Source organism: Emys orbicularis, chromosome 11, assembly GCF_028017835.1.
Source record: "Emys orbicularis isolate rEmyOrb1 chromosome 11, rEmyOrb1.hap1, whole genome shotgun sequence".
Classification (NCBI taxonomy): Eukaryota; Metazoa; Chordata; order Testudines; family Emydidae; genus Emys; species Emys orbicularis.
Window position 1 is genome coordinate 64,870,150 of NC_088693.1, and position 288,358 is coordinate 65,158,507.

Sequence of the window (288,358 nt, forward strand, 5' to 3'; positions counted from 1 at the left end):
GTTAGAGTTTCACCTGAGTAAGGATTTCCAGATAGCCTTTTGGAACAACGTTAGCCTCCATTAGATACTACAAAGGCTTTCTGTATTTCTTCTAAACTGGGCTGCTAATCCTAATGGCAATGGAATTTGACCCGTTTCCAAACCCTTGATTCCTTTCCTTGTGCTGGAGATAAGGAAAGAGCCTTATCTCTCTCAAGCTTGCAAGACATAGGATCAGTATCCCAGGTAGCAGAGGTGCATAGACTGCGCTGCTCAAGCCTAAAAGAAAAAAGCTTAATCTCCTTGAAAATGGTTATGGCTAACCTGGGAATGGATATGGCCATCTTGTTTCCAACTAAACAGTGTATAAACCTTAATGGTCAATAGTCTTGATTATCACACAGCTAAGCTTTTTCTAATTGCTCATTTGCATGGTTTGGAAAAGACAAGAGGTTGTGAGACGGGTAATTTGGAGTTAATATGAATTTTTATTATTTCTGATATCTAGTACAGTAAAACCTCCGAGTTACAAACGCCTCGGGAACTGAGGTTGTTCATAACTCTGAAATGTTTGTAACTCTGAACAAAAAATTATGGTTGTTATTTTAAAAGTTTACAACTGAACATTGACTTAATACAGCTTTGAAACTTTACTAGGCAGAAGAAAAATGCTGCTTTTAACAATCTTAATTTAAATGAAACAAGCACAGAAACAGTTTCCTTACCTTGTCACATCTTTAAAAAAAAATTTCCCCCCCTTTTTTAGTAGTTTACATTTAACACAATACTGTACTGTATTTGTGTTTTTGGTTTTTTTTGTCTCTGATTGCTGCCTGATTGTGTACTTCTGGTTCCAAAAGAGGAGTGTGGTTGACTGGTCAGTTAATAACTCTGAGATTCTATTGTAGCTTAAAACTTTAGTTTCATTTTGATATGAAGTCTGACTTTTTCAAATATTTTGCTTTAATTTCTCTTTTTACAAAACAGGAACTATGTTTAGTGCCTTTTAAAATGATTATATTGGATAGTAAACTGACATTTCAGGAGACCTTTGATCATGAAGATGCCTAATTCTGTATGCTTATAATAATCACTGCTCTGCCTGCATGCCTCTACATTTGTTCTAAAGAAATGTTTTCTCCATTTTATGAAAGATTGTCTAAGACGTTGGCCATAGAAATGTGTGTGAATCATAGGAGTCTGTTTATAGAGTTAGTGACTGTTTTTGCAGCAGTCAGTCCAAATCAGAGCTGGCTGAATTTTTTTCATTCAAAAATGCAGCTGTATAGAAATGTTTGATTTTTACCAAATTTTTGATTTTTCAATTGAAAAAAAAATTAAGAGATTTTTCTGTTTAGTGTTTTAATTGAATTTTTCATTTGGTATTTTCAAAACTGAAATGAAACAAATTTCAGCTGGAAAGAAAACAAATTTTCATATCATTTTGAATTTTTTTTATAAAAAAATCAAAATTGGCCACAAAAAAATTCAAATTTTTTTTGTTTGCGGTTTCCCCACAGAAATAAAACTGGATTTTTTGACTAGCTCTAGTCAAGAAAAATCTCTTTAGAGGGTTCCTTTCAAGTTTCCAGTTCTAATGAACCCCAAAACTCAATGATACTCAGCCAAAGCCAGCAAGATTTTTTCCTTGTTGCAGTCCATCTTGTGAGAGATCACTAAATATTACATAATTTCCATCTGAAACCACAAATCAACCCAGGTGCACTTAAAACTGGGCCTAAGTTAGTGAAGAATTCACAACACTGAGGTTGAATTTTGAGCTTGTAATGAAAACCTAAAACAAGCTGAGTTTTTTGTCTGGTTTGGGTTTTACCTGGAGAGTTTTGCACAATTGTACAGGCTTCCCTCTGAATCTAAACCCTATTAGACACAGATCTAGAATTCCTGAGTCCTTGGAACAGCCCATTAACATCAGCGGAATCTTTGTCTGAGTAAGGACTCCAGATTGGAACCCATGAATGAGATTTCTAATGTGCTTTTTGGGGACAGACTTTGATACCCTTCCATTGGGTAGCACCTTACTCTCTGACTAGTCTCACTCATTGCAATGGGATTATTCATGGAATAAGATATTGCACAACATGATGAGGGCCTAAAGCAAGAAAAGTCATGGTTAAAAGAAAAATGTAAAAAAGAAAAAAATAATAAATTAGGAAAGTAGCTATAGTGCAATTCAGAATGATTTTTACAAGCCAACTACAGCCTCCAATAAAATCTTTACAACTTTGTCTTTGCTATTAGCTAACATCACTTAATCAGGTAAATAGGGGGAATACGTGGGGTAATCTGCTCATTCCATTTATCTATCCTGCGAGTTAACTGATTCCTTATATGATCCAATGGGGTTGAAGGTCAGGAGTAAGGAGTGGCATTGAAAAGAGAAATAAACAAAACAACCCAACAGCTGAACATGTAGCTAATAAGACATGTGCTTGTCCTAGCCATGATCACCATGGGCCAGATCTCCCAAAATGCTCATCACCTGTTCAGCCACCCACTTAAATGGCCAGATTGTTCAAAACAGCTCAGCTCTCGGTGAGACACCAAACCAAAGGACCAGATTTTCTAAAGGTCTTGACAATGTAACATACAACTTGATTTGAGAACTGAGCCCAGGATGGGTAAAGAATATGGCTTGCTCGTACCATTTTGGACTGGTGGCTAAAACAATGCATTTTCAAAAGACTTGAAATTTTGCACTTACAATCTTATTCTGATATCTTACTTAAGTTGATCAGTACCTTACTCTGCTTAGTGCCACTGAACACCGTGAAACTACTTGTGGAATAAGGGAATATCCAATGTGACAGAAAGGGTGACAGCATCCAACCCTTGACTAGTAAATGAGAAGGCTCCTAAGAGACCTTTTCGGGGTTAATGTGGATTCAAGCAGCTGCCTAAATACAGTATGTATTTTCCCAAAAGGCTGGAACAGGAAGGTGAATGCTCACACATTTACATATGTAATCAAAATGTACAGTACCATAATAGGTACAAAAGAATGCTGTTATCACAGTCATGGTGGCCTCTTTGATAATTCCACTTTTCCTGTCTCTCTGAGAACAAAGGGGTAGATTATTATTAGGAATATCATTTTATTAGATTTTTTTTTTAATATGGCAAACAAACTAAGGGAAGGGACCGAGAAAAATGATAAAAGAAAATGTGGTCCTCACCCAATATTCCTTGTTCACCCAGAACACCCATTGGACTTAAGTGGCAGAGGAGTGATGATGGATGGCGTCACCCCCCTTTACTCATGTGGAGTATCCTCACAGAATAAAGTCCTACTCAGCATGAGTCGTCAACCCCAAACAATCCAAAAATCATGCGTCCGCCCCTCCTCCCCTGAATCATGAGAATTTTCTTTAAAATCACAAGTTTTTTGTTTGTTTTTTAAATCACTGTTGGGTTCTTTTTATTTGCCTTCTGGTGCTGGAGTCTTAGGGATCACATTTTCAAGCTTCTCTGCAACTCTGAGGGCTAGAAACCTTTTTTTTTTTTTTTTTTTTTTTAAGTGAAGGCAGAAGTTCTCTGGTAATAAACTTCTAACAGCAGTATGGGCCTTAAGAAAACCACCAAGTGTCATGATGGAAACACTGGATCAGGTGGGCAGAATCTGACCCTTATTGTGATCTGTGATCTACTCTGAGTGTTCTCCTCCCATTAAAATAAATACCCCCCCCCCAAAAAAGGTGAAACCCACAAAACAGAACAAACTACTTTCAACAAACCATTATGGTCATGGCTCAAGATAATAAAAGCCAGGAAATCTAAAGGTAAAGCCTGGCACGCCATTCTTATCCCAGTTCTCTTTCAACATTTCTCCCTGCACTCACATGGAGGGTCAGCCTTCGTTTTGAAATTCTTGGCTTGTGACAGTTTGGATAATGATTTCCTCACTGTCCAAATTCCGTTTTTTGGTGGGGTTTTTTTGGCTCAGAGCACCAGGTGTGGAAGTGTAGCATAGCATGCTTTCTCTCCTGCAGCATTCCAAGAGTGATCATGTGATAGCATACGCCTGGATGCTGTTAGTACATTTGCATGTGAACAAGATAACATGTAGTTTTTGTGATTCCTACAGAGAAAAAAAATAAAACAACAACTGGAGTTACAAACTCCGATGTGACAGGGATGTCCCCCTGTCTGGAGTGGCTCATGACTGAGTGCCTACCTCAGGGCAGACTTTCAAAAACAGGGCAGACACCCCAAACTAGTGGTGTGGTCTATAATTAGATTTCACCAAGCCAGTAACAAATGTGAACTCCTGGATCACTACAACAGTCTTACCAAAGCCGTAACTAGGCATTTTAGCGCCCAGGGTAAGCAAGCATATTTGCGCCCCCTACTGGGTTTTTTGGTCATTTCCCCACCCCAGCGGCTTTGGGCCCTAGGCGGCGGCCCTGTTTGCCCTGCCCTGGTTACAGCCCTGAGTCTTACCATGGAGTCACAGATAGTTCCCTTAGATTTCCCAGTCTATCTTGCTACCCAGACAAACTGGACTTTATGATAAATGGTCACTTACACACACAAACAAACCCCACAAAAACAAAAAAACCCCAAACCCATGATATTCAGTTTGTTTCCAGTGCCAAGAGACAAGCCACTCACCTCAGATCAATATGTACTCTAGATCCAATGCCAAAGACAATGCCTGTAGTCAATTCTGTAATAAATTATCTAAAGGTTTATTAACTAGGAAAAAGAAATGGAGTTATTTACAGGATAAAGCAAGCAAACATATACACACAAATAAGTTATCATCTAAATCCTAAGGGGTTGTCTACACTGGCAAATTTTGTCGATGAAACTAATGTTGACAAGGAAAAATCGACAAAAGCAAAGTCGCCAAAGTGTGTCTAGATTTGCTCCCTCTGTCAACAGATTGTGTCCACCTTTGGGGCACCTTTGTCGACAGTGAGAGCAATGGACTGTGGGTATGTATCCCACAGTGCCTGGCGACACCATCCGTCGCTAGGTGTTGTGGGAATGCAGAAACGGGGCGCAGCGCATCCTGGGAGGTGCAAAATGTACCGTCATGCACCACTTTATGTCCCACCCCTGCAAAGGTCTCTGGCTTTCTTTTGTGCCGTTTTTCCATCTGTCATTCTTTTGTAGTGCGCACCAGCATCTGCAGTGAGAGAGGATGGATCCCGCAATTCTCTCCTATGCGCTGTTAGCTGTCGTGAGGACATCGCGCATGGCAGCACAGTTACTCGCAAAGTTAGCAGAGGATGAATTGTAGGCACCCGAGTGTGATATGGACAGCAGCAACTTATCAGTGCTTTGTGCATTCACAGGGCAAATGCATACGGTAGAGCGTCGCTTTTGGGCTAGGGAAACAAGCACTGATTGCTGGGATCGCATTGTCATGCAAGTGTGGGATGATGACCAGTGGGTACAGAACTTTAGGATGCTAAAGCAACCTTCATGGAACTAGGTGCTGAGCTGGCCCCCGACCAGCGGTGCAAGGACACCAGATTGAGAGCTGCCCTTCCGGTAGAGAAGCGTGTTACAATCGCTGTGAGGAAGCTGGCGAATCCAGACTGCTACCGGTCAGTCGCAAATCAATTTGGAGTAGGAAAGTCCACTGTTGGGGCTGTATTACTCCAAGTGTGCAGGGCAATAAATCGCATCCTGCTGCGGAGGACTGCGACTCTGGGAAATGAGCATGACATAGTGGATGGCTTTGCAGAGATGGGTTTCCCTAACTGTGGCGAGGCCATTGATGGCACACGCATTCCAATTTTAGCGCCAGACCACCTTGCCTCTGAATACATCAATAGGAAGGGATACTTCTCCATGATGTTGCAGGCGCTTGTGGATCACCGGGGGCGTTTCACGGACATCAGTGCAGGCTGGTCTGGAAAGGTGCATGACACACGCATCTTCAGGAACAGGGGCCTGTACAGAAAGCTGCAGGTGGGGACTTTCTTTCCAGACCACAAGTTCACAGTGGGGGATGTGGAAATGCCCATAGTAATCCTGGGAGACCCAGCTTACCTCTTACAGCCCTGGCTCATGAAACCTTACACAGGGCACCTGGACAGCAGCAAGGAGCGTTTTAACAACAGGCTGAGCAGGTGCCGCATGGTAGTCGAATGTGCCTTTGGCCGTTTGAAAGCTCGCTGGAGGTGTCTCAATGGCAGGCTAGACCTTACCGAGGATAATATTCCCGTGGTCATAGCCGCGTGCTGCACTTTGCATAATCTGTGTGAATCTAAGGGTGAAATGTTTGCTCAGGTGTGGAGCACTGAGGCAGAGCGCTTGGCTGCACAGTTTGAACAGCCAGATGCTAGGGCTGTCAGAGGAGCCCAGAGGGCTGCTATTAACATCAGAGAGGCTTTGAGGAACCACTTTGACAATGAGGGGCAGTAACACATGTGTGCTTGGGAGTTGCTTCCCTGTTGCATCTATGTACAATTTTGGGGCCCAAGATCCGTGCAACACAATGCTTTAGAAGCCTGTACCCGAGAGTGAATTGATTGCTATATGCTTTTGTAGAACACAGAATAAAAACACTGTACCATTAAATACCTTAGCCTTTATTTATTGTTAAAAAGGGTAAAACCTCACAACTGTGTGTAGCTCCAGCTATCATTGTGCAAGCTGAGAGAGGGGGCGGAGTGATGGGGAAACCCAGGAGTGCTGTGGAGTGAAAAGGAATGTGTGGGCCTAGAAGGCGGGTTGGGTTGGCAAAGAATTGTGCATCTGCTGCAGAGGTGCTCGAACTCATAGACTCATAGACTTTAAGGTCAGAAGGGACCATTATGATCATCTAGTCTGACCTCCCGCATGATGCAGGCCACAAAATCTGACCCACCCACTCCTGGAATAATTCTCTCCCTTGACTCAGCTGTTGAAGTCCCCAAATCATGATTTAAAGACTTCAAGTCGCAGAGAATCCTCCAGCAAGCGACCCCTGCCCCATGCTGCGGAGGAAGGCGAAAAACCTCCAGGGCCTCTGCCAATCTACCCTGGAGGAAAATTCCTTCCCGACCCCAAATATGGCGATCAGCAGAACCCCGAGCATGCGGGCAAGATTCTCCAGCCAGACCCACATTGACCATTGATACTAATTACCAGCGATGGAACGTTATTGACTTATTGACTAAAATCACGTTATCCCATCAAACCATCCCCTCCATAAACTTATCAAGCTTAATCTTAAAGCCAGAGAGGTCTTTCGCCCCCACCGTTTCCCTCGGAAGGCTATTCCAGAACTTCACCCCTCTGAAACCGTCGTCTAATTTCAAGCCTAAACTTCCCGACGGCCAGTTTATATCCATTTGTTCTCGTGTCCAACTCGGATCTGCTCAGTCTGCAGCTGTATCAAGGACTTGAGCATCTCTGTCTGATCCTCCATAACTTATCATCCGCTCTGTCGCTTGCCAAGCAAAAGCAGCATTCTCTTTTCTGTCCTGCCTTTCAGCTTCCCAGCACTCTTTCCATGCCCTGGTCTGTCTCTCATCGCGCTACAGCACCTTGCGGGACATCTCTTTGCTGCACCTAGGATTTTTTCTTATCTGTCACAGCCGGTCCACGGGGGTGCGTGTTGTGTTCCTCGAGGTCTGTGCTGAACAGAAGAGGGATTGTTACATTCCAGCAAACGATTGAAACATTTTAGTAAAAAGGGCATTTTGCGAGTAGAAATCACTTTCTCTGTGAGACTCTAGGCAGGCACACAGCTCCGCGAGCACCCCAGTCATGGTGAGTGTCGGGAGTGGAGGAAGGCGGTTGTGCGTACGGACAAAAAGGCCTCGGCTTGCAGGGGAGCTTTGCAGGGAAGTCATTATAAAATTATCCCACAATTTTTCACAGGCGGCCATCCTGCTGGCTGACATCTCGCTGATGAGGGTGACTAGGGAAACCAGGGCGCAGCTTCTGAATGCTTGCGGCTTTCACCCCGGTCTATATACAGCTCAGCTATGTGCCACTTTGGTCCCAGCTCCAGTGATTGCTAAATGGCATGGGACAGTTTCCTACCATGGGGGACCTAACAAGACTGCAATCCCTTGGAATCTGCGGCAGAGGATTAACAAGTACCTCTTGGAAAATTTCCAGAGCCTCTCTCTGGAGGATTCCCTGCAGGTCTTGATGTCCATTGACACCCTGCTTGGCCATGCAGATTAGCTACACACTACCTGCCTCCCACTTTTCGATTCCCTACACAAGCCACAGCAACTTACCCGGAGTCACATCTGCTTCCTGCTCCCCGTTGAGCACTTCTGGAGTGGAGAAAAGTTCCTGGCTGCGTGCCCCACCGGGTGACCCCGCTGGGAGCACCACAGCCTCTTCTCACTCGACTTCTTTATCCACAACTTCAGCCTCAGGGTTACCCCCTCTTTCAGCAGCCTGCGAAGTGTCCACGGGCTATCGGTGATGGAGGTGGGGTCACCACTGAGGATAGCATTCAGCTCCTTATAGAAGAGGCAGGTCTTAGGTGCACCTCCGGAGCGATGGTTCGCCTCCCGCGCCTTATGGTACACCTGCCTCAGCTCCTTTATCTTCGCTCTGCACTGCTGCGTGTCCCGATCATAGCCCTTTTCACACAAGCCTTGAGAAATTTGCCCATATGTGTCCCGATTCCTACGGGTCACTCGCAGCTGCGACCGAACAGACTCCTCTCCCCATATACTGATCAGATCCAACAACTCAGCAGTGGTCCAAGTGTCAGCGTGTTTGGGGCAATAGCCAGCCATGCTCCCTTGGGAAGCTCCTCTGGGAAGCCAGAAAACAGGAAATGAGATTTAAAAGTCCCGGGGCTTGCAAGGGGGAGGGGCGGATTGGGTGCAGGGCAGCGGAGTTCAACTCGCTGACCAGAGCAGCAGCATGGGAATTGTGGGATACTTTCTGGAGGCCAATAAAATCGGAAGAAAACCCTGTGGTGTCTACACTGGCTATTTGTCGACAATAAAGGGAGGGGGAAAAGACAAGTCTCTAGCAGGGGTGGAAGGTTTTTGTCACCAAAACTAAGGGTGTTTTTTTTTAAAAAAGTGACCTTGCAGTGTGTACACTATCACTGTTTTTGTCGACAAACTTGCAAGTGTAGTGGTATGGGTCATGGGAGTTATGGCTGTTACACAAAACCCAGAAATCTTTAGGGTTGTCCCATCACTATTTTCATTTTAGCCCAGTGTCCCATTTACTCTCTATACCTCATACATGCCACATTCTCCCCTATGGGAGAATTTCCTGCTCCATGTGGGTCTTCTATCAGTTCGGATTGGAGAATCTCCTCTGAATCCTTCCATAGGCAGTGGGGAAAGGGTTATCCCCTGGGATGGGCAGGACGGTGGTGTGCTAAACCAGTGGATGTCCCAAACCAGTGGATGTCCCATGATTTGTACACTGGTCAAACTCATAGAGATCCTGTGGCTAGAGAGACGTCACGCTGCTCTCCCTGTTGCACTCATATAGGGACCATGCTGCCATATGCTTCCATGGCTTCTAGATACGTCTTAGGAAGCATCTTCACTCAACTCAGTTGCTTGGGTGGAGCAGAAGTGCAGCAGTAGCTGGCAATCGATGCTGAGAACTTGAAATGTGGACAGGGAGAACAATTGATCATTGTCCTCTTAATAACAACCCTTCACATATTTGAAGACTTTTATTAGGTCCCCTCTCAGTCTTCTTTTCTCAAGACTAAACATGCCCAGTTTTTTAACCTTTCCTCATAGGTTGGGTTTTCTAAACCTTCTATCGTGGTTGTTGCTTTCTTCTGAACGCGCTCAAATTTGTCCACAACTTTCTTACACCGAGTGGCACTTTGTTTGTCAAGAGAAGACCAGGCGGCCTCTATGGCCCTGCGGGAGGAACAGGTCCAGGACTATGACAGGGGTAAAGGCACCTATACTGGACTGGGTTGGCCTCTTGGTCAAAAAATGACAGAAATTTTGGGCCACTAGATGGACTGGAGGCAACCCAGGGTGTTTACGCAACAAATAACAGCCTGGGCAATTCACTGGCTAAGGCCAGACACCCCAAGTGCAGAGGAAATAATAGACTTGATAACATTGGTGCAATTTCTCCAGAGCCTCCCGAAAGCTCACACATTTGGGTCCGGAGGGACCAGCCAGCGACCCTGGAGGAAATGGTAAAGCTTGCAGAAGAGTTAGTGGATGCAGACTTTCCCAGGAAAGAATTCCCAATATTTCAGGGACTGGACTCAGGGAAAAAGGTGGGCGATTTGACCACACCCAGGATGATCAAAAAGAGTCCCTAGTGGAGAACAAGTGGGGACAGCAACAGGCCCTGCCTGCATTCTCCACCACATTGTCACAGAGTTCACTAGTCACTGCTAGGGGTGCCTCCTCCTGGCCACTCTGGGGATTAGCTCTTTCAGCCTAACTCCCTCTTCTTGCGGTTTCTTGGCCCGTCGTCTTGCTCTGCAGCCTCTCTCTTGCTCCTCACGAGCTGCAGCACCTCGTCTTTGTAGCTTAGCACTCCAGCCAAGTCACAGTAGTCTGCCCCTTCCGGGGTTCTATTAAAGTCCTCCACAGCATCCCAGGCAGTCCTTACATCCACTGTCCTGGGCGAGTAACTCCCTCCGTGACTGGGACCAATGCTCCTGGACAGTCTTCAAGATCACAGTCCAGACTGGGCCACTCATTCAATGGCTGCTAGGGGGAACTCAGGCTCACCCTGTACTCTGGGTTCCAGTTTACAGGCCCTATCTCCAGCAACCCGGGTCTGTACTACCCCAAACCTTCCTGCCTTTCCCCTGGACTACTTCCTACCTTGCCTATCCTAGGCTCGCATTCTGCACCCTAGCTACGCCCCTATTACCTGGGTCTGCTAGACAAACCCTTCCTCTTGGGTCCAAAACCCCTTTCTCTCCACTATCCCAAGGAGAATGATTGCAGCCCCCTGGCCACCACCAGCTCCCTGGTTTTATAGAAGCCCCTCCTGTTCCTGCACTGGTGAGTTTCCCTTAATCAGGGCTCTCCTCTCAGCATAAATATTCCCCAGCTTGCAGCCTAATCGGTGAATTGGCCCATCTGGCCTATGTTAACCCCTTCCGGGAGAGTGTGGCAAACACACCCCATCTCAACACCCCAGAATGAAATTAGCCTGTTTTGCAACTGCATCACACTGTTGGCTCATATTCAATTTGTGGCCCACTATGACCCCCCACTATCACCTAGCCAGTTATTCCCCAATTTTGTAGTTGTCCATTTGATTTTTTCCTTCCTCAGGGAAGTACTTTGCACTTATCTTTATTGAATTTAATCGTGTTGAATTCAGCTGTGTGTGTATGTGTGTGTGTGTGTATGTGTGTGTGTGTATACAGGGCCTAGCACTATGAGGCCCTGATCTCAGCTGAGGCCTCTAGGTAGGGTTGCCACCCATCCAGTTTTCACCCGGACAGTCCGGATTTCGGCTTATGTGTCCCGGTGCCATTGACAAGCCCTGGTGTCCATTTTTTTAATCTGGGGGGAAGAGGCAGAGCAGGGGTGGGGCCTTGGGGGTGGAGGGGGGAGAGGCAGAGGAAGGGGCAGGGCCCTGGGGGTCCGGTTACCAGCCATTAGAAAGGTGGCAACCCTACTTGTAGGTGCTATTGTAATACAAACAATAGCAATAAAAAAAGCCAGACTCCATGGGCCAGAGCATTTCAAATCCATATCAGGCCTTTCTACCCACTGCTCCAGTGCTAGCATGAAAACAAACAGCTGTTTACTCCTTAACCTCACATTGCATCCATTTTCCTCACAGACTTTTAGCCCAGGGTCAAAAATTGATCACGCACATCCCACTCTGACAGATGAACCATGAAAAAACAGTTGTTGTGTTCTCTAAGCCCTGATGGTTTAAACTCGATCAGTTGATCAACCTGTACATATGGATGAAGGGGGAGTTTTATATCTCGTTCATGGGGATTACCAGCAGAAATGACTTTAAAAATAACACACAAAGGGGAATCTGCGCTCAAAGAATATAGGTCAGTGGAAGTGCAGGGTTAAGCAGGGGAATCGAAATCCAGTCAGAATGTGAACAGTGCGTGACCTCCTTCTTGAGCATAGAAACCCTTTAACTTTTTTTCTGTCTGTTTATTAAAGCAAAGAGTGGGCCTGACTTTTAAAGATCTCAAACCAGCCTGTCTCTGAATACAGCTTAGGTCCTCGATTGACTGCAGGCCCAAACTATAACATCTATGTACCAGATTTAAGGGCACAGTCATATAGATAAACATAGATAGACCCTCACCTGGTGTAAATCGGGGTAGCTTCACTGAGAGACACACTCTGGATAGGAGAATGCACTGGAACTCAGGAGATGTTGATTCTATTTTCAGCTTTGCCACTGGCCTGCTGGATGACCTTGGGCAAGTCACTTCATGGATCTGTGCCTCAGTTTTCCCTTTTGTAAAATGGGGATAATGGCCATTACCTCCTTTAGTAAAGCACTTTGAGAGCTATGGTTCAGAGTGAGGTAGTATTTTTATTACCTTGAGTTATGACAGCTGAGGATCTGGCCTGTAATTATTTGGTCTAGCAATTAATTGCAGGTGCAAAATTATGGGCACAATTTTGTGGACGCAAAACTGTACTTATAAAATCAGAAGGGGTATGTCAAACTTGTGACCGTTGGCGTGTGCATGGGTGTGAAATTATATAAGATATATCAGTCCTGTTTTATAATCAGAATTTCCCACCATGACCCTAAGCATGACCTGTTGTCCCGGTCAGCCACTACAAAGGGTATTGCAAAATGTCCTATTTGCAGGGAGTATTTTTTTGCAAAAGAAATCTGTTTAATTTAGAATGGTGATAATCCCGCTCACGCCCCCCCGTCAGATAACCCATTGATTGACTTCAGATAACCCCTTCGCATGATCACTGCTTACATTCAGAGCCTTGCTTAACTTATTTGCCTATTTGCACTCTTTAGATAAAAAGAAAACCCCTTTCCATTCAAGCTGTTTGCTTAGTATTGTGTGTCTTAGTGGAAGGTGGAATCGCTGAGTCCATGGTTACTGCACAAAGCAGCTGACTGATTTTTTTTTTTTTTTTTTTTTTAAATTCTGGAAGTTCCCTCACTGGTGGCTGGCCCATCCAGGGCCACAGGTCTCATGAGATCTGCACGGGACCCTTCTGCTAGGAGGCACAAGTAGGGTGGCTATGCAAGCAGGCTGCTGCTGTACATCATGGCCCTAATCCAACAAAGCACTTAAATGTATGCTGAAATGGAATGACTCGTGCTTAAAGTTAAGCATGAGCTTAGATGTGTTGATGCATTGTGGTCCATGGGCTCCACAGAATGAGGTGCGTGCCAATTCTGAATCTACTAGTGAAGTGGGTAGTATTGGGGGTAAAACAGGGAAGGATCACTGGAGCTAATTTACATGGATCCAGGGGCCAGGAAACCTCGTGGAAGGGAAGCAGCTGCTGCAGTCTCTAAGCTGCAGAAAGGCCGCACAGTATTGGATCTGGCAGGCTGCATAAGTATGGATCTCTTCCTTCCGCCCCCAATGCAGGACAGTGACATGAAGTCTGACTTCCTAGGCTTCCTGTGGGATTTGAACTTTCCCCTCTAGTGAGCTCTGCTACAGTGAAGCTCAATTCAAGTAGAATGAAACCCTGCTGTAGTTTTCATGCGCAGCGATGAATGAAGTGCAGTTCTGGCTACTGGGAACCTCTGTGCATAATGAAATAGGTTTTCTGGGGAAGTTTTGGGTAGAACAAGCTTCATTCAGTATGGGCCCAATTCTGCAACCGTTGATCTCAACGGGAACAGGAGCAGGCCTCTGACAAAAGTTCCACTCTAATTTTATTTTGACTGAATTAGTGATCAGTTACAACCAAGATTTTCACAAGTGACTAGTGATTTCCGGTGATTCTACATTTGAGTGACCAGTTTGAGAAACCTTAAAGGGGCTGAATACCCATCCTCTGAAAATCAGGCATCTTCAGTCGGGAACCCAGAATCCCTACTCACTTTAAAATCTTGGTCGGAGGCTTTTATCATACCATGAAATATTGATCCTCGCTGCTTTCCACATTGCAAAGTAACTGTATGATAGTGGTTCGCTTCTGGGTTTTACGCTTAGAACAATTTTAAAATGTCTCTCTGTTTAATATGCCCATTTGCCTCCTCCTTCTACTCTGTACCTAGGCAGGACACTGTAAATAAATGTGAAATAAAGTTCAGTGCCCCCCCAAAAAATAATAATTTAAAAAGACTATTTTCCAGTATAGTGACAGCCAAATAACACTGGTCACCCTCTTCAGATTTGTTTTTCAGTATTTTAGATGTTACCATCTGACAGATCTTCTGGCTTCGTGGCTTTAAAGTCCCTAACTTTAAAGTCTCAAATGTATGTCCTTTATCCTGGAGCTCTGGGACGAATTTAAACTGACCTGTAGAAGGTATGAGGACAGGGAAGGAAACATACTGGCAAAAAACAACCCCCCCCTCCCCCAACTCACATCTTATCTGATAAAAGTGTTAGCTCTAACAGTGAGGTTCCCTTATAGAAAAATCAGATACACTTTATTTTTCCTATACTGTTTCTTTCTCTCAATTATTCCCATTTTGGCTTTGACTCAAGACAACAATCCTATTCAGGACAGTACTTAAACATGTGCTTAACTTTAAGCATATGCTTAGGTCCCATTGCAATCACATTTAAGCATGTGCTTAAAGTTAAGTAAGTGTTTAAATGCTGCCCTCAATAGGAACAGACGAATGACTTGTTTAAGAGCTCTCTTAGCAACGCCTGATACATTTGCTGGCTGTAGAAAGTCAGCCGTTCATCACTTCTGTTTTATCATCCTGACATCATACCACACAATTTCGGAGTTGTTTCCTGGTCTTTGCAGATGGGTTGCTTCTCCTTCCTCATGCAATTGCAGTGACTTTGGAAAGGGAAGTGGTTCCAAGATTTAAGGGGTAATCTCCTTTTGGTCCCCGGAGAGCTCGTTAATAGACTTTACAAATCCGTTTTTTAATAATAAAGAGGGAATGGTATTAAAAAATACAGGTAGTGTAGTTCCGCATACTCACTCAGTGGTACAGCACCACTGTACATTCGAGGAGGATCTGGCCTACAGGAAGGACCATCGTATTGTGTGTTTGTACAGCATCTAGCACAGAGGGGTGCTAGTCCAACACCCAAGCACTACAGTAATAAAATAATAATAATAGCACTATTTTTTCTACCAGAACAACTAATTCATACAATACCATGACAGGGCACTGTTAGTAGTGACAGGGCACTATAAGTGGCACGCTGGGCACTGATGTTGCTGCAGCATGAAGAAGGCTGCAGGCTCAGCTCTGAGCAATTACACACTTTGGGTTGGGAGACGATGAGCACCTGGGCTAACGGTGTAATTGGGGGGATATAAGTGGAAGGAACAGGAAGCAAGGAGAAGCTCGGAAGGAAAGCTCAGAGGTGAGCCTGGGCTGTGGAGTGAAGGTTGTGGGGAAGTCACCACTTGCTGTAAGCCTGCAGTGATACTTTGTAAGAAAAGAATAAATACGGAGCTGGTGAAAGGGTAATAACCTGGGATGTGTTTGTGACCGTGAGGCCACATGAGCTGGCCAGGCAGTGAAGTACACTGGGTAGTGACAGACGTGCCCTGTGACAAGTGGGGGCTTGTCCAGGAGTATTAACTCTTGCAGCTGAGAGAAGAAATCTTGAGGGGTAACCTGTGCGAAGGCAGGTGGTCTGGGCACCAGGGACGAGATGCTGCACTGGCTAGTGGAACAAGAAAAGGAGATGCAGAAGACCCAGCAGGTGGAGGGGCAAGCCCTTCTGGGTTGACAGGTGGGGCAGCCACAAACCTTGCAAGAGTTCTTCAAGTAACAGACCCAGATACAGCAACAGCTACTGCAGAGGCTGGTGAATAATGGGCTTAAGACTATGTAAGATGGCACCACAGGATGACCCTGTTGCTTTTTTACTTTGAGCAGGTGGCTACTAGCTTCAGATGGGACGAGACCTTTGACTAGCTCCTTATCTGACTGATGAGGCACAGGAGGCTGATGTGGCCCTGAGCGAGCGCCAGGACAAAGATTGTGATACGCTGAAGGCCGCTATTTTGGACAGGGCGGGCTTGTCAGCAGAGAAATACTGCCAAAAATTCAGGGCATCCCAGGTGGCATGACAGGATACGTCCCTATGGCCTTTGCAGAAATTGTCAGACTGAGCCATTGGATGGGTATAACTGGATAGACAGGAGACCGAGGCCCTAATGGACTCTGTTATTCTGGAACAGTTTACACACAACATCCCCGAGACTACAAGGGTCTGGGTTTGGAGGCATCAGCCAGAATCATTAGAGGAGGCGGTAAAATTAACAGAGGAGTATGTGAAGGCAGACTTTCCATGTAAAGAGCTCCATAGCCCTTGGACCAAGGACAGGGGGAGGAAGGTTGAAGAACCTCATGCTGTGAAGCCCAGGAAGAGATGCCCGGGATTAACAAGGGGGCCCCAATTGCCCACACATTAGCTTGCCCCCCGTGCAGGGGCAAAGGACACATAAAGAGAGAGTGCCCCTACGTGGACTGCAGGTTCGCAGAGTTCTGTGGGTGAACAGGTATAAAAGGGGGACCAGGGATAAGGACGATTCCTGTCAAAGTAGGCTGAAGAACGACAAGGGATGTTGCAGATTCAGCAGCAGCATGTTCCTGTGTATGGAGCATCCTGGTTAGGCTACAGTGGCGACAGGAGGGGGCACCGATAACGATTTATTGTACATATGGGAAAAGCGCACTTATCCTGTGGCGGTTATTCCCGTGGAAGTAGAAGGAAAGTTTAGGTGGCAGAGGGTAGGGATAGTAAAGTCATTGCCTTACTCGGTAATGTTAGGAAGAGAGGGGACCTCATTCCCCTTGTGTGAAAAGGGTAGATGATGGAGGAATGCTTTAAATTTCTGTACTGTGCTGAATATTCTTTTCCCCCGGGTTTATAAAACATTAATTTGTATTTTTTATTTTACTATTTTTTTTGTTTTAAATCAATAGGTAAATCTAGGACCAGCATTTTAGTTTTGCTAGCCCTGGCATTTGCTCTGTACATAAGTGCCCCAACCAGCGGGACAGCACAAAAAGCTCACAAGAGTGGACACTCCAGGGAGTTCTCCAGGTCCAGTGCATGAGAACCCTAGACACGTGGTAACATGCTCAGAAAGATGTGAGACTCTGGAGGACTTGGAGGGATGAGTAAAATGTGAGGAGGGGCAGTGGAACAGTGTGCTAGATTAGAGACACCTAGAAGAGAAGGAGGGAGGAGGCTCTGCCGGCTCCTGGGAGGACAAGTCCAAGCCAAAGCACAAGATGGAGAACAAGTCGAAGAGAGGGGTCCTGACAAGGAAGCTTTGGTGGGTGAACCTACACTGATAGTCGTGAACCAGGGGCAAGATAAGTCGGAGGAAGAGAGGGATCGTGAAGTGGTGGCTCTAGAGGGACAATTCACACGGGTAGATATAAGCCAAGAGCAAAGTAAACTGGAAGAAAGATCTGTGGGTTGTGATTGGTGAGATGACCAATGGACAGAGATGGCGCTGTGGGGGAAATCTCCATCCTCTAGGTGTGTCTTTTGTGGGTGGAAAGCAGGAGACCCTCACTGGTGGTCCATGGAAGGCCAGCCCCAAAGGGAACAAGAACCCTCAGTAGAATACCAACCCTTTAAAGAGGGTAGGGTCCGGGCAGCAAAGAACACCTCTTCCAGAGGCAAGAAAAGGCCTCAAGTGAAATGAAGAAGTGTGGTGTGTCACCGTGTGTGTATGTGTGTGTGTGTGTGTGTGTGTGTGTGAGAGAGAGAGAGAGAGAGAGAGAGAGAGAAGGCACTCTTAGTAGTGACAGGGCACTATAAGTGGCACGCTGGTCACTTATGTTGCTGCAGCATGAAGAAGGCTGCAGGCTCCGCTCTGAGTTGGGAGCTTTGAGTTGGGAGATCATTAGTACCTGGATGGCAATCCCTGGGCTTATGGTGTAATTGGGAGGACATAAGTGGAAGGAACAGGAAGCAAGGGGAAGCTCGGAAGGAAAGCTCAGAGGTGAGCCTGGACTGAGGAGTGAAGGCTGCGGGGAAACCACTTCTTGCTGTAAGCCTGCAGAACGCTTTGTAAGGAACTTTGTAAGGAAAGAATAAATATCGAGCTGCTGAAAGGGTAACAACCTGGGGTGTGTTTGTGACTGTGAGGCCACATGAACTGGCCAGGCAGCAAAGTACACTGGGTAGTGACTGAAGTGCCCTGTGACAAGTACAAATTCACAAATAATGCAGAACAGTGTCAAGAGAGTTAACTATTTGGGCCAAACTTGACTCTGTTGTTCGAGTAAACTATTTGGGCCATGTCTACACTAACAAACTTACGGCGGCACAGCTGTACTGATGCAGCTGTGCCACTGTAAGATCGCTTGTATAGCTGCTCTCTGTCGACGGGAGAGAGCGCTCCCGTTGACATAATAAAGCCACCTCAACGATGAGCAGTAGCTGTGTCGGCAGGAGACGCTCTGTGTACAGGAGCACTTATGCCGACTAAACTTATGTCACTCAGGGGTGTGGTTTTTTCACACCCCTGAGTGACATAGGTTTTGCTGACATAAGTGGTAGTGTAGACATGGCCTAACTCCTCTGACTTCAATGGAGATTCACAAAGTAAAATTGGGAGCAGAATTTGTACCTTAATATACCAAAAACCAAAGAAAAATGGCTAACAATGACTACTAGCCACTTCCCCTTAAATGGTCCCTTAGCACATATTCTAACTGCTTATGCTAACTCTCTGTTGGATCTTGTGTTTAGCTGTGACACACTGAATACCTTTCCCAGACCTGAAGAAGAGCTCCCTGTAGCTCGAAAGCTTGTCTCTCTCACCAGCAAAAGTTGGTCGAATAAATGATATTACGTCACCCACCCAGAATGCAGAATCAGATTTTGACTTTCAGTCACTGAATATTATCCAACACAATGAAAGGAAAAAACAACAACCCAAGGCTCTAAATATAACCTGTGATAGTGTGAATATAACTTAACAGATGCAAAATGCTGAGTCCATAGGAAAAAATACTAGTTTATGAATCGCATGTATGAGGTTGTGTGTTTGCATGAGTTCAGAATGACCTTTCCAGTACAAAGTGCACTTCTTTGGTATTCATTCATTCATGAACATGCCTATCTTCTTTGTACACGTCCCCTCTTCAATACATACCGTCAGGCTGCATCAAGGGCATTCTGCTGCCTGGCAAAACATCTCCTATCATTCCCCTCTTTGAATCTGAAATTGAACGGCTGCCTGCTATTTTATTTTGGAAGTGTTTTCCTTCCCTCACCGCAGCTCTAGTGATGAGTGAATATCCAAGAGGTTTGCTGTCTGGGTTCAGATAAGCCCCCCGTATTTGTAGTGCTTATGTAACCAATCTGAGGTTTGCTTTCCCATTTCCCCAACTACATCCATCTCCTTTCCTCTGGCCACCTATGCCCACTTCTTAATTCTCACCCCTTCTCTCATACAGGCCCACAACATTCTGGGCATGACCCCGCCAGGTAGCCCTACTCCAGTGTCTTCTCCTCTCCTTCTCTTGTATTAGGCACTCCGCTGTTCAAACGAGTAACACGATGCGCGGTAACTGAATGCGGTACTTGCATTCTTATTCAGCTAAAGCTTTTCCAAATGCGGAGAGAATGTGGGTGCATACATAGGGGACTCAAATCCGTTGGCATAATATATGCCTAAGTGCTGGGCTGAGCACCCCGTTTCATGTGTCTGCCTACTACTTTGAGTGTTCATTTGGGAGATCTGGGGATCCGATTTAAGGCATTCATGCTTTAAAAGTGGGCCCACAGTTTTAAATCAGTAATGAGAATAATGTATGAAAACAAATGTACGTTTCTCCCTCCGTTTTTGGGTTCATTATACATTTCCCTCCCTCTGTCTAATGGGGGATGACATTACATTTGGGGAACATACTTGAAAGAGTCGCAGGACATACATGACACTCACCAATGGTTGGCGAGAATTAGGAAACCACATGGAGTCCATTTCAGCTGCTGACTTTGTGATCTTTGCAGAGAAATATTTTTATTGTTACTTGTAGTGCAGCAGCATCTAGGCACCCCAGTCATGAACTAGGACCCTGTTATTGTGCTAGGTGCTGTACAAATACGGAACCAAAAGAAGGTCCTGGCCCAAAGAGCTTACAAGCTTTCCATTTTCCTGCTTTCTTTCACAACATGTTAGTAGCAACCACATATTCCCCCCCCCCTTTTGTCCAATATGTATAACCTATATCCATCATCGCACACCAGAGCTCTAGGAAACCTAATAGATAAAAAATCTTACAGTCCTGGAGACTATTGGAAGAATAAATGCAGCTTTTCCTAATCTACTTGTTAAATAATATTCCACGGTATTGCCTTAGTGTATCTGAGCTCTATTTATTCACTGTATAAATTGGTTTAGAAGGGTTAGATTTTTATCAGTGAATGCGCGTAAACATCAATTTCACAGTACGCACGCAAATTGTTGAAAAAATATTTCCATTGATAATCATCTAAGTTTACAGATAGGCAATGTAAGAAAAATGCTTGCTGAGGACTTGTTAGAGTTTGATTTAAGGATATTTATTTTGTATATTTTTGTGTGATGTTGACCCCCCCCTCAATAATTTCGTGCAAATGTTAAAATTTAAAGTGATACAAATAGAAAAAATGCTTAAATAAACATTGACAATATTTGTCAAAATTACACACCTAAAAATTGAATTCTCACAAGCCAATGTATAAGGAATTTCTCTGGTTGCTTCCTGCAATTCTTTCAGTCCTCCAGTAGGAGCAGTTAGTATTCGACGTATGATGCAACCTAGTCAACATGACCACAGTTCATCTCTGTTGTAAGTGCTCTTCAGAGGAGGGGAGGGAAGAAGGTGGGGCCACACTGAGGACTTTTAATGCCAGAAAGAATGGGAAGGCAAAAGAGAGTGTTGTGCAGTCAATCCAACACGCTTGCTGCTCCTCTGTTTTCTTTACTGTAATTTGCAAAAGTATCTGATTGCCTGTATCTGAGTCTAAAAAAATACAAGTAGGATATATCTTTCTTTTTCTTTTTTTTTTTTAACGTTAGTTACCAGTCAACCTATTCAAGATGACAAGAATTTTGACAGCTTGCAAAGTGGTGAAGACTTTGAAAGACGGATTTGAGTTTTGCAATGTGACTGCTCATCATCACTGGCGTCTGGCAAGGACTGGTACCAGATTTTTAAGTGTCAAGGTAATAATAACCAAGCTCTCGCTAGTATATGTTTAGTGTGCAAATAAACCGCTTGATGCAGATAAGTTAACTGACTTAAAACTGAGCCAAACTAGGCTTCTAAGCCTTACTCTGAGCCTGCTTGGCTACAGCGTTTTATTGAGTAGGACTCTGTAGTCAGAGCTGAAATTGTAGGGTGAATTGCACTGAAAGGTGAAAGTTCATTATTCCTGTTAAATATTATAGAGGTACTTTCTTTTCAAATACCTTAGATCTCCAGAGTGCTGATAGCGAATGGAGCTGATCTTCTTGTTTTAATAGGAAAATACTTACATGCCTGTTGAACTGAGCTTAACTTTTATGCATGTGATTAAGCTTATTAAAGGGGTTATACTGGGGTTTGGCCCTGAGACTCTTAATACATGGGAGATACACAGTCCTGTGCCTCACACTGGAGCCCTTTATTTTAGTGGCTGAAATACTATCAGTTTAGCTCCCAGTCTTCAACACAGAGGGCTGAATTCACCAGCTGCTCTTTTCTCCAGCTTTCCCAGTGTAACTCAGTTGATTTCAGTGGAGTTATATTGGCGTAAAGCTAGTGCAGTGAGGAATTGGGCCCCGTGTGTAAATTCTGTAGCACTTGCAGCGAAAGTTTCATCATCAGACAGACGCAGACTAGAACAGGCCTCTGCCTATGTAACCTGCCAGGGGTGCTGGAATAATTTTGATAGTGGGGTGCTGAGAATCATTGAACCAAACTGTAAACCCTGTATATAATGGAAACCACTTCAAGCTAGGGGGTGCAGCAGCACCCCCCACATCCCTAGTTCCAGCACCTATGTAACCTGCTGCCACAGTACTATTAACAAGTGTCAGAATCATAACTATGGGGAGTGTTATAAGAAAAGCTGTAGGGGAAGCCAAGTTATGGTGTTATAACCCAAGTTGGGTGTTATCTAACAGTTAATTCCCAACTGTATGAGACTAGTCATTATAGCCTCTATCCACTGAGGCCTCCAGTTTCCTTAGACTCCCACCAGAGATCTGTTAATCTTAAACCACAAATCATTGTAGCGATGAAGAAAATTGGAAGAGGAAAAAGGCATCTCTGCCATCAACTCGTGCTGTGTCCCATCTTGCATCTAGGACTATGGGCTTTGAAAGAAAGAGAGGCATGAAGAATGGAAGTTGGCAAATATGTTAAAATTCTAGACTAGGACACTTGCATTGTTACTGGTGTGTTTTGGGTGGAACCTGCCATCTTGCTTCTTCCCTTTCCCAAGAATCTACTGTGGCCATGAATTATCCCCATGTCTGCCCCTACCTTAAAATCCAGTGCAAAACCCTTCCTTCTAACTGATGAAACCCTGGGCTGCTTCAGCCTCTGCTGTCAGGAGAGCAGGAGATCTTCCTCTTGTAATGGCAACTGCAATCCTGCTTGGTAAATTAAATACCTGCCATCCTTACAGCTCTAGCCAACACAACCATTTGAAGAAGAGATATACTTACATAAAAACCATGCACGTGGAACAAATGATATAGCTTTCCACACAGTAAATATGCAGGCCACAAGTATTCAGTTCAATTCAATGAGACTTTATTGGCATGACAAGCTAGAGCATGTTGAAGCATTGAAAAAGCAAGACAGACCCCTCCATTGTATGTTAGAGGATCTGCTTGGGACAGGGTTCTGTGCTGGGGATCTGATCCCCTGTTTCCATTTGTCACCAGTGTTCATGCCTGATCTGGTGGCAGGTTGCTACAGGTTGCAGTGTCATTTCTGTCATCTCTCTCCTTCCTCCCATGATGACAGGTTTCAGAGTAGCAGCCGTGTTAGTCTGTATCCACAAAAAGAACAGGAGTACTTGTGGCACCTTAGAGACTAACAAATTTATTTGAGCATAAGCTTTCGTGGGCTACAGCCCACTTCTTCGGATGCATAGAATGGAACATATATTGAGGAGATATATATACACATACAGAGAGCATGAACAGGTGGGAGTTGTCTTACCAACTCTGAGAGGCCAATTAAGTAAGAGAGAAAAAAAAAAACCTTTTGAAGTGATAATCAAGATAGCCCAGTACAGACAGTTTGATAAGAAGTGTGAGAATACTTACATGGGGAGATAGATTCAATGTTTGTAATGGCTCAGCCATTCCCAGTCTCTATTCAAGCCTAAGTTGATTGTATCTAGTTTGCATATCAATTCCAGCTCAGCAGTTTCTCTTTTGAGTCTGTTTTTGAAGCTTTTCTGTTGCAAAATTGCCACCCGCAGGTCTGTCATTGAATGACCAGACAGGTTAAAGTGTTCTCCTACTGGTTTTTGAATGTTATGATTCCTGATGTCAGATTTGTGTCCATTAATTCTTTTGCGTAGAGATTGTCCGGTTTGGCCAATATATGTTCCATTCTATGCATCCGAAGAAGTGGGCTGTAGCCCACGAAAGCTTATGCTCAAATAAATTTGTTAGTCTCTAAGGTGCCACAAGTACTCCGGTTCTTCCTCCCATGGTCACTGATTCAGCATTTGGCACGAATCTCCCTTTGTTTTGTACGTTTCACAGTAGTGAAGTATCTGCTAGGGTGATAGTTATGTGCTGGGCTCTGGACCACTTTAGATTGTTGATGGATTTGGTTTGGTTTTCCCAGTGACTAGTATATTGGCGTTTAATGTTCTGGTCTGGCATCTTGTACTTTTTTAAAGGACAGATCTAACTCGTCAACAGTACTGCATAAGGACAAGGCCCGCATGGTCACTTTATAGGAGTCTGCTAGGCTGGGTGGCGCATCCAGTTAAAAAGGTTAAGACAGAGAAAACTGCCCAGCTATTTTGGTCTTGTTTTAGTGTCCTCTGTGTGGTACCTAATTCTAAGGTCACAAGGCTACAGGGTGATTTCCTAACACAATTAGCTCTTTGTCCATAATACATTCATCCCAAGATACACCTGTTCATCTACTGTATTATTTAGTTGTCTTTTTAATGGTAGCTTTTGGAATATTTAAGAAGGTGTGACCTTAAAGCCATTGAAGGTGACCAATGCAAGTGTAACTATATGTTGGCTGATGGGTGGTTGATCAAGGGCAGTGTGGTAAGATTCACCATGCATAAAAAGACCTGAGCATTTATGTGTTTATATGTGGGTTGCGACAGGCTGCTTGCTAACTTCATCATAACTCCTTCACTGCTAGCCAATTGGTATCAGCAGCTTCTTTCCAAGGTTTCTCAGGCACCTGGCCTGCCCTATTGGCTAATGGCATGGGGGGAGGGGGAGGCTGGTGCCAGCAAATAACATGCATGTTCTTTTCGTATTGCTCATTTATGTGTGGTTAATGCCTTCAAAATGTGTGCTCTGCCCAGTGAATGGTTAAACTTATGGAAGATAAATGTGGAAATAACATCTTCTGGCTTTATCTCCTTAATGAAGGTCACAGCAAAGATATGTAAACACACCGCTGGCTGGGCCATATGCAGGGGTGAACTTTGGAATTTTGGATCTAAAAACATGAGCTAAAAGGCCAGGTCCATTACCTTGAAGGCAGCGGCAGGCTCATAAACCTCTAGACACAGTTTATCCACTAGTGGGGGACAAAGAGCTACATGATGTTCGCCTGGCTGTTATTACTCCTAGGGGAATTCTGCGCTACTGTGCGCACACAGAATTCATGTCCCCCGCAGATTTTTTTTGCTTCCCGGCAGAAAACAATTATTTTCTGACAGGGAAGCAGCAAGAGTGGTCATGCACCCCTCCCCAGCAGCACAGGTGTGTCATTTCGGGCACCTGGAGCAGCTGGCAGAGAGGTAAATCATTGCGGTGGAGTGCGGGGTGAGGCTCTTGTCCTGGGCCAGGCTCAGCTGCTAGCCCTGACTGGACTGAGGAGGACGGACCTTCCTCTTCTTCTGCAAGGAGCTGTCAAGCCGGGTCCGGGTCAGACCCACCACCAGAAACTTCCCCTGGCTGAAGGAAGAACCCCCCTCCCGCCCCACTTCCAGCCCTCATTGCTCCTCAGCCACGTATAGGGAGCTGTTCCCCCATCCATCCAACCCCATGCATCTGGACCCCCCCATACCCAGACCCCCCTGCTGAGCTCACCCATCCTGCTGAGCCTCACCCCTGCATCTGGAATGCCCCCCTACACCCTGAACCCCCACTAAGCTCTACCCCTCACACTTGAACCCCCACCCAATGAGCCCCATTCCCCCCTGCACTTGGACCACCCTGACAAGACTCCTGCACCTGGACCCCCATCCCACTGAGCCCCCCCAGCTGCAACCAGACCCCCCCCCACTGAGCCCCACCCACCTTCACCTGGACCCTTCTGCAGAGTCCCATTGCCCCTGTGCATCCAGATCCCCACTGACCTGCCTGCACCCATATTGCCCCACACAGAACCATCTCAACCCACACCTGGATCCCCCCACACTTGGTTCCTGCTGAGCCTGCCTGCCCACAGCTGGTGTGGCTGGCGCGGTGGGGCAAGGCCCCGGGGTGTTTATGGGGCAGACCTGGCCCTTGCGCTGTGTCAAGTGCAGCCTCACCGACGAGTCTGTGTCCTGGGGGTGGGGGGCTGCCGGGTGATCTCCCACCTCTGTGCAGCCGGTGGCCTATGCACCCCACTGCTATGCTGGAGCCTCCACATTTATTTACTGACAAATAAAATTTGCATTTTTTGGGCACAGAATTCCCTCAGGAGTATGTGATGTAGGACACTAGTAGAGTTGGTCAAAAATTTTAATTCAGAATTTTTGGATGAAAAGTGACTTTTGAGAAAACAGAAATTCTTTCATAACGTAGGTTCATATAGTTTTTTCAACACCCCCCCCCACACACAAAACTTTGCTTTTTGTTTTTTGACACCTCCCTCCCCTCAAATTTAGCAAAACTTTTTGATGAAAAGAGCTGTTTAATTTTCTTAGGAATTTTTCTTGGAGAATAAAAGACATTTCCCTTGTAGCACTAAGCACTAGTCTCAGGTGTTTGTACAGCAAAGAGTAGACCTGATTTTTTGCAGTTTTTTCTAGAAGTGGTGAATGTTTCAACATCCAGGTTTGACTTTCATTATGGTCATCCTGCAACCACCTTCTTATCCATCTCATATCTTTCAGAGCCCTGAAAAATGGGGAAAATGAGGTAGGGCACAGCCGAGGTACCTCTGGCCACGAGGTGCTACTCTGAAGGCAGCTGACCCCACTACAGGCCTCTGGGATAACTATGATATAAACTATAACTGCTGTGACCATTTTGCTAGAGTAGCATTGTTACTTGTAGGTGGTGTTTCTGTGCTGGTTGATGAATGAGGTATTAGGCAAGGACTTGTGTATGCATGAATAGTAGTCCCCTTCGTGAGACAAGGTGGGTGAGGTAATATCTTTTGTTGGACCAACTTCGGTTGGTAAGAGGCAAGCGTTTGAGCCACACAGAGCTCCTCTTCAGGTCTGGAAAACGTAGGGCACGTCTGTCTTCACTGGCAACGTTAAAGCGCTGCCACGGCAGCGCTTTAACGTGGCTTGTGTGGTTGCGGTGCAGCACTGGGAGAGAGTTCTCCCAGGGCTCTAAAAAAAACACCTCCACGAGGGGCGTACCTCCCAGTGCTGGGAACGCGGCTCCCAGTCTCTCTTGTAAGATGTTCCTGTTTCTGCTCTGGCCAGGTATACCAGGGAAGCAGCCTTTACAAAAATATTTTAGGCTCTGTTGCTTCCATTCCTGTCTTGAGCAGAGCACATGCAAGGACACGGTCATTCTTTCTTTTAATACCTTCTGTCTGAGCTTTTTTTGAACCTCTGTGCTTGAGAGGGGCAGAAATGTGGGTATGTTTTATTTGGAGATGGGCCTAAGACACCATAAGGATCTAGATAGGTTTAGGCCAGGGTTCTGGTTTAAGGCACAGGCAGGGATAGGGTTTGCATTCACATTCATTGCACAAAACAAATTTCTGCTGCATCTGAACCCCACATAGAATATAAACATCTGTGGACCTATTCACGTGTAGCAGTCTCTAGAGCAGCATCACAGCATGGAGTCTGGACTCTTATGAGAGTTAAATAGAAAAATAGTGAAAAAATCATCCTGTAGAACTTAATAGAGAATTAAATCCTGCCTGTAGAAGTCCATACAATTGTTTAAAAAAAACCCTGAAGAAATTGTATAATTCTCTATTAAATTCTATAGGTTTTGAACTGAATTTTCCTAGAACTTTCTGGGTTTCATCCATATTAGATTTTATAAGACTTTTGCATAATTGTACCCCACCTGTCCCCTCCCCTAAATACACCCAGCCAGAGCAAAGTCTGCTGAGTCGCTGGATTTGGGCCTGCATGAAGATGTTACGATTTAAGTAAATTTTTCTACAAAGTGGCTAATGGAGAACATAGAGGAATGAGCTCCCAGGAAATGGGACCCACCCTGCTCCACCAACATATGTTAACCCTGAAAAGGAAGGGATGCCTCAGAGAGAAATTCAGCCTTCACAGCAATTCACCCCTTACCTCTTCTATTGACCAGGGTGATGGCTGGCTTTGTCAAGGGGATTCCGGTCAACTGGGAGCAGACCTGAGACCACTAGTTGATTTCACTTGGAAGAAGGGGGCCTCAGGGAATGTTTACTGTAACAAGGGAGTTAGCATAATAGGGTTCACTCTAATGGAGTTTCATTGCATTTCAGAAACGAGCAGAGATACTGCAGCTCATATCACTTAATGCTCAGCGAAGTCCAATGCAGTTATGTAGGGATGTAAAGAGTAATATGAGCCATAAATCGAAGGCTTGTAACTAGAGAGACAGACTGGTAAGGAGAGGATTGGAAGAGCTAAAAAAACAAACAAAAAAATAACCCACCAGGAACAAGCTAAAAGTATAATTAGAAGAGGAAAATAAATAAATTGAATGCTGGCTTTTGAGACTATTTCAGACAACTATCAAAGGGCTGTCCAAAAATATTTGAGGCAGGCAGAAAGTAAAAGAGAAAATTGGTCCATAGGAATTGGAGAGAGGGACTGAGGAAACAGCAGATCAGTTAAGGAGTTGCTATACTTCTGTCTGCTCGGAGAAGGAGGAGGATGAGCTGAAATGGGGATCCTATTTCCAGATGGGCTGGGGTGAAGTTAATGCACAGGTACACAAGAGAAGGAAAGGTAGTCTTGTAATTAAGAGTGAACTGGAACTTTGGGGATCTGGGATCAATCCCCAGATTTGCTACACGTTTACTGTGTGATCTTGGGCAAGTAACTTAATCTCTTTGGTCAGTTCTCTTTTCTGTAAAATGAGGATAATACTTCCTTTTGTCCATCCTTTGTGTGTCGTGTCTACCTAGATTGTAAGCTCTTCCGGGCAGGGACTTTTACATGTATGTACAGCACCTCTTACAATGGGGCCCTGGTCTTGGCTGGGACCTCTTGATACCATTGTAACACAACTATTAATAATGAAATTCTTGTGACTAGAGTAGAACAGTTACTGAAGTAGCTTCCAGCACAGGGATTACACATTGCTCTGACCCATGGAATTCAGATACAGAGCTAAAGTTCCCCAAAGCTCCAGGGGAGTTGGAGATTTGGAGTTCAGGCCTGTTATAGAGACAGACCTAAGCTACAAATTCCCTGTCGAGCTCTGAATCCAGAACTGAACTTCTCTACAGTTTAGAAGATTTGTATCCAGTGTTCTGGTTTGTTTCCCTCTCTGGATTGAACAAAATCAGAGCTGGCTCAAATCGTCACCCTAAAGTCAAACTGAATCTGAATCTCCCTTGAGTTTTAAAACAAATGGAGTTCATTTGTGTGTGTGTGTTTTTTTAAATAAGAAATATTCCTCCTTCTCTGCTCTTCCTGATTTTTAGCCAGGAGCAAATATAAATATCTGGCTTGACTGAAATCAGGAATACTGGAAATTGCAAAAGAGGGGCTGATTGTGTGCAATTTTCAGTTGGATTTGTAGACCAAAATGGCTTAGAGTTTGCTTCAAGAGGCCTTTCTGCCTCCGTTGAGGGGAGACTCCAAGCTTGCTAAAAGTCTATTTGGTGTGAGGAAGAGGCTGCATTACATTTTCAGCACCAGGAATCTGCTGCCGAAGGAATTTAGGCACTGCCACACCTGTGGAATTTTCTGCCCATCTGGCCAGTTGACTGCTCCATGAGAAGACAAGGGTGTATTCTGGAGCCAAGGCAGATATGGCATATGCAGTCATGGTCTGTCCTTAATAAATGCTTCCTGCTTGAGAAAACTGCTTCTAAATAGAGACAAACAAATGGGCTCCCACGGAGCTCAAGTTCCAGCGTGGTTTCCTTTGTTTACCAGTGACCTCATACGACCTGGAACTCTACAGCACTCAGAGACATCTAGTGGATGAATAGCAGACTGCAAGTAAACATAGCATTACAAAGACAATTGAAGAAAGTGTGGGAGCCAGTGTAACCCACACACCTCCTGGGTGTGGTGTTCTGTCCCATCTAGTGACACTGAGACCACTTAGAGAGAGAGATTAACAAGTCTGCTCTACAGCCTTAGCTAAGAGCCATTTGGGTTTTAGCTCATGTATTTAGCTCCAGAGGTCTCAGGTTTGATCTCGCCCACCGACGACCGGAGTCTGTCGGTGTTACACAGGCTGTAGCAAGAGTATATTGAAGCGGGGAGAAATAAATCCTGGAAGTCAGTAAGGGGTTACCCTGACTAGCAAGCCTAAATAGCAAAGGAATGCTTATTGGTTCATTTTGCTAAGCGATTTGAAGCGGGGGGGGGGGGGCGGGGAGCTAAAGAGAAACCTGGAATTATGAAAAATTCTGATAAAGTAGAGAGGATTATAGCAGGTGCATTAAAGTTAATTCTGGGATAATGATATGACAGGTCTCAGAAATATTCTCTAGACTACAAATGGAATGCTGCTAGAATAGGGAATGTGGCTAGAAGAAGCTTTGTAAGTGCATGCACTGCACTGCAAATACACATCAGTTGAGGACAGTGGTTTTCCTTTACTACATGTTTATGCAGTGCCTAGTGCAATGGTGTCCTGATGTAGTTGAAGCCTCTACGTGCTATTGCAAGTATACAGGAAATCTAACAATAATAATTTACATGTTAATCCTGAAGGGTGTTAAAGTGCTTCACAAACTGTATTCAGGCAGCACTGTTAAACTGCGGTCACTGTGGGGAAAGAGATATTAGCCAAACAGCAGCCAATGCACTTCACAGTTGTGGTTGGAGATGAAATTTTAGTGCAGGCTACCAAGGAAAACTCCTCTTCTGAAAAACGCCAGAGTTCATACAGAGTGGGATGGAATTAGGGTTGAAACCTTTCTAATGGCTGGTAGCCGGACCTCCGAGGCCTCACCCTTTCTCTGCCTCTTCCCCCCCCCCAGATTAAAAAAAACAACAACGGACATCAGGTCTTGTCAAATGGCATCAGGACACACAAGACAAAACCTGGACTGTCCAGGTGGAAACCGGATGGGTGGCAACCCTAAAGGAACTCAGTTTTTAAGTTGAAATCTCCTCTACAGTAAAAACTGATAGGCCCAAGGGTACAACTACACAGCAAAAAATAAAAAATCCCCACAGCCGTAAGTCTGAGTCTGGGTCAGCTGACTTGGGCTCACACGATGGCATTAAAAATAGCAGCATAGATATTCCTGCTTGGGCTCTGGTTAGTGGGGAGGGCCTCAGAGCTGGGCTCTAGCCCAAGCCAGAATGTCTACACTGCTATTCTAATTCCTGTAGCACTAGCTCTGCGAGCCCGAGTCAGTTGTCGCAGGTTCTGAGACTTGCCGGCGTGGGTGTTTTTTGCTGTGTAGATGTAGCCTCAGTCACATTTCCTATTAAATAAAAGTAGGCTAGCAGCTCAGGGAGGTGGTAATGCCCACACTAGAAATGTGAGTAAGAGTAGTTGCTCCAAGGATGCAGAGTAAACAAACAAGGCTCTTAGATAATGATAGACCAAGGAGAGGGAAATACCCCCACATCTCACCCTAGCTCTAGGCATGCAGGGGATAGTTCACCAGTGCTGCAAAGGGGCTGTACTAAGACCATTGTACTCCTTAAATCCCTGCATAGGACTGTGTGGGTGTCTGGAGGTAGAATGGTTTACAGTGGTTGTGTAGGGAGGTCTGTGAGCCAGCTATGTGCTGCAGAAATGACTGCTGGTCTGGTCTCGTGTCTGCTGGAGTAGAAGCCTGTTATGGGGACAGACCCACAGGGGGTGGTGAGGGATCTGGGGTGTGGGTAGGGTGACCAGATGACAAAAACTAAATATTGGGACACATGTGGGGGCAGGGCGCCGCCGAAGCGTTAAAAAAAAAAAAAGCCGGAGCGCCGCCGAAGCCAAATATCAGGACAAATGGCGTCCAACAATACATCCGTCAGGACGCGGGACAAACCGCTGAATATCGGGACAGTCCCGATTTTATCGGGACGTCTGGTCACCCTAGGTGTGGGTGCACATTTACAATTGTACAGAGGGCTAGAGGTTACAGCAGCAGCCCCTATCCCAGGTCCTGTTTTGGGGGCTAGATCTTAACTCCCCAAACCACTCTACCTGCATAGAGCTGGCTTTATGCAGGTGGCATGAATTATCCTCTAAGGGAACAACATCTTCTGAGGCCAAGAGTTTTTGAAAGAATGGGATTCTAAAGTTGGGCTCCTAAGTTGATATTCAGGGTTGGATTTTTCAACAACACCTAGGAGCACAAGTCCCATAGGAAACCTAACCCATAAGCTGCCAGGTAAGTGCCCTGATTTTCAAAGGTTCTGGGCAGCTGGCAACTTCTGTTGAAATCACCTTTCATTTTCACACGCCACCTGTGGTCCATGTGCTGCAGACCCTTTTTATTTTAGTGGCTGTAGAAGGTCTCTCTGAGGAAGAAGTTTCTTCTGTAGGCAATGGGGCGTACAGGCCCTCTGCAGAAGGAACCACTGCTTTGGAATGAGAAGTTCATCAGACTGACCAGCACTGGGAGATTTGGAAATTGATCGAGCTTTATTTCATGAAGTAATATTTGAGGCTGGAATTGTCAGAGGGGCCCTAGGGAGTTAGCCACACAGCGTGTGTGAGGGAGTGTCCTTAGTAAACCCCCCCCCCCCAAAAAAAATTAGGGATTGCATTAATAAATAAAGGATATACTGAGTTTGGAACAGAAGCTCATTTATCTCACTTTATTTAGCATGGACAAATTTAATCATGGTACAAAACTATTCATTAATGGTATATTGAACAGCTAATGTTTTTATTAATTTTTACCTTTAGTCCCCACAAATCATAATAATAAAAAGCCCCTGCAACCTGGGCTCTTCCACAGAGAGGAGAACCTTACGAATTGGCCCCGATGACTGGGAGACCCCTTGAAAATTACTGAATGTTGCACAGTCGTAAGTGAATGGGGAAAAAAAAGGAAGATGCAAAGACAATACTTCTCCAAATGTATTTTAATTCAGTTACTTGTCAACTGTAGTTTTTACAATGTCTTGTCATATACTAATACATGAACTGCAGTGTATTTATAACAGCCAAGAAGTTCTTAATATGTGAAATTCTGGATGAATGTTTGCTGTGATTGTTCAGTGCTGTAAATGAAATTCTTCCTGTCTTTGAGTGTTCATCTAATTTGCCACAAATGGAAAGTAGTTCCTCCATCCCCCTCTACAGCAAAGTGATGGTGGCATATTCTTTTTAACAACAAAATGCAAGGGATCACGCTCTAAGATATGCAGAAAGCTACTTCCAGCAACGACAAGCTTAGCACAGCTCCTCCAGCCTTGGCCACTGGAGTTTTCCATATCGGCTCACAAGACTACTGTTACTGCTTTTGAACCAGCCCTGTTTGGGTCCTGGCTGTGGTATTTTGTCAGGACTGCATGCAGAGTTCGGCTGCCAGATGGGGACTGCTAATTTGTTAAACCAGCTCTAGGGAAAGGCGTAGTGTGTAGTGGTTAATGCTCAGAACGAGGAATCATTTACAGAACTATTCCCAGAGCTCCCACTGACTCATATGACTGTGGGCAACTCAAATAACCTCTCTGCCCTAGTTTGCTCAGCTGTAAAATAGATCATAATTCCACAAAGCATTAAAAAGCTAACCTTCGCTATCTGTTACTGCACACTTACCACGGAGATCTATTTCAAGTAAAGGAGAAAATTGAAATAGTGTCAGATACCACTGATAAGAAATGCTGGCTTTTTAATGGGGATCGCTGTACTTATCTTCTGTGCAAGGGTGTTGTGGCTTAATTAATGTCATAAAGAGCTTTGAAATCCTCCTAGGACCAGTGGTTGTAATTACAAAATGAAAGTGTTAGGTCACCAGACCATAGCCACAGCAGCCTCTCTTGGCATGATTCCTACCTATGAAAATTAGCTCGTCTAAGGGGGAGTGCAGTCACTGACTTTCATGGTCTGGGAGTGGAATACAAATGTGGCGGTATAGTTACAGAAACTCTAGTTAGGGTGACCAGATGTCCTGATTTTATAGGGACAGTCCCAATATTTGGGGCTTTGTCTTATATAAGTGCCTGTTACCCCCCATCCCCATCCCAATTTTTCACGCTTGCTGTCTGGTCACCCTAACTCTAGTACAAGGTGTCTCGATAGCTTATGTGCCCCATCTAGTACTTCTGAGGGAAGAAGGCCTGCAAACTGCAGTAATTAGAGGCGACACACCCACACTACCATACCTACCCATCTCATTCCTGTTCAGCTCAGAGCCTGCTGGCATAAGCCATAGAAACCGTGAACGTGCTCTGGATGGATGTTTTTTACCTTGCTATATCAAGTAATTTTAAAACAAGACAAAGTACCTGTGATCACTATAAAGTTCCTTTGAAAGCGATGGACAAGTGACAGAAACACCACCTACAAGTAACAATGCTACTCTAGCAAAATGGTCACAGCAGTTATAGTTTATATCATAGTTATCCCAGAGGCCTGTAGTGGGGTCAGCTGCCTTCAGAGTACCACCTCGTGGCCAGAGGTACCTCGGCTGTGCCCTACCTCATTTTCCCCATTTTTCAGGGCTCCTCAGACAACTCCACACGGTGCAAAGGAAATTAAAACATTCCCTACTTGGTGTCCAGTTTACTCAGTCCTCTGGTCCACTGGTCCTGCAGGCCCCAATCTCAGTTCAGTGTCTCTCTCCTGATAATCTGAAATACCACAGTCTTCCAAAATGGAACCCAAACTCACGCAGTCCTCATCTCAGTTTCAGTGGGGCACAACCCCCTCCTGTCTTTCTGCCTCCTAGCACCTCCCACCTAGAGTTTGTCCTTCCCCACTGGTGCCTTTCCCCCAATGCAGGAGATTACTTAGGCCAGGGCTATACTAAAAAGTCAGGTCAACCCAGCTATGTCACTCAGGGATATGAAAAATCCCCCCCCCCCGCCAGTGACATCATTAAGCCGAACTGACCCCTGGGGTAGACCGTGCAAGGTCAATGGAAGGATTTCTGTTGACCTAGCTACTGGAGGTATCTTTATAACAGGGACGGGAGAACCCCTTCCATCACTGGAGCAAGCGTCTATGCTGAAGCACTGCGGCAGCATTTCTAGGGAAGACATAACCTTACTCTCTGTCAGCATAGCCAGAGATTCACAGCTTTCCCCCCACAGCTTACTGGAATCACCTCATCCCTCTCAGGTATGACTCATTCTGTAATCAGGGTTGGCTAGCCCCAGCCCTCCAGCCATTAAGGGCGAGCCACCCCATTGCAAGGCCCCAGTGATGGATGGGACCTATTGTGCTAAGCACTCCCTAAGACAACCACTAACTCATTGAGGTTAGGAAGAAGCTCTCCCTGGGGACGTGTTATTCCATAAATATCTGCTGTGGGGTCTCTTGCATCTTCCTTTGAAGCATCTGGAGCTGGCCACTGTCGGGGACAGGATGCTGGATTAGATGGACCAAGGTGTGATCCAGTCTGGCAATTCCGATGCACTAAGAGCTGGACACTGCGAGGCAGTTAGCACTCTGACCCAAATCCAGCAAATCATTTAAGCACATGCTTAATGTTAAGCATATGAGTTATCCCATTGAAGTCCAAGTTAAGCATGCGCTGATGTGCTTTGTTGGATCGGGGCCAGCATGTTCAGAATCTTGTCAAATCGAGCCCCGAACAAACACATAGTAAAGAGACAGTGACTTGCCTAAAGAGTTTATACCCTCAGTTAATTGCAAGATACAGAAGGTGGATGAAATGAACAAACAGTCTGGGAGGTGGAGGCAAAATGGTCCAACAAGCACGTTTATGTCTAGCCTAGCTCTGTACTCAGTTTGACTTGTCACCCACGTAGCTGTTGCCAGCTGACTGTGCTCTGTAAGCATCATGGCAGAAGGGAGCGTGAAGGAGGCATCTGAAGGGGAACAAGGTAGTAGACAATTTCTTGGGGATGAGGGAATTTGTGCTTTGCATCACAAGTGGCATGTGAGCCGGGTACCTTGGATGTTTTCCTTTTAACCTCAAGTCTTTTCCCAACTTTAGGGTGTGCTCATTTAAAATACAGATCTGAGTGTCATGTAACTTGTTTCCCTAGGCACAGACGGCAAACTTGGTGCTAGATGATGGAACGAAGATGAAGGGTTATTCCTTTGGCCATCCGTCGTCCACAGCCGGTGAAGTTGTCTTCAACACTGGTCTTGCTGGGTAAGGCAAACACAAAGGATACATAATTAGGGATGCTTTTTGTAACGCAGCATTAAACAGTGGAAAAAAGATAAACAGCTGCCTGCTCATTATTATTATTATTTATCATTATTAAATTAATAATAATGTATTTTTGTATTACCGTAACGTGTAGGAGCCCTAGTCATGGTCCATGACCCTGATGTGCTAGGTGCTGCACAAATACAGAACCAAAAGACAGTCCCTACTCCAAAGAATTTGCAATCTAAGTATAAGACAAGAGACAACAGGTTATATGGATATAGACAGACTAACTGGGGTGTACAAAGAAACAATGAGACAATATTGATCAGCATGACAAGCAGTGGTCAATTCAAACTAGTAGCCTAACTGTTGTCAAGTTTTTTGTGTGCATCATGGGCAAAGGAGGGTTTGAGGAGGGATTTGAAGGTGGAAAAAAGGTAGTTTTGTGGATATTTTTGGGGAGCTTCTCCCAAACGTGATGGGCAGCATCATGGTAGAAAGCATAAAGGTTCAGTGCTCATGGGGACTTTCAGAAACATTCTATCATGCCATCCCTATTTTGCAAACTAATAACTATGGTAAATCCCTTCCCTAAGCTTTGAAATGCAGCCACTTCTGTGTTGAAACATGATAACAGCTTAATGGCACGCAGCAATAAGTTGTAACATACTGGCCAAGTGTGTCTTTGTCTCCCTCTAGTGACTCGGTCCCATATAGTGGTATATGAGTCCGCTAGTGTCTCTAAGCCAATGGAGCTCATCCTTTAGCTCAAGCAATAGAGGCTGATGCTTTTAAATCCACAGGACCCAAGTTCAGCCCTCCCAGAGGTTCCCAGAGGGCATCATTACAAGTGGTGACTCATGCAGGGATCAAACGTGCTGTTGAGCTCTGAGCCCCTCAGCTAGGGAGAGCGTGTGATGCACACTAGCATGTTGGGACTCTTTGTCCAACTTTAATGTAGAAGATCATGAGTCTGCTATAGCCTCAGAGCTAATGGACCTGGTCAATCAAACAAGATCACTGGCCACTTTTTCTGCAGGATTGTCCAGATGAGAGAGTCAGCCGTAGCGCAAACTTGCTTGATACAATAAGATCATTAGTGAGGAACAGCAGGTGTCAATGGGAGGGAGAATCAAGACATTTCTGAGGTAAAATTCAAACTCAAGGTTTCAATGCAAATCTTTGCGCACCTGCTCCACTCTCCCCAAACTCTGCTCTCCCTACGTGGAACAAATACTGCAAGATGGGTTTTTACATAGTTCCATTGGTGAGAACAGTAAATTACAGCCTAAGAAATCTGTTCGCAAAGTTTTGCATCACAAGGCAATTACTTATGCTTTTCGACAGCACTAATTACTAGCTGTGTTAATATACCTGCCAACAAACAACTGTTTAATATAGATCAAAATGATGGAGGGCACCAGAGTTCTCTTCCCTGTGATAGATTATGGGTAATAAATCTTGTCACATCACAAAAGTCAAGCAACACCTGATGGATTAATTTCCCTTCAACACTGCAGCTCAGCAGCAGAAGCTGGATTTGGTATTCGTTTACTGACGATACGCAGAGGACACACTCAGAAGGAATGGTCTGTTCTAGGGGACAGATGGGCAAGAAACAAAATATGAGGGGTTAAGGTTTATTTTATTGTCCATGGGCATAACCCCCTACCTCCCAACCACCTTGGGTTTTGCAGGACTGTCCCACTTTGAACCCAAGCCCCCTGACCTGGTTGAAGTAGAACATTTTCCGTATTGAGTGACACCCACAGCCACATGTACGTTATGCATGGTGTGTGCCATTGGCAGAGGCAGAGTTTGGGAGGACAGCGGTTTCAGCCCCATTGGTTGTGCACAATGGCTGCAGGAGCTCAGGGCTGGAGAACGGGACCAAACCTGGGTGGACTGGGCTGGGAGGCGGGGGCTGAGCGTCGCGCAGACTCGGCGGGTGAGGTGCTGAGCCCAGGAGTCCAGGGATGGATGGTGACCAGTTGCATCTGGCTTTAGGGTGGTAGGAAACCCTGACTGCTATGGAGAAGAGAATGCTGGGGGGGGGGGGGGGGGGGGAATTAGACCTTGCAGTGTTCTCACAGGGCACAAATGTGGCTGGGTTTGTTACAAATCCAGGGATTGCTGGGCAGAGAGTGAGACCTCGTAGTTCTCCGTGGATTGATTTTAATGACACTGTACCAGGATAAGGGTCTGCAGGAATAGATAGACGTCTTGGCATTAAGTCCCTGTCAGGATAGATAGCAAGTTACTAGTATGGAAGTGAGTGTGCTGATGAGCTGATGTAGTGTTGGCATAGGAGTGACTATGCCAAGACCTCTCTTAAGCCTCTGAGCAGTGCCCTGTGTGAACTGAATGTTACTAGAATCCTGACTAGGTTCAGACTGAGCTTGTGAATTAGTACATGGAGCCGTGTCTTTTCTATGACAAACTGAATTCTTGAGTTGTCACTTAACATTACAGAAAAGAAATGCTGGAGAGGTGTTTGAATTTTACATGACTAGAACTGGCCGACATTTTGGCGCATTTCCAATTTTTTGACAAGGTTTTTTGGTGACATTTTTGAATTTTGGTGAATGGGATGACTTTTCACAGAAATGGTCACAAAAAATTCAACTAGTTGTATAAAAATAATTTGGTTTTAGAAGAAAAGGCAGGAAGAATTGAAGATAGATTTGCAAAAAAATAAAAAAGTTCCCCCCTTTTTTCCCCCTGACATGTTTGCTCCCTTTTTGTGTGTTTGGTTCCCACGGATTTTCTAGCAGAGGAAGTGATTGGCAGGAATTTACAGAGCTCAGGCAGGACTTGTTGTGCAAGTCTCGAGAGGATTGGATCCTGATGCCTCTTTAGTTCTTGTGCCATCTGTGTCATTCCTTTTGCCATTCCTCCGAGCTATAGGAGGCATCATGCCTGCTTTAAGGGCATTATGTCCCAGTGCAGAGCGGTGCCTATACATCACAGCCAAACCCAGTGGCTTTTTGTCAATGTTTTTTAATAAAAATAACACGCAAAGGTTAATTACGTTGGCTTTGTCATTAAGGAAGGATGTTTGGTAGCATAAAAAATCCAGTAGGAAGGAGACTATATATACTATACTATATATACTATACTATATGTGCCAAATGTATGCATACCATGCATTTACTATAACCATATGTTAACACTGAAAATCTCATGCATATTTAACCAGAGCAGGAAATATATTTCCAAAAGCAGGACAAGCATACCGCGGAATATTTCATGGGCATTGTTTAAGTGACACGTCATTTCTCTGAGTTGGCTAGAGCACTCACTCGTCTGTATCAGCCTGCAACCATTCTGGGTTTTGTAAAGAGTTTTCCAGTGTTTGACAATTAATCTTTTGGCAGTGGGGCTGGCGTTCCATAAAAATGTTTCTTGCAAATTGCTGATATCTGGTAAACTGTGGGAGTTTCCAATTACATACCATTTAAACAACAATAATAATACATTATGTGTATATATAGGGCAAATTCATCCTGAAATACCCAATGCTCTTGGGAAAGTATACGAAAGGATAATTTCATCCACTGCTGAAATACAGCCATTTCTGGATTGTAAGACAGCAATTACTTAACCGTTCACAGCAACAGGACATAGAGAAAGTGAAGAATGACTTATTCAATTGGAGCTGCAAAGGGAAATGTAGGCAGAGTGCAATTATCTGATTTGGAAAATGAGGCTAAAAATGTTCCAGTACTGACCTCATAGAAACCTTAGGTTTGAGTATCAATTCAGCAAAACATTTAATCATGTGTTTAAATCTATCCCTCCTTGGGAATTTTCTCCAGACTCCCCATTGCCTTGTATTTGGGAGTTCACTGCTGGCTGGTTTATGTTGGCTTTTGCGCTCCCAGCCCCATGCCAACAGTTGTCTGTTGTTTGTTTTTAACCCAGGTACACTGAAACCCTGACAGATCCCAGCTACCGGGGGCAGATTCTCACGATGGTTAACCCCATTGTAGGCAATGGTGGGGCGCCGGACACCGCTGCCTTGGATGAAATGGGCCTCAGCAAGTTTTTAGAGTCTGATGGAATCAAGGTAATGGCAGAGCAAAACCAGGGCTGGACAAACTAGTCCAGTGGAGACCGGATTTAGAAATACAAATCCCTGGGGTGGATGGCAGTGCACTGACATCTTTCAGGCTCATCCACGGAGGGGGGAAAGTTAGATGGAACTTCCCAGAAACACGCAGAAGATTGGGGTTTTTTTCCCCTTCATCTTTCTTTCTGGTGCCTCAGATATGATTTTGTCTCCCAGAGGCAAACTGCCGTAGAGAGATCAGATCATGGCAAGGGAGAACCATCTGAGCACAGAGGCCGTCTTTACTGAAGAGATTGGTGAGGGTCAGACTAGATCAGGGGTTCTCAAACTTCATTGCACTATGATCCCCTTCTGATAACACAAATTACTACATGACCCCGGGTGGGAGGAGGCCGGAGCCTGAGCCCTGCCGCCCTGGGCAGGGTGGGGCGGGACCAGAGCCCTGCCGTCCCAGGCTCAAGCCCTCGGGCTTCGGCTTCAGCCCTGGGACCCAGAAAATCTAATGCTGGCCCTGGCGACCCCCTTAAAATGGGGTCACGACCCACAGTTTGGGAACTGCTGGACTAGATGATCTAATGGTCCCTTCTGACCTTTAAAATCTGAATATCCTCCATTTGATACAGCAAGGATTACAGTTTTGCCAAGCCGCTGTTTAGAGTAGGAAAATGAGGTGTACTTAGCAAGTGTGCTCGCCAGCACAGGCTTGTAAACACTTCTAGTGTAAACAGAGATAGAGGTGTGTTAAAATGCGTCAGCTGCACATGGTTAACGCTTCTGCTAATCACAACTCATTGCTCCGGGGTTGACCAGGCCTACGCGGCATGTGAAGATTTTAGCACTTGCACTTCCACCGTAAGGGTCCCAAAGCTCCTTGCGGCTTTTGGGTTGGTCCACACGCAGCGCTGCAGTGGTTTAACTAAGTAGATGTAAATAACGTCCACCTTGGGTTAAACCAGTGCAGCTTCTCTGTGTAGACGAGCCCTTAGTTTAAACTGCCCCAGCTATCGGGGAAGGAAGATGGTACCATTATGTGAATAGCGATGGGAGAGGTAGGGGGTCTGAGAGCAATGGTTGAAGTAGAAATGAAGCCCCAAGGAGGAGGGGGAGTTGCAGTGGGGCTGCTTACCAAAGCCAGGGAGAGGAGCAAGATCTCTCCCGCCTTCTAGCAGAGGAAGAAGAAAGTTGGCTGGTTGCAGGACATTAGGTCTCTTCCTTCTTCCCAGATGAGAGAAATAGACAGGAGAGCAAGAGAGCTGAAATGAAGAGCAATAGTGGTCACTGTTTTCCAGGAGGACAATGATCATCACACTGAAGCCAGCTAAAAACACTATATGTACTTCCCTCGATTGACTTTCCCCTGAAAGGAACTGCTGTAGTTGCCACAGCGCTGTGATGTGATTGTACATGGGAGGAGAGGTGGTCTGTGTGATCACAAATGGTGGGGATGGGGGAGATGATCCGTGCCATTGTGACTGGGAGGGAAGTGACCTCCACTCCATGACAAAGCTTGGGAAATTCTGCCTATGCACACGTGCGCAAACACACACGGAGTGGGGACTTGGGTTTTCCTTACTTCCCATAAGAGCAAAACGGAATTTCTTCTCTTCTTTTCTCTTTGCAGGTTTCAGGTTTGCTGGTGCTGGATTACAGCAATGACTACAGTCACTGGCGGGCAGTCAAAACTCTGGGACAGTGGCTGCAAGAAGAAAAGGTGAGAGATCTTTGGGCAACCAGACCGGATACTCGACATGGAATATCTGTTCTGAGGAAACTGCTCAGTGACTCCTTGAGTAATGGAAACCAGGAGAGAGAGATTCTGTCTGGCAGTGAGCTACAGCTCCTATCATCAGACCTTTGGTTTGTGCTGGCAAACCCCTGCTCTCTTTAGTTTGCAGTGGGCTTTTTCTGGGTTTCCTACTTCCGAGACAATGAGGAAACACGGACAAGACTAACTAGGAGAAATACTCATTAAGTGGGGATATTTGGTTCTTCGTTTTTTCATGTTAGGTTAAGTTTCTCCTCACTTCACTTTCTCTCCCTGCCTGTGGGATTACTCTCCATTACTTTCCCTTCCAACTATTTCTCTCCAATGTGCTCCCCTGTTTCAAACTACTCCAGATGCAGACACCAGTGTGTGCTGCTAATGGATCAGGGGTCTGCTCAGGTAGGCCCACATTCTGAGGCCGCGCACCCCAGTGTAAATTGGGAGTAAGTGCATTGAAGTTAATGGAGTCCCACCGATGGAAAACCAGGGTCGCATCCCTGAAGCCAACGACTTGTTGTCAGTGGAGCTGTATCAGTTTATATCAGCTGAGGACCCAGCCCCCTGGTGTTAGGCCAGAACTGGGCCCACAGACTAGACAGAAAGGCATATGCCACACAGGTGTTTCATTGTACAGGTACCAGCTGCCCAGCACAGCACCTAGATACTTTGGGGAACCCTGCCATTTCTGAGAGGGGACATGGGGAGGGGAAGGAATGTGCAAAGGAGAGAGAGGGAAAGAGAAGGAGAGGTGTGTCCTGGGACTGTGTCTCTCTGATAGGCTGCTCAGGAAGGTGACCTGTCTGTAATTTTCCCCTGGCTGTTCTCTGACTGGGCTCTCGTGTATGTTTCCTCCAGGTGCCTGCTCTGTGTGGGATTGACACAAGGATGCTGACTAAAATCATTCGGGGCAAGGTACGATCCCCCTCCCTGATTCCAAATACGTTACACCCAGCCTCATCCCGTGCTTTCCCTAATGGCTGAGGCTATTGACTCGCGCTGCTCCTCAGGACCCTGCTCTGCCGCCCCTTGCGACTCCAGTACTCCTGAGCTGAGGCAGAGCGGGAACTCCCTAACTGTCCTTGAGCTCTTCTCCTCTTGGCTTCCCACTCCGTACAAGTGGGTCAGTACAAAGCGGGCGGGGGGGAGAGGGGTTGCTACAGCCTGAGGGAGTCCCAGGCAGGCAGGTGTGTGTGCGTGTTGTGGGTAGGCAGAGATGGGCAGACCCAAATATAGGCAGAGAGAGAGAGAGAGAGTTTGGTGGGACTCCTCCTGTGTTATTTCATATCTGACCCTCCAAGGAAAGGGACAGCCCTAATCTAACGGGTCTTGAGGAGACCAAGCGGCTGCGCTGTGCTACGCTAATTCCTAGATGAGGCCAATTACACCTTCTTGGGGCTAAGCCTTTTATTTTCTTTTTTATGGCCATTAGTCCTATCTGGTTTCCCAGCACTGACCCTTGAAGGACATGTGGAATATTAGGTTACTGGAGGGAGGTTAATGGCCAGGTACATTTCACATCTTGGGTAAAGCAATTATCAAATCCATCTGGAATAAAAATCATTGCACTGCTGAGGCTTTTCTATTGCTCTTGTCTGGTTTTTTGTTTGTTAGGTATTTGGGTTGTATGAGACAGTCCAAACCTGCATTCCCTCCACCCCGCAGTGTATGAAGGACCTAACTTGCATAGTATAGTATTTGCACAAATGAATACTAAGGAAAATGCCTGTCTTTGTAGACAGAAGACAAGTACTGTTTAATATAGTATGTTTGTAAATGGAAATACATTTTGTACTTCCTTGATATGTATCCCTTAATAGATCAGTGCCCCTTTCATCCATAGTAAATGTGCTTTCAATAACCATTTGCTTAGCATACACCGTACGGTAGTAATGCGCATTATGTTGGACTCAGAGCGATATTCGTTTATGGTTTTTAAAAAATGCATCATGTCACCTTTTCTCCCACTAATCTTAGTCAGGTTGAAAAACTAGCTTAATATTTCACTCCGTGTATGTTTATCAATGGGAGATGAGAAGAGGGTTCACCATGATGAATGCATAAATGAACAGTAAACACGGGGCACCGTTTCATTAAGTAATCCAGTGTCAAGGTAAGACACTGTGAGTGTGTGTGTGTGTGTGTGGGGGGGTTGTTGTAATCAGCTTTCCCAGGGTTGCAAGGCAGTGCTTAGCAATTTTCAGAGCTCCCAAATGGCTGTCTCTTGAAGGTCACACAGGCCTTTTCAACTTCTGCCCCCATATAAACTTCACCAAATCAGCAAATGTGAGAAGGGAAAGAGAAGTCTCCTCAAAGTCCCAGAAAGAGGGCAACTTAGCAAAGAGTTTGTTAATGTCATTTTACCTGAAATGAAGACCTGGGAGACAGACTCCGCCACCCCTACTCACATGGGGCTGTCCCTGTCCCACTGTGGCTACGTGTGGTGTACGATGCTAGGTGGTATGAGTAAAGGTAGCAGCTTCTAGCCCTTCCAGTGCCTGCCATTGTCACTTACGCACAGTTTGCACACACAGGTGTCCACGAGACTGGAGTTCCTTCTTGCTCTAAGAATAGGGAAATGACTGCAATGTCTCAGGTACTACAGTGTGTGGCCTGGCCCTGGTCCAGCTGTGCACAGGAGTACCTTTGAAGCCAGTGTGTAGTCCCATTGCGCACATTAGTGTGGGGCTACAGAATGTAAAGGTACCATGCTTTATCATAGGAGTTTGAGGAAGGGATATGAAAACACCCCCTCGCTCCCTTTCACTTTCCTCCTCCCATGCTGAAAAGTCCAGCCATGCCTCCGCTGAGAAGAGAGGATGCAACTCCCTGTGCATGACACCAGAGTTGCTCCTGCAGTCAACCAGAGTGGTTGGCAGAAGACAGCACACGGGGAAAACATTTAAGGTGCATGCTGGCTTTGGGAGTGCTCCCAGACCCACAAGCCTGCCATCTTGAGAGCTGAATTCTGATCTCCCCTGAGTAGCACTCCATTTTGCTACTCCTAGACAGCTGACCTAGCCCCATATCCACTGATTTTATTGCCTGCTTTGCCTCCCCCAAAATATAGGGTGTTTAAACCGCTTTTGATACTGGTGAGGGCTAGCAAACTTCTGAAGATGCCTGAAGTGGTTGTAATGTTAAACTAAAGTCTTGGAGCAGCTGTTCTACTTCCTACGGAGTTTTGTCTGTCAGTACCTGCACCACTGTTTGCAACTTCTTCTTTGCTCACACTTAGCTGTCTACTGCCTTCTTCCACAGGGCACAGTCCTGGGGAAGATTGAATTTGAAGGTCAGCCTGTGGAGTTTGTAGATCCAAATAAGCAGAACCTGATTGCAGATGTTTCAACCAAGGTGAGAATTCTCTCTCCAATGTGGGTGCTGTACACTTGAGTAATAAAACTCCTCCCCGTTTGCCCTAGAGAGTTTCCTTTTTCCTTATCATAGTAAACACTGCACGTTCATCGATAAATCATTGTCACTTGACTATGCAATCTGGAGACCTTTAAGTGCTTTTGCAAACTGTACCATGCTCCAAAGCTTTTGAGGATTACCCATTAATGACTGCAGAAAGAGCACCCCTTTAGTCCTCTGCTTGGAGCTGGGGCCAGGTGGCATTAGAAGGAGTACTGTGTTGAGTAGGAATGGTCTAAACAGTTAGCCTAGGAACTGGCAACACCAGATAGGGGACTAAGAGAAGGGCGAGACCAAGTGGTACTAGGTGGTAGGTATCGCCATGATGCATGGGGGCGATTTTCACACAGTGAGAAAAATTTTCAGCTGGTGGAAAATGTGGTTTCCCTTAAAGAAATGTCAGTGAAAAGTTGGAAATCCCAGAAAACTCACAATCCTGTTTGATCACTCTCTTCCAGCACAGTTTTTGCTAGTTTGGTTGTAGAAGTCAGCCTTTTTGTACTGGGCAGGGATTCTCCCCCCCGCCCCCAGGGTAGGTATTAACCATAGCTACATACTACTGTTCTAGGTAGCATATAGACCAGTAACGGAACACAGATTGTAACCGTGTTATGGGGGTCTGCAAACCATGTTCCATCGTAACAAGGATAGGCTGTTAAACCAGAACAGGCACGCATTGATGTCATGTCTGCACTACAATTTTGAACTGTGTTATACTTATAACCCAGTCAAGGGGCAATGTTTTTGGAATGGGTCCCTTGACTCTGATGTAGCTGTAGTGAGGACAGTGCCTGAGTCAATCTGCACAGGGCTGAAAGGGTAGCAGTCAGTGGCAAAGCTAAGAGTAGAAATTTGGGTGGGCCCCAGCTTAGGGTAGACAGGCAATGACAAGAGGTTTGACATCACAGCAAATCATTTGCATTGCATATTGTTATATTATACATTATTGTCTATTCTATTGCATCTGTTTGAATACTTGATTGTAGGGGTAGATAACTGGGTGCACAGAAGGGATTTGAGTGCAGGGAGCCTGGGGGCTGGACTGGCCAGTGAAGAGGGGGTGATCCCCACTGCCCCATGGGAAGCACAGGTTAAGCTGGCTCAGGCGGGCCAGGTGGAGCCTGCATGGGACCTGGCTCTTGGCAAAGTAGTCTGGGGCTGGGAAACATTTCCAGTGCTGGGCATAGGCAGCGGCATGGCCCGCTGGGCTACTCTGCTCCCTGCTGGCCATAGCATTCAACAGATGGGCTGAGAGCCACCTGTTATTTAGCCAGGAGTTCCCGATCCACAACCACGCAGATACTGGCTTCTGCATTCACACAGATTTGGGGGGGGCTGAGTGCTAATTCTATCTATGCCCCTGATGGCAGTGAGGAAGGCTGATAGGTCAATGCTCTCTTCCGTTTCTGAAGAGCCCCTTATTGTGGCATACAATGACAGGTTCATGCATGTTTCCCTGGGGAATCTCATGAAATCGCCGAGTCCCTCAGATCAGGCACTGTACACTTTTCCACCAATGACACTGTATATTTTTGGAATGAAACTTGACAGTTCCGTACATGCGAATGTCCATCTGCCGTCAGCTGATCGAAACATTATAATAAAACCCCTCTCTGTTATTTCCTCCTCTTGACTCTCTTGGTAATGGCAGAATTACTATAGAGATACTGGAAATACCATCCATAAAAGAGATATAAAAAGATTAACAGAGCTTCTGTGGTCTCATTATGTTTATAACTTCATTTTATAGGCTTAAAAAGCAACTTCACAAATAAAGCTGACAATTAGCTAAACTCTTCAATGGTGGTAATTACTGGACATGATAATCTATTTGCTAGCAAACAGCTATTTTCATGTAAATCAGAATGCAGTAAGACCAGAAGTTTTCTTATCAGTGGTACATTAGAAGTGATTTTTTTTTCTTTTTATGCTAGTGAGATAGCTCTGTTTACTGAAGGTTTTTATATAGGCCAGCCTTGTAGACTTTGGCTGCCTTTTGCAGGCAGTTTCTGTAGAGATTATTATGCTGTTAATTTGAGTATGTTATTTTCAGATGCCCAGAGCAGATGAACTGTTTAACCATTTGAGAAGGTCAAGTCATTTATGTCCACAAGAATCTAATCAATTGGACAGAGTAAAATCATTAATGCTGCAAGGTTATGGTACCTGCAAGCCAAGAATCCAACCTCAAAAACTAAGGGTTTGGGGTTTTATTAGCGACCTGTATCACAGATTGTTCTGAATTACACATTTCAAATCTGGATCTGAATTTCTGCAAGATTTAGCTCAGATGAGAGCTTTTTGTTCAGGCCCTTTTCTAGTCCAAATAACTCAGGGCAGCTTTGCTCTGTAATTAATTGTATGAGGATTAGAACAACCAAAGAAAGTCACCACCAGTGAAGCGTTTGCATCATGAATGTTGCATAGATCCCTGTATATGTGAGCTGCAAGGAGCCAAAAGCCCTCCGGAAGCCTATTTAAAAATGTGGTTGAAATTTTTCAAAAGCACTTAAGGGAGTTTGGCACCCAGTGCTCATTGACTTTCAATATGAGTTTGGTACCTAACTACCTTTGGCACTTTCGAAAGTCCCAACCTACCTTATTAACTTGTTCGAACAAGCATATACAGCAATGTCTGTATAGGTAGAAGAGCTGTAAAAACCCAAACCAACATTGCTTTGCATAAATATGGTTCTGCAGTTTCCTAAGTTAAATTAAACCACTCCTTTATTATAAGATAATGTACCAAAGATTGTAACAGACAGATAACCCCTTTGCAAACCAGAACACAGGCATGACAAATAGTATTAGAAACTTGGAAGAAGATGGAGAGGACCTAGATGCACCAATGCTCTGCAGACTCAGGGAATGCATTGTGGGGTATGTTCCCACCAGATGGTGCGATATATAAATCAGTAGACACATCCCAATAGATTATCTCTGTTCAGTGCTGTAGAGGAAGGCTAATCCCTACCCGTTTTACTATCCTATAATGGTCACTCCATTAGGGGAACTCCTTCTTCAAACATAGCAATCGGTCACACACCATGCTTATGAGCAGAACCGCCATAGAGAAGGCCATGCTATTGCCTACATTATGGAATCCTCCAGCTTATCAAAACAACGCACTACATTAGGATAATGTGAAGAAAGGGGCAAAATGACAGCAGATGGGAAAGTGTCTTGCAGGAAAGGCATTGGAAAAAACATAAAACCATCCATATCGTATAAACATGGGCCACTCTCAGTGACAGTCTAGATGGGCTATTGGTCTGTACTGGTATGGCAAATTATACTGATATTGTGGTGATTCTGTATTGTGTAGATGTAACATAGAGATTCATTCTGTTACATCCCAGCCGTATTGCAAGTGGAGAATCAAAGCGACATCGAAAGCATAATGGGCCAGATCCTGAGCAGGTGTAAATTGGCCTTGGTTTATTAAAGTCAGTGGAGTGACTCCAGTTCACACCAACTGAGGACCTGGCCCAAGGTATCTATCACTGTCTCTCTGTGGTGCTACATCTAAGCCACAGCTCTTGAGAATTGAGTTGCTACTTTCCGTTAATGAGGTGAAACACAGAAAAGCTAGTCATTAACTATGGAGACAGCCAGTTTCTTAGGGATCATTGTTATGACTGTAACGAACAGTATATGAAAAAGCATTGCACTTGTTTTTGCCTTTCGTAAAAAAAAATTAACCTCTTTGGCACTTCCTGAGATTTCCTTGTAAATTGACTGGTAAGTGCCAGTCACTTCCTGGCAGCGAACAATCAATCTGCTACCACCCTGTGTGCAAAACACCCTCACTGCGTTTATGGCTTGTGGTTTGTCACGTACAGTAATTGTCTATCTTTTTTCTAAACCTGTCAATAGGAAGTCAAGGTGTATGGCAAAGGGAATCCAATTAAAGTTGTAGCTGTGGACTGTGGGTTAAAGAACAATGCTATCCGTTTGCTAGTAAAGGTAAGTCAGTGTTCTGTATCTTTCTCCTCCAGGGAGCTTCTTTTGCAGCATTGCTTTAGTACAAGACAGGCTGATAGTTTAGCTGTATCTGTTCCAGGGAGCATGCTACTCATTCTTACTGAACCTTCTATTCGAAAAATTGGTAGGGCTCCATCCCACCCACTGCCCTCCACCTGAATGTTTTCATTTCATTATAAGTGCAACCCATGTTAGATGATTCCCAGTGGGGTGAGTCATGCTTTGAACTTTATAGATGGTCCCTAAAGCTAACCTGATGGTGAAGAATAGCCATAAGGCAGCCACTGTGTGTGAATTCCATGAGAAGATCTATTGGCAGGAGACTGAGATGGTTTCATTGAGGGACTCACGTGTGAGCTGAGGAGACTGCAAGGGATATGTCGCTACCTGCCTAATAGCAACCAAGGAAGAATCAGCCCTGCATTGCAAAAAATGATTTAAAGCAGGAAACTCGGCACTAATACTTTTTTTCCTGGAAGGCTTTCTCATAATTGAGATATCGGCCTTTATGCCATACTAGCCCTTTGTCTTGTTTCTCAGGAGAAGGCAGTAAGATGGTGGCCTTCCATTCTCTGAGGGAACTGGGGTTCCTGATGTCCAAAAGTATTCTCTGCTAATGCAAACATTAAGGCTGTAACAGAAAGCATGCTTTGCGTTGCATCATGCAGCCATTTTTGGTTACAGCTTGCACCTAATATTTGATAGTCTGATAGACATGACTGTTTCCCCCATTTTAAATGATTGGGCCAAAGGAAACCGTTTGAACTTCACAGAGGGTGTAGCAAGAGGTCGGTGAAGCTAAGGAGAGGAGGAGGGAGCATTTCCAATGGAAAAGGGTTTAGCAGTGTGGCACTAGGGAAAGTCAGCCCAGCAAAAGCCATCTAGAGTTGCCTAAGCAGCACAAATCCAAGATCGAATTGTAACAGATCCTTGCACTGTTTTCTCTGGATGACATGCACCACCTATGTGTGGTCGAAGAGAAGTCCATTGAACTAGTATTAACGGAAGGAATGTGGCTGAGCAGTTAAAACAGAAAACTGTACAACAAGTAGGGTGACCGGATGTCCCGATTTTATAGGGACAGTCCTGATTTTGGGGTCTTTTTCTTATATAGGCTCCTATTACCCCTCACCCCTTGTCCCGATTTTTCACACTTGCTGTCTGGTCACCCTAACGACAAGACTCCTGGGTTTTATTCCTGGTATTGCCACTTGCACGCTGGGTAGCCTTGGGCAAGTAACTTTGATCGCAATTCAACAAAACACTAAACATGTGCTTCACTTGAAGCTCCAGTGTAGGTCCGTCGCCTGGGAGCCAAGAAAAGTCAATGGGACTATTCACAGACATAAAGTGAAGCCTTTGCCTAAGGACCAGATCCTTAATGAGACCTCAGTGGGAGTTAGGCACCTAAATACCTTTGAGGATCTGTGCCCAAGTTACTTACTTAGTCTTGCTAGGATTAGATTTTTATCAGTAAACATCAGTAAATGTCTATTTCACCATACGTACACAAACTGACAAAAAAGATTTCCAGAGATAACAATCGACATCTCCAGCTAGGCAAAGGAAGAGAAATGCAGCTTGAGAACTTATTAGGGTTTGGTTTTAAGGATGTTTACTTTGTCTATGTTGACATGTGATGTTGACCATTTGTGTTTGAACCGTTACAAAACATTATCCTTTTGAATCTCAGCATCTACCATCATTAAATAATTGTCTGATTCCTCCCCATTGCCCGAACCTCACATAATTCCTGCAAATGTGAAACGTTAAATTGATAAAAATAAAAAAATGCTTAAAAATAAACATCTATACTATCCATCACAATGATTACAAACCTGAATTTTGCCAAGCCTATCTCTACTGAATCCGGGCTAACCTGCCTCCTTTCAGTAAAGAGCTAGTACGCTGTGCTTTTAGGTTAATAGGTTTCATGGGCTATTCGTGCTGTCACTGTGAAGACTTTAATGTCGTGGTGAACAGCTCAGTGACAACTATGAAGTCCTAGGTGGCCACGGGCTTGTTACATTGTTAAATACATCCCTAAAATAGAGATTTACCAAAGAGAGTCTACATATTGGCATTCAGGGCTGGTTTTGGTGGAATATGTCTGCTGGGCCTTAAGGGAGCAGTTAGAATGAACTAAGAGGCTAAGTTGACTTAAAGCATTTTCCTCCTCCCTCTTTTGCTTCTCTGCCAGCGAGGCGCGGAGGTGCATTTGGTCCCATGGAATCATGATTTCACCAGGATGGAGTATGATGGGCTTTTTCTTTCCGGCGGCCCTGGGGATCCAATGCAGGCACAGGAGCTGATCCAGAATCTTAAGAAGGTACAGTGTGTGCACTGGGGTCGCTTGCCGGTGATGACCTGATGGTTCCTTTAAGCGGACTCAGTCTTTTCTGGTCAGATCGTGTATTTGAAAAATGAATGATCATGGAGCTAACGAGTCGTGTGCCCAAGTTCACTTCGGTCATTTTGTTAGTAGGATATATCCCTGTCTTGTGTCTAGTTAGACTGTTAGCTCTGGGACAAGGATCTGCCTAGTCATAGGGTTGTAAAGCCTTTAGCACAGTTATGGGCGCTGAAGAAGAATCACCATTAATATCACCATCGTACTGGTGGTGTCTCGCGGCACACGCTAATGAGTCAGTGCAGATCTGTGTCGAAGTCAAGCAAGGCAAACGTGCATGTTACGGAGCAGTATGGTTGTCCTGGGAAATATGCCCGTCTCTTCTAAATTATATAACTTACAGATGGCTGGTGCTTCTCAGTTCCAGTGATGTGCGATGCCACTGCTCATTCCCTATGGCCCAGCCCTGGAAAGCAGCCTGAGTCATGGCTCTGGAAGCTGGGGTTTTCCTTTGGAGCAAAGGAGAGAAGGGATCACACCTGTACAGGCTGTAGAGAGACCGCAGAGCTTCTGCTTGGCTGTAGCTTCCCCTGCCCTGAGACTGTGGTTGCTTCTGGGGGCATGTGCCCTTGCTTCTCAGGGAGCAATCTCAGCAGATCTGCAGAGTCATGCATCCACCACCCGTAGTCATAGAGTGTAAGGTTAGAAGGGACCACCAGATCATCTAGTTTGACCTCCTGTATGTCACAGGCCACCAACAGCACCCCACACCCCTGCGCTAAACCCAACAACTGGAATTAGACTATGGTAGAACAGCCCACAGGAGAGTAGACTGTTTTGCACCACAGCCAGAGAATAGGAGGGATCAAAGTGCTCCACTGCCCAAGGCCCCCATAACGTCAGGGAAATGATTGTCAGATATACCCACGTACTCTTGCAAGTGGCCCACACCACATGCTGCAAATGAAGGCAAGAAACCTCCAAGGTCACTACCACTTTGACCAGGGGGAAGTTCCTTCCTGACCCCCACATATTGCAATGAGTTCAATTTGTTCTCCCATCAGCCCCGCCCTGCCCCACAGGACACTTCTGTGAGCCGTGCTGAGCACTGAACAAAGACAGTCACTGAGTGGCCTCCCTAGCTCTTGCCCAGCAGAACCACACCAGTTCCACTGTATGGACTGACCTTGAAACACCTGGAGGAGGGAAGTGATGGTGGGCGGAGCATTGGCCCCTAGCTATGCATGTGTGCTGGGCACCCTGAATTTCCTCCTGGGCATTAGTAGTGTATAAGAAACACTACCCTGGCAGCAAAGGGACTAGCTCATTTTTGTATGGAAGCTGTCAAGACAAATTAAATCCTAATTGAAAACATTGCATTTAAATGCATAAAGAATGTGCACTAGTTTGCGTTATTGCTGAACTTGGAGATTCACTGTTCCCATGGATCTCACGGTCGGGTTAATGAAAATTATTTCCACCTAGGTCTTGAAGAGCGATCGCAAGGAGCCGTTGTTTGGAGTCAGCATGGGGAATCTGATAACTGGAATAGCAGCTGGAGCTACATCCTACAAGATGCCCATGGCCAACAGGTATGATGACGCTGGTGCCTTACAGAATCTGAACACATGCCCTCAGGACTTCAAAGAACTCAATACATCAACATTTTGCCTCCCCCCCTCCAATGCCCAGGATCAGGGCCGGCTCCAGGGTTTTTGCCGCCCCAAGCGGTGGAAAAAAAAAAAAAAAAAAAGCCACGATCGCGATCTGCGGCGGCAATTCGGCGGGAGGTCCTTCGCTCCAAGCGGGAGTGAGGGACCGTCCGCCGAATTGCCGCCGAATAGCTGGACATGCCGCCCCTCTCCAGAATGGCCGCCCCAAGCACCTGCTTGGCAAGCTGGTGCCTGGAGCCGGCCCTCCCCAGGATGCCAGATGAGTTGGGGACCTGCACATGCTGCTGCATATCTGTCCCCTCTTCCCATAGGTCATGTCACAACATGGCCTAAAGGGTAGAGTGAACGCCATGGATGCAGAATGCACATCTTTCTCCCTGGGTCAAGCACGGTGAGCAGCCAGCAGTGTTCATTTGTGCACTATGCCCGCTGCTGGCCACTAATTAACATCTCCACCAGATTCCCTTCCATCTTTGTAGTTCAGGTCCAAAGGATACTGCTTTAATCCTCCCTGCTAAATAACTCACTAGGAGAAACCGTGAATTTACATACAGCGGCCCAACCGTGGCACTTTTACACTGGGCATTGTGTGCCCAAGAGATCAGAACTGGAGCAGGTATGACGACCTTCAAAGATAACATTGGTACATCCTCCATTGCTGCTCCTGCTGGAAGTTGATTGCAGCTGCAATCGGATATCTCTGCTCAGTGTATTGCTCAGATTACAAATGTGACTCTAGACAGATGAGGAGATTTTACCATTGACAGATACATTCGGCTTGTTGTAAGTAACGATGCTCCTTTGGATACTGTCTTCCGTGCACTATCTGCACCATACTTTTCAGCAGGCCTCTCTCTTAGCCTGCACGCTGATATGACTCCATCAGAACCTGGATAGCAGTAACTTTATTTATTCATTCCAGCAATTGACCTTGTTCCCCTAAATAAATTGTTCATTTCAAGGAAGGTTAGAAAGCGTTTGTATTAGTTCAGGGGTTCTCAAACTAGGGGTCAGGACCCCTCAGGGGGTCACGAGGTTATTACATGGGGGGTCACGAGCTGTCAGCCTCCACCCCAAACCCCGCTTTGCATCCAGCATTTACAATGGTATTAAATATATAAGAAAGTGTTTTTAATTGATAAGGGGGGGGTCACACTCAGAGGCTTGGTATATGGAAGGGGTCACCAGTACAAAAGTTTGAGAACTACTGTATTAGTTGGTCCAATCCTGCTAAAGAATATCACGGTTTGAATTTGATTTCTTTATCATTGTGGTTGTGATACTGACTATAGAAATCGAATAGCTGGTATTGAGTAGCTGTAACACCCTCCCCTAGCCAGACCTTCTAAATTAATTTGTGTTGGGGAGATAAAATATCTGTGACTTTGGTCATTCTTCAGGTGAGTAATTAGAATGGTCAGTACTTTGCTTTTGCTAACTGCCTTGCATTACTGTGATATTCTCCTCTTGCCCTTGATTCCCTCCATCCAGGGCCGAAGAGGGGGGGGAAGCCGGTACAAATTACCGGGGCCCGGCGGTCTGGAAGGGGGCCCGGCTTCCTCCCCCTCGTCGGCCCTGTTTAGCCGGTCCGCCCTGCTTGGGGGTCCGAAAATTTTTTTTCACTGGGGCCCGAACCCACTCTCGGTGGCCCTGCTTCCATCACCAACCTCTCTGTCTCTGTCCTTTCCCCCTCTCTTTTCTCAGAGGTCAGAATCAGCCGGTTATGAACCTGTTGAACGGACAAGCTTTCATTACAGCACAGAACCATGGCTATGCACTTGACAGCAACACCCTTCCTGCTGGCTGGAAACCTCTTTTTGTGAATGTCAATGATCAAACAAATGAGGTAAACACATTCTCTCCAGATACCTGCTCAGGCAATGGGTGAGTCGGGGAAGACGGTCATTTATTTCACTCACATGCCTCACTCAAGCCTGCTTTATCTGCAGGAACAGCATTGCGGGTTATCCATCATGGCCAGTTGTTCCCTAAGAAATCTTTTCTCTCTGTTTCATTATCTGATAGTTACCTTTATTTGGTGGCACTGCTTTGTCAGCCGAATCGGGTTACTGTGACCTGCGGGTGACCACTTGGTCAGCTAAGCAAGCTGCAGAATCAGCACAATGACCCCTTGCCACCTCTAGAGGAGCTGATAACAAACAGCTCTTGGAAGCTCTTGGAAGAAATGCCTCCCTCCCCCCACCCCCTCCCACCGAGGATGATTTCTGTGCCTTTATTGGAAATCACCCACTCTCAAGACTGCTAAACCCACATTGCCATATTGTTGTTCGTATCACAGTGACGCCACCGGAACCCTCACGAGAGCTCCAGTGTGCTGTACAGACACAATCTCAGCCCCCAACGAGCTTACAGCTTTAATAGACAAAGGGTGGGAGGGGAAGCAGTGGCACAGAGAGAAATGACTTGTCCTGGGTCACACAGTGAGTCTGTGGACAAACAGAAATAGGAACCAGGCCTCCTGCATCCCAGCCCTATCCACTAACCAAGGCTGCCTTCTGTAAGCCTGAGTTATCCTTGAGACTCATAGAAATGCTGCTTAAGAGTAGCTGTTTGGGAAAAAAATTCCTGTGGGTGGATACCTTGTATTAGCTCTTCGCTCCCAGCCCACATCAAACTTGGCAGGTTGGAAATTGCTGTATTGTACTAGTGTGTATTCAAAATACTTTTCTGGAAGATACATTTAGCAGAAGTTTGTTTGCCAGCTGGTGTTGGCTACAGTTCTGAGTAGAGCTGGACAAATAGTGGGGGGGGGGGGGGGGGGAGGAATTCCCACCACTGTTTGTTTCAATGTTGAAATTAGTTAGCTTTGGTCTCATTCACACACCCCGTTTTGTGTTCACTTTATATGAAGATTGGAGCAGTTGGCTGGCAAAAATGTTTGTGGAAAGCAAAATTCAGAGTAAGATGAGCAAGAATGATGTCACGGGCTGGGTCATCTGTGGGGGGTGAACTTACAGCTTCTGCATCTAAAAAACATGAGACTTTATTGCTTGATCTAAAGGACCAGGTCTGTTATGCTGGAGGGAGTAGCAGACTCATAAACGGCTATACATGGTGTAGCCACTAGAGGGGGACGAAGAGCCATACTATGTTATCCCACATTCTGAAAACATTCACAGAAACTGAATTTGATAACCACACATGTAAGTTGTGTTCTCTTCTATTCAGAGAAGAGAAATGATACCGTGTGACCGATCTGGCCAGTCCCAGCTGAGCAAACCAATGCAGATACCAAATATTGATAATCAAGCCATGGAGTAAAAATTTGGAAATGATATATGTAGAATAAATAAAAATAACTAATACATTAAGGGAAACTGTAGCCAGCTCATGGTATTCTGTGACCAGAAGTAGGGCATAGCTTGCACAATAATTAACTAATTGTGAATTCTTCACTTTATAGTAGCTGTATGAAGGCCCCCGGCCAACAGCCCATCTCTCGTCTCCACCCCCATCACCATCCCATGCTCTCTCCCGTTGTCTCCCTCCGCTCTCAACCACATCGCTCATCCCTGCTCCTACCCAGCACACCTACGCTGAGACCTACTTTGGCCCTTCCTCAGGGGAGTGGAGGTGGAGCCTGCAGTGGGCCCTCTTGGAGTCCAGGGCTTCTCATCTTCCACCTGACACGGTCACCTTCTCATGATGCAGCAATGACTCCTTCAGGCCTCTCTCATTCGTTGTCCCAGGGCCAAGCTGCAGCCTGTGTCATGCCATTCATGAGAGAGGTCTGGTGCCTCCTGCTGCAGCTTGCTTGGAACTGCCAGCAGCTGCTGAAAACCCAGCTCAGGCAACTCTCCAGCTCTCCTTGGCCTGGCAGAGTGTTCCCACTTGTCATCTCCTGACAGTGGCCTTGGGAAGACACAACCTGTGCCTGCTGCTGCAGCATCCATAATTTGCCTCATGATGTTGAATTAAAGACACTATGCCATGTCTATCCCTAGAATAATGAAACTACCAACGTCGGTGGAGTTAGAGCAGGGATGTATTTGGCCCAGTGTTTTCAGCAGCACTGATATGAAATCAGAGCAGTAGAAGCAGTCATTCTACTTCAGCCCTCTCCAGGGTGACCTTTTACTGCTGTGTGTCCACTCCTCCCAGCCTGTTCCAATGTATACCCCCCCCTCCACCACCTGCTCCAATGTTGCATCTGGAAGGAGACTAGCATATCTTCTCTAGTAAGTGCTTGGCAATCAATAGCGCTGTTCAAAGCATTCGCTATTCAGCAGTGCACAATCCAGTAGGTTACATGGGTACTGTATTGCCGGTAAAAGGTGAATGGCTCAATGCTTTAATGGATAAAACACTCTGTGAAGACCTGGAATGAAACAAGTTTCAACTCAAAGGCCCCAAAAAGCATACCGGTCCCTTGCCCTTCAATGCCTACAGGGTTGCAAGCAGTAGCCTTCCTCTATCCCCCTCATTACCAGGATGTTGTCTAAGGCAAACTCTTTTATCTCTGCAGGGAATTATGCACGAGACCAAACCAATTTTTGCAGCACAGTTTAACCCGGAGGCCAGTGCGGGGCCAACAGACACAGAGGTACTGTACAGAGATTGATTCAGGTTTGCTTTGGGGGTGGCTGAAGGAATGCGTGTAGAGTATAGAGCAGCTAATGGAGGAGCCCTGAAAATCTTGATGCAGTGACATTCTTAGGGCCTGTTTTCAGAAATGTCAGGACCCTAACCAAGATCCCCGTCCCGCATAGACTTGCCTGCATTTGGTCTGATTCAAAGCTAATTGAAATCAGTGGAAAGACTTCCATTGCCTTCAGTAGGCTTTGGGTCAGGCTCTCGAGTGACTCCATTTACACGAGTAGCAGAAATCAATCTCATGTTCTTTGGGTCCTTGAATGACTTCATTCACATTGATGGGATTACTCATGTGCAGAAAGTTACTCATGGGCTTAAATCTTTGCAGGACGGGACCCATACTCCTTTTACCCGAGATGGTTGTTAAAGAAAATTTTCTATTTTATTAAAAAAAAAAAGAAACCCAGATGCTTTTTTTAAACAAACCTCATTAACTTTCTAATACATTTTAGTTCCACTTTCATATTTTGTAACTGTAGAGTTCTATAAATGGATTCACACTCACTCTCTCTTGTTCTCCTCACTGAAATGAAATTTTAATCCCCCATCTGTGACTTCATGCAAATTCCGATAGCAACTGGTTGTGTAGTCTCAGTGAATGCCAAAGCAGCAGTAGCAGGCGGTGATGCAAGGAGAGGGCATGTCTGAACATAAATCCATTATTGAGTATTTCTTGGGAAAGGAAGCAGAAGTAGTTGGAAGTGATTTGATTTTAATTGTAATTTGATATTGTTGATTAGATCTATAAGTGAATCTCTCGGTAAAAAGTTTCTTACCTCTCTGAGTGATCCGTGAATCGAGAAGAACTGAAAACCACCCCAGAATTGTCCTTGTAACCCCTTGTGCAGGTCCAGTCTATGACTACTGTAGTGTACTGCATATGCTGATAGATTGAATGCGTCCCTGAAGCTGCACTCTGCCATATCAGATCCACAGCTGGAGTAAATCTGCTTAGCTCCACTGATCCGGTTAAGAGTACAATATTCGGATTTCTAACTTTTAACATTCATTCTTCCCTTGTATGTGTTATCACCCATGTACAAGTAAAGTATGGGTGTGAGTGAATTAATGGGTTCTATAGGCTTTCTCTCCCTAGTCTCCTCCCTGATACCAGCTTGCTTCCTTGAATACGGCATTACGCCAAAGATCATTATGGAAATTAGAAATATGGGGCCAGATTCTTGGTTGGTGTAAGTCAAAGTCATCTGAAGTCAATGGCGCTATGCTGATTTGCAGTAGCAGTGGATTGACCCACGGCAGGCCTGGTTTTTCTGTCTTTCATTCGTATTTATTTAGTCCTGGTTGGGCGCTAATATACATGTGTTTGCCTTTACCAGTTCCTATTCGATTCGTTCATTTCGCTGATCAAGAAGGGAAAAGGTACAACAGTTGCCTCAGTGCTGCCCAAGGCCACAACTGTAGCTTCTAGGCTTGAGGTCAGTATATTAATGTTCTTTATTTTTAGCTATCAATCATACACCAGCTGTAACTAGTATTGAATCAGATGGAGAGAATGCAGAGCATAAAAAATTACCTGTGAAACTGAAGTACAGGACTCCCTTACAAAAGCTACATTAGGATTTCATTTATTCTCATTATAACCACTGGATTACTCTCTCTCTCTCTCTCATTATTTTATTAACTCTCTGTTCCTTCGAGGAAGTTTTGAGACACGGAGGTTTGTGGCTATGTTTTTGTATGTTCTCCAGAGCAGAATCTATGCTTGTTATGGTGATCTCTATATTTCCTGGCACCTCATGCAGTCGTATCCAGCTATGAAATTTGGTTGACAGCTTAAAGCTGAAGCTGTGTTGCTTGAAAATAAGTTTGGAATTCTTAGCATGAGCCGAGTTGCACAGCGAATTGTGCCTTCAGAATGCAGTTGGTCTTTGAATAAAAAATACAACACAGAGATGTGGGAAGCCAAAGTGAAGCCTGGCTGTCTATAAATAAATTAAACAATCAGTACGTTTACTGTATATTTTGTGTAAAACATCAGTCGCCTCCATTTCTTTACCCACCTGTGCATGAGATGGGTTCAATAAAACTTTTTTTGGAAAGTTGGACAGACAGCTGCGGGTTTTCTGAAGCTGGCTTTTCTTCTCTCTTTGACCTAGTTTTTCATGATTCAAGGCTATTCCACACTGCACAGTTTCCCTTCACTCCAGTTTAACTCCCATCTTTTTGCACCCTTTGGGAAATCATTCTAATCATTTGATATTGCTGACTTTTAGGTTTCCAAAGTTCTCATCCTAGGATCTGGAGGTCTGTCGATTGGTCAGGCGGGGGAATTTGATTACTCTGGGTCACAGGCTGTTAAGGCCATGAAGGTAAGAGAAGGCTCCAAGTACAATAACAGAAGTTAATCTGCTTTCCCTTGTTGCCGCTAACCTGGTCATTTATTCCACCCTAGTCGAAAGCTGCGGATTTATGTAAATTACTGAGTAGTAGAGCTGGTTGAATTATTTGGGGAGAATAAATTATTTGGTAAATTTAGCCTTTATTTCTGTTTATGAATTATTGACCAACTGATCCGAGTTACTTTATTCATAAGTATTCAGCAAGCAGTTTATGGAAATAGCTTGACTTTGAATTTCAGCCTTTGTATTGTTGAGATCTGTTCTCTTTGACTATGTCCCTTTGACCACTGAACTCTGTCACATGGTGTTGCTTCTGTTCCCGGATTGGATGACTAAAACTTCATCAGCAGGAGAGTAATGAATGGCAATTAACGCACTCACTTTTGAAATGAACTGTCAGATGAATAAATACCTGCTCTAAAATTAGTGAAATGTTTGTGATTCCGTGAATGTTTTCACACAGAAAGTGCCAGTCACCAAAATGCTGAGGGGAAATGAATGGTATGACCCCACTATTAATAGTGACATGCACAAGCTATGTTTGCTGGTGAAAATACCTGTGAATTTTCTTTGTGCGCTAGCCAGTCAGCTCTCCTCAACCGGCTATTATTTATTATAAATGAGATAAAATAGTTTTTTAAAAGCCAGACGTTCCATATTCATCCATGGGGCAACTCCACTGTCAAAGGGGTTACTCCAGAGATGAATGTCGCCCAATAAGCTTAATGAGCAGGCATGTCGGCACTAGCTGTTGGTGTCTCCTTTCTAACGCGTATCGCACCACGTTTTCAAGAGTCAGAAAAAGTGTCTGTGCACTTCTCCACGTGCCTAAATTGCACAAGTAATTTACACATCACCAGAATCCTGACTGGTACATGTTTGTTGGGCGTTTCGTACGCACAACTAGAGGGAACGTACTTACGTGTGTTTTAGTTTACAGCGTAAAAGCTCAGCCCGAGCTCTGGCAGCTTTACACTGTTCAGAGCAAAGCTGTTGAAAAGTGACCCTAAAGGGACAGCTGAGGATTGCTCTTGAGGCAGGGTCATCACTGGGTAGCGCAAAGTCAGCTCTGCAGCCCTGTGCCCCCATCACCTGCTCCACGTGAGGTGTACAAAGGGAAAGCTCATGGCACTGTGCCACAACCACAGCTGGCTGCAGACTGGGTAACTTAGAGCAGCTGCAAGGCTGCTCTAAGGGAAGATAGCTGGCCGAAGCTCAGGGGAAAGGAAAGGTGGCTTAGGGCTACCTTCCCCCCCAACATTCTCTCACTCACACACACACACACACACACACACACACACACACACACTCACATTCTCTGCATCGGGTTTAAACTTGGTGTAGCTGAGAACTGAATTCCAAATGTGGTGAAACATGTATTTCCTGTGCTTTGTTTGCACTATGTATTGCCACTGCTGGCTCTAAGTCTACAGTGGCTACATATTCAAGCAATGCATATCAAATCAGGAGAGGAGAGGCCTAGAGCCATATGGATAGCAGTCTGAATTCTCAAGGAGGGCATCTCCTATTTCTTCTTCTCTGTCCTCCTCTCTCATGGTTCTAACAGAAACAAAAAATATTTTTTTGCAATAAATCTTGCCAGCTTGCCCTTCCAAAATACCCTTTCTCTCTTCCCCGTACCACCGGCCAGCTGTCCTGATCTTGGTGCTAATCAGCCAGACTAGAGGAACTACGTGCTCTCCCTGGCCTTGCCTCTGGCAGTGTGATTTACAGTAGTATGCAGAAGATGAGGCAGTTGGTCAGCATCTTGCAAGGGGACAGCTAGATCGCGTAGGTGGGAGAAAAATGGGGACAGGTAACAAGAGCATAAAATGTGAGGCTCAAGATTTTTCTTTGCCAAACTTTTAATTAATATTTTTTTTTTTTGAGAAATAATCGGTAACAATCGGCCTTACCAGACACTCTGAATCATATTGCTGTTGTTTGCAACCCTTTCTAGTCATTTTAGCCCCGGTTCAGTAAAGCACTTAATCATGCACTTAAATCCATCTATTCACTTAAGCACGTGTCTAACTTTAAGCTGAAAGGGCTGCTGAATTGAGGCATTATTCACAAACATTCAGGTGAGTGAGTTTTTCTTTGCAAGGATGTGCATGGAAAGCAAGTGTGCCAGGAATAGTAGCACCTATACATGTTTGAGAGTGCATATGTGCTGGAAATGGCTGTTTAAAAAAATCCCGTTTTGCTATTTGTGTGGTAGATTCACTGAAACAATTCTAAATGCGTGCAGGTATCACACACTCAGAAAAAGAGAGCTCTCCTGTCTTCTTATGGCGAAGACTCATTTATTATTTGTATCACCGTAACACCCAAGATCTGCAATCCGATTTCAGGGCCCATTGTGCAAAGTACAGTACTAACACTTATTAAAAAGAGCTTACAGGTTTGTCACAACAGAAAATGACAGGTAGGGAAAACAAACCATCAGGAGAGAGGATGCAATACGATTAAAAAAAAGCACATTTTAGCACAATAGGCCTTAGTCATGAGCATTAGTGAGCGGCCTTGTCATTGCCAGCTGGGTTTGCAGATACCCTGGCACAGATGAGTATAAAGGAGGGATCTGAAATAGATAGATATGACAGCTGGTTGGAAAATGGGGGGGAAGGGGTTCCCTTGGAAAATTTCAACATAAGGGGGACGAGGGGGGAAGTTTCCAGAGAAATTTTGACTCTTTGATGGAAATTTTTTTGATTTTTTTGATGGAAAAAAACCCAAACTGCAAAATTGAATAATTTTCACAGTTTGGTGAAAAAACAAACATTTTCCTTTTGCTTTTTGGTTTTCCGACAAAAAAACCCCAAAAGTTTCAAGGAAAGCTGACGCTTTCTGAAAAATGTTCTTTAAACAAACCCCCAATTTTCCATCAAGCAAAAGTTTCAATGGAAACTCTTTAGCCAGCCCTAGAAGATATAATTTCAGTTATCCACATAGAGAAAAAAAACAGCAGCATGTGACTTAGTTGACCAGTCATGATGCACAAATAGTGAATATTCTGGGTGACCCAGTGTGAAACCAAGCCATATATTTGTTCACAAAGTAATTTTGAATAAAAACCATATACATTCCAGTGCTAACCTGTTCACAGATCATTTGTGGACAGAGATAAGTGCTAAAGTAATTAAAATAATTATTTTCAAATTATAATTTCTTGAGCTCGGTTTCTCAGTATACAGCTGAGTCAGTCAGAAGCCGATTCAGTGTATTTTGAGAAATGACACAGAGACCATGTCAGTTTTCTTTTCTGACAAGCTTCAGAATGGTAAGTGCGCAGTGACATATTATTCCACTCTAGTTGTTGTATTTTACTCAGCATTTGCTTTTTCCTGGATGATGTGTCCCAGATGCATCTTTACTCACAGTCTGAGAGAAAGTGCGGGGTTTTCTTTCTTCTTTCATAATATCACTGGATCATTAGCTCCTGGCAGAGGATCAGAGCATGTTTTTTTCAGCTCAGAGACCCTAGAGATTGATTGCCCCGGTAAGCTAATCAGAGGACCTCTTGGTTGAACTGTCCCAGTGTTGCATTTAGTATTATTACAAATCATCCTCTCAAATTGCTGAATTAAGAGGTATTCGGCCCTCCCAAGTAGGAAAGGATCCCTGACATTACGTTCTTCCCGGTGCATGTCAGGAAGTGACCTGGTAAATAGGCTTGGTCCTCACTGGTGTCATAATATATGAGGCAGTTCAAACACCTCTTGGAGCCCCCTACAAAAGTCATTGGAATAGGGCTACTATGTGCAAGTCCTAGGGTTCAGAGTGTGACCTCCTCCTCCCTCCATGTGCCCCAGACTCCTCTGGGCTGCAAGCAATGGATATGCAAGGAGAAGGGATTAAGTAACATGCCTGGAACTGGTGAAGAGAGTTAGGAGAGTAGTGGGTGGAGTTTTCTTTTAAACAGAAGGGGTGGGGGGCCCAGCAGAGGTTTCTCTTACCAGGACGGTATAATAAGGGAAGACATCTTGATTCTCCAGGGGCTGGAGTTATTCTCCTCCTAGAGCTCTCAGTCAGGAGGAAACTGCTCGTACTCACCTTCCCAAGACTGACTCAGCTGTATGCAAGCGCAGTACACATCGGACTAGCACTGCTGCGGACTCCTACGGCTACAGCCCTGGCAGCATTTTCTGAACCAGCCCTGATTCCATTGCAATTGTCTCTTGCATTGAGGAGTTGCTGACCCTGACATGCCAAGCCCTTGACCATTTTCTTTTGTTATGATCAATAGCTTTCTATATTATGGTGTCCAGTTTGTCCTGTAAAGGTCACACTCTTCTTCCTTATTCGCCTCACCTCTAATCTTGTAAAACTGACCATTCAGACTCCTTCCTTTAGTGTGCTATATTGCAGGGGTGGCCAACCTGTGGCGGAGCCGCATGCGGCTCTTCAGAAGTTAAGATGCGGCTCCTTGTATAGACACTGACTCCGGGGCTGGAGCTACAGGCGCCAACTTTCCAATGTGTCGGGGGTGCTCACTGCTCAACCCCTGGCTCTGCCACAGGCCCTGCCCCCACTCCACCCTTTCCCGCCCCCTCCCCTGAGCCTGCCGTGCCCTCGCTCCTCCCACCTCCCCCCCAGAGTCTCCTGCACGCCACAAAACAGCTGATTGGGAGGTGCGGGTAGGGAGGGGGAGGCACTGATCAGCGGGGTTGCCGGTGAGCGGGAGGCGCTGGGAGGGAGCGCGGGGGGGGTGTGGAGCTGATGGGGGGCTGCTGACGTATTACTGTGGCTCTTTGGCAATGTACATTGGTAAATTCTGGCTCCTTCTCCAGCTCAGGTTGGCCACCCCTGCAATATTGGGTGTCATTTTTTATAAGAGGTCAGTCAGTGTTACCACTACAGACCATCAAAATTCAGGGCCACGATCCCTCTGCTTCCCAGTAACACCTTCTCTCTACAGCCATGATATGTTCTGAGCCCGCCTCTGGCCTACAGGTATTATAGACGCACTGGGCTGAATTCTGCTCTCGTTGATACTGTTGTAACTCTGTTGGCTTCTCTGTTACCTACTTATAATGTTTCCAGAGGAAGGGGAAGGGTGATCTTGTACTAAAGGGACTGGACTGGAACTCAGGAAATCTGGTTTCAGTTCCCACCTCTGCCTCCCAAACATCCTGGGTGCCTGACCTGTTTATGTCAGTGGCAAAACTCTCCTCGTCAATGAAGCCAGGATTTCACCCTTAAACTTTTCTGTGCCTCAGTTCCCCATCTGTAACGTGGGGATGAAAATGCTTCTTTTCTACCCCTCTTTGTCTGGTCTGTTTAGATTGGATGCTGGCTGGGGCAGGATTCTCTTGCTAGATGCATGTTCCAAGGGAAAACGGAGCCCCGGTTTTGGTTCGGGCCTCCAGGCACTGCTGTAAAACAAATAATAATAAAGAACTTTGGTCAACTGTTTCTAGTTGTGCAGAAAGAGGCACTGGGCCAATGTGGGTTCTCACTGTGGTAATTCCAGCAACTGTAAAGATTTGCAGTGGTGCAAACGAGAACAGAACCTTATTGCATTGTCGCTCTCTTTGGAAGAACGTCTGGAAACATGTACAGGAAGTTCCTTCTTGTAGTGTCCTGGGGAGGTACAAAGAACTGAAAAATATTCAGGTACCGTGATCAGACACCTGGTGTTGGGCTGTTCAGCCAGATAAGACTCTATTTTCAGTTACTGGCATGGTACCTAGTCACTTGTTAAGATCTTCATTGATAGTTGTGTTTCTAGTATCTCTGTGGGTTTACCTCTCAGTATACAGTACATTTTAAAACTTTAATGTTGATTTTCATTTCTCAGGAAGAAAATGTGAAGACTGTCCTGATGAACCCCAATATTGCCTCAGTCCAGACCAATGAGGTTGGCTTAAAGCAGGCTGACACGGTCTACTTCCTCCCCATCACCCCACAGTTTGTCACAGAGGTCATCAAAGCAGAAAGGCCAGATGGGTTAATTCTGGGCATGGGAGGCCAGACAGCTCTCAACTGCGGTAAGTACTGTGGAATTGTAGCTGAATTAATCTCTCTAGCCCCAAATCCGTCACCTTTATATCTAGCTCTGCCTGATCAAAACTATAGGAATCTCAGCCAGAACATTTCATTCACTTACAAATGTTTATAAGCAGAGATATTGGCCTAATGGACAGATATAAGTATTAATTTAATTGTACCTATTGAATATGACTTGTAGTGGCTATCTTTTATAGTTATCAGTTATACAGATGTTTCATACAATAGTGTTTTGCAATTGCAGCTTATAAATCTTGGTTTGGACGACAGATTTGGGGTGTGTTCTGTACCTAAACATTAAGATGAAGATTGAAAAGGGAAGCTAGAGGGATAGTGGTGCTTTGTTTAGCTTAGCATGGCAGCACCAACTGGCACTGTTCCATTTAGGATCAGAGATGGCTCCAAACCACAAAATTCAGATCTAGATGCAGCTTTCATAAATTTTAAGGCCTACAGGGATTACTGTGATCATCTAGTCTGACCTCCTGTATAACACAGGCCAAAGCACCACACCCCATAATCTCTGCACCAAGCCCGCCATTTTCTGATGGAAGTATAGCTTATCTTTTAGAAAGATATCCAGTCTTGATTTAAAGTGAGAGGAAATCCACCACATTCCATTCTAATGCTTCAAAGTATAAGTGTGTCCAAATTCAAGGTTTTGGTCCTAAGTAGTATAAAAGGAAGATGCATTTGCAAAATCCAGACTGGATCTGGCTGTAGATTGTGGCTGTCCCCAAGGTTTGCAGGTATTTGAATCTGTGTGCTGTTGTATTTAGGAATTTCCTTAGTTAGCATTATGCCACTTTTAATAGAAAACAATGTTTATAATGGGAACATTTAGCTCTGACCTGAAACTTGTCAAATTAAATGTAAATGTTTCAGGTTTATTTTATTACAGTATTTCCAAAAAGGGTGGTAATTTAGGATTTCCCATCATTCCATCCTGTTACAGTAGATGTGGAAGGAGAAACCCACACTGTCTTTACAAATTTAAGCTTTATCACTACCTAATGGCTCTTTAGGATTGCCCATTCTCTGGATCATTTAGAATTAAACAGGGTTTCGCACTTGAGACTGCACTCCATGGAACATCCCTTCATCGATAGGGATGTGGTTAAGATTGTCTAACAGAACTTGTCTGTCTCTAACTGTAGTGATCTTTCGATTTCAAGGGCTAGATTCCCTTCTAGAATCTTCAGAATGACATGGGGCTTGTTTTCCATTGCCCTAAACCGTGCGTAGTCATCTACACCCGGATAAAGTGGGTGTGAAATGTTTCCAAATCAAAATGGTAGTGCTTTCTTACATCCTTCATGTGCAGCCATACATGTTTACACAAGGCAGCAGAGAATCAAGCCATATATGTTTGACTGTGCCACTGGCCTGCTTGCGCCTCTGCTCAGAATCTGCTTCAGGTACGTGTTGCCCCAACTCAGGAAAGTATCCCTATCCTAGATGACACTTAATCAAATGCTTAAATTTAGTCATGTACTTAAGTGCTTTCCTGAATTTATTGGTTTTGGCACTGAATTTTGACAGTTCGAATTGAGAAACTATGGCGGTGGGGACCATGTATGGACCCAGCTAGCTAGCTGCAAAGCCAGATTCCCCATTCGCTTTCCTCTCTGTACAGCATGGGTGCTCCGATTCTAACTCCATTCTTTCCACAGGAGTGGAGCTGTTCAGACGAGGCGTTTTGAAGGAGTATGGAGTGAAGGTCCTGGGGACGTCCGTCGAAGCCATCATGGCCACTGAGGACAGGCAACTGTTTTCTGACAAACTGACTGAGATTAATGAGAAGATCGCTCCCAGCTTTGCCGTGGAATCGGTAAATGCGAGATGCTCAGAGATGCAAGGCCGCCACACTTAGTTTTATTATTCTTTAAACAGCTGAAACCAAATTCATACCTGGTGTAAATCCATTGAAGTCAATGGAGATGTATCAAGTAGGGATCTGGTGCATTGGAAGTCGGTAGGGATGCCCAGGTGTGTTTGAGGGCAAAATTTGGCTCCTGGAGTCACAACAAAGGCATAATTCTTTTCTCTTGTCTAACCTGATGTGTACACTTGAATCAGCTTAGTCCTTGTCATTTTATTTGACATTTATTCCTGTCTGCTTTAAGATTGAAGATGCTTTGAACGCAGCAGAAAAGATCGGCTACCCAGTCATGATACGGTCTGCCTATGCTCTGGGTGGACTGGGATCAGGTATATGTCCTGACAAAGAGAGACTGCTGGATCTTGGGACCAAGGTATGTGTGCAGTTGATAGCTATACGGATTTATTTTGCCATCTGATTTAATATATTCTTGTAATAGTCACAGATTAGTCTAGTTCTACATACTTTATCTTTCTGTTAAAACATTATCTTGATGCCCTCTAAGGTTCTGTCTTCATAATACTTGCCATTGACTTGGGTAGTGTGAATGATTAAGTAACATTGTTCACGGCTGTTAAATTCTGTCAGAAACGACTCATAATTTGATCAAATGTTTCAGCAGTTTTGGTCAAAAAGCAATATAATGGCCTCTTTTCTCCTGCTTTCAGGAGGTAATGTCACAGGGAAGATGCAGAGAAAGTAAAAGCCTACACTGAGCTTAGCTATAACTAAGGGCCAGGAATAGAGAGAGACTGGCCGGGTTAGGCCATTCTTGTATTTGGTTCTGAATGGTGAAATTTGTTCAGTGCCAGAATCCTGTGAGGAACCTGCCTTTCCAGTCTTTTGTACTCGCTAGAGCGGGACAAAAATTGCCAATTATTTTTCCGCAGGAAGTGTAGCATTTTTTAAAAATTTCCCATGAAAACAAACCAGAAAGCAGAAAAGGTGGGTAACATTTTTCAGTGTGGGGTTAAAATGTTGTGTTTTTGAAAGCCTGGATTTTTGATTTTCCATGGAAAAACAGGAAAACAATTTGACTGTATTGAAAATTTTCATTTTGGTTAAAAAGCTATTTTTTAGTTTTAAAAAAAATTTCATTTTTTTTTGCAGCCAGCTTTACTAATATTATTGAATATATTTTTTTAAAAGCTTAAAATTTACTCTCTAAAAAGTATCTTAGCCTGCCAAGACCCAAATGTTGGAAACTCAGTATTAACATCTAGGACAAACACTTGGAATCCTAACAAAGATAAATATAGATCAAAGACCAGTTAGTTTAACATGAGGTGAGATTCACTTGTAAAACCAGTATTTTTCTTTCTATGATTTCAGTCCCATGTTTCATTTGCTCGGATGGGGATAATTAACTAGATTAAAACATGGAGCAGCACAAGTAGGACTCTGCGGCGCAAAGGGTAGATTTGTGATTAGAGCAAAGAGCAGCGCAATGTAGGCAGTCCTGAAGTCAACAAAATCCAGTAGGCCCCAGGTTAGAATATCCTGTACAGTGGGGCCTGATACTTAGCTGGTGCACATGGTATAGCTAGGGTGGCCAACTTTCTACTCGCACAAAACTGAACACTCTTGCCCCGCCCCCTGCCCTACCCCTTCTCTGAGGCCCCGCCCTGCTCACTCCATCCCCACTCCCTCTGTCGCTTGCTCTCCCCCACCCTCACTCACTTGCTCATTTTCACTAGGCGGGGATGGGGTGCGGGGGGGGGGGGGGGGGGTTGCTCCAGCTGGGGTGTGTGGGCTCTGGGGTGGGGCTAGGGATGAGGAGTTTGGGGTGCAGGAGGGTGCTCTGGGATGGGGCTGAGGGATTCGGAGGGTGGGAGGGAGATAGGGGCAGGAAGGGGGTGTGGGGTGCAGGCTCCGGGAAGGAGTTTATGTGCAGGAAGGGGATTGAAGTGGGGGCAGGGGGCTGGGGCACGGGAGGGGGCGAGGGGTGCAGGCTCTGGGTGGCACGTACCTCTGGCGGCTCCCAGAAACAGTGGCATTTCCCCCCTCCAGCTCCTACGTGGAGGTGTGGCCAGGTGGCTCTGCGCACTGCCCCATCCGCAGGTGCCACCCCCACAGCTCCCATTGGCCACAGTTCCCGGGCAGTGGGAGCTATGGAGCCAGCGCTTGGGGTGGAGGCAGCGCACGGAGCCTCCTGGATGCCCCTATGCCTAGGAGACAGAGGGGGGACATGCCGCTGCTTCCAGGAGCCACGCGGAGCCACGCAGGCAGGAAGCCTGCCTTAGCCCCCTGTGCTGCCGCCCAGACTTTTAACGGCCCAGGCAGCGGTGCTGACCGGAACCGCCAGGGTCCCTTTTCAACGGGTCGTTCCAGTCAAAAACCGGACGCCTGGCAATCCTAGGTATAACTTTATTGAAATCAATGGGCCTCTGCCCATTTACAATAGTGGAGGATCTGGCCTTGTGTTCCTCGTAGTTTGATTCGATACAATGCACTGATGCTCCTCACTGAACTGCTGTTTTTATGAGGCCAGGGGCCCTGGAGAAAGATCTAAACTGAAGAGCCAGCATGAGTAGGAGTAGCTCCTTTTTTCGTAGAGCTAGTCTACACTACCCACCCGGATCGGCGGGTAAAAATCAATCTCTCGGGGATCGATTTATCGCGTCTCATCTAGACGGATAAATCGATCCCCGAATCGACGCGCGTACTCCCACCTCGTCAGGAGGAGTAAGCGCCGTAGACGGGGGAGCTGCGGCGGTCGATTTGCCGCCGTCCTCCCAGCGGGGTAAGTCGAATAGGATACGTCGAATTCAGCTACGCTATTCGCGTAGCTGAATTTGCGTATCTTAAATCGATCCCTCCCCCTAGTGTAGACCTAGCCTTAGTTAGGCAGAATGTGCTAATGCTTTCCTTACCCATCAGCCTGATTAGAGCAAAGAGAATAGCAGGTAGATTACTAATATCGCACATGTCCATGATGACAAATTTACATTTCATCAGAATGGGTTAAAAATATTTAGTAGAAAAAAGTAAATGAACTCAGATACAAACGTTTCATGTTTCCTTTTGGACTTCAGTGTGTTTAAATTATATTCAACAACAAGAAAACCCAACCATCCCTACCAAAACAAGACACTCCACTCCACACGCTTCCCCGTCTGGGGAGAGGATGAGAGAACAAACACCACATGACACATGTGTAATCGTGTTGTTTAATTCACTATTGGAAGGCACTCAGATACTATGGGGATGAGTGTGGAATTAAAAACCTATATAGAATAGAATAGAAAAGGCAGAGGAATCGCCGTTGGAAAGGAGGGAGTGCAAGGCTGTAAACACTCGACCAAGAAAAACAATTTTTTATATCATACTCTGTTATTTTCATTCCCTGCAATATTTGCAAATTTTCAGTTCTATTGCCCTTAAGACTCCTTTTCCCAATGCAAACAAGTCTAATTTTATTCAGTTTTTGTTTGTCTGTGATTCTGTGCAAGGGAATTCCATTGATGCAAATAAGAGTTTTTATATGAGACTGGATGATTAATATTAATCTGCATTACAGTAGTGCCAGCAAGCTTGGGGCCTCGTGGTATTTGATGCTGGAGGACAACAGTGGCTGTCAAAGGCCCAGATCCTCTGCTACTGAAGTCAATGGGAGCTTTGCCATTGATGCCCGTGCGCACAGCGTGAGGCCTTAAGGCCCCATCCCAAGATACAAACATGTTATAACATAGTTGGCATTGATCATGTTACATGTAGTAGACATGGCCTAAGTGTCACGAACCGAGATGTGGGTGGTGATGCCTAGTGGTTGGAGCAGGAGCTAGGCTGATGGGTTTAAGAGCAGGTTTGCTGACTTCCTCGTCCTATCAGGAGGCCCTGCTGTGGCTCAGCAGTGTTCATAGGTTACCATGACACTAAGTAATTTAAACTTTGGCTGCAAAATTAAGGGCAAAAAGGAGGCCGAGGAAAGGATGGTCTGATAATGTGTGTGTTATTTTCTATATTCCACGTGAGATTTAACTAACCCCTTGTATAATAGTTAATATTAATGTCAATGTATCCATTTGGATTATACTCATTTACCAGCTCAGGAATGTTTTCCGGGTTAGTTTTAGAATAATTCATAACTCTTGCTTCAGATCAGTATGTCACAGTAATTAGCGGTGTGATTAGTTAATAGTGTTATTAATTCAGTAGTGTGTCCAAGCACCCATTGATTAGTCACTTATTTAATTTTACACAGAGAAGTCGTCCCATTGAAGTCAGTGGGGCTACTCGCATACATAAAATTAAGTGCAGAACCTTATTTTTTTTTATTTTAATTTATATTTCTTATTTCTATGGCTAGGCCAAATGTCCTCATTTCTTTTGTATCTGATCACATTGTTTTCCATGACATTTAAATGAGGCTAATGCAAATAAAAGTTACAGGGCAATTGTCACATAATAATTAATATCTAGCTCTTACATAGTGCTTTTCATCAGTAGGTCTCAACGTTCTTTACAAAGGAGGCCAGTAGCATTATCTCCATTTTATAGATGGGGAAACTGAGGCACAGAGGGTGGAAATAATTTGCCCAGAGTCACTCAGTGGTGGCAGAGCCTTAAATACAGGAATGCGTCCAGTTCCGTTACACATGCTTAATAAAAATGTATTTCTTCCTTTGTATCCACCTGCTGTCTGTCCTCCCTAACTGATTCTTCAACCTGTTCCCCAGGCATTTGCAGTGACCAACCAAATTCTAGTGGAGAGGTCCGTTGTTGGCTGGAAGGAGATAGAGTATGAAGTCGTGAGAGATGCATCTGATAACTGTATCACCGTCTGTAATATGGAAAATGTTGATGCTATGGGAGTTCATACCGGTAGGTTCTTTACAGATTACAGTGTGGCTTACTGTAGATTGCGTTTAGATCAGCATTTTCATATAATGTCTTTCTGCCGACTATAGTTGATACACTTACCTGGCCAGTGAGAGAGAGGATGTAGAATACTTATCAGAGCTAAGTACTCCCGGATACGATGGAACACACTTTTCAATACCCTAAGCCCGTCCCTATTGTCCCTTATTTCACATGGTAGCACAGTCTGTCCCTTGCCTTGAAATGCCCCCAAACGGGCATCTTCCATAGCACCTGGTGTTCAAAACTTGCAAGATGCAGTAGGTTAGCAGAGACATGACCAGAATCTATCGCCGTCAAACTATTGTGGTTTTCCTTCCGGCAACCAGGAGATTCCATCGTAGTGGCTCCCAGCCAGACACTGTCCAACGAGGAATTTCAGATGCTGAGGGAAAGTGCCATCAAGGTCGTCCGACACCTGGGCATCGTGGGGGAATGCAACATCCAGTATGCCCTGCACCCTACCTCCCTGGAGTACTGCATCATCGAGGTCAATGCCAGGCTCTCCAGAAGCTCTGCCTTGGCATCCAAGGCCACAGGGTAAGGCAGGAAAGAAAAGCTGGGGCAGCGAAAGGAGTTGGGGAAAGGGGCAGGGAGCTTAGCCACTGGGTATTACAAACGGAAAACCTCTCAGGAGGGGAACCTAGTAGCTGGTTTTAGAGAGTACATTCCCTGGCATCCGCACGTTGGCTGCGAATCATCTCTGGAACCCTAAGGACTTGGTTATTAATGAGCTCTCTGCCAGATTGAATCAAATGGTATTGCTAGCTGCCTTTGTTTTGTTGGCTAATCATAAACTAATCAAGATAACGATGGTCAAATCTGCCTGGTTAAAATTGGCTTCTTAATTGTACTCTGCGGAGGCGGTTGAGAAATGCAAATTAGTCCTTAATTTACAGTTCTCAACAACTCTTGCAGTTGTCGAAGCCCTGTAGCAAACTGGAGACAGGCAGCAATAACTGACAGCAAGCATTTGGTTGATTTCATTGTGTTAGCTGACTCTTCAGTGACACAAATCCATTTTTGTCTTGTGTCGCAGTAAATATATATAAAATAGTAGCATGGCATACATCAAACAAAGAAAGCTTTGCAACAAGGGATCTACCATTGCAATCCTGAAAGGTCTTGAGTACCCACATCTCCTATTGCTTCAGTGGGAGTTGAGTGCACCCAGCATTCCTAAAATTTGAACCATCATTTGATTCTCAGAAAAATGCCCCCAGCTTGTAAAATGTTCCACCAGCTTTAGAACCATACGCTGGAAATTCCAGTCCTGGCTGGGTCACAAATGGATGGATTTGGTGTTTAGATCTTGGTCCCCATTTGGCTACACGGTAAAAGCACTGCAGAATGGGGCTTTTTCCTAAGAACAATGCTGTGTGGATTGTGACTGGTTGGAAGATGCTTTTGCAGCTAATGAGGACCTCTGCATTTTGTACAAATATTACAGGAAGGTGAAAGAGGGCTGTTCCCCCAGGGTGGTGTTCGGGAGAAGGCTTCAAAATCCCAGTTTGGATTTTTGCCTATGACTATCTGTGAAGTGCTTAGAGTCAGATAGCTAAAGAATTCCTTCAGTCTGCTTGCTTGAGAGCATGCATTATTTTATATGAATGAATGCCCACAAAAGTTCCTTTGTTGGTGAAAGAGTGAATGGTTTTGTGACGTGTATGGGGAAGACGTACTTGGATTGGAAACTCTCCAGGGTGGGGACTGTCTTTTTGTTATGTGCTTGTATAGCACCTATTACAATGGTGCCCTAGTTGCTAACTGCAATATAAATAATAATAATGGCCTGACTGGGTTTGCTGTCAACTACCGTCTATGAAAGAACACATGCCAAAAGAGGTACTCCAGCAGCCCATATTCAATTATTAGCAGTGCCAGCTGCTCTGCAGTTATCATTGTTGCCTGTTTTGGTGGTGATTCCAAGTAGGCAGTTCTTAAAGATGAGAACAGTCCTGTTATAATGGAATAAACTAACCTCTTCCCCAGCCAATGAGGCTTTCTCAATCAAATGAAAGTTGTGCAAGATGACATTCTTAGCAAACGTTAGGGCAATAGGAAATCCTGCTGGATGATTTATAATCACTTGGCTTCCGCAAACGGGATTATATAAATTTCGCTGCTCAGTTATCACCACACCCTTTGTTGCTTTTGGGCTGATTTCTGCCCCTATTTAGACCTGTCTAATCTCACTAATTTCAACCCCCTGAAAGCCCATGTTAACTGATGGGAGAATTTAGCTCTGAATTTAAAGGTACCTTTGGGGCTTTTAAGAAATCCATCAATCCTGCTGACTCATTGAGTCCAGCGATGTTCCCCAGCAGACTGGGGCAATCATCTGTTACCTAAAAAGACTAAAATCTGCTTTTTGCTTTCATTTGCTAAGTGGACATTACTAAGTCAGCTTTCCTTCTGCACTGGAGTCACTCAGCCTGAAAGAACACCATGTGCTACTCCAACCACCACCACAGAACTGGCTGGAAAACGACTGCAAAGTCTAGTATAGCTCCTTCCAAACAAGGCTCATCTGTACTGAGCTAAACATTTGGCCTCTAGTACATGCAGATAAACACTAGTCCCAGCACTGATTTACTGCAGTCCAACCACTGATCTAAGATGTTCAATTGCCCTTATTTGCTGAAATAAGATGGACTCTCACAGTAGAAAAAAACAAGGAGTCCTGTGGCACCTTAGAGACTAACAAATTTATTTGGGCATAAGCTTTTGTGGGCTAGAACCTACTTCATCAGATGTATGAAGTAAAAGATACAGGAGCAGGTATAAAAACATGAAAGGATGGGGTTGCTTTACCAAGTGTGAGGTCAGTCTAATGAGATAAATCAATTAACAGCAGGATACCAAGGGAGGAAAAATAACTTTTGAAGTGGTAAGAGAGTGGCCCATTGCAGACAGTTGACAAGAAGGTGTGAGTAACAGTAGGGGGAAATTAGTATTGGGGAAATTAAGTTTAGGTTTTGTAATGACCCAACCACTCCCAGTCTTTATTCAGGCCTAATCTCATGATATCTAGTTTGCAAATTAATTCCAGTTCTGCAGTTTCACGTTGGAGTTTTTGAAGTTTTTTTGTTGAAGAATTGCCACTTTGAGGTTCTGTTATTGAGTGACCAGAGAGATTGAAGTGTTCTCCTACTGGTTTTTGAATGTTATGATTCCTGATGTCAGATTTGTGTCCATTTATTTTTTTGCGTAGAGACTGTCCCCAATACTAATTTCTCCCTACCGTTACTCACACCTTCTTGTCAACTGTCTGTAATGGGCCACTCTCTTACCACTTCAAAAGTTAATTTTCCTCCCTTGGTATCCTGTTGTTAATTGTTTTATCTCGTTAGACTGACCTCACACTTGGTAAAGCAACCCCTATCCTTTCATGTATTTATACCTGCTCCTATCTTTTACTTCATACATCTGATGAAGTGGGTTCTAGCCCATGAAAGCTTATGCCCAAATAAATTTGTTAGTCTCTAAGGTGCCACAAGGAATCCTTGTTTTTTTTTCTTTTTTCTTTTTGCTGATACAGATTAACACGGCTACCACTGAAACCTCTCATAGTAGGTTATGCAGATATACACTGGCGTTGCTATTATGTTGAAAGGACAGTCGCTCATCCCTGTTGTAAAGTCTCTGCTTTCCCATAGCACTCACTCTCTGTGTCTCTCCCTCCTCCTCCTTTCCCTCTTGAGCGGCCTAACTGCAGCGAAACACCAAACTTTTCAGGTGTTGCAAAGATTTCACGGAGGATAGTCAATTTGCCAGCTTTTAATGATTGTCCAGCCCATGTTCCAACCTAAGTTGCTCAGTGCTACACTTACTTGTATAAGCACGTACCTATAGTATAACCCACCCACCCCCATATGAGGGCTTTTCATTCCCTCCCCAGGCAGAAGTAAACCCTTTTGTTGTTGTTAATCGTTGGTGTTAGAGTAGCACCTAGAGGGTCAGGATCAGGGCCTAACGGAGCTAGACGCGTACAGACCCATAATAAAATGTAGGCCATGCTCAGAGAGCTTACAAGCTAAAGACACAAGACAGACAAAGGGTGGGAGACAGGAAATATTATTATCATCCCAATTTTACAGCGGGGGAACTGGGGCACGGAGGGTTTAAGTGATGTGCGTAAGGTCACGCAGGCAGTCTGTGGCAGAGCCAGGAACTGACCTCGATCTCCTGAGTCCCAATCCGGTGCCTGAGCCACAGACCATCTTTCCTCCTTAATAGCTGATTCCTACTCCAGAGCTCTGTACATGCCCCTTATGACCTACATGCTGTATCCAAGCTTCTTGCTGCTCTCCAGTGAGCTGCACTCACATACCACGTGTCAGGAGTGGAGCGCCATCCCTACAGAATCCAGTTACTATTTTTATTAAAGCAGCTTCAGAGAGTTATAGATTTCCTTGCCCTCTACAGTACCAACCATGATACTAAAAACGCCTCCCTCATCTCTGCCAGGTACCCATTAGCATTTATTGCTGCCAAAATCGCCCTGGGGATCCCCTTGCCGGAGATCAAGAATGTAGTATCAGGAAAAACCTCTGCCTGCTTTGAGCCCAGCCTGGATTACATGGTCGCCAAGATACCTCGCTGGGACCTGGACCGCTTTCAGGGCACCTCTAGCCAGATTGGCAGCTCCATGAAGAGCGTGGGAGAGGTGAGTGTGGGGAAATTCTCTCCATTTCTTTCCGTTGCCTGTGAAATTTACCTTTTCTCCCTTGCCTGCTCTCTGGATGCTGGTTCTTTCTAGTCTGCCAGCCAAACGAACGCTGAGGAGGATTTAGAACCTCAAGGGACACTCTTCTAAAAACTGCACTCGCAATTTGGTTCCAGTTATCAACTGCAGTTACAAAAGTGTTGTGTGTATTTGTGGTTGAACATGACAGCATGTAGACATCAATCAACAAGGTTTTGCCCACTAATCAGGGAGTTAGCTGTCTAACAGTTCGCATTCATTCATTGGGTCTTCAGTGTCTTTTGAATGCAAAATTAGAGACCAAATTGGAACATTTTTAACGTCTGTTTCATGATCTCCATGCTGGGTGGCTGTCCAGAAGGTCGACTGAGGATCAATGAACTAAATAGAAATAGATTAAAAACAGAGAGAAGAAATCACCCTAAACTGAAAGCAAACTTGTCCTGAACCTCAAACTGCCTTTGGTTTGTAAAAGTTTTATTACTACACCTCTACCTCGATATAACGCTGTCCTTGGGAGCCAAAACATCTTACCGTGTTATAGGTGAAACCGCGTTATATCGAACTTGCTTTCATCCACCGGAGAGCGCAGCTCCGCCCCCCCGGAACGCTGCTTTGCCGCATTATATCAGAATTCGTGTTATATCGGGTCACGTTATATCGGGGTAGAGGTGTACTTATTGATCAGTACTTGTTCACTTTCACCTTCCTCGACATTTTCTGGTTTCCTGTGGAAATGTCATTGGGGTGTTCCTAGCATGGCTGTAGAAAATTTGTTTTGCAAATATATGCAGCCTGGCTTTTCAGCCCCAGTTAATCCAGAGAGTGTGGATAAACATCTGATCTTTTGAGAGCTTATTCAAATCACCTGAGCTGTATCCATTACTCTTCTCAATTAGAATGATTTGGGACTGTAAAGGCCATTTTAGGCACTAGCATGGTAGGCCGCTCTTGAGATTCGTAGATTCCAAGGCCAGAAGGGACCACTGCATAACACAGGTCATAGGACTTCCTTGAATTAATTCCTGCTTCAGGTCCAATAGTTGTGTTTGAACAAGAGCATTTCTTTGCTGAAAACATCCACTCTGAAAGATTTAAAGATTTCCAGTGATGGAGAATCTACCACAACCTTTGGGAAGCTGTTCCAATGGCCAGTCACCTTCACTGTTAAAAACATGCACCTTCTTTCTAGCCTGATCCTGCACCTGAAAACAGAACACAACACCTGATGCCCTCTTGAAAGGGTCAAATTGCTTTGTCTTAAACAGTTGGTTTCCCCCTCCGAATAGATAGGATAGGCCTTCGGAAATGAGGAACAAAACTGCGTGACTTTTAAAATCTGAATTTAAGACTGGTTGGAATAATGGTGACATCTTCAGCTAATTTTTCAAGAGGAATGAAATGAAACAAAATGGGTAAATTATCCATTTAATTAGCTAATTACTCATCAGTTATCCAAAGCAAAATAATTAATTGTGTACTTTGTTGTCTGTCTTTTTTTCTCCCTAATGTTTTTCAAGTAGCTCCCTCGCTAAATTATTTTGACAAGTGAGGCCTTACAAACATCCACTCCTCCTCGCTCAAAGAGCACACCCTCAGCACGATGGGAAGGATTAATTAGAGGCTTGCCAGGGTGATTGTATTTTTAATAATGTGTGGTGCAGTAGGTCCCTGCAAATATTTATGGTGTTAACGCCCCGTGACTTCACGTTATACATGCACTTTGCACATTTTACCCCAGCTAATAAAGGGCTATATTCCGGAGTGTCCCACCGTATGAATACTGAACTGCATTATGACTTGGACTATCCACATGTACGGGGGAATAAGGGAGCATAAGACACTCCTCCCTTATTCTCCTGCACAGACTATCTGGACCTTGGGTTCAAGCCAGCAGCCAGTGGACTGGGGGAGGAATGGAGAATAGACAGAGCTTTGGCTTCATACTGCCTGGCCAGCATGGGGTGTGCTGACTGAGATGGTACAGAGAGTATTGCAATTTACCGTTGATACAGACAAACAGGAAATTACCAGCCCCCAGAGCAGAGGAGCTGTTCCTCAAAGAGACCCCTCTCAATCAGAATGTCTCCCGTGACTGCTCCTGGCAGAGTACAGCTTAAGTCCCCTCCCTAGGCCTGTGCCGGTAACCAGACTCCAGACCAGTGTGGTTTTTATTAGTTGAACTGTCTAGCCTCAGCCTGACTGCTGGTGAGCTGTGCTGTGACAGGCTGAAGGCTCGGAATGGTGGAGCTGTGTGAAAGGGGAGAAAGTTTTCCCATGACACTTTTGCCCCACTTCATTTCAGATTATTTTTGTGCCCTTTTAAGATTTTGCTTTCTGGTGAAATATACATGTGAACACTGGAATGAGTTGCAAAGTTTCCATGCAGAATGGGCTCACCGGAACATGGGAATGGGATTTTTTTAGGTGAAATAATCATTGAACAGAAACATACTATGGTAGTTACTTAAGGTTTGATGGGGGCTCGATGGCAGAGGTGTAGTTTTCTGCCTTTGCCCACTCTTAAGGCTTAAAATTCCCTCTGCCCTATGAGGCGTTTCCAACCTTAGTGGATTCTCCCTTATTATAACACAGGTGGATTTTGAAAGCTCTGGGACAGTAATCTTCCTTCGAGTCAGTTAGAATCATAGAATGTCAGGGTTGGAAGGGACCTCAGGAGGTCATCTAGTCCAACCCTGCTCCAAGCAGGACCAATCCCCGGACAGATTTTTGCCCCAGATCCCTAAAGGATTGAACTCACAACCCTGGGTTTAGCAGGCCAATGCTCAAACTACTGAGCTATCCCTCTGCCCCCCTGTAGCATGTTCCCATAGGCTTTAATCTTACCTAATAAGCATCGCTGCCATCTGAACAACTGAGAGGGGCAACACCTCAGCACGTTAACGTGAGAGCTTTCTTTGTTACAGGTCATGGCTATCGGGCGCACCTTTGAGGAGTGCTTCCAGAAGGCCCTGAGAATGTGCCACCCATCTGTGGAAGGCTTCACATCACGTCTGCCAATGAATAAAGAGTGGCCGGCCAACTTAGATCTCCAGAAAGAACTGGCTGACCCCTCCAGCATTCGAGTCTATGCAATGGCCAAGGTAACGAAGGACTCAGAGGCTATGGGGTCTACCCTGTTGACTATAGTTACCAGACTGTGTTGGTTGAGGTAATAGAGTGGAATATTCTTTAACCCCTCATCCTTTTTCCTCTTTGTGCACCTCAGACATAAGGGGATGATGATGTATTTCCATCTCTGAATCACCTCCTGTGAGGTACAAAGATTCTCTTTCCCCCCATAATTTCCTCTTCATTATCTTAGGATGGAAATAACTCTTTCTCTACCAGCCCTCATGACACCTGCTGTACTCGAGTCATCCATTAACCTTTCACTTAAATCACTGTAATCATAGAATCATAGAATATCAGGGTTGGAAGGGACCTCAGGAGGCCATCTAGTCCAACCCCCTGCTCAAAGCAGGACCAATTCCCAACTAAATCATCCCAGTCAGGGCTTTGTCAAGCCGGGCCTTAAAAACCTCCAAGGAAGGAGATTCCACCACCTCCCTAATCTTAGACTATCCCTGTTACATTAAACAGCAGGAACATTATACCACCATGTCCTGGGCAACATATTCAGCAGGCAAACGGTTAATGTTGGTTGACAACTGGAGCACTGTTTCTTTAGCTTGCTCCTGTAAGATGATCATTTGCTAAATGCTGGGCAATGTTTGGCCTTTATTTATGCTGGCACAAGTCACAGCAGAGTTTGAGCAGTTCTGCAAACTTGCATTAGTGTATGCAAAGAAAATTAAAAATGAACCTTTTGCCATCTGAAACCAAGGGTGATATGAAAATGGCTAGCTGCAGTCAATCTGAGTAGTCTCTTTTGGGGATCTTCATGCTACTCTGTGATCGCATCTTGCAACCAAGGATTAAAATTAAATCATAATTAAATCAGCTCAGCTGTCCAGAACTCCCTGTTAACTGATATAGGGTTAAATTTGTTAATTACACTGACAGTTCTTGCAAATATCTGCAGCCTTTGGTTGGAGGGTAATGGCAGGCTAGCGGTTAAGGCGCTAGTCTGGGACTTGAGATCTGAGTGCTCTGCTACGAGATGCTTTTTGTGAGTGTGGGTGCCTCTGTTCCCCACCTGTAAAATGAGAATAATACTCCTTCCTTTTGCCCACACTTCATCTTGTCTATTTAGACTGTAAATTCTTTGGGACAGAGATGCTCTTTTACCAGGCATATGTACAGTGCCCAGCACAACAGAGCCTCAATGTCTGTCAGTGCCTCTAAGATGCCAATGCAGTACATGTAATAATTATTGGATATTTTCAGTCTCCACCATGACTCTTGGCTAGCTGAGGTTGTACAGCATTTGCTGATGATTTCCACTCAATTCTCTCTCTTATAAACCTTGTATAAATTTCCAAGAAGGCTGACGGAGACACAATAATCTTTCTTTCTTTCTTTGTATATATCGATTCTTCTCCTGCTTTTAGGACATTTGAACTTAGCCTACAACAGAGGATAAGAAAATAATTTCTAGAGATGCCCCAAAGTTTCTCTGTGTTCCATTCCCCAGGGCCTTTCATTGACATGTTTGCAAAGGGAGATCACATTGGAAGTAAAGTCACCATTCTGATTTGGTATCATTGTATTTGCACTTTGTGCAGGTGTAAATGACACTGTAGGGTGCAAAGCAATGAGGAATCAGGCAGGCTGCTTCAGACTTGGAGAAGGCCTGTACTCTAGAGACAAATGAACTGGTGGTTTTAAGCTGGGGAGGCACATATATTTACAAGCACAAAACACCCTTCAGCACCGGTGCTTGTGTTGGCTCCAGTTTTCTCTTTGATTTGAGTGGCAAGATCTTTCCTGACTGCATTATAGGAGCCCCAGGAGGCATTTAGAAAGATAAGGCCCAAGTTAGGGATGGGCACATGACGATGGGGATGGGGCAAAATGACAGTTTTCCTTTTGACTGTTGTCGGAACAAGGAACAGTTAAGCCTTTAATTCCCCACTTGCCCTCCACAGAAACTCCTCGGTCTAAAATGGAGCACTGATTCACCCCCGTCAATAACTGAGTGAGACCAGCGTTTTGGGTTGTAAAATTTCAGCTTGCTTGACTCAGTAAAAGGTAACTCAGACAGCTGGGATCGATTGGATCAGAAATCCCTAACCAGCTCTCTGACATCTAAACGACCAGCCGCTAGTTGTTGTTACCACTGAGCTCTGTTTGAGTCAAGTCTCATCAGATGCCTTCTCTGTCTCCCCCCCACATGTCAAGGTTTTTCACTGTTTGTTGGGGTGATGACTATGATGCCTGTTGTGTCAGAAAAGGCGAGAGCTCAGACGCCATTCACAGCTATTGCCTTTTACCGCGTTCTTCTACTATAGTTGAAAAACAACCACAGGAGAGATGCAGAACCCAATGAAACTTCTGACTGGGCCAAAGTCTTACACAGTGTCAACCAGTTTTGGCACTAGGCTGTGGCCCTCGTAAATGAGAGGTATCTGTAGCAGATGATAAGAGAAGATTACTAACATGATGTGGCCCATTTGTGAAATGGTCACATGGAAATGGGCTTTATTAAAAAAAATTAAAAGTATAAAAGAAAAAAGAGTTCAATATTTAGCCACATCATAATAATAACTATTAATATTTAGCTCTTATACCTGTACTTTAGTCACCTTTGGGGATATTTAAAAAAAAAAAACTGTATCCTGTACTACATTGCCTTTGGGATGATAGAGTGGGTTTCCTTTTTACCCAGTGAATGTGGATGGTTTGCTAAAAATAAATTTAAAAAACCAAAACCACATAATTAAGCATGTTCAGGAAAGTTTGAAGCCTGCATTACCTTGAGAATGAGAGTGGTGTCACGGCTGCAAAGTTTGGTTCTGGATGTGAACTTTTCCATAGTTCAGGGGTATTTCAGGTCCAGGATTTCTGAGTCAATCTATCTTTAAACTATAAATCAGAGTCCATTTCAAAAGCAACCAGTTTCTCAACCATTGAAAACCTAAACCTTTCTTTGATCACATTTGCTTCTAGCAGACCACAGGACTATGGAATATACAGGAACTTGGTAATAAGAGGTACAGATGAGAAGTCAGCAGCAGGGGTTGAGCATACTAGAGAGAGAGAGAGAGAGAGAGAGAGATCATGAAGCATACACAGCATATGAAGTTACAGCAGGTGTCCACCAGCATCAGTCCCTATTGAAGTCAATTGGAGTTTGGGCAGAGACTTCATTGGGAGCCAAATTCTGCACTCCTTGCTCAGACAAAAGTCTTGCTGACGTTAATAGGAGATGAGGAATAATTACTACACATTTCCAGGCAAATTAGATACTTACGACGTATTTGTTAAAGTGTCTGGCTTACTATCTCCTCTCTTCGGCAGGCCTTGCATGACGGTGTCCCCGTGGATGATATTCACAAACTCACAGCCATTGACAGATGGTTCATCTATAAGATGCGGGATATTGTGAACATGGAGAAAAGCCTGAAGGAACTCAGCAGGTAAGGAAATCAAACAGCTTTCTCTAAGGATACAGCCTTTTTGCTTGGCATCACACAGCTGGGAAACCAGCTCCAGGCTTGTGCACAAACACAAGCAAGGCCAAAAAGTGACTCGCAGCCTGAGTTATCTTAAACCCTAATGCATTGCACTAAGTGGCTACCTCCGTCCATGTAGCAGCAACTGCACTGAAGAGCGCTGCTCTAGAAGTAAAGGCATCTTGTCCATCTCAGCTGATCTTAGGGATTCTACATCCCACCTGGATTTAGAAAGTCCTTGATGTAGTTTCAAAGGTAGGATATGCTAACTCTCCCCCGAAATGTGAGATCTGAGACTGCATTTGCATAGCTAGGGTATGGTTAACCTTTCAGCTAATACTCTCAATAGATTCTCCCTGGCGTTTTACACCTGAGAGCCAAACACCGTGCATTTCTGACTGGTTGATTGCTTTCTAAGCTGTCTGCCTTGCTTCCCACATGCTATTCCTCCTCAGTTTAGAACAGCTATAATTCCCGACACATTTAAATATAAATCTTCTGGTTTTTTAAAGTGGCCATATAAAATGAACCACAATAGATAGCAGTAAATCGAAGCTCCAGGCTGTATATCAGTCTCTGCCTTTTGCTGACTGCAGCTTTCTCTTCATGGTTTACAAGGCCAGCAGAACCTTCTTGCTGAGTTATTATTGTCTGCTCTGTTGCCTGCGTTTTGGATACATGTTGCATTACTGCAGTTGAACCACACGAGGGCACCAGAAACTTATAGTACACAGCACTTGTAGCAAGAGACTGGGCAGAAACATACAAGAAGTTTGTTATGAAATATGCTTTCACCTCCTGTGAGTTCTGCTTCTTTGACAAGCTGTACATTTTTAATTGAGTAGTTTTGTTTCCCCCCAGAAAGTGAGTTGGGATTCTAGCTAAACAGAAATAAAGGCACAGAGAGGAGAATGCCCCTGGAAGGATACTTATAAAACTCCATTATTACCCAGCATGTGTAATTCCTCTCTAACTTCCATGTCATGTTTCATTTGTGTGCTGGTTTCATTTAAAAAAATCTCATGCATATAAAGTTACTGTGTTTACACAGAACCAATTTGTTTTCCCCACTGTTTCTCAGGATGCAACTGTAATTAGAATACTCTGGAATTATGTATTCAGGATCTCAAAGCACTGTCCTGAGGATGGTCATGTCCTCCCGTGGTGTAAATTGACATCACTCCATTAAAGTAAAGGGAGCTGAACGGATTGCTGTTAGCTGAAGATCTGGCCTATTAGTTAATTAAACCTCACAGTGCCTCTGTGAGATAGGTACATTCATGTTATTGCACCCATGATATAGATGGATTAGCTGAGGCACATAGTCAAATGACCTTCCCAAGGTCACAGAGGAAGTTTAGTGGCAGAACTAGAACGAAAAGTGTTACTGACTTCCAGGTTGGTGTGTTAACCACTCTCCGTCCTCCTCCCTTTCGGCCGTTATTGGATGAGGGCTGGCTCCGCTGTTGCATGCAAGCAAGGGCCTTCTCCTAGTCAGTGCTCAGGTCTTCCATGTGTGTATTCACCGGAGCTACTTGCTTTATTTTTCATCCTGCTATAAGATTCAGTGTTTGCAAATTGGACATAATCGGTTTTAGAAGGAATAATGACAACCCAGAAAAATGACTGCATGGGTTATTACAAGCACAGCTGCATTAGCAAGCGCTGTGTTTATGCAAACATGACTCTCTCTATATGGATATTCTGATATACACATACATATTGTGTGTGTATAATATACTATAATATCCAGACCTTGCAGTTGATCCTTATCTTTCTATAATGGTCCAAACCAAAACCCAGATGAGTTCATCATCATCATGGTCATCACAATAACAACAACAATGCCCAGCTCTTATCTAGTGCTTTCCATCAGTAGATCTCAAACACTTTACAAAGGAGGGCAGTATTATTATCCCCATTATACAGATGGGGAAACTGAGCAGTGGAGTGACTTGCCCAAGGTCACCCAGCAGGGCAGTGGCAGAGCCAGGAATAGAATGAGTCACAATCCAGCACTCTATCCACTGAACCTTAGAGGTGGAGTCACAGCCAAACTTTGTGGCTCTGGATAGCCTGTAATCTGCATGTTTCTAAAGACACACAGAAAGGGAGGTCAGTGTTTTACACACAAGTATATTGCTATACTATATAACCCCAGTCCTCACGTCTGAGTGAGATGAACTCAGCGCAGGACCTAAGAGAAGGGTAAAGACAGTTTTATGTCACCTTTGAGCTTCCTTGGGCCAGCCAAGGACAGGTTCAGCTCCTCTGCTTCCCACCACCAGTGCAAGTTAGAGCAGTGTCATGCCAGCGGTTAGCCACCAAATGGCTGTTCCACCAGCCAGTAGTTGCCAGAGCATAGCAGTCATCTGTCCATGCCCTCTTCCCACCCCCACACCAGCCATGCTCCATACACCAGGGTCTGCAAGGGGAAGATACCATAGGGATTCCCTCTTGTTGGGGAAATCCTCAGACGTCCAGATCCACTGGCTCGCCAAGTGGTGCAGTGGGGCTGAGGACATGCACACAGAGACAGGGAATATATCGAGAGGATACATACCCAAGGATGGTGAAATAATGCATTGTAACATGTTAGATATGGCAGGACAACTGAGCATGCCTTGCTTTTGAGAAGCAAGGAACCCCTTTCCAGGTGGGGATGATATAAACATGAATCACGTGACCGAGGAAATTGCAGTGCTCTGTAGTATGGCAAAGAAAGGGAGGCAGATGTTAGCCTGAGTGCTGATCCATTATGCTAAGCAGTACTCCCCTTAGCACTCAGTAATACAGGTCTCTTCATCTTGCACTTCTGTTGCTGAGCTACAGTGTCTAGGCACCACTCTTCCCCTTCCTTATTTCTCGTATCATGCCCCTTGCTTCCCATAAGGCTTGCACGGTTGGCTTGGCTTGAGAAGCATCCAAAGCGGAGGGGCTGGTCGAGGGCAGGCAGAGGGAGCTCTGCCTACCCAATGTTTTCAGGGGTTGCAGGCTGAACCACCATGCACAAAAAACAAGGGGGAGAGGAGGAAAAGGAAAGGAATCGGGTGTTCGCTGCTGTGTGGTCCCCATCCCCACTAGGGTGACCAGATGTCCCGATTTTATAGGGACAGTCCTGATTTTGGGGTCTTTTTCTTATATAGGATCCTATTACCCCCCACCCCCTGTCCGGATTTTTCACATTTGCTGTCTGGTCACCCTAATCCCCACCCAACTGCCAGTGCCCCCACCATCCTGTCTACCTTGCCCTATCCACATGCACCTTACACTCTGTCTCCCTCATTACCCTCTTGTCTCACCCTTCACGGGTGCTTTCACCTGATCTGCCATGCCCATTACGTCTCCATTTGCCTCCTTTGTTTCCCTGGCACACTTTTTCCCAATCCTCTCAGCATCTGCCCTTCCCCTCCCCTGTTTCTACTGTAGGTGTCGTGCATTGCCATTCACACCCCTACATTGTTAGCCAGACAACCAATAACTGAGCTGCAGAGCACGTGACTGGCCTGCTCCTGCAAGTCACACATCAGTACACAATCTCACACTTCTTGCCATAAAAGGGAAGCACCACACGGAACTGGTAATGGATCAATGCAATTTAAGACCTTTGTATCAATCCTCATGGGTCAGATTCTCCATGGTGTCCATTAGCATAGCCCCACTGACTTCAATACATCTAAGCTGATTGGCCCCCATCCTCCGCTGGTATAAATGTGTATCTAATCAAACACTCCCAAGGAACCAAACAGATTGACTGGGGAGGTGAGAGAGTGAAACCAAAGAAAGCAACATGTAAAAAGGGTCTATCCTGGTGCATTATGCTGAAGATATGCAGGAGCTGGGTCTGTACAGGGCCTTTATGTCAGTTGGGGCCTCTAGGTGCCTCCGGGGTACAACTAATCAACAATAAGTTAGTGATTCGTTGTAAATGATCGTTTACTGTGCGTCATTACGGAGCCAGCAAAGGTTGTCACCTTTGGTAGAGCGTTTATGTCACGAGCCCAGTCGTGGAATTGTTCTGAGTGGTTCCGATTTGAGAAATGGAGAGCACACAGCTTGGTTTTCAAAGCCCATGTTGAGTTTTCAGGGCTGGCTCTTAGAAAAATCCAACTGTGTATGTTTGTAACAATCCTTTGCTCTCCTGTTGCTCTGGCCAAGTCATTGTGGGCTCCATTTAATAGGAACAGCATATGCCAAATGCTATTAACTGTAGCTATGATGGCAGCTCGGGGTGAAATTTTCAAAAGCACCTAAAGGACGTGGGAGCACAAGCCCCTTTGAAAGTCAACAGCACTCATGCTTTTAAATTATTTAAACTCCTCTGAAAATCCCATTCTGGTTACCTAGCTGCTTGATCAGTGCCTGCAATTAATTTTACCCAACGTTACTTGTGAACCCAAAATGGAGGGAGGGGGCGGATTTGAAAATCAGACCCATCGCATGCTGAGTCACATTCTCAGCTGGTGTATATCAGCATAGCTTCAGGAATGGTGCTGATTTACACCTGCCGAGGATCTGGCTCTCTATCAGTACCAACAGGACTACTTCTATTGTCTGATGAAATTTTTTTTCAGAACCGTAAAATACTTTGAAAGGGACACTGGTTGGTCAGCAACCACCTGTTTAAATCAACTGTTGTGTCTGAATTATTAATCAGTAGAAAGAGGTGATGATTTTCTCATGGCAATTTCCTGGGAACTGTTCCCCATTTCATTGTGGGTGGTTTGGCAGCTCTGAGGAATTTCATGGTGCTGATATCGTTGGTTTGAAATATGACCTTCCCCGTCCCCTTTTTTTCATTTGAAATGTCAGGGTTGTGAAGTTTCGCGGGAAAGTGACAATGGCGTTTTGTGTCTGTGCGGTGTTGGAGCAGAGAAGGGGTGTGTTGTGCCTGGGTGAGCCATGAGACACTGGTTCTTACAGGAGCTGGTGTATTTTCTAGGTCCTTATTTCTTATAGCATTTTATTATAATATTGGTATTCCAGTAGAGCCTCCCTGGGCCCAACCAAGTTGAAACAGGAATTAATTCAGGGAAGTTCTATGGCCTGTGTTATACAGGAGGTCAGACTAGATGATTGCATTGGTCCCATCCCGCCACAGAATCTGTGAAAAGATTGGGGTCCCGCTGTGCTAGTTCTTACACATAGTAAGAAATCTTGCCCTGTGCAGAGTTTACAGTTTAAATGGTCAAGGCAGACAAAAGGTGGGAGAGAGGGAGTAGTCTAACCCTCATTTTACAGATAGCCCAGAGTGATTAAGTGATGTGCCCAAGATCACACAAGGAGTCTGTGTCAGAGCAAAGAATTAAACCCAGGTCATCCAAGTCCCAGATCTGTGCCCTCATCACCAGGCCATTCTTTCTCTTTGGTTAATTTTACTTGAAAAGGTACAGCTGTGCTATTCATGCCGGCAGACCGTGATGACACACGTCATTGTTTGATAATATGCTGATCAATGACTTGTGCTGAGATACTGGGGATTTTTAAGATTTGTCACTGGACATCTCCATGCTCTCAGCACTGAGAATTAGCAAATGTGACCTTCTGTGACACAGGTCTTCTCATATGCAGAGTGGGCAAGTGTGACTCTGAATGTAGGTCTTGTGGCTTGTAATCAGACACAGAATAGCACACTGGGCAGCAGAGAGGGCCAGCCCCAGAGAAGCATTTTTAACAAGACTCTGTTCAGTGGCCTCTAGAAGTCAACAGAAAATTATTTATTGAGACTCCCTTTCCCAGGCTAATGTCCTTGGGACTGCAAATGGTGTGTTTTGAAAATGGCTTTCTGGAAGCATGACTTGATTTCCAAACACACTGTAGAGAAGTGTCTGCAAAATACAGCAGCTGAAATTAAAGTTCAACTCCAGCATTCAGAATCTGAGGCAGTGCAAAGGAAAAAGATCAAAGGGCCGTCAGTAAACCATATTCATTCTAGGTGGGTGTCACAAAATTGATCTTTGTGGCCTCTTCAGAAATGGATTTTTGCTGCAGTTTGCAGACAGATGGCTAACCTGTCCCCCAGCTGGAAAGGTGAGAGGTCGTGGGGCACATCCTCGCTGGTGTGTATTGGAGTAGCTTCACTGAAGTTCAAGGACTCTGCACTGATTTATATCAGCTGAGGTTCTGGCCCCACTAGAGCTATGGTACTCGGTTTTAACTATTTAGAAAGAATGTATGAAGGCCCATGTATGCACCTTTCCTCTCTGACTGCATCTGCAGGGATGGAAACCAGTGAGGCAAATGTTCAATTCAGTAAGTGAGATGAGTGTAGGCTGCATTACGTACACTGATTCAGCAAACCTAACATTTGTGCTTGGTGCTGGATGTCATAGAAGAGAGATTTCATTTGTGTTACAAAGGCATTGCAAATAAATTGTGGTTCACGTTTTCCTCCAAAGCCCCGAATACTTGTATCACTTTGACATGCATCCCCATCTTGACACACTCGCATGTGCCCTCTTAAGTGTACTTCTTCTACATTTCTGCATGCTATGTATAGAATAATCCATATTGTATCAGTCCATCAGGGCCCTAGAGGGATCCTTTACCTGGGGAAGAAGTTTGAAATAGTGACTGCAACCCATTTCTTTGCTGTGTATTTGCCTGCATTGCTCCTGCAACTCATCAACTTCATCCTAGATGTGACCCATCTAGGTCTAAGGAAATAATGGGAGGTTCATGTTACTTAAATCAGTGAGATTTACTGGGTCTGGGCGCTGAGCCTTAAAGATGTAGATCCAGAGAGTGATAGTTGAGAGAGTGAGATTTGTTGGTTTCCATCTCCCGCTGCCCTAAATGTTCCTGACAATTTTGTCTGTCATCTCGTGAGTTTCTTGGGAGGAAAATAAGTGACTACCTGTCTCCTTGAAAGAAGAGGCAAGGAGACAAACAATTTTTATACTGATCTCATGCTTGTAATTACAGCTTATTCTAAATCTTGTGGAATGTCAGAAACAATCAAGGAAACAGATGTGAACCTTGGAAGAATGGCGAGGGTGGGCAGTGGGGAATATGCCTTTTGCCCAGTATGCCAATCTAAAATCAAGCAGCAGGATTGCTAACCATGTCAAGCCCAGTGTTCATGTTAGCTAGTGACTTGGGCCCCAATTCAGGACTGCATTCCTTTTTTAGGGCAGAATTTAACCACGTGATAAAGTCCCATAGGTGCTGTCTTGTATGGAGATGGACTTAAACATTATCTGCTTCCCTGACACAGGGTCTGAGTTTGGAATTTTACTCATATTCTACCCTTGATACTAGTCCCATTTGCAAAGCTCTGCCTCCAATAACTGCATGGCTCATTTTCACATTAGAGCCGGTGCTTTCTCAAGGCACGTTTGTTTAGCATTACTTGTGGGCTGGCGGATCAGACAAAAGCTGGTCAAGTGTAAGAGAGGACTGTACTGAAGCATGCAGGCTCCCGGGGTAATTGCAATTCTGCAGGCGTTGCTCGAGTCAGTTAATAGATTTCCCCAGTTTCTCTGTGCCAGGTGAAAATTTCCCATTAAGGGGAATTTATTCCATTTCCTTTTATCATTTATTATTGAAGACGAAGTGTGAGTGGATGGCGTTTCAAAGATGACAGGGTAGAATTTTAAACAAAAACAACAACAGAAAATTCACACTGGAAGCTGAAAAGAGAGAGAGCGAGAGAGAGAGAATGGACAAAGGCTTATATAGTTTATAAACTGCAAAATACACAGGAGATTTAGCTTTGTGGGAAGAGAGCTGTGCTGCCTAACCATTAAATGATTATGGTAGTATGTAAAAAGTCTGATTGTCTGGTATGAAGCTCTAAAACTTCAAACTATCGTTTGGTGAAAGAAACTACTGGGAATGAGAATGTTATAAAAGGCTAGAATCGCTGCCACTTCATCTTTTGTTGTTTCGGGCTTGGTTACAAAATGGTGAGGACGTTTAATCTTTGGAAGATTTTTTTGCCCTTGATCTATGGGATAAGGAAAACCTCTAGGTAAAAAGGGAGGTCGGGAAATCCCATTGGTGGGTGACCAGATTGGGAGTCAGCAACCAACCTGCATTTTCTATCATCTTCTGGTTTTAACTCACTGTAGGGTCTTCACCAAATCACTTGGGGTTTTCCAAAGTGCTCAGCATTGGCTTAACTCTGCTCCCATTGACGTCAGTCAGTGATTGGAGAGTGCAGGCTAGAGTTTCCCAGGTAGGGACTGGGAGGAGAGTAAGGTGAATGTTGAGCACTTTGGAAAACCACATCCTTAATCTGTCTGTGCCTCAGTGTCACCATCTGTTATATGGATATGATATGACTAACCCATCTTTGCCAAGCTCTTTGAAATCCTTAAATGAAATTTCATTTACAAGTGCTCGGCATTAGTTTTATTAAAACATAGTCTATCTAAACATAACTGTGTCTGGCTGGCTTAGAGATGAACACAATCTGCAAAATGTGGATCCAGATCTGGGTTTCCAAACACCTAAAGTTCTGAGCAGTTTGGATTCAGGGTCTAGTTCAACCCATTTGAAAGACAGTGGGCTAGATCCTCAGCTGGTGTGACAGAATCTGGCTTAGGGGCTGTTTGCAAAGTTCTCATCTGGACCCAAATTTCAAACACCTCCCAATATTTGGGGGGGAGGGTGTTTTAACTCAGGGTATTAGCTCATGCCCATTTTTAGGGTAAAATTTTGGCCCCACTGAAGTCAGTGGCAAAACTTCTATTAACTTGAATGGTGTGAGGATTTCACCCATCTCTCTCTGTATGCACTTACTGCACATACTCTCCTTTGTATACTACATACACTCAATAAAGCATGAAGACATGAGAAAACACTACATTCATTCTGCCTTGTGGAACACCTTTCTGTCTGATATAAGGCTCCCAAGGCATCTTGCTTATTAACGACACTGAAATCCCTTTTCATTGCTACTCCCTTGGCAGTGCTACCTCTTCATAGCACCCCAAAATGGTGCTCTAAAGATGATAAGAAAAGATACTATTTCATTCCCCACAGGTACGGTAAATTAGCTATTCACTCATGTCATCCCGTGCAAAATTAGTCATCTTCTTGTTTGACGACTAAGAGTTCAAACCTTGTCTAAGTCACTTGCCCAGGGCTAATGAGTCATGTCTTCAGATTTACGGGCTTTTTGGGGGGTATAATTATGATGAGATATAAAAAAAGCGGAATTGAAGCAAGCTGCAAATGAAGGCAATTTTCTTTCTTTGTCAGTAATCAAATGGCAGCCAGCCCTGTGTCTTCTGGAGACAGCAGAGAGAGCACACAGCAACCAGCTCATTTTCTTGGGGTCAGGTCCACTCACTCATACTTAGGTAACACAGAATTTAAGAGATGAATCAAACTCAGCTGTGTCCTCGCTAATTGCTAGTGAGGCTTGCTGTCTGTTTTGCCAGAGAAGAGACAGGCGTTGTTGGCCCTCTTCCCTTCTGGGAAAGCATTAGAGCTTTGCGTGTCTGTACTGCTTCATGGGCACATGAAATATTAAGCTACTGCCCCAAGAATTTCTGTTTGCATACACACAAATGGGCTTCAAGCCTGCATCCAGCAGTGGAATATGCAGATCTCGCCGTATGGCTTCCCTTCCGCTGAAAGCAATGGGGATGCTTAGAAAATGGAACTAGCCCAAAGTGAGCCGATGAGTATTGCCCTGGAGAGGGAAGATAATGGAGGGGAAATCGGACCTTAATAAATCCACTGAGATGCTGCAGTGGTGGGTCATTCCCTGGGAATTATCTATGCATATGGGACCAAATCGAAACCCAGTAAAGTCAATGGGAGTCTTTGCATTAACATCAGTGGGTGTTGGACCAGGCCCTTTCTCTCTCGACTAGGAGACAGCAGTGAGAATTAAGGAGAGGAGTATTAGCAGACTTTGAAGGATATAAGGTGTTATTCTTTCGCTCAGCCCTCTGCCAGCAAGACAGAGCCCCCAAGCTCTACTTTCACTATGGAATGAATTTCTCACTGTAACGCTAATGTGTAACTTTTATACCACACATTTCATCTTTTACAAACACTAACTAGCCAATCCCAACTCCCTTATGAGACAGGTATGTCATATTATCACCACATTGCAGATGGGGAAACTGAGGCAGTGAGATGTGGCTTTGGGCACGTCACAAAGGGAGTAAGGCCCAGATCTTCAAAGGCACATAGGTGCCAAACTCTCATTGAAATACTTAAGTGTCTGATCAGGGATTAGAATCCAAACCATGGGCCTTGACTCTCATGTGACTTGCACCTGTTTTTTATCAGTCAAACTCCAATGGAGTGATTGAGCGGCTTGTTATTTAAACCGGTGTGAGTGACAAATCCAGCCCAATGACTTTCTGCTTTCTGAAGCTTTCCAGTAAATGAGACTTCCCCCCTCTCTTCCCCCTCAGATAACACAGTGATATTTATTTAAAAATACCACAAAGCCAAGGACATAATTCAAAAGCTCTGATTTAGGAAAATAGCTTATTTGTTAATCATTTCCTCTTTCCTGATTCAGTGCTTGCTTGCATATAAAATATTGATTTATTGGGCAAGCAAGGATGCTCTTGGCAATGAAGATGGAAACAGAAGTGCTGATAAAAGTATGTAGGCTTTTTTATGGTTTGCAAAAGCTTAGCTTAGAAAAGGTAGCTTAGAAACCAGAGAGAGAGACAGAAGCTTTACCACAGCAATAGGTAGAGGCAAAGAAAGAAACATAAGCTGATAGAGGAGGGGAAAAAATGGGAATGGAGATTGAAAATGGAAAAAGAGAGCTGGCAAGAGACATTCAGTTCAGCTGGGGATGTGCAGAGGTAGCCAGAGCATAGGGGACTTGGTGAAGGTACCAAAATATGTGATGTCTGAAAAGAGAAGAAATGGAAAGAAAAGAAATAAGCCTAGGGGATGCTGAGAAATCTTGCTGAAATTAAATATGAAATAATGAATGGGATAGAGAAGGTAAATTGGGTGTGCCTGTTTATCATCTTTCATCATGCAAGAAAGAAGGGAAGTTCAGTGAAAGGGAACACATTTGAAATTGATAGAAGAAAATGTTTACCTCAGGATATTAGCCCGTGGAACTCATTGCCACTTGACAGCATGGAGGCTAAATGTTTAGCTAAGGACTCGCCATTTATATAGGATCAGTGATTGTTTAAAGGTATATAGACTGTCATGCTTCAGGATATAATTCAACCATGGACTGATGGGGTTAGGAGAAAATTCCACTGGTGAGTAGGTTATACCATAACTGCCTCCTTCAAGGTGCTTGAATGTTCTTCTCGATCATCAGGTGCTGACCACTGTCAGAGACAGGACTCTGGGCTAGACAGACATTGGGTCTGATGCAGTCTGGCAATTCCTATGTTTTTAAATTTACAATGAGAGAAAAAAGAATAACAAAGTGAAGTTGGGGGTAGAATGGGGTGTGGGTGGGAGAGTTTGGATACCCTGCACCTGAAGATGGGGAACAGGCACCTGTGAGATATCTGTTCAGTTAATATTGTGCTGGACTGGCTTTGTGTTGTCTGAGTATGATGTGGGCCTCTAGTGGCTTGCCTGCTAAGAGGATGAGCCTATTAGGAGAAGCTAGGGGAGCTGTCCTTTAGCTCAGAATGGTGATTTTGCAGCTGAAAGAAAAGGGTTTGAATCCCAGCGCCCCAGATGTGTGTATATGCTTTATTGAGTAGTTGTCTGCAGAGGACATACAGAGGTAGTCTCTTGTGTGTAGGACAAGCATTTGATGGCTTAGGGTTAGCTAAGCCCATCTCTTCTCCTCCTTCTTCCCCGTAAACACACATGCTCTGACAGCGGCCATCTCTGGGTACCACATGGCAGACACAGATTCACACATGCTCATCTGTTACCATAATGGACTGTATATGTCTTATATTTAATCCCAGTGAGTCAATTCCAGAAGAAACAATGAGGAGGGCCAAACAGATCGGCTTCTCGGATAAGCAGATTGGGAAATGCCTTGGAGTGACCGAGGCCCAGACCCGGGAGCTGAGGCTGAAGAAGAACATAATGCCTTCAGTGAAACAGGTACAGTACGAAGCATGTCTGCCATGGCAGCACTGCTGTTGGGTTGGGGCCTGGGGACCTGTGATGATGGAGGAGACATGCGGTTAATGGGCTGTTGGAAAGCAAGCTCCATTGAAGTCAAGAGGAGTTTTGGCATTGACTTTAATGGAACCAAGATTTTACCTTTCTATCTTATTTCCCCCCAGCTCTTAGTCCTGTTCTGCAACAGTGGAAGGAAAGTGAGAATGCACTTCCTTTCTCAGCCCCCAAAGAGAGACACACTTCTTCTGAGTGGCCTGGATTGAAACCTTGCCAGATAGCTGCAGTGAAATGCGAAAGGCTGAAAGCACCAATGCTAACCCACCGCCTTGTGACCGCGAAAAGTATAGCTAGCTTGTTCGCTCTCGGTAGTAACTTTTTAGAGGGTAATGCTTTATTTTAAGTGTCCCATCATTATGGGTTCATTTGGTATTCATTGTGATGGCACTGAGCATAATGAGCTCATCTGGTATTCATGACGATGTCATAAGTGCTTTCATAGGTGTTCCATTGTCATTTTGCCTTTTGTTTAAGGGATGCTGATATTGAAGTGCTAGCAGCTGGTTTTTGTCCTTAGGAAAAAAAATCATTGAATGCTCTTGAAAGTGCTTGGAGGGCCCATCTGTATCCGTAGGCCCAATTCCAGATGCCAAATATCCTTTTGCTCCCCAGCTGGTGTTTTCCTTTCTTGTCCTCACCTGGCCTGTGCAAACTCGCCAAGCCTTGCAAAACATTCCATAATAATAGTAACGAATGGCAGACACTTATATGGTGCTAATACCATACAGTCATATTATTCATTCCTCATTAGTGTTTAGGCAGCTGATGGGTGTTCATGAAAATGTTTGATAATCCAGAAAGTTTCTTGAGTTTTAGCATGGAAAATTCATACCAGCAGTGCTTTATTGGTATTCCCTGTTCATTGTGCTCCTGTTTCAGCTATCCATTCTGGGAGCTGTAACGACAGCACGTGACTTATGGATGGCCAACCATATGCTATGTAGAATGAGAGGGAAACAGTTGATGGAAATAGTTTGTGAACCACCCACAGTCTGAAAATCATTCCTCCAGGCTGTCTGGTGAATATCTACATGCAAGAAATACACTGGAAGACAATCAGTATGGTTCATATACCATTCACTAACCAAAGGAGGGGCTACATTATAACAACTGCTAGTGAATATTTCTATCATCTGTAGTCATGATGATCCTCAAGAAGAGGGTGTTTGTGCTCACTGTGGAAGTGAGAGTGACTAATTCTTTCAGGGGCAGCTGGCAGACCAGCAGTAAGAACAGAAAAGCCCCAAGGTCCCCGGTGAACTTGGTGAGGGCAGTTTGAGCCTCAAAGATGGAGAAGAACTACTAGTGGAGGGTGTGTCAGGATAAGGGGAACTGGGGTCAGGGGGCCAATGTTCTGTGGGGGGTTGTTGTCGATAGGACACCAGTGGCACAGGAAGAGGAGTTCGGCTGGATGCAATGCGCAGGGTTTAATGAAGTGTCCCACTTAACCTGCATTTAGCTTCAGTCTGTGCTAATGAAATAGATGGCAGCACAAGATTCACCCACGGAGGAGAAGTAAAGATAGTTAGAACGAGAGGGGCGTGCGGAGGGAAGAGAGGATGGATTTATCATGGAAAGTGTCTCTGGACCATGATGCCTTTCCCTAAAGGAGCTTGGCAGCATGCATGCATCGGTAGTGTGGGAGGAGAGCTTCAGCTGGAACTTGGAGGGAGCAGTGTGAGAGGGAGACAAAGGAGTCTCATGTGGAGGAGAGGATTGGCTTGAAAGGCTAGGGACATGAAGGAAGGAGGTCAGACAGTGAAAGAAGGGCGTCAGAGCTGCTAGATTACCTGCTCTTTCTGCGAGGGAGTGGCCGGAAAGCAGCGAGGGAGTGGCTGGATAGAAATGCAAAATGAGAAAAAAGAAAAAAAAACCCTTGCACCTGCTGATTCATAATTTCCCCCCTTTACAGATTGACACGCTGGCAGCAGAATACCCTGCAGTAACGAACTACCTCTACGTCACATACAACGGGCAGGTAGGTGCTGTGAAATGCTACAGTCTAGCTGCAGCCTATTCTAATGTCTCTCCCTCTTCCATGATTAGACTCTAGAGACCTTTCAGTTAATTCTCATTTTCTGTAGCTGGTAATTGTTTCAGATGGCGTTATGCACAGTCCCTTTTGAGGAGGGCTGGAACGTTCTTCTTCCTAAACATTTACTCAGTGCATTTATTGGAAGGTCCTCTACTGACCGCACTTGAACCCTCTCACTGCAGAATGGGCGTAGCATGCGCCCCAACAGTGTCAGCTTCCCCAAAATGCCCCACCAATGTACCTCAAACCTTAGACCCTCTATGGGTGAGTGGATACCATATCTTATTATCCAGGGGCTATTCAATCTTAGGCTTCTCTGCTGACTCTGCCAACCCGGGGGCCATCAGGGGCCATGTCGCTGGCTGTTTTGTGATGCACACAACCCATCCCCTAGAAATTAGGCCCACCCATCCATTGGCCACTGAATATCCTGCATGATGGAAATCTTTATGAAAACTATGAGCTATTCATAGCTACCCTGGCTTTACTCGGTCATGTAACTGTTAGGAAATACCAAAGGAAACTTTAGCTCCCTACTAGTCTGGACTGTGACTGCAATGTGCTGTGAATGCTTCCAGACAAATAGAATACATCAAGTCATTCTGTCAAACTGGCATAACCCTTTCCTCATTAACTGTCTTATTTTTCACTTCCTCATCTTCCACTGAAGACTTTATCCCCTTGCGCCCCCTCTTCCTCCTTCTCCCTCAAGTTTCCTCCTTGTAGCCAGCTTCCTTGAGTGAAAGGCCAGGCACAGACATAAACCTGAGTCTCTTGAGCTGTAGCATTAAATGCTAACCACAGGTGCTCTGGGCTGGCCACAGGATAGGAAGGCTCTCTTACTGTTATTTTGTTGTATGGGGCCTCCTGTGGGGCTTCTTCCTGCACTCCTGAGTCACCTTTTCAGGTTGTTAGCAGCAAATCATTATAATTTAAGAAAGAATCCTACACTAAGTAATGGGACTGACATTTGTTCTTCCGAAACTGTATAGATCCACAGCAACCATAATACTTAAGGCCAGTAGAATCTGAGGGCCTCGTCCCACTGAGGTATAACTCCATTGACTTGAATGGAGTTTTGCCTGATTTACACTGCAGTAAATGAGATCAGACTTGAGCCCTGGGTGTCTTGCTTTTGGATATGGGCTGAGCATTAGAAATGGTTTGTTCTCATAAACACAGAGTAAGGGCTGCTGGGTATAGCACCTCATGACTTCTCTCCCTTCCTCCTTAGGAGAATGATGTAAAATTTGATGACCATGGAATGATGGTGTTGGGCTGTGGACCGTATCACATAGGTAAATCTGTCCTCTTTCCACCCTAAAGCTGTCCTGGGAATTCTTGTGGTTCATTTGATACTCTTTTCGCATGGTAACAAAACTTGCAAGGACACAGTATATAGCATGTGAATTCCAAATACAGAGCTTGCCTTTTCCATGTGCTTGGGGACTTCATTTCATGCCCTGGAAATAAAAAAGGAGCCTTCTTGTTACTGTTCAGCTGAAACCAGATCATAACACCTATCAGTGATTTCCATGGAGATGTTTTTTATTTCTTATTTGCAGCTAACATTAAGGCTCTTGGAATTTAGTATCTTGTATCCAGATTCATTGCTGTTACACCTAGGATAGTTTGAATGCATGTGCGCCAGCTGATAAATCCTTATTTACGTTGATGATAGCATATGGTTATGTTCAGCCCCTTCTTGTTTGGAGGATTAAGTGTGCTGTTTCAGTTGACCACTGTGGTAATAATAGGAAAATACTTGTTTTTTGTAATTCTTTGAGCTGGGCCAATAGCTTGCAGTGAGTAATCTGGTAATTTTCACCTCTTCTTCTGTTGATGAATTGTCCCCAAACAGCTTGCAAATATTAACACTTATTCACAATTCCAAAATATTTGCTGTGCAATGTCTGGGCTATAAGTCATTCCCAAGAAGTTTGCTGAAAGTTGTCAATATCTGAAATTTAGACTATGTTGATTAGTTTTGTTCGGATATGCAAGTCACACAGTATGTTTCAGGTCTCTGATTCAAGGATCATAGCTCTTCAAATCAGGTTTGCAATGTGAATATTCAGATGAATGAAATCAGAATTAATTCCCCAGGAATATTCTCTTTTATTTGCTGTATCTGTGAGCATTCCTGCCAGTAAACATATTAGCAGAAAGTAAACACAAAAGGGCTGCAATGTTGTTGAACAATTCAAGCAAATATTTGAGGAAAGTATTTTGCAGTATTCACCTAGCACTAGTAATTATTTTGGATAAAGAGCATGGGTCTGACCTTGATCCTGTATATTTTGTCATTTAGAGAAAAGCCTGGCCATTTCCAGTAAAAGCAAAGGAAGCTTAAAGTGTGGGGGGTGCAGGGAATGATTACTTGCACTTCTGAATACCTTTTCCTAGTGCAATGACTGAGGTGGTAGTTTCTTGTTTACTAATCCTTGGAAGGCAGTTTTGCAGTTTCATATGCTGTCCCTCGTAAAATCAAAAAGAAGCTGTAATTCAGTGAGGTCCATCTAGATTTCTCCACATTCTTGTATTTGCAGGACTAGAACTGGTCAAAAAATGGGAAGACCATGTTTGTGAAAATTTCAGAATTGTTTCCATTTCTCTTGATTCAAAATGGACCGATCTCCTGTTTTTTCACAACACTTCTACAATATTTGAAATTGAAATTTCAATTCAAAATTTTTGTAAAAATCATTTTAAAATGTTCCCAAAACCCACATTTTCTTACTGACCGCTGGTTTTTACGTAAACCAGAAATGTCAATAATGATTTCAGTACATTTTTGTATCAAAATATTGGGAAACATTTCTCAGAAAATTTTGTGGAAAAAAAACAAAATATTGATAATGTCAACAATTTTACACAAGAAGTTTGTTTTAAAATAAAGGCCATTTTTGATGGGAAAAAACTTTCTGTTTAGAAACTGTGGACCTGTTTTGTGCAAGATAATTGTGACAACATGCACAATTCAAGATTAATTAAAAACTACTAGGTTATATTGTGTATTTTTAAACAGCACCCCATGCTCCTAAACTGGGCTGTACTTTTGGTTTGTCTTGTTGTCATTTTGATAAATATAAGGTGCCAAATTAAGATATGATGTAAACTGGCACAAATACATTGACTTCACAGGAGACTATGTCTGCTTATACTAGTGTACCTCTTCACGGGTGATTATCAGTATTACTAATTGGCTGCAGGCCCTCTGCAGCTGGACATGGCAATTACTGGATGTGCCTGGAATATATGTGCACACATTCTGCGATTTTCCAGGCTTAAATCCAATACAGTGAAATGCTGACCACAAATGACGTTCATGTCTCAAAATTGGGCTTCCTGTACATGTAAGGACACTTGAATAATTGAAATTCAATTAAAATGGCTGATGACATTTTGGGTGACCTCTGCTGCAAAGGTCCAGTTCCAATTATGGGATTTTTTCTATACTCAACAGCCCATAATGAATGAATGAAACATGTAGTACACTCAAGATTCTAGTTCCAGAGGAATGTGGAAATTAATTGTGTGTCAGTCAGTGAGTGACCTGTATGTTACTAGATATTGTGGAAAGAGCAATTCTGTGCTGTTTGAATTTCGTACAGAACTTGTAACACAATTATATATATATAAAATAACCGTACAGATAGTTAATCATGTAACTCAGGTTGAGTTCAAGCTCTTTTTGAATAGATCATAAGAATAACAATCTAATGATGTTCCTTACATTTGAAGACACATCTTTCTCTGTTTATGATAATCCACTTACACGTTGTAGCTCAGAAATGTATGTAATACTAGCTGCTGGACACCATAGGCATGCTTCTTCATTGACCTCCGTCTTATTTAGTCATTAGCGCCATAGGGCAGAGTTGCTGTAAAATGTTCCCATTCTAATTTGACTCCATAAGGTGCAAGCCAATGGAAAATCAGACCTACTGTCTGTTAACTAAACAACATGTAAACTAAAAGTGTTCTGCTCTCTTGACCAGTGGTTTTCAACCTGTGGTCCGTGGACCCCTAGGGGGGTCCGCAGACTATGTTTAAGATTTCCAAAGGGGTCTGCACCTCCATTAGAAATTTTTCAGGGGTCCACAAATGAAAAAAAGATTGCAAACCATTGACCTAGAAGGTAAGAAACAATCACACACTCGTCTTATCATTTTGCTTTTCTTTCAAACAGTATCTCTGTAGATATAAGTTTTTCCTCCTCTTTATAGCACTTCTGTACTTTATGGAATAAATGATAAATCACAACTAATACCGTCCAGTGAAGTTAAGGACCTCCTAGCTTATGCCTCTTGGCTTAAATGCTCTCCAGACAAAGTGCGCGTATTGGAAAGCAGCAGCAGTTGGCTGGTTAAGACAGACAAGTGTATCTGCATGCACGCTGTCAGACAGACATGATGGAGGCCTGTCTTCCCTGAGCAGCTGAGCCAATGCACGTTATGCTTGAGAACCTATATTTAAGGGTTCTTACCCTTACCATGCAAAGGCAATTAGATTTCTTGGCCTGACCTGACAAGTGATGCTGTTCTTTTCCTTTAAGCATGGCTGCTATAAGTGTTTGTCTGTGCTCCCTGCTGTTACTGCTTCCTTCTCCCCCTTACTCCTCTGCCTCTTCCTCCTGACAGGCAGCAGTGTGGAGTTTGATTGGTGCGCTGTCTCCAGCATCCGCACGCTGCGTCAACTGGGCCACAAGACTGTTGTGGTGAATTGCAACCCGGAGACGGTGAGCACAGATTTTGATGAATGTGACAGACTGTACTTCGAGGAGCTGTCATTGGAGAGGATCCTGGACATCTACCAACACGAGGTAAAAAAAAAGAAATCTAACAGCAACAACAAAAGCCCCTAATGCAGACCAAACTTCTCAAAATTCATCTCCCTGGCTGCTTTGGCTGGGGCGCTTTTAGACCCATTTTACACACCATTGCTGTTCCTAGCATAACGCCAAATAAATATTAAGTGATTTTGCAAAGGTGACATACGGTGCAATATTTACAAGCAGATTTAATTTCTTGCACAATTTATTGCCCACATTTTTCTGCTCTTGCCGTTCTGAGTCTTAGTTCCCAAGTCTGCAAGCACTTGGGCTCATGCTTAACTTGAAGCACGTGGAACGACTCACATGCTTAAAGCTAACGTGAACTGAAGTGCTTGCAGGGTCAGACCTTATAGTGTAGTGGTTACATGCTGGATGATTTCCAAAGGGTGGGGCTGGCGGGTGGCAGGCAGTGACGAAGGAGGTAGGGAATGCAAATGACTGTCGCGTGTGCAGTGAGAGTTGGGCAAATAATATAGTGCAGGGGTTCCTAACCTGGGAGTCACAAACATGTGTTGGGAGGTTGCAACCACCCTGCCCTTCCCGTATTACTAAATAGAGGGGAGGGAGTCCATTTTGCAGTGGGGTCATGACTAGATGGGGGAGGGATTTGGTGGGATGGAGAAGGTCTGGAAAAGGGGAGTCAGTCTCAGTCCCAGTATGGAAAAGCTTGAGAGACACGGGCATAGTGTTTATATTCCACAGAGGTGGACTTCATGGTTGAGATTTTCAAATGAGCCCAGGGGAATTATGCATTGAAGCCTTGTTGAAATTTGGTGGGGGTTGGCTGCCTAACTCCCTTGAGCAACTTTGCGAACCCCAGCCTAGGCGATGGCTGTGGTTTATTTTGACATTTTCCGGACTCTCTTTTCAATATGTAACGAGTTGATCTCATCTGTTGTTTTGCAAATGGAAGCAGGTTTCTAAGGATATTATTGTAGCTTGGGCATTTTCTGATGGTACCACATTAAAAGCAAGAAAAAAGCTTTTAATTCCGATAATCCTGTTTACTTGTTCTTGGAAGCCATTCTTGAAAATGCAATCTGTGTCCATCTTCAGAATGGCTTTTCCTGGCAAGGACGGATCCATTTACCTTCTCGCTCCTTTCTACTTCCTATAATGTGTTGGTAAAAACACAGACAGTAGTTGAAAAGCATAGATTCTGGATAGACTGTTGCAAATTGTGATTCTGCTCATCAGACTGTCAGCCCAGTTCTGCTCACTTGAAAAGTTTGCATGTGGTTCATCTAAATAAGCATCTAAACTCTCAGTTGCTTAACCAAAACTGAAGCTCTGAACCTTGGGTGTGGGGAAAATTAGTCTGACAGTCTGTCAGAGAAATAATGCTGATGAAACACAGCACATATTAACGGCAGGATCAAAGAGAAGGTAGAGAATGGTGATGAGGGAGAAAATGCTCGTTTAAACACAAATAACTTTGGTAATTAGCAACTAAGGTAAGAAAATGCACATGAAGAGAATAATGGATTTATATTGAAGTCTGGTTTATCTGTAAATTCCCCCCCAACAGGATAGTTCTTCTTTGTGGGTCTGAATTTATACTTCTTGGTCCAGATTCTGACCCGGGTTATGCTGACAGGTGTGGTGTCTGTCCCTGTATGATCTGGGACATTCGGTGGCACCTGCTGATGTTGAAGCTGTAGTCTGAACCGAAGCATGAGGTGGGGCTGGATGTATTGTGTAAAACTCAGACCGCTTCACTGCTCTGACTTCATTATTCGGTCATTACCATATTTCCTTGTTGTCACTCTCATCCTAATGAAGTGACTGTAATTAAGTGAAAGAGGGATTAATGGATTTTGGGGAGACGTGAGAGGCAGTTAAAATGGGGTAGGTAAAGGATTTACTTATTAGACTTATTTCTTTCATGAGTTGAAGTCAGACCCCTGCGGGCACCTGTAGAGCACGATGCTGAAGTATCCAGCTGGGTAACCCTCATTTGCTCTGTATAATTGTCTCTGCAGATTTTAAATTGCTTGCTGGTTTAGAGTCTACTGTACAGACTTTAGATTGGGTTCCTTGCAATATCAACATGGGCTGTTTGATGTTTGCTAGGGAGATGTTAAAACCATTCGGGATAAGAGGCAAATGTTGGATTATGTTATTGAACATATCCTAACAATGATGATGATTGAGCCTTAGCTCTTCTCTAGTGCTTTTCCTCAGTAGACCTCAACCTTCTTCACAAAGGAGGGCAGAGTCATTATCCCCATTTTACAGATGGAGAAACTTAGGCCCAGAGTGGTGAAGTGCCTTTCCCATCGCCTCCCAACAGGGCAGTGACAGATAGTGGAATTGAACCCAGGTCTCCTGTAATGCATAGTTTAACATATACCATTTGCTACATTATATTATTTTAAAAAGCAATGGGCCAAATGCTTGCAAATGCCCATTAAAGTCAATGCCTGAGGAAAGATTAAATAAAATTGAGGGAGTAATTTTGCTACACCAAACCTAACTGATCCTGCAAATACTCACCCTCGTACTTAACTTAAAGTACAGGAATGGTCCCATTGTCTTCTGTCCGGATCCTGGGCAAAGGTTGGCAGGACTAGTGGCAGAAGCTTGGGAGCCAGGACCTGTAGCCAGGGGTCAGAGCCAGTATCAGCATCAAGAGTCAAGCTGAGGGTCAAGGCAGAGTTGGAGTCAGGAGTCAAGCCAAGGGTCAGAGCTGGAGACAGAGTCAGGGATCTGGCTGAGGGTCAATACCAGTTATCAGGGGCCATGTTGGGGTTTTAGGGGTTGATCAGGAGTCAGAATGCAAGTCAGAGCCCAGGTCAGTACTGGGAGCTTGGAAACAGAGAAGCAGGGAAGTTGTGGCAGCTAGCTAGAGATCTGCATAGTTGCCTGGACACTTCTTGGTATGCCCCATGGTATTCTATTGGATCAAGGAGCCAGATCACTCAGTCAGTCAAGGATCACTCAGTCATATCACTAGAGGGAAAACTTCCCATGGCATGCAACCTCTGTGGATTGTGGGTTGCATGGAAAAGCCAGGTTACAGCTGCTTCCAGGCAGTAGCGTGGGGATCTTGGTTGCCTGGTAGCTCTGCAGGCTTGGGTTTAAGTCCTGCCAATCCTTATAGTCTTTGGAGACAACTCTGAACTCTGCCCCACCCAGTTTTCCGGACCTTTGAGCACAGTGAGCGATTTCAATGGGACAATTCATGGCCCCAGTGCAAGAAAACACTTAAGCGTGTGCTCACATCCCATGGACTTCACTTACATGTGCTGTCCTGAATAGGGATGGTTTCATGAATCTGGACCCAGGTGCTCTGAGTTAAGCACATGCCAATGTGTTTGTAAGACTGAGGCCTTACCCCGAGTGCTAGTATGCCTGCTCGGATAGGTAGTCCCACTGACTTCAATGGCACCTCAGGATTCAGTCTACTCTTTCTGCTAAACTAAAGGAAGGGATGAGAGAGGGAGAGCGCTGTAGGACTAAGGGAGTATCTACATTGCAGCCACAGGGCAGTGAAGCTCTGGCAGTGTGCACTTCATTGTGTCCCAGCCAGGCGAGTTCCAGGTGGGCTTGTCCAATCGCTGGAGTCTGTGCTACCACAGCTTCGCTGCTCCAGTCCCGAGCAAGCTAGATTAAAGCTAGCTCAGATATTTCTCCATGACCTGCAGTCACACCCCATGACTGCCGCGGAGACATACCCTAACAGTTACCGTTTGGAGTACTGTAATTAACCATGAATGTATGGGATTTTCTATTGGAAATGTAGATGGCAGACAATGATTTTAAAAAAAATATTCCTGCCCCCAGATTTATTGGGTTCTCGTTTCCAGCAGAGCTTCTACCTCTTTTTAATACCTGGCTGTTTAAGGGTCTCTTCCTATCCTTTTTCAGTTTATTATTCCATATTTCAGATTATTCCAAAGCAATTCATAAAACTAAAGGAGGCTTTTTGGTACAGTTTTAATGGTCTAAATTTGTTTTCAAGCTCCGTGAAAAAGAAAACCCAACTCTGTTACTAATGGCATTAAAAACAGGGGGGAAATGAAAAGAGATTTTATTATAAACAGGATAAAATTTTCATGAAATTATGGAATGAGCACATACCTTTAAAATATGTACTATCCAAGTTCTTAGTCAGTTCACTTTAGAATTAAAATACAGGTCTGTCACATCTTATGCACATTTAACATGCGCGATTTCAGCTTTACGCGGTCGGCAAAAACAAAAAACAAAAAAAGAGAGAAAAATAACAATTTTAATACTGTACTTGTAGTGCGGGCGATTCCGCCCGCCATTGAACTCAATGTAATTTTGACTATACGCGGTTTTCGCTTTACGCGCTAACCGCGGAACGGAACCCCCGCATAAGATGAGACTCGCCTGTATCACTGATGATAAATTGGTATGTAACAAAGCCCATTGTCCTTCACTCGCGTTGGTCTGCAGTACAGTGTTATTCTTAGCTGGTGAGTGCAATATTCTTTTAGTGGGCATAGCCCTCGTAACATACAACAGTATTCTCAGTGGCTTATCACTGAGGGTTAACTCCCAGCTCATACTTCTTACGGGGGTGGAACTCCTATGACCTCTGCCAGCTGCTTGGACAGCCCATCTTCTCCACCGCTCTTGGAGTCCAAGATACCATCCCGTATAGGCAGTATTGCAGTGTTGTGTTTTTATAGATGAGATGTGTATGCCAGTCCACTAGCCGCAAATGGAGATATGCTGAGTGAGGGCGTATGTACATGAGCACTTACGCGAGGCAAGCTGTGGTGTAAATCTACTATGCTCCAGCATACCGCGCGCTAAGCGTGCGTATGGACCCCGCTGATGCCCACTACGTCAGGGCACACCAGGAAACTTTTAGTGCATATCAGCAGAGTCCCCACGGATGCCTAGTACATGGCATGCTGAAGTGCTGTAGATTTATAGCTCAGCTTGCTGCAGAGTAAGTGCTGGTGTAGGCATGCCCTGAGGCTGTTGTACGGAGAGACAGAAAAGAAACCAAAAAGAGAAGGTTTGATGGAAGGCTGGATGTTAAAACAAATTTAGGATTAATGAATGTGTGTTTCGATCATGCAGTGTAAGCATGGTTTGGCTGGGCGATGAACAGGGGAAATATTGATCCAGTGTCATAGTATGATGGTAAGGGACTGCTGTGAAGCTGGAGGTGCTTTCTTTTGGATGAGACATATAACCAAGGGCCTTATCACTGCTGGACATTACAAACCCCATGGGACTTTTCATAAGCATGGGGGTGATGAGCTCCAGTGGCTTGCGAAACCTCAAGTTAGATAATTACATCCTTTCAACCTAACTTTCCTTTGAGATGGGTTTCGCGCCGGCTTAAATTTATGTGTGTCGGTTTCAAAAACCTTTGATCCCAGAAGTGGCTGCATGTCAGCAATGGATGACGTGATCTCTGTATATAGTTTGCATATTTTTCCACGCGGATTGTAAAAAGCTCTCGTGCCCTTTGAGTTGAAAGGTGCTGGGTAAAGGTGCTATATAATGAATCTATATTAGGGGAGGAAATAACCACATTGCAATTAAGCAGATATAAGCAGGGTTTGTATTATTAAAATTCCACTGGCATTTTATTACTGATTTGTTTTCAGAGCCCCTTCCACACTTGGCATACAAGGCTTCCATCCTCTTTTCCTTTAAATCCCTCATTAAAACGTAGTTCTTCGGCAAAGTCCGTCAACGCTCAGTAATGTCAGTGAAAATGCACTCGCCAATTAAAACAGATTTGATACTCTCAGAGCCAGAGCCAACCTCCGGATCATCCTGTGCATTGTGTGTTTGATTTGTTCTCTCTGTCTGATAGACGGGGGTCAAATATTGCAAAATGGTGTTTGCAAATGCGCACTTGATTCTAAACACTTGTGGATTCAGCCATATTTTGGGCGTGAGTCTCCTTAATGCTGAGCCGCTTTACAAAACTCTGGCAATGTAAACAGCTTTAAATTAGGCCTAAATATATTTAATGATCCCTCACTATTACATTATGTAAATGTAATTTACACCTACACAATTTTACATGCAATTTCAGGCCCATTATTATTGTGAATATTTTCACAAACATTTTTTGTTCCCGGTTTTTAGGATAATGTCTGTTCTATGTACAGAAACCCACATCTGCATGTGAAAAAGGATATTTATATGCAAATAAGCATATTCATTATTCATTATTTGTCATTTATTATTCTCCTGTTTAAAAAGTTCAGGTCATCCAATGAGGAAACAAAAAAATACAGTGGGGATTTCCTGTTGTAACCAACAGTGAATAACGAAGAGTCAAAGTACAGAGTTTGCGAATGCCCAGTAGTCTGAAATTTTCATGTGTTGAGTACTCGTGAATATTGAATGCATTAGCAGGAATCAGGATTCACTCACTAATGATTTGTGAATGGGGGAAAAAAGGCTAAATTTATCCAAATAATTTAACTACATCAGATAATTTGATTGATTCTACTGGCTAGTTAGATAGACTGTGTTATCATTTGTGTTGTCAAGCACTGAGCATGCTGCTAGCACTTATGACAGGCTAGATCCGTGCTTCTCAACCCACAGCCAGCGGCCACTTGCGGCCCAATCCGCACCCAGCTGCGGCCCATGTGACATCCTCAGGGCCATAACTAGGGCAGGGCGGGAGGGGCACCTGTCTCAGATGCAGAGCTGGTGGGTGTGGGGGTGCAAAAATGGGGTGGTGCGTGATCAGGCCCAGCGGCATCAGCCCCCGCAGCAGGATCAGGCCCAGCAGCATCAGCAGGAGGCCAGGGTGCTCAGTGCCCTCCCACTCTGTGAGATCGCGGATCCTGGGACCCCGGCTTGAGCAGGCTCCCTGGCACTAGGACTGCAGCAGCAGGCAGGCTGAGGTAGAAGAACAGCGGGTACAGGGGGAAACAAGGAGCTAGGGCAGTGGGGGGCCCGGGAAGTGGGGTTCAGGGGCCTAGGGCCTACACCTTGAATACTGCATGAAGTTCTGGTCTCCCCATCTCAAAAAAGATAGAATAGAAGTGGAAAAGATAGAGAGAAAGGCAACAAAAATCATGAGGGGTATGAAACAGCTTCCATATGGGGAGAGGTTAAATAGACTGGGACTGTTCAGCTTAGAAAAGAGACGACTAAGGAGGGATATGGTAGAGCTCTATAAAATCATGAACGGTGTGGAGGAAAGTGAATAATGAATTGTTATTTACTCCTTCACATAACACAAGAACCCAGGCTCACCCAATGGAATTAATAGGCAGCAGGTTTAAAACAAACAAAAGGAAGTATTTCTTCACACAACGCACAGTCAACCTGTGGAACTCTTTGCCAGGGAATGTCGTGGAGGCCAAAAGTATAACAGGGTTCAAAGAAGAATTAGATAAGTTCATGGAGAATAGGTCCATCAATGGCTATTAGCCGTGATGGTCAGGGAGACAACCCCATGTGCTGGGTGTTCTACGCCTCTGACTGCCAGAAGCTGGGACTGGATGACAGGGGATGTATCACTTGATAATTGCCCTGTTCAGTTCATTCCCCCTGAAGCTTCTGGCTCTGGCCGCTGTCAGAAGACAGGATATTGGGGTAGATGGACCTTTGGTCTGACCTAGTATGGCCGTTCTTATGTTTTTATTATATAAACTGTGCCAGGTGTAGGGGTGACGCAGTTTACTTCTTCTCCAGAGCAGGGAGGAAGCTCAGAGCAGACTGTGACTCTGTGCTTGTCTTCACAAGGAAAAATGGCATGTTCTTCTCTCCTGTTAGCTAAGACATGGTAACTAACATGAGGTTAAATCCTAGTGAAGATAAGGCAGTTTGTAGTTTTAAAATGAGTGATCAGGTTGAGTTAACCTCTCAGCTCCACCGTAGTCTTTGCCTTGACCTGCTAACACATCTGAAAGCTACAAAACCGCCTTGTCTTCACTGGGATTTGAATTCATGTTAGTGACCACCTGTTGGTGAACACGAGGTAGGAACATGCCTTTTTTCTTAGGGAAGAGGCACTCCGAATCGTAGTCTGCTTACTGAGGTGCTCCTGGATCAACCCAGATATGCACAGTCCCTTGCGCAGGGCAGATTCTAAAGTAGCCTCTTAATGGACCTTAAATATCAACAACAGGTAACAAATGGTTAAATGGCTTTATCTCTGACCACCCTTTCCCTCTCTCTGCCCTCAGGAATGTGCTGGCTGCATTATCTCTGTCGGAGGGCAAATCCCCAATAACCTGGCAGTGCCATTGTACAAGAACGGAGTTAAGATCATGGGCACTAACCCTATGCAGATTGACCGAGCAGAAGATCGCTCCGTATTCTCAGCTGTTCTGGATGAGCTGAATGTGGCTCAGGCACCCTGGAAGGCAGTTAGCACGTTGGTACGTTGGGGCGGGGAGTGTGCAAGGGACGGGTTTTTTAGGACTTTCTCCTCGATTGGCATAGCTTACAGGTTCCTTTCGAGTGCTTTAGCGGGCATTGCATCTGGGTTCAGTAAGCACCCTACAGCCAGCATTTGTGAACTGCTTCATCCCCACTTTCTGCTGTGCTGTTGGATGAATTCTTATACTGCAGCCCTGGTCTGGCCAAGCAGTGCCCCGTGGAAGATGGGAGGATGTTGTTGGAGATGAGAGGGGAAGGTGACTTTAAACCACCTTTATATGTCCCTGATCCTGAGGCCAGGGTCAACTCCCTGGCATAAATTAGAGCAACCACAGGGCTGCTCTGACTTACCCTGAGCTGTCTATGCCCCCCCCAAATGTTGTTAAAGCAACTGAGGATTGCCAGGGAATAGGGACTTCTCAACAATGCCCCTTTTCCCTGGACAAACTTTCTTCACTGAGAGCTGGAGGGGTGACATAGCAGATGCTATGGCAGCTCCAAAGCATTTGAGGATTGCTGCCTCGCTGGAGCAACATGAAGAATCCAAAGCAGAGCAGAGGATCCAGCCCTGTAGTTTATCTGGATGGCTTCTTCTCAGCCTACGGTGGGATGCAATCAGATTTTCTCACAATGGTGTATCTGAGTTAGATTGGGAAGCTCTGAAGAAGTAGAACCAAAGAACAACAATTCAAGGCAGGCTGTAGACTCATATCTGAGTTTTTGTCATTTGCCATTGCAGGTATTTTTTTTTAAATATTCACAGTATGTTTTTTTCCCCCTCCAACCCTTTAGAAAGAGGCTGTTGAATTTGCAAACTCCGTGGGCTACCCATGTTTGCTGAGACCTTCTTACGTTTTGAGGTAAAGCTTGTCTGACAGTGCAAATCAATTTGCATGTGCTATCCGCAAATCCTCTTTGAGAAAGGTGAGAGGTAGGCTAGCATTCCAGGAGACAGACAGAAACCACTGTGCTGAGTCCAGCCATCAGAGAGCTTTCAGGCTTAACAAGTAGAGCACCTGTCAGGATGACAAAAGGATCCAAAAACCACTAAACCCCTTGGGCACGGATCAGAGGCAGGACACAGTCCTAATAACATCTGTTTGCTTTAATACTTGTCTTTATGCCTCGGGGCCAAAAGCCGAGTCATCTGTGATATTCCATCTGATATTCCTGGGGATCCTTGGGAGCATTCTGTGGGGCGTGTCCTTATGGTGGAGAAAGAAGTGGTTTGGCATCTGGAAAAGGGTTAGGGTTAGGAATAGGGAACATGTATCCTGCCAGAAATGACAGCCTATCCTTGTATACGATTAGCACCTCTGGGATGCAGCTTCTTGCTTGCAAAAGCTCATTTGTGCATGGTCGTGTTTTATGTCCCTGTATTTTGGCAGCTGCTTGTCTCTAAATAGATATTTTACAACACCAAGCGTTTCCAACAGCTAAACTTTGAAACAAGTTGCGTCAGCACACATAGAAGTTCTGAGTGATCACTCTTTGGAGGTGAACGCTGCAAGGAGCTTCTTCACTCCTGAGTGGATAGGAAAAGAGAAGTAATTTGCTGGGCACAATTTGCAAGTCTGAATGGAATGGGAGATGGGCTCCTTTTCATAATAAAAAGAGATAAATATCAAGATGAAGGGGCACAATATTCACTTTGAATGGAACAAAAAAATCTTTTTATTAAAAAAAATGAGATTTTATGTTCACTGTATCCTTATAGAAGTGTCCTTTAGAATTTAATACAGGATGATCTTTGTATAGAACTTACACCATTCTATCTATTGCTGGGATAGAATTCTCTGGTAAATTCTGTAGAATGGTTAAATCCTACAGAAAGGATCTCATTCTCTGTTAAATTCTCTGGGTTTTTGAGTAAATTCTATATTCCTATTGGTTTCATCCCTATTAAATTCAGTAGAACTTTTCCATTAGGGTAGTTGCAGTACGTGCAGTACACGCACACACGCAACTCATATGAGTATAGAGCAACAGTAGAATGGATAGGCATGGAGAAATTCAATATAGAAAAGATCTACTGGCACATATTGTTGTTCCCTTGGTTATATTCCTCAGTTGCTCAATTAAATACAAACAAGGGTCTTAAGATTTGCCAATTGACTTGGAAAACAAAATATTTAACCTTTAGCTTACTTCAGTATTTGCCTTATACACAGTGGGCCAGATCCTCAGCTGGTTTACATTGGAATAACTCCATTGAAATCTATGAATCTACCCCAATTACAGCAGCTGAGGATCTAACCCAGTAAGAATAGGAGAAAACAAGACAATACTGCAGATACTGAGGTCATTTTATCTATTTATCTTAGATAAAACTGACAGACTTTTAGGAGCCAGCATTGCAACTCAAATTATAAGGATTTTTTTTACGAAATAGCCTTAAAACGCTTCTTCTCCAAACTTCCTTGAGGATTATACACTAAAGTGAAGGGCGACTGAGAATTACTGAGCGTGCAACATAGAAAACTCCCAAGCATAAAAACTTTACAATTCTTTAAAGTTTAAACAATTGTTTGAAAGGGAGGCAAATAACTTCTCCTTTCTTCCAGTCCCCTCCTCCCTGTACTGTACTACGGATGGTGAGATTTCAAAGAAAATGTTTGTCAGATAAAGTATTCATTCCCTGATAAGCATTCGGGGGAAAGACACAGCGAAACAATTCTCAGCAAAGCACAGCACATTTTTGGTGCACTCCTGCTGTCATAAACATCACCAGCCTATGCAATTCGGGCTCCATGTGACATTGTGGCAGGCAATCGGTTTAGAAGTATCCCTTTTGATAGTGAACACATAGCTAACATGCACACACGGAAAAAGATCAGAAGCTAGTGGTGAGCTGAGGTGAGAGAGGCTTGGCCCTGAGTGGGAAGCAGTTGCTGAATAGGCATCTCCTTGGGCATAAAAAGAGTTTTGCCAACCCTTTAAAACATTGTATCAGAAAGGGGATCTTTGGGGAGGGTTATGCTATACAACCACACTTCTTTTTTGATTCTCCACTCAAGCACTGTTTTTCCTCCAGTGTTTTCTTGAGGTCATTCAGCTTGTTGGGTAAGTACAATAGAGATTCGCTTTGGAGACCAACTCCTCCTTTCCTCCAGCCAAAAGGGGAGCAAGTGGTTTGAGTCAGGGCTATGCTTGGATAGTCTGTAAGAGTCAGGTATTCTGAGAGCGAGCACTCTGATGTCTAGCTTGCTTGGCTGCTTTGAACCACAAAGGAAGCTGACCTGTTCCGTTGTATTTGATCTCCTTTCTCTCAGCGGGTCTGCAATGAACGTGGTATTCACAGAAGAGGAGATGAAGAAGTTCTTAGCAGAAGCCACCAGAGTCTCCCAGGTACCAGCCTTTGCCCTATCTGTGCCTTCCTGTCTCTTTTCATTCATTATGCTCATTTCATTTGAACTTCCTTCTTCCCTGTCTCTTCCCATGCAGCCTCTTCCCAGCTGTTTGCTTTCTCCTTTGCAGATGAGGCAATTTAAACATAGTTGATGGCCCTTGCCCCTTCGCTCCCTTCCCTAAGGTGCAGATTCTGAACATCCGTAGACTGAATAGTAACTTAACTCTGCCAGCAGCCTCGCTGATGTCCGTGAGGCCACTCGTGGAATACAGTGCTACTCCACGGGAATAGGGATCTGGCCCTTATGGAGGTTGGGCACCAAGGTCAAGTGCAAGTAGCCATTTATGGTTGGTGCATAAGGAGCCATTATTTAGAGGCGTGCCTTTGTTACATATGCTGAGCATAATATATCGGGGCTGGTACCTCTCCGGCTATCCCATCCGAGGTAGTTATTAGTGAGAGGTGGCTGCAATTTTGATCTTATCTTTTTCTTTTTAATATCTAAATCCTGTCACTTGGCGTCTGTCCACAACTTGGATTTTTAACTGACATCTCATCTACTATTGATTTTTTTCCCCCCACTCCATTCCTTTAAATGCATAAAACTTTGTAAAGTTTCATGGTGACATTTAACATCTTCCCATCTCATGTTGTGTATTCTTTTCTTGTGGCACAAGGCAAGTGCTGCTCTCTGCTTAATATATTTATCCTTTGGGATCATCGATCCATAGGGCTTACAATGCAGAAGATGAAAGCTGGTTTTTTCCCTTTTAAATGCTTTCAAAAGTTAGTTTGGGGTAATTGTTTTTTAATACAGGGAAGAGTTTGATCTCATGTCAGTGAAATTTAGAGGGAGCAGAAAAGTGAAATGGGAGTTATTTCCAAGAGGAATGAGCAGCATACAGCAGGATCTAGCAAACAAAATCCAAGAACTCTGCTTGTTCTGCTCAGTTATTTGTTCTGCTGAGTTTCTGCGTGCCTGACATCATCAGTGTTAATATACAATAGATATTTGGGAGGCTGAGTAAGGGGAAGGATAGGAACATTAAACACCTGTGAAATATCCAAAGGTCATCACTGTATAGTAGTCCGCCCTAGTAACAGTCTCTAGGTTTGGTCCTGACTCTTTTCCTATGTTACTGTGAGTTGTTTCCTCTTTCCTGCATGGCCTCTGATCTGAGCAAACCTGCCATGCAATAAACACATCGCTAATAACTGGGGGTAAAAAAACCCGGCAGTAACTCTTCAGTTATGCAGGATTCTGGCACAGACAAAGCTCATTGCGTTTTGACAAAGTTAGATGTTTTTAAGAGTGATGGGGTTAGGCCTCCAGCAAGGTGAGATGAGACAAGTGATAAGACATTGCTGGTGATAATACCTTTAAAGAAGAAGAGAAGTCAATACAACAATACATAATAAGAAGAATACCTAGTACATGTTCATCTGTAGATCTCAAATCACCTTACAAAGCAGGGTGAATATGACTAGCTCCTTTAGAGAAACGAGAAATTCAGCACCAGCTATTCTGAAGAGCTAAGGGCCCGCACCCACAGCTGGAGACAGATTTTCAACATGCCAAGCACCTTTGAGAATGGAGCCCAAGGCCCAGCTTTTTAAAGGTATTTAGACATTTGGAGTGCTGAGCTTTGTAACACCTAACTTGTTTAGGAGCCAAAATCTCATTTTCAAAAGAGAAGATTTAGGCAATTAGGAGTCAAAATTTCATTGCCGATCAATGGAGTTATGACACTTTGCACCCGCTGAGGATCTGCTCCTTAGTACACAGAGATTCTTTTGGGAGCTGGGGCTGAAGAATCTTGGCAGTGCTTATTGTATTATATTCATGGGGACAAGGGTGGGGGTTCTTATGCAGTCCCCTGTGATTGTGATTGAGAGGTGTCCCTGCACAATGCTACAGTGGTACTTGCTGTAGTCACTGCTAGTTGGGCTACTGTGATATATCTCCAGTGTTTGAGCCCTATGGCCCTCATCCTGCAAAGACTTAGGCTAGCCCTACGCTGGAAACTTTGAATAGTATAGTATAGTATAGTTTGTATAGTAACATCACTGAGGGCCTTATTTCATTCAGGGAAATGGTATAAGCTGCATCTGCACTGGAAGGGTTTGTTGGTATAGCTAGACCATCAAAGCCTTTCTAGCGTAGACAAGGCCACACATGATTGACTTTACACACCGGGAGTTGTCCTGTTACCGCACACTATCCAACAAAACCTTTCCAAACAGGTACGTGGCCAACCAGCCTCACAGCTTGTTCTGATGTTTATCCACATCACTTTCCGTGCGGTTTTTACTTCTAGCATCAGTTTTTCCATAGAAGCGCCTCATCGGGCACTTAGCGTATCAGTAAAGTTCTACGAGTAAACTTCCATCCTCCTCAGAAGCCGTGAGGGGAACTGGAATAAAGTAGGTCCTGCGCACACTTAGAAGCGCTGATGAAAAATGACATCAAGACCAAAAGCCACGCGATACAATCTTCTAAATTTATGAAGCACAGTAGCTGGTGGCATTGTCCTTTCCTGGGAACTTACTCTCGCTCCAATAAATATAAGGGATTGTATTTTGTAACGTTTGGACCTGCTATATTTTTGTCCCCAGAGGAGCCTTTTGAGCATCCACAGAATCTCATTTATTGCATTTTATTCTCTAATAAATAACAGGCAGTTAATCGTGGGTGGGACAGGTAAAATGTTGAGACGTAAAGGTGGCCCAAATGCACCGCTGCAGCAGGAGCTGGAAAGAGCCGGGCTTAGGGAGGAACAGGGGAGGTGCCTTTATCAATCAAAGCCAACAGTACGATTTACGCTGACCAGGGGATCCGCTGTCAGTGTGTACAGCACAGGTGTGGGGGGCTCTTCCTTAGCTAGTCTGCAGTTGCTCTGTTCTGTTACCACACCCCTGTCCTGTTTATATGCAAAGCCACTGGGCTGGGCTGTCACCTTTATGTGGATTATTATTATTTACACTTCACTTTACAATAACACCGGAGGTTCTCATCAGGATTGAGGCAACGTTAGGAGACATGGGGTACAGACAGCTAGAAAGACTTCAGTTAATCTATTTGAGGTGTGTATCTAAACCCCTCCCAGCCTAAGAGGGGTGTTTATCCTCTGAACACCCCTGGGAGGTAGAGCTGTGCTATTATCCCCATTTCACAGATGGAGAATTAAGTGGCTTGCCCAAGCTCACACAGGAAGTCTGTAGCAGAGCGGGGACTTGGAGCCACTCCTCCCAAGACCGAGGCTAGTATCCTAATCACTGGACCGTCCTTCCTCTCTGTCCTGCATGATCCCTGCCCCAAACTGCTGATGGAAAACTAAGGGTGGTAAAACAAAAAGAGGAAATGGGAGATGGAGAACGAGGGTATCACTGGTAGCAACACTTAGTTATGCAGACCAGCTGCATGCATCACTTGATGGTTCTGTATGATTTTATTTTCAATGATTCTATTAGGGAAGTGGTGGAATCTCCTTCCTTAGAGGTTTTTAAGGTCAGGCTTGACAAAGCCCTGGCTGGGATGATTTACTTGGGGATTGGTCCTGCTTTGAGCAGGGGGTTGGACTAGATGACCTCCTGAGGTCCCTTCCAACCCTGATATTCTATGATTCTATTCTATAAGATATGGTTAAACACAGAACTAGAATAGTTATCAGTATTTCCCACTGTCCGTGTACCAGGCCATGAACAGTGGGCAATTTGCCGTAATCATCACAGTAAAATTCAGCTGGGTGGGTTGGATTATGGACTGATCCAGGGAGGGGATGGTACGGGTAGCAGGTGGCATGGAAGAAAGTTGTGGAGATGCTTGTGGAAGAAATGGGAGGTCCAGTGTGGGAGGAGTGGAGCTGTGGAACTGAACCAGTCGGATGAAAGGATGGCTAGGTAAGGAGGGAAAGAGCCGTGAAAGGCCTTAAAAGTAAGGACAAGACGCTTGAATTCAATTCATTAGAGAAGGGGGAGCCAGTGAAGGGATGCAGGGAGGGGAATGACATGGCAACGTGACAGGCAGCGGAGATAATCTTAGCAGCTCAGTTTTGAATGGACATGAGAGGGGTGATGTGTGGGTTTTGAGGAGCCCTGGGAGAAGCTACAGTGGCCGAGAGTAGAGGTGGTGGCAGCCTAGACGATAGTGTTGCTGTGTGGACTGCGAGGAAAAGCGAGAACTTGGCAATGCTATGACGCAAGGAGCAGCTTGGATGTGTGGGCAAGAGAAAGGGCAAAGTCAAAGATGACACCCATGTTCGTGTGTGGGAGTGACATGGAGGGTGGTGGCATCAGCGGCGGGACCTGGGCTTTGTGCGTGTGAGGAGGCAGGGAGACAGAGATAGGGAGGCGGTGGAAGGGGGTGAGCTGTCTCATATGGAGCAGGTGTGCCAGAGGGTGCAGGGCGCCAAGAAGAAGAAGAAAGTGACTGATACAGGCAAGGGGATGTGGTGAGAGCCATGGATGAGTAATGGCGGCCCATGTTTAGTGGCAGATCATCAGTGGGGAAAGCTGGGAGTTAGGCAGTGCAGTGGATTCAGCCATGGGATGGGAATTAATTGAAATATGTAACTTAACTGAGTGAGCAAACAATCAGTAGTGCAAAGTCCTCAGTTGTGCAGATACCCAGTTATCCTATGGACCAGTAACCCAAACCAGGAGGAGGTTATGACGTTCTCAGAAGAGGAACGTTAGCCTTGTAGTTAAGACGCAGGTTTGGGTGTCAAGACCCTGGGGATGAAATCCTGGGTGCACTGGATGGGAGTGTTGCCAACAACTTCATTGGGTCAGGAATTCATCCCTGGGCTGTATTTCTCTTTCTGCCACAAACTTCCGCTTTCACTGTGGTTGGTCACGCAGGGCCCAATCCTGCAAAGGGCTCTGCACCTCTTGTGCAGCACTTATCAAGAGACATTCAGCCTGTGCACGGCTGGCTTCTTCATCTCTCTGGGCCTCAGTTTGTTCGCCTCTGAAAAGAGGATATTAATACTTCCCTCACGGTGTGGTGCACCCAAGATGTTTCCAATGGCCAAAGGCAGATCACTCCCTCAGGACCAAAAATGCTTCCACATCAAAGTTTTATTTTCTGTCTTGTCCTGGTGACAGGAGCACCCAGTTGTACTCACGAAATTCATCGAGGGAGCCCGAGAGGTGGAAATGGATGCTGTCGCCAAGGCTGGAAAAGTAAGAGTTTTGTTTTTTTCCTTATATGTAATTTCTCCTATTTTTTGTTTTATTTTATTTTGTTTTTACCCGGGGGCGTGCAAAGCGTGAGCCACCTGGGTTTGATTAACGCCTTGGTAAAAGATGTGGTTTTTGTGCAGTGGTGCATAGAGATGCTTTGTAACTGAGCTGAATAGGGATGAACTGAAAACAAAACTGATTTTTCATGGATATCCAGTCTCCGGAGATTTTCTTGCTCTTCTGCCTCGCAAAGATGGCTACCATTGGTAGTTCTTTTGTCTGCAGTTTCTGTTTTAAGCTTTGCCATTCTTCCTTTTCTCTGTGCCTTTAGTCTTCCTCGTATGGTGAAAGAGTGAGAGTGAATATATCCAGCATTAGATGACACACATTTCCTATTCAAGGCCTTTGCTTTTCTCTATGGGCTTCTTTAGCATTTCCCTCGGTCTGGCACTCGGTATTCAAAAGCGACAATGCTTCTTGCAAGGCCTGATCCAGTGTCCGCTGAAGTCAATAAATGAACTCCTTTTGGGCTTTAGATTGGGACCTAAAACAGGAACATTGGATTTACTGTGACAGATCAGACCATTGGTCCATTAAGTCCATTATCCTCCCTCCAGCAATGATCAATACATGCTGCTTCAGAAGGAAGTGAAACAAATCCACAACACAGCCACCCCTGTGTAGAAATGATGCACATGGGGAGGGGTAGGAGGGAATTGCCTCCTCCGGACCACACAGACAACCAGATGATATCCTGAAGCAGGAGATTTGCTTTTCCTTAACGTTACCGCAGCTTGCAGCGCTACAGTACAGAAGTTAGTAATGGCCATATTTTCATCCACTAGTCCTTTTTGATGTCCTGCATCAGTAATCGCTCCTGCTAAATTCGCTTTAAGTGCCTGGAAAATTCAATTTTTGTTTTGTTTCCCCATCTCTTTTAATCTCTCCCCATGGGCTTGTGCAGGACTCTTCTTTGTAGTGGACCTAGAGGTGAGTATGTAGCTGGGCATGTTAGACTGGATGATCAATGGCTCTTTTTCTTTGCACAGGTCGTCTCACATGCTATCTCTGAGCATGTGGAGGATGCGGGAGTTCACTCTGGAGATGCCACCCTGATGTTGCCCACGCAGACTATTAGCCAAGGAGCCTTGGAGAAAGTGAGTGTGTCACTAACATTGAATAGGCAGATCAGAAAGTAAAGACCCAGAATCACATTTCCTCTTCCTTAGAAGATACTTATATATTCAGGAACATTTAAGCAAGTAATGGTACTTAAATTACAAAAATTTCCAGAAACTTGCTCCTCACAATGGTCCATAATATGGAGCTGAGGTATATAAACCCCTTTATTAAACTTGTGGGACATTGTGTATTAGGCTAGGACATGAGATGGTGGCTCCTTTACCAGTTTATTCCAGTGTACTATTGGTACAGATACTGTTGATCTGTGATAACACAAGTATATTGCTAAATGGCTTTTGGGAAAACCTTAGAGCAAAGCACTTCTTTCAAACTGTAACATACACACTATTGAAACCCATTATAACATGGGCAGTTATCTTCAGTTGATAAGAAATGTGAACCACCCCTTCCTATGCTGTAGGGTGTAACATTCAGGGAGTCACCATCCAACATGTAGAGATTAAATGTGGGAGACTCCATTTTCATTCCCATCACCTGGAGGGGACATTCTGGCTCTGGATTCCTCAGGCAAATAGGACAGAAATAATCTCCAAAAGATGTTACTGGTTGTGAGGATGATGGAAAAGAGGATATGGTTGAGTAACTCAAAGGGTTAGGAAAGCCACATTTGAGCTGATCTGTTTGTAATAAATAACATTATGCTGTCTATTTTTTGTAGGTGAAAATTATCACCAAAAAGATTGCACGTGCCTTTTCCATCTCTGGCCCATTCAATGTTCAGTTCCTGGTCAGAGGAAACGATGTCTTGGTAAGAACTCCCACCGCTGTTTAGGAGGAGAATATTCAAAGCGGTTTCAGTTTGTGTCCCACCAGTGCTCCCTTTCTCTGTGCTCGCCCCAAAGCAGAGGGGCTAAGCCAATTGCAACAGCATGCTGTAGTGCACGGGGTGGGGCTGTGCACGTAATACCTGCCTCATTTGACGGCGTACGGATCTCTGTGCCATTGATATGTCATTCACTGCTTTGTAAAGCACTCTGTGGTCCGGTGTGAGAAAAGAGCTCCATCTGCCTTCACAATGTTGTAATTTGCAGGTGAAGCAAGCTCTGTGAAATTGCTGTCTGTCAGCAAATGTTAGTGTGAGACTGTGCTCAAATCCTACCCAAAAGGATCATTTCCAAATGTGATTTATAGGAATAGTATCAGAGGGGTAGCCGTGTTAGTCTGAATCTGTAAAAAGCAACAGAGGGTCCTGTGGCACCTTTAAGACTAACAGAAGTATTGGGAGCATAAGCTTTCGTGGGTAAGAACCTCACTTCTTCAGATGCAAGTAATGGAAATCTCCAGAGGCAGGTATAAATCAGTATGGAGATAACGAGGTTAGTTCAATCAGGGAGGGTGAGGTGCTCTGCTAGCAGTTGAGGTGTGAACACCAAGGGAGGAGAAACTGCTTCTGTAGTTGGATAGCCATTCAGAGTCTTTGTTTAATCCTGATCTGATGGTGTCAAATTTGCAAATGAACTGGAGCTCAGCACTTTCTCTTTGGAGTCTGGTCCTGAAGTTTTTTTGCTGTAAGATGGCTACCTTTACATCTGCTATTGTGTGGCCAGGGAGGTTGAAGTGTTCTCCTACAGGTTTTTGTATATTGCCATTCCTGATATCTGACTTGTGTCCATTTATCCTCTTGCTTAGTGACTGTCCAGTTTGGCCAATGTACATAGCAGAGGGGCATTGCTGGCACATGATGGCATATATAACATTGGTGGATGTGCAGGTGAATGAGCCGGTGATGTTATAGCTGATCTGGTTAGGTCCTGTGATGGTGTTGCTGGTGTAGATATGTGGGCAGAGTTGGCATCGAGGTTTGTTGCATGGGTTGGTTCCTGAGTTAGAGTTGTTATGGTGCGGTGCGTGGTTGCTGGTGAGAATATGCTTAAGGTTGGCGGGTTGTCTGTGGGCGAGGACTGGCCTGCCTCCCAAGGTCTGTGAAAGTGAGGGATCATTGTCCAGGATGGGTTGGAGATCACTGATGATGAGTTGGAGAGGTTTAAGCTGAGGACTGTAGGTGATGGCCAGTGGAGTTCTGTTGGTTTCTTTTTTGGGCCTGTCTTGTAGCAGGAGGCTTCTGGGTACACGTCTGGCTCTGTTGATTTGTTTCTTTATTTCCTTTGTGGGTATCATAGTTTTGAGAATGCTTGGTGACGATCTTGTAGGTGTTGGTCTCTGTCTGAGGGGTTGGAGCAGATGCGATTGTACCTCAGTGCTTGGCTGTAGACGATGGATCGTGTGGTGTGTCCGGGGTGGAAGCTGGAGGCATGAAGGTAGGCGTAGCGGTCGGTGGGTTTTCGGTATAGGGTGGTGTTAACGTGGCCATCGCTTATTTGTACGGTGGTGTCTAGGAAGTGGACCTCCCGTGTAGATTGGTCCAGGCTGAGGTTGATGGTGGGGTGGAAGCTGTTGAAATCATGGTGGAATTCTTCCAGGGTCTCCTTCCCATGGGTCCAGATGATGAAGATGTCATCAATGTAGCGTAGGTAGAGAAGGGGCGTGAGTGGACGAGAGCTGAGGAAGCGTTGTTCCAGGTCAGCCATAAAAATGTTGCATATTGCGGGGCCATGCGGGTGCCCATAGCGGTGCCACTGGTCTGGAGGTATATATTGTCACCAAATTTGAAATAATTGTGCATGAGGATAAAGTCACAGAGCTCAGCAATAAGTTGTGCTGTGTCATCATCAGGGATACTGTTCCTGACAGCTTCTTTCCATCTGTGTGTGGGATGTTTGTGTAGAGAGCCTCTACATCCATGGTGGCTAGGATGGTGTTTCCTGGGAGGTCACCAATGCATTGTAGTTTTCTCAGGAAATCTGTGGTGTCACGAAGATAGCTGGGAGTGCTGGTGGCGTAGGGTCTGAGTAGGGAGTCCACATATCCAGACAGTCCTTCAGTGAGAGTGCCAATGCCCGAGATGATGGGGCGTCCAGGATTTCCAGGTTTGTGGATCTTGGGTAGTAGATAGAATAACCCCGGTCGGGGCTCTAAGGGTATGTTGATTTGTTCCTGTGTTAGTGTAGGGAGTGTCCTGAGTAGATGGTGCAGTTTCTTAGTGTATTCCTCAGTGGGATCCGAGGAAAGTGGCCTGTAGAATTTGGTATTGGAGAGTTGTCTGGCAGCCTCCTTCTGGTAGTCAGACCTGTTCATGATGACAACAGCACCTCCTTTATCAGCCTCTTTGATGATAATGTCAGGGTGGTTTCTGAGGCTGTGGATGGCATTGCATTCTGCACGACTTAGGTTATGAGGCAAGCGATGTTGTTTTTCCACAATTTCTGCCTGTGCACATCGGCGGAAGCATTCTATGTATAGGTCCAGACTGTCATTTCGACCCTCAGGAGGAGTCCATGTGGAGGTGTTCACACCTCAACTGCTAGCAGAGCACCTCACCCTCCTGATTGAACTAACCTCGTTATCTCCATACTGATTTATACCTGCCTCTGGAGATTTCCATTACTTGCATCTGAAGAAGTGAGGTTCTTACCCACGAAAGCTTATGCTCCCAATACTTCTGTTAGTCTTAAAGGTGCCACAGGACCCTCTGTTGCTATTTATAGGAATGTGACTCATGCCTCATCTTATCAACTGAGCGCAATCTAGACTTTATCCTACACCCACTGATCTTTCGGTAGTCCGGTCTTTCTAGGCAGCATGCTAAAAAGCTAAAAGGACAATATGAGTGGATGTGAAAGGGACAAAACAAGTTTGTGGGCCACTAAAAGGTTATCTTTAAAGAGTGTGGTATTACTAGCTATTAATAACAGATGTACTGCAAATGTCTGACCTTTTGTGACCATCATTAATGGGTGCTTTGCTTGCTGTCACTAATGGGGAAAGTCAAGTGAGTACTGGCCATGTGTGTAAGGGGGAGGCTTGTGACTGAAAGGGCAGCTGGGAGCTGTGGCATAGCATGGGAGATTTTACTAGATTAGAGTGTTGTTGGTCTGCACAAGATTTGGTTGAACTACTAGTTGGGGAGTGGATCTTCCCAGCCCTGTCTGCCCTTGTTCTCTTTCCTCTTCTCTTGTGATCTCCTTCTCTTTTCCACCCATCTTTTCTCTTCCTTTCTCGCCCCAGTTCATTCTCGCTGTCTCTCGTGTATCCTGATTCCTCCTCTACCCTCAAACCCCATGTGAGATTCTGTGATGGGCATGGCCCATCTTTGTTCCTAGCTTTTGTCACTAAACAAATTCCAGCTACGGGCCCAGATGTCCATTTTCCCAGATGCTTACCTGAACACACCTTCACTCACAAAAGAAGGAGTGCGTGACCGTAGAAAGAGCAAAATGGGCTTTAGTGTTTGTAACTAGCTAATGGTGGTTCCTCCCTTCCCCCGGCTCTAGTCTGGGCACTGATGTATTTGAAACCAAGGCTACAGTGTGGAGAACACAAGCCAAATTTTCAAAGGTGACTGGTGATTTTGGGTGCCTCCATTCTTGGGTGTCCAACTGGACAGTGCCGAGTACCTGCCTTCTGAAAATCAGGCTCCTTTAAGACATATCAAGTGTGCTCCCAACACTCAGAATCTTTAACCACAATTCCTATGCCCGCGTGTGCCTCTTAGATGGGAATCTGAAGAGATTTCTCACCAGCTACTGTGAATGCTACCCCAGCAACACTGGGGACTAGCTTCCAGAAACCTCCAGAGCATGCTTACGCTTGTGAATTAGTATTCCAAGAAGGGGCTTTATCTCTTTGCTTAACAAATCTGTGGCACTGAAGTATCTACTCTTTACCTCCTCAGGTGATAGAGTGCAACCTGCGGGCTTCACGCTCCTTCCCCTTTGTGTCCAAGACTATTGGCGTGGATTTCATTGATGTGGCCACAAAGGTGATGATTGGAGAAAAGATCGATGAATCATCCCTGCCTACACTGGAAAGACCCATTATCCCTTCTGAATATGTCGGCATTAAGGTATGGCTTTAAAAAACAATGGGATTAAGGAAGCAGCAGAGAAATTCCACTGGGGGGGAGGGGGCTCCTGTTAATAGGGTTGACGTTAAGAGTCCATCCCTTCACTACCTTTAAATTAATAGGGAACAATCCTGCCCGGGAACGGAGATGGGAATGCAATAGATCTTTTCAATCTTTTATTACAACAATGGCGGTGGGTGGGAATTATACAGTATGAGAAGAAGGAAAGAAAATGTTATTCATTGACACAATGGTCTCGTAGACATTTGTGAGGTTTGACTGTCATGAGCCATCTTTCAAATTAGCTTCAACCTGGGCTCTAAATGTGAATATCCAAAATTGTATCGCCCACGTTTAAACCTCTTGCTAGTGCTGTCTGATGAGTGTGCACAAATCTGTGTTCTCAGTGTACCAAAATTGCATGCCCAAGGATTTAGGAATGGAGTTTTGTCTGTTTAAAAAAAAAAAGGGGGGGGGGGTTTCTCCATTTGAAAATATGACTAATACACTATGGGTGAAATCCTGGCCCCATTGAAGTCAATGGCAAAACTCTCCTTGACTTAAATGGGGCCAAGATTTCACCCTACTAAAGTCTACACCTGTACACATACATAAATGATAGGTACTCTAGACATTTTCAGCACACACAGAAATAAAATTCTAGTATAATGTGGAAGAGAAGTGCAGACAATCTGCTGGATGTATAAGTAGAAATGTGTCTAAATAGAATATTTTTCAAAGTTCAGAATTTTCAGAACTGTTACCAAGACTTTACATTTATTGAGAGCATATCTTGTATATGCTTAGATATACAGGGAGTGAATGCAACTTCCTTCTACGAATCTAATGTCCAAAACAAACTGCGCTATCCTACTAGAATATAACGGAGGTCGATGGCTGACTTCGATTAGGCAAGTAGCCACCAAACTACCATACCATGAAGAAGCTTCAAATTTTGTTTTATATCTGTGGTCAAGTTTTCTGAAATTAATGATTTGGGGTTTTAATAGTTTATCCCATGGATCCTGCAGTGTTGTTAATGAAACTGTCCAGGGTTACATCTCTTTCAGGAGCTCTCCCAGATTTGTTCCTGGAGATTTCACTGGGAAGCTCTTGCATTGCTGATGTGCTGTGTTTGTTTGGTATTGTTAAATTTAAAGACTTGCTAATAGATTGAAACATTTTGAACTTTGAAAAATATTCCATAGAGACACAATACTCCTTATACACACCTGTATTTTCCGTATGCCTCTGCCACGTTTTTATGTCTAGGAACATTTGCATGAAAATGGGAGTTTGCTTCTTAAACTGCTCTTAAAAGCTCTGAAAAAAAGACTGTAAAAAGGTTACCTTCTTTCTCAATAGATCTGCTCCCTGATGTATTCAGAGCCATAGCTTCTTGATTTGGGTGACTGACATATATTTTTGCTGTGTTTCACTGTGGAGCCAGCACAGTTATAAGAACAACAAGGATTCAGCAGCCCAGGACCCTAGCTGGCAGGGGAGCTGAGCAGTCCAGAGTGCTGCCTGTCAGGGAGCCAGCTGCTTTGGCTGCCCAACTCTCTGGACAGGTGGTTCTTTGGACTGCCCAACGTCTGGAACTGGCTGCTCAGGTTGGACACCCAGGCAAGCCGCTGTGAAGCCAGGGAAGCTGGAAGCCCAGGAGAGCCCAATTGGGTGGTGAGGAGCCCGGAGCCAGGGAGCCCAGGGAGGTGGCTGAGTGAGCTGGCAGGAACCAAGGCAGCTTTCCATGGAAAGTTTAGTCTAAATTGACACAATCCCACGGAAAGTCTTTATTTGAATGAAACGGTATTTCCTGACAGAAGAACGCCCCGTCGCAAAAATATCTGACCAGTGCCACTTAGTGTGTCTCAGACAGCAGCGCATCTGTCTCTTTCAGGAATCAGACATCCAACAGCCTGTCTGTATTAAATAGCCTCTTAAAAATCACAGTGTACCACAACTTATTAGAAATCCTGCCTTAGGTTACTCACAGGGGCATTTTGCTGGTCAAATCCATGAACATTTATCCCATTCCCTGACCGAGGCTCTAGGGATACTTGAAATCCATTTGCCTAGTATTCATTCTGGTCATCAACCTAGACCAATGTTTCCCTTACACTTATGCACCTTGTACATAACCTGGACCTGTATATCTCTCACTTCCGTAATCTATACACCTGAATGCTAATTCATTTAATACTCCCTCTCCCTTATATTCTTTTCCTTCCTTTTGCCAGGCTCCAATGTTCTCCTGGCCCCGACTGAGAGATGCTGACCCTATTCTCCGATGTGAGATGGCTTCCACTGGGGAGGTACCGTTCACATTTTTTACTAAGCTTTCTTTAACAGATACTGTTAATGATCTTATAAGTGCAAGTATCCGGATGGAATCTGTATGCTGAATTGAAAAGAACCAAAGTCTTTAAAAATATTTAAAATTGGGACATCTTTCCCTCCCCCAACACACAGATACCTGCCTTGTCTCTAGAAAAACCCCACAAAGGCATTCCCTTGAAGAATGAAATTTATTTGGCCACTGGATGTCCCTCTTCACCTGTGCCTCAATTCCATCAGTCAGCAAGGGATTCAATGAAAGCATGAAATGTGTTTCTCAAAGAGAGCTGTCAGGTTCTGGAAAGTTCTCAGCGTGTCAGTACATTTTATGAATCGCCTAATTCCTGACAGACACGTATATACAGCCTTCAGAATCCCAATCAATGCACGTCAGAATGGCAACAGCAGACTCCAGGTCATGAGTATTTGGTCTCAGAATGTACAGGTTACTTACTAGCAACAACTATGTGTGGTGATATTTTTATGGTTGCCTGGTAACCAGCGAGATGTGTGCCAGGGAGCCAAATGAGAGAGAGCAAGTGTGAATAAAGTGTAGCAGCTGAAGTATTAACTCCAGGTATGACTGTTGGGGTTTGGCTGTCTTTTCCAACCTTGCTATGGACACACTACAACTTTCTGATGAATTTCTGAAACCCATTCCAGTGAACACGTGCTGGCATAGGCAATAACAGGAATAAAGCCCACTGTCAGAGTCATGTAAAGGAATCTTATTATAAATAAGAATCAGGCCTACATGTAGGGTTGAAATAACCTCATGTTTCCTGCTTCTCTCTGGTACGGTTTTAGCCTGCTCTTCATATTGCCTGTGAAATCCGTACAGCAGCTGATTTGCTTTCATTGTAATTAATGGACAAAAAAAACCCCACACACGTGTCCTTCCTACTTCCAGAAGGGAATTGACTCCATGGGGGTGGGGAGAGAAGGGGAGAAAAGAACAGAAATGTAGCCAAGGAGTGAGAATTACTTTTCTTGCGCTTTAGATGGAGGTAGAGAATATTTTAGTCATAAAGGAGAGATTATTAATTTTTACGAGTTGGAAAGATCCATATTCATAAATGCCATGAAACATGATCGTTATGAAAGTCTTTCTTACATATGAAGTAAGGATAATAACTTTCTACTGGTAAAATGCTCAGTTATGCTACAAAGACATTTTAACACACACATGACGTGTGTTGGGCTTCAATCCACCAAGTGCCCTAGTGAAGGCACAGGCCGTATTCTGCTTAAAGTAGCAGTTCCCAACCATTAGCAAAAGTGCCATCGGTATTGGCACTTTTGATTTTGGAGACTGGTGCCAGGACTAACAAGAGTGGGGGTAAGATGGGACTCCAGGCTCCAAACTCAAGCCCCCCCCTAAAATGTTTGTAACATCTGTGTGAATAAAGTACCAGTATCTCCAGAAACAAATAAATTTTATGAAAACAAGGCTGAATTATAAGCTAAATATAAGCAAATAGGACACTGTCAGCCTGTGGAGTGAGGCCCCAGTGAACAAAATGTACCAGGGCTCCAAATTTCTCTCGACGAGCCTGGCTGGTGTTCTACTCTTCCTTCTCCATACCTTCATGATGAGTCTAGGTGACCAGCCACACACTGATATTCCAAATCTGAGAGATGGAATCATCCAAGCTACAATGTAGTTTAGAACGTGCACAATTGAGTTGGAGCAAGCAGCTGCGATCGAGATGTTGGTGTGATAAACTGATTCATTTGTGCCCAAAGTTTGAGAACCCCAGGCTTAAAGGATGAGCTTTAGCTGTAGGCTATTACAGTAATAACACCAGGCTATTACCCAGTCTGACCTTACCCCACTTCCAGTCTAATAGTGGGTAAAGTGTGGAGAAAATCAAGATTTTTCAATGAAAAAGTAGTAAACTAATGATTATGCATTTTTCCCCTTGGTTTTTTCAATATTTGCTGGTAAACTGTAATGTGTACTTGACATTTTCCCAAGGTTTCTGCTTACTACAAGTATGGGTGTGTCTCGGTATCCTAAGTGACACGGTGTGATGTGTTTCACTGGGAAGGACAATGATAGAGTTGGTCAAAAAGTGAGACAAAGTTTTCAGCCCTGTTTTTTTTCTCTGAACTCAACGTTTCAATGAAGGTCTTTTGCATGATTCCCACTTTTCCAACCACCCGTAGAAATGATTTAAAAGAAAGAGATAAAATGTTTGTGAGAACTCTCAGAAATATCAATAGACCCTTTTTTGTCAAGATTCAAAATTGTAATGAAAATTCTCAACAAAATTGCATATTTTGAAAATGTTCGGCCAGCCCTAGAAAATAGTGCCTGTTAGCGATCTAAAATACTGCATACAGTACAAAGAGCTGTACAAGAGTCACTATGTTACCGAAGAGTCTAACAGCTACCCAAACAGCAGCATCTGAGAAACCAGACTTCCTCTTGGAAAAGGAAGTAACCATGTGATAGCTATTACCAAATGCTGACTTTTTAAAGGCTATCATTGATCCATCATCCAGGAGTTTCAGTAGCATTTATTTCCCAAGCCGTCTGTTTATTTTCTGTGGGTTTTTTGGTACAACCTAAAATTACCATCTACAATAAATGGACTCTTTGAGCTTTCATTGGAACATCGTGTTACTTAATGATACTGACTTCCTTTGTAAAGCACTTTGAGCTCTACCGATGAAAAGCGCTATATAAGAGCAAGATATTATCTATTTATTTATTTAAATTCTCGGAACTCTTTCCATAAATAAATGCTTAGAGCCACGTGACAAGCAACCATGCATTCGTCTTTGAGAGATGGCCTCTATGTGTCGTCCATATGTGGGCACACATGTGTGCCATACGCCTGACTCTGGAAATTCTAACAAGTAGTGTCCATTGGCCCGCACATGTGCAGTAGATCTCCTCATGCTCCCAGTCCAAGAGCATAAGAGACAGTGCAGGCCAATGCTTCTCTAGATGCTTTTTAACACTGCGCGGCCTGAGTCAGAATCCCTGTGTCCACAGAGGTCTCCAGCTTTCTCTCTTGATAGAACTTGTAAATAGGTTGTAAATAGTTTTATTCTTCACAGCTCTTGTATTAGTATAGTTGGAGCTTTATAGTATAGTTCCTGTTTTTCCCTCTACTGGGGACTCCGTGAGCCGCGATCACCAACACTGCCTCTAGTGCTTGGGTGAGACACACATCTGTGCAAAATGCTGTATTTGTCGCTCATTTCCACCAAGAACACTCCAAGCTTGTGAGCTTTGTCCAAGGAAGCATCTTATGGAGAAGGCTGTGAGGCCCCACTCCAATCTGGGTCAGGGAGACCCACTGTAGGTCGGCCCCAATAGATGAGCAGTGCCTATCTAAGCTCTTGCTTAGGAGTGGAGTCGGCAGCTCCTAAGCCCAAAATGACTCTTCCTCCAGGACTTCTGATGAGAGTAGGGTGCACTCTCATCGTCACAAGGACAGGTCCCTGTTCAGGACTGTCCACAAGAGATGCAATCCCTCCTCAAGCATATCAAGGTTGGGTGTGCCCTCGCTCACAGGTCCTAAAGGACCGGTACCACTGAAAGCCCCCAGGCTGGAGGGTAAAGTGTGCAAGAAGAAAGATCCACTGGTTCCAATGGTGACCCCAGCTCCAAAACACAAGGACTATCATCCTCTGGTTCCATCTAGGAACATGGTTCTGGACTCCTCATCGGTACCAGCCAGTGATCAAACCTATAGCTCAATAGGACCTCAGTCTTGTACTGTCAATACTCACCAGACCACCGTCCAATCCCTTAACGACATGCTCCATGTCCCACCTGTCCATGAAAGTTGCATTTTTAGTTGCTATCACTTCATCCGGGAGGGTGAGTGAGTTGGGAGCCCTCTTGGCAGACCCTCCTTATACTGTTTTTCATAGGGAAAAGGTATCCCTTTGCCTCCATCCTAAGTTCCTTCCCAAGGTTACTTCTGAATTCCACGTCAACCAAAGTATCCACTTACCTGTCCCTTTCCCGAAACTCCGTGCTTCTGCCGAAGAGACAAGACTTCATTTCCTCGACGTCAGAGGGATGTCCCTGATGTTCTGTCTGCAAAGGACCAAACCTATCAGTAAATTACCCAGACTTTTTCTTGCCATAGCAGAAAGATCATGAGCTCAAGCCATATCCTCTCAGAGAATCTCTCAGTGGATTTCTGGGTGCATCTTGGAGTGCTACAGGTTAGCAGGCATGCCTCTTTCTGATGGAGTCACGGCACACTCCATGAGGGCACAAGCTGCCTCTCCAACATTCCCGCAGGACATTCCAATACTAGACTTATGCAGAGCAGCCACACGGTGGCAAGACATTCACGCTAATTCAGGCCTCTGCTGCGGATGCAGCAGTGGGAACTGCAGTAAGGCAATCATCTGTGCTGCCGGCTTCCTCACACCCCCCTCCAGTCTGAGCACTGCTTGTCAGTCACCCACGTGTGGAATACACATAGGGACCAGCTCTCAAAGAAGAAATGGAGGTTGCTTACCTGGAAAAGGAGGTTCTTTGAGACGTGTGGTCTCTATCTGTAGTCCACCACCTGCCCTTTTCCACTCTGCTATGGATCCTGTTGAATCCGTGGTAAGAAGAGGAACTGGAGAGGCGTCAACCCTCACTATGTCCTCTTATGTCCTTGGTCGGGAGCATGAGGAGACCTACTGTGGATATGTGGGCCAGTGGACACTGCTGATGGCTTATTAGAATTTCTGGACTCAGGCATGCATGTACACCCATGTGTGGAATACAGATAGGGACCACATATCTCGAAGAACTTCTGTTTCCTGCTGCAAACTTTGCATTCATGCACAGGCGCACAGTTGCATGTCTAATATTCACTGTTATTTAAGCATTAAGTCATATTAAACATTTTGTTACAAGCTCACATACTGTGAACCAGACGCTATGTTTTGGTGTCCAAATAACTCAGAGCAGAATCCATTTATGCTGCTCCATGGTGTGCTGCTTGAGAGTAAAGCATTGCTTAGTCCTTCATTATTGCTTAATTAAAAACATAAGATTCATCTGTGCTGATCTGCTTTTTACTCTGTTGGCGCAAGAGAAGTCAAGCCGGGTGTTACAGAAACGGGAAACGAGCACGCTTTAAACAAAATATTGCAAAGTGGTTTTTTAGTTGTTTTTTCTCACTCCTCTGCCTTGTTCTTCCCTACCAGGTTGCTTGCTTCGGGGAGAGCATCCATTCTGCCTTCCTGAAGGCAATGCTCTCTACAGGATTTAAGTTTCCACAGAAGGGCATTCTGGTTGGAATCCAGGTGAGCACCAAGAGTTTGCAAATCAGAGCAAAAAAAGGCAGACGATATGGAGACAGGGTAACTGGCACTTCACTTTCCATTCACTGGCTTTAAATGGAAGCTCTCTGCATGAGGGTCTTTCTGCAGCCACAACAGACAGTGGTGTGTGAGTATTTAGTGGGAATGAGCAGTAAAACTGTGTGTACTCATGCTAGAGGAGGATTTTTATTGGATTCCACACAGTGGGCCCGATTTCTCCCTCACCTGTGCTCACGTAGCGTCCATTGGCTTTCATGGGAGCTGTAGGGGGGTATTTCTCTGGGCAGAGTTGAGACCATGGACCCCTGCATTGGGAGACCGGGGTGGAGACGGGTCTGAGTTGCCTCACTGTGGTGGATGAAGCCCAGATCATATCTAACCAAAGATCCACCCCCAACAAGAAATCAGAATCTGCCCCCTATCCCCACAAAGTGCTCATGACTCTCAGGCATTTCTCTCTGATCCTGAGCTTTCTGTCAGATCACAGCCACACTCCGGGCCGGCTCCAGGCACCAGCGGAGGAAGCACGTGCCAGGGGCGGCACATGCTAAGGGGCGGCATTCCATTCCGTCCATTCTTGGGGCGGCACAGTCCAGGTGGCTTTTTTTTTTTTTTTTGCTTTGGGGCGGCAAAAATGGTAGAGCTGGCCCTGGCCATACTGCTGTAGAAGCCCATAAGGCAGGCATCCTGCAAGCCCATCAAGTGGAACTCTGCTAACCTGCACGCTTAATAATCTGTACAGAAAATGGCCGTCTCTGTCCCTCCGTCTCCACCAAGATTGCATGGCCAGACAGAGCTGTAGCAGAGTCTCCTAGGACGAAAGATGTGTTATTTTTGCAAAGTATATTGCAGTTCAGTATATGTGAGGGGCAGGAATCTCCTCAGGCTGAGGGCTGCTTTCTTGGCTGCCCAATAGGAGTGAAAGGGTGGCACCAATTAGCTGGTAGGGTCGGAGATCAGTATGCATGGCTACTTCCTCTCCTGCCTGCTGGGGTCTGCAGCCAGCACTCTGCCTCATGGTGCTGCTGCTATTAGCCAGCTGGAAGCATACAGCACCGGGCACCTACAGGAGGAAGCTGTGTGTAGAGGTCTGGACTCACCCCTGCAGCGCCTCCTGCTGGTTACTCCGGGGAATCAGCTCAATCCAGCCTCCGGAGCGCCCTCTGCGGCCGGTGGTCTGCCTGTCCTCTTCTGGCGCCCGTGTCCCTCCCAGGACCCGGTGCCCCTATTACTGGGATGCTGCCCCCTGGCAGTACCCCACAGATCTGGGTCTCCTCTCCCTGGGGAACCCCCACCCACTATCCCCACCTTGCCTCAGTACTAGGCCACTGCCAGTCACCAACTAGTCCCTGCTCCCTGGGGCAGACTGCAGTATAGGCCACTCATCACTGGCAAGGGGGGTTTGGACCTGCTGCCTTGGACTAGCCCTGGGCTGCCCTCTGCAACCCCCAGTACCCCTTGGCCTAATACTAGGCCGCAGCCTGGGGCTTTCCAGGCTGGAGCTCCTCAGCCTTTCCCCAGCCCTGCTCCACTACAGGTACCCTGTGTCTAGCTCCCTGCAGCCAGGCCCTTCTCTCCCTGAAGGCAGAGAGAGACTCTAGAGCTCCTGGCTCCCAGCCTCTTTATACAGGCCAGCTGAGTCCGTTTGGGGCGTGGCCCCAGCTGCAGCCACTTGCCCCGATTAGCTCAGCCTTCACACTGCCTGCTCCCTGGGCCATCTCAGGCCCTTCCAGGCAGGAGCAGGTGTCCACCCTGCTACACTGTGAAACGGGAATGGGATCAATTCAAAGCAGTGCTGTGATGCTCCCAGTCCTGCTCCTTTGTGCTCCCTGTAACCTTGATGTTGAAATACTCCCAATTAATACTACGCTGTTAAAAGATAAAGGTGCAGTAAAACCCAACTTAGTTTTCAGGTTCAAGCCTCTAGGTTAGTTACAGAAGCTTTATTTAGTAGAGGACCACTAGGTGACACTTGGAACGATACAACCAAACTTCATGCAAAAGCAAAATGATCAGTTAAGCAAACAGGCATGCAGTTACTACGTACACAAATGCTACTGTTATACTCATAGGCAAAGATGAAGTGATGTATCAATGGGTGATCAGTCCACTGACAACAGAGTAAAGTAAGCCGTATCACCCTGAAACCTAACGGTACCTTTGGATGTTAATTGGAGCTCTCTTGCAATTTAGCAAAACTACTCATTTTATTCTCCATTATAATGCTACTTAACATTAAACAGCCCTTTACCACAATTAGATGTCCGCCACCTTCTTGTTGGCTCTTGACGTTACACATTATTTAAATTAACGTCTGTACCACTGTCCTTCCCATACTATTAGTATAGATAGCATTTTAATAAAACATTCACAGTTCTCAAAAACACTCCTTAAAACCTTGCTCAGACCAGCTATAACCAAAACATAAAGGTAACATAACCCTGGGTTATGTCCTTGCTAACTCTTACTTTCCCATAACACTCTGTTTCCAACTTATCACTTTCCCACACTCCTCTACACGTAGGCTAACTTAACTTCTACTTTTTTCTTAACCCAAACCATCCTATAGACTATATCCCCAGAACCCACGGTAGGGCCCCCTCGAGGAATCTCAGATCAACCTTTTCTGGGTTTAATGGATGCACCCCTTACTGTCAGCATTCCCCCAAAGTCACTGGAAGTGGCAGCAAGTTTAAATGATGTCATTGGGGAAGTCCTTCAGTGCAAGGGCTTTTGCAGAGGGAGCTAAGGAGATATTTGCCCTGGTCCATTTACAGTTCTGGATCTGTAATGAGAATATGCATCTCAGGATAAAAAAAGGTAGCCAGGAAAAAAACAACACCCAAGTACAGTTTCTCTACACTGGGGTAATTACCATCTGCAGGAGATACTGAAGTCAAATATGCTCATAAATCTCCTCAAGGTCTTGTATGTCCCACCGATGATCAATCACATCATCCGAGACTGGAAAATTCTAGGGTCCCATAAAAACAATTGATGGACCTGTGCCATACCCCTGCTGTGCTTGTAATAAGCTTGCATCCTACATGGTTGCACAAAGTCAATAAAAAAATAATTAAAACAGCACTGGTTCTCCAGCCAGTAGGTGATTATTACAGACACTATCCCAGTAAAAGTGATTTGGGCCCAGGGGTTCAATGGTAGAAGTGAGTCCTTGGGGAGTTTGAAAGGGTTGTAGGGGAAAGTCTCTTCCTCTGCCAGCGGAGGGTGCCTAGGGGATGACTGATAACAAAGCAACATGTAAATCAACTGCACTAGTGAGAACGCAGCATCGAGCCCAACCTCCTTCTTAGACTCATCGGAATGATAAATGGATTTAAACCACAGCTGCTAATTACTACAAACATGCATTAAAGTGCTTGCTTGACATCCAGAGATAGTTTAATGTCAGACCCTGGGCTCTGCCCATGGAGAGCATGCCCTGCAGTTGGTATCTTCACAGCTAATCATTGTAGGGCTAACATTTTGAAACACCAGCTCCAGAAAGCACTGATGTATAAATTTGTGTGCCTGGTGCCAGTGCTCCAGGGGAAATAGGGAGCGGGCAGTGATTTGAGTTATATAAAGGATTAATGTGACGTCTGCACCAGCACCTGTTAATCTGAGCCAAATGGTGCTTGGGACAAAGATCTTACAAAAAAAGAAAAAAAAAACCCCAAAGAAACTTTAAAGAGCACACAAAGTGCTGTCCTGTTCTATGAGTACTGTGCAGTTGGAAAAGAAAACAACAAATCAGGGGAATACAGCCTTCTCCCGGTGCTTCGGAACAGCGTGCTTCTTAGATAACTAAACTGCAAAGTGATGTGTGTTTGAAACAATGAGAGCTATATATATATATATATATGAAGTATAGTGCCATGAGCAGACCCCATTATGAACAGGCAGGAAAAAAGGAATCCCCGTCTCTGTAAATAATGAGCCATATGAGGGTGGAGGTGGTTTATAACAGTAGGAAATGCTATTCTTATTTCATTCACATACATTAGAACAGATAACTCAAACTGACACGGTGGCAGCGTATGCTCATGTAGAAAATACAGATTCAGAAACAAACTGAATAGTATGCGTAGCCACCAAGGACTTCTCTGTGATACACACCATGATCATTCAGAACTTCATAGCAGGGTAGAGTTCCCAAAGCACGGGCCCCTGGCTCTTCACCTACAGGATGATCTCTCTTAGCTGTTGTGATGCACTCAGTTGAGCAGCTGATTCCATCCCGGAGAGGGCACTGGGACAATCACCGGTTCATTACACTATTACACAGGTGGTACATTTGATCTGCAGGGGATGTTAGGCCAGCTGAGTTGCACATAAACATTCCCTTTTGGACATTTCAGTGCTCAGTGATTAGCTGCTTCATTTGCTTTCCAGGCTGGACTTTTAGGTCCTGCAGAGCCATCAGAATATAAAAGGTAGAAAAAAGAAGCCAAATTGGTGGCAAAGTTAGCTTCCCTGAATGGGACTAGGGGACCCTTGCTTAGCATATTGAGTTTCTTCCCTCTAATACGGCTTTGTCTCATTTGTATTAACTATCCAGAGACGAGGAGAGTACATCCCTCATAGAATGGAGAAGCAAAACCAGAATGAAAAGGGATATCTTTAATAGTCCTCAAAGTTGTATCCTTCTGGCATATATTGTTCTCACTAAAGGCTCAAATGCTCAGCTAAGTTCTTGATCAAACATTGTCAATGGAACCAAAGATTTGTAATTAATGACACACAGCATCTTTGAGAAATTCCAATTGCTTCGTCCTAGTATCTCTTTCTAGTGCTAGCAGCCCTTTTAGAGAGGCCACTAGACAATGTCCGTTCCTAAGGGCTGCTAATGGAGTAGCCACCTTAAAAATAGCAAAGCGGCATTACTTCTCATTTTCCTTGCAACAAAATGCAGGATGGGTTGTCAGCCGAGTCAGGTTACAGATCATAATCATTTGTGTTGTAGAACACAGTGTAATCTGGTGTTCCACAAAACTTTACAGGTCAGACCTTCAGCTGGTCTAAATCAGTGGAGCTCCACTGAAGTTCAATGGAGCTATTCCCGTTCACAGCAGCTGAGGATCTGCTCCATTTTTTAATAATGGAGAATCTTGTGGAACATGGGGGTGGCTAGAATCCTATATTTGCCATTAAATATTTGATACAAGAATAGTTGAAAAGCTCTTTTCATTTTCCTTCCTGATTGGGCTATTCAGTGATGCCTATAGGATGGACTGCATCTGTCTTACATCTGTGCTGATAGCCCTGAAATGCTGAGAACATTAAAGGAGTGTTTTATTTTTAAATCCCAACTCTCTGAGCCTGTAGTTTCAGTGTAACCCTATATCATAGCTACCATCCTAGATCTTTAGGAGCAAAAAATGCTGTCTGCCCCACACTGGACTTAAGTGCAAAGCTCACGATCAAAGCATCAGAATCAAGATTATGTAGTTGCATACTGAGCCAGCTGTTGGTGTAAATTGAGGTAACTATTGAAGTCCCTGATTTACACCAGTTGAAGATCTGGCCCTTTACCACTAGCCAGATGTCCCAGCAGTGCAAGACGGATATTACAGGATATAAAACTTTTCCTTTAAAGAAAAGAAATAAGCGTCCCCTTCCTGCAATAAATATCTTCCAGTAACTAAATCTGCTTGTTCTTTAGTTACTCATGGTTTCTTACACAGGTACTTTCAGACAGCTTTTAAATCTGGGGCTGCTCAGATGCAAGCTGACAGATGTAATTTCTTTTTGTGGAGAGGCTGTTTTATGTGTCACAAGTGTTCAGTACAGGTTTGATAGAAGTTTATAAGATTGTTGTGAAAGCCAACACCTCTGACCAGAAGGCAGAGCAGTTCTCTGGCTGGGAAGCTGCCAATCATGTCACGTTGTATATTTGTATTCTCCAGTTAGTGAACAGAGCAGAAATGACTTTATGATGAGGTTCTTGCCAGGGTCTGTAGAGCTCAAAGGACTTGTTGACTCACTTTCTTTCTTAGAAAATATTCTTACTCTGCCCTTCATGACCTCTGCGAGGGTTAGAGCATCAGCAGTTCCAGTGCGGAAAGTGTTTTGCATAATCCTGCTTCTTTACTGGTCAGAGTCACGTTACAGCTGAGATTCAGGATGACTTTAGAGTGAAAAGGTCACACATTGCTTTTGATCTCTGCACTACTTAAACTCCCAAAGTACAGAGGCAGCATATGTCCTTACTAGAATGTTATTTCCATGTTGCCCTAAAATGCCTGATGAACGTAAAGTCAAACGCACATGTATAAAAGATGTTACGTCTTCATTTCTTCTCTATGGTTGCTGCGTTTGCAAGTGCATTATGAGAGAGACGTTCAAAGGTGCCAAGGGGATCTGGACACCCAACGTCCTTAGTTTCTAATTGAAGTGGGTGCCTAAATCCCTTAGGCGGGCTGGTGGTGTGTGTATGTGAAAAGTGTGCACACAAACAGAGACTTCCCTGGATATTGTCATATAATTGATAGTTCTCCCGGGTTTGAGACCAGGCACTGCTGTAGCTGGCTTTGAAACCAAGTGTTATAGAGCAGCCTTAAAAAGAATGGTAGCTAAAACCATAGGAGGAGACTTGTAAAGTATGTTATAAAAGTCCGGTTGTCCCGACATTTATTTTGCAGGGCCATTTAATAATTGCAGTTAAGCACTCTGGGGGGTATATTGTGTTAGCATATCGAGGTATCTTGGCTGATAGTGGGATTTGGGCTTCAGTCTCATACCAAGCAATTAATTTCTAATGTCACAATATTGCACATGTCCTCAAGTGTCTTCATAAAGGAGAATGACACAGAAAGCCATCTAGTGAGGAGGGAAAAAATGGACAAACACACACACGGCCAAACAAAGAAATATATCTCCCTCTTAACATATTCTGAAAAAGCCCCATGATGTCCGGTGAAGGGGAAAGTGCCCTGTTGCTAGATCATAGCTTTGATGCTCTCTTTTGCATTTCCTTTTCAGCATTCCTTCCGTCCCAAATTCCTTGGTGTAGCAGAGCAGCTGCATGAAGAAGGTTTCAAGGTACGTTGCTTTGGGTTTTAAAGCTGGGTTTTGATGTGAAATCTGGTCAAGGGGCAGCAGAATGACTTCTTGAGATCCTCCGAGTTGAGACGAGGACAAAGAAAAACAAGAGAAACATACCACCTACATTTTCAAAGCACAGTAAGGACTTTTAGCTGAATTGCTCTTGTTAAAGTCAATGAGAGTTCCACAACTAAAACACTGTACAATCATTAAATTGAACAAACAGGATTAATTTGCTAGAGCCAGGGGTTTTTACTTTCAAGGCTGGAAGAACTGCGGCTCCATTTTCAGCCTGCAGCGGTGATGTCATATTACAGGTCCTCCAGAGGCTTGCAGAGTTCTCCAAGAAAAAGAAGCAAGTCATATTTTCAAACACAAAAAGGGGAAGGAAAAAAAACCACCCTTTTATGGTGAAAAATCTGTATGGGGCCTTTAATATATTACAAAGGCACATCTAAGGGTGTACAAACTTGTATTGTCTTTCAATTCACTTTTAATTAGGCAAGTATGTGTCCAATGTAGAACCTGTTTTCTGGGTCATCATCACTAGAGAATATTAACATCATGACTGTAAAACATTAGACCGTATTTAATAGAAAGCCCTTAAGGAAAACTGGCAGGCAGCCGCAGGGTATTGATGGAAATATTAGATGTATTGATCTGTTTTCTATATGGCACCATTCACAGTAGTGATTTAGGAACCTAAGTCCTGTTGAAAGTCAATGGTACTTAGACTCCTAAGTGTTTTTGGCAATATTACCTGCTGTTTACTGTCACTCATCTGTCAGAAGATCATTGATAACATAAACAATGGGAAAGTTATGCTTCTGCGGGTGGGTCTCTCACAAAATGGGGCCTAATCCAATGCCCACTGAAATCTATAGGAGTCTTTCTATTGATTTCATTTGATCAGACCCAGACAGTACAATGCATGGTTACATTACAAGCATTTGTGTTATGAAGTAGGCAATAATATATTTTCCCTCTCAATGCAGCTTTACGCCACAGAAGCAACTTCCAACTGGCTCAATGCCAACAGCGTACCTACAACTCCCGTGGCCTGGCCATCCCAGGAAAGCCACACTTCCAACCTCCCCGCAATCAGGAGGTAAGAGCTTAGCCCAGTTTGTGGAGACTATGGGAGTCTTCGGCAAAAGTGAAGTTGGCGGGGGGGTGGGAGTGGGAGGGGAGGGAGAATCCTGGCCCCACTGAAGTCAGTGGCAGAACTCACATTGACTTCTTCAGGGCCAGGGTTTCACTCCAGGGCTTTATGGGTCACTGTTCTGCTGCGGAAAGACGTATTCAAATCTGCCTGTAATTGTTATGAGAAGAAAATTTACCTCTGTTTAATCAAGAAGTGTGTAATTAATAGCACCCATTTCTTATAGTATTGGAGCAATTTTACTCCAAGTCTTTCCTAGGCTCCTTGCGCCTCATTGAGGTTCATACCTCACCAAGGCACCAATATATGATTAACTTCTAGCATATGCAGCACTGTATGTCGTAGTTTTAAATGAGGACATTTGGGATCTGAACCTTTAGAGGTGCTGAGCACCTCCTGCAAACGTGAAGGGGCACTGCAGGGGCTCAGTAGTTCCCAGAATCAGGCCCTTAATGGAGTTGCACCTAGTTACATGAAGGCTGAATTTAGCCCCATGTCAGGGTCACACAGGCAAAGTGAACCCCGAGCTCCTGAGTCCCTGTGCAATGCCTTATCCACTAGCCCATCCTTCCTCAGGATGTAATAGTCAATAAAAATTACATTTTAAAGTGAATTAAAAATGCCAGTGCTATTCAGTTGAACACACATACATTCATTGAAGATTTTCAGTAAGCAAAGTATCCCTTAGTGTCTTCGGGATTGTCTTTTCAGATTGATAAAAGATGGGAACATAGACCTGGTGATTAACCTCCCCAACAGCAACACCAAGTTCGTCCATGATAATTATGTGATCCGCAGGACGGCTGTTGACAGCGGGATTGCTCTTCTCACTAACTTCCAGGTATCTCCTTCGCCGTTCTTTCTTCTCTTAGTCACGGTGGTGTCGAAAGTGCAGGGGCCATTTTGAGCTTCAGATCCAATATTTCCAGACCCCTGTTAATGTTCGACAAATGATGATGTACCTGAAATTGCAGGAAAGTGGTTGCCTGAATACATTTTCTTTACTGTGTGCTGCAGAACAAGATTTAAAAAAATGCATAGGCTGGATCCTATGTCACTGCCTAGGGCCACTGATGTCTCAATTCCATCTTTAGAGCAAATTCTCCAGTACAGGCTCATTATAACATCGGTAAAACATGCTTGGTAGCAGCTTTCTATCATAGCTGTCGAAGCTCTGAACAAGAAGTTGCCCCCTCTTTAAAAATCTCAAAGCAAATCCGGTACTATTGCAATATGTCAGTCCAAATGAATTTGATACTTACTGGGGCAGCTTCCTAATTGATAACAAAGCTTCATCTGTTAGCTGTCTGGCGTTCCTGGCGAACTACATTTCAGATATTGATAAAGGTAGGGACGCTGGCCTTCTGTTTGAAATCTATTAATTCCAACCTACCTCTGATAGGAGACAGCTGGACTCTGCTTCCCAGCAGAACATAGACCGTCTCTGCAATTATCTCTAACGATCATTAAGGGCCTATCCTACTCCCATTGGAGTCAGTGACCAAATTCCTGTTGACTTCAGTGGGAGCAAGGTCAGACCCAAAAGACGTGGGCTGGAGCTAGGGATTGGAGTGCAGAAACCTGTGCTACGATTTGAGCAAATAAAAAACAACCACAATGCCAAGCTGCATCGTCATAGACATGAGGATGCCACGTCTGCATGGGACGCAGCAGAGCACTCTCTACCTGTCTGAAAAATACTCACTGCCAACCAGAAAGAAGATCCCCCTTCAAGATTCAGTAACCGACCTGCCAACAAATTGTGTTCAGCTCTTTTATAGTAGAGTTTTAATCCCTAAAGGGAGGAAATAACCCTATTTTCTCTACAAAGTCTGGGATGAAGGAGAAAATAATATCTTGCATAAATATCAAGCCTTCCTCCTAAAGGATCCAAAAGCCTTTATAGGCTTGCAGGGTTGGCTGTCCGTTGCTCAGGATAGGCCCTGGGGTTACCTGGCATGGAGCAGTGGGCAGGATCAGGATGTAGAACTGGTCTTATTAATCAGGCCCCCTGGAAAAGGCTGCAAAATGATCGGTCTCCTCTGCTTTATATTTCCAGGTGACAAAGCTTTTTGCTGAAGCCATCAAATACTCTGGGAAAGTGGACGCTAAGAGTCTTTTCCACTACAGAAAATTAAATACCAGCAATCCACCGTAGAAGAGGCGCCACCAGCGTGAAATCCAAGTCTTCTCACACCAGGATAAAGGAGGAATCCCAGTCCTGGTTGCTGAGACCATCTGTCCAGCCCATATTTGGTTATTTACATTTATTTCCTAGGATCTGACATTTTTATCTTTGTAACTTACAAAGGAGACACAGTAACTCTCTACTAACAATTCCCAGTCAGCCTTCCCCCTCAAGATGTTTGTTGGAAAACATTATCTATTCCTTCCCTGATTGCAGCTAATATTCACTAGCTGGTAGATTGGTAGATCCAGACCCTACTATGCTGGAGGAGACAGAAGAAAAAGTATATGGTCCTACACAGTGGTGGTTAACTCTGTCTTTTTATAATAATTCCTTGAAGGTTCTTTCTGTGTTCTCCTTAGACAGCCCCTGCCACACTCAGGTGCAAGTGCTACACCCCGCCCCATGGAACTGTCATGTAGTTTTTGTCTGTTTCCTACTGTCTATCAAAATCTTTGCAACTTTCTCCTTTATAATAATCAAACCTGATGTATTGCAGTTGCCTGCCATAGTACAGAGCAGCTGAATATGTTGAGTGTGACAGGAGCTCTTTAAAGTTAAAACACAAGAATTCACTGTTATTCTCCGACAACAAATGCTGGGCATGCAGCTACTTTCTGTTTGTTTGTTTTAATCCTGGCAGAGTGTCATCTTTTCCAGTCTGCAGATTTGATGGGGGGTTGTGCTGGAATCACTTCTGAATTCCGTTCAGTCCTTAGTTTTTGAATTTGGTTTATTACACGAATCCCAGACCGCTACCAGCGCATCACAGGGTTCTTTCTCAAGCTAATATATTGCTTCAAAAGGATACTCCCAAAATGCCACCCTGCTCTCAAACATTTTGGATTATGATTGTGAACATTAAACTGGAATACTTTCAACATGAGATCTGAGTGTCGCAGTTCTTAGCTCATTCTGATGAAATTACTCTCTCTTTGCCTCTCACCCAATGTTTCCTTTCTGGATGCCATCCCAGCCTGATGCTTATATTTGTTTTGAGGAGCTCCAGTCATGGCCCAAGATCCTATTGTGCTAATGCAATATTTGTTGTCTCTGGTGCAGCAGTGTTTCCAGGCTCCAGTCAAGGAGCAGTGGCTGTTGTGCTAGGCACAGTCCACACACACACACAATAAAAAGGTTGGCTCTGCCCCATAGAGTTTATAATCTAAGTTCTTTTTGTCCCTCTCGCTCTTGCTTATTTTGGTAACAAACTGTGCTCTCTCTTAACGTATACATGCAGTGCCCAGCCTTAGGAGGAGTCAAAGAGGCATTGGACACTGGAATGGACAACAAAAACCTCCAGAGTTGTTATAGTTAATACCAACAAATTATTAATGCTCACGCTTCAGGGTTTAGGCCAATCTCTAACTATTAGGGTTTAGGATTAGACCTTGGGGACATATCATGCGACATTGACCTACTGTGAGGTTTCGTGCACCTTCTTCCAAAGCACTTAGTGTGGGTCACTGTCAGAGACAAGACACTGGACTGGATGGACTAAGGTCTGATCCCATCCGGCGACTGCTATGTTCCTATCATTGGAATTTCTTTCAGATATTAACTTTTATGGTGAACAAAATCCTTCCGGCTTCTTATCGTGTGAAGTTTTTGCACTTTTCAGAATGGTGATGCCTTTCCTTTTTTCTTTCCTTTCTTTTTTAAATTCAGCTCAAAACGCGCGTCGAGAAACAGACTGTTCGCCCATTCAGTGGTGAAATGAGATGAATTATAGTAGTTAACTGAGCAGCGCTTTCCAAATATACCCTACACATTTTCAGTGGCAAAAATCCAGCCAGCAACTGGTTCTGTCTCATTCCCTCCCTCTGGCAATTAACAATGTAATGGCTGGAAATTTCCATGTGCAGTCTTTCTTTCCTTCTCTATTTTGCTTCTGTCACCGTGCTCCCGAACCCCCCCAGCATATCACACCCAATTCATTCTCAAATACTACACGTGGGCCAGGTTCTGCCACTCTCACATGCATGGAGTAGTACCTTCATCTGTGACTAGCCCCATTTGAAACAAATGGCGTATTGTGGAGTGAGGCGTGACTTGACTTGGGTAAAGACTTTTTAAATAAGGACTCAGCTTTTTGTGGGAAGGTTTGATGGCCTGAGCCCCAATGGGAAGCTGTCATTCTTGATTGAAACAATTTACCAAATGTTTGAAATGTAAAATTCTGTACATCACAGAGAAGGCAGCAGTGGGGAAAGAGCAGTAAGACAGAACCCAGAGCCCATCCACCTAGAAATGTTAAAAACACAGAAGATGATACTAGAAAGGGACAGGGGACCCCATTGACTACTGGAGACATGTCAGCTGCAAACAAGGAGTCTGATGATATAATGAAGGCTCTGTTTAATGAGTGTCTAGATAATGGAAACAAAGAAGTAACCCGGCATTCAGATCTCATCCTTTAGGCAGCATGGAGAGAAATAGCTTAACTTTCTTCTTCAACAGGGCTCCCGCCCTCAGCAAACTTTATAGCCATCACGTTCATTTGTCTCACCAGCTGCAGGTACTTGAACTGCAGCTTCTGCAGTGTCCATAGCCGCTTGTACAATGAAAGTGGAAATTAGCAGAGGAACACACCAGGGCTGAATGCATGCTAAGTGCTCTGTAATTACACACCAGCCTTACCATTTTGCTGCTGCTGCCAAACACCCCACAGGCACAGGTGCCACCAATCCACACACAATCAGGCCCATTTAATTACATGCCGTTCCAAAGGCCTTCAGACAGCAAAAGCACTCCTGTCTCTCGCCACCACCTTTTCTCCCCTCCTTTGTTTTTGCTGGGGACAAAACTCAGTACGTTCTCTCTTTGTCACGCTGAATGATACAGGATGAACGGCTGGCTTCTGTCCCGACCAGAAAAGAAGCAGGTATTGAGCTTCAGAATCTTCCCCTTCCCTCCTCTCCCACGTCCTGTGAGCAAAATTGATTGTATTTATTTTCCAGCTTCCTCTTCTCTTTTAACGAAGGGTGCAAACACTGTGGAAAAGAGACTTGAAGTATCTACAGCTGTTGGGATCAATGCAGATGTGGAAAAACACAACCATGCTACAATTAGTATCCTTTGTCCCACGCTCTTTTCCTGCCATGAACTATTGTTGACGTATCAATGGCTTTTCCTCATTGATCTTGGGAACGTTGACACTGACAAAACCAAAATGTGACACTCTTCAGAGTTGCAACTGCCCATTTGCTACTCTATGAACTGTCAGATCACTTTATTCTTTTTCATTGATTAAACAACAGACGGGAGGGGGGGAAAAGGGGGAGGGAATAAACAACCCAGATGCACAAGAAAAGAGATGACATGAAATGGAGCTTTTGATCAGCACAAGAAGCAGAGTTAAGAGTCTTGAGGAAACAGGAGAGCACCTCGTCGGCAGTAATAGAGAACATTTTCTCAGACGTTCAGGCTGCTAAGCCACCAGCATCCTGAAGCAGTAAGGCTCTGTAGTAGAGAGGCAGCACTGGAAAGTCTCAGGACGTGCTTGACACAGTGCTCCTTGAAGCAGAAGGTTATTGACAGACCAATCTTAAGCAAACAGCAACGAGTGAGAGCTGGGATGTAGCAGACACTGAGCTGCAATGGTAGAATGAGGAGTGGACGTTGGCATCTTTCCGGGAAAGCATTCGTAACACCAGCTTGGAATCAGAACATCTCTGGGCCATGGGGAGCTTTCATATTAGTGCTCTGGCTGCCTGTGCAAGGACTGGCGGCACTGCCATGCCATGTGAAGCATATGAAGGATCCTGCTATAGCCTTCTGCAGGGCATTGAAGTCTGCTGCCAAACAGTACCCAGAGCCTCTGTTTCAGCTCCGTCCCCATTTAAATATAGAACACTGCATAATGTAATTTATGGGGAATAATTCAGTTACATTGTAACATTTGTTTCAATCTTACCATTCAAGAGGATGTGAATATGAAGCTTTCTAATGGGCTCTAATTAAATTGAGAACATGATGTTTTGTCATTAACTAGGTGGGATAAACTCTCATTCAAACGCATAATTAAAATATATTGAAAGCTGCAGAATGATGATATCAGTTTAGATGAACTCTTTTAATTTAGGGAAGTTTGCAAAGATTAAACAGAGAGAGAAGCGTTTGATACAAATTATGTTCAAGATTCATTAAAATACACTTAAGAAATTAATATTCACTAAGGGATATATGCTGTTCTTGGGAATATAGGACCCTTCCGACTGGATCAGACCTGTGGTCTACCTAAGCCAGTGTCCTGTTTACAATAGTAACAAGTATCTGCTGCTTTAGGGGAAGGTGCAAAGAAACCCTGCAGTAGGCAGTTATGGGATAGTTCACCCCCAAGGAAAATGTCCTCCTGATGCCCAGCTATTAGAGGTCAGTTTTTGCCCTGAAGCATGGAGGTTTATATCCCTTCCAAAACTCTTATCATTTAACCCAGTGCAGAGTGAGTACAGTGCTACCATTCTGCATTTACACCAGTTCTACACTCACTTTGCACTGGAGTAAATGATTACATACAGTGCAGGCAATGGAGAATCACACCCATTTTAAGAAAACATTGACTAATTATAGTTCTGGCTATTCTTGTTGTCCATATAAAGTGGCCCATCGTTTTCTGAATCCCGCTAAGCTCTTGCCTACTGGCAGCAATGTAAAATGGCTCTCCAGCGTTCTCCATCTTGGAGACAGATAAATATGAATGAAGTCGAATAGGTGCAACTTCCTTGCTCAGGTGGTGTGACTGAACATCAAGTGCCAGGAACTCGCCATCTTCTCTGACCTGTGGGGTGGATCAGAGGGAATAGTGTGGTGGAAGATGGGAAATATCAATAATATTTCAAATTGTCTTTTGGCATGAGCTTCAACCCTTGGTCAAGATCAGAGCTCAAATCTGAACTGTTTTCAGGTCAAATCTAATATCTTTCCCAATCTTGAATGCACAGATGTGACAGACTGCACACCAAACGACTAGTTTCTGTTTGTTACCGACAGGATTCCAAGTGCTTACTGTATATGCGTTCTTGAACGTAGGTGATGAGGTATCAGTTAGAGGGCCCTCATAAGAGTTCGGAACGCACACGCTATTTTCCACATGGGCACAAATGGCTGACTATGAAAGGAAAGTCTTGGCAACTTAACATTGTACATCTAGTCTACAGACAGCTTAGTGAGTGCACAAACACATGGACACCAGAGGTTGTATTTCCCTGGGTCTTTCCTGCATTGAAATCACGCTAACACCACCAGACATTTACCCACGGTTGTTGTCAGCAGGGCAGGGTGTTGTCAAATCTTGACATAGCCCCCTCCCATCCCAGGTTCAATAGTCTCACCCTGGTCCTTGGGGGGAGGGGTAGCTCAGTGGTTTGCGCATTGGCCTGCTAAACCCAGGGTTGTGAGTTCAATCCCTGAGGGGGCAATCTGGGGCAAAATCAGTACTTGGTCCTGCTAGTGAAGGCAGGGGGCTGGACTTGATGACCTTTCAGGGTCCCTTCCAGCTCTATGAGATAGGATATCTCAATATTATAGATATCTGTCCATGCTACAAAACCATCACACAATTGAGTATAGAGAGGGCTGAAATATCTGGGCAGAAGGGGCTGTGTTTTAGATCTGGGATACACTGGTAGAACAGTGGGGGTTAATAATAGTTATTATTTATTTCCAATAAACTAGTGTCCAAAATGGGATAGGCATAGCACAAACATATAGCACAGTACCAGCCCTGAAGAGAGGACAGTCTTTTTTTGGACCAAAGAAAAAATCCACACAACAGTAGATGAAGGGTGGGGAGAGGGATACAACATATACATGATCAGAGCGTTGTAGGGCCATTTTTTAAAATGGGTGTTTTTGAATCATTGCTAGTAGCAGCATAGCAGGGGTGGGTGTCGTGAAAGTTTTGGAGGGTGGGGAGAGTAATGGTGAGCCCCTGAAGGACTTTGAGTGTCAGGTATGGCGTGGAAGACACCCTGGAGATGTTGTCATGAATGGGGTGTGGGTGCTCAGGTTTAGTAGTTGGAGCAGAAGTGAGGTGTCAGAATCAGGAGGAAACAAACAAGACAGCCACAGGAGTTACCCCAGCTGCAGGCATAAGTGATGAGCAGCCAGAGATCTTGTGTTGCTGTTGGGCGTAGGAGCAGATTTGCTGATTACCTCGGCCGGTCAGGCAGAGTGGTCAATCTGGCTTTGGCTCAGCTCTGTTCTGCCCAGAGACGGGGCAGGCCCTGCTGCAAATCCTCATTCCTGCTAGATGGTTGTCAGAGAAACAGACAAGGGAAGCATCAAGGTGGCTAGTGGAGCTGGGCAAACTTTTTCATGCAAAACTTTTTTTTTCCCACTGAAAAATGCAGATTCAGGTTGATTGAAACACTTTGGGCCAATTTCAATGACGTTTTTTTCTCTTTGTTTGTTTGATTTTTTTTTTTTTACTGAAAACAATCAAATATTGAAATGGTTCGTTTCAGCGTTTCTGAACCTAAACGTTTTCTTTTGGAAAAATGTTTTGTTTTAGAATTTCATTTAATTTTATTTTAGAAACAATTTAAAAACCTTTATAAAAGCCTCAAAGTCAAAACAAAAGATTTCGTTTTGTGTCGACATTTCGGTCGACTTGAAGTGAACATTTTTTTCAATTTTTTCAGTTCAGCCACTGAACCTAATAATCATTTATTTGCCCAGCTCTAGGTGGCAGGAGTGGCTGTGTGCAGAGGGCTTAGGGCAATGTGGCAAGGGGCCCAGTTCATCATTGCCTGGGCCTTGTGCAATCATTAGCACCTGGGCAAGGTGGATATAAAACTCTGCCAGATCAGAATGGTTGCATTTTACACCCGCTTTTCACTGGTGTGCATAACTATGCAGGGCAGAGGCAACAATAAATTGGGCCCATGGTCATTTGAATAGGGAGACATACTCAGTCACTGCCTGCGTGATAGCTACTGGTGCTATTAATCCTGGACTTTGATGAGCACCAAACCATGCAGAAAACTTTAAAATAAACACAAGTCAAAATAATGATTTGCGGCGTTTGCATTTTCCAGCATTAACATACCTGAAATGAGGGTAGCAATGCCCAGCTGCTCTGAGATGAGAGAAAACTATTTCCATGAACAGATAATAAAGATCTGAGGCCTCTGTAGAGTGGAGAATGCCAATTAGTCTACGGCACGGCCAAGAATTCAGTTGCCAACTGCACTTCCATCCTACAGGATCAAAACTTAGGCCTGTAGACCCATTTCGTGCATTAGTGTAAGCTTGTGTTCAACCAAGGCGTCCCTAACTAAAAGCCAGATTTTTTTTTTAATTAACTGTAGGAAAAATAGCCTCAACAAATTCCGCTCACTATCTATGATCAAGAAAAGCCTATTAACAATAATTGTTGGGTTTTTAGTTTTCAAAGAACCCATAATTAAAATTTTATTGTCTTATAAGTGATTAGGATTAATTGCCTCCATGCTAGCTCTGGTGCTTATTATCTCCTTTAAATAGGAAGATGGCTTTTTTGCAGAATTCATTCATTTACCACAATCCCTTAGCATTATGTTGCCTGCCAAGGCAAATCCATCGCAAAGCCTGTTCACCCTACGGAATTACTAAAAAGTGACATGTGTTGATTTAATGTATCTTCCTCAACAGATAGGAATGAACAAAACAAAATGACTTCTCCAAGTGCTTCACCAGAAATATAAATGGTGAAAGGGAAACGGAAAGCAAAAAGGACTAGATTTTTAAAATGCCACACACGAGAACTGTGCATGGGGCATGCCTCTACAGTGGGCTTGTGGTGCTATTAGTCCATGCCCACCAAACCATGCAGAAAGCCACACTGGGCCTGAAGGAGTTAAGAAGAGGCTGTGGGTGCAATCAGCCCTGGCCTGCTACAGCTGTAGAAGGTGTCACTCCTAGATGGAGGAGTTAAAAAGGCTGAACCTGGCTCAAGTGGGGGATGACCAGGAAGGAGAGCAGATCTCTGGCTCCTGACTCAGGGAGAGAAGCCTGCTGAATGGGAGTGGGACTGGAACTGCTGGCAGACTGAGCCTCCTGGAAGGAAGGTGGAGCTGCCTCAGGAAACCCAAGGCAGTGGTAAAGGAAATCTGGGGGAAGTGAGTGCACCCAGGATTCTCTGTGCTCGTGGAGGGGTTCAGGGAGCAGCGAGACTCCAGCTGGGTCAGGGACTGCCCTGCTAAGGGCACAGAGAAAACTCCCCTGCAGCAGAACCAGCCAGGTGGCAGGCAGTGCTAAGAATCTCTGCAGGGAGCCCAGGGAAGAGGCTTAGAGAAAGCAGAGCTGAAACATGGAGGGGGGGCGGGCTGGGAAGAGGCAAAGACCCAAGCCAGGGCCAGGTAGGAAGTGGTCCAGGGAGGCAGCAAGCTCATCTGTGCAGGAAACAGAGGTACTACTGTAATGCAAATAATCTTTTCTGTGAAAACAGGATGTAACCTCTTATGGAAAAGGCTTTTAGGATTTTTATACACTAGGTTTCTCTAGAAATGAACTAAGGCTTTATAGAAATTGCTCTAAAAACCTGTAGAATTGTATAGAGAATCGCATTTTTTTGTATAGATTTGTTGGGACTAACATAATTTATTAGCGAATTCTCTTCTAAAGAAGAGTTATCATTGTCTATTAACTTTTCCATAGTTGGAAGTTGGGGTGAATTTCTCAGTGTGGCTATAAATGTTATTGTCTAAGGAGGATATTCAGAGGAGATTTGTCTGAACAGTTTCCAGTCCAGCTGGATTATTTTGGGTACATGAGAACCTCAACTAAAAACAATTAATTAAATTAAAAGGTATCCATTACAGCAGGAATGCCTGGAATCATTCAATTCAGCTACTGGCCTGTCTTTAGGGGTTTGGGTTAGAACAGTGGTTCCCAAACTGGGGTTTGTGAACCCCTGGGGGTTCGTGAAATGTTACAGGGGGTTCTTGGGGAAAAAAATTCCTTGATGGCGGACAAAGCTGTCCCTACAGACCCCAGGCAGCCCAGGGCCAGCAGCCCGGAGCCCCTGGACTTTAAAGAGCTAAGCAGATTTAAATTTCAAGACTCCTTATAAGAAATGGAAAGGGAGGTGGATAGTTTTTTTGCTGTTTTTAAAATTAAATAGGCAGCTAGTATTGTTTTTAAAATTATGAAAAACAAGTTTAAGCTTTGTTGTAACGTACGTTGTTTGCCTGGACTGCTCAAGACCTGAATGCTTGTGTAGGAGGAACTCTTTGAGTTGGCTTCTTAAATATCTTCATGCTGTTTCACATCTGATACTCCTTGATGAAACATAGGAGCCTTGTCTTAGAACAGGCTTATTCAAAGCGATACAAGTTATGAAAGTGAGATCTTGGAGGAGTGTTGCCATTTTCATAATGTAATAAAAATACCAAAATGATAAATAATAATTAATAATAAATAGTGTGTAATAAGCATGTCATAAAAACAAATTTTATATTTCCAAGATCACTGCTTTTATAATTTATACTCAGGTAAAGGAGAAAATCCCTGGAAATATTCATTTTTAGGAGGAGGTTTGCGAGACTTGACATTTTAATGAAAGGGGTTCACAGGTTGTTAAAGTTTGGGAACCACTGGGTTAGAAAGATTTACAAGGATCAAGAGGTATTATCCTACAGGGGAAAAATTAATAGACAGGACTTGAACAGATTTCCCCTTTTTGGACTTCATACAGAAAAATGTTTTAGATAAATGTCTGGCAGAAATATCACTTTGGATCTCTGTAAGAGGACTGAAAAGTCAGCCCACGGGATATGCTCATAGGCAACGTGTAGTGGGGACATGTGGGTTACATGCTCAGCCCCTGTCCCTGGCATCTGGGCCCAGGCAGGGAGCAGAGGGGGTAGGACCAGCCACTTCTCACACCGGCCGCTCCAGGTCGCTGCTCTGTGCAGCTGGGCTCTCAGGCAGCTGCTGCGCCGCACAGAGCAGTGACAGGGAGCGGCCAGCTTCAGCCTGTGGGAGAAGCAGCTCCGTCCCGCTCCCTGCCTAGGTCCGGCTGCCAGGGATTGCAGCTGAATGTGCTGGGGTGGGAGGTGCAGTGGGAGAAGGTCAGAGCTCCTCCCCTGCTACCCCCGCCACAGGTAACATTGGCGGGGTGGGGAGAAGATGGTGGCCCTGGGCTGGGCACGGGGTTGGGGGGGGGAAGGCACTGGGCTGAGGAGGGTGGGGTAGTCACGTGTCCTCCCCTTTAGATTGTGCCCTCCCAGGATCAGGAGGCAAGAGTTTTCTATGGATATTATACTGTAATGGTAACATTGCCTGATCTGTAACACCGCAGACACTTAAACAACATGTTCATTGCCAATGACATTCACTTAGGGCCATGTGCTCCCATGGCTAGTGAGCTGCAGTGCAAAGTAACCACAGATAGGTGCCACCAGTGGGTGGTCAGGCCTAGTGATGGATGTGAGAGTTCAACCTGCTAGAGCTGGGTCCAGCGTGGGCAGAGTCCAGCAAGCTGGAAGGATAGAAGCCAATTGCCAGATCTGGAGGGTGAACTGGAGTTGCAAGGCAGAGCCAGGGATCCGTATTGGAGAGCCCGAACCAGAGGGTCAACCCGAGTCACAAGCAAGAGGCAGAGCAGGGGTTCGAAGTCTGAAGCTGGAGGGGAGCAGAGTAGGAGCAGGGACTGGAACAAAGGAAAGGAAAGTGCAGCTGAATGCAGGGTATGGGTTGATCGGCCCCTACAGCTGGGCTTATAAGCAGGGCTTATAAACCAGCAGCCGGTCAGGCCACTCTGTCAGTTCCAAAGCAGAGCAGCTGGGCTCATTGGTTGCTAGCGGCGAAGTCAGCCAGGGAGCAGGCCGGTAGCTGATCTGGCCCTGACACACGGTTAGCGAGGGGAAGTAGAATCTGCAGTACATTTCCCATCACTGCCACGATTGCTGAGTCTCCCCCGCCATGACAGGAGTGTCCTTATAGTGCTTCCTCCCCCGCCTTTCAAGCTTGAGACTGACATTGGCAAGAGCCAGACAGGCCAAAATGGCCCTAGACAGCGGGTGTGAAGGGGGAGGATTCCCCCAAAGCCAAACCTGGAGCCAGAGTTGAGATTGGAGAATGGCTCCTATCATTCCAATACCCCAAACCAAACGCCAGCTACTAACTTCCCCCCTTCACCCCTCTGGAAACCTTTGCGTTCCAGAGGCACATCTTGTGGCATGTGCCCATCTCTAGAGATGGCCTCTTTGTGAGCAGCTAAGCACTCAATACAAGTGGCTTATTGAGAGAGGTTTCTATTGCACCGTATACACTGCTGTAAAGATTCACTGCTGATATTAAGAGTGTCAATGTACATAAAAACCCAGGCTTGTGCAAAAGACGTCTCCTTTAGGCCGACACCTTCATTAGTGGCATTAGTTTTTGGCAACTCACTAAACACATTACTAGTATGACTTGTTGTGACACAGGGGCCAATCTCTGGTTAGCCTCTGCTCCCTCATGGTTACATCACCAACATTTTTTCCGTTCCGACCCTGACTCCAAGCTGCCACTACTTATTTCCTTAAATATTTTACCCTGATTTATGCCTTCAGTGCTTTCCCCACTGCCTCCAACTGACGTGTTTGCTTCAACATGCCTCTCAACCTGCCATGGTCCAGCTACCTAATGTGGTGTCGGGCACAGACCCATAGTGAGCAGGCCCAGAAAAATGACCCTAGCAGGAAGCTAAAAATCCAGTGGGAACATAGAAATACTGAACTGGAAGGGACCTCCTGGGTCATAGCGTCCAGTCCCCTGCTATTTCAACCAACCCCATCCTATAATCCCACTAATTTATCAAGCTCTGTGTTGAAACCGGTTAGGTTTCTTGCCCCCAACTACTCCTATTGGAAGACTGTTCCAGAGCGTCGCTGTTCTGATGGCTAGAAATCTTCTGATTTCCAGGCTAAACTTATTCATAGCCAGTTTATACCCATTTGTTTTTGCGCCAACATTGTCCTTGAGCTTAAATAGTTCTTCTCCTTCCTGGGAGTTTACCCTTCACAGACCTGGCTCTGTTTCTAGAGAGCCCTCAAATCCCCTCTCAGCCTTCATTTTGCAAGGCTACAAGAAGTCAAGCTCCTTTAGTCTTCCCTCATAGGGTAGGCTCTCCATTCCTCTGGTCAGCCTAGTAGCCCTTTTCTGTATCTGTTACTGTGGAGGCTATTCCCCACAAGTAAATGGCTCTCCCTTTAGCCTCAGAGCCCTGAGTCTGTATGAGGGCTGGTCATAAAACAGAGAAAATGTTCCATAAAGAATGTCAAATGAGATGAAAATGTTTTGCTTCCCTTGAAATTGTTTCATTTGAAACATTTCAGGCATATTCTCTCCCCCCCACACACACACATACAAAACCATTCAAAATGATACATTTTTGAGTCACATCAAATTGAATTGAAATAAGTTTTCAGTTTCTGTGAGGTTTTTTGTTTGTTTTTGTTTTTATCCCTTTTCTCTTCCTTTTTTTCCTTTTTAGGGATTGCAAATAACCGATGGATCTAAAATGAGGGGTCTGTCTCTAAATAAGGGAGTTTTGAGGGAGGCTCAGGTATTCTGCACTCAAATTCAAGCTTTCGTGCTCTTGCCTCTCTCTCTCTCTTTATATATATCACAAAATCATTTGCCTCTTCACTAACGTGGAGCAATCATATCTGTCCTTCTTCCATTTGCCTCCTGTGATGGGGTGAACACCTCTCACAAGATTGGAAGGAGTTAAGATGGCGCTGAGGGCCAATTAAATCCGTAGGCTGCACTTGTAGGGCGAGCAGAGAATTGATTGAAAGCAGGTTCATCTGAGCAGGAGAGTCCTGGCAACAGACGGGTGCTGCTGGGAAAGGCTGCAGCCACTCCCTGGGAAGAGGCAGGTGGAGCTGGTACACCCAGAGAAAGGGGAGGAACCAGAAGAATAGGAAGTGGTCCAGGGAAGGAACAGTGAGGGCTGGGAGAGTAAAGCTCAGAATGGCTGGGTTGAGGGTCCCTGAACTGGAACCCAGGGTAGTGGGTGGGCCTGGGTTCCCCTACTAGCTATTGGGAACATGGCACAGACCAGGCAGAGGACAGTGGACTGTCTGGGATGGTTTGTCCTGGAAAGACGTGGTTATGTTTACCCTGGAAGGGGGAACCATGGAGTGACCTGGCTGGAGGGCTAACTCCTGAAGAGGAAGCTGCAGTTCCTCGTGCGAAAGGGGTCTGCAGAATGAGAGGACAGTGGGGGAGAGATAGCCGGGGGAGGGTGCAATACCTGGCTGGAGCTTATCCCCAGGAGGGCCAAGAAGAGGCACCACCAGAGGTGAGTGGATCCCGTGACACCTCCCAAATAAGTTTCCTCCTCCACCTTCTTTCATTTTAAGTATTTTGGGAAAATTCCACTTAGAGACCAACAGTAGACCTCAATGAATCATGTCTGCAGTGTTGTTGTAGCCATGTCAGTCCTAGGATATTAGAGACAAGGCAGTTAGTTCAATAAAAGATATTACCTCACCCACCTTGTGTCTCACTTAATCATGGCAATTAGTCTACCGTGACCAACTCAACTCAGCCTAATTTACTGATCCTTTTGTTTTTAAATGTTTTGCCCCATCAAGATTGCTTCTTTTTTCCTTTTTCTTTCCCTTTTTTTCCCCTCTCAAAACTAACTTTTGGAGTGAAGTCACTCTCATTTGTTTTTCAGTAATAGCCTTTTCTTAAAGTCATAGCTCCAGATTCTACCATAAGGTCCCCCTGAGTGCATGCAGAGGTCATTGCAGGACTAGGTCCACCTATTGTAACAGGTTGCTATGATTTTGGAGGGTCTGGTGGCTGGCAGATGAGATTTTTCCTCCTCCTCCATCTTTTTTGTTTTTCTTCATTCCCTGTTTGTGTTCAGACTACCCAACATGCAATGCTTTCTTGAATTATACTGCAGATGTAAAAGTAAGAATACTGGAAACCAAAACTGAAGACAAGTTGATTTTCTTCTCAGAAAAAGTAATTATCACCATAAACAATGATCAATATTAATACCAATGATTAGAGCTGGGCAAAAATTCCAGTTAATTTGGGGGGGGAGGGGAGATTTTAATAACTTTTTATAATTTCCAAACATTTTTTTAAAAAACAATTTTCAACCAAACACCCAAACTGATTTTTTTCTAATCCCATTTTTCATAAGCATTCAGATATCAGGAATGGCAATATACAAAAACCTGTAGGAGAACACTTCAACCTCCCTGGCCACACAATAGCAGATGTAAAGGTAGCCATCTTACAGCAAAAAAACTTCAGGACCAGACTCCAAAGAGAAACTGCTGAGCTCCAGTTCATTTGCAAATTTGACACCATCAGATCAGGATTAAACAAAGACTGTGAATGGCTATCCAACTACAGAAGCAGTTTCTCCTCCCTTGGTGTTCACACCTCAACTGCTAGCAGAGCACCTCACCCTCCCTGATTGAACTAACCTCGTTATCTCCATACTGATTTATACCTGCCTCTGGAAATTTCCATTACTTGTGTCTGATGAAGTGGGCATTCACCCACGAAAGCTTATGCTCCAATACTTCTGTTAGTCTTAAAGGTGCCACAGGACCCTCTGTTGCTTTTTACAGATTCAGACTAACACGGCTACCCCTCTGATACTTCATAAGCATTGTTTGTTTTTCTTAGTTAAAAAAATTGGATTTTTGAAAACCGCCAATTTTTGGTTAAAATTTTAAGTGAATGTTCTCCCTTTAGCAAACTTTACAATTCATTTTTTTCAATAAATTACAAATGTATCCTGCTGAATGATGTAATAAAAGAGAGAAAAGGATTGAGAGAAGTGGAGGAAACATTAGGGAAGTGTATGTTTCCTAAGATGCATTTGGATCTATCTTTATCTCGCGGAAAAGAACTCCATATAACACAACTGACTCTATCGACTGCCCAGAAAAGAGGCCTCTCCTATAAAACAGCATCTGAAATATACTCTGTCATTTCTTTAAGAGAATGTGATGTGTACAGTCTTTGCACTCGTTAAGTAACACCCTCCTAGCAATCACTATTTTAAGATTTTAATGACTTTCCTGTTCTGTGGTTCATTTGACCAGCCAGCTGCTGAGTAAGGTCATGATGTAACTAAAACACAAAGTGTATGTCCATCCTTAGCCCCAAACAAATTATGGCTCATCAAATGCCACCCCAAACCAATTTGCTGAGAAGTTTTATGGAGCAAACACTTTTTCGTTACTGTAAGTAAGCACTTCTTTTACCCTTCTACCTGCAGGGGCCTGGTGGTAGTAGCTCTTTCACGTTCCTGACCAGCCAAACTGGTGTCTGCCCACAGATCTTGCCCTGAATCCAGTGCACCCTGGGACAGGACATGAAGATTGACAACAGCTGAGGAGGTAGCTCCTAAATTCTCCCATCAGGTCACAATAATAAAAGGTGGCTTAATTGCTGAGCTATTTTGGAAATGGTGTTTGTGACATTATCTCCCTGACTCAGACAGAAGCGCAGAGGATGGAATTTTGGCAAGCAATCAAAGCCCCGCTGTTCATATAAGGGCTTTAATTACTTGCCACATTACAGGTGAGCCTGAATGAGACTGGCAGTGATGCCAACCCCAGCACAGCTGTGAAAGATTTATTTTCATGAGTGATGAGTGGAAATGGCTGCAAAAATACTGTACAAGGGTGGCTAATAAATTGGATTTTATTAGCCAGACTTATTAGAAGTATTTACAGGCTAGTGCACTGATAGGCATTTTGATGGGGCAGTGTTCCTTAATTATGATCTCTCTGGGACTACAAAACAATGGAAAGGGAGCCAGAAACCTGGAAAACATAATGCATGCATATGTCAAGTCAAGATTTATATTCAGATAGCAAATAACTGCTTGGCAGCAGGTATTTTTAGCTGTTGAAGCCATTACAATATTGGCCTCGTTCAGTCGTTTGTTGCTTGTTTAAAGCAGATTGGTAATGCTGATGATTCACAGCTGTTTGTGATCACGACAAGAACGCATATGCTTGATATTTTTTCCCCCCTCTCTCTCTCTGTTCTGTTCAGAACATGGCTGGCCTCTGAGGTTATGAGGCTCGCCTGGATACGGGTGCATACATCAAGTCCACAGTGCTGATTTACTACTTCTCCCCCTGCCCTCTTTCCCACGTACTTTGGCTTACCTTTGTCTCTGAGTTTCTTATTTTGATGGTTATTTGCTGTATTATGGTAGCCCCTAGAGGCCAAACTGATATCCAGGTGCTGCGTACACACATAGCGAGAGACAGTCCTGCCCTGAAGCGTTAATCTAAAGCCAAGCCAGGGCCAGGGAGGAGAAGGGAGCTGCTCAAGGTCACACAGCATATCAGTCAAGGCTGGAATCCATCTCTTCTGAGTTCCATGCTAACAGCTTTATGCTAGGTCCTGTTTTTCCTGGACTGGCCTTTTATAAGTTTCCTGTATGTCTTAGCTTCCATGTCGTTACGCGGGAACTGGGATATAATCGTTTATGCTATAAATCAGAGCTGTCTCCCACGCTGCTTCCAGCTAATGATATTAACGGTACAGTCTCTGGACATGCTGGTTACCAGGGCTTGGATGGAGATTGTGCTGTCTTCTGATGTTGATAGCCTTACCTTCTCTACTATAATGGTAGCTGTACTGGAATCGCCGTAATGACAAGTTAGTAGAAAATTAAGTTTGATCTCGGAATTAGGGGACAATAGACACTGTAAAAAATGCCCTAGTGCTTCCATTCGTATTGTCTTTGTCTCCATGTGCATTATCTCTTTAATGACGCTAATTCAGATGTGCTCAGATGACAAGTAAAAATGCGCTCCTATCTACTAGCCTTACAAACTCAGTCTTAACTGCTCGAGTCATGCTGGGTTCTTTACTTTTTATGCATAATCACCAGTAATAAATGTTCTGCCGGCAAATGATGCTCACAGTGGCACCTGTGCAAACCCATTGTCTTCAGTCAATGTACACAGGTGTAACTGATTGGCGCTTAGTAAACAATTCTGGGGGAGATGCTTACGAAGGAGCAGAAGCTATATTGCTGTCAGCTATGTCAGCTCTCCAGTGCTAACAACAGCAAGAAGAAATAACCTGTTTTTTTCACTATAGAAAGAAGGGAATATTTTGAATTCAGGTCACGTGGGGCCAGATTTTTAAAGGGATTTAGTGGAGATGGGTGAAATATTTGCGCCAAAACTTTTTTCATCAAAAAACGCAGATTTGGTGGCACTGGAATGGGTACTTGTTTCACCAAATTGCTTGTGTTTAAAAATAAAGACATAGCATTTGGAAAACTCAGAATGTTTTGATTGTTTTGATTCAAAATGACTGTTTAGAAATGTCCTTCATTGTTTAAAAAGACTGCTAGATATATATAATATAGAGATTGAGATGATATACAAATATATAACTTTAATAAACTGGTCAAAATTGAAATGAAACATTTTGGGTTGACCCAAATTTTTTTTTTTTTTGTTACTGGTCAATTTGCTGAATATTTCCTCCCATTTTTCAGAATTGCCAGTGAACCAAAACCCTCAATTATTTGCACACCTCTTGTATTTAGGTGCCTGAGGACACAAGGTCAATGTGAATTAAATGCCTAGGTGCTGTTGTAAAACCAACTATCTGCATTTTTAGGCACCTGGATCCCTTTAAAAATCTGGCCCTTAATCTCTTTACCTCAGCTCCCCACAAGTAAAACAAAAATAACTCTTCCCTTGTAAGGATAAGTCCATTAACAGCTGTGATGCATTCAGATACGATGATGATGATGATGGAGTCCTGCCACAAGACCCATTAAATTCAGTTGAGTCTTTCCATTCACTTTGATGGGTGCTGAATTTGACTGGTAAGCAAAGGCTGTAGCTGCCCCAGGGATGTGATCTGATTATGAAGCACATCATCCCTCGCATCCATGAAGGGAAGGAGACGTGTCCATGAGACATTCTCTCTGTGAAGATGGCATCCATGCTCTAGCCATGGGCTCTTTAATGGCAAAAGGTGATCTGGCCCTGAGGAACCTTCCACTGACGGGCTTAGAGAGAACAATACCCCCCCCCCCCAACATCATGCTGGGATATTGGTTGAGTGTTGACTTTGAAGGGAGGGAAAGTACCATGTTATTGAACCATTGAATTCTGGACTTTCTTTAGAGGTCTCCTATTCAAGTGTTCACCAAATCCGACCCTCCTTAACTTACAAGATCAGCATGAGACAATATGCCTGAAGGAGGCATGCAAGATTTCACTGAATTCAAATGTTTAGCAATAGGAAACAATACTATGCAGTCCTACCCATCTTTCTTATACATTTTATGAGCCCCCATTTCCAAACAAACAAGCTCTGCAACTTTTGTTGTCGTTGTTTATGGAGTGGCGTATTAATTTAGTCAGCTGAACAGAGAAGGCAAACAATGAACAGGGATAATTAGAGCCCAGTTCTGTCAATCTGAATCTCAAAGTTAAGGGAAAAGTTTGTCTTCCTTGTGTGATTAGTGTGGTGATGATGGTGGCCATATGTGTTAACATCTGTACTGGAAGATTTAGGACTAATCATGCAGAATGAATGAGACTCTCACAAATGCAGCTCTAACTCCCTCCATATGCTGTGTGAGAAATTACAGGTGGCTCCCATGCCATGGGAGAGGGACATATGGTCTGATCTACAAAGAGGTGGCTTTGTCTGACTTTGAAATTAAGGACCATAAAAGTTTTAGACAAAGCAAAATATTTAATTGGAGAGTTCCAAGCACTCTAACATATCATGTAGCTAGATAAAAACACTTTTCTGCATGATGTAATGAAATAGGTCTCAAACTTTTCCATAATGTGACACCATGTTAATGCGGGGGGAAAGGTCTGGGAAACACCACTCATAGTTCCAGGACCCCCTTCATATCTAGTCATAAAGAAAAGAAGGATGGTCACAACTTCCCCAGATGTATCCACAAATGGAGGGTAAGGACCAGGGGCTGAGAAACTATGTTGTAGTGAATTCCAAGGCTTGTGTTCAGGTCTCATCCAGCCTACATTGAAATCAATGGTGAAAGTCCCATTGAGTTCAATATTCAGAATCAGGCTCTTTGTCTGGTTGGGCTGCCATTTGTGGAATGAAGTCTAGCTAACTCTTGCTGGTTTTGATCCAGACACAGCGTGGTGGATGTAGAACCAAAGGACTACTAGGGGAATCAGATTCTGCTCTCACTACTGGCTCAGTGGAGTTACTCTACTCCAGACCTGCCTAGAATTCCCCCCGTCCCTAGCTTTTCTGCTTCAGTATGCATCATATATGGGCTCAAACCTGTAGGTTTAAATGTGACTATTTTGCTAGGCAAGGGGTTGCAGGCTTTTGCCCATGATTACAACTTCACAAAGATAAAATAAAAATCTGCCCTGTGAGTAGGGTGATCACACAGGGAATTTGACTGGAGTTACTGATACATGTGATGTGGAAGATTTTGAGGTTTACTTTGGTGCAGTAAAGGACCACACTCTTCCTTCCAACACAGGTGTGACCTCCTTTGTAAGTCAGTGGGAGCTACATGCAGATACAGTACACGACAATAGAATTTAGCCTCTAGTATTTACTGCATATCACAGTAGCGGGGCCAAATTCTTGTGCTGATGTAAACCCTGTGACACCTTATTGAAATCAATGGGGTATAAATCAGTCCAGATTTTTGTTTGCAGCCTTTTGTTACTCCAAAATTCAGAAAAGAGTTGGAATCTTGGATGATCTGACTAGATTTGAAATCCACCTCAGATGCAGCTTGATCATCATTAATTAAAATTCCTAGCCATCCAGCCTTCACTTCCTCCCAGATTATTGGCTTTTCATGTTGCTGAAGTACGGTGTTTCATCGGGATGCATATGTTTTGATTTCTTTCTGGCAAATTTTCTCACTACAAATCGAGCCCATTCAGCCAGTTTTAGATCACCACTATCCAGATAATATTCTCTAATGATCACTTTCCCCAGTGGAACACCATTATCGCTCTTTCCCTATTTCTGCCAAGTGCATCTGATTCTACCACAGAGCCAAACACTGCCCTGCTATTATAGTAGTACAGATGGTTGTGAAACAAAATCTGAATTGGAACATTCCCAGTCTCTGAAGGTGCTTGTGTCCAGGTTTTTGGTTTAGTCCTATCTCTGCATTTTCCGTTTCCGTTTAGTGAAGTTGAGAGAGAAACTTCTCATCAGAGGAAGAGATGCCAGTGTTTCAGCTTTCTCACAAACACTGTGGGCCACATTTGGATCAGGTTTCATGGGGGGGCGGGAGGGGAACTACGTGCAACTTAAAATGTGAGCAGGAAGTGCACACACACAGGATTTTCCATTGTGGTCGTTGCGTGCAATGAAGTGGGCAGAGTCATGGGTGTGGCCTTGGGATAAGCACGCACTAGCTATTTTTTTAAAAATTGCTTGGGGTCCACTTAGGCCAGTGGTCCCCAAACTGTGGGGCATGCCCCCCTGGGGGAGGGCATGGAGGAACGTTGGGGGGGCACAGCGGGGCCCAAGCCAGAGCTCACGGGAGGGAGCGCCACCTAGTCCTGCTCTGGCCCCAGCCCTGCCTCGGCTCCTGGCCAGGGCTCCGCTCCCAGACCCACCCCCAGCTGTGGCCCCAGCCTCGGCCCCCTTACCCCTGTCCATGTCCCTGCCCTGGAGCTGTGGCCCTACTCTCAGTCCCGGCTACTGAGGGGTGGGGGGCACAGATAGGGGCAAGGCTGGGGTGCGACCCTGAAAAATTTGGGGACTACTGACTTAGGCACATGGAAGCTAAATATGGCTTTGGCAGACACAAGCTAGGAGGCACAAGGAGAGATGGTCACCACCCAGCCCTCTGTTGGCTGCCCCAGTTCAAAAGAGGCAGGGTACACACGGGGATTTGAGAGAGAAGCAGGCAGGGACGGCAAGCAAGGCTGGGGTAGAATGCCAAGGAATGAGAAGCAATGCTGAACCCATTTTCTCCGAGGGGTAGGAGTCAGGGCAGGCAGAGGGAGGATGACATCACTGGGAGTAGGCCGTCAGCCTTCTCCACGTGCCTGTGCCCAGCTGCAAGTAGTATATGTTCTCATCTAGGAACAAGTGGTGAGGGTTAGGTTGGATTGTTTGTCACAGAATTTGCAATTTCCACCGACTTTATTTTTGAAAGTGGTGGGTTCTCATAATATACCTCTGCAGATAGAGTGTGCAGCGGGACTGGGGGAAAGCATGCAACAGCCACGTGGGCAGCATGCCCGTCATGGCCTGTCAAGCTCGGGCACATGCTGTAGGGAGACCAAGGAGCTGGTCCCCTTTCTGCCTTGGTGGATGTGCTGTTCCTTGTGTGTGTTTGTGTGTGGGGGTTGAATCTATTCCTGATCTCTTCTGGAGTGCGGCAGCACAGAGGGTGTTTTTGTAGCCACTCTCCGGCAGGGTACCTGAGCCCGGTAGCACAGAGGGAGGGGGATGTCTCAGGAACATGGAAGAAGACAACAGCAGAGACTCTTGAGTGATCTGCAATGTCCGTGTGTCCCACCTTAGGCGCAGAGCTAAGTGAAAGAGATGGGAGGTTGGAGTAGCTGGGAAGAGGCCTGGCAGAAAGGACTCGGGTGTAGCCAACAAGGAGGGAGTGTGTGACGGTATTGTTCTTGCCTTGTGCAGGGCTGGGGAGAGGCAGGGCTGGGTGGGGAATAGGTGATGGATTTTCAAGCCTTTTACCAAGTCACCAATGGATTTTGGGAGCTCATCATGAGACACCTTGAGCAGTCCTGATTTTTTTCACAGGCTGGGTTCCCAGCACATTCTGAAAGTCAGGTCTCTTGAAGGTGTCTCAAGCTGCGAGCCAAAAATTAGAGGAATCCCAAGTAATTAGTCATTGTTGAAAATCTTGGCCTATGGTAATGATTCATAGGCTGGGAGTAGAAGCTGTGCAGCGCTGCGCCTGGCCCCAATGCCCTGCCGAACCCTGGGGGGCAGATTCCATCACTTCCCAATGGTGCCATTGGCTTGGATTCAACTTTGCTGGAGCATGGCTAGATCCATCCTTGCTTTAGTTATCCTTGCCTCTCCATTAGCACCGAACTGTGCAAGAGGGAATATTTTTATAAACATATAATTATGGCTTCATATTTCTCTTCCAACCTGTGATGGGGTGTTCAAACCACACTGGCCTTGAGAGGGTAAATTAGGCCTAATTAACTGCCAAAGCTGCCCCTGGAGGAGGAGCCAGGGAGTAGGGATTGATTAATTAGACATGAGGCTCAGCTTGGAAGGGAGAGGCAGGACTATGTAAGCCAGGAAGCTGGCAACAGAAGGGGGTTGCGGGGATGGAATTTGAAGTCACTCCCTGGGACATGGGAGGTTAGTAGCTAGAGGCAAGTCATCCTCTCCCTGGGAAGGGAGGGTTAGGACTGGCAAACCCAGAGAAGGAGGAGAGCTAGAGAGGTAGGCAAGGCTCAGGGGAAAGAGCAGCGAGATACCGGGTTGGTCAAACCTTAGCTGCCAGTGAGAGGGCTCCTGAGGCAGGACGCAGTGTAGAGGGTGGGCCCAGGTCCCCCTACCAGCTGCCGAGGAAGTGACCCCGGCGGGGCAGTGAGCAGGAAGATTGCCTGAGCCCATTTATCAAGAAGGACTTTGATACCCCAGAAGGGGGGAACACCTATGATCACCTGGCCGGAGGGCCCAGTCATGAATAGGAGGCTGCAGTTCCTGGAGCGAGAGGGGCTGCAGGATGAGAGAGGAGGGGGGAAGACACCACCAGAGGAGGGTTCACTGCCTGGCCAGAGCTAATCCCCAGAGTGACCCAGGAGGAGGCACCACTTGCACTGAGTGGACCCCGTGACACAACCCTTCAAGATTTCCAATGTTGTAGCATCTAGGAGCTCCAGGTCTGGACCAGGACCCTGTTGTGCTAGGCACTGCACATACCCAGAAGGAAAAGATGGTTTCTGCCCTAAAGATCTCACGGTCTAATAACATGACAAAAGTTTATTGGCTAGGTTCCAAATCCAATATCCAGCGACTAAGTGAACCATCGAATGCATTATGCTAGAGCAGCAAGTTTGCAGACAGTTAGCAGCAAACTTTAAACTTTAATGTGGAATATTTATAAATTCCTTTTGTCTTTAATGTTCCATGAGATTAGCTGATAATGCATTTTTTTTTAAAAATGTAGTAAAACATGAAATATATCACTTTAAATGGCCCAGAATGTATTGGCATAAGGCTCCAAATTAGTACTGGCCTTCTGGGGGTTCAGGGTAAGACTGTTTCAGGAAATAATTAGCTGGGTCACTTGTACAACTTTTATGTCAAGTTTTATGACATTGTAAAGAATGCAGGATTTGTTCCAAAGAGCCTGATTCTGCTCTCAGTTGTATCAGGTTAATCAGGATTGACTCCAGTGAAGCCCTGGAACCACTGTGCTGTGTGTGGAAGTGAGATCAGGTCCAGAGGTTTTGCTCAGGCCAAACTCCCATTGAAATCAGTGGGCCAGTTTCTGGTCTCAGTTACACTGGCGTAAATTCATTGCAACATTGCATCTCCATTGGCTTCGCTGGGATCACTCTGGATGTATGCAGAGATATTACCAAGACCAGAATCTGGTGCAGTGGGAGTAAAAAACAATCACGATTTCAGGATTTGGCCCCAAATGAATAGTTCTGTGGTCAACTCAGAACAAGAGGAAACAGCAGTGTTCTGAATGCCCAGTGTAAACACAAGCTTGATTTTACAGAGAAGAGTTTAACTGAACCACAGGGCTCAACATGAAAATTGTTGTATAATTAGAAAACATCACGTTTCCTTAAATGGCCACGGCAATTTCACTGTTTTGAGGGAACTTGGGTAACTTTTTTGTCCCTTTTGACTGAGGATTCCAAGAGACGAGCCCGGTTCTAGGCACATTCACACCTGAAGTCAGTGGGCCAGATTCCGATCTCACACTGGTGTAAATCAATAATTCTGTTGAAGTCAATGGCACCGCCCCAGTCTACAACCAGGGTAAATGAGATCAGAGTCAGGCCCCATGAGAGTACTTGCATAACGTGAGTAGGGCAGGCCGAGTCAGGCTCTGAGTTAACACCATGGCCCTGGCTCAGCAAAGCACTTAACTAACGTGCTTAAGTCCCTCCCAGCCAGTGCCCTGTCTCCAACTGTGGCCAATCTCTGAGGAAGGCGAAAAAAATTAAAAATATTCCTTCCTGACCCTTGCAGGTGGTCAGCTGGAGCATGAGGTTTGATTATAGTGATTGTCTCAATGCAGAATTGCAGGTGTTATGAACATGTTGAGGACAAGGCAGGCAATCGGGTTCTCCCCAGGCCCTCTAAAGCAAGGGGATAAATAGGGGGACTTCAGTAGTGCCAGGATTTTACCCCTTGTGTTTTGAGTATAGCTGAGTATCTGGTGGGACTATTTTTATAGGTGTAGCAAGGGCAGGCAGTGACTGGTCTCTCCCATCCCTCCTGGTGGCATGAGAATGGCTTCTGCCTCGTACAGGCACAATCCATTTGGTCACTCCTGCTCAGGCTGGGTATTCCAGCTCTGGCTCTAAGCGAAATGGCCTATAACCAACTGTGTTCTGTTAAATACTGTAAAATGGAAAGTGCTATGTAAATGATTAATCACGATGGTAAATAATTGATGCTGAGCTGGGAAATAGCTTCCCTTCAATCATCTCTTCTGACCCAGGCCTTCCTTTAAGCAGCCTTCAGGAAATGGCCATTAAATGGGTGGGAGAAGCAGCCTGGCTGTTTTTTCCTGCCACGGTTTATGTATTAGAATGTAATGTTTATAGAACACTAACAGTTAGTGACTCTCTCTTCTCCAACTTCAGCTTGCATACTGTGGACGGGGTGGAAGAGTCTCCTCTGTGGGCCAGACTGCTAGCCTTGCTCACGTTGAATAGCACCTTACACCAGGAGTAGCCCTATTCAAGTCAATGTCAACTGTGTGTGGAGTAGGGTTGCCAACTTGGTAATATTTTAAAAATGGACACGCCAGCAGGAGTGCCAGAACCTCTCCTGCCCCGCCTCTTCTCCCGAGGCCCCACCTCTTTCCCCCGAGGCCCCGCCTCCATCCACTCCTCTTCCCCTTTCCCTCCTGTCACTTGCTGCTTTTCCCTTCCCACTCCCCCTCACCCGAGTCAAGAGGGTCTCGCCTGCAGAGCCATGGCTGGGAGCTGCAGTCGCCTGACGCAGGTAGGAGATGGCCCCGGCAGAGTAGGGGCTGGAATGGGTGATGACCCAGAGCCTCCCTGCTTCCCCCACCTTCAGTAACCAGATATTGGGTGGGTGTCCGGTCAGTAGCTCTGACTGGACACTGTTTGGTCCCCTTTTCGACCGGACTTTCCAGTTGAAAACTGGGCACTTGGCCACCCTAGTGTGGAGTAATGTATTACTCATGGTGAAGAAGGGTGTCCTGGTCTAGCCCCCTGTGTTATTACATTGGATCTTGTTCTCCTTTGTTTCCAGTTTGTTTGCTCTGATGGGACCCCTTTTCTGGACAAAGAGAACTAAGATGAAAGGTGGAGCAATTGAGAACTCTTCTTCTTTTAATCACAACAATAAATGACGAACAAAGAGGATTAACAGGGAATATTTTTTTTGCAGGAAATTCCAAAGAAGGGAGTTTCCTTCCAAAAATATAAGCCAATATTTTTCTAAAGCGACTAGTGATTTTGGGTGCCTCAGTTGTTGGGTGCCTTAGATGGACACCTGGCTTCAATAAGGTGGGGGCTGCCTTACTTCATGATGCTGACTACATGGATCATGGATGGCAGCACAATGGGGAGAACAGCCGCCACGGGGTGCTATGCCTTCTCCCCACAAAAGGGGGGCAGGGTAGTTTTTGATGGCTCCACCCCCCACCTCCCCACCCCCAGCTAGCTAAGCTACCCAGACCTGAAGGGACGTGCAAGGAAGAGACAGATGCTGAATCTCTGGGAAGCCGAACGTGACTCAGTCTGTCTGAGGCAGCAAGAGAAGGTGCTTCCCCCCCGGAGCTCAGGGCTTGGGCCAAAACCACATCTGAGCCTGTAGAAAGAACACGGAGAATAATTGGGCTGAATTTTTCTAAAGAGGGTTGTCACCGCTGTGAATGGCTCTCCCTTTTCCTTGTAGAATTTCCTGTTCTCCCAAGACCCAGCTGCCCACTTCTGTGGTATGTAATATGTTGGGGTTGGGGTGGGGGCAGTTACAGAGACTAACCTCTAGACTGCTGGACAAGCAGAGACCTGGCAGTGTCATGTTAAACTCTCCGAATGTTACAGTTAAACACACATGCCACCTAAAAGCATTCATTTGGCAGTGAGCCTGGAAAAAGCCACTATTTTAAGGTTTAATACCACGACATGGCTCCTGGACCCATTGAGAACACTTCATAAAGCCAGCAAAGCGAATTATACCCAGTACTCGAAAGCCAGACCCCAAGCAAACAGGCTAACCTCACAGCTCCACTAATTCAAATGGAAGGAAAGCAAAATGCCTGCAGGTGTTGCCATGCAGTGGGACAACTCCTATCAGTGTTTTCTATTGTAGCTGTTTGCTGTGGTGGTTTTTTGTTTTTTGTTTTTAATCTCCAGTGCTAGGTAAATAACAGTAACACACTTTTATTCCTTCTGGGTGTTCATGTTTCTCTACACTCCACTGATGCTGGCTCTTATTGTTACCAGTGATGGTGCGAAAATGACTGTGCCTAGTCCTGTCGGGAGCCCCAGCGGGCGTCGTGCAAGTAACGCCTGACCGTTAAGAAAACTCCGGAATGAGGATTCCCTCGGTGCCCTCCTCCCGCCAAGCTGCCAGGGCTCCAGGCTGAGCTGTGCTGGCTGCTCCGTGACAGAAGCTCTGAGCCACCTTGGTGATGATTCCTTGATGACAATTTCACAGGCTGTCAGTGACCGTTGTGCCTGAGTGGGCCTGCTGAAGGGTAATGGGATTTAATTGCTCTTTGGAGGAGAGGAGGCACTAATTTTCTTTTATTTTTTTGGCACTGTGAGATGCATTTAAAAAGAGCTTTATGAGGTGAGGCTGGACGGGGGAAGGGGAGTGGAAATGGATATTCATTTCTATAGTGGGCTGACGCAGCTTCTGAAAGCAAATAGAATCCCACAGGTATTTTTAAAGTCATTTGTCACGTAGGGAGCAGATCCTCAGCCCGTGTAGCTACGTTGGAGGCAGTGGAGTTAGGCTGATTTACCCCAGTTAGAATCTAGCCCCTCTCATCTGTACTTTGTTTCTTTGGCTCTTCTGTTGCTGCTATGTGTGAAGATCACCCCCAATAGAAGGAGGCAAGGTGTGCAGCGCAAGGCTAATTTGCTTGCTCATCGGCTCTGGAATTCCAACTTGCTTTTGGTCATAAGTGACCTGAATTTGATCATATTGCTCCCGTCCCTAGTCGATGTCTGTCCAGATTGCACAATAGCCCGCACAATTTAATTTGGCACCATCTGGTACTCTCTGCTCAGTGCATGAAATAGCAGGGGGCATTGGCAGGCCAGAGAGGAAGGGCAGATCTGACATCGTTACTGTGGGGGAAGCCTGTCCAAACCGTGCCTGGCACCAGCCACTGCTACCAGACTCTCTCACGTTCATGGGCATTAAAATTCACTCCCTCTCTGGGAAATAAAAAGAAAGCTTAGCCCCTTCCGTCCCCAGCAAGCGTTCTGACAATGGTGCAAGGTCACTCGAACTTTTCCTCTTTGTTCTCCTTCCCTGCTCTCTTGACTGGCGAGAGGAGCCCTGGCAAATCCAATTTATTTATTCATTTTTCATTCTTAGCTGCGCATTTGAAACTCTAACTAGTGCCGAGAGAAATAAGCAGCAACCTCCCAGCGGCGGAACCCCCTCAAAGAGGCAAGGGACCATCAGAGATCCTGATTGATAGTGCAGGCCCGCACTGCAAAGACCCAACAGTTTTGCTCCATATCTAAAAGAACCATAAAGCACACTGCATTGGAAACAGCCTAAACAAGAACACCACTGATGTTATCTGTTGCAGAAATATTGATCTTTGTTAAAAATAGTCTTTACTGCTTGTTTCATGCTGTTCCTGCAATTTCTTATTTATTAAGAGCTGTCTTAAGGAAAGTCACCATCCTGAGCTTAAACATTCCTCCTTAATACACCCTTTTGAATAAGTTGCCTACATCTACTTTGATTGTTTGCTTCTCGGGTATTTTTTTTTTTTTAAATTCCAGCAAATGAATCATTTCTTTTTTCTAACTTGTTTAGTGGTAATGAAACTGCAGGAAGCTCTTTTCTGGTGTATGTTTTAAGAATACCATTGAAGCAAGCTAAGATAGTGCTGTGGGTAATTAAACCTCATGCTTCACGATGTAAGATGATTGCCTGTGTGGCTCAAGATGGACTTCTTTTCATCTCCTTTCCCCTCCCAAGTACAGTTCTGCACAAATCTCTAGGTGCTATATGGTGTGCGAAGTGTCACCTTCCTCTGATGCAATGGGTATTAGCCAATGACAGAAGCGGTACTCTGGACTATATAAACCCATGATTGCTAGTTGCTATATGGTGTGGGGAATGATACTTTCCTTGGGAGCACTAATAATCAATGTCAGAGGCAGTATCCTGAACAAGAGCTGGATGAATTTTGGGGGGTAAATAGTTTATTTGAAGAAAAATGCCATTTTGGGTTGACCAAATTTGAATTCAGGTCAAATTCAGTGAATAGTTTTGCTGAAATTTTTCTTTTTACGTTTCAAAAAAGTTGAAACATTTCATTTTGACATTTTTATAAACAAAATGTTCAGGCTTTTCACTTCAAAATGATGTTTTGTTTTGAAAGTTAGCTAGATTCATTTTTTAAAAATGTTTTAAAAAATGGGCGGGGGAGAATTTCATTTTGAATTGAGTGAAACATTTTGTTTGACCCAAAACAATTTTTTTGTTTGGATTTTTTATTTTGGCCACTGAACCGAAAAAAATCTATGATTTGCTCAGCTTTACCCGGGACTACATGAGTCTCTGAATTGATGCAGCACTACCATCCCATGTTTCATAAGCATTCCAGAAGTAATGGCTAAGTGGGCTAAGCACGCCTAGATTCCCATGAACAATCAGTTTGAATCATGCCAGCATTCCCAAGACCAACAAAGTGAGTTCCATGCAGTTTACTGGGAGAGAGTATTTTGGGCAGGCCCTTAAAAACCAAAGCCTTGTCTTCTCTGTGAACATTGAACTTGAGTCAAAGCCTGGGCATAGTGTCCATTAATCCTGGGCAGCTGATGAGCGCTGCTGTTCCCTAAATAGCCGGGCTGTCATTAAGTATTAGAGATTTTAGAAGGAAAAGGGTATGGCAGGGAGGAATTTACTGGGAATGGTCTATGGAGCCAGAGATGCTTAATATGGGGGAGTAAGCCCCACACAGGTTACAAGAGGTGGTGATGTTTCTTTCTGGATCTTGACCACTAGCCTGACCCAGCCCAGAGCCTTTTGCTTGAGGACATAAGAACGGCCATACTGGGTCAAACCAAAGGTCCATCTAGCTCAGTATCCTCTCCAGGGCTGTCCTTAGGGGGGTGCGGGGCCTGCGGTGGAAATGACGAATCTATCACTTCCGGGACTGACCCGTTACGTCTGGGACCGACCGTGCCCAGCGCCGGCAAATCGCACCGGTGGCCCGTGGGCCCCCCCAAAGCGCAGGGCCCAGAGCGGTCGCCCCGATTCGCCGTATGCGAGGGTCGGCTCTGATCCTGTCTTCCAACAGTGGCCAATGCCAGGTGCTTCAGAAGGAATGAACGGAACAGGTAATCATCAAGTGATCCATCCCATGTCGCCCATTCCCAGCTTCTGGCAAACAGAGGCCAGGGACACCATCCCTGCCCATCATGGCTAAATGTCATTGATGGACCTATCCTCCATGAACTTATCTAGTTCCTTTTTGAACCCTGTTATAGTCTTGGCCTTCAGAACATCTTCTGGCAAAGAGTTCCACAGGTTGACTGGGTGTAGTGTGAAAAAATACTTTCGTCTGTTTGTTTGTTTAAACTTGCTGCCTATTAATTTCATTTGGTGACACCTAGTTCTTGTGTTATGAGAAGGAGTAAATAACACTTCCTTATTTATTTTCTCCACACCAGTCATGATTTTGTAGGACTGAGTTTGGGAGCTCTGAGCCAGGGTCCGGGGGCGAGGCCCTTGTGAACTGTTTACTGTAACTGTTCCTGAGACCTTATTAAAGGGGACATGCTATTTTATTAATCTGTTTTGGATTCTCCTTGCCCCAATCCGTTAAAGGGATCCGCATGATGCCCAAGTGGGGAGTTAAGACCTGGACGGTGCTGCACCCGGTTGCAAAAGCATGCGCGGGGATGGCACGTCCCCTTTTACAAACCACAGAGCCTTGTGGGACGCACATATATCCAACAACTCTATTATTATTATTACACTGAGGGATAAGAACGGAGTAGTGTTAATAATAAATGAAAGCCACAACATGACAGTGGATTTGATGGCTCCAATTAAAGAATGACATTGCTTTCCCTTCTTTCTCTCTATTTGACCCTAGAGTTTTGTTTTAATCTTTCCACACATCTTTTGCCTAAGAAGGATGTGTTTTTAAAAAGAACTCCTGACAAAGAGAGTCACTCTTTCCCTCGGCGGTGTCAGTTCACGCAAAGAGTCAGCTGGTGTAAACCGGTGTAGTTCCGTTGGCACCAATTTACCCCAGCTAAAGTGTTGCCCCAGGGCTGTGCTTTTTGCTCCATCCAGGGCAGATCTCTTAGTCCAGCGCACAGAACCTAATCACCACCTTAAGGGTGGTTTGCTGAGTTGCAACTGCATTGGAGCAAGTTTATTATTTTCTTTTCATGTGTCGCTCAAGACACCAAACTGTTATGGATTATGTGTTCTCTGCTGTTGTGGTTGGGCAGGCGGCCAGCATTGGACCATAATTGCCACTGTTTTGTAGCAAGGCTCTTGGATGTGTAATTTTTTTTTTTTTTTATCAGCGTGCCCTTAGAGACGCCATGGAGATACTGTCTCTTTGCCTGGGGTGATGGAGGCGGCAGAAGCCCAGGGCAGCAGCTAGCAGAAAGAGACAGGAAGATTTTAAAGCATTGAACTGTGGGTTCTGCCTGAATCCCTCTCCTTTACAAACTCCTGCATCTTGTGTTTCTAACAAGCTGATCATGCAGACCCGAACTTATGTAAACTCGTGGGAAAAGTTTGGGGGCTGGGAGGCTAGAGAGGTTTTGAGCATAACACTTATGCTGGGCACATGTTCCTTTGGAAGTCAGCACTATGAACGGGATTCATATTGTATTTTCCTGCAATCATTTTGGTACCTGCTGTCACAATTCAGGGCAACTGCACCTGTATTCCCCCTCTGTGGTCCTGCAAGGGCACACCCCCTCTAGGCTCCAGGATCCTCAGCCGTCACCTCTCTTGGGTAGAGACCTGGAACTCTCTCCCTCCTGATCACGGAGAGATCAGGCTGCACAGGGCCTGCCTCCCTTGTGATAGCCTCAGCAAGCCAGACTGCCTAACCAGGCCAGCATCTGTGCTTTACTTGTTCTCCAAAGGCTGTGAATTGCCAGTTCAGAGTAATGGGGAATCACTCTGATCAGCTTAGTGGATTTTTCTGCTATGACCTTCTGATGAGGTTTATGCAGCATGCGCCATGCTCAGAAAATGCTTTCCTCTCAATTTACAGCCTGGGTAAAAAAAATAAATACTATGGTGGAGGTAGAAGTTTGTAATGACTGGGGATGTTGTTATATTATAGTTGATGGCAGCCATCTTAGCTCCACTGAAAAGAAAGCCCTTATTATGAAGGTTGTAAAATGACTTGAATGGGAGAGTCCTTTGTAGTAAGGCTATTTTATCTCTTTGGCATGCCTTGACAGGTACCTGGAGCTTGACTCTACATTTTCGGTAAACCTATATATGAAATGCGAGGAAGACTTTCTCCAACTCCCAGATTCAAAGGCTTCTGTCTCACACAGAGTGCTGCAAAAAGACTCTCTCAGCCAACCGTGCCAACCGCACATCAGAGACGATTAGTGACACTGGTACTAGAATCTCTCCTTCCCACTGACGTGAGAGAAAATGTAGCAAGAAGCTGGAAAAAGCACCTGCCCGTAATTGCGGGCGGGCAGAGTTACAACTGCTTTCTCTCCCCGCCACCCCCAACATCCTCTACATCAGTCATATTCTCCTCCACCCTCCGGAAACCTGCTCTGGGACTGGCCTCCCAAGCCTGGCTCTGATGGAGTCAGCGGAACAGGCTGCAGTGTGGAAAGACTGCCGTCTCCAACGGGCAGAAGCTGTCCTACAGGAACAGTATTACCTCGTGCAAAATGGCATTCCTTTGTTCTCCCGTCAGGGTCCAAACAAGACCATAACCACAACCTAAAACACTTTTCTGCAGAATACTTTGGTGACCTTAGTCACGACCACTGCCTTCAAATTGATGGAGTTACACTGGTGGGAGTAGCATAGTGGTGAAAAACGATGCCTCCTTGCCTTGAACATTGATACTTACCGTTACTGGGATAAGTGACTCTAATGAAAGCCCTTGCCTGTCTATTGCTAGTGATGAGAGATGGGGCATTCCAAGTCTTTGGGTCTGAGGATGCATCTGGAGGAAGTTTTGGACAGAGGAGTTACTTGTATTTGCTGAGGCCCACATTTTAACAGATATTGGCCACACTTCGGCCAACTAAATCTCACTGTGCCTTAGTAGCTGTCTTCCCCTCCCAGGAAAAGATGAATTAAGTAATTTGTGTCTTGGCGCTGCTAGCTATAAAGTTGCAAGCTGCATGCACTTGCTGCTAGAAACAGGAGCTCACACGTTGGTTTAAAAGTAACACTGCAACAGGTAAGCTGAGAAAAATCTTTCTCTCAACTGGCCAAATTCACGTGCTCAGCACCCATCTGACAGCTGAAATTTCCCTTTAAGGACAGCTGGGCTAAGTGAAATCTCTGCCAATTGAATGTTTTGCTGTAGCGTGTCGTGTTATTGTACGAGAAACTACTGCTGCGATGTGAAGAGGTAAGTAGCACCATGTGGCCAGCAGATGAGAACACAGCTAAAAAACCTTTATTATTTTGAAAATGTTGCCCTGGTTTCTCCCTGCATTGAACATCACTCTGGCATAGCTTAGTTGATTTCAATACAGGTAGGCTGATTTAAACCAGCTGAGGATCAACAGAAGCAGGCATATATTTCCCTTTCCTCCACTGATCTAACTGCAGTGATCTAGTGTTGTCCTGCTAGCCCTTGGCAGTGCAGAGTATGAGGGAAGGAAGCTGAAAATATCTAACTGCTGACTAGTAGGCTCTGTCGTCTACCACAGCTTTAGGTCTGAAGGAACACATCACGTGTAAGCATGGCTATCTTCTCATAAAGGACTGGTTGGGAATTGGCTATGGAGTCCCACGGAGAGAGGCAATGTATCTTGGGATGGGCTTCAGTGTTCCCAGATTTCTCCAGTTTGGCAAATTGACATTGGCAATTCCTTTGCAGGCTTGTTCCATTTTACCCTGCATATCTACACTGAGTCTTCAACACTCTAACCACGGCAGGCGTTTGCCCTTGTGAGAGGTAGAGTTTGAATGTAAGCTTCTGGCTACAACGTGAAACTGCCCTGCTGCCGAAGAGTGTATTGAATCAGAAAACTCATGTGCTCTGTTACGCCCGGATCCCTACCTGTCCTGTCCAACTGATCAGGAAATTACCCAGCGGAGCTAAAAGGGAAAGTGACAAAAAACTGGAATCAAAACGTCTCTCTCACTCCCTATGAACTGTCGAGAATACCTGACACGCACTGTGTTTGTGAAGGCTGCCTCTTTCGTTCAGCCTGCTGACAGAGGCATTAAAATGTATTTATAACAGCCGGGGTTAGCTTGCCCCAAAGAGTGAATTTAATTCTTAGTCTGCCAGGTACTCTTTTATAAATGACAGTGATCTCTCCCCAGTGTTTTCCCTCTCTCTCTCATACTATCTTATTCGCTGTGCATTTTATGAAGCTGTATTGGCCAGTCTAATTTCCTATACCTAATAACATTATGTAGTGAAATGAGTTTGAAAGTCCATTTCTCTCTCTCTCTCGTACTGAACTATTTGATACACACTGCTTTCCTCACAGCTCACCAAAGTGCCATTGCTTCTCTAGGGCTTCTTTTAAAAAATATTCTGCTGTGACTACTTCTCTCCTCATGAAGGGCCTGCTCCAAAATCAATTGAAGTCAGTGTGAGTCTTTCCCAAGGCTTCAGTGGACTTTGGGTCAGGCCCTGTATCGATACACCCCAGATTTTGGAGGACTCATTTAAGCCTTTTAAAGTTTACCCTTCACTATGCAAGAATATTACTTATTATTTGCATTGCAGGAATGCCTAGGAGTCCCTATCAGGGGTCAGGGCTACAGTGTGGTAGGTGCTTTGTGTGTGTACGTACACCCCTGCCTCACACATCCACAAAGAAAAGACAATTCCTGTCCCTGCCATGGACAGTTATGAAATAGCCTGACCATAAGGAGTTTCATCCTAGCACTCAACGATTCGTGGTAGACTTGTAGCTTGAGCATGAGGATTTACATCCTTCATATTCTTCAAATCCTAGCTAATATATCAGTGTGTGTTCTCAATATCCAGAAAAATGCCTAATCCTTTTTTTGTAATCCTGCTCTTGGCCATAATGATATCTTGTGGCAATCAGTTCCACAGGTTAACTATGGTGTATGTGTGTGTGTGTGTGTGTGTGTGTATATATAGCAGGGGGAAGATTACCTTTAGTCAGCGTCAGATCTGTGAACCTTTCAGTTTCATTGAATGTGTTCTTGTTCTTGTAGGGAGAAGGGATAAACATCACTGTCCGAGTTACTTCTCTATCCCATTCATTCTTTTGTATACTTTATTATATCCCCTCTGATTTTTTTTTCTCTTTTTAAAAGCTAATCCATCCCATTTGTTCACATGAGGAGAGATGGGAAGTGTCTCCAGGACTCAGGTAGGTTTTGTTTATTATCTGCAGAGCCCATCTATTTCTGGGTTAGGGTGACAGCCTGTGATCTAGGGCTGTCCCCATCCTTTCTTATGTCAAAGAGCAGGAAATTCAATTACTTTCTCATCACTTAGAGAAATCAGGTTTTCTAGAACTGTTTTGAAACCAAGGCCTTTTAAAATCCTTTCTTCCAAGTCTGTTTCTGTTAGTAATTCCATCATTGTAAGTCTGTGAATACTTTGTTTTGATCAAATCTTCCACTGAATTCTTTTAACCAGCCCGGACAAAGATTTCTGGTTTAAAGCTGCATCTTTGAAAGTATAACCCTGGCCCCCTTGGCCTCTTCTTTTCTCAGTAGTGGCTCAGCCTTGAGATCAGAAACTTATCCATAGACATTCCTGACTTTCAGCAAGATAAATCTCCTTAAAAAAACCAACCAACCAAAAAAAAAAAAAAAACCCAGCTGCTGCACAGACTTAGCTCATTCAACAGAGCAGTTCAAGTGGCTGTGACTCAATTACCTGCTGGGCAGACGAGTTTGTGTGGCACCTGGAAAATAGGAGAAACAACTATTGTTTTCTATTTGCCTTTCTCCCCCCACTTCCTACTGGCATATGTCAACAGGGAAGAATGCAAAGGGGGGTGAATGAGTGACTGCTAACAATGCAGCATTTAGTTCAACAGCATGACTGAAATATATATATAAAACTACAGTTGGCTCTTGGGTATCACATGTATCCAACATATGATAAATTGAGTCACTGCTCTTTGGGTCAGAGATTTTCTCTTTACTGTGTGTTTGTACAGTATCTATCACAATAGGATCCTGATACTTGCTTGGTACTGCTACTATAACTGTTATGGCAGGCATCACCAGGAGGCGCTGTTTCAAGTAGCCTTCCAAGTTCTTTGTTCATGAGCAAATGTTCAGACATGGGAATTAGTTTTGTGATACCAAGCACTGGGCAGAGGGAGCTGTGAGAGCTTCAGGACAGCTTGATCTCTGCCTTGGTCTCTGATTTGGAGTCAATTTTGGAGGAAGAATTGTCTCCTGGGAGCTGCTCACTGGTGTTGGGTGCAGATTCCTGAAAGAAAGGATTGTCTTCTGTGCTGTTTGTGACCACCTCTGTTCCAGGACTGGTGTATACGTGTCAAAGAACAAGTTACATTTGGCGCATATCCAGACTGTGTCACTGATTTGTCCTCCATTAGGAAGCCAACCTGAAGCTGTCACATACTTGCTACCACTTGGCTGAGGGGCAACAACACAAATAATAAACAGACTACACGACTCAGGCAATATCTGCTTTTAACTTATTATTATATGTGTTACAACCATCTGATTTCCTTCTCTATCCCATTCATTTTTTTGTATACCTTTATCATATCCCCTCTGATTTTTCTCTTTTTAAACTAATCAATCCCATCTGTTCTATCTCTCCTCATGTCTCCAGGACTCAGGTAGTTTTTGTTTATCATCTCTAGAGCCCATTTATTTCTGGGTTAGGGTGGGATTGGGGCCCCCTTATGCCAGGTGCTGTAGAAACATAGTAAGAGCAGTGCTTGCTGCAACCAATTGACAAGCTAAAGACAGCCCAAAGTGCAAGGAAGAAATGATACCCATTTTACAGATGGGGAACAGAGGAACCCAGAACAGTAATTGATTAACGTCACATAAAAAGACACTGGTAGATCCATGACTTGAACCCAGCTCTTCTGAGCCTAGTCAGGCATCTTCTCTATAAGATCTTCCTTCCTCTCACATTACCTCCCCTATTCCTTGCTACACAAGTAAAAGGATATATTAATCTGGGAATTATGATGTTGGGATGCATGTGTTGTAATTTAGACTGTCCTCTCAAGAAGAACCCCAGGTAAGGAGCAAATGGATACTTTCCTCCCACTTTCAACCTCCACTTATTGGATTTCAATTGTGGCTAAAAAACACGGTATGATCTTTTGATATTTAGTTCATCTTTAGTTATCAATATGCCCAGATGGAGTAATTAGAAAGGTTGGCAGTGCTAGACTGTGAAGAGATTACTTTATGGTGCTGTCTGTTAGCAGTAACTCTTGCCTTAATGTAGCAGTCCAGCTGGCCCAAGTTAGCAGAGCCGAGTTGGAAAGCCGCTGCTGAGATGAAAATGTTTGCCTCCTTGTAAAGTTTATTCTACTAGATTTTATTTTTCTTTGATTCATCAACATACATTTTAAAGGCTTAATTTGGAAATTGGTGCCATCCGTGATCATGTTCCTGTTTACATTTCAATAGCGCACTCAGAGCAAAGGGACTCCTCTTGTAGCAACTCCGCCCTGCTTCGTTCCCCTCTTCTGCTTCTGCTTTATCACCCTCCTCCGGGATCTCTTTTCAAAAGATCAGCAGTAGAGGAGAAGCTTCAGATGCCATAAATATTGCAAGAACCAGTGCTCTTCAGAGACTGGCCTCCTTTAGGATCAATACATCTTCCTGCGTGGGGGCATCAAGTCCTTCAAAGTAAACAAGCCGGGAATGCTAAGAAATGCTTTTTACTAAATACATATACATGAATTAGCATCTGCGGCAGTGATTAATCAGTATTATATAAGTGGTGTTTATAACAAACCACAAGAAATGGCATGTCCTGTAGATTCATCAGGCCGATCCATGCTGCAGATCTTCCAGGGACCGAGATAATTTTATGAAAAGGCTCAAAGGAAGTTCTCTTCACCTTTTATATAAATTGATTTCAGCCATCGGAAACTCGCCTTCAAGGACGGATTCTGTTGTGCTGAAGTCAGGACATTCTGCAAAATCTTGCCGAATATGCATTTTTAGGGCCCATTCAACCTCCCATTACTGTGACGTGTTTATCTGTATGGGGAGAGAGAGGCTGGGCATCAAGAGAAACATATTAAAAGTAACATGTAGGAGAGGACTCAGAGAAGACAGTACATTTATTTCTCTCTCTGTGTTGAAGAATGAAGGGCATATGGTAATTATTTAGGGCTGGACTGTAAACCTACAAGGCAGCCTGAGTAAGGGCCAGGCAGGGCATAGCTGGGCTGTCCCAGGGCCAAGGCAGGAACCAGATTGTCACTCCAAGAATCGCAATTTAATTCCTGCCTCTCTCTCACTCCAGCAGGGAAATCACCCCTGCCAGCCCCTTTGCCAGATCACTACTCCTGCACCAACTTGGAGCTGGTATGTTGCAGGGAGGCAGACACGAGTTGCCCATTCCCTGCCCACCTGTGGGCAGGTACCCCTCCCACACCCGTACAGGCTCCTGTAGTGTGGGAAGCCTGTCCAGGGGCATCGGGGAATTCTGCAGTCCCCGTTACTCCCTTGTGCAGGTATGCAGGAGGGCTCATGGCCAAGCCATTTGTAAACTCATTTCTACAGAAGTAGAAATCTGATTTCACTGTCCCATTAAGATGATTCCGTGGGGAGAGGGTTATTAACTCATGCAATGGTGAAACTTAACTTCACAACTGAACTTTTTTCAAACCGGTGGATTCCGGAATGAGTTTGCTGATCAGAATAACTAGGGTCAAGGCTTGGTCTATTTTGCAGTGCTCAGGGGATAGCCACATTATTTCTCTTCTGCAGACATGATAACAGTAATGCTATTCAGGCCGCACACATATAATAAACTGAAAACAGGGTCTTATAAGGGATAGTGTTGGGCAATGTTAACATTAGGTGATGCTGCCTACATGCTCTCGTATAACCAGATGAACTGCCTTCTTTTGCAAATCACCAGTCTCCGCACTCTGCGAGGTGCAGCTGTGAAACCAGGCTGCCTTTTAATTTCTCTGCTCTGCATCTTTAAATCTCTACGGTGTCTCTGGATGTGCAGCAGCCATTTTGTTCTTATAGCTGCTGTAGACTATGGCAGAGGAAACACACACACTGTGCTCTCTGATGGAGCCTTTATTTTTGTTGTTTTTGTTTCCCTTAATCTAATATAAGCCCCAGGAACAGAATACTCAGGGTATGTCTGTACTGCAAATAAAAACCTAAGGCTGGCCTGTCAGCTGACTTGGGCTTGTGGGGCTGTTTAATTTCAGTGTAGGTGTTTGGGCTTGAGTTGGAGCCAGGTTCTAGGACCCTGTGAGGTGGGAGGGACCCATAGCTTGGGCTGCAGCCTGAGCCCAAATATCTACACCACAATTAAACAGCCCCTTGCCTGAGCCCTATGAGCCCAAGTCAGCTGGCACAGGCCAGCCGTAGGTGTCTAATTGCAGTGCGGATGTACCCTCTGAGGGATGAACCTTTCTGCTCCCTCTACAGGGGAGAAGGGGTAAAGCCAGTCTCATCTGCATTAATTATTATGTTGCTTACCCATAATCCCATCTACTGAGTTTTGTTGATTTGTTTGGTGTTTGTTCACGTGTTGATTGTATAGATGATACTAGATTGTTGTTATTATTACTGTACTCATGAAAGGGCATAGGAATTGTGCAGATATGCCCTGGAAATGAGCAGGTCACCCTGAGGTTACAGGTAATGGACTTTGATTTCTTATTGAAATCCAAGCTCAATAGAGAGAGAAGGTAAAGGGGGTCTATTCTAGGGCCTAAGATTGGTCTCCTAGGGTCCTCTTTTGTTCTGGGTTCCTTGCTTGGAGATGCTGTGCACATCTCAAAATACAACATTGTATAATAAACTACAACAAAATCACATATTTTGACCTTGTGTATAGAAATGTAACACCCAGCTGGTATAAACAGTACAAATGAACCGTTTTAGGTCCTGTTGCCTATACTCGCTTCCCAATGGTTTCAATAGAATTTCCTTATTCCCAGCCATACAGCAACTGCAGAACTGTTAGATCCAGATGCAAATTCCAACAATACTTGGGCCTGATTCTCCTCCCAGTCAGTGTAATTCAGAAGGAACTCTGTTGAAGTGACTGGAATGACACCTGTGTGAGAAAGCAGGCAAGTACGATGTACAAGTAGATGATTTATTTGATGGGGATTATACTAGGCAGTAAGAGAGCATGTCGCTGACCCTCTGAGATCCAACAGCAGAGATTTTATTTACTCTCTAGTGCAGCAGGGAAGCGATATTAAGGAAACTAGAGTTGGTCCCAAGCTGCAAAATTTGGAGCTGTTCATTTCCAAGGCGTATATGGGAGACCCTTGCTGCAAAGCTATGATCAGATCTGCATTCTCATGCTGATCTCCGTTCCTAGAATATCCAGGGCTTTCTTTTATTTGCTCTGGTTTACAGGCAGAAAAATAAACAAAGGTTTCAGTAGCAATCTTACCTGATGCCACATAACAGCATTAACCCATTCTCTTCTGATCACCGACCTGCAAGCACGTTATCAGAAAGTCTCCTGGGTTTGCAATGGACAGCGAACCGATCAAACCTTTTGCAAAGCGAGCTGCTTCCTGGTAACGTGCAGGGCAGGCAGTAAAGTTTTCCCTCATTCCCAGGGCACGTTTTGGGAGTGGGGTGCTCGGGCCTGTGGGATAGGGTTACTTTGGCTTAGGGCTGTGCACTGCTGTGTGGACACCAGAGCCCTAGGTTTGAGCATGAGTCAGAAAATTCTTAACCTAGGGTTAAAAAACAATGTAGACGCTCAAGCCCAGAGTTTCCTACATGGGTCAGCTGACTTGAGACCCACTAGCCCTGGGCTTACATTGCAGTTAGACATATCCTGAATGAAAGTAAGAGATGCAAATGTTTACAGCTCCTAATGCATCCTTAAATTTTCCTCTCACTGCTAGGAATTTAAGAATGCAACGTTGGTGGAATTTCCATTCATCTTACTCCTTAGTTTTAAATGTATGGTCCGAAATCTCCAAGTAACTTTATTTTGGGCTTTCCACTTTGTGGCGATAATTCTCTGAGCCAAGTGTAATGGTGTCAGATACACCCACGTGAAAACCAATTGCTGGGGTAGGTCGTATCAGGCCTGACATTCAATAGATACAATTCAAGGGAAATTCTTCGAGGAAGGGGACAACTGTAAATCCAGCAAGTCTGCAAGGCTGCTGTGAGTTATTCCTTGACCTCAGGGCAGCTCCACAATATATATAAATGTACAGTGGCTTGCCAGTGCGTATGTCCATCGGTGCTGTCCAGTGTAACTGGGATGATGAAGATCCCTGGTAGAAATCATCCAGTGCTTCTGACATGAAAGTGAAAAACTCCTCTCCGCAAATGACTAGATAGTCTGTGTATGAATTGGTGTGTTTGTTTAGCTCTGTGTCTTCCTTCCTTTTCTGAAAGTGTTTGAAACTACTGTTCCTTAGAGGAATATAAAACTGTTGTCTATGCAAACAATCCAAACCCTGCCTACTGTACATGTGGGACTGTATCCATTCAAAATGAAATCAATACAGATTTTTTTTTTTTAAATCAGGCAATTAGGATTTATGTTCAGCATTGTAAATAACTGGGAGGTGATGTTTGATGCGGTGGCGTTTGGACTTCTTTAATTTATGTATTTTCCATAAGCGCATGGCTGAGAGATCACTTTCTGAACTGATATTTTCCTGTAAACAAACTTAGAGGAAAAATCAAAACAAATCAATGAATCTGGACAGTAAGCGATTTATTTGTCATATACTACATGATGTTTCACAGTGGTGCAGATATCTCACTAGCCAGTGCATTACAGGTGGTTGTCTCAGCTATTCTGGAGCTCACTGAATTGCTATTGCCCTCTGATTAAAAACTGATGATAATCACTGTACTCCTCTCCCAACCCAGGTAGAAGCCTGATCCAAAGCCCACTGAAGTCATTGGAAAGACTCCTATTGATTTCAATGTGCTTTGAACCAGGCCCTTGTATATCTTAGATAGGACACATCTGCACTTCTTTCTTTTTTATGTCCTCCCTCTCTCTTAACTTCTATCCTTCATTGTAAAAGAAACTGCAGAGTTGGAACAAGTTGATCAAAAATATTTCCCATGCATCATAACATCAAAGTGAGAATGGGTATTGAAAGGATGGCTACAGCGGCGATACCTCTAAAAACAGCCATGTCGTGGATTACTTCTTTAAATGTCAGGTTAAATATGGAATTAAATCAGATACTCGGGATGTGTCTACATGGCAAAAAACCAACAGCAGCAACCCTGTGGCAGGGAGTCTCAGAGCTCGGGCCAACTGACTCAGGCTCGTGGGGCTAAAAGTAGCAGTGTAGACATTTCTACTTGGGCTGGAGCTCAGGCCCGGAGACCTTCCCCCTTCTCTGGGTTTCAGAGCCTGGGCTCCAACGCGAGCAGGAACGTCTACACTGCTATTTTGAGCCCCGTAGGGCGAACCGGAGTCAGTTGACCTGGGCTCTGAGACTGGCTGCCACGTGGCTTTTTGGCAGCATCGTTGTACCATTAGGGTATGTCTACATTGCAACATAAGCCTGCGCTGGAGGCCAGGCTCAAGCCTAACCCCCCTTATATCTGCACTACAATTGCACTAACCCAGGGCTTAGACCCACAGTTCCAGGACCCTGCAGGGCTGGAGGGTCTGAGCTTGAGTTAAGCTGGCACTCAGAGTCTGAGCCCTATTGCTTTGCAGTGTAGACACAGCCTGACTTGACTCAGGTCACTGATCTGCAAGCTCACTGTGTGATGGGGCGTACTGAGAGGGCTGAATTAGGCCAGGTGGGCCCAATCAGCCAATTAGGCAGCAAATGAGAGGGAGAGAGAGGCTGAGTGGAGAGACACTCACCTGAGCAGGGTTGGGCTGGGTTATTGGAAACCAGGAAGCTGGCAGCGGAGAGACTGTGGGGTGGCAGTTTGTGGTCACCCTCTGTTTAGCAGAGATGGTAGGAGGGAACCCCGGGGAAAGAGTCTGGCCTGGAAATAAGGGCATACCCAGGGTGGGAAGAGAGCCTGTGGGATGCGGAGTAGGAAGCAGGTCAGGGAGTAAGCAGCAAGGTTGGGGGCTGAACAGACCTTGGCTGTGTGTTGTAAGGTCCCTGGGCTGGAACCCGGAGTACAGGGCAGGCCTGGGTTCCCCTACCTGCTACTGAAGAAGTGGCACCAGCGGGGCAGGGAACTAGAAGCCTGCCTGGGTCACTGTGTGAGTGACACAGACTTGGAAGGACTATACCCCGGCAGGGGAAACCGCTGAGTGACCAAGTCACGAAGAGGCAGTAGCTCCTGACGTGAGAGAGGGGCTGCAGATAGAGAGAGATGGCATGCAACTGTAGGAAGGGGCATTGACCTGGCAACATGTGCTCCAGAGTGACCGGGAGGAGGCACCATCCTAGCGGTGAGTTGAGCACCCTGTGACACGCTCTTCTAGAGCCTCTGGGTTTGCAATGGAGAGCGAACCAATCAGGCCTTTTGCAAAGTGAGCGGCTTCCTGGTAATGTGCAGGGCAGGCAGTAAAGTTTCCCTTCTTCCCCAAGTGTGATTTATTTGGCATGAGTGAAACACTTCTGATCACATCATAGATATGCACATTTTGCTTTAAGAATTGGTGAGACTTAATTAATCCATGATCACATTAACTAACCAACCAGCTAAACACTGAACCCCCCCCCCCCAAACCTTTGGGAATTAGAACTTGCAACTTTGGAATACATTTAGTCCCCGTGTTTCTTTACCAGCAATAGTAATTTACAGGTGTTGCATTAGCTGCCAGAAGGCTCTCAGCTTGGTTCACAAATGCAATAGAACAAGTGAAATATTAATTTAACTAAGGGGAAGAGCTCACACAAAACCTTTGCTCTAGTTGTTATTAAGATCTAGTTACTTGCATCCAATGTCTGTAAATAAGGTACCTTCAAGGGGGAGGAGGTATCTGTGAAAACCCATAAGCACAAGCAGAGGACAGATAGCTTTCCTAGAATGGAGGGACTCTTATGTTTGGCTGGGAACTAATCTAATAACCACTGAGAGGGGGACTGCCTACCTGGACAGAGTGGGCTGCTAACTCTCAGCAGATGCCGAAGGGGAAACTGAGGCACAGGACTACATGACAGCTGAGTGGTAACCGATAGAGTGATTAGATCTGTGCAGAATCACCCTCAGAATAAAATTCCAGAGCTCGTTATTGCCTGGCTAATCTCTTGGATTTCCCAGCAAATTCCCGGTTCTGTAGATAGCAGTGCTAGTCTTCATTTTCTGACTTGGCTGAAGTCACTCCTGTGATTCCTGTTCTGACTAAAAAAACCACAAACCCCCATATAAAATGTACGCAGGCAGTCAGGCTGCATTATGAAAAGGTTAGCTGCATAAAGCGACGGTGCTGCCAGAACAAGCAGAAGCAAGATAGAAAAAGGTTAGCCATTTAAATGGCCTCACTTAAATACAGCACACTTCTGGCTATATTACCCCTGGAAGAAGCTCCCTTGTGCAGGGTTATAAACTCTGGGAAACAGGCCAAGTTAGCCCTAATTATATTTTGTTTAATCAGCTATTTAAATAGCTAACCATTTCCTTGGCTCTTTTTCCCCATAGGGATCACATCTTTATACTCTTGACCTTTTCATTTTATGCAAGAAGCTCTTTTATTTCTTGTTTACCTGGGCCATCTTTCTGAACCCAGACTTGTGGGTTGTTTCTCCTGCATTTGGCATATTCTTACAGCGCCAGGCTTTTCACAGGAGAGCGGTTAAAGCCCAGGATTACTTACTTTCCTGATTCCCAATAACATATAACAGGTACTGGCCGCCGATGATTTCAAATTTTCCATTGTCCTCCTGCAATCTACATATGATCCTTAGGAAAAGAGGCAATATCTTTAGCGTTATAGGTCAATATTGTATTTTCAGCTTTCCAAGCAATATTGGAGCTCTATCTCTGCTCTTTCTCCAATAGCTATTTGGAGCTGCTCAAAAATTAGGGGGAAAAGTGGATAAATATTTTCAAAATATGTTCCCTTTTCTCATCCAAACTTCAACCAGCTCTATAGTTGGTTGAAAAATAGGAAGGGAAGGAGGGATTCATAAACTTAAGCCTTACAGTTTGAAGCCCAGTGGTTAGGGCATTAACTTAGGACATGTGGGAGCTGGGTGCAAGTCCCTATTTGGCCACAGACTTACTCTGTGACCTTGTGCCAGTCACTTAGTCTCTCTCTGCTTCAGTTTCCCCTCTGTAAAATGGTGATAATAGCACTTCCTTACCTCAGAGAGGTGTGGTAAAGATAAATGTACTGATATCTGAGGCACTCAGATGCTATGGTAGTGGGGTCTATTTAAGTACTGTGACAGACCCAGACCAGTGGGGTACAGGAGTCTGGTAGAGGGCAAATATACTGGTCACTGGATGAGTAGTTTTCTGTTCCCTGAGTGACCAGAGCAGGGGCTGCACTAGAGTAATCAGGAACCTGCTAGAACCAGTTAAGGCAGGCAGGCTAATTAGGACACCTGGAGCCAATTAAGAAGAAGCTGCTAGAATCAATTAAGGCAGGCTAATCAGGGCACCTGGGCTGGGTTTTAAAAAGGAGCTCACTTCAGTTTGTGGTGCGAGTGTGAGGAGCTGGGAGCAAGAGGCGCAAGGAGCTGAGAGTGAGAGGGTGTGCTGCTGGAGGACTGAGGAGCACAAGCGTTATCAGACACCAGGAGGAAGGTCCTGTGGTGAGAATAAGGAAGGTGTTTGGAGGAGGCCATGGGGAAGTAGCCCAGGGAGTTATAGCTGTCATGCAGCTGTTACAGGAGGCACTATAGACAGCTGCAGTCCACAGGGCCCTGGGCTGGAACCTGGAGTAGAGGGCGGGCCCGGGTTCCCCCCAAACCTCCCAATTGACCTGGACTGTGGGTTCTCCCAGAGGGGAAGGTCTCTGGGCTGTTCCCCAACCCACATGGTGAATCTCTGAGGCAAGAAAATCCGCCAATAAGCGCAGGACCCACCAAGATAGAGGAGGAACTTTGTCACACTGGTGTCAGAGTGGGATCTTGGGGTGCACAGCGCGGCGGAAGAAGGAGGGTGATTTAAACAAAAAACAAAAAAAAAGGGAGAGGTTTTATTTTTTTTCACCACAATGGATGACGCAGTGCGGGCACTGATACAAGCTATGGTGGCCCAGCAGGAGGCTACCCGTGTCCAGGCAGCCGCCCAACAGGAGGCAGTGCGGCTGCAGCAAGAGACTAATCACCTGCTGATGGACCAGGCTGCTCAAGACTGAGCTATGTTGTGGGAACTGGTAAACCAGGTAAAGTCCCTTACAGAGCTGAATCGCGGCCATGATGGGACGCGGCTCATACGGGCCAGCCATTGGCTGCAGAAAATGACACGGGAGGATGATGTAGAGGCATACCTTCTGGCCTTTGAGACGACAGCCCTACGGGAGGCCTGGCCTCGAGATCAGTGGTCTGGCATCCTTGCCCCATTCCTGTATGGGGAGGCCCAGAAGGCCTACCATGATCTGCCTGAAGAGGCTGCGGCAGACTACCCCCAGCTGAAAGCAGAGATCCTGGCCAGATCTGGGGTAACGACAGCAGTGCGGGCCCAGCAGTATCACGGTTGGAGGTACCAGGAAGACGAAACCCCGCGGTCCCAATTGTATGACCTCATCCATCTCGCATGAAAGTGGTTGCAAACAGAGTCCCGGAGTCCGGAAGAGATACTAGCGGCTCTGGTCATCGACCGATACATGAGGGGACTACCACCAGACCTTCGTGCCTGGGTAAGCCAGAACGAACCCTCCACCTATGATGAGGTTGTCGCCCTGGTAGAGAGGTGAAGGACAGTGAGGGAGCTGACCCGACCAGTTAAGGAAGAGGCACCCCGGGTTAAACTAGCAGCACCAAGCCCTAAAGTTCGGGTGACTGGGCCACCAGGAGGGCCCAGGTGGAAAAAGAGAGAGGCTGAAGGCCCATTAGAGGCCACAAAGAGTCGGAGCACTGAGGGAGAAGAGGATCGTGATGTTAGACTGCCCAAACCAAGAGACCGGGGAACGCCTAGGGCTCCATACAGATGTTATGCCTGCGGGGAGTGGGGACACATAGCTGCACAGTGTCCCAATGCTGAGGAGCCTATGCAGTGTAACCTGGGGAACTGGGCAGATCCATGCTCCCTAATCCACCTTGTGGGGGTCTCACTAACCCCACATATGTATACCAGACCAGTGAAACTAAATGGGGTAGGGACCACGGCACTGGTTGATTCGGGGAGTGCTATCATGCTTATCTCAGGGAAGCTCGTAAAGCGTAGTCAGCTGCTGCAGGCTAAACGTACGGGGATAACATGTGTCCATGGGACAGTTAGTTACTACCCCACCATCCCAGTAAAAATCGAGATCCAAGGGAACACTACTGAGGTAGCAGCAGGTGTAGTCCCTAAACTCCCATACCCGGTGCTCATAGGGAGGGACTTCCCAGGGTTTGGAAACTTACTCCCAGTAGGGGGATTGGAGAAAGATGGGGACCCTAAAATTGATGAGGCATTCACAGCAGACTGTCAACCCCCAATCTTCTCTGAAATATCCCCAGATTTGTTCTCCACTCCCAGACAGGGTAGAAAGACAAAAAGGGAAAGAAGGGCAGCTAAGGCCTTGGGAACCCGAATACTGACCCAAAGCCAGAGGGTCGCTCTTGTAGGTAGGCGGACCTGCGCAGCTGAAAAGGAGGCCACGTAGGAGGGAGAAGCACCTGAGTCTGACCCCCACCCTAATGCTTCTGAACCAGTAGAGGCAACAGAGACTGGGCCCCTAGATCTTGGGCAGATTAGCCCCGGGAGAGGAAATTTTGGACGGGACCAGGCAGAAGACCCAAGGTATGACAACATTAGGAAGGAGGTGACTGAAATAGATGGGGTCCCCGTGGAAGGAAAAACCCAGGGACCAGGACCCTACTTCATAATGAAGAAGGATCTCTTATACCAGGTTGCACCAGTACAGGGGCAGAAGGTACAGCAGATCCTAGTACCTCAAAAACACCAGAAAGCTGTATTAAGTCTTGCTAATAGTCATCTTTTGGGGGGGCATTTGGGGGTAGAGAAGACCCTGGCACGAGTCCTACGATGGTTCTTCTGGCCCGGAGTACATGAAGAAGTGCAGAGGTACTGTGCCTCCTGCCTGGAGTGTCAGCTGCACAGTCCCTGTCCCCACTTGAGGGCACCTTTAGTACCCCTTCCCATCATAGAGGTCCCCTTTGAGTGAATAGCCATGGACCTAGTGGGACCCCTGGAGAAGACGGCTTGGGGCCACCAATATATACTTGTTGTTTTGGACTATGCTACTCGCTACCCAGAAGCCGTCCCCCTGCGGAACACGGCCTCTAAAACTATAGCCAAAGAGCTGGTGGGGATCTTTGCCCGAATGGGGCTATCGAAGGAGATATTAACCGACCAAGGAACCCCATTTATGTCGAAGCTAATGAAGGACCTCTGTACGCTGCTCCATATACATACCCTGAGAACTTCGGTCTACCATCCACAGACTGATGGGTTGGTAGAAAGGTTTAACCGAACCCTCAAGGCTATGATAAGGAAGGTGGTGAGTCGGGATGGGAAGGATTGGGACACCCTACTACCCTACCTTATGTTCGCTATCCAGGAGGTACCACAGGCCTCAACTAGGTTTTCCCCCTTCGAGTTATTATATGGGCGTCACCCCCGTGGCATACTAGATATCGCCAAAGAGATCTGGGAAGAGGAACCCAATGAGGGGAGAAATATAATAGAGCATGTAATGCAGATGCGAGACCGGATAGCCCAGGTTACCCCTATTGTACGGGAACATTTGGAGAAGGCACAGGAGGCCCAGCGAACCCATTACAATTGCCAGGCAAAAGTGAGACAGTTCCAACCAGGGGATCGGGTTATGGTGTTGGTAGCAAGCTTCTGGCCCAATGGCAGGGGCCCTATGAGGTGGTTGAACCCGTGGGGGAAGTAACCTACAAGGTGCGGCAGCCAGGACGCAGAAAACAAGAACAGATTTATCACGTTAACCTTCTGAAACCCTGGTATGCACAAGAGGCATGCACAATGGTCCAAAAAGACCTAACCCAGGAAAACAAGCCTTCCAAACAGGTGAGAGGGTCTCCTGATTTAACACCAGACCAGAAGAATGAGGTGTCTGAGATGATCTTCCGGAACCAAGATGTGTTCTCTACAAAACCGGGTCGAACAACCGAGACATATCACCACATCGTCACGAACCCTGGGGCCAGAGTAACAATGAGGCCCTATCGGGTGCCAGCGGCAAAAAGGGAGGAAATAAAAGCAGAAGTAAAAAAAATGCTGGCGTTGGGGATCATCGAAGAATCCCACAGTCAGTGGTCCAGCCCAATCGTGCTGGTGCCCAAACCTGATGGCACCACAAGATTTTGCAACGACTTCCAGCGACTAAACGAAGTATCCCAGTTCGACGCGTACCCCATACCTCGCATAGATGAGCTAGTGGACCGTCTGGGTAATGCCCGATACTTGACTACCCTAGACTTGACAAAGGGGTACTGGCAGATTCCCCTTGCAGAAGACGCAAAGGAAAAGACTGCGTTCTCTACACCAGAGGGTCTTTTTCAATATACTGTCCTCCCTTTTGGACTACATGGGGCCCCAGCTACCTTCCAGCGCCTCATGGACAAGCTATTACGCCCGCATAACAGTTATGCTGCTGCCTACTTGGACGATGTGGTCACTCATACCCCAGACTGGGAAACCCACCTGGAGAAGGTGGAGGCAGTCCTCGATGCCTTCAGGCGAGCTGGCCTTACAGCAAACCCTGCCAAGTGCACTGTAGGGTTTACAGAGGCCAAATATCTTGGCTACATTGTGGGAAAAGGTCTGGTAAAACCCCAAGTGAACAAGTTAGAGGCCATCCAAAATTGGCCCCGACCAAGTCGCAAGAAACAAGTCCAGGCGTTCCTAGGTGTGGTGGGATATTACTGACGATTTATCCCCCACTTTGCCACAAGGGCAAGCCCCCTGACAGACCTAGTGAAAGCCCGTGGACCTGATCTGGTGAGATGGTCTGACGCAGCAGAGGAAGCATTCACAGACCTACGGACTGCCCTCTGCAATAACCCCGTACTGATAGCCCCTGATTTCACCAAGGAGTTTATCCTGCAGACGGATGCATCGGAAGTAGGGTTGGGGGCCATTCTATCACAGATGGTCGGGGAGGAGGAACACCCAATTCTATACCTCAGTCGGAAACTCCTTCCAAGGGAACAAAAATATGCAGTGGTGGAGAGAGAATGCCTCGCTGTAAAATGGGCCATGGAAACATTGTGCTACTACCTGCTCGGGCGCAGATTTGTCCTCGTGACCGACCATGCCCCTCTTCAATGGATGCAGCGGAAGAAGGAGAAGAACACAAGGGTGACCAGATGGTTCTTATTCCTCCAACCTTTCCAGTTCCGTGTGCAACACAGAGCAGGGAGCCATCATGGCAACGCCGATGGCTTGTCACGTGTGCACTGTCTGGCGTCCCAAGCTGCCTAACCCCTTGGCATTGAGCAGGGGGGAGGGATATGTGACAGACCCAGACCAGTGAGGTACAGGAGTCTGGTAGAGGGCAAATATACTGGTCACTGGATGAGTAGTTTTCTGTTCCCTGAGTGACCAGAGCAGGGGCTGTACTAGAGTAATCAGGAACCTGCTAGAACCAGTTAAGGCAGGCAGGCTAATTAGGACACCTGGAGCCAATTAAGAAGAAGCTGCTAGAATCAATTAAGGCAGGCTAATCAGGGCACCTGGGTTTTAAAAAGGAGCTCACTTCAGTTTTTGGTGGGAGTGTGAGGAGCTGGGAGCAAGAGGCGCAAGGAGCTGAGAGTGAGAGTGAGAGGGTGAGGGTGTGCTGCTGGAGGACTGAGGAGCACAAGCGTTATCAGACACCAGGAGGAAGGTCCTGTGGTGAGAATAAGGAAGGTGTTTGGAGGAGGCCATGGGGAAGTAGCCCAGGGAGTTGTAGCTGTCATGCAGCTGTTACAGGAGGCACTATAGACAGCTGCAGTCCACAGGGCCCTGGGCTGGAACCCAGAGTAGAGGGCGGGCCCGGGTTCCCCCCAAACCTCCCAATTGACCTGGACTGTGGGTTTTTCCAGAGGGGAAGGTCTCTGGGCTGTTCCCCAACCCACATGGTGAATCTCTGAGGCAAGAAAATCTGCCAATAAGCGCAGGACCCACCAAGATAGAGGAGGAACTTTGTCACAGTACCTAACATAGAATTTGTGGCATCACTATGCCTACCTGTCTAGTAAACTTGCTAGCATTATCTTCAGCAGGATGAAAACAGCTGCTGGAGCTTTCCTTTAGATATTTACACAGGGATTTTCCCCTTAGACCTGGTCTAAACCATTTTAATTTCTGATGAAAATTTTCATTAAAAATTCAAATTTCTACATTAACCCCCCCCCCCCTCCACCCCTCTGAAAAAATTCTACAAAACTTTTCAGACTAGTTTTCTTTAGGGAAGTTTGACCAGTTCTAAAGCTGGTCAATATTTTTTTGAAAAATGTCATTAAAATTTTTAAATTTCAATTGTCTTTTTTAAAAAAAGACCTAACAAAAAAAAACCACGTTTGCTGAATTTTTACTATTTTTCAGCTAGCTCTCCTCTTTTCCTCTCTCTTAGATAAAGCTCGTGAACTTCCACTTAGACCCTGTTTGCTCACATGAGGAAACATACACGTGGGCTAAAGTGTTTGCAGAACCAAGGTCTTGATCTGGAGAACCTCAAGTATCCTCCTCCCCTACTATAGGAAGCACTGAAAAATATAGGGGTGCAAATGTTGCCATTTGAATAACTAGCACAGTGTTTTGGCTACTGAGTTCTCTTTGGTTACGTCTACACTGTATACTCTCCTGTGGCAGCATGTAGAGTACATACACTGCATGCCCCCTAGCATGGGTACATATACCAGTGTAGACACACAGCATTGCTTAGGTGAGTAAAGACACACCAGAACCTTAGGGTACGTTCCCTACATGGCTCTCCACACACCAGAGCGGTGACTGCCATTTTTACCAGTGTAGCATCCTGCTGCCTCCACGCTGCTGGAGCCTTTCCCCACCATAGGGAGCTACCAGAGCCTTTCACTGCCATGTGTAGCTACACGCCACAGTGTGGACACCGCCTACTTTTCACTGCAGTGTGTAGCTATACATACGCTATGCACCGCCACCAGCATAGACAAGGCCGGTGTGTCTGTATGTCCGTGAAAAAGAGGAATTGCTCAGCCCTCTCAGATTTAGCCGCTATGAGATCTAGACAGAGGAATTGAAGGATTCAGCCAGAACCAGCTCCGGGTTCTGTAGGGCTCTGTTGTGAGTATGTATTACCTTAAGAGAAGCCTGGGTCTATCTACACTCTACTGCTGGAGTGTGGCATGGATAGGCACAAAGAGCTGGTGCAGCAACGGGTTCTCTCTTTATCCCATGAGTAAAGTATGATGTGTCCAATATTCACCCCTGGCTGGAACTCCGCTATCTAAGGGAATGCTGGGGTAATTTCTTTCTTCTGGTGGAGCTCACCCTTCTATGGGAATGCTAAATCAACATTGTTTCCTATTATTCCTCCATCAGTCTGTGTGTATCCACCTGTTGTCTCTTGTCTTGTACTTAAACACTGAGCTTTCTGGGGGGGACTGTCTCTTTGTTCTGTGTTTGCTCAGTGCCTGGCACAATGGGGCCCTGGTCCATGACTGTAGCTCCTAGATGCTACCGTAAAATCCCAGCAGAGACGATATATCGTTGGGGCTGGTCAAAATGCTTCTGAAAAGCAAACTTTTTGGCTTTCAGAATGGACCTAAATTGCACAAATGGCAGGTATTTTCCAGAAATATCCTACAGGAGGCTCTTCGCACTACCGCCTACCACAGCCCCACTTCAAATGGACGCTTTGCTAGACTATAAATAACATCAGTGTCTATGGTGAAATGGCTATATTTTTGTTCTCGACAAAATGCAATTTGGTATTGCCCTGTGGTGTTAATACCGAGAATCATATACTATGGGGAGCTAGTGCGTGGGGAAAATTGTTTGTAACTGTTTCAAATTAAATAACTTACTGGATCAAGGTGGAAATAATAAAGCTGCTCTTTGGAAAAAAGAGCAAAGTTGTCAATATTTAGGGCCGTATTCTCTGCTGGTGTTAACTGGCTTGTTTCCATTGAAATTCAGTAGGGTTACACCAGCAGAGAGTCTGGCTTGCTGTTGCTAAAGCCAAGCATGCAACAAAGGTCACAAATCATGGAAGCAATTGCAAAAGCTGTGAAAAAGCACCTGAGATGAGTTATAGGATTCAAATTCCCTTTGCAGACTCAGGCCTATCAACTAGTTTTGTTTTAACAAGACCACCCTTCCCCTGGCTGCCCATTTCCCCTTTTCCTAGCCCTTCTTGTTTTACCGGGGGTGTGGAATCCCCCCCCCTTCCCTCCCCCACAAATCCTGTATTTTAGAAGATTAAGGCAGATTTTATGGAGAGAAAAAATACCAAAGCTGGTATTTATCTGCAATATTAACCTAGTATTATAACTTGCTCGTGACAAATAAAACAACCAATGCATCAGAACCATCAGCCCCTGAACAGACGTGCATACTTTCCATCAGACACATTAAAGGAGTGATCGAACCCACAAAAAACCATCAGCATTGTAAAAACATGTCTATGGCCAGAGCAGTGTGTCCCCTCTCTCATCCCTGGGTCCAGTGGGATCCCCTGGCCATGATCCCTCCTATCTTCTGCACAGTGATGTCTTCCGATCTGGCTGTGAGGAGGAGCCTTTGAATGAAAATCTCTGTTTAATGTAAGAGTCTTCCCCTGTGTCACTCCTTCTGAATGGAACAGTTGTCCTTTGTCGCTGCATCTCTGCTCCAATCCCAGCTGAAAACATTTTCTCCCCCTCCACCCCTTGTCTCTGCTGTTATCCCTTGTTTGTTATTTCTACTTTGGTAGCACCTAGGGCCTCCAAAAAGGGGAAAGGGCCTTATTGTGCTAGGAGCTGTACAAACAAATAATGCAAAGACAGTCTCTGAACCAGACTAGACAATAGACAGCTGGTGAATAAACAGGCAAATGGGGGAGAGGGAAGTGGGAAGGTAACAGTAGAGACTGGTGTGATTGTGGTCTCAGTAGTCCCAGCAATACAAGAAGATATCACTTATTTTAGTAGCCTGCCTATCACGCTTCATTTCTCTTTACCCTGGTCCCAGTTTATGCAGAGCGGAGCTGGGCATACTGGCTTTTGGACATCTCTCTCAGACACACAGGCTTTGGCCATGGAGAGACAAGACAAGGGACTGGGAAACCAATGCCATTGGCTGTGAGGATAAACCCTGCCTCTTTAAGGTGATTGGAGCTGATGAGAAGGGTGGATTGGTCCCCACAGAGTGGCCTAGAGGGGAATGCTCCCATGTGGGGGAGCACCTAAGCAATAGTACTGAGTATCCCTGGAATTCAAAGGGGTTTGAGAGAGACTCCGTTAAGGAGAAAACAACTAAAATCCTATTCCAGCCAGGGAAGAGGCTCTCTTTGTCAGAGATGGGGAAGCATTGGTGTGATAACCATGGACAGCTCCCTTCATAGAGAGGTGACAGCCTGGCTTTTATTTCTGTCTCCATCTGCTGGTAGGAAACTAGATTACCTGCTATCTGGCATCTCTGGAAGTTGGAGAGTCATATTATATAATATGTTGCCTTCTCCCTCAAAATATTTCTAAGCCTCCTTTGTGATTAAGATGCCAAATGTTCTGATGTTTACCACAGAGAGGTCTGATCTCTGCATTATTCCAATTTACTTTGTGATCGTTTGGATAAATTGTTTACTGGTACCCAGTAATATGTGTAGAGCCGCGGTCCCCAAACTTTTAAGGGTCGTGCCCCTCCCCTTACCCTTATCTGCACCCTCCCCTCCCCCCAGAGCTGGGGCCGGGAGCAGGGCCGCGACTGGCGGGGGGTGGGGATGCAGACAGGGGCAAGGAGGCCGAGGCTGGGGCTACAGCTGAGGGTGGGTCTGAGGGCGGGAGTGGGGGTGGATGTGGAGCCACAGTTGGGTTGCAGTGGGGGCCGGAAGCTGGGCCATGGCCAGGTGCAGCTCCACTCCTGGCCTTGACCCCAGCCTCGGCCCTGCACCGGGAACAGAGCCACGGCCAGCGGCTGAGGATGGGGGCTGGACCGGAGCAGAGTGGGGGGCAGGGAGGGGCTGGGTGGTGCTCCCTCCTCACCCCCATGGGGGCTGGCCTGGGCCCTGCCATGCCCACTGGATGGTCCTCCACGTGTCCCCAGGGGGTGGGCATGCCCCACACTTTGAGGACCTGTGGTGTAGAGCAATGATTGCTGATTTGACTAGATCAACAGCATGTCAAGTAGAATCTAGGCCAATTTTAACCAGGTATGTGCTGATGCTCCAGGAAATCCTTTGGAAAGGCTATTGCTTAGCACACAGGCCTAATGTGAGTCGCACCATCTGAGAATACATATCCTAAATTGGTGCAGCTGTTTCAATGGTCCCTCGCTAGAAGAAACATCCCCCAGTTTAGTACCAACTCATCACTCCAAAAGCAACCTCTGTTATCTTGCCTTTGTTTCTGTATGTTTTTGGGAAGAGAAATGCTGTGTGAAGTGCAATTGCCAGAAACTTTATTAATGCAACGGAAACTTGTCACACAGAACATCGGACTCCCTGCACTATTTCCCCATATGTCCAATATTTGGGCTTGGGTAGATTGAGGGCCAAAGTTGTGGATTTGCTATCCAGAATTTCATACTAGCCTGCATACCATTCCCCACTGCAAGCATCTGTCCTGAGGTTTTTAAAGTTTAGTCCTGTCCCTCGTTCTGCTGGTGGCAGGCTAAGGATGCGTGTCTTAACTGCAACTGGATGTGACTGCATTAGCTCAGGAGCTGGAAATGATATGGTCATTCACCACATGTCTTAGACATACCACCAGGTGATGGTACAATTGCCCTATCCATCAAAACTTGTACATTCGGAGTCAAATCCACCCCTGATGCAACTCCCCTCTCTTAGATTAAGAACTCGGGAATTGCCACTGTGGGAGGTCATTAAGATATTGGAACAGACAGGTTATATGCCAGCATGGCTGATGCCCGATGTGTCAGTTTAAAGCCTAATTCCCTTTCTGTTTTCTCCTCATGCACTTCTCCAATATTGATACCTCTGGGTGTAGGGATGGAAGTGATTTTCTTCCTCCCCTGACTGAGGGCTAGATAATGCCAGTCACGTGCATCCTGTGCTCAGCATGGAGGAAAGTGCACCACCCCAATGGGGATTTGTAGAGGGATTGTGCCTCACGGTGGCATAATCTCCCATCTCTGCAAACTCCCCAGCAGAGAAGTGCATAGGCTGCACTCACCCATAGGGATGGTGGAGTCTGTGGCGTCTAGTCTCTTTGCTCTGCGGCTCTCCACCCACTTTGCAGCACTATATGCATCCCAGTGGAAGCAGTCCCTGTGCTCTCTGAAAGGCAGCACCTGTCATAGGAAAGGGCGAGACTCCATGCACATTCCACCTCCTTACACATACCCACCTGCACAATGCTCACTTGTTCTCTGGCCACAGGAGGACAAATGGACTCAAATATTCTTGTGAATGGTAAATAATCCAAGTCTTGATATATGTGGCCATTTCTGTCAGTAAAGCATCAGGGCAGGCTCTGCTACGTAGAAGGTTATTCTTTAATGTGGCTAGAGTCATGCTGGTACGCAGAAAATCTAAAGAGCTTTAATTTGGGATTACTTAAGTCTCCTGGTCTCTAAGAATTAGGTTCACGATTCTCTAACCAGTGCTCAGTTTGTGCCAGGGCTTGCCAGGACTGAGCGCTGGCACCTTTAGGGTTGCTGCCTGTTGTTATGAATGTAAAAAAAAATTCCTTGAGCCCCAGCACCTCTTTCGTTACAAATTAAGCACTGTTCCTAACAAACTCCTAGCACGGCAGTAAGAAGAAAGAATAGCCACTCCTTCTGTGTGTCCGCCTTTTGAGCTCTTTCTGCTGCTCTGACTAGTGGAATCTAATGCAGTAAGTCCTCTAGTAAATGGAAAGTAAAGGCAATGCATGGAGGCCGTGGGAAATACAAGCTCACTCTACTGGCTTAGATCTCTTTGCTTTACCTGGGAAAGGGGGAAGGTGCTGTAGAACTCCCCGTGCACAGTGGTGAATGGTAATACAGCTTGCTGGCAGGAGAGCTCAGCAGCGCTTGTTTGGGTGATTATCAAGCACAGAGCAGTTTGTCTAGATGGCTGGCCAATTTGCTGTTGGAGTAAGTTGGCAGGAAGTCCAGTGACTTCAGGGAAGCTCTGCCACATTACCCCAGCAGAGAATTTGGCTTGCCTTGCCTCCATGAAGAGCATCTGAAAACAAAGGCAACCTGTATTGAGAGGGTAGGGGGGCAGAAAGAAGTATCAATAAGGAATCAGTGCTTTTGAAAACGACGAGTGTTCTTTTTCCATTCTGCATTCCATTTTAACATCTTCTCTCTCTGTTTCTCAGTGGAAAACAGCTCCCTATGCCCTGTACTGCAAATGTTGAAATGCTCCAGGCCTGCCTCTCTTTTGGAGAGCCAAGTCAGGTTCCAGTATTAGTTATGCATCTGATAGTGCCTCGAATAAACTAAATGTAATTAAAAAAAATAGAGCAGGGCCATTGCATTTTAACAGCTTGGCGCTTTCCCTGTGGAAGGATCAGCAAACAGTGAAAGACTACGAAGATTCAGCTCCCCGGCACCTGCTAGGCAGTCTTTGTCAAGATTAACAGCATCACACCAGGTTATTAGAGTGAACATAAATACTTTTGAAGCTCTGTGGGTAGTTATGGTATCACGTTTTATTATCTTCCACTGAAATGAAATTACTTATTGTAATTGCTTGTCAGTCACAGGCCAACAAACCTGACACAGGAAAGCTTGTGTGCTGGGGATGGAGGGAAGGAGATGGACTGAACAAAGTTGTGTTCTATTTCACGCCCCCCCCTCCAAAAAAACCAAACAGGGGGTATAAACCAGAGGAAAACTCTCCACTACTCACTTTGCATAGTGAGATGAAATTAACTAAGATGGATAAATGACATAAACAGCATGAGAGCCTTAAAAAGCAATGCAGGAAATGAGTGAACGAAGCAGGAATGATAAGTTGCACTGGGAAGCAGTGACAGGTTTATGGGTGGTGTATCAGCCAAAGGGGCTCAGCAGAGGTCCTCGATAACATCTACTATTATCTCTTTCCAAGACATTGCAGAAGTCTGATGTCAGGTAATGCTCGTCAGTGGGAGATGTAAGCTCAGCATATAGCATGGATCAAAGCCATGCAAGGGAAATGATCCCTTAGGTTCAGTATCTACTTTTAAATCAGATGTGGGCAGAAGGTGGGAGGAGTGGGGGGCTCAATGGGTGTCACAGACAATATTGAAACAGATGATGATCACTCTACTAATAAACGAGGACGTGCGTTGAGGAATAGCCTCAAGGGGCAAGGGAAAGCAGGAGCTCAGTGATGAGACATCATTTAGAAATCCATTAGGATGCTAGAGAAGGCGCTGCTAGCATTTTAACTGAAAGCCCCTGGAGCTCAGGCTGTGGTTTTAGGTTGTATGACGGGATATATTGCAGCTCCCACGGCACAAGTAGGTATTTCACAAAGAAACCAGTATCCTCGACCCCCGAAGGGGAAGGGGCTCATTGTAATCAGGACCCAGTGCATAATTATGTGATGGAAGTATGGTGATTATATGGCAAGTGGCCACAGTGCTTACTGGTTGCCAAGAAGCTGCATGAATCTTCCTGTATCACATAAATCTGTTAACAATGGCTATTTCCCTCTCGTCTCCTGGCTCCTTGGCTTGTTCGCCCACCATTCTGCCTGCCATCTCTGTGTCTGCATGCCTTCCCCCTCTCAATACTTTCCCTACACTGAGGAGATAATTGAGTTTCCTGCTCTTCAAAGGGCAAAGTAGAAAGCCACAGGAAGGAGATGGGTTGTACTAACAGCTCTTCACTGGGCCCCAAGGCTCCAGATTTCCAGGACTGGTTCACGTGTACAGCCATGAAGTTCTAAAACTTCTAGTCCGACATCCATACCAGAATTCATTGACCTGTTCAGGGGACTTCTAGGGCAACATTCATGCTCCAAAAGTAATAGAAACATACTGTCTCTAGAAAGCCCTTTCCTACTGGGGTGTTTGCCAGAATTTGGAATTCTTTTCAACACCAGTGCAGAACAAGGCAGGCCAGCCCCCTAAAACAGGGTCAAGAGGCCTGGGGTTGGCCCATCCTGTTTAACCAATGTAGGATTTAAAAAGAGTGGGAGCCCAGATGTTGGGAGCTGGCTGTGGAGGATCACAATCAGGCTGAGTTGTCACTAGACAGCTGAGCTGCAGGAGTGGCGCTATCTCCTGTGGTACAATGGGACAGACTCCAGGGAGGCCTGTCCTGGGGCCAGTGTTCCACACGTGGAACTGGGAATGGAAGAGAAGCCCAGTAGGTGCAAGACCATTGTGGTTGGACTCCTGGTGAGGAAAAGCACGCTGATAAGAGTGAGAAGAGCTGTGAGTTGAGCCCAGGAGGGTGAAAGATCTTTTCTTTATGTTAACTTGGGATTATTGTCTAAAGTGGCGCTGATTTGGGACTTTCAGTATCCTGGAAGGGGACTGAACTTTTCAGTGACCTAGCTCAAGGCCATGGCAGACCCAGATGGAGGTGACCAAGGGAAGGCCCAGCAACCCCCATGCTCAGCCACAAGGGGTGCTGGTCTGTGAGTTGCTTCTGTACACATGGGGCTCACTCTGGGGCAGGACCCTATAACAGACCTGATGCATTTGGCCTAGTGGCAAATGGTCACATGACTTCCACTTCCCGAGTCAGTGAAGTCAGGCTAGTGAGGATTGAAACGAAATGTACAAGTGAACCTAAAACTCAAGCTGGAAGGTTGGGGAAAATATCATGCAGGCCACCAGCCCAAACAGTGTTGATAGGCTGCAGTTTAATGGTGTTACTCTGGACTTGCACAGCTGAGAGAGAACTAGACCCAATGGGCTGGAGCAGTATTCCAGAAGCAAATGTATTTGGCTCTGTATCCATAACTATTGTCCATCCTGTTGTTACATCTACTTTCTCTAATTTTCTAATACATAAATCCATGTCTCAAGTCTATTGTAAAATTGGTGTTAACGATTAAAGTTCATCATTCATTAAATGGATCAGTTTTCTTTCTCAGACTTTTAACTTAAGTAGTCTCTAGACTACTAGATTTAGGGATGAGTTTGTTTGTATTAAGCTTGTCTTCTTAATAGCTCACGTCTCTTTAATCTGCAGACCAAGTTCAGTGACTTTCTTTGTACTGTCACAGAAGTATCCACTTTAGCTGCCCTTATCGTACAGTAGAACCTCAGTTACGAACACCTTGGGAATGGAGGCTGTTCATATGGTCATTCTTTCCAAAGTTTACAACTGAACATTGACTTAATACAACTTTGAAACTTTACTATGCAGAAGAAAAATGCTGCTTTTAACCATCTTAATTTAAATGAAACCAGCAGAGAAACAATTTCCTTACCTTGTCAAATCTTTTTTTTTTTAAACATTCCCTTTATTTTTTAGTAGTCTACATTTAGCAGACTACCGTATTGTATTTGCTTGCTTGTTTGTTTGTTTCTGCTGCTGCCTGATTGCATACTGCCATTCCAAATGAAGTGTGTGGTTGACCAGTCGGTTCGTAACTCTAGTGCTCATAAATCTGAGGCGCTACTCTAACTGAATCCCAACACTCTTTTTTTAAAGACATGAAGAATATGTATAGATACAACTCACATCTTTAGTCTTCTCAGTTCCTCCTAGTCCCTGCACTACTTGTTGTTCTTGCATAGTGCCTGAAAGCATCTAATTTTGCTAGAGTACCCTCTCTTATAGTCTGTTATGACCTGCTGTAAATTGTGAAGTAGTATTTTTAAACCAGCCATTATTCTTTAATTACATCACTGTTTCCTTAGAAGCATAGTCTATAATCAGGCACCTATGCTTTGTCCAGCTGTGATACTGTAACACGCTGCTGGGAATAGCCAGAGCTGAGTGTTACCTCTGCCTCAGCGAGAGTGAGCTTTGCTGGAGATTAGTCGGTGTGTCAGATCCTTGCCACACCGGTCTGTTCCTCATCAGCAAACTCGAGACTCTACCAGTCTTAACCTTGTGAACAGTGAACAACCAATGAACACCAGCCCCCGAGCTCCTCAGAGCTGTCTCTGCATTTCACAGCCCCTATCACTGTACATTTGCAGAAGTTATTAAGTTTGTAGCTCTTTTAAAGAATCAATACATTACAGTTTGAGCTTAACTGGAGCATATACACCCTTCCATTCAAACACAGCACGACGCTGGTTTATAATAAAAATAAAATATTTATTAATAAAGGGACCTAGGTCACGTGATGCCAAGTAGAAGGAATAAAGATAAATGGTTATTAAATATACAAGTAAAATATGCTTTCTTATAGCTAAACTTAGCTTCACAAGCTACAGTCTTGTTCAAGGTACTTTCCTCACCAATCTTCCTGTCTGGGCTCTCCACAGAGTCCAAGACTCTGGTTTTCCTGTCTCCTCAGGTGCATGATAATTTAAAGTGTTTCTGTGTGTCTTTATATTTCAAAGCCTGTCTTTGTTTACAAAGTCAAATTGATCCCCTGGGTTCAGTCTCCTGTCTCCTCTGGTGGGCCGACTCCATCTTGATTAAGGTGTCGCCTGGTGTGCTCCAATGTGATGCTTCTTGCTGCAATTTTACAATGTAAATATCCTCTTCCTGCAACCTTCTATGCAAATGAATAGCCCATTGAATTTGGCCATGCCTGGTTTGAGGTGTTGGTCACTTTCCCTTGTCTGGAGAAAACCTGTTTATCAGCTATGTCCGACAGGCCTGGCTTAAATACCTTTTAGTTACAAACTTTAAAGCGTAATAAAAGCGAGTATCCATAATTCCATATCCAGCATTGCCACATACATTTCACAGCAATATTATTGACCCGTGCAGTGTTAGTTTTTAAATGGTACCTCAGAAGGCATATTTTGAACAAATATCTCTGCAGTAGTGTGTAGGGTGTGAATACAGGGATGCATAGGGCCACAGATCAATTTCTGTAGCTTTCATAGATTTAAGGCCTGAAGGGACCATTATAATAATCTATTCTGCCATCCTGTATAATGCAGGACAAAGAACTTTGCTCAGTTATTCCTACATCAAGCTCCTAACTTCTGTTATGAGCATATCTTTAAGGAAGACATCCAATCTTGAGCTAAAGACTTAAAGTGGTAGAGAGTCCACTGCATCCCTAGCTAAATTGCTGCTACCTTCACTGATAAAAACATGGTTTTGATAAAAACATGTATCTTATTTTTAGTCTGAATTTGTATGGTTTGAGTTTCCAGCCACTGGTTCTCATTAGGCCTTTGTCTGATAGATTAAAGGGTCCTCTACTGTCAGAAATTGCTTCCCCATGGAGAGAGAACATACCCACGTATTGCATTTAACTTGTATTATTGCAAAATGGAGCAGATTGCAGTTGCCATTTTCTTTAATATGGATAGTGGTGAGAGTGGCTGGCTTTACATGTCTCTGGGGGAGAGGAGTTTGTGCAGTGGAAGGACATTTTTCTTTTTGAAAGGTGAGCATTAGTCCTATAGGCCTCTTACCCGTTTAACAGTTGAGCATTTCTGGTGTGTCCATTTAGAATAGACCTGCTGCACTCTTTGATATGCAATGGACATCCGAATTTGCCAATGAATTCAGGACCTTTTTGATCAAGTTCTTTGCCATTTGAACTGACTCTTCTTGCTGATCTGTTGGACTGTGGATGGTAAGAACTTGATATGCTCTTCTGGAACAGATATATCAAAGGGAATGCCAAAATGAGCCACTGGTGTATTGTGGGTTGTTATCTCTTACAAACTCACTTGGAATCCCATGTTATTTCACTGCTTCTCAGTTTGTGCTGTTTATGCAAAATTCTTGTTTCAGATCCTTTTGGATCTTGTCCATATTCCCTGTGAAGAAGTTAGCAAGATCCTGTGTGGAAAGGGTGGATAAGGTAGTAAGGGTAGGAATGTAACGAGTTCCTTGTCCATGTTTTCTCCCTTTCTTCCCCAAGACATTCCTAAGAATCCAACTACTAGGGCCCTATGAAATCAGTTTTATTATTGTGGATTTTTAAATTTATTTTCTGATTTCGATTTTTTTCCCTTTAAACAAATTTAATTCAGTCTCTCTGGTTTTTGTAATCAACATTGTTTGATACATTGGCAACAATTAAGAAGCTTCCCTATAAATGCATAAAAATGTTCAGAATTGGATTGCAATGGGGAAAAACTGATTTTACAAAAAACCCTACAATTTAAACCAAACATCCTGCAGATATACAGTGTACAGTAAAAGTAACACATTTTAAATCACTTTTTAAAGTAGCACCTGGTAATATGACCAAACTGATATTGCTGAACAGTTACACAAGAAGTCCACAGAAGCGTGCGTGTGTGTGTGTGTGTGTGTGTGTGTGTGTGTGTTAGCATGCTGTCTCTTTAAGCAGAGCACTCACCAGCCTGAACACTTATTGAGACGCCAGCCAGCAGCAACCATTCCTGAGCCAGAGGCTGGTGCACAGACAGGCGCCCTCCTGTTCCCCCACCCCCTCTCAGCAGAGACCGGATACACCGGTGAGGGGAAGGGGACATCCCAACATCAACCTCCTCTCCCCCCCCGGCTCTACATGGCACAGCAGATCAGGAAGCTCCCAATCTGGAGCAGCTTGACTCTCAAGTGTGGCTGCTTTTAGCTCAGCCGTGCAGCCCGCCCTGTTTGCTCGCCTGCCGCTGTGGTCCTAGTGCTGGGGAGAGCAGAATTCCACGTTAATGTTTTGATTCTGTCCATGCTCTTGTTAACATTGATTTCATAGGGCCCTACACTACTAACACCAAATATTCTAAGGTGACCGAGGTTTTGTGGTATTGCTCAACAGCAAAAAGGGGAATGAAAATACAGTGAAACCTGCCAAGAGCGACCAGTCATGGAAGTTAACAAAGGTGGTCGCTTGTAAGAGGTGGTCTCTCTTCAAATGAGTTTGAATTCTCATGACTTTCAATGGAAAGAATGAGGAAGATTGTCTTAAAGCCACTGTCCACTAATTATTTTAGTCCTCTAATGAAACCGTGAAAGGAAGTCCCATAGAAAGTCAATATTTCCAAATAGTTCCCAATCTTAGACCCCACCCTGTAACTAACTGATATTTTAGGCCCTGATCCCAAAAAGGATCTGACCCCAGCTATCACTTGAACTGTTGTCAAAACATTAATGATTCTAAGGTGTTCAGACACTACTGTGGTCAGGGCCCTATCAATATCTAGGTAGAACTTACTCCTTCTGTGGAGGAAGGGAGAAAATGTGACCAAGTCACATTGCATTCCGTGGTCTCCTTCTTGGATGGTAAAGTTATGCACTGCACTTTACTCAGGGTCAGTTGCAGAGATACACCGTAGCCCTATGGAGCTGATCCACTGAAGGCAATGGAATTCTTTCCATTTATTTATCTGGGCTTTGGATCAAGACTGTAAGTAGTCTCTCTGACTTCAACATGTGGTCCTAACTACTCATGTGGGGACAATTATTCATGTGTTTACAAGAGCAGGCCCTGCAAAAACAAGCAATGACCATGAGACATATCCCACTCCTGAATTCTGGTATGTCTTTTAAAATTTAAAAAAGTCTTAGGATTTTTTTCTCCAAAAAGTGAAAACAAAAGCAAATATATTATCTGTGATACAAGTTTCAAGGCTCATTGGTGGATAGTTTGTTTTTTGGGGAGGGAATGTTTGTTGTTTTGTTTTGTTTTTTTTCTAAAGGTGTCTTGCTCTAAATTCTTTACTTTCAAAATCAGTAAATTACAATTTGGTGGGAATAAGATTTTACACAGAGATTTTTCTCTGTAAAATAAGTGTCTCTCTTAGGAGGGAGTTAAAATGAGGTACGATTTAATAATAGCAAGTAATACTTTAAAATTACTGGGTAGATATGCATTGTCTCATATTAAAATGGTTTGATATAAACGCAGTGTCCTCTGTTTAAAAGGACGTTGTTAAAGCCCCTAGGACCAAATCAGGCCTTTTTTCTCTACCTAATTAAATTAAGTGCAGTGTATAGTGCCTTTCTGCAAAGAATAACAGAATGCATTTCTTGTCAGTTTAAGAGCTGCCTGTAGCGATATTTTTTTTAAAATTTAATTAAAAGTTGTTTTATGAGGAACAAGCCTGAAGCGCTATTCTTCCTACATACGTTTACATTTCTAAAGCCTGCTTGTGAGACAAATATCTGCATTGAAATCCTCCAAGCTACGGCTCACACTGTGCGTTTATCACTTGGTGTAGCAGTCTAGAATGTCATGGGGGATTGGCAGTGCATGGAGACATTCCATAGAGTCATTAATTTAGTAATTACTGCAGTGCCTTAGACCAGATTTTCACCTTGGACCCAGAAACCATGCTTGGGAAAAATCAGGGGTGTATGCCAAGTAGGTTATGCAACGCAATGTGTTCCATGGATCATCAAATGCGTGCTGTGTTTCTCAAAGCAAATTGTTGGATGCGTGACAGGAGGATGGAAGTGGAGGTTAACTTTTGAAGTCTATAAAAACAATGAAAGCTGTGTCTATTTCAGCATTGGTATGTTTGAAAAGCACCTGGGACACTACACAGCAGCAGATAACTGAGAACTCCTGCTTCGTATGCTGACGATTGGCTAGCTGAGCAGTAGGCAGGAAGAGGGAAGATATAAGCAGTGTTTCATGGGACTACAGAAGGAATAACAGTTCTGGAGTGAGAGGGCAAGAAACCCTAGCTGTTTCTAGCTCTTTCATTTTTTTTAATCATCTTAAGACTTTCCACAAGGGATGAGTGAGCAGGTGAGAGCTTGTGACTGAATCTAAGACAGAAATCTGGGGACATTTCTGGACAGAGCACAAGAAGTGAGGAAATTTCCTTGAAGTGGGATATAAAAGTAAAAGCAAAGAAGGATCCAATTAAATCTAATGATCTGTAAATTGCACATAGCCTTCCTGTTCTTTGCTCAGGAAGAGGAGCAATGTTTGGAGTGAGCAGAAGCTGGTACTGTTCACTCTGAAGGAAAAAATACTGAGGCATGCACCGCCATTGAAGTCATTGAAGAAATACTAAGGAAGCCAAATCAGACTGAGCATATAGGAAGAAACTGTAAGAGGCACCACAGGAGAGTTATGGAGTTGCAAGAAAGGACATCAAGAAATGTGGGAACTAGAAAAAGTTCTGTGCTGTGTCAACTTAATCACCAATCAGCATTCTGACCTCTTGGAAGAAGGAGGGAAACCAGGAGCCAACTGAACGATTGACAGTAACCTGAGCAGTGTCTTCCAGGAACAAGCTGAACCAATTGATAGAAAAGAAGAGCTAAGTAATTCTGTTTGGTGAAAGCCTAATGTGGAGTGGGTGGGAAATAAACAGAAGGAGAGGGAGAAAGAATCAAGGGAAAGCATTTGAACCTTATCACCTGTGACGAGCAAGATCCTTTATGGATACGTTTGACAGTCTTTAATTTTTCTTGACAAAAGGGATGGGACGTAAAGGGCCCTTGTCCTGGGAGAGGGGGTGATATGGCAGGTGTCACATTTTGGCTCCCTCCCTAGGCCTGGCAATCACATTCTAGGAGCATGTGTGTGTTTAAACTGATAGATTTCATAGGTTTTAAGATTCCCTTCCATATGTTTTTCTTCAGTTCTCTCCACGTATGGCAAAGGTACTAGAAGTAATGAGAATACAGATGATCCCTTCAAGATGAAGGTCTTGTCTCGGCTACGTTTTACTTTCTGGATGAAGGAGATGAAATCCTCTCTTATGAACGCGGTACTGTGCTTCTATTAACACTGCCGTGCAGCGGTGGTAGTAAATTGCAGCACCATTAGGATTTTCTTGTTCTTTCTTCCTGGGTAGGGAGCAGAAGGCCATTGAGGAGGTCACGATTAGTAAGGTGCTATCTCAGACCTAGGTCTGAGCACTGCAAAAAGGGTTTGCCACCTGTGGGAAAGTGTGAGTCATTTTTAAAATGGTTTATCAACAAAATGGCTGGATTGATTCCGGGAGTGGTGGATGCACCCTAAAAGTGTGTGTGTGTGGGGAGGTCACAGGTGCCCAAACTGCCACGCTGCCCCTTGGGCCACCCCTTGAGGCTCTGACCTAACACCGCCACTTCCTCCCGCAAGACTCCACCCCCCACTCACTCCTCTCCTGGCCCCTTGCCCCCCACCCTCCATTCCTGTGCCCCTGATTGATTCATGACTGCTACAAGCTTCTTTAGTCTCACAGGCTCAGATTCTCAAAGGCACTGAGGCACCCAGGTGCATAAATACCTGTTGAGCCTCTGGGCCCGCACTGGCAGCCTAACTGCCCGTACATATTCCTAAATGCAGAGCTGGTTGGAATTTTGGTAATTTCAAGTTTTCAATGAATTTTTTTGTCAAACTTGATCTTAAACTAAATCTTCCTCCCTCTGGCCACCAAGGAAATTTTCAGGGAGAAAAATCATTGAATATAGTTAGAGGTTTTTGACTATCTTTGAAGCCAATTAATGTTTTTGAACAATCAAAAAGTTTTGATGGAATGTCAACATTTTCTTACTTAAAAATCGCACATACATTTTACTGGTTTTATTTTTAACCAGCTCTACCGAACTATCTTCTGCTGATGTGCCAGTTTCTACTAATTGCTTATTAATTAGGAGAGAGAGGATTTGAGACAACAAACATTTTCAGATGTTGCTTTTATGCATAGAATAACTGCTTACCTGGAAAGTCATAACAGCATGTTTTAAAGGAAAAGATTTTGCAAGTGACTCAGTGAGCCAAATAGCCTTAAAAATGCATATTAGGCATGCAATATCCAGGTATGCTAACTAATCTACTCTGGTATTTGAGGGTGAGTTTCAGTACATTTTGAATATTGGTGGGCGGGGGGTGGGAATCACTAATTCCTTACTACTGTAATTCCATGGAAGTCAACAGAGTTATACCAGTAGAGAATCCAGTCTAACATATGTACCTTTTATTTCAGACAGGAATTTTAAAGCATAAATAGTTCCAATAGGAGATGGCAAAGGTGGATTCCGTGCCCTTCATTAGGGATTTTGGAGGAGAATATGGATTATACAGTGTCATTAAAGTGAATATACCCCACCATGAACTCATTTTGCAGCTGTGTACTATAACTAGCTAAGTACCAGTATGTGCATGATGTAGCATATTTTCCAGTATTCTAGATGATGACCATAAGAATACAGTATCTGCAGCACTTATTGCTTAAAAGAAATGACTCCGTTATGTCAAGATTCCTTCAGAGTGAGCAAATATACAATCTTGATTGAGGCTGAGCCCTAAGGGAATGTCGGCACTGCAGCTGGAGTGTGATTTGCAGCCTGGGCAGATGTCCCCATGCCAGCTGTCCTCTAGCGAGCTTATTAAAAATAGCACTGAGGATACAGTGATGCAGGCTTCAGCTTGGGCTGCACAAGCCTGCCAGACCCCCTATCTCCCCCATGGGCATGTACTTGCTTGTTCATCCCATGCCAACGCCCGTACCAGTGCAGCCTCACACCTATTTTTACCAAGCTAGATTAAAGCTAGCATGGGTATGTCTACATGAGCTGCAAATCACCTCCCTGGCTGCGGTATAGCGGTATTTACGAGTTAGGTGCCAGTTCCCACCGAATCTCAGTGCGGAATTGGACACTCAACCCTTGGACTCCTTTTTATAAAGCCCAACCTAAATATTTAACTTTTCCTGCCATTCAGCTATCCCCCAACACTACTACACCTCCTTGTACGTTGTTGTTTGTTCCAGCAGCTCTCTGGACCTAATCCAGAGGGAACCTTCCTGGACCAGGTTGAAATGTCATCTGAGAATACACATCGAGCCCTTGAATGAGGTTGAGCTAAGTTGGGAACGTCTGATTAGTGAGAAAATTGGTGGACGGTTAGGTGTGTTGATTGTATAGAACCAGCAAAAGTGGAAGGGGAGGGGAAAGGTGGCTCTAAATCCAGCAGTATGATAAAGAAATGTACTCACAAAAATGTTCTGGAGTAAATTTGCCAAACTAGATGCGGTATCCCAGTATAGGTCTCACCAGTGCTGTATACTGGGGTAAAATCTCCTCCCTACTCACTACTCCCCTGTTTATATATCCAAGCCTGGCATTAGCCCTTTTTACCACAGCTTCACAGTGGGAGCTCAAGTTGAGTTGCTTGTTCCTTTTCAGAGTCGCTGCTTCCCAGGATACGGTCCCTCTGTCTGTAGGGGTGGCCTGCATTCCTTGCGCCAGCCTAGATGTATACCTTTGCACTTGGCTGTATTAAGATATGTTTTGTTTGAAGGGCCCAACTTATCAAAGGGTCCAGATGGCTCTGCATGACCCCCTGTCCTCATTGTTATTTACCACCCTGCCAATCTTTGTGCCAGCCGCTAACTTTTTCAGCACTGATTTTATATTTTCTTCTAGCTCATTGAAGACTCTGTTGAAAGCGTAGGGCCTAGTACTGATCCCTGCAGAGCCTCACCATGAGCACCCCCATTCACTGATGATTCCCCATTGATGTCTACTTTTTGAGGCCTGTCAGTTTGCTAGTTCTTCATCCATCCATTTACCATGTGCTTTATTGATACTGTATAATGCTAATTTTTAAATACGAATGTCAAGCAGCATTAAATCGATGCTTTATAAAAGTCTATTCTGTCTACAGTTACCTTTATCAATCACACGTGTAATCTCATCAAAGAATGAGATGAGGTTTATTTTGACAAGGCTTATTTTCCATATAACCAAGTTGCCTGGCATTAGTCACATTCCGAATGTTCAGTTCTTTATCACCTGAATGCCATTTTTTCCATCAGCAGTTTTTCCATTATTTCACTTGGGATTGATATCAGGTTAACTGGCCTATGGTTGCCAGATCATCCCACTTGCCCTTTTCTGAGTTTCTGGAGTTTCCCCCGATATGCCGAGATTTATTACAAATTAACATGGTAGGGCATGGGGGCGGGGCAGGGCAGATATCTCCCTGGGCAGCTCTTTTAGGACTCTTGGATGTAAGTTAACTGGGCCAGCTGATTTTTAAGAAGTTGATTCCCTAGAACAATGGTTCTCAAACTAGGGCCGCCACTTGTTCAGGGAAAGCCCCTGGTGGGCCGGGCTGGCTTGTTTACCTGCCGCGTCTGCAGGTTCGGCCGATCGCGGCTCCCACTGGCTGCGGTTTGTTGCTCCAGGCCAACGGGGGCTGCAGGAAGGGCGGCCAGCACGTCCCTAGGCCTGCACCGCTTCCTGCAGCCCCCATTGGCCTGGAGCAGCGAACCGCGACCAGTGGGAGCCGCGATCGGCCGAACCTGCGGACACGGCAGGTAAACAAACCGGCCCGGCCCGCCAGGGGTTTTCCCTGAACAAGTAGCGGCCCTAGTTTGAGAACCACTGCCCTAGAAGTTGAGGTTTAACATCCTCCTTAGTTACTAATGGACTAGTAATTAAGGGACTCATGAGATATGAACACTTAATCCTGCTTCATTCCAAACACAGAAGAGTGGCCAAACAAAACAAAAAAAGTTTTAAAAAATTGTTTTGGGCTGCCCCCGAAGGACAATTTTTTGGTTTTTTTTTTCTCAGTGGTGGGAAAAAAATCATTTTGGATTGAGGGAGTAGGGAGCTGATTTTGTTTCTGTATGTGGTGTTTGTGAGATGATACTGGGACACTGTGTACAGTTCAGCTGTCCACATTTTATAAACAATGTTGAAAAATTGGAGAGGGTGCACTAACAAGCCATAGAAACAGTCTGAGGACAGGAGAAAATGCCATGCAGTGAGAGAATTGGAGGGCTCAATCTGTTACTTTATCAAAAAGAAGATTGAGAGATGACTTTGATTACGATGTGTAAATACTTTCCTGGAGAGAAAATACCGGGTACTAAAGGGGCTTTTTAATCTAGCAGAGAAAGACCGAACAAGAACCAATGGCTGGTAGCTGAAACCAGACAAAGTCAAATAAGACACAAGTTTTTAACAGTGAAGGTGATTAATCAGTGGAATAAACTACCGTGGTGAAGTCTCCATATCAAGACTGGATGCATTTCTGGAAGGTATGCTTTAGTGAAACACAAGGTATTGGGCTAAATAAAGGGGTAATTCGTTGACATTTAATGGCCTGTGTTATACTGGAGGTCTGACTAGATGATCTAATGGTTTCCCCTAGCCTTAAAACCTGTGAATCTGAAAAACTCAGTGTTCTACGGGGAGCATGCACGGCTGTTTTATTGTGTAGCCTGCTTGCTCCCCAGAATCACCACTGAGTGAGTGGGGCTATCCAGGGGATACAGAGGGAGCTGCTCACACATCCAGAATGTCTCGACAGGGTCAGGCCATCAGCCCTGCAGGGGAGGGTTGGGCCTGGCAGTGACTTCACAGGAGCCTTTGGCAGGACCTCAGCATATTGGGCGAAGGTGGTGGGGAGAAAGTAACCTCTCAGACACCTGACATCAGCTATGCAGGACAGCGGCAACCTCAGGGATCCTGTGTCCTTGCTGCAGCAAATATTCTTCTTGGGTGTCTCGCTGGAGGCGAGGATTCTTACCTGAGTGCAAGGAAGGAGCCTCTTCGGGGCTTTCTCCTCTTCGGCTGCGGATTCTGACAGAAAACAGAGCTCTCTGGTTTAAAAGCCTCCTTGATGTGTGGAATCTGTTCAGTCTGACCCATCTATCATCGGCCAAGCTCTAGGCACTGAAAACACAAGGTTAAGAAGGTAGAAGTTTCCCTCCCACAATTCTGCCCCTTAGAATCATTGGGGCCCTGTGACTTTGCCCTTCTTTTTGGCTCCCCTTTTCCTTCCCTCCCTCCTTTCTCTTTTTTTTCTTTTCCCTTCTCCCCTTCCCCCATGAGAAGGGAGGGGCTGCTCATTAGCTCTCACTGGGGGATGCTGTCACAGAGGTGGGACTGGAATAGTCTCTGACAGTCCCAATACAGCTCCTGATAGTCTAGTCCTGAACCTCCCAGTCTCACACTCTAAGTACTTAAGTCCTGACCTGCCGTTTCATTTGCTGGCTCATGTCAATCAATGAGAGTGAAGTATACAAATGAACTGGAGGGAGGGAATGGTGATTGGCTGAGTTACCTCTGATGTCACAGTGTTCCTCTGCCACAGCACCAAGAGGCACTATGTGGAAATCAGGATTTTCTGGTGTCCTAGTTTTCACCAAACTAGATAGCGTTCTTCCCACTGATGCCTAGAACATTCCCTGAAAGGTTGGAATTGATCACACGTTGTTTTCACGAGTTATTACATTACAGACAGGGAAACGCCATTGAGTTGAGTATTAGGCCTCACTTTGCTCAGATAAAAATTGCTACAGGTCCAGGGATAGAGACTGAATTCCTACCCCTTCCACCACTTGCTAGCTTGGTTTCTGTTAGCAATAAAGTATGCAACCTTCTACTTATTCCCCTTTAAAACTAAGGTACAGTTTAATAACAAATCAATCTATTTGATACATTTTGCAATCTTCTCTCCAATAATTGTCTTTAAGTAGTTTTGGATTCTCCTGAGGGTATTAGTTCTTCCAAAATACTTGCTGAACAATTTCTATGAGAAATTCTTGTAGCTCCTTTGAGACCACTTTACGGAGAGCATTTCCAGTATGAAATTCCAGCAGTTGGTTAGTTTGAAAGTCAGGACTATAAGAACTATTCCTTCTAGAGGCTGGGGACAGGCAGGACTCCTGGGTTCTATTCCCAACTCTGACACTGACTGGCTAGGTGTCCTTAGAAATCACTTCATTTTCCTCTACTTTAGTTTCTTCAAACTGGGGGACGATGATCATCCATTATCTACCTCACTGGGGGCTGTGAGGATCCATTTGAGAGTGTCTGCGCAGACACTGGAATATGCCCTGCCCATAAGAAGTGCAATGGGCTACTGCAAAACTGAAAGCCTAGATTGGATGGTCTTGCGGGGGGAGACAGGATTTTTCTCTGCTTGTGAAGGGGTAAGGTGTAGTGATTAACACAGGGCATTGGGAGTCGGGATGCCTGGGTTCTATTTCTGCCTTCAGGGGATGTGCTTATGGGTCAAAGAAGGAATCAGGACTATTGATTTCTCTTTCTGGGTCTACCACTGCCTCGCTGTGTGACCATGGGCAGGTCAGTTCCCTTCTCTGTACCTCATTTCCCTCATTTGTCCAGTAGGGATATAGACACTTCCCTAATCCTTGGCAGTAGTGAATCTTGATCAGATAATGAGTGGTAAACTTTCTGAGCTCAGAAGGACAATGCATGATTGTTGTTTGGGGGCAAGAATCCCTTTTGGTTTCCTGCTGGTCACCATCCAAAGTCAATAATAACGTATCTTCTGTCATGGAATCCAGGGTTGGTAATTCCCTGTCACCCTCTGTCCCCTGCTGCTTCCCACTGTCTCTTTGGGTTGAATGCTTGGATGTTAACAGGACTGGAAGTTCTACTGGGTTGCTGGCCATTGGTTGCCTAGGTGAGGAATGTCTCTCTGGCCTCGTAGGCCCAAAATCACAGGCACTTGAGGGGGAAAGGCCTGTTAGCTCATCACCACACACAGTACGGGCTGATCCTCCTTGATTCAAACTCCATAGCTGAGCCCTTTCTCCATACTGGGCTGAACTGAAACCCCAAATCGAAACGCTCGACACTCCGGGAATTTGGGTCTGACCTTCATGATCATAAGTGCCACTTAGCACTTATGGAGCAGTTTTTCCTGGGTAAATCTCACTGCCCTTTACAGTAGCAGGTATGTATTAGATCCCCATCTTATTGATGGGTGCTGAGCCTCAGTCAGGGGGAGTGACTCGCCCAAGATCCCACAAGTCTATAATAAACCAGCAATAGAATCCAGGAGTCCTGACTCCCAATCCCCCGATGACCCCATTCTTCCTGGCTTTGAGAAACAGGAAGTAGATCCTGGTTGCAATTCCCAGTGCTGAGCAGGAGCGTGCTGTAGTGTTTAGTGTAGGGCCCTGGGAATAAGGACTTCTGGGTTCCGTCGCTGACATTTCATGTGAGACTGTGGCTTCCCCTGCCCAGGCCACAGTTCTCCATCATAGGGGCGGGTCCCAATCCTTACAGCCCAGAGGTTGGAAAGCTTCATGAGATGGGAAGTATAACCCCTCCACCACATTAGATCAGTGTTCTGGGCCCCTGCCAGCAGCAGGCCAAAGTTTATCCATCTCTTGGCAATAAGGCCTGCTCTTGTTTTTAGAGACATGGTCGTTTGCCCAAGATCTGCACCCTTCCCTGCCAGCTGGGCAGTGTAATGCCCCAGAGCAGTGCCCCCTCCAGGAGAGCGAGGAGGAGGGAGGGGGCAGGCAATGACTCAGAACAGCTGCCTCAGTGCTCCATCTTCTGGAGCATCTTCCATTCACCATTTCGTTAGTGGCTGTCCCTTTCTGTCTGAGGAGGGGCAGAAATGGGGGAGAAACTGCTCCCCCAGATGAGACTTGATTTCCAAGCACAGCCCCCTGCAGCCCCTTGCACTGGGCCTGGGCTTGATTGGAATGTTAAAATCCCTGGTTACAACCTATTAGAAAGGAGAGAGTGGGTGAAAGAGTAGGGGAAGGTATGTTAAAGACATAACTCTAAAACAGGTAATGATCAGTAATTCAGAACCAGAGGCTCTCGAATGCATATTGATCAAGGCACTAAGTAACAAAGTTCAGGAGGGAAACTAATAGGGGTCTCTTACAGATGCCGGAATCAAACCAGAGAGCAAGAGGAGTTGCTCCTTAAGCACCTGTCTGTAATGTGTGGAAAGAAAATGGTGTTTTCATGGGGGACTTCAATTTGGGAGCCATACACAGGTGGTCTTATGCAGCCCCTAGTTGAACAACATTAGAGTTTCTAAAAATTACAGATAATTTTCCAGCACAACAGGTGTTGCACCCAACACAAGGTAATGGTTTTGGACCTCTTTATGATGGACAAAGATGAATTGATTACTGGACTTGAAGTTTGCTTAGGGACCAGTGATCGTGACCTTAATTATGTTCATCACAAGCAAACAGAGGACAGTGCCAGTCAGTAACATTTATACTTAGTCCTTTTGAAGCACCAACTTTCCCAAAGAAGAGGAAAATTATGAGCAACATTGTTTGGGAGAAAAAAATTAGCCAGAAAATGTGAATGAAAAGTGAGAGTTGTTTAAGAAGTTTGCCAGATGGGCAAAAAGAACACATTCCACAATCAAGGAAGAGGACAACTTTGCATAAAAGCTCATCTTGCTTAAGGGAGAAGCCACTAGCAACACATTCCTTGAGCACCCACTGGTCTTTCTGGGTGTCAAGGCTGCTTCCCCACTTTGAACTTTAGGGTACAAATGTGGAGGCCTGCATGAAAACTTCTAAGCTTAACTACCAGCTTAGATCTGGTCCGCTGCCACCATTCCCAAAGCTAATTCCCTTCCCTGGGTAGCCTTGAGAGACTCTTCACCAATTCCCTGGTGAATACAGATCCAAACCCCTTGGATCTTAAAACAAGGAGAAATTAACCATCCCCCCTCCTTCCTCCCACCAACTCCTGGTGGATCAAGATCCAACCCCCTTGGATCTAAAAACAAGGAAAAATCAATCAGGTTCTTAAAAAGAAGGCTTTTAATTAAAGAAAAAGGTAAAAATTATCTCTGTAAAATCAGGATGGAAAATAACTTTACAGGGTAATCAAACTTAAAGAGCTCAGAGGACCCCCCCTAGCCTTAGGTTCAAAGTACAGCAAACAGAGATAAACACTCTAGCAAAAGGTACATTTACAAGTTGAGAAAACAAAGATAAACTAACACGCCTTGCCTGGCTGTTTACTTACAAGTTTGAAATATGAGAGACTTGTTCAGAAAGATTTGGAGAGGCTGGATTGATGTGTGGTCCCTCTTAGTCCCAAGAGCGAACAACCCCCCAAAACAAAGAGCACAAACAAAATCCTTCCCCCCACCAAGATTTGAAAGTATCTTGTCCCCTTATTGGTCCTTTGGGTCAGGTGTCAGCCAGGTTACCTGAGCTTCTTAACCCTTTACAGATAAAAGGATTTTGGAGTCTCTGGCCAGGAGGGATTTTATAGTACTGTACACAGGAGAGCTGTTACCCTTCCCTTTATAGTTATGACACTGGGTGTAGGGAATAGCAACATAAGCGCAAACATAGCATGTAGATGCCCAGGATGAATAGGAGAGGTGAATGGTTTACGACAGGTCATCAAGCCTTGTGTAATGGAAACCACGAGAAACTGACCCTTGTCATGTGACATGGGTATGTCTCTTCGGTGACTTGATCCAGGTCATGTGAAAGGCCAGGAAATAACATGTTCATTTGTTTGGGTCATACCAGCAGTCCTGTGTGTCAGACCCTTACTCCATGTCTGTATCAGGGGGATTCCAACCCCTTCCTTCAGTACCCACTGACTCACATGATCGTTGTTGCCCCCAAGACACACCTCCACATGTTACCCGGGGATCTTTTAACCCAAAGCTCTTGGTAACTTTACTCTGTGAGAGATGGTGTCAGGAAATAAATCAGGAGAGACACGGCTGACTGACTGATAGATGGCTGGCACAAACAGGACAACACAAGAGTGCTTTCATTTAAAGCTAAACTTTACTTAGTCTCAAGCACTTACACACATCTGCAACAGGCTAGTAAAACATTTTTAATTCCCTCAAAGCATCTATTCCTAGAATACCTTCTTCCCCCAAATCCATCAAGCCAAATTGCCCTTAACTTTTCTTTGTCCCCAAGCTATATGGGATTGTTTTTTTTACAAAAGGGGACAATGCTTTGTACCTCATTAAATCTCTCTAAGGTTTTAACTCCAGCCGGAGGTCCAAACAGGTTCTTGTTTTGGGTACTAATTAGGGAGTAGGTGGCACCTGACTCTACTAATAATTTTTGTCCGAATGCTCCTTCTGCAAATTTCACATGAACCATGAACCTTCCCCACTCATTGGTGTTTAATCATGCCATAATTGGGGGTTCCTGGGGCGCCTGGCCTCCCTATAGATCGGCAACCGGTGGTGCACTGGCGCTTTTTCCTCTATGCTCGGCCAGTTCAGGTTCTGCCAAGTTTGTTAGGAGTTCGGCGGTGGGCAGTTGGTCTCTTGTTTCCTTTGGCTCCTATTTTAAGAGCCGCTTCCAAATTTCCCCACGCCATGTGTTGGGGTCCTGCCTTGACCCTTATGGTGTCTGTCTCCCCTCTCCTTTCCCTGAGTGTTACTCGGAGGGGCTATGGCGGTCACCTTATCAGATTTTCTTTTAGGAGGGTGGATATCCTTTTGGACCTCAATAGCCTGCTTTGCTCTATCTTCAATATCTCTTGTTAGAACTGCTGCCAGATCCATATCCACCAAGGCCATACGAATCAAAGGAAGAAATCTTTGGATTAAAGCTTGTTTGAAAGGGAGGGCTGCACAGTCTGGGTTAATGACATTTGTAGCCCAGAATGTCTCCATGACAGTTTCTTTCTGGCTATATAACTTTCTGCTCTCTTCCTGGACTGTTGCTTCTCTTGGGGTACATCTTCACTAGCCGCCGGATCGGCGGGTAGTAATCGATCTATCGGGGATCGATTTATTGCGTCTCATCTAGACGCGATAAATCGATCCCCGAACGTGCTCCCCGTCGACTCCGGAACTCCAGCAGAGCGAGAGGCGGAAGCGGTGTCGACAGGGGAGCTGCGGCCGTCGATCCCGCGCCATGAGGACCCGAGGTAAATCGATCAAAGATACGTCAACTTCAGCTACACTATTCTCGTAGCTGAAGTTGCATATCTTAGATCAATTCTCCCCCACCCCCCCAGTGTAGACCAGCCCTATGTGAAATATAACTGTGGGGCTTTCTCCTGGGAAGAGGGTATGTATTATTCCTTCTGTACATTTATGTGCTTCTCTGTATCATCCGCTCCAGGGGATGCCCGCATTTCGATATCATAAGGGAGCCCTGCAAAATCCTTGGGGGTCATACACTCCCTGCACATAGCTGCCACATCAGCCAGAGTGAATGCAGCCATGCCAGATACTCTTACCATCCACCTTCCGATTTAGCGGGCCAACTGATTTCCCTACTGCCCTAACCTGGTCAGGGGAGAAGGGTCTAGTTTCCACCCGTTCTTCTGTTCCTCCCTGAGCTCCCCTCTTTGTGACAGAGGTATTGACTATGGGGGCTATTGGAGGGGGTCCTTGTAGCTCTTCCAGCGAACTCCGTAGGAGACTTTATGGAGACTGTCCAATAGGATCCAGGGGGAAATCATCAGGGTCCTTCCTTTCATAATTGCAACAAGGGGGGTATGAATCGGGATATTCCTCTGTCTTCCTCCCATCTATGATTCTCTCTGATCGCTGCCACAATCCCCCTCTGCTCCCCCAGCTGAGCCTTAAGGGCACAAATTTGTCTCCGGCATTGCCTGGGTTCTGCTTTGTGAGCCTTTTAAAAGGGCTCTCACTGCAGCTTCGCTCTCTGTTGTCTGCTGTTTCAACTCAGACACTTCCTTCTGCAACTTGCCACTGACCCTTTCACTGTCACACACTTGCTTCTGCATTCCTACAATCTGTGCTGCTTGTGCCAGAGACGTAGCTCTGAGAGCATCCGATTCTGCCTTCAGATTAATCACTTCACTTTTTACTTTTCAGCTCTGATTCTTCCCAATTCCTGCACCCTGACTTTTAACTGATCTATCTCCTGATCCAGTGTCGTCGCAATCATCCACAACCCGTGCAAGGCAGACCTCTTCTTGGCTCTAACATTTGGACCTCCCCACTTTCCTGCACTAACTCAGACATCCCATTGCTTGTGGAGCTGCAGGAAGATTCTGGGGCTAGTGAAGGTGCCAGGCTTCCAGGGTCCGTTACCCCCATACTGCTGTACAAAATCCTTCAAGCTGTTTCCCAACATCATCTGCAACTGTTCTCTCTTTCCGGTTGTTTCCTTGTCCCTGGACATAACTCTTCACTCAAGCAGGCAATCAGCCTGAGATTTGAGTCCCAGTAACGGAATTTATCTGTAGATTAACTTGCGAACTGCGACAGGGGTATTTGTAGGGAGCAACTCCACCCTGCTGTCTTTTACCTCCTATTGCAATGGACAAACTACAAACTGTTTGTACCATCCATCTCCTTCCTCTTTACCAATCTTCACTGGGGCCTCCAAAATCTGTTACCCGGGGTTCTTTCAACCCAAAGCTGTTGGAAACTTTACTCTGTGCAAGGTGGGGTCAGGAAATATATCAAGGGAAACACGGCCGTCCGACCGATAGATGGCTGGCACAAACTGGACAACATAAGAGTGCTTTCACTTAAAGCTAAACTTTACTTAGTCTCAAGCACTTATGCACATCCGCAATAGGTTAGTGAAACACCCACAACCGTCAATTACCGAAGTTGGGTGTGGCTCTCGAGTGGCACAGTAGCAGTCTTCCGATGGCCAATCTTCCATCTGCCAGTGGGCACCACAAGATGTGCCCAGAGGGAGAGTCCCTGAAGAGTCCAAATATCCCAAACTTTCTTCCCTTATTTATTCATTAGTATCACAAGAACACATCACTCAAAGAAAACTTGTTAAGCAAGCAATTTCAAAGGTTAAGCAAGAGGTTTCCTTCTGACCATCAATTAGCCAGGTGTGTTTTTTCAGAGTTTGCATGCCTTCAGGCCCTGACAAACACATCCCTGAGGGCACATAAAGACAAGTTTCCCGTTTTCCTAAAATTCATATCTCAGTGAATTCGAGAGACATCTCATCGGGAAGGACACGGGGTCAAGTTGCCCTTTCTGTGGCAGCCAAACCCCCTCCCCTCCTGACTCAGTCATGCTAAGGCTGCTTGGCCCACTTACGGCCTGCTAGTTTGGCTACTTTTAGCAATAAGCAGTAGTGGTTCGGGCACTTGACTGGTTTGCCAGGATCTCCCCATACATACATACCCCTCTCCCTGGGGGAGAATCGGGGGAGAACCCTAGAAGGGGAATATTTGCCCTTAGAAAGACTGAAACATACCAATACTGTTATTGACTTACTACCTTGCTCATAATCGCTTCCCTGCGTATTTATATATAATATAAAAAACACAAAGGCAACCTAAAAACGTTATTGAGGTTGCAAAGTCAAGCACTCAATAGTTAGGAAATGTCAGAATCGAGGTTGCCTGTGTAACTTTAATTTGTCTCCCTTGTCCATATCCATTATGATACAGCCTATAATTACGTGATCCCATACTATTTTTTTTCCACAGGACCCCTGCCTCATTCAGTGCACGAAATGGATGGTGCTCAATTAATGAGCCTCTATTCAATCCTTTGCTTTTTTCTCGCTTTTCAATGTGTGGCCCCCATGTCTTATTTACTGCACAGTATTCAAACCTTGCTCTGAAGATGGAATTATTAATTTCCTCCTGGGCTCATCACTGTAGTATCTGAATGCTTCATATACATTAATTAATTTATCTTCACAACACTCCTGTGAGGTGAGGGGATGATACTATTCCAGTTTCACAGAATGGGAGCTGAAGTACAGAGACAGACACATCTGCCAAAGATGCAGGAGTTCTATAGACCTACACAAAATAATCTCCCTGATTCATCCCCAGAGAGATCTATTACTAATTGTACTGTCCTCTTTGCCCATGTTGAATGTAGTCAGGTGATGATCAGTAGTCCCTAGGCAACCACCAACTTCCAGTCCAGTGATCAATTCATCTTTATCTGCCATAATGAGGTCCACAATAAAATGGGGCAAGTCTGTATCAGACAGGAGCTTAGAAGAACCTTGGGTGGTGGACTGTTGTGCTTCGGGTTTGAATGGGCCTGAGGGATAGTTCTAGAAATGAGTGGATAATTAAATGCTGCCATTCTGACATTGTGGCATTCTATACCCACTTTGCATGGCTGTAAAAAAACTACACAATGTGCAGAGCAGTTGAGAATCAGGCCTGTTGATCTGGTATTGAACTCTGTGTTTGAGAATCCAGTAAATAACAAATTAAACATCATAGTTCACAGCAAATCTCGGGTAAGTCAGCTTTCAGAAATACAGATTTGCAAGTCTAAGAGAGAATAAGGATTGTGGTGTGGTGGGGAGTAGCTTCACTGAAGTCAATGCAGTTACCCCAGTGGGAGGGGAAGGAGAATTCACTCTGTATTTAGGAGTTGTGTAATGTAGAGAGAGATGCGTACATGATGTCATTTGTCATTGTTAGCACAGTTTTCAGTAACTAGATGGTCGTTCTGTTTCCTGAAGAAGAGTTTGAATGCAGCTGGCCATAATAGAGAAACCTGGAATAGTTGAGATTTCAAAGAATGTCTTTATTTTGTTTTACAAAGAAGGTTGCTTTGATGTCTGCTCTTTGCACTGCACTGGGAGGGAAAAAGTTGATTATTTTGGTATTTAGCAGATTTTTTTCCCCATGTGGAGACAGATTGACAACCTCTAGTGGTTTGAACACAGTTCACGGTTCATCTCTAGCTTTTGATTCCACACAGGGATTTTGTGACTCATGCTAATGGGTGTGAGGATTTTATTGTGAGACCTGCTCTCTTAATAAAGCTGCCGCTCCTCCTGGCAATTAACTGTGTTGACAATCTGTGTGAGTCTGCAGGCAGAGTGTTGATGTGCTGGGAGTCTGGTGAGTGAAACTCCCAGAAGCCAGGCCGCAGGAACTGAACAATAAGTATTGGCACAGAGCCTCATACTGTTCATCGATTGGCCAAGGAACAGTTGGTGACTGTCGCATGCCACATTGTGGCCTTGCTTAGAAGCCATAGAGCTTTTTAGTTTATTGAAGATAACTTCATTATCTTTAGAAGCCAGCTAATTGGCAAAAAAAAAAACAAACAAAAAAAAAAAACAGCCCAACAGCACTGTCACTGTGGTGTACAACGCCTCTGATGCTGAAACCTGGCTGTGTCTAGCAGAGAATTGTTTTTATAACTGAAGAGATTTGTGGTTTTACTTCTTGGGCCTGAACCAAGGCCACAGATCCAAATGTTCAGGGTGTTTAGAGTCCAGCTCTATAGCTGACTTGTATCTCAGGAATGGCCCAAACTAAAATCCCCTCATTCAGGCGTCAGCGATGGTGGTGGTCAGGACCATGCGGGCAGAGAAGAGCCTTCTGAATCTCTAAGGAACGCGCATCTAGGCCTAAGTCCTGTAAGGATCTGAATTCCGACTGACTCAGCTGGATGGTAGAGCTTCAGCACCCTCCCAGAGGCACTCAGCACCTCACAGCAGCTGTTCAGAATTCATTTGCAAGTTTCACAGCTGACTTCACCTGTGTAATAATCCAAATTCATAATATGGCAACAAGAACCCAAATGTCCTGGAGAATATGGCGAGGGTATCTTTAAATGGAGGGAATATTTCAGTTCCATTTTTAGAACGAGGAACCATTTAAAAATGTTCTTTAAAAAATGAAAAGGGTCCATCAGACATTCTGCGTTCCTTCTGGAGCCATGGCAAAGTTATTTTACAGGTGCTGTAAAAATGGTAGGCTGTTCTAATCTGATCTCTCCGTGCCTAAAATTCATGTACATCTGAGAGTGAGATGAAAAGTGAAAATATAAAATTTGTGTAATGAAATGAGTAGGTTTTTGTCATTTTTGTACTAGTTTCCTCCTCCTGGCAGTGAAGTATTATGTAGGATGGATGATATTAGCAAACTTTATTTTCCCTCCTGGCCCTATTAAAATCTGTCTGCTAACAAAATTCATTAGTGGCAAAGGCCTGTCTATTAGCTCTAAATGTATTTCTAACCCAACCATTTCACCAACCAAATACAAAAGTTGTTTGGAAACCAGAACCCCTGCTGATGTACAGCATTTTAAAAGATTTTATGGGTATTGGATTATAGCATTGATTCCATTACATGCTGGACATGACAAGCTATGTCAAAAATCCCTAGAGTTACAGGAATTGGCTTTATGCTTGCGATTTGGATTTATTTTTGGGAGATGGGGTTTAACATTGTGTGTGTGTGTGTTGGACACACACACATCCAAAGCGAATACTTTAGTGGTTATCCTTTGCCTTTTTCCATTTCAGGAACATAGCAGCATTTTTTTTTAAATATCTTCTCTCTCTTTCTTTCTTTCTTTCCCCCCCCCCCCCCCCCCTATCATCTCACATAACCAGAAGCTTCTTACAGGTGACTGACTCACTGACACAATTTCTATGTTCCCTTTGAGCTAGAATCTTGTAACTTCATACATTCATTCATTGCTGGCCTCACTGCGGTACAATGAATGCACAGATACCTCAGTGATAAAACCAGATGGCTTGCAAAATAATCATGAAAATTAACCAGTCCAGGCACAAAAATCTACTCTTGCCTTTACCAGAATGGTAATAGCTTTGAACAGGGAGAAAGCTATTAACTGACTCACAAAGAAAGAATTTACTCCAAGCAAGTGGAGGAGCTAAATTTTTGCAAGGCTTCTGTATTGTACTTTCTCCACAGAATTACTGTATATTGTATTCCACTGTCCTCTGACATCTGAGGTGCTTAGCCACATTGAAGTCACTGGAGGTATGACAAGTTACATGAGCTGAGGATCTTCCCTTTGGTATACAGGTCTATCCGTATTTTTACATAGACTAATCTTAGACTCTTCAGCTACATTTTGCTTCAAGAAAGTACATTGATTTTTATGGCATCTGGGCTGCCCTCCAGTGGTGATTATATCTAAATCACAGGACCTTACTCTGATCTCAGTTACAATGATGTAAATCAGGAATAATGCTGTTGAAGTCACTGGCATTACGTCAGTGTGAGATCAGAATCGGGTCCACTGAGTGGAAGTGGTTGTTTAATTGAGAGAAAGGATGTTTCCATGGTTAGGGGATCTAATCTGGGACTTGAGAGACCTGGGTTCGATTCCCTGCTATACCATAGACTTCCTGTGTGAGCATGGGCAGTCACTTAGCATCTCAGTGCCCTATCTCTAAAATGAGAATAATCGCACTTCCTTACCTCACAGGGGTGTTGAGTATAAATATGTTAAAGACTGTGAGGTGCTCAGATAATGTAGCCATGTACAAACCTTACCCAGGTCATCTGTGTGTTTCCTATGGTACCTGTCACTTCACACAATTAAACTCCTGTTGGGTACGGTAAGAACTTTATATGATATGTCATGGCTAATTAAGTCTTGCTAAATAGCATATATATACAGTTCTAAAGCCTGCTCTTACTGACATCAATAGCAAAATTCTCATGGACTTGATTGGGATTTAGCCCTTACTGATGCACGAGGGTGGTTTATGCAACTAATGGAAAACTACATTATGCCTACCCTGTAATTTGATATGTTTATTCTTTCCCTGACAAAGTGAACTTGCCAAATTTAATGCATTTACTTCGGGCCTGCTGCTTCGGTATGTTCCCGTGGCCACACGTAGCAAGCGCACAATGATTTCGTCTCTCTATTCAGATTATTATTTGTTTTTTAATGGGTGAAAAGAACCAAGACTTGGGCGGGAGTGCACTCTATCAATGTAACATCAACCCATTTAAAATGTAATTGCTTCCATGGCCGTATAAACATCCACCAAGCTGTGCTGTTAGCTGGCACTGTCAGAGTCTGAGGCTGCCGTTCCTTGCCACTTCTCGAACTATAAACAGGAGAGGACAGCGTTGCTGTTGCCAGACTCTTGTTTATGACTGCATCTGACAGAAGGGTGTTTCAGCTACACAGAAATGGACTTTTGAGAATCAGCTTTAAGAATATTATGGCAGAAAATGAATAGTCTGACAGCAAAGCAACTGTCTTTGATGGCTTTAACTTTGTGCTTTATTTCATTTTGAGCCATCGCTCGCTGTAATCTCATTAGCTTGACAAGATGAAAGTTCACAAACAAAAAGCCTGGCTAACCCTCTTTGCACCAAACCCTTCTATCAGCCCTGGATTTTTAAAATGGATCTTGAAAGGATAATCCCTCATTAATATTAAAACCTGAGGGCTCAGCTGTGCCTTATGGGCACAGATCTGGGTTGGGAGCAAGGTGGAGGTGCACTCTTCAGCAGGATCTCTGGGCTGCCTGATGCACAGGGGAGCACAGGCCCCACTTCCATCCAGACACAAATGAGTCTGAACTGGGTCAGCGAGCACTCAGGACCTGGGTCCTAGGATCCTGCAAGGGGGATGGGTCAGAGCCCAAGTCCCACCGAGACTCTGGGCCAAGCCCTATTAGTTTGCAGTGTGATCGCAGGTCAAGCCGCAGAGCGAGTCAGAAGGTCTGTGTAGTGCAGTATGGAATGTTAGCACAGCTGTGCTATGTCTACACTGCAGTGTAAGCCCAGGGTTCAAACTCAGGCTCAAGCCTATCCTGCCCCTCTTCCGTCTGCACACAAATCACGCTAATCCAGGGCTCAACCCAGGGTCCCCGGACTCCACAAGGGTGGAAGATCCGAGCTTGAGTCAAGCTAGGACCCAGGGTTCAGGCCCTACTGTTTGCAGTGTAGCCACAACTCCATTGGACCCATGCTCTGGGAGTCTACCAAAAGAATCCCACAGGCCAACTTTCTTTGCCCTCTGGACAGTCAAGATTGGTGGACACGCAAGTTTTTCCACACTGCACCATGAACAAAGGGTGAGAGCGGCCACATGTTTGGGGTGCTAGGAAGTCGGGGATATGGGTGCTTAATGCAGTGTAGACACTGTAGGGTTACCATACATCCGGATTTTCCCGGACATGTCCGGCTTTTTGGTCCTCAAATCCCCGTCCAGGAGGAATTTCCAAAAAGCTGAACATGTCTGGGGAAAATAGGGAGGCATGGTAAGGGGACCCCGAGTGCGAGTGGCTGCAGCAAAGCCAAAACTAACAACTCCCCTGATCTGCCGGGGCACGGAGGTGGCGGCGGCATCCGAGCGTGCAGCCGCCTCCTCCCCGGGCTCCAACTTTCCCGGCTTCCGCCGCTCTCCACCGCGGCGGGGGCCGAAGCAACTTCCCCAGCGCAGCAGCAGCCGGAGCCCGGGGGTGGGAGGGAGGAGGGGGAATGCGGGGTGCTCAGGGGAGGGGGCGGAGTTGGGGCGGGGACTTTGGGGAAGGGGTTGGAATGGGGGCGTGGAAGGGGTGGAGTTGGGGCAGGGGTGTGGAAGGGGCGGAGTTGGGGTGGGGCCAGCAGTGGGAAGGGGTGGAGTTGGGGCGGGGCCCCCGTGAAGTGTCCTCTTTTTTCACTGTTTAAATATGGCAACCCTAAGACACTGGAGCCCCAGGCTGGGCTCCTTCTCAGGCTCAGGTTGGCCACCCCTGGAGTAATGTATTAGTTAATGTATATGTGTAGTACTGCCCTTTTTTTTGTGGAAATAAGACCTACTAATTAGAGCTGGTCAGAAAGTGGGGTTTTTTACCCATGAAAATTTTGATTTTTCAACAAAAAATAAAAAACTGTAATATTTTTATTCTGAAATGTTGCTGCAGTGCCCCATGGGAGTTGTAGTTCAGGCACTTCATACTCTTATTCTTCCCTATAGGCAAGGCCCCCTAGTAGGATTACGTCTCCCACGAGGCATCTCTTTCTTCCCTTTGGGTGAGGGGAATTCAGAGATCATGGTAGTTACACAATCGAGGTGCATTATGGGAGATGAATTCTGACTGGGAGTCTGGCCCATGGAAGGAAATGGGAGTATGAGAGACTCCTCCTACTACTCCCATGGGGAAATATGGTGGCATTGCAGAATCTAAATATTTTGGTTTTGGACATTTTAGGTTTTCAACAGTTGTTTGGTTGTTGGGTTTAGTGTGCAGGTGGTGTTGGTGGCTTGTGATTTACAGGAGGTCAGATTAAATGATTTCATGGACCCTTCTGGCCTTAAATTCTATGACATTTTGTGAAAAATATTGTTTAGTCAGAAAGCTGAATTTTCTATTGAAAAACTGTTTTGACGGAAAATCTTCAACTAACCTTACTGCTAATACCACATCTAATGAATGGAGCTGGGCAAAAACCAGGAAAAAGATGTTGCAAAAAAAATAATTCCAAGTTTGACAGATTTGACTTTGAAATAGACCCATTTTCTATTTTTTTATGAACATTTCTCCAATATGGGTTATCTGAATTTTCACATTTACTGAAACCTAGGATTTCTGACTAAAAATCAGGGTTTAATAAATCAAAAATTATGAAAACTATTTGGCAAGTGATTTTGCTAAAAGTTTCAATTAAAATGGTAGTATAAAATATATTGCAGACAATTTCACCAAAATGAGTATTTTGATAACGTTGATTATTTTTTCATGATTTTTTAAAAGGACACTTGTCCATGGAAAATCTCTTTGTGCATAAAATTTCAACCAACTCCTCTAAAGGATGTTCTCCTTTAACTGAAGTAGTAGAGGCATCTGTTTTTTTTAATTGAAGGTCCTGAGTTGTTACCGATGCTGCATTCCTGTGAAAATCAAATTGACCATTGACGGTGGCCATGTAATCTGGTGCCCACAGGCTGGGTGGAATATTGCACATTAACTAGGGCTGTCAAGATATTAAACAAATTAATCGTGATTAATTGCATGATTAATAGCACTGTTAAACAATAATAGAATACCATTTATTTAAATATTTTTGGATGTTTTCTAAGTTTTTAAATACATTGATTTCAATTACAACACAGAATACAAAATGTACAGTGTTCACTTTATATTTATTTTTGATTACAAATATTTGCACTGTAAAAAAAACAAAAGAAATAGTATTGTTCATTTCACCTCATACAAGTAATATAGTGCAATCTCTTTATTGTGAAAGTTGAACTTACAAATGTAGATTTTTCTACATTTGTTAGCTGAATTTTCATGATAAAGAGATTGCACTACAGTACTTGTATGAGGTGAACTGAACAATACTATTTCTTTTATCATTTTTACAGTGCAAATATTTGTACTAAAAATAATAATATAAAGTGAGCGGTGTACACTTTGTATTCTGTGTTGTAACTGAAATCAAAATACCTTATATACTCGTTCATAAGCCAAATATTTTTTGTAAAAAAAATAATGCATCAAAGAGTGGGGATCGGCTTATAAATGGGTCTACACCAAAATGTGATGATTTTAAACTCTATGGAATCATTGAATTGAATATCTAATACATTGTCGTTTTGTTTACCTGGAGCGTCTGCAGGCATGGAGCCCCTCAGCTCCCTGTGGCCGTGGTTCACCGTTCCCAGCCAATGGGAGCTGTGGGAAGTGCTGCACCACTTCCTGCAGCTCCCATTGCCTGGAAACGGCAAACCGCAGATACTGGGAGCTGAGGGGCTCCGTGCCTATGAACGCTCCAGTTAAACAAAACGTCCAGGCCCGCCAGCGGCTTACCCTAATAGGCCAGGAGCCAAAGTTTACCAACCCCTGAAATATAGGGTCGGCTTATGAAAGGGTCATACAGCTTTTGCTATTTTTACCTAACCATCTTGGGGGGTCGGCTTATAAATGAACAGGCTAATGAACGAGTATATACGGTATTTGGAAATGTAGAAAAACATCCAAAAAAAATTATAAATTTCAATTGGCATTCTATTGCGATTAATCGACAGCCCTAACATTAAAGGAAGCATCCTGTGTAAAGAATAAGATACAACACACAAAACGAAACAAAAATCTTAAATCCTCCATTCAAGGTGGAGACAGGAAAATGGCCAGGAGAAAGCAAAACAAATGTAGTAAAAAACTAAATTGTTCGTCACAACTTGTGGTGGACTTCTCTGAGCTGGAATGCTGTTTTTAATAGCTCCCACTTAACTGAGGCAATGAGGAATGCAATTTCAGGGTGAACTAACACACGGAGTTTCATTCAATTAGTTCTTAACAGGGCCTTGTAGGCGGCTGGGAACCCTAACACTGCTGGGATATGGTCGAAGCTACAGCGTTTTTCTGGCATCGCTATGTTGGCTAGGAGTGTGAAAAAATCGCCCCCCCTCCCCGAACTGATATAGCTATGCCTGCGAAACCTCTGGTGTAGACGAAATATATGAACAGAAGAGTGCTTCTGTTGGCTTAATTAATGTAATTTGGTAAGGGGGGACAGCTATGGAGGCAGAACTCATTTTGCTGTCATAGACTGCAGCTAGCTATACTAGCCCTTGCTTGTCTTGTTTCTTTTCCCTCTTATAGTTCAGAGCAGTTTATGCAGAACATAGAATCATAGAATAGAATCATAGAATATCAGGGTTGGAAGGGACCTCAGGAGGTCATCTAGTCCAACCCCCTGCTCAAAGCAGGACCAATCCCCACTACTTACTTGTACAAATGCTTTCCTACCACTTGACAATGAGAAGTTCCTTACACGCTACAGTTTGCAGTATGATGTGGAGGGCATGCAGACGGCAAGCTCGGTAGAGGATGACTACTGGAGCATTTTAACAGTTTATACACTTAGCCAGCAAAGGGAATAAGTGAATAACTATTCAAATGTGCTGAGCCAGCACACTTATAAATATGCCTGGCAAGAGGCATCGGTATTGATCGTGCCAGAAATGATTTAGCAGGGGTTTGTGTCACCCTGGTCAGTAGAAAAAAATATTACAAAGGAATTAAAAACATATCCAAAATCCCTTCGGCTAGATCATAGGGATGTGCCAAGTAAACATTAAGAAGGAGTGAGCTACAAAATGTAATGGATAATTCTCTGTTACTGGCTAGAAATTGACTTACACTGGCCTGGTGTTTACTACATTAGCTTTGAGCTTTGTGGAATTTAGGGATTCGTGGATTTTAAGGCCAGAAGGGAGTATTAGATATCTAATATGATACAAATCATAGAATGTCACCCATTACTCATGTATTTAGCCCAATCACTTGTAAGGTGTAATGGGACCACTTCTGTGAGCTTTGGATCAGGCCCTTTGTTATTATTAATTGCTTGTACCTAAGCAGTCCACTGGCATTTTTTCCCTCTTGTTATTCTGAGCCTATTGCAAGATAAACTCATTGTAGGATTTAAATAACTTATCAGAGGGCCCAATTCTGATACACTGACATTGAGTAGCACCTTTCTACACACACAGTTCCAATGAAAACTAGGGTACTAGAGGAGTAAGATTCTACTTATGGTAAGTATGGGCATAAAAATCTAGCCCAATACATGTTATAGATAGGCAGTGTCAATAAGCTATATAATGTGATTTGTTAACTATGATAATACAGATGTACAAGGCTGTTTCTAGTAAAGAAACAAACAAAATATGATCTGATACAGCAAAGAGCCATAACATTTCTGGTGTGACATCAAAAGCATGATTACACTTTCCGTTGCTCAGCATTAGTGCCTGTTAACTGCACCAAGAATCTGAAATAAGCTAGCAATAGGAACCAGGATGAAACTAGTATCTGATAACTAGGATACGGCTTTGACACTTTGCAAACAAAGCCACTCTGTGCTCCTAAGAAAGGTTAAATGGCTTTCATTTAAAACAATGGCACTTGAGTTAGAAAGTCTTTAACTAGAACAATAAATTCTATTTTCTCCTCCTCTATTTCTCAGTACGCATGATATACATTTTCAGGAGTGTTAACAGAAGATTTTGAATGATCATTGGTAATGTTATAAAGCACATGGCTTATATCCAGAATATGACAGATACAGCTGGCTCTGATTCAGGTGAGGATCATGAATGATTCACAAGGTTGGTAGAAGTGGAGTAAGTAATTCTTTCATCTTGATCACTTTCTCCCTGAAGCCAAAAATCTTGCGTGCAGCGGCAGCTTTGTAAAATAGTGTGGTGGCCAACAAGGATAGGAGAGGCTTAGAGGAGACTTGCTCAAATAGATTTAATTTGGGGCCTTAAGAGAGACAACCTGTCTCTCTCTCTGACTTTTTTGACTTTTATTCCCTGGGTATGCAGGGAATTGTTAGAAATCAGAGCTAGCTGGCCCGGAATGCTAATGTCTCAGCTTTGATAAGGCTGCGAGAAGATGTTTTAATTAGGAAGGGGATGCAGAGACTCACAGGAACATATTTACTAGTGTAATTCGAAACCACCAGGAGGAATCCTGAAGGGCAACAGCATGAGGAACAAATGCCATGTATTTCTTTGGGAAGATGTAGCCAAGTTCACAGGCACAAATGTAAAATGCACAGAGCAAATGCAAGGAAACACTTTACTCTCTTCTGACTGGGCCATAAATTCCTTAGGCTTAAAATGTCGGCTGCTCTGCATGAGAATAGACTTCAGCTCCTATGGCAACACTGTTATGAAAAATGAATCTAAACGTCCATTTTCTCTTTTATCATTTAAACTTCAGGAACGACCTGAGCAAAACCACAAGTCCAGTCCCAGACTCCCACATTAATAACGTCTGCCATGCAGGAGTGGGTCTCTGATGTGCTTTCTGGAGAAACAACAAACAACCCCTTCTGAAATGTATAAGTTGGCTGCACTTCTGACAGAACAGCCCTCAAATGCAACTTGCATGCTCAAATAAGTTTACTAAAGTGTTGCTATTATGAGCATTCTTGTCCTCGGAGTTTTGTCTTTACCAGTGTAGAAAAAGAGCAGCTTCCTGCTATTCTTGAGTCTTTCAGTGTAAAGACATGTAATCCATTACATTAGATATACCACTAGGAATATCCATGGTTTAATCCACTGAAAAATCCAAATCGCACATGAGGGGGTTCATAATTATACTATAAAAATTTAGTACCGTACATTGGGCCAGATCCCTGGCTCCCATTAAGGTAGCTTTGTGACACTCTTGTGACACCAAGCTGCCCTAGAACTGACAGAACCAGTCAGCTGGGGAATCACCGGCTTTTGTTAAAAATGAATAGCCACCCCAGCACAAATGGTATGACCAGAATGCCCTGGTCTCTATGTTTCCATCAGAGTCCTCTGTCAAGCTCTTTACTTCTCATGAAATATTTTAATGCAGCCTCTTAAATATATTTACTTGTGTGAGCTCTATCTATTCCCTCTTTCCCTATCTCTCTCCCTCAGTCTTATCTCATATCTCCTTCAGTTAGGTTTCTCAGTTTTTTCCCCTACACAGTCTTCTCTTCAGACCTCCCTTGCAACTTCATATCCTCACGACAAGGCTTCCCTCACTGCTTGCCTTCCTCTGCACCAGAATTAGTAGTCTCAAGAGCAAACACAGGCACTGTTTCCCTCTTGTGTTGTTGCCTACGGTGGGTTGCCCAAGAAGATGATAAATTGCTTGTATTAAACAACCGAAGAAGGTTTTTGAGAGAATAAATAAATCATCTCCCTGCTGAGCGAATCCGCAAACAAGAACAGGGTAGCTCTTACACACTTCAAATCTTAAAAGCCACAACAGACTAAGGAAGTCAATGGAAAGAATCCTGCTGAGTTCAGTGGGCTTTGGGTCGGAATTTATGATTTAGTGGGCTATGTGGACTTTCAAACTTGGTTTTATTGTTTTCCTGAGTGGCTCCAATGGAGAGCCAAACGGACCTCACTCATTCTGTCCTTCCTTCTAAGGATATATCTACACTAAACCAAACTGCATATTTCCCAACTGAGAAGTGGGTAAACCTGAGTTTTCCCTCGACTACACTACTGCAGTGAAGACAGCGTCGCATGGCCTTCAGTGCAAATAGCACAAACTCAGCACAGACCTTGGGTAAATACTTGGCTGGCTAGCCTGTGATGAAACCTGTGCTGCTCTGTCATCACTGATGGCGTTACCCATGCAGGCTGGGTTCAAGCTAGCTCAGGTAGGTTACCTCGTGCACAGCTTTTGCTGTGTAAACATACCCTGACTCCAAAATGCACTTCCGAATTCTGACTGAATGACAACAGGCCAAGTAGCAATTTCCTCCTGTGCTGATGTCAGCACACCAGTATTGCTGTGGATTGTATTACTGTAGCACTTAGTTTCAAAGGTGTTTTGACATCTCCCCACAAAGTTCAGTGATCATATTAATTTATGATAAATACCTTGGTTTAAAGAAACCCAACCATTTTTACTGAAAACTTGTTGATCGTCAGTTTTTCATTGAAAAATTTGGATGACTCTTTTCTGCAAAACTTTCAAAGTCAAATTACTTTTGATGATAAAGTTTCAATCAGCTCTGGTGTTTATTAAAATAATTAGCCTTGTGAGCCGTAAATATGTACCAATACATTCATAGTTGTTCAGAGAAACATAGATTATGTTTCAGAATTCTGGTTTATTTTCTATGAAAGGCAAAGTACTTGTTCAAGTATTCTGAAAGTGTCGACCTTTAAGAATGTCTTCTCCTGTCCGTTTTATTTGTCTACTGTCACAGAGCTTGTCTAGTTTGGAGAGGGGAGGCTGACAACGTAGTGAAGTAAAACCAGTGTCTCACTGAATCTACTTGCAGGGAACCTTGAAGCAATTAGACTGGGTAAATAGGAAAAGTTTCTGTTTCAAAATTTGCCCCTCTTTCTAGCTGTGCATTGAATGCAAATCCAATTCAATATGTGTTGATTTCACTCTTCTAAAGTTTGCTGTGTGTTCGCTTAGCATAGTGACAGTTATGTAATCTTCATGATATGTAAATGTATGTTAATAATGCAAATGATGCAAGGGATGTAAAATGACACATAGTGAAAGCAAAAAGTGTTGTAATTAAAACATCATGAATGTTGGCCTTTCTGAACGAAATTCTGTTATATCAAGGTGATTCAGATTTTCTTCCTAAACTCAAAGTCTGTGTGGTGGCCGTGAAAATTCAGGATGTGTTCTGACCAGTGTAAGCATTGTAGCTGGATGTTGTCCCCAATGACATTGCTTCCACAGTTAGCTGCAAACTAGTGGAACAAATGGGTAGCAGCCATACTGCAGAGTACAGAGTTATTGGAAGTGGAACACATTCTGTTGGTTTGAAGCACATCAACCCACTGTGATGTTATACCCCATATACTTCATAGAAATATGGTTATGATATGAATATGGCCTAATTAAGATACATTTTATGCAAGATGGGACTTGTAAGGTATCACTGGAAAGGTTCTGATTTACAAAATGTGATTATCCAATTAGTATGCATGTATCATTTCTGTATCTAAAGTTAGGAATATTGACTATGCAACAATTACAACTGGGTGTGTATTTGGGAGACACCCACCAGACAACAGGCCATCAGCTTTGGTGGGCCATTGGGAAGAAACAATAAGACTTTAAAGATAACAATCTCTCGCCTTCCTGAGAGGCATCCTGGGACCTAGCTGTGACACTACTAGGTCAGGTGGTCCTGTCACCTGATACTAAACACTATCTTGGGGTACGGGTCAGGTGGTTCTGTCACCTGATACTAAACACTATCTTGGGGTACGGGTCAGGTGGTCCTGTCACCTGATACTAAACACTAGCTTGGGGTACGTCTATACTACCCGCCAGATTGGCGGGTAGTGTTCGATGTATCGGGGATTGATTTATCGTGTCTCGTCTAGACACGATAAATCTATCCCCAAATCGACGCCCGTGCTCCACCTCGGCAGGAGGAGTAAGCGGAGTCGACGGGGAAGCCGCGGTGGTCGACTCACCGCCGTGAGGATGGCCAGGTAAGTCAAACTAAGATACTTCGACTTCAGCTACGTGAATAGCTTGTGGTAATTTTCCACTAAAAGGAGGGGGTGGTCAAGACTGGGAAACAAAAGATTCCCGCCTTATGTAAATCTTATTTAAGGCTGGGGAGTAAGGCAAACAAACTTCTACATTGCCTTCCTGCCCAAGAAGAAAGACTGCTGAAAGTATCTGAAGAGACAAAGGATCTGAGCTGTGGGAAAGGCAAGGGCTGAGTCCAGACTGAGACAGAGGAGTCTAGTCTGTAAAGAGAAATACTTGGAACTCTAAGCTACAGAAACTCGGTAACTTGCCTAAAAAAACATTAAGGGTGATAAATTCTTTCTCGAAACCAGTCTCTTTAAGATCTTAAGCTTAGTATGCATGTTTTGTTTTATTTGCTTAGTAATCTGCCTTGTTCTGTTTGCTATCCCTTATAATCACTTAAAATCTGCTTTTTATAGATAATAAACTTGGTTTTGTTTATTATTAAACCCAGTTTGTGCAATTTCTAAGGGGGGGGGCAGAAAGTTGTACAGATCTCTCTCCACACTGAGGGAGAGGGTGATTTTTTTTTATGAGCTTGCACTGTGCAGATCTTTCTATACAGCACAAGACAATATTATCCGGGGTTTACCTCTCCACAGGGAGTGTGCATGTGAGTGCTGGGTGAATCCTCGCACACAGATCTGACTGCTGTCTGTGTCTGGGTGTGGTCTTGCCTGGGTGTGTGCTGGAAAGGGGCTTGAGAGCCTGGCACAGCAACCCAGTGCAAGGGAATCCCAGGCTGGCAGGGTTGGAGGGCTGAGTGGGATCCCATCACATCAGGTGGCATCCCAGAAGGGGGGGTCCAACCTGTCACACCCACCATCTTTTATTCATAGTGCAACCAGTGCATGATTCTTTGTGACTATTGATTGAAATTAAATTTTTCATCTGATCAAATGCTTCTTATTTTATTAGTTCCTATTAGATATGGGTCACAGGACAAATGTTAGGATTATTTTCCCCAGTCCCTGCCCTTGGTTCCTTGTATGTGTTTACCCATGTGAGTCTTGTTGTCATGGCGAATTACAAATGTCAACTACTGTAAAGAGTACATTACTATTTAAAGTGGTACTTTAGAGGAGCAATATCTTAGCCTGTTATCTGCAGCCAGACCCCTTGGGAGAAGAGTAGTTGAGGAACTTTGTGCAATGATAATGATGTTTCATTTATTAGCACCCATCATCTAGCTAGATTCCAGAGTGGTTTCCATGCTTCACTCCACTTTCCCTATGGTGCAGCAACCTCTGTAATGAAACATGACAACTCTTTAATACTACAGAGTGACTTTTGACAACTGTTTAGGACAGGAAGTGAAGAATACCATGTAGAATCAAAGGTACAGTGGAAAATGAACTAGGTAGGATCTCACTTTTACATCTCATACAAAGCAAGGCAACTCCGAGAAGATGATGCCTTCAGCCACCCTACGGGAAGCATCAGGTTTTGTACTGGCTCAGTGGCAAGAGTGTTACCTATAGAATCACCCCATCAGTCCTGCAGCACTGCGGTTTTCATTAAGACTCCAATTCTGTATCACTTAAGATGATGGGAGCTTTGCCATTTACTTTAGTGGGTGCATGTTCAGACCCTGGATGTCTGCCATTGAAGGAACGTCTACACAGCAATTAAACACCTGCAGCTTGCCCCTGTCAGCTGACTTGGGATTGCAAGGCTCAGTCGGGGGGCTGCAAAATTGCAGTGTAGACATACCCTCCATTACTTACAAAGCCTGACCTTCTTTATCTAATGGGATCTGATAAGATCCCAGTTTACGGTAGTGTAGCTGCAACATACTTACTGCAAATTATTCCCATGAAATGAAAATATATACTTTCTTGTAAAAGTTGCAGGGAACATACTTGAGATGTGTCATATCCAGTATTTGTGGGTCACATTTGTCTTTGTGAAGTATATTAAGCTTAAAGATTAAAAAAAAGGATCATTTATTCCAGATTTGAAAGCATATCTGTTGCCCATTACCTAGTGATATACAGCTATGCTGTATAGAGTAGCAATAATATTGTCTATAAAACTTAGTGTAATTATGATTTAAAGACTAACACTCGGGAATGATGCCAAAAAAGGCCAATTTTGCATCTTGGAAATGATCAGCTGGGAAATTGCACACAGGTGAAAATAATTCCACTTCAAACTCAAGTAATTTTCTTCCCGTTTTTATAGACTGATGGCAACTGAAACTTATGGTAGGAGTTTTCTTTTGACCCAAGGACCTCTTGATGCCAACTGGCAGAGGACATAGGGGTACGTAAGGATACAGGGATCCCCTGGGTTCCAAAAGGGGTCATGTAACGTGTCTAATGAAGCCTGTGTCACACTGGTGGTCAGAATCATTGCAAGATATATGTATGGAAAATGTGTGAGGAGTTATGGATCGATGCTGAAAATTAGGTTCTCTAGGTCTTTTAGATAAAGGCAACGAGTCTTGAAACAAACTTCTCCAGACAGGAGGTGGGTGACAGTTCTCTCCTGGGTAGACCATTTTGCATTGTCTCTCTTGGGACAGAAGTGTATTATAACATATAGCGTCCAATGCTAATGAAGAACTTAAGGAGATATCAGAAGGAAATTAACAAGAAGAGGTAAACAGGAGGGGGACAACTCTATTTTCAGGTGAACAACAAAGGTCTGTTCTGGTATATTTGGGGTGCAGAGAGATGCTCTGGCGTCCTTCAGTCTGTGAGGAGAAGCTGTCAGTGGGCTTGATCTTGTGAAGAGGGATCTCAGCCAACCTTGCTGGGAAAAGGAGTTGGGGTAAGTTATCCTGTAGGAGACAAAAAATGTCTTGCGCGTTAAGGCTCTAGAAAGTGTTATGATTTTGTTTTATGTGCAATATTCTATCATTTGAATCTCTGTTCTTTGATAATAAACGTATTCTTGTTTTTCACTATAACTATACCTAAGTGCCGTGGGTTGAGTGAAGCGATGACCCTGAGTTGAATCTTGTCAGCGGGTGTCTAGTACTCCTTTTGGGAGTAGTGAATCTGAGTGTTCAGTGGAACAGGGGGTGGCTACTCCAAGAGGGATGCTCGGAGAACTTGGGGGTTGGTGTGTGCCTGTTACCTGTACAGAGAGAGCAACATCTGCGGGGGTCTGGAAGGCAGTGCTTGTGCAGCTGGTGGTTTCAGGGAGCTGATCCGCAGCTGGCACAATAAGGGCAGGTTGTAGCCAGGTGCCTCATAACCCTGGAGTGTGTCACATAGCCACATTTTCACAGGCAGAAAAATAGCTCACAAATACCATGGTATTGAAGGCATCTCCACGCTTGTGCAATTTTATTATGGTTCATGCTAAATTCCAAGGATATTTGACATTTAGACATCCTGCGATTACTGATTTCCATAAGCCGACTACGTGCTGTGTGAAGTAGCTCTTTTAATTTGACACTCACATGCTATTAATTTCATTGCATGAACTCTTGCTCTCATATTACGAGCCAATACAAAAAAAGAGAGATTGAATGTTTTTATACTATGCCCTTCATCATAAATACTTTAATAAAGTCTCCATTAACTGTAATACAGAGCTAGAATGCAGATTTAAAGGTGATCTGCAAAGAAGCATAACAAAAAATATTGGGCTGTCCTTTTTAGTTCTTTATGATGGGTTAAGAAGGGGTGTGGGTTTTTCATTTCTTTACTTTATATATAGCTGGAATGTCAAGTCTTGTCTTCATTGGATTTGCTGGAGAATTTCTGAGAGGTTTCAGGGTTGATTACTGTGAGCTCTTAATATCTGAATTGAAAGAAACGAGTGTTTTAATTCTTTAACAGACTTCCGTTATCCAATAGTATTTACATTATAAGATGCTTGGAGGTTCAGACACTGTTAGAGCTCCATTTTGCAAGGTGCTGTACAAACACATAGTAAGAGACAGAGACCCTCGTCTGAAGAGCTTAAAATCTTAAATAGGTAAGAGGCAAAATGTATGAGAGAAAGGAATTACTGTCCCCATTTTAGAGAGGGAGAACTGAGGCACTGAGAGATTAGTGACTTACCCAAAATCCCACAGAAAGTCTGTGGCAGGGCCAGGAATTGAATATCTGAGGTCTCCTCAGTCCCTGTCCAGTGCCTTAACCACAGGCCCATTCTTCTTCACGGGAAATAGAAACCAAGAGAAGCAAAAAAGACATGTAATGAGAAAGAGAGAAATGATTAGCACATACAGTAAATATTCACATTGCCTCCGTTTCAACCATCTGTACGGTGGGGATAGTTCTTGTAAAGTCCTTTGAGTTATACTGGTGAAAAGCACAAGATAAGAGCTAGGTATTTTTGATTATCATTCGTGCCAAGGAACCTCTGTCAAGGATCACAGCCTCACTGTTCTAGGCATTGCGCAGACAAGTTACACAGCAGACAGTCCCTGCCCCAAGAGATCTTACCGTTTTGGGACCATCTCCTCAGCAGTAGATTTGGTGTCAGGCAAGACACCCCAGCTAGACAAAACAGGCAAATGGGGGATGGGTGGGTGGGTGGGTGGGAGGATGAAGTAGCAAAACAGAGTTTAGCATTAAAAGCAGAAGTCTCAGCTTACCACTTGCCTAACTAATATCAGACAATGATTATCGGCATCATGGGAAGAGGGTGGTTAGAATATTAATTAATCACTGAAGTTAAACACAAACAAAACAGTTCAGTTTTCCTATTTGGCCATCTGTATGCATTATCTAGAAGCAAAAAAGGGAACTAGTCCATTTCTCTCCCCCCCCCCCCCCGCCACCCTGTTTGCATATCACCTTTAAATTCCAACCTGCAGGCTGGCAACTATACCAGAAGGACCTCTTAGAGACTTGGGGTGAAACCCTGGCCACACTGAAGTCAATGGCAGTTTTGCCATTGACTTCTGTGAAGCCAGAATTCCATCCTTGGTGCCTAATGAGGTATGTCTACACTGGAGCTGGGAGGTATGATTCCTATCATGGGAAGGCAGAACCAGACTAGCTCAGCTTGAGATGGCGTGCTAAAAATAGCAGTGTGGATATTGCAGCACTGGATGTGGCTTGGGCTCTTTTATTTTTTTATCCCTCCCCCCCCGAGCCTGCAAATTTATTGTTGCAAATAAGAGAACCTAGATCGGTAAAATGAAATGTCCCAAATTCTCCAACGTAACCCTATGCGAATGCAGTGTTTAAAGTGGCACCGTTAAGCATTCAAATGAGGAAATGGAAAAGTTGAAGGTTGAATGTGCATCTTTAACTCTGCTCCTTAGCTATGTGCATTATAAACAAACTTTAATTGTAGGATCAAGAAATGCATGTGTAGTTTTATTCTGCAAATTTGTTTACACATGTAACCCAAATAACCTGTGATCCAAAAGTTATAGACTATTGCTCTGATCCTGCAAACACCCATATGCTTAATTTTACTACCACTGATTTCAATGGGACTATGAACAGTAAGCTAAGAACGAGAGAGTTTGCAGGATCGGAGCCTATGTATGTATAAGGGGGCAGAGGTTAGGTCAGGGGTCGGCAACCTTTCATACGTGGTGTGCTGAGTCTTCATTTATTCACTCTAATTTAAGGTTTCGTGTGCCAGTAATATATTTAAATATTTTTAGAAGGTCTCTTTCTATAAGTCTATAATATATAACTAAACAATTGTTGTATGTAAAGTAAATAAAGTTTTTAAAATGTTTAAGGAGCTTCATTTAAAATTAAATTAAAATGCAGAGCCCCCCGGACCGGTGGTCAGATCCCGGGCAGTGTGAGTGCCACTGAAAATCAGCTCACGTGCCGCCTTCGGCACGCGTGCCATACGTTGCCTACCCTTGGGTTAGGCTATTGATCTATGCACAATTTACTCAGTAGGTCTGCTTCAGTCGGGGATTGTGAGCCTTACTTAATAATTGTAAAGCACTTTGTGATCTCTGAATGAAAGGTGATATGGAAGTGAACAGTGTTATTTGTTGTTATTGTTGGTAGAACTACTGTTTCTTCTTTGAGTGATGGTCCCTATGTGGGGTGCGCATGTGTGCCATGCACCTGAGTCTGGAAATGTTTATTAGCAATGTGCTTATTAGTATAGTGTGTCCCCTCGGGCTCCCAGCCTAAGGTATAATAGGTAGTGTGAGATGACATCTCTCCAGTTCCCCCTTACTGCCACGTGTGAAATACAGATAGGGACCACACATCTCAAAGAACCTTCAATTACAGGTAAGTAACCTCCTCTTATTAATAAAATATTTATTAAATAATGCTACCCTACAATACTTTCCCTTTAAATATTTAGTGTACTGGATATTCTCTTTGTTGAACATTTTGAAAACACCCTCCCTCCCCCCACCCCCCCGAATACAAGGTCTGATGGGCTTTAATTCTTTCAGCTTCACCATCTGATCTGAAGAGAGGAGCAAAATTATAAGTAGTAAAACTGTAACCTCTGTTTCACCTTCCTGCTATATTTATGACTTTTGCAATTGAAATGAATAAACTACATTGTCAGCTTTCTGGCTATGGGATGTATAGTTACATAATTTCTCTGCATGTGGCCTTATAATGGAATAGTAAATCTGGTTAGTTTGGGAGACACTTTGCTGCAATATTGGAATTACAATTCTTTCTGAACATTTGAGTTCTAAGTGTGATCTATTGGAAGTGGATGACCCAAAAGAGGTTTGGAATTCCTAGGACGGCGTCTCCTCTGAGCTACACCAATGAAAGTCAAGAGTAACTTATTTGGGGACAATTGAGTTCCAACTATATAAAAACAGCCTGAGATCAGAATCATGCCCTCAGTTTGGACTATCATCAAAAAGCTAGGAGACTATCCCCTTATTAGACAGAACTCCTTTCCTTCTTCCCAGCAGCAGATCCATAAACTTAATAACAACGAGATCTTATGACTGTGTGTGTGTGTATATATATATATATATGCGGTAAGATATATAACCTCTACCTGGATAGAACGCCACCCGATATAAGACGAATTCGGATATAACGTGGTAAAGCGGTGCTCCGGGGGGGCAGGGCTGTGCACGCCGGTGGATCAAAGCAAGTTCAATATAACGCAGTTTCACCTATAATGCGGTAAGATTTTTTGGCTCCCGAGGACAGCTTTATATCGAGGTAGAGGTGTATATGGGCTATGGTAAAATGTAGCACACAAAATGGCTAAATTTCAGGAAATGCACATATATCACCAAATTGATTTGATCTCCACTGGTTTGACAGACCCAGAGATGCAAACATCACCTATTTTATCCACCAAAATATACCATACCCTGATCTTCTGCCAGGAAAGTTTCAAAGTATTTTTTGATCTACAACTTACCCAGTCCAGCAGGGATTATGTTTGCTTTTAGCACATTCAAGTTCAGGTGTTGAGTACCCTGCGTCAGCTAACCCTGATGAGGCCAAGGGGAAAGGCTGGTCATGTGTTAAGACACCGGACTGGGCTGTAGGAGACCTCAGTTTGAGTCTGGGTTCTGATGCAAACTTCAGTCTGACCTTAGGCATGTCACCTTTCTGTGCCTCAGTTTCCCATGTGTAAAGTGCAGATAAACATCCCTGCCTTGGAGGGGTATTGTTAGTATCAGGTAATTTGCTTGTGAGTTGCTCAAATATTGCAGTGAGGGGCACACTAAGTGCCTTCACAGAGAGACACTTTTTGGAGAGCTGGAAATCTGCCTGCCACTGACCCCAGGAGGGTTCCTCAGAGGAGGAGCTTAAATTCCCACTGACGATCTACTGGGCATTCACCACTAGGAGCCTCTGACAGGAGTCACTGAATCATTCCACTGTCCAGTAAACCCTCCCAACATCCATTTTGTGACTCTCACACCCCTCTAGTACCCTATTTCCTATCAGCGACGTTACAGCGGTAGCCTGTCAACACAGCATGGAGCCCCCCTTGCAGAGTTTCTGTCACCAGGACATTGCACCAGGGTGTATGACTGAATAAGCTGGTGGTGAATAAGAATCTAGCCTGCTATATATTGTATATAGCAGTTTCGATGCCATAGGCTTCCCAACTGACACCAAAGATATATTGCTCCATGTACTTCCTCTGCCACCACTGAGAAACCAGAATTAAAACCATCCAACCAATATTTAGCAATTCTCCACTCTTCCCTGGAAGTAGTGCATTCCTCCCACCAGTGGTGCTCTGTAAAGATATAAAATGAAGCTCTTACAACACGACCCTTCACATGACCTAAAATGGAGTCCAGTAGGTATCAGCAAACACTATGGCAGGCCTGCACAACATGCGGCCCGGGGGCCACCTGCGGCTCACGTGGGCTCACTGTGCAGCCCGTGGGGGGTGAGTAGGCATGCAGCGGGTGAGGGAGGGGGGCTGAGGAGGCAAGCAGGTGGGCAGTGGCAGGGGGTGAGTAGGCGAGCCGTGGTGGGGAGGGGCTGAGGAGGTGAGCGGGCGGGCAATAGCCGGGGGGGGAGGTGAGCCGGCGGCTGAGGAGGCGAGCGGGCAGGCAGTGGCGGGGGGGCAGGTGAGCCAGTGGCGAGGGAGGGGAGCTGAGGAGGCGAGTGGTGAGTCGGTGGCTGACCTGTTCTACTGATCTGGTCTGGCTCCCATCCCCTCTCCAAGGGTTGCAGCTGTCTGGAGGTGCTTGCCTTCCACTGTTCCTCATTCACACCTCATTCATTCAACAGGGCAATTGATTACAAAGTGGGGGGGAAGATCTTATTCTACTTCTAGCAAAAAGACAGTTTTCTTTTACCTTAATTATACTACCTTAGGGGCCCGCTATAACATATTACCAAGGTTCAATACCGCTGTTTCAGGGGGCAGCGATAGGGAAGGAGGGTTTGTTTCCGCGGGGCGGGTGGTGCTGGGGGGGTTGTTTTGGAGGGGCTGGGCGGCCCTGGGGGGGTGTTTTGGCAGCGCTGGGAGGGTTGTTTCCACAGGGTGGGCGGCGCTGGGGGGGTGTTGTGTTTCAGGGGGGCTGGGTGGTGCTGGGGGGGGGGTTCGGCCCTCAGCTGGAGTAATATGGCCCTCGCCGCTTTACAAGTTGTGCAGGCCTGCACTATGGCATCTCCTGCTTCCAGAGAAGACGCATTGGGAAAAAATGTTGTCTCAGGTAAGAATGTTAAAGTCTCTGCTTTTTAAGGTACCGGCCAGCTCTGCAGCTGGGGGACTCCTTTCCTGCATCTCTTTTGAGCCTTTCCTGATAACTCAATAAGGGATTTCGTAACACCCACTGTTGAATTACCCCGTTAATAAATATACTTGGATTTCCATGTTCTTGCTACAGCATGGCTTGATCCTGCATGGTGCTTTGTACCTAGGGGTTATTCCTGTGCTTAAATTAAGCATGTGCTGTATTGGGGACAGAGTCCTCGTCATGTTTTGCAGGATCAAACACGCAGTTCTGGAGCTTAAAACTAAAACTCTTTGTGAGTCACCATGTGACAAGAATAGAGAACTTGGGGGCACAATATAATTTAACAGGGTCAATGAAGCAGCTGCTTTTACATCTTGTTATGTCCACTCGCTGGTATGAGCTCTTAACAAATGTACAGGCTCTTACTCGATAAGGTTGAATACTGCATTTGAGTGTGTGCAACCAGTCATTCAGATTCCAAAGCACGGTTGGCTTCGACCATCATTGCCTCCCTGCTATTCAGGTGGCATTTCCTTTGGTTTACAGCGCATTCCCATCGATCTACAAAGCCTGGAATATCGCTGTGAAACCTTCTGCTAGCAAGTTCCATATGTAAGAGCTCAGTAACAAAGGATTTTTTTTTTTTTGGCCAGATCTTACTGTAATTTTGGCAGGGTGTTAACCGTTTCACTGCAGTCAGACAATACATGAATCTCAAGGGCAGAGCTGTAATTAGGCATTTTAGCGCCTGGGGAGAGCAAGCATATTTGCGCCCCCTTGCGGTTTTTGGGTCATTTTTCTGTCCCTGCAGCTTTGCACCCTGGGCATTCTTACCCTGGCCTGATTATGGCCTGGCTCAGGGGCATTTTTCTATCTATAGTACCTATGTGGCCCTCATTACCACAATCTTTAATGTATTTATCCTCACATCACCTTTGTGAGGTAGGACAGTGCTGTGGTCCCCGTATTATAGATGAGGAATTGGGGCACACAGAGGATGAATGACTTGCCTCAGGTCACACAAGAAGTTTACCCCAGGGCTCCCAAGTCCTAGAGGGTAGTGCTCTAACCACTAGACCATTCTTCCTCATGTGCTCTTTAAAAGGAACATTCTTTCCCATGCAAGAAACAGCAAAACAGAGCAAATATATGAGGCTGTGTCTAAGGGATTTAAACAGATCACATTTTGTATCATCTCTAATTACATTTATCTACATTGTAAATTCAGTTCTTCATTAGTAGAATGGGGAAAAGACCCAGCTGTATAATGTGCCAAAAAGCTTACTGGTGTTTTGAGTCCTGATTCAGTAGTCCATCCCTACTCAACAAAGCACTTAAACAAGTGCTTAAATGCTTTGCTATATTGGGGCTTAAATGTCAACCCTTTCAGTAAACTCTGATTTGCTCTTTTATATACAGTACTTCACCCTCCTGTGTAGCATAGATGAGTCATTTTAGCACAGATCGTATTGCTGTACAAGATGGTACCGCTGGTCTCTTTCAGAGCTTTATGAAAGCGTTTGTAGCAATAACAGCCCTGGAGATCAATAATGCAAAAATGTATTGGCAACTTTTCTTAAATGCTTAAGGTTGTCATATACCTCCCCCTGCACCTCCTCCCTCATTCCCCCATACGTAACTTTAAATAACTGGGAAGGTTGAGGGGAAAAAGCCCATAGCTCTAATCACAAAAAAACAAAAACAAAAAAAACCAACCCAAACAACTCACTTCCTTGAGAGAGGTATTCGATTGCACTGGCTCAGGTTAAATGAGATGCCTCGGACCTTACCAAGAATACATGTGTTGCAGTGAAGATATTATAAGACATTTATACCAGGGTGCCATTTTAACGAGCACAGGTGGAAAATGGAACCACAGCCAAAATAAGCCAGCAAATGGGCCCAATCGCCCCTTCCCCTGAAGAATCCTATGGGAGGTGGATAAAGGAGAGTACTTCTTTGAGATTCCCTTTGTGGCGCTTTCTCCCCACAAGTTCTGTTGATTGCTCTCCTCTCTTACTAGCCTTGCTAAACTTTGATTGACGTTCACTCACCCGTCCAAGTAAGTATCCATGGAAGCATGTTGGCATGGAGATCACCTGGGTGAGGTCAAGGAAGTGGGGGAAAAAATGGATAATTTGTTAAGAGGCATGGCAGTGGTAGTGGGGATGGTCATATGGAGCAACTCGATTCCAGAAGATGTCAGTCTCCCGCAGTGCTAGTGTACCTTGATTATTAGATCCGTAAGGAGTTACATAGTTGTGTCCTGTGGACATTAGTCATTAGGAAACCAAGTGAAATAGCTATCTTGATGATGAGGGAATGTTTCAAACATGCCCACTATATGGGGACTATGTATGGCAAAGAGATGGATTCAGTAATCTGACCGATCTCTTTTTCGATCTTTTATTTCAATGGGTCTATCATTTAGACTGCAGGTAGAAAACAGCTTCTCTCCCTCGGTAACAGTTTCACCTAGTGGAACTGGATGGCACTGGAATTGGTAATGGGTGTAGAATATTTTGTATCTAGATTATTGGTTCAAAGCCAGCCCAGGTCACTAATGACTGGATATTGTTACCCTCTGATGCCTGTGCATTGGTCTTTCAGCAATGAGCTGATGGTTTTAATTCATTTCCACATGGACAGTCGCCCAGGTTACAAAAACTCCAGGTGCTAATAGGGAACCTCGCTGCATATCTGAGCAGGGAGGTGATGAGAAGTAAATACCCTGCTATCCTTAAACGATTCCTCTAAATTAGGGTTTAGGAACATGACCAGGCATTATTGGCGCAGTGGGACTTGCTCTGATCCTGTCTGTGCTGTACCTATTCTGTGATTCAATAGGGGACTTTTTGTGCATACAAAACATGCTTAATTGACAACCCTAGACATTACAGTTCACTCCAAAAATATATATGAAAAGCCTCTTTGATTTGTGGCCATTAGAGCCTTCACCTGCCAATTACAGTGAAGAATTGCTCAACTGAAGCAGTGAATGTATTTTTTTCTTGGAATGAAAGATACAGCACTGTTGCAAAGGGTTTGGTATCTTCATAAAGATGATATTACAGAATATTTTGTTTACTTTACATCATCAGTGAGTGCACTAGTACAGTGCCCACCCCTGAAGTTGTCCTTTACTGACCATTACAGCACATGGAAAACCAAGATACAGCTGTTATTTCCAACTCCAGTTATAGTGGAACAACTGTGTTATCTCCAGGACCGCTGTGCACCAACAGTTGGCAAATGCTGACTTTTTAATAGAGACCACTATGTATATTTACTAGAGGTTTTTCTGTAAAAATCTTGATAACAGATAGGCTTTTCTTTTTACCCATTCCATGTTTACTTAAATGATTCCCATCATTTTGGTTTTATGTGTAAATCAATTCAATTAGGAGTGCCGTGACTATTAGTTTGTAGTATTATGTCAAAAAAGAGGAGAAAATGAAGTAGTGAGGGAAAACCACATTCTGTACCTAAATTAGAGCAAGCAGCATTTGGTTTAGTTCCCACGCTGTTAGGTACACATAGATAGATGTAAATCAGACCCAGCAATTACCGTGCAGTATAATGATACCAAATGCAGGGACATGGTATTCATAAGTTTGTTCCTTTGAACATACCATGCCTTTTCAATTAATCGTATTGGCTTTTTGGGGGTGAAGTGGGGATAGAAGTAAAATAGACTGTTTTGGGGCACAGAATCTAGCATGGCCGACTAACGAGAATTTATTGCTGCTTGATGCCTAGCTGTGGCCTATTTTTAAAATTTTGTTTAAAAGATGAATAAGTAAATGCTGCTGTGCTCTTGCCTTTTAATCTGAAGATCAAATAGTACCAAGATAAGTTTCCCCACCTTTACTGTAACTTCTGTATTTCTTAATAGTCTAGTGCCAACATTTTCAAGTGACTAGTAATTTTAGGTGCCTTAATTTTGGGGTGCTCAATTTGACACCTTGGTGTGGCCTGGTTTTCAGACTGTGCTGAGACCACCCACCTTCTGAAAATCAGCTGCCCTCTAACTTGTCTCAAGTTGGGTGCACAATATCACTGGTGACTTCTGAAAATCTTATACAAGGGCCCTAGCCTTCTCGTATTTTTACGGTTAGATTCTGTAGCAAGAATTATGGAATCCTCTAGCCACTACTGATCCCACCACCCTGAATTCACCAAATTCCAGCTGCCTTTAGCTCTGTAAAAGAAAACAAAGGGGCTCAAATTGCATGATCCAGTCCTGATTTCTTTTCACCAATAATATTGAGGGGGCATTTCAGGTTGCAATCCATGGTGGGGGATGGGGTGTGCATGCAGGTAGATGCTGCCCTGCAGCTCCTAAGTGGTTGCATGCCCAGAAATTCAAGGGACCCTGCGGGAGCTTTCATTGAGACAATGGAATATTGAGGAATATCCCCTCCCCTTGTGTGATTGGCCGGTGGAGGAAGTACAGTACAAACTAACACTGATGTATTGTTGTAAACAAAATACCTCTCAGAATACACAGGTGTTAACAGAATTCTTGCACAGGGGAAGGGAGGGATCTTAGTATATAGTGAGCCTTAACCTGCTGCATTAAAATCAATGTGAGTCTTGCCACTGATGTCAACGGATCAGGAAATTACATCAGTGGAGTGACGCTGATTTACACCAGCTGGGGATCTGGTTCTGGTTCTGTATCTTCATTCCTTTACACACACAAGCAAGCAACTGAAGAGCAAGAAGAACTGATAGGGCCCACCGTGCACCATTAAAGTCAATAGGACCTTGCTGATTTACGCCAGCTAAGGAGCTGACCTTTAAAATACAACCTAGTGAATTTTGCAGCAACATCTTAATTCTGAGCAAACTTCTGCAATGGCAGAAGATCAGGGACATTGCTTATAGTCTGCCATAAAGAGTCAAACCTTTCAAGAGAACAGTGCTTAATTTCAATTGCTATCATATTTAATATTTAAAAAGGGAGACAGTCTTTTATTGTTCAGGCTCTTTACTAGTCTGTTACTATTTCAGCACTCAAGGAAGGGTGTCCTACTGGAAGGAAAGCCTTTGTTGTTAAGGATAAGAAGCTGTCCATCAACACTTGATGTCTTTTCAACTTGAATGTGTTACAATGAGTTGTTTTTAATTTGCCATGGGATTTAATAGTTTAAAACATTTCTTGTGTTAGGAACACAGGATGACTAATTCAGCAAGAAGCCTAACGTAACAGGCCTCATTTTGCTCTCTTTCCTCACTGTGAATCTGGAGTAACACTTCACTAAAGTCAGTAGATTTAATTTAAATAAAGTAAATTTGATGTGAGACCAGAATCAAGCCGTTGTGTGCTGTGTTTTCAAACATCTGTGGTGTTTTCACATGACTGCATGTGGGTGAGGTACTAGAAAATGATGATTTTAATGGCACACAGGAGAGCATGTATATTAAAAATTACAGAGTAAAGTGGCATGACTGGTTAGCAGCATACTTTGAAGGTGAAATGGATAAAATTACATAGAAAAAATGAAGCAGGGATGAGAAAAATCACCTAGTGCAGAAGTCGACGCATATATCTGTCTACTTAGGCTGGGATTTTCCAAAGCATCTGGGTGGTTTAGGGAGTCCGGGGTGGGATTTCAAAAGAGCTTAGGTGATTTAAGAGCACAATTCCCATTGAAAGTCCATGAGACTCACCGAAGTCACTTAAGTGCTTTTGAAAATCTTACCTGTGAGCAACATGTTCAAAATTAAAGTTGGCTTTGCAGTGTTGCAGCTCCTTGTGTACTTGGGTGAATTTCTTGTATAGTAGGATAATGTAGGAGAATAAAATTCTAGAGATGTTTCCATAAATATTGCATCATTTTATGGCATTCCTTTGCACACTCACACTGTAGACTGTATTGTTTGCTTCTGGGCCTGCAAGGTACGGCAGTGCAGATGATTTCACTCTATCAGGGCAGGTCTTTGCTACATAGCTAAATTGGCACCGCTGACATTGATGCAGCGGCATCGATTTAGCAGGTCTGGTGAAGATGTGCTAAGTCGATGGGAGAGCGCTCTCCCGTTGACATAGCACGGTGTAGACACTGCTTTAAGTTGATGTAAGTTACGTCGACTTAAGTTACGTGACTTACGTAACGTAACTAGTGTAATTTAGATCGACTTACAGCGTTAGTGTAGACCAGGCTTCAGATTTCCCATTCGCTTGCTTCCAGAACAGTTTAGAAGTACTGCAACTACCTCCATTAATTCTTCTGCCAGGTTCCTTTCCAGACTCACAGATTCAGATGGCTCCACTTGAGCCAGTCATGTTTCTTCTGATGCCACATAACAAGTGTCTGGCCTTGTCTACACTGCTGCTTAAGTCAATGTAAGTTACTTCGCTCAAGGGTATGAAAAAATCACCCCCCTGAGCGATGTAGCTTACATTGACCTAATGCGGTGTCTACACCGCGCTATATTGGGGGGAGATTCTCTTCTGCTGACTTAGCTTCTGCCTCTCAGGGAGGTGGAGCACTGAAGTTGACATGAGAGTGCTCTGTCATTGACTTATTATGTCTTCACCAGACCTGATGAATCTACGCCACTGCATCGATCTCAGCAGTGCCGATTTAGCAGGCCAGAGTAGACAAGCCCTGTGCTGCACAAAAGTTCTAACAAGGGACTGATCTTTTTATCCTGCTCCCAATTGTGTGCCATCGGTCAGGATTACAAAAGGGTGTATCCCTATGATGTGGTGGGAGCCAGTATCGAATGCCGCTAGTGGCTGCTTTTAGAGAGTAGAGTTTTGGTTTTTTTTAAACTACATAAGTTCATCTATAACTTTGCCGCAAATGCCGGCAACATGGCACAGCAAACGCAAAGGGGCAGGACAGGATGGGCTGAACAGCAAGGCCCTCTTTTTAAAAGGGCACATGCATGAATTACATAAGCAAACCCTCTAATATGCACAAGCAAGAGGAGATTTCCTGTGTACCCAAGAATAGGCACATGCACAACCCTGACATTCACTTGTGCATCTGGGTTTGTGTGCCCAGGTCAGGTGTGCAAATATACACAGGCCCAAGTGTCTAATACTATTAAAGGAGGAGAGAGGAAGTATTTGGGCACCCAAATTAGATGCCACTTTTGAAAATCAGGCGACACCTTTTGAAAATTTAAAATCCTCCCTTTCTTCTGTCTCCAGTTTGGCAGCCCAGAGCTGCTGTCTTATTGCCAGATGGAAGGTGGCTGGAGGCTGGTGGTTTAATCCGTTTGGAAGACACTTACCAGGAGCTTTTTATCCTCTTCTCCTTCTCCTCACCTGGACACAGAAGCAGGAGGCCAACGCCAAGGTAAAATGAAATATATTTTTTTCTGTAACCAAAAAGTTGTTTAGTGACTCCGGTTTGATGCAGTGATGCTGACAGACAGATGTTGGTTGGAAGCTAAATCCTTGTTTGAGTCAGGAAATGTTTTCTGTTTTTTGTTTTTTAAAAATGCATTGTGGTACCCTCTCTGAAAGAGAACATGCCCTGGAAATCCTTTGATGGCATTAAATGGTGTCAACTGAATTTCTCCTTTTTTTTTTTTCTTTTTCTTTTTTCATTCACTTCATTTTCTGTGGAGGAGCACATAATGCTCTTTCTCTTAGGACACTGGGTAATATAATCAGCTGGTGTAAATCAGCCTAGCTCATTGGCCATAATAATCATTAGAGCTAGGCTGAGGATCTGGCTCATCCTGATTGATTACATTCTAAAACACTGGGGTCAGATATGACAAAGGACCTTAAAGATCTCTGCTGGGCTCAGGCGGAATATTTCCTTTTGGAACAGCTTTTTTTGGAGAGTTCATGACATGCAGACTTCCTTTCTTTTTTTCTTCTTGTGGCACTTGGGGATGTAACAGAACAAAGGAGGAATGATATTTCATCATCATTACAGCCGTGGTCAGCAGAAGCTTCAAAGATTTATGGGATTCCGAAAAACTAGGTGTTACATTATATTCCCTGGAGTTAGGTGTAATATCTGCTGGTGATATGATTTTTACACTTGGATAAACTCAGTGAATAGCAGTTTGACTCTTGATTCACGCTTTCCTGTTATGTCGGCGTTACTAGTGTTAACCATGCTTTGGAAACCTTTAATATGTAGCCTTCCTCATAATCAGGATATAGTACAGAGAGCTACCGAATCCAGATTTTTTTCCTCCTCATTTCTCTGTGCAGCCAAATTCTAACTTTGACCGTTTGAGTACACCACTTCTTGACTTCATTTGGCGTGATAGACAAGCAGTGAAGGGGAACATTTTTTGACCCTGTGCCTTCCACTGTTTCTTCTCTGATAAGGGCTAAAATCTGGTCTCAGTTACACTGGGGTCAATATGAAGCAATTCCACTGAAGTCGCTAGTTATTTTGGATTGAGACCTATGTACTTGAGAAAATAATTTGTCCTAAAGAGCCTGATCCTGCAAATAGTTGTGTGTGAATAACTTGACAAAGATGAGTAGTCCCATTGGCTTCAATAGAACTACTCAGGTGAGTAAATTTATTTGGGTGCATCACTGCAGGATTGAGATCTCCATTTGCAAATTGTCTCACTTGGGGAGAAGACTTTAAAACATTCACAGATTGCACCTGCTATGGGCGAATATCATTCCTATACATTCTTTAAGGGCTCATAACCTCATCTAACATTAATACAGCTTCAAATTAACTTCCTTTACACCTTATAAGACCATAGTTATTAAGGTGCCAATTAAGCACATACTAACTTATGTCCTGCTGATTTTAAATTTCACGTGCTAGAGCTGGTTGGGAATTTTCCATCAAAATGGTTTTTTGATGGAAAACATAGTTAAATCAAAATTTCACTGCAGAAAATTTTGATTTTGTGGAAAGGTTTTATTTTATTTTATTTTTTTTCTGTCAGGAAAATCAAAACAAAATATTTTTTGGGGGTCAGTTTGACCATACATGAAACATTTTTGGTTTGTGGAGCAGCCATGCTATTTCTCATTTTGAGTCAGTGTGACATTAAACTGCATTTGCTTAACGTACAGCGGTGCCTCATAGGAATTGAAGTTTGAGCGGTTCATGCTCTCATACTCTCCTATGGGCTGTGCTCCTTATCTGGACTTCATCTCCCATGATGCACCACAGTATCCTCTCTGACTTCAACAGAAGCTGGTTTTACCTTTGGTGGTTCATTGATCTGGACCGGTGCCCTCCATATGCTATATATGGGATGCCAAAAATATCTAAGGTGGTTAACGTCAGCCACTCTGCTGCTTATGGTCATGTTCTCAGAGTCCCATCTGCTAATTCAGATAAGAGGGATTAATGATAAATCTAACCAATGAGACTTCTGGGAGGAGAGGGTTTAGTGTTTTGTCATCTTTGGAACTTGAACACACTTGACCTCACTTTCACCAAGGTAAATAAAAAGTTTTACATTGAAGTAATGGGATCACCGTCTGGCCCAGTGTCTCTTGTGGCTCATCCTGTCTCAGTTTTCACATCAGTTTCCTGGCTTTTTATTTCTTGGCACATTAATTGTTTGAACTATGCAGTTTATTATTCTTTAACGAACACTTGGATGCATTTAGGGAAGAGCGATGCAGATGCTGATGTGGTCTGATTTTGATTTTGGAATGCTATGCATGGGGAAAAAATAGACGCTGATGACAAAGGTATTTTCAGTTCTTCTGGGTTAGTATGATACTTAAGTAAAATATATGGTCTGTAATAAAACAGGTGTTTAGTCCATTTTGGATAGGAAATGTCAAAAATAATAAATGACATTCAGAAAATCAATAAACAGAACAAAAACAGTGAAAGACTAACAGAGTTGGCCAGATAAACAAATCTGTCATATCCTACAGTGTAGGCTTCAAGGTAATAGCTACACTTTGCAATAGTGAATGCTAGATTGTACCCCTGGCATTGTCAGGTGCATTAGAGTGAGTGCAGGAATCCTGATAATGCTGAAGTGCCCAGGAGCAAATTACCTGATAGTTCTGCAGTTTAGTTCAGAAAAGACCTCAAAAGTTCAGATGCTTTTTCAGCACTCATGCAAACTTCAAGGCACTTGGAGTAATCTCTGTTTTGGGCTGGGCCAGGAGAACTGCAAGGATAATCTCTTGCACAATACCTCTGTTTCCATCCAAACACAGGAAGTGTACAGGCCTTGAAAAAATAATTAGTAAAAGCTTGATTTCTGGTTCATGTAATGTTTTGGACAACTATGTGGGTCATTTCTGATTCATTCACGTAGGTTAATCCCCTCTTAATTATAAAGAGACATTCAGAACTAGACCTCCTGTTCAGATCTTCTTTCGACACTTATTTTAATAGATGAACATCATAGTTCCCTTTCCCACACTCCTGTAGCAGTCATCCAGACTCTGTCTCTCTGTCCATACACATCCAACTCACCCTGCCTGCCCCTCACCTGCAGATACCCAAAACGCAGTCACTAATAAAATCCAACAGTCCCTCTATCCAGCTGCTCCTGCCATGGGAGTGGAGGTGATTGAGAACTGCTCGGCTATTCCCTGAAGAGTGACATATTCCAGAGAGGGAGGAGCCAGCTACAACTTCTGCACTGCCAGGTGGAAATGATGTACATGGGAGAGGAGGAGCAGATTGCTTGGCTGCATTCTGAAGACTGTCTTGAAACCCCATAGAGGGGACTTTTCCTTCCACACCCTGAAACCAGGCTTGCCCAGGAAGCAAATCTGGCTGGGAGCCTCAGGACTGCTTCATCTAGCTTTAAGGACGTGTTCATGGAACGTTTGTATCTGATTCATTTTAGGGAATGGGTGACGGCTCAGGCCAGTTTTGTTTGACCCAAACAGTTCAACCATCCACGTAATATTAATAGTGTGGCCTCATCCAAATGACCTGGTTATGGATGATCTACTGTTAGGAAATTCAGTATAAGTAATATTCAATCCTTGCAGATGGTTACTAAGCTGCTGGGGATCCATGAAGATTTGATTAGCTCACTGAAAGCTAGCTTAGATCTTCCAGTGATGATGTGCTTTATTAACTCAGCAGAACTGTCCTGCAACCATCAGTCCTGTGTAGCAGCAAACATTCTTTGACCAGTATCTCCCAGATCTTCCACGTATCAGAGAGAATGATCTACCATGTTGTTGCCAAGGTCATCCTTTCATGTTGTGTGTGACTGTCATTCTTCCCTGTTTACATATTTTGGGCTTTCTCTCCACGATTCATGTTGTGGCTTATGCTACGTTTCCACTTCACTTGCTGTTTATGTATCAATTAAAATAAGGGGCTGACTCACTGAATAAAGTCAAGAGCTCAAGGACAGGAGAATCCACTGGTTAAAGAGTATGAATATTTTAATGTCATTGTGGCGCTTTGCACCCATGAAGAAAAGTCGTGATTAATATCTTGGTATGATTACCCAATACGTGCACTGGAAGTCTGAAGAATATACTGTTTTTCTTTAATCTTGTAGTAAGCTATACAGGTTCAAAGCAAAGAACTATCTTGAAGTGTATGGGTGATATTTTGATGTAGGGAGTATTCTAGTAAGTCAGTTGAAGATCTCTCTTTGTTCATTATGACTCTCTCTCTCTCTCTCTCTCTCTCTCTCAAGAATTTTCTGTGACTTTTACACAACTGCTTCAGAGGGAAGCTCCATTTCTTAGTTGCTTTTTCTTTTTCTTTCCTTCTTTCTTCCTTTGCTAAAACTTCTGTGGATTCCAGGACCATTCTGCTCTTGTTTCCATCAGTTTTCCGCTTCTGTAATTCTGTGGATTTCAGTAGCATTACCCCAGATTTACGCTAGTATAATGGTGAGCAGAATCAGGCCTTCCATCTAGAGTTGGGAGGTGAGACTAGGGTAAAAAATTATGCAGGATCAGGGCCAAGTTTTCGGCTGTTCTTCTCTGAGGGGAGAGAGGAGTTGTAGCAGCTGAGCAGAGGTTCTCTAAACAGGACAACAGAGACTGAATAACTAATTGCAGCATGTGGGGAACGCATTGCAGCATGTGGGGAACGCATTCAAGTGTGACCTTTACTGCTGCATCAGAAAAGACCTCCTACTGGTACAAGAACCAGGATGGAGGCAGTGCCCTGGCTGTATCGCCTACACAGATAACCAAAACTCCTTGGGGCTGTTAGAAGCTGCATGCTGGGAAACATTTGCAGTACACAATAGCAACGTGATTGAACCTACTAACTTACAGATAATGCTACAAGTTCTAATGTACCAGGGGATGGTGCTCTAACTGTCCTACATATATATGTAATATGTATACAGATGTATCTCTCTTGCCCACCACTTTCAGAACGGAGGCTACAGAACAGGGCTGGGGATGTTAGACACCCTAGTACTCATGAGTTGTAAGGTCAGTTTTCTTCCTAGACCCTTTTCAGCTGTGCATAAGTACTTGGAGGGGAAATGCTCCCTGAACTCTTCTCTCTCTCAGCACACCCATGCTGGGGCAGACAGATTACAGCTCTAAATCAGGACCTTCCTGACATGTTTTTTCACTTACAAGCTGTCTTCCCTTTCAGCAGAACTGTCTGAGCCTGGATGAGACAATAATGTTCACACCTCACACTTCTATAGTGCTTTATGTCTTCAAAGTGCTGCTCGGACATTAATTAATGATTACATTCCAACCTAACGGATTCTAGTTGAGTTCCGCCTTTTCTTTTTTTTTTAAATCACCAACATTCTCCATAGATAAAAGTGCATGTGATCTTTTTGTAAAAACAATTTCCTCTGTTTGACCAATGAAGCACTTAGATTTCACTTCTGTGGTTGCAATAATAACATAATTAAATAAAGTAATAATAATCCTGATGTTTCCAATGATAATGTGATGGCAACTGCTGGCGTGATCAGCATGTAGATGTCCTTAGCTCCCTGTAAATATCTGTGATTAATATGTAACACTATCTCTGTTTATTTTTTCTGTGCAAGATTGTTGAGTTTTTTAGAGCTACTAATAAGGATATAAATGACCCAACAGAAAACTTTCCTGTACCTTTAACTTCATATTGTGCTTCTTAGTCAACTCTAGGAAAATCAATTCCTGCCAAGAACTGCCTATCTATCATACTTGCAAACTTGTCATGGACCTCTGCTTCATGAGGTCTTAGGTACCAACACTGTGAAATTTGTAATGAACAGCCATTAATTATAGATGGCCTGGATTTTTCCTCACATCATAAGGCCTGAGTCATTCATGTGTCACATGCTTTTCTTGGGATATTACACGTAAGTCACCTTAGACAGCATTCACTCTCTGCTGCTAGAAAGGTAGGAAAAAATTAAAACTGGTAAACAGGGCTATGGCTGATTCTGATATCACTCAGCAAAGCAACCACAACATGGCATCAGCATTTGACTATTTACCTTATGGAAAGCATTTGTACTGACTAGAAGTTAGGCTCAGAATCCGGATCTGAGTCCCTTGGGGTCTCTGCTGAGACTGGCTATGATAAGGAAGATCAAGGACACACACAATGCCATATGCCTAGCATCCTGCCTCAACTCTCCCAACGCCAAGCACTAATGCACGCTTGCGTTAATACCTCTCCTGGGTTTTACATGCCCACAGAACAAATAAGAGATACAGCCCCTTCCCCAGTGTTTATAACTTATCTAGCTAGGGACTGATATGGCCACTATCACTACAGTAAATAGACAATAGGGAGATAGGAGCGCAAGGGTACCATAAATCAAACTATGCTGTTGCTTGGGTTTTTATGTATGCATCTTGGTGGCTTAGGGTTTGGAGGAGGGGTGTCACACTTTCACCTGTATTCCCTCCTTTGAGGGCACCACTTCAGGCTTCCAGATCCCAGTTGTCACCTCTCTTGGGCGGAGACCTGGATCTTTCTCTCTGTTCTGATCAGGGTTTTAATGTTGCACAGCCCCCTGACACACACAGCAATATCCCAAGCAAGCCAGTGCGCCTAAAGGCCAGCACCTGCACTTTGCTGTCTCTCCGAAGGCAATGAATAGTGTATAGCCAGCAGGTATACATTACCACACAGCTCTTTCTAAGCAAGTACCTTTTTTCTTACTGTAAAAGCACTACAGAGAAAACATATACAAAACAATTGAAGAACCTACACACATGCTAAAAGCTTACCAGAGGTCAGCTCCAGCTCCAGTCTAGGTGCTCTGGTGGGCGTTAGTCTTTCATATTTGACACCTGGGTTTGCCCCCTTGGTTACAATCCATGTCAGTTTTTAGAACAGGAACCAGACCCCCGTGGGGCAGTTCAGCTGTTTCTTTAAACAGCTTGGGTCTTTGATCTCCAGTCTCCTGGAACAGGTAATCCCCAGTTAGGATATGTCTACATTGCAATTAAAAACCCATGGCTGGCCTGTGCCAGCTGCCTTGGGTTCACGGGACTCAGGCTAGTGGGCTGTTTAATTGTGATGTTGACATTTGGGCTGGAGTCTGGGCTCTAGGATGCTGTGAGCCCGAACATCTACACCACAATTAAACAGCTGCTTAGCCTTAGCCCGTTAGCCCGAGTTAGCTGGCACGGAGCAGCTACAGGTGTCTAGCTGCAGTGTAGACCCTTAATGGCCCTCTCTTCAGGGTGCACCTTCAAAAGGCTGGGTTTCTGCATAAGCGGGGTTGTGGAATTTGCATTAGCTACTGCCCAAGGATTCCCCAGGAAATCCATTTAACACTTATTGTCCCAAAAGTAACAAAAACAACAAGGAGTCTGGTGGCACCTTAAAGACTAACAGATTTATTTGGGCATAAGCTTTCGTGGGTAAAAACCTCACTTCTTCAGATGCATAGAGTGAAAGTTACAGATGCAGGCATTATATACCGACACATGGAGAGCAGGGAGTTACTTCGCAAGTGGAGAACCACTGTTGGCAGGGCCAATTCAATCAGGGTGGATGTAGTCCACTCCCAATAATAGATGAGGAGGTGTCAATTCCAGGAGAGGAAAAGCTGCTTCTGTAATGAGCCAGCCACTCCCAGTCCCTATTCAAGCCCAGATTAATGGTGTTAAATTTGCCATCTGTTTGCATTTGGAGAGGAAGATGATGTCTGTCTGTATCTGTGAAAGTTTTTTGTTGAGGTTGATGGATTTCCAATAAATCTGTTAGTCTTTAAGGTGCCACCAGACTCCTTGTTGTTTTTGTAGTTACAGACTAACACGGCTACCCCCTGATACTTGTCCCAAAAGTGTATCTGGCACATTACAAAAGCCATTTGAACTCCTTATACTTCCCCAGTCTCACATTGGGTGTTTTTGTTGTTGGGGGGAGGACTATAGGTAAATTCTGTTTGCAGTCGCTATGCTACAATTATGAAGAAAAATGAAATAAGGATGTGAGTTGTGCTATGGTTGCCTATGCCCTTGGGACTGGGTTGAGGCACAGACCAGTTAAAGCCAACGCTTGTACTCTTGGGAACTGATTTTCAGAGGTTTCAGAGATTTGCTGAGTACCCACAACTTCCATTGACTTCGATAGAAGCAGCAGGTGGGGCTCTGCGTCTCTGAAAATCAGGCACTTGAGTCTAAAGTTCTGTGCCTAAATTATTGGGCTGATTCTCAAAGATGCAGAGCACCCACAACTCCCACTGACTGCTGGTCCTATAATCAAATCTGGTTCACTCCACTTATTTAAGAGTGCATCCTCCCAGCCCATCAAAACCTCCTTACTCAAGAGAGAGCCTATCAATTATCAGCAGGGCTGAGCAAGAGGCACGTGAGCTAAGTTGCGTCCTGCTGCTCATGCCAAGTACTGACCTATCAGAACTTGCTTACAGAAGGGCTTGAGTAAATGCAGCAATGGGAAGGCACCAGCAAGTGCTCTGCGTTGTAATTTCTCTTCCCAACACGGTACAACAAAAATAGAACTTTACTGAAGCCCAGTGAGCTCCCATTGCTACAGTCGCTCCGGCGTTTGTAGAAAACAGTTATTGACATGGAGCTGGTGGTTATGTTTTAAAGCAGGCACCATGGATCCTACTATCCTGTTTTATGACAATGGCTATATCTGTCATTACTAAACACAACAGATGTCAAGTCAATAAAATAATAGCATTTTCAGTATCTGTTTTTACAACTTCAAAGTGCTTTACAAACACGATATATTAAGGTAATGTTGCCTCGTGATGCTGGTACACCACGCTGCCACTGTCCTGTTTCATTTTTGGTTTTGACTTTAGCTGGGCTGTTTGCATCATCCGATCATAAACTACGTCACCCAAAAGGAGTTTTTAAAATTTGCACCCTATTTTATGACTGGGCAGGACTCTGAATGGCTGAGGTTCTGGTTTCTTTATCTTGTCAGCTATTTAGCAATCTGGTTGTCTGGCAGCTCTGCGTGGTACTGTGTATAATACGTCAATATGCTATTGATGTGGAAGCGTATTAGAGGGAACAGCTTGTTCCAAATTTCAGTTCTTCCTATCACTTTATCACGCTGGAATCTCAGCATCATTCTCAACAGAAAGAATTTGTGCGTTGAAATTGTTCCATGTTCTGATTCGCTGTTTCAAAATCTCATTGTCTTTAGACATTCCCAGAAGATCAACAAGAAAAGGAAATTTAAAATTGGACTGGACAGTGAACTCGGGAATATAGTGTCAGGTACAATCCTACTCTGATAGCAGGGTGGTGTAGGGCACCAAATATTTTCCATCGCTATTCTATTAAATAAGAGAGGAAAGTATAAGAGTAAATAAAATACATTATTTTAAGGTCACACATTAAGCATGGCAAAGGATTTACAAATGTTCTGTTAATTAAGTCATGTGGTACAGGGTAAATAATCCAAACCTAAGCACTGCAGCAGAAAAAGCAGCATTTCTGGGTTTCATGATCCAGTCATCATTTTGCTCACCTCAGAGTATTGAGAGACTTCCATCCTCAGCCTTCACCTGGAAATCACCATCAGTAACAGTCACATCACCCTGTATCACTGGCTCTCAAACTTTAAATAAATACACTCTCCTCCCAAGCCTATGCTTCTAAATGCAATGGTCCGGAAGCTCCTTGCAATGTAGCAATAACAGCTTTATTGAATTTACAAACATAACAAAACTAGATATTCCATTATGTCAATAGATGGCTCTATTTTTAATGGGCTATATACATGCCCATCAGAGATGCATATATGGATTTTTGTATAGATCTCTCGTATATCTTCTTGTTGCAGAATTGAGTAGTTCAAAAGTTTGTTTTTTAGATAGCAGTAAAAATGTCTTGGAAATTGCTAGATAACTTTCCTACTCTTTCACTTCATGTGGTTTTGTTTTCTGGCCTTTCTTTCTGGAGGTACAGCCTCAAAGGGATTTCACTGACTGTGCTGGTTGTTTTACTGACATTCCCTGTGTCAGCCGGTCTTGTTTGGAATCATTGCCTATTTCTGTTAGACTCTCTGGATCTGGAGATGTGAGGGTGGGATTTGTTTGCAATATCTGTTTCCTGGGAGTTTATAGGAAATGATAGTTGTGGCAATAGAAGTATCCTAGTACACAAAAGGTAGTGCCAAGGTCGTATACAGCAGAAGTACATGAGAAGGTCATAAACCATAGTAGTACGGGTTCATATACAGTTGAAGTACATCTCTTGTTTTGTCATTACATCTTGGTAGTATTCATAGATTCCAAGGCCAGAAGGGACCATTGTGATCATCCATTCTGACTCCACTACAGCACAGTTCGTAGAACTTCCCCCAAATAATTCTTAGAGCAGATCTTTTAGGAAACTGTTCAATCTTGATTTAAAAATTGTCCGTGATGGAGAATCTACCACGACCCTTGGTAAATTGTTTGAATGGGTAATTATGTTCACTGTTAAAAATTTATCTCTTATTTCCAGACTGAATTTTTCTAGCTTCAGCTTCCAGCCATTGGATCATGTTCCCCATGTAGGTACTTGTAGACTGTAATCAAATCACCTCTTCTCTTTGTTAGACTCAAGGAGCTCAATCTATTTATCTTATCTCTATAAGGCCTGTTTGAGTCTATTAATTATTCTCATGGTTCTTCTCTGAACCCTCTCCAAGTTATCAACATCCTTCTTGAATTGTGGTAATATTCTTCTTGCTATTTCCACTGTTTAGTTTTTCCCTACACCTTTTCCACTACTGCGATGTCAAACATATGGAAAACCACCCCTTAGGTTACACACAGCATGATATGAAACTTTGTGCTGGACTATGTCTTCTGTTGGTTTATCTGTCTACGCCTGCAGTGCATTCCACAGGTCTCTTATCCCAGTATCATCTTGGTGATTTTGACATCTGCTTCTGCTTTGCTATTAGACTGGCTTTCATGTAGAGGGAATGTGGCATGTTTAAACTCCGCTGACACAGCAAACTGTGCAAATCACTGACAGGCAAGCAGAGGTCTATTTTCTATAATTACTCTCTCTGGAATTCCATGCTGGGCAAACCATTTTTGTGGCATTTAACAGAAGCGTCTGCTACTGCCTGAAAGGGATCTGCTGTATTTCCCAATAGTTAGAATAGAATTCAGCCATCACAAGGTATTCTTGAGTGCTCACTGTACATAAATCCTTGGCTACCTTGCTCCAAGGCCGGTCAGGTATTTCATGCCTCATAAGTGGTTCACTTTGTTGACTGGCTGGCAAGTAATGCTGCCCAGACATCAAGACTGCTCATATTTCTCCATTATAGGACAACTGGGATTTTGCTTTGCTTCATCCCCAGTATGACTCATAACATATGCATGTCAGAAATTCTGGGCACGCTGCTTTTCAGTATTATGATCCTACTGCAATTATAGAGAACGTAATTTTGTAATAACAGCTCCAGGTCAATTATTCAAAAATTTGAGTAAAGTCTTTTTCGTGTCTAGCATGCAAACTGGTCATTCCATCATGAAGTGCAGTATCTGCTAGTACATATTTGTAGGTGTCATTGTCACTCCTAGTTTGATATGCTCCTACTGCTGTGTACATATGCCTAATGGCTTGTGCATTTAGTGTTGTACAGTGACCACATTTGCTTTTCAGGTTTTCTCCCACTTACGGGTATTGTTGTTGAGCCTTATTCTGCTGTTTGGGTTTTTATTGTAATCTGTACATGGTGTATGCTGTTCTCTGTTTCTGATGTCTTCATGCTTTTTGAGACTATATCTTGGTTTGTTTACTGCTCTGGCATATGAGTGTTGCCAGCTCTCATGGTTTTATCCCGATATTTTCCTTTATACCCCCAGCTCTTGGAGACAAGTGATTATATGAGCTCAGGAGGATATTTTTTATAAATAAGATTCTAGCTCTCATGATTGTGAAAAAAAGTTTGAAATTGAAAACACTAAACGCTGCAAAGGCAGAAGTCAAATAAATAGAGACCCAAAGTTATTTTAAAAGTGTCATGATGTTAAACAAATCACATGATTTTTTTTAGGTCACGACTCATGAGATTTCCATGCATAGAGTTGGAAATACTGTAGCAACATGATTGAGTTCCAGCACTGATTACTGCAATATAAGGACTCTGGTTTCTTACCTTTGGTGCCCCAAAATATATGATCTCTAGTAAATTAAGCTCTATGTCAGATCGGCATGATGAGGCTAACTGGCATAGCCTTCTTGCATATTGATCTTATGGTTTCAGTTTCATCAGATGTACTGAAAATGTATATTACTTTCAGGTACAAAGGGCTAGGTTCATATGGGGATTTAGGTGTCTAACCGCCACATCAAGTGCCTAAGTCCAAAATTTAGATTCCACTGGCTCACCCGCTGCCCAGCCCTGTAGACACCTAAAGTCCCTAGTTGCGTAACTTAGGTGCATAAAAATCTGTCGCTGGATATGTGCACAGCTGCCTCAGTCCTGACATCCGGGTACCTAAGCCATGGTAGGATACTCAAAAGAGGCATTCCCCACCTAGCTCGCTGGGGTGCCTAAGCCACTAGCCATTTTCAGAAGACACCGAACAGATTGGGCCCTACACGAGGAGGTGGAGGAGGAGATGGAAGCTGGTGCCCCGTTTATAACTCATTTTTCAGTTCACTGGTAGTTCCCAAAAATTGGAAGAAAATTCAGTTTGACCTGCCATGAATCAAAATATTGTGAAATTTTTTTGTAAACTGAAAAAAACCAACAGTTTTGAGCATTTTTAATGGTCTAGAGCAGTGGTGCCGCATGCGGCCCATCAGGATAAGCTGATTGCAGGCCGCGAGACATTTTGCTGACATTGACCGTCCGCAGGCACGGCCCCCCACAGCTCCCATTGGCAGGGAATGGCAAACTGTGGCCACTGGGAGCTGCGGGGGGCCGTGCCTGCGGACGATCAACGTCAGCAAAATGTGTCACGGCCCACAATCCTCTTACCCGGATGGGCCGCAGGTTGCCCACCAGAGGTCTAGAGTCATAAAATGGGAAAAAGTAGAGGTGGGGGTGGTCATCATTTTATAACTTTCAGCCCAGTGGGGAGCTCACTCGCCTGGGATGTGGGAGACTGAGATTCCATTCCCCCATCTGCCTGAGGTGGAGAAGGGATTTACACTTGGGTCTCCCCCATTAAAGAAGCTTGCCCTAACCGCTGGGCTCTGTAATAATCTGCTGTGGGGCTCCCTGTTGAAGCTGATCCACTTTATATAACTAATTAAACAGTTGCTGGAGCAGCGACTTGAACTTTGTTCTTCCAAATCCAAAGCGAGAGCCCCAACCTCCAGGCTCTAGAATCATTCTTACTCTCTTTTTCTGGCCATTCATTGGCATTCATAATGGCAATTCATCGTCATTTATAATGTCATCCTCCAGCTTCCTTTCGTCATCTCTTTCCAGAAGAGCTTTAAGAAGTCTGTGAAAGCAGAAATCTTAAATGTGGAGAATACATGCAGCTTGTAAAATTCGTGTGCCCCACGGCTTCACCTCATCAATTCCTACCTCCTCACTCATAGATCATTTGCCAAATATCACTAGTGTAGACATTAGAAGCAAAATAATAGAGGTAGTTAGCACAGTAGTTCAGCTATTTTGCAATCATGCGAGCACTGTAGTTGTTACTTGCAGCAAGTGAATAACATCATACACTAGTATAGAACTTCTTGTAACTGCAGCCAAATTTGCTCCAAGAAATGGCTGATGCATGTGCTCCAAGGACCTTATTACATAGCACTCACATATCAGCCTGTGTAATCTTTCAGTTCTTTCTATATAATGCCCATCATTTACTGCAGACATCTACAATGTGTGCCTAATTGCCAGTGTCCACTTCTGGGAGCTAATTTATATTATGTGATAATAGATACATCAGTTCATCCAGTGATGGGGTCTCCTCACTATGTAACTGTTTGCTGCAAGCAATGCTCGGAACGTGCCTCTGACTGATGGTGTGTGTCGACATAAGAGACAGATCCTCAGCTGGTGTAAACTGGTACAGGGCTACTGGCTTCCATGGAGATATACCAATACACACCAAGTGTGGACCTGGCCCAAGGCATTTTAAAGCATTCACATGGTGGTCTTGAAGCACATTAAGCAATGGTGTTATGGTTTTTGCCACGCTTTTTGAGAGTAGTGGAGGTGCAGTCCTAGAGTGGGTTTTCCTTCTAGCCTAGGATCATTGGTGAAGAAGACCAGAAAAAAAATCACATGGTAGCTCCCTGTTTGTTCATGCCCCAGCTTGTTTCCATATCGACCAGATTTTTAGCCTATGTCAGCATGAACACTCAGACAGACACACAGTCAACAAAACAAAAACGTGCTATAACATATCTTACAAGCTATGCGGGGCAGCTGCTCTCAGGAGTCAGTGCTAAGTAAAATTCGACACTGATAAATATCTTGTGAAGGTTTACTAGCCCCATGCTTATATCTCCAGGTATGCTGAAAGCCCTGACTCCTAAATGGGTTGCTATTATATGCTTGTCTAAAAATTAGATTTTTAAAGAGTGTCTTCAGTGTCTATTGACTTCCCAGTGCTGTCAGTAAAGGGGAATTGAATCTAGCGCCTTCTGATTGTTACCAACAGTTCTTGGTTGGCTGAAGTGCATGATTAGTATTGATCCCGTGGGACTAAAAGTAACAATGCTCTTGTTTATAGATCAAAAGAGATATTTATCTTTCAACTTTAACTATCACTTTCTACCAGAGAACATATCCAGGTCTGCAAATTCACACTGTAGTTATATGCTTTATTATATTTATCAATGATTTTCAATGGAAATATTGAATGAAACACATTTGTTGTTCAACTTTCCACTACACTATACTCTGGTAATCTGAGAGATCAAGAGAGGAGTGAGGCAAGGTTGTATAATGTCTCCAGATTTCAACTTTATAGCAAGTGTTTGATTAAATGAATTGAAGAAACAGAAGAAAGTATTAATATGAATGAAAAATGGGTGAATAACATTCGCTATGCAGATGACACAGTGCTGTTGGCTGATTCAGAATAAGGTATCATGAAGTTAGTGGAGATTATGTTTGAATATCACAAAGAATATGGCCTAGAGTTGAATGTGGACAAGAAAAAAAATATGTTGGTATGCAAAGATCCTGGGAAAACGTGAGATTCCAGTGAATGACATGGCTGTACAGCAAGTGAGAAATTATTGTTACTTAGGAAGCTTCATACAGAAGCTGGAATATCAGATACTGAAGCCAACACCAGAATAGCAAGAGCGAAAGAGACATTCCAGAAGAATAAACATCTTATAAGAAGGAACATAAATCTGAAGACTAAATTCTGACTCTTAAAAACTTATATTTGGTCTGTGTTAAATTATGGCTGTGGAATGTGGATATTCAAACGACTGATCATAAAGAAACTACAATCCTTCAAAGTATGGTGTTTATAGAAGAATTCTGAAAATATTATGGATAGACCATATGACCAACAAAGAAGTATTGGAGATGATTGGAGCTCAGCAAATGCTAGTCAGAGATGTTATGAAAAGAAAGATTTGAATTGCAGGACATGTTTTAAGAAGTTCAGCGGGCAATGCATGTTTACAGGCACTGCAAGGGATAGTTGATGTCAGAAGAACATGAGGCAGACAAAGAAGTCTTGGATGGACGATGTGGTATCCTGGGTGGATCAAAAGGACCGCTCATCCACAAAGAAATTAGCAGAAGATCATACAGAATGGGCTACCATGGCTGCAAACCTTCAGTAATAGAGATGTCACATAAGGAGAAGATCCTCTGGTTATTTACCCGTGGGTTAATGGCTATTAATATTAAAGAATCCACAGAATAAAACAGTAATTTATTTGAAGGCCTAGATCATCATCATCAATCAGAATTATGGAATATTCCAAGGCTTTGTTTTGTTTTATTCAGCATTTGGTCGAGATGCTTAGATATTATTAATAATGCTATTAAAACCCCAGGACATGAATTATTTATAGATGGCCCTGTTGTAAGGAACAAAGGGCCGCGCATATGAAAAATACAATGTGCAGAGTCATTTAATTTCTTTGTTACCAAGATGAGATGTTCTGAAGACTTCTCTGTATTAAACTGTGGCAGAATGTGTGACGATGGCCAATGGAAAGCGCTTTATAGCCGGTTACAGATCTGGAAAGCCAATCAGAAATGGAAGGTGTTGTCCAGATGCTTCAGTTTACCAGGATTGTTCCCGTTATACAGAGCAATCCCAAAGCGCTGTCCAGTTGTAGTTGATCTAGGATATTTTCTGGCTTCACTGGAACCAGACAAAAAGACATCCAGCCACCTCTGCCTACCCTCTCTTTAGCTCAGACTTTTCAATGGTTTCCCTCGGGCTGACACTGGACCAAATAGATGTTGTTTACACTTCTAAAGTTAATGTTCATGCATGATGAGCATACAGGGCATGGTCCAATGCATACTGAATTCAATGGGCATCTTTACTTTGACTTCTGTTCGTGCTTGACCAGGCCCTGGATGGATATTAAATCTCAGCAATGATAGCTAAATCATACAAAAATGTGAGTTAATCATGGTCCTGATTCAGGAAAGCTCTTGTGCACCTATTTAAGCATCTTTTTAAGTCCCATTGACTTAAATTAGACTTCAAATCCACTTAAAGGTAAGCGCTTGCTTGAGTGCCTTGCTGAGTAGAAGTGGGTTTGCTTGCATGTTTGTGCTTTGCTGAGCTCAGGCCTTACCCTTCTTTTTGGAGCGTGCCTATGCCAATCCAGCGCAAAGACAGAGAACGTAGAATGTGATGATATCAGAGTGTGTGCGTGGAATCCAGTGACCTCAAGGAGGCAGTTTGGAAAGGAACAGGGGGTTGTAATCTTTTAACTTGGTCATAGAGCATGTGAGATTGCTGAAGACAGTGCAAACAGAGCTGTGTTTTTGTCCAGCATAGAGTCTCTCCGTATCTAGTATAAGTCTCACGTGGTAAGAGATTTTGAGTATGGTTCAATTTAGTCTTCCTGTTTCTCTTTCACCCTTTTGCTGCGGATTAGTACAAGGAGGGTAGTGATGTGTTTGAATGTTCTGTGCCTTTCTTTATCCTCATTATTTTTCTGGTTTGTTTTAAGAGAATGATTTTCCTTTCATTTCTGTTTTCAAGATAAACCTAGATCACAGTGCAATCTGAACTTCCTTTGGAGTATTCGGGTCTATCATACTTCTGGATTAGGTCCATTTCTATTTTAATTTGTTTTTATTAAGATATAACCTGCTCCAAGCACTTTGATTGTATTATTTGATTGCATAATTGTAATCTATTTTTCTCAATTTATGCAATATGAACATATGTTGTTACTACAATATAAAATCTATTTAATGTAAATTCCAGGAGTTAGGAATTTAAATCCTACTTGATAAAGTGAAAAGTCAACACAACGTAACTTACTGACCTAAATAACATACATAATGATCAGAGCTGGTCAACATATTTCTAATGGTTTTTTTTTTAAACCAACAAATGGCCTTTTCCCCTCTAAATGTAATTTTTTGTATGAAAAATTTTAGACATTAGAATGGTCACTGGTGTTTCAAATCCCGCAAAATGAAAACATCTTCAAAATTTTGAAATATGTTTGTTTTTAATTTTTTGTGATGCTTTAATAAATTATGTAAATTGCCTGAATTTTCCTGTAAGTTCACACCACTGAAGAAACAGTAGCAATACCAAATTAATGTGGCTCTTCAAACATATGCAGTGTATGACTACATGCTCAGAAAACATTCATAATGTATAATGCTGGGAAATTATGCTAAGAATTTCAGGAAAAAAAATTTGACGTGCTGAATGAAACAGACTAAGTGTTATAGAACACCGTTTGTAAATTCTGTCCTCTAATGCATTGCTCATTTCCGCAGCTTGTTTGTATTCACAGGGAGAATTGGTAAAAGGAGACACAAGGAGCCTGATTAATTATTGTGTATTGAAAAGTGTGTGTCTGGTGGGGGAGGGGAGGGATGCAGTGAGAGATGGATGGCATGTGGGCTGCAAATGGAACCGAAAGGTGCAAACGGACAATGAAGTTAGCAGAGATGTTTCAGAAATGAGTTCTTCTGAAAGGGAAACAGAAGCAATAAGAAAAATCTGAGGTCCCAGCGCTTAAGAGAGCGTGGGGCGAATGTAAAATTTTAATGACCATGCAAGTCTAGCACTAGAATTAGTGGAGATACATACTTTGTTGTCCCCACTCAGCCCTGCCCATGCAATTCAATCCTGACACACAGTCACTTCTCACACATGTACCTTGGCAATTCAGTAAGAGTTTCCCCCCCCCCGTGAATGACTTGAAAGACCAGGCAGGATCTGAGGAATAGAGTTTACAGGCTGCTGAGAGAATTTCTGGGAGTCGAAGTGTTGCTCGCTGGGTATATACTCTGCCCCTGTACCGAGATGCTTCCACATCAGAGGAATGTGCTTCGATCTTAGTAATGTGAAGTGAACAAAACTCTGTGCCTTGCACTGATATGAGTACAGCTAGGGAGGAGAAAAGGTGGACATGGCTAGGACAGGACCCCAACAAAAGGGTGCCGGGACAGGTTGGTGTTTAAGTGCAATCAAGTGATGTGTATAGTGGCATTTCTTAGGATTTTCAGTTGCTCCTGCTGCCAGGATGAGCAGAGGCACGCACTGGTGCGATTAACAGCTGAGAGCAAGGGTAAGCAGAGGGGCCGCTTTCCAAATGTTCCCATGAACATTATCTTTCGCCGGCAGACATTCAGTGCCTCATGATGAATACCGGGAACAATGTTCTTGCCAGCCAAAAACACCTCTGTTTATTGGATCATGAATAATTGGATCACGTTTAGGAGTGGTATTAGTGTTTCAGCATCCTTCTACATGGGATGATCCTGTGCCAAGTGGAATTTTGCTGTTGATTTCCAAGGGGAGTAAAGCCCGGGCTACTGTTAGCAAAAACATGAATGAGTTGAGTGGGGCATGTGAATTCAGGATTAAGATAGAGGGAGGCTACTAAAAGCATTTTGAAGATGTGCGCACATCTAAATATTGCTCTAGAGTGTGTGACAAAACATAACTATTTGGGTATTTGTCATGGCCAGCATTTGTCTTCTGTTTATAGAGTAATTGCATATGAAAATCCAGGCAGGGAACTGTACATTTTAAAATAGGAGTTATGGCATTGGCTCTTGCTAACTTAAGTTAGTCTCTTAGACAGTGAGATCATTGGACATGGATCATTCTAATCACACATGTGGCTCGGCTCAGGAAAAACCACAGTAAATTGCATACTTTGTAAGTGGTGACCTATGATGCATTTTGTCTTGTCAGGACTCAGTACCACAGTCTTTGTGCATTACTTGGCTGGGCTTCCCTGGTGCTGGCCACCTATTTTGATGAATGGAAGTGTGGTCTAGGGGCTACAGCACTCAGAAGACATAGGTTCGATTCCTGGCTCAGTCACCTACACCTCTACCTCGATATAATGCTGTCCTCGGGAGCCAAAAAATCTTACCGCATTATAGGTGAAACTATAAGAAGTGCCCCTGGAGCACTTCTTTACCTCGTTATATCCGAATTCGTGTTATATCGGGTTGCGTTATATCCAGGGCCGGCTCTGGCTTTTTTGCTGCCCCAGGCAAAAAAGCCGCCGGCCGCCCCCCCCCCCCGCGGGGGGGGGGGAGGGCGGCCGGAGCCCCGGGAGGAGGGCGGCGAGCCCCGGCGGGGGCTCCGCTCTCCCCCCGGCGGCCGGAGCGCCGCGCCGCCCCCCTCCAGGTGCCGCCCCAAGCACAAGCTTGGGGGGCTGGTGCCTGGAGCCGGCCCTGGTTATATCGGGGTAGAGGTGTACTTTCTGTGTGATGTTGGGCAAGTCTCATATTCTACTCTGGGCCTCAGTTCCCCATCTGTCAAATTGGGATAGTATTTCCCAACTTCACTGGGCTGTTGTGAGGATACCATCCATTAACTAGGCACTCAGACATTGCAGCGATGAGGGCTGTATATGTGCATACATAATATTTTTTGATTCATAAAATAGTTTCCCTCGTGAATCTACATAGCAATGCCTCTGCACTCCAGTCCTTTCTTCTGTTTTTGCTAGTTCTCCTGGGGCTGAGTGTAGCACATCATTCTGTAATCCCTTTAGGTTCATACTATGCTATTGGCAACTGAAGTAGTTTTATAATACTTTACCACTACTCAGCTAGTATAGGACAAATATCTTACTAATTCCCCTCACATTCAGCAATATATCAACATGCATCTTCACAATAGCTGTTTTCATTCTCTTTGTAGACTAACTCATTTTGTTCTGTATTTTCTATTACTCCATGATGCTCAAACCATCCCTGTTTTGTTAAAGGGCGGATCGATTTCAATGTTAGGGCCATATCCTCAGCTAAGGGTAAATTGGCATAGCCTATTTACACCGGGTGAGGGACTGACTCTTAGTTTTTTGTGGTTATTCAGAGATGACACAGACATCACATAATCACTGTATTATCTGTTTCAGTCACTGGTATCTCTGTAATTCAGCTGGGTTCTGTCAGTTCTTTGTTTATCCAAGGACAGTTTGAAATCTTTCCTTTTTCCATCTATTCGGTCTGACATTGACCCCTGTGCAGAATGCCAGCATGCAGTCTGTGCACCACTAAAGCCTTCAAGCCAGGGTCTGAGCGAGATCTAAGTGGTGCATGGGCATTCTACGGGCATGAATTTAACCCTACAAAAGTATGTCCTGCTGGGCCAGTGATGCAGGGTGAATTTCACCCCTATACAGAAGGCCAGTACAAGGCCAATGTACCAGCTGAGTCCCACATAAGCCCTATTTTGAGGCCATAGTTGGTGCTTAGACCTTGTAATGACTCCTTCATGCAGGGGTGAATTGCATCCTATGGGCTTGATTTTTCTGCCTGGCATCAACCTCCTTTTCTTTTTTTCTGCCCACAATTTTGAGGTCATTTAGATGTCTGAGCATTTGATTGGGGTCTGCACATGAGGTAGTCAGGCAACTAAAATATGTCGACTGCCCCTGTAATACTGTGGGCCAGCAAACTGCAGTAACAGATAGGGAGCAAACTGAGTTTAAAAATTCTGACCCTATATGTTTGCCTAAAAGTATTTGTACTGATTTGCCAATAATATGGTTTAACTGTTATACAAATTAACATGAGGTATACTGTCTGCAGTAGTTCGAGTGTAGGTAACTAACAGCCTTTCCAATAAGATGTGCCTTTTACACAACTTTTTTATCCTATTAATCTAAGAGGTAAAACAGCTACCCCAAACAGATGTGGTTTCTACATTGATTTGAGATTACCAGATTATCTGTTAGATTACCATAATTGTGTAGAAGACAGTTTCTTATTGGAGTTGCTACTAGCTTCATAATTGCCCTGTAACTATTACAGAAGAAGCACTTAATATTCATTTGTAAAGCCCGAGAGGTTTAAATCTGATTCAACCTTACTATGTACTTCAGAATTGAAAAGTTGCCAGTGGAGATTGAAGATATTAATGTCCATGTTGTAGTTTTACTTGTATACCAAAGCATATTGAACAGTAAACTGAAAATGTATATACAGCAATAGGAAAATGTTCACAAAGGTTTTGCCTAGAGAATGTATTGCCTAGTTGTTAGAGATGGGGATTGCAAATCAGGACTCTTCCTGTTGTTTTGCTGTGTGACCCAGAACAAATCAATTAACTTTTGTACCTCAGTCTCCACATTTGGCTGTAATAAAACCACCCAACAGAGTCCCTTATAAAAAAAAATTGGTAGTGTTCTCCATTAATGGTTGAAAGTACTACAATGATGATAAGACGTTGGGACCCAGTGTCTAGCTTCAGTCAGCTGCAAAAGACCACATTAACTGTAGGGCCTGATTGTGCGCCCCTTATTCATGCTGAATAGCGTCTCACTCTGTTTCATTGATTTCAGTGGGTCTACTTTCAGAGTAAAGAGATACTCAAGGTAAGCGGGGGTGAGGCATAATCGTACCCTGATTGTGTGCAGAATCGGCCCCTGGTTTTGGACCATTACAGTAATCTTGTTTTTTAATAGGAGGTACATAATACTGTGCATAAAGGGCTTTGAGATCCTTGCAAAGGTACTCTCTGTGAAAAGCATTATGGCTGGTTACAGTACACAGCTGTGAATTTGGCAAATGAGAGTGGTTTCTCTTAAAGAAAATGTATATAGTATAAGTCTTATTATGGGTATATAGGTTTCTTTTGTTGAAGTCAATCCTTGTTATGCAAGGCTTGTTACATGGGCATAGGTTAGAGATCTAGACGTTTTTGTATATATTGCTAAGTGGCTGCTTTCAACAAATGTTAACTCTCCTCTAGAGAGGGGCAAAGGCAAAAAATTATACATGCCAAACAGTCCAGCTAGTCGTCGTCATCAGCTTTATTTCATGCAGGCAATTTGGGAAGTTACACCTGGCAGTGAGGTTACCGTTCTTCATAAAAAGGACAGATATACCCATTGACATTCGTTTGCTAGATAGACTATTCTGAAAGCTATCATTTTATTTATTACACCTCTACCTCGATATAACGCGACCCGATATAACACGAATTTGGATATAACACGGTAAAGCAGTGCTCCGGGGTGGCGGGGCTGCGCACTCTGGAGGATCAAAGCAAGTTCAATATAATGCGGTTTCACCTATAACGCAGTAAGATTTTTTGGCTCCCGAGGACAGCGTTATATCGAGGTAGAGATGTATCTAAGGTAGATTATTCAGTGTCTGGAAGGTACATAGAGTTTGTCATGACTTTTTCTCTAGCAATTGGTTGATGTATAACCAAGTGCCTCCTGGTATGGAAGGCTACACTTTAGAAACAAAAGGGCCCATCCTGTTCCAATCATAAAATAATAGGACGTTAGGGTTGGAAGAGACCTCAGGAAGTCATCTAGTCCAACCCCCTGCTCAAAGCAGGACCAACCCCAACTAAATCATCCCAGCCAGGGCTTTGTCAAGCCGGGCCTTAAAAACCTCTAAGGATGGAGATTCCACCACCTCCCTAGGTAACCCATTCCAGTGCTTCACCATCCTCCTAGTGAAATAGTTTTTCCTAATATCCAAACTAGACAACCCACGCTGCAACTTGAGACCATTGCTCCTTGTTCTGTCATCTGCCACCACTGAGAACAGCCGAGCTCCATCCTCTTTGGAACCCCCCTTCAGGTAGTTGAAGCCTGCTATCAAATCCCCCCTCACTCTTCTCTTCTGCAGACTAAATAAGCCCAGTTCCCTCAGCCTCTCCTCATAAGTCACGTACCCCAACTCCCTGATCATTTTCATTGCCCTCCACTGGACTCTGTCCAATTTGTCCACATCCTTTCTGTAGTGGGGGACCCAAAACTGGATGCAATACTCCAGACGTGGCCTCACCAATGCTGAACAGAGGGGAATAATTACTTCCCTCGATCTGCTGGCAATGCTTCTACTAATGCAGTCCAATATGCAGTTAGCCTTCTTGGCAACAAGGGCAAACTGCTGACTCATATCCAGCTTCTCGTCCACTGTAATCCCCAGGTCCCTTTCTGCAGAACTGCTGCTTAGCCAGTCGGTCTCCAGTCTGTAGCAGTGCTTGGGATTCTTCCATCCTAAGTGCAGGACTCTGCACTTGTCCTTGTTGAACCTCATCAGATTTCTTTTGGCCCAATCCTCCATTTTGTCTAGGTCACTCTGGACTCTATTCCTACCCTCCCGACTATCTACCTCTCCCCCCAGCTTAGTGTCATCCGCAAACTTGCTGAGGGTGCAATCTATCCCATCATCCAGATCATTAATAAAGATGTTGAACTGGGCCACTCGGCTTGATACTGGCTGCCAACTAGTTATCGAGCCGCTGATCACTCTCCGTTGAGCCCGACAATCTAGCCAGCTTTCTATCCACCTTATAGTCCATTCATCCAATCCAAACGTCTTTAACTCGCTGGCAAGAATACTGTGGTAGACCATATCAAAAGCTTTGTTAAAGTCAAGATATATCACATCCACCGCTTTCCCCATATCCACAGAGTCAATTATCTCATCATAGAAGGCAATCAGGTTGGTCAGGCATGAATGTCCCTTGATGAATCCATGTTGACTGTTCCTGATCACCTTCCTGTCTTCCAATTGCTTCAAAATGGATTCCTTGAGGACCTGCTCCATGATTTTTCCAGAGAGAGAGGTGAGGCTGATAGGTCTGTATTTCCCCGGATTCTCCTTTTAAAAGGATTCCCTTTTTTAAAGATGGGCACTATATTTGCCTTTTTCCAATCGTCCGTGACCTCCCCCCGATCGCCATGAGTTTTCAAAGATAATGGCCAATGGCTCTGCAATCACATCAGCCAACTCCCTCAGCACCCTCAGATGCATTGCCTCCCACCCCTTGGACTTGTGCATGTCCAGTTTTTCTAAATAGTCCAATGAGAAAAGGTTTACAGGATCAGGTGTGGTAGGATTAAAAGTGATTCTTCTTTGTGACATTCCCTTCACAGAACCTCAGCACAGGAGTGTCACGGCTAGCCATCTGTTTTGAAGCAGGAGTTGACAGGTATTGATCCAAATGTTCTATAGACCATGGGTGAAATTCTGGCTCCACTTCCATTGGTGACAATCTTGTGACTTCAACCTAAGTGTATTAGTAGCTTTTTATGGTCTCTCTGTTCCTTTCTATCGGCCTGCTGGAGCTGTCTCAGAGCCATCCTCCCCTTTTCTTTGCTGTGTTAGTTGTCCATAAAGAGTTGTGAATAGTATTAAAAGTTAAGCAAGGAATAGGCTCACAAGTCTTTGGTTAATTTGGTTGGTTTTGTTGTTGTTGTTGCATGTTTTGCTGTTATTGGTCACCTTGGGCCTTACTCAAAACGACTGATCCATCTAAATAATGGAGATTCCCACTTCCTACGGGCATAAGTGTCTTTTATGCCCGAACAATAATGAGGCATACAATCAGCACTTTTTCATGCCTACAGTAGATGTTGGGGTTTGGGTCAAGTTGTGCATGAAAAGTGAGTTTTGGTCTTAGGCTGAATTGGTTTGTTTATCTGTAGTTTGAGGATAAAGGATTTGAACGGTAACAGTCAATCTGTATCCAAATCTAGAAAAGGTGTTTTGTTATGTGAGAATGGCAGAATACTGGCTGCCTGTGAACTCTGGTAACCCCATTGACAGTGGATGTCACTTGAGAGAGAGATCTTCTGTTACAATGGGTTGGCAGTGAAGGAGGGAGTTCTGGATAGTGTCCACTGAGATTGCTCAGTACAGTAAGGAGTTACCATTTTGTGAGCAAAGTACATGCTCCCAGCACCCTGGCTGTCTAGACAGTGCATCAGGCCTTATTCTGGTTCTACAGCAGGAGAATGATTTTTCCATAGCAATAAACGTGGCCCTAAATCATATATTAAGTATGGGGGTTCATTGTTTATGCTGCTGCCTTGCCTATTTTCTGCCCCCTTCTCACCCCCCTACTCATTCCCTCCCTCTCCAACATAATTTATAAGCAGTTTGCAAGATTGAACCCTCTGTGTTTTGGTTTGCATGGATTTTGCAGGTTACACTGGTGGATTGGTGCAAGGTGCTCTGTTTTCCACTCAACATGCTTCTTACATTGTATTAAACTTGATACTAGGTGTACTCTCAACACAGCTTTTGTTCTTTATATAGAATAGAATCAATGTTAGAGATGTCTTAAGAGCAGGGCATAATATATGCTCAATGTAGTAGTGGAATATAAGCTGTAAAATTTACCTTTTCCCCCCATAAAATCAATGTCTGAGTAAATAATTAAACATATAAGAAGCTTCATTCCTGTATTTCTTAACATTTGATTTTAAGTAAATCAGATGAGATCTTGAAGGTCACTTGTTGGCTGACTTTGGAATATGAATGGCTCATTAGTAGAAATTGATTGTAGTAGTAGTAGAGTTTGATTGAAATTTTTTAAATTTCAAAATTCTGACAAACATGAAGAAAAAACGGACAAAATGTTCATGAACTTGTTTTTCCTGTTTTTTGACCAGCTGGTTAAAAAAAATTGAATGATAACATTTTGATGAAAATCAGGAAAATATTGAACAATTTTTTGCAGTTCCCCCACTCCCTGTTTTTATGACCAGGTTTGCTAATCAAAGTCACACATATTGCAGATGTTGGCAAATAGCTGATGAAATTAACATAGACGCTGATCAGACTGTTCCTTAGAGAATTTAATGCTAGTCAGATGTCCTTTTCTGGATAGCAGATCAATTTTCTTACAGTTACTGACATACAGATGTGCCTCGCTAGTCTTTAATAAAATATTCCAGGAAAATAATCAAAAGATTGACCGAGTCTCTTGTTTATAAGAAGACCCACTTAATTTAGTACAATCACTTTCAGCTATAAGGAAACCTTCTGTAGGCTAGTAGTTCTTAGTATAAGTAAGTTGATTTCATAAAAAGAAACAAATACAAATTTATCCTATCCTTTAACAAATGTTGTTAAAGGATAGTTAAGAAAAATGTCTCTCTTAATTATTTGCCACATATTTTAGAAGACCATCATATCATTTATAAGGGGGATCACCCTTGCTAGGAATCTATCATTGTCTGCTGGGACGTCTACATTAAAGTATTCATTTATGGAATATATCTAGTATCAGGAAAAAATAAGCATTAGGAAAGCCACACTAATTATGGTGACTCCACAGATTCTGGAGTTAGTTATTTCAGTTATGGGTCAATATAACGCTGATACCAGCCTATGCTTCTGGATGAAATAAGTCATTTTCCCCCTTCAAAAGCAAAATCTCAGCATTTCCAGCAACTGTGAGCTCCTGGGAATTTCTACTAGGCTCAAACGGTTCAAAAGTTTGCATCTGTTGTTCCTAATTATTCCATAATAATTAGTGGTTCAAATCCCACTTGGGGAAAAGCTTCCCTGTACTTTCAGAGAGTAAGAGAAAACAGAGATGTTGGAGTTTAGGTTCAATGCTTGTTGATCTGATTATACAATTATACTAGGAAAGATTAGAAGGAGAGATCTGGCTGGCCCCCCAAAACAAAAATGATTAAAACTGATATTTTCCACTTAGTGCAGTTTTAAGAACAAAATGCAAAACAGTTTGAGCTGTTTCAAAAGATTTGTATCTGATAAAATATATATCCATTTAATAAGCGGTAATTTTGCCTTTTAAATTACCAGCTCCAAAGATGACTAAGAGCAACATAAAACAGCTAAATATTAGTATAATTCAAGACTTAATTAAATTCCCGTAAATGGGCCTAAGTCTGCTCCCAATCCTGTGTCAGATAGGAGTATTTCAACTGAAAACAACTGAGTTTACACCAGTGCGAGAAGAATCCGAGCCAGTGAATTCAAATTATTTTGTGGATGTTTATAACTAAATGCTTCACTCATAAGGCAGAGAACTGCATCACGTTGATTGTGGCTGCTTCAGTGCAGTTCCTCTGATTGTAGCAGCCCTTGTGCGCTAACCTAAGGTAAACCCAGGGTGCTCCAAAAAGTGCCGTGTGGTATTCAGTAGCTGTTCCCCTTTAAGTTGGTATGGAATCAAAACCTCAATGTGGTATTATGGGTCTCTGTGCCACTGGACGCAATGTGTTTTGGATGAGATGGGAAGAATTAATTGACAATTTGAACTGAAAAAATTCTGTGCCTTTTTTATTTTTGCAAGAAGGGTGTGCGTGCGTGTGTGTGTGTGTGTGTGTCTAACCAAATTGGGCCAAATTCTGCATTGATTTACCTCATAGTGAACCCTGAATAAGTCCACTGAAGTGATTGTAGTTTTTATTGAAAATAAATGCCGACGTGAAACAAGAATTTCTTTCCAAACCAGGTTTTGCTGATATTGGGACAACATTCTAGTGCAACTACTCTAGCGTTATACAGTGTGCTTGGTGAAGATGTGATGATTTTATTTTTCCTGGTAGATGCTGGCTCAGCAGCATGATAGGAGCTCCCTGTACTACTCTCTGAGAGAGTCTCTCTCAGGGTGAAATTAACCAGTGGAGCATGGAATGCTCTTTGCATGACTTATGCTGTGCGTGAAGGCTGGTCAAGAGTGGTGCTGCAACCTCTAGGCTGTGGAAAGGGCCTGAGCATTGGCCTAACACATGCCATCGCTGACAACTGCAGCGCCCAGCTCCCCTGCCTCTGCTTGTCCCCCCTGCCATTCTTTACCGGCTTGCAGCTGTTACTTGAGCTTTATGTAGATGAAATGGCTTTAACCTTTAGTCTGGAATTCACTTCTATGGAGGGGGCAGCACAGGGGCTATGCCTCATTTAAATTCCACTTAAGCACTCAAAATAGGGCTCATTTACATAAGCTATACATACCCTGTATAGAGGACCAGAGTCAAGTATGAGTTCCTCTTTATGCAACAGCTATGTTGATTGGCTGGAACATATTAAATGCCTGTACTCTAAGCCAATCAAACACTTGCCTACCTATAAAAGCACAGCTATTTAGATAGGGTAGTTTTTATTTTAAAATAAACAAACTCATTTCAAAATCACTGAAAGATCAATTTAAACGTTTCCTAGTACGTAAGAATTGGTTGTCCACCAATCTGATTGGCAGTCCCAGATTCCATTTGAGACATTTTTTAAATACTCCATACAAATTTCCAAATATACTTGATTTTCTTGGTACCCGCACAATGCCAGTGTTTTCACAATGCCTGTTTTCTATGGGACAGCAAAGTGTATTGTTTTATGTGAGGGGACATACTAGGCCCAGAATTTGCAAAATATTTTAAGTGTTCTGTCTTCATCCACTCTCTGAAGTGTGCTGCTCATGTTCATTAGACTTTGTAACCCTTGCAAATACATCACCCCACTGTCTCCCTCTCTGCACATGTACTGGCTCTGAGCTAAATGTGATTGGAAAAGGCATGAATGGCTTTGCACAAAAAAAGCCAGTGCTTTGTCTGGAAAGGAAAGAAGAGAGCCTGTATTGGAAGGACAAAATGTCTGTTTGTTTGACCATAGAGATAATTACTACCAAGAACCGTCAAGGAAATAGAGGAAGGAGCCTAAGTTCACTGAAGTTTATCAAAAAACAAAACAAAACACCTCCCATTGACAGCAGTGGGCTTGGATCAGCCCCTAAATGCAGTGTCAGGAAATGTGGGCCAAGTGGCTCCTTCATTGCAGAGCTGAAAGGTTCTGCTTTAACAAAGAACCTACTAAAAGCTGATCTGTTATTGCCCGGAAAAACTATTTAATTGTTGCCAACTCTTGTGAATTTATTGAGGGTCTCATGATATTTGATATTTCCCTGAAATCCCCAGCTCCTGGAGTCATGTGAAGGAATCTCAGCTTACTTTTTTTTAATGAAAGTTTCTAGCCATGTTGGTTGCAGAGAAAAGCTTGAACACATGATGCAAGTGCTACCTATAGGCTCACAAGGCAAATAGAAAGGTAAATAAAAAGAGCCCGTATTTTTAAAAAAATCTCATCACTTTTAAGACAATCTCCTGATTTTTTGGGGGGCCTGTCTCAAAAGTTTTGAAAACTTGGGTTTGGCAATACTGATATTGTATAGCCTGCGTATATTTTTTTCATTACACCTTTAAGTTTGTTGCTGGTTCCGTGGGAGTTAGATCAATCCATAGAATGCATATCATTTACATCTTTCCAGCTTTGATTTTTTCACACAAGCATTGTGACGTTTTCTTGCCTCGCAGCTATTTCTTGCCACTGGCTGTTTAGATGGTATAATTGTGGAGGTGTTTATTAAAAAGGACTTTTCTCTTTCAGGATACTAAAAAAAAAATCTTTACTATTATTGCAGAAAAGTACTCTTCCATAATTAACTGTTAAGTGGTGGTGTAAATTAAGTTGCTCAACTAGTAGATAAATGAAACTGTCGCATGTATAATTGCCAGGCAAAGTGGTTACAATTTTAGCCAGTTTCATTGGTTTGCTATTGCAGCGTGCTGTCGCTAAGATAATAAATCATCATTTGTATAGGAATGGGTAATCACCACATGAGAGAGGGGGAACCATTGCATAGGGGATAAGATGGGATGTTGGGGTTTTTTTTAAACAGCAATTTTATACATTTAAGCATTGGTGATGTACCAAAGCAAAAACAGTGTGAGAAGAGAATTTTTTTAACGAGATGTCGCACTTTGATGGATAATTTGTAGTTATACTCAGGCAAAAGAACCTTAAAAGGAAGGAGATATTCCTGGCTAAACATTGCTTTCAGATACACTGGTGTAATCTTAAGTAACTCCATTGATTTGGACTCCTTGATTATATTCCTGTGTCTGCCAATGCCTCATGATGGGATTCTGGGAAAGTTATTTCACCTTTTTGTGCTTGGGTTTACCCATTGTAAAATGGGTATAATAATACTCACATACAGTACCTCCCAGGGATATTGTGAAGTTTATTTTATTTTAACAAAGCATGTTGAGAAATTCTCATGGAAAATGTTACATAAAATGATTAATTTAAGCTATTCAACATTTTTCAAATTTTTGATTAAAAAATGAATTTAAAAGAACATATTTCCTTTCCCCTCCCCCCCCCCGACCACCTCTATTCATATGATTTAGGCCAAAGAGATCATTCCTCTTAAACCACAACTAGAATTCTCTCTATCTGTAGAAAGATTATGGCTGAAACAAAATCCAAAGGAGTACAACAAAAATCATCATCTGAGAGTGAGAGGTCACTTAAACGAAGACTGACTGTAAGAACTAGAAATGTACAGCTTTGAAAAGAAGCCACACGTGGGACTACGGTAATTGTCTGTGAATGCCTGAGCAGTGCCAGCCCTAATACCGTGAAATAACTTGGGGCCTGTTCCAAAGTGAATGGGAGTCTTTCCATTTTTTTCAATGAGCTTTGGATCAGGGCCATATTTCCTTAGATTCCAGGGTAAAAATCTTCAGCTGTTTACATAGCCTCGTCTGGAAAGTAGATGACGGCAAAAAGTAAGGATCTTTTTTGGACACTACCTCTTTCAAATGGCCTAAGATTTATAGACATGTTCAAAGCTGGCCAGAGTATCTCTGAGAACAGGTCGATGGCTCCAAATCAAAGTGGATGTGATTTTGTTCATTTAGAGTAGGGGCCCAATTCTGTTGCCATTGATGTCACAAGGAATTTCACCATTGACTTCAACAGGTGCAGGATCGTCTCTTTAGTCTTTGTGCTCTTCATGAAGTGGTTATCGCAAGAACATTTTGAAACTAAGCAGGGTAGGTTCTTTGTACGGCTGATGCTGTTAAAGAGGCACATCTTACTCTTGCAAACCAAGTCGGTAATAAATTGTGGTGAGAAATACTTTTTAATGAAGTAATTTGAGAGTCAAGAGATGATTCACATGCCACTTCCTTCCAGGATGTCCATAGGGCTGAACTTTGGGGTAGAGCTTGTATTGAGGAAGCAAAGGAAATTAGGATCTTCTTGGAAGTCAAGGAAGGATGGTCTCGTTGTCAGGCTCCTGCACTGGAGGCAGGAAAGCTCAATTCATATCCTGGCTTTGCTATAGTCTTCAGTGACCTTCAGTGACTCTTTGTGCTTCAACTCCCCATCTGCAAAACGGGATGATACTTCCTTTCTTCCACTCTTTTGTCTTGTTTCTTTAGACTGCAAGCTCTTTTTTGCAGGGACTGGCGCTTACTGTGTGTCTTTACAGTGCCCGGCACAGGGGTCTTGGTTGGGGCCTCACAGCTGTGAGGAAAAAATAATTATATGTTCAGCTGATGCCTATGAAGAATGTTAGATGAGTTTTCATTTTTGTTATGACCTAATTGTTATTAATGGTTGTTCCCAGTTAAGAGAGAGTGTCAAAGCAAAATGGTAATTTCCTCTTCTTCCAGTAAATCAATAAGAGAGTTATTTATTCAACAGATGAATATTATGTATCTTCCACTTAGAGCTGAAGTGCAAGCAATGGGGTATACACTTTTCTTGCATGTTCTAGACCTTTTTCCATATCTTTAGCATACCTATTGCTGTGGGGGCATCTGGAATGCTGTCTGCTTTCATTGGCATTTCAGTTGGATGCTTTGATTAGTTAAAACTTCCATTTGGGGAAAAACTAAGATTAGAAATTCAAGCTTTATTAACTGTGCCTACAGCAGAAAGTCATTAGAGTTTTAAATCAGTCTCAGGAGCATGGGAAGTTATAAATCATTCAGGCTCCTTAGAAGGCTGGTTACGCTCTTTTGTTTACTATTCTAAAATTCTTCATCAGTTAGCATCATGCACTAAATCTAAAACCATTAAAACTATTGTTGACCATAACAAATTCAGATCTGTGCAATGAATTTTTATGTTTTCGTCCTGGAAAATGTTTGAGATTCCTCATGAAGGAAAAGTACTACTTGTGAAAAAAGGAAGGATTTAGCCGAGTATTTCCTAAAACAAATATAAGGTGAGAGATTTTAGAGAAACTGCTGAGCGCCTGCATTCTGAAAATCGGGTCTCTTTAAGGTATCTAAGTTGGGTACCCAAAATCATTAGTCATTTTTGAAAATTGTGGCCTTGGCTTCTCTATTTGCTCCAAGACTTCCCAGTAAATTTTTAAGGGAAGTGCCATATTGGACTTGATTTCCTATTTTTAACCGGGGAAGTATTGTATTTTTTAGGCTCTGGATACAAAACGGTCCAGTACTAGTCACCAGGGCCGGCTCTAGTGATTTTGCCACCCCAAGCAGGGGGATAAAAAAAAAAGTCACGATCGCAAGCGGCGGCAGCTCTACCGCTGCTTCATTCTACGGCAGCAATTCGGCGGCAGGTCCTTCACTCCGAGAGGGAGCGACGGCCCTGCCGCTGAACGGCCGGACGTGCCGCCCCCCTCTTCATTGGCCGCCCCAGGCACCTGCTTGCTAGGCTGGTGCCTGGAGCCGGACCTGCTAGTCACTAATCCAATTCAATGTAGGTTATATAGTCTGTCTTTCCGCCATCTTCCAATATTGCAACTTCACCCAAGATATTAACAGGTAAAGAGAAAGCAATTTTAATTCTGCTTGGCAGCATCTCCAGTGCTGATTTCCAACTTTTCTTGAAATGTTAATGATAGATTTCTGTGCCACTGCCGCACGTAGCCTGTTCCCTGAAGAGGATTCAGGTTCCCTCCTTAGCAGCAGATTATTTCCTGATCACATTTCTCATATGAGAGAGTCCATGTCTTCAGTCAAGAGACTCAAGATCATTTTACAATTTAACTTTATCCAGCCATCTATTAGCAAGTCGCATGATAGGATATTTCGAGTCATTTCAGCTTTGATGAGGACTGGAGCTCGCTGAGACATTAATCACTGAGTAGTTTGTATCCAAAGTAAATAAGTGCCTGAAAGCATCCAAATAAATATTGTCTCTTTAGTTTAATTCCAGTTTTCCTTTCTGTCAGGAGCAACAGAAAATGTTTCCAGATGCCTCAGTGTGTTGTGTTTAGCTAGGCCACTTAACATTAATCTCGTGTTAGATTACCTCTCCAAAATTGCTAATCAGATCTACTATATTACAGTGTTTTGCTGAGGGCCTAGGGCTTCTGAGTTGAGATTGATA

At 44.3% G+C, this 288,358-nt stretch overlaps 1 protein-coding gene across 1 annotated transcript; it reads left to right on the forward strand.

The window, feature by feature from the left end:
- The first annotated feature begins 21,095 nt into the window (after positions 1 to 21,095).
- Positions 21,096 to 144,029, forward strand: CPS1 (carbamoyl-phosphate synthase 1). The gene is made up of 38 exons (XM_065412949.1): positions 21,096 to 21,221; positions 35,702 to 35,811; positions 39,739 to 39,883; positions 41,508 to 41,597; positions 42,507 to 42,563; positions 44,910 to 45,002; positions 48,939 to 49,028; positions 51,247 to 51,375; positions 52,882 to 52,988; positions 54,774 to 54,915; positions 57,556 to 57,633; positions 59,021 to 59,119; positions 59,918 to 60,013; positions 65,847 to 66,036; positions 67,729 to 67,886; positions 68,182 to 68,310; positions 72,617 to 72,761; positions 73,127 to 73,337; positions 77,268 to 77,466; positions 80,433 to 80,609; positions 83,929 to 84,047; positions 95,957 to 96,098; positions 98,089 to 98,154; positions 99,446 to 99,509; positions 102,855 to 103,036; positions 111,199 to 111,393; positions 112,187 to 112,254; positions 114,667 to 114,742; positions 119,850 to 119,927; positions 120,977 to 121,084; positions 121,789 to 121,878; positions 125,863 to 126,033; positions 128,274 to 128,348; positions 133,546 to 133,644; positions 140,647 to 140,706; positions 141,705 to 141,817; positions 142,583 to 142,712; positions 143,931 to 144,029. The coding sequence occupies exons 1-38, from the start codon at positions 21,096 to 21,098 to the stop codon at positions 144,027 to 144,029; spliced, it is 4,506 nt and encodes a 1,501-aa protein (XP_065269021.1).
- The last annotated feature ends 144,329 nt before the right edge of the window (positions 144,030 to 288,358 follow it).

What these genes read in the sequence shown, in the direction of transcription:
- CPS1 (XM_065412949.1), top strand. Translation starts at nt 21,096, where the DNA reads ATGACAAGAATTTTGACAGCTTGCAAAGTGGTGAAGACTTTGAAAGAC. An exon ending in TAATGCCTTCAGTGAAACAG is followed by an intron (nt 96,099 to 98,088) that starts GTACAGTACGAA and finishes CCCCCTTTACAG; the next exon opens with ATTGACACGCTGGCAGCAGA. An exon ending in TGCATGAAGAAGGTTTCAAG is followed by an intron (nt 140,707 to 141,704) that starts GTACGTTGCTTT and finishes CTCTCAATGCAG; the next exon opens with CTTTACGCCACAGAAGCAAC.